The 283,089-nt window shown below is 38.1% G+C and overlaps 6 protein-coding genes across 9 annotated transcripts; 3 read left to right on the top strand and 3 right to left on the bottom strand.

Moving 5' to 3' along the window:
• Positions 1-2,103: 2,103 nt before the first annotated feature.
• Positions 2,104-7,636, bottom strand: RpS6 (ribosomal protein S6). The gene is made up of 5 exons (XM_089252896.1): positions 7,498-7,636; positions 6,667-6,798; positions 5,513-5,723; positions 3,722-3,871; positions 2,104-2,474 (listed from the first exon to the last, which is right to left on the bottom strand). Exons 1-5 carry the CDS (start codon positions 7,501-7,503, stop codon positions 2,218-2,220), a joined length of 756 nt encoding a protein of 251 aa, XP_089109022.1. The 5' UTR covers positions 7,504-7,636; the 3' UTR covers positions 2,104-2,217.
• Positions 7,637-7,813: 177 nt separating this feature from the next.
• On the top strand, positions 7,814-15,946 carry RpL24-like (ribosomal protein L24-like). The gene is made up of 5 exons (XM_089252897.1): positions 7,814-7,989; positions 9,895-10,081; positions 10,256-10,319; positions 14,264-14,346; positions 15,802-15,946. The coding sequence occupies exons 1-5, from the start codon at positions 7,909-7,911 to the stop codon at positions 15,891-15,893; spliced, it is 507 nt and encodes a 168-aa protein (XP_089109023.1). The 5' UTR covers positions 7,814-7,908; the 3' UTR covers positions 15,894-15,946.
• Positions 15,947-20,911: 4,965 nt separating this feature from the next.
• On the top strand, positions 20,912-88,838 carry LOC149067075 (cytosolic carboxypeptidase 1-like). Of its 2 annotated transcripts, XM_089252894.1 has the most exons (25): positions 20,934-21,009; positions 31,280-31,490; positions 39,784-39,920; positions 41,105-41,172; positions 41,950-42,019; positions 42,201-42,347; positions 42,580-42,711; positions 44,434-44,565; positions 44,846-45,007; positions 45,189-45,416; positions 48,768-48,850; positions 49,437-49,547; positions 50,683-51,245; positions 51,396-51,530; positions 54,740-54,818; positions 56,024-56,180; positions 56,396-56,628; positions 58,738-58,864; positions 67,335-67,406; positions 67,620-67,728; positions 70,321-70,450; positions 70,988-71,104; positions 71,690-71,866; positions 86,733-86,875; positions 88,419-88,838. In XM_089252894.1, exons 2-25 carry the CDS (start codon positions 31,477-31,479, stop codon positions 88,516-88,518), a joined length of 3,426 nt encoding a protein of 1,141 aa, XP_089109020.1. In that variant the 5' UTR covers positions 20,934-21,009; positions 31,280-31,476; the 3' UTR covers positions 88,519-88,838. The 2 variants fall into 2 exon arrangements, with proteins under 2 accessions (XP_089109021.1, XP_089109020.1); XM_089252895.1 differs by lacking the exon at positions 39,784-39,920 and having other exon boundaries at positions 20,912-21,009.
• A 4,214-nt stretch (positions 88,839-93,052) lies between these two features.
• LOC149067074 (uncharacterized) lies at positions 93,053-102,495 on the bottom strand. Its single transcript, XM_089252790.1, has 6 exons — positions 102,366-102,495; positions 100,119-100,171; positions 99,427-99,611; positions 98,908-99,078; positions 98,598-98,719; positions 93,053-96,782 (listed from the first exon to the last, which is right to left on the bottom strand). Exons 1-6 carry the CDS (start codon positions 102,441-102,443, stop codon positions 95,874-95,876), a joined length of 1,518 nt encoding a protein of 505 aa, XP_089108916.1. The 5' UTR covers positions 102,444-102,495; the 3' UTR covers positions 93,053-95,873.
• A 195-nt stretch (positions 102,496-102,690) lies between these two features.
• RpS15 (ribosomal protein S15) lies at positions 102,691-109,930 on the top strand. Its single transcript, XM_089252922.1, has 4 exons — positions 102,691-102,772; positions 106,866-106,960; positions 108,827-109,061; positions 109,782-109,930. The coding sequence occupies exons 1-4, from the start codon at positions 102,761-102,763 to the stop codon at positions 109,893-109,895; spliced, it is 456 nt and encodes a 151-aa protein (XP_089109048.1). The 5' UTR covers positions 102,691-102,760; the 3' UTR covers positions 109,896-109,930.
• A 14,469-nt stretch (positions 109,931-124,399) lies between these two features.
• LOC149067072 (band 4.1-like protein 4) lies at positions 124,400-275,857 on the bottom strand. 3 transcript variants are annotated; one of them, XM_089252912.1, is made up of 28 exons: positions 275,380-275,845; positions 180,308-180,412; positions 178,245-178,287; positions 170,852-170,930; positions 166,197-166,294; positions 160,229-160,349; positions 158,507-158,594; positions 152,803-152,891; positions 152,647-152,710; positions 147,282-147,373; positions 147,060-147,131; positions 145,408-145,532; positions 143,508-143,601; positions 143,308-143,394; positions 142,688-142,822; positions 142,428-142,529; positions 142,081-142,149; positions 140,684-140,767; positions 140,517-140,561; positions 137,494-137,559; positions 135,173-135,238; positions 134,986-135,054; positions 134,735-134,815; positions 134,016-134,210; positions 132,827-132,923; positions 132,148-132,281; positions 128,350-128,443; positions 124,400-126,898 (listed from the first exon to the last, which is right to left on the bottom strand). In XM_089252912.1, the coding sequence occupies exons 1-28, from the start codon at positions 275,461-275,463 to the stop codon at positions 126,863-126,865; spliced, it is 2,514 nt and encodes an 837-aa protein (XP_089109038.1). In that variant the 5' UTR covers positions 275,464-275,845; the 3' UTR covers positions 124,400-126,862. The 3 variants fall into 3 exon arrangements, with proteins under 3 accessions (XP_089109038.1, XP_089109035.1, XP_089109037.1); XM_089252909.1 differs by having other exon boundaries at positions 126,687-126,915; positions 275,380-275,857; XM_089252911.1 differs by having other exon boundaries at positions 126,687-126,915; positions 143,508-143,598; positions 275,380-275,594.
• Positions 275,858-283,089: the final 7,232 nt, after the last annotated feature.

The raw sequence follows: 283,089 nt of genomic DNA, 5'->3' as shown, positions 1-283,089 counted from the left end.
ACTGTGGCATTCGAACCCACAGGTCTTTGGTGGTCATAGTAACGGACTCTGGTTACAAAGTGGCCATAGTAACGGACTCTGGTTACAAAGTGGCCATGTCTAAATACTAATTATTGCTGCCATCTATCCAGAAATATAGTAGTCCTATCACGAGATGAGATTTGGCTACGGCACGTCAAACGATTTTTTTTTATCCTAGAAGGACATACCAATCATGAAAGCTCAGTCACTGATGAACTTTTCTCGATGTGCAATCATTTTACCCAAAATTGAATAAAATCATCTGACATGACGCAGCGAAAATTCATCTCGTGGTCGGCGGACTATACAAGAACCTCATTTAGGGCCGTAGTGTGCTTTCTCTGGGTCTCTTGAAAGGGTTGTAAAACAAATTTAAACTTTGTTGGGGGGGGTCCTATTCGGCTCGGGGCCCACAGTGCCTCAGTTGCCCAAGCCTAGTTATGGCACCGATTCCATCAATGAATAACAAATGGGAAAAATTAAGACCTATGCTGCTGTCATTTAGAAAACAAACTAGTACAATTTCCAAAACAATAGGTGGCAGCAAATTCATATGATGGGTAATTTTTTACTGCTGGTCAACTGTCCCGATTTTTATACATAAATGATCACGGCGGCCTATTTGTTGAATTTGCAGCCAGAATTTGGTGGAATATTTCTGATGCAGGCTACCATAGATGTGAAGTACGAAAGCCTGGATAACCAAGCAGAGATCGAGATTTAGTTCAGAGAGAGAATTCACATTTCTCTGGGAAATCGAACCACCAATCTGTCCGGACGAATGTTCTAACCATTGAACTACGGAGGACAGACATTTTCTTTCGTTAGAGCATATGTTAGAACAGTGAGATTTTGGTAGATTGATTCCTCGCAGAGGAATGTGAATTTTTTCCCTGAACTATATACATCTCTGCTTGGTTATCCAGGCTTTTGTACTTTATATGAACAGCGGAGCGTGACATCGCTTCTCTCTATACCTTATATATCACAAACTTTATCAATGGTTGTCCACATAACCGACAAGTACAAAAAATAAAAATAAACCTATGTAAATGAAGCAGGGCAAGACCTACCGTAGTATCTTGTGACATTCACCAATATAATTTCATACTATAGGGCAGTGGTTGTCAACCGGTGCTCCGCAGCCACTCGAGAATAAAATCAATAAATTTTATAAACCCAAAAAAGGCCAAAATTGTACTGCCATATAAATAATATACTAAACAGGGCTCCGCGAGTCAGAAAAGGTTGAAAACCGCTGCTGTGAGAGGGGGGGGGGGCCGCATTTAAATATTACGCCATCAACCACCCCTTTTTGAAGATATGAAATAGTCCAAGCTGCTGACAGGGAGGGGGGTTACAAATGGCTGAAAATCTGCTTACGTAATACTTGAATGGTCCCATATGTAAAAAATATTTTCCTGAAAGGGTTTGCTGTGCTATCTCCAGTTCTAAAGTAGATATTAGATGAGAGTATCTTGTTTAAATATTGGAGGGCAGCAGTTCTACAGTAGGTTTCATAAGAACTGTTTGGCCACGTGTGCCTAGTGGTCAATCTGCCGATAAATGAAGGGGGACCTGGTTCCCCCCCCCTCCCGAAATGTGAGAAAATGACCGGAAAAAGATGGCCAAATCCATTGTCCTGTCACTTTGGCCCCCCCCCCCGAACGAAATTTCTGACTACGCCCCTGCTGACACTGGTTAATCAGCGGTTGAAATCCAAACATCCTTATACCTACGTTGAGCAAAATTTTCAAAGCCTTAAAAACCCAATCTGCATTTTTTAAAAATGGCCTTCAGTTGCCAACTATATTACAACTGCAGATAGTGCCACTCTTGTTTGATTGATAGATAAGCTTTAGAGAGCCCTCCAACATTTTGTGCTGAATATGAAAGATCAAAACCTTTATCATTAGTTTAAGTGTACAGGACAGAGGGGACAAAAATCTTGGCGGGATAAAACATTTTAACTCCATTTGATTGGTGTGTTCAGAAAATCTTATTAATGGATATAAAAATTTGAGATCCTCACATAGCCTATACTGATAGTCAATCTACACATTACAACTGCATAGTTAATTCGCAAGTTTATTTGGGTTTGAGGGAAAATATACTTGGGGTCCAAACTGAGAAAAACACAGAAATAAACTTTTTTTTCAAATGTTTTTTATTTCAACTTTCAAAAGTTCATCAGAGCTACTTGCTAACGCTTGTTTTACCAGGCCCAGAAGAAGATTCCCTAAGAGAAGCTGATCTACGTCTCCTGACTTCCTCTGCTCTTTTTTCTTTAGCTTCTTTGTTCCTCTGAGCCAAGAGTCTGGCGTATTCTGCAGCTTCGTCCTTGCGTTTCTGGGCCCTCTTGCGTTTAAGAGCCAACCTATGACGCTTGCGTTGTAGCATGATTGGAGTTACAAGGCGCTGGATCTTGGGAGCTTTAGTCTTCGGTTTTTTGCCTAAAATGAAGCCAAAACAAGACTAATTTAATAAGGAAAAGACCCAAAAATAATTTACATCTTAAACACACAAGAACTCTAGCAACCCCCCAAAACAAGTTTTTCATTGTTCTGCAATGAGCGTTCGATTGACCAGAAATGTTCTGCGGTAAAAATACTGATAATAGTGAGTTTTCTTTTTCTTCCAGATTGTTCTGCGACATACGTCATAGATTTTGCCATATTCTACTTTGGGGACCTTTGCTGCCAACTTTAGAAAATAAGCATTTGCGAGATATTCCAGGCGTCTCAAATTCAGTACACATATACAAGGGATTTTTAAAAAAATAGTTTTTGTCTCAATGAAAGTAAAATTATAGGATTTTTCCCCTTTGCAGAAACGTGACATCATGCAAGCCAACAATTCTCGTCAACTTACAGGTTGAATTACTTATTACTCTCAAATCTTAAAATCAAAAAAATGGCTGGTTGGAGAATTTTGCCCCCCCCCCCGAATTTTTTTCACTGATTTGATAAACCAGCGACAATTAACATTATAATCGCGACATCATTATGGGCACAAAAAACCAGATTGAATTCTTTACGAATAATTCCCCCTGAAAGTATAAATTTCTTACAATCACGACAGAAATTCGTGAAATGTAAGAATTTTTCAGGAAGCAGAGAAGAGTAGAAATTTTGGTGACTATGCAGCCATGCTATAGACAATATAGAAAGCCAGCCATCCCTCATATACTTGGATAACTATAACAATCACAAAATATGATCATTGATAGGGATTAAAATCTGGTCATTAAATACGAAAATCATCCTTAAAAATGATTAAAAAATAATAAAATGCACAGCATTTCCAGAAATAATTCAAGTTGATTGATCCCTCATATACTTGGATAACTTTTGTGAACAACAATCATTGGTTCATTGAATCAAATATAATCATAAGGATCTTGAAGGACCTTACAAATCCATTTCGCAAACTTAAATGATTTACGAATATTACAACTTCTAACATACACAACTCATAAAATAAAGCTGTTCATCTATTGGATACTTTCTTTTCACATAATGGCCTTGATAAATTTCTGTTCCAATAATTAATATGAACAAGTTAATTTCTCCTTTCTTGCCTAGGCCGCAATGAAAAGGAAGTATCTTCTATAATGTTGATGGAAAATAAAAATCACTCAGCAATGTAATAAAGACGAAACCCCCCCCCCAAAAAAAAAACTGAATAAAACACGCCATACCTTCTTTCGCCGGGAGTGGCCTCCTAACGACATACTGTCGCACATCATCCTCTTTGCTCAAGTTGAAGAGTTTACGGATCTTACTTGCTCTCTTAGGACCGAGACGTCGAGGGATGGTAGTGTCAGTTAATCCGGGAATCTCTTGCTCGCCTAAAAAAAAAAGAAAAAAAAAGTTACAACATATTGCTCACAAGAAAATAATTTCAGTCATCACACATTCATCCCCATCACAACAAAAAACCTAGGAAATACTCATTTGTTACAAGGGCTTGACAAAGGGGAAAAGATTCAAATAGGGTCACTAGACATTTGCCCTTTTGTCCTCCCATTCACGTTTTTGTGATTTTTTTTTTTGTTTCATGCTGAAACATATCTCTTCATTGACCTGAATGTTTGAATGTGTTTTTTAAACATGTCTATGCACTTCGTCCACTCGCTGTGACAGTTCCAGAATACAAGAACCCAAATTGCCTCCCAGCAGGAAAGATGTTATTCTGCTCTGTTTGCCATTCTAACCATGGCCCAGCTTCCTCCATGATAATATGAAAAAGACAGACTAAAAAACAGCTGTAGAAGATGAAAAACCGCAACATCCACTTCAAAAATGTCATTGTTTGCTCACCAATATCTAAAGCTGGGATTACACTTTAAGAGTTTGCTAAAAGATCAAATAAAACTTGGAACCCAAATAAAACTTGGTCAAGGCTAACCTAATTCACAATGTCTCAGAACGTATCTCATCTCCATACCAAGAGTCAGACAGGGATAACGAAAGCATCATTGACAAAAACACTATTGTTCAGATAAAAATGGAAGTGTTATATATGGTGCAACAAGAGACTTTTGATTTCAATCAAATACCCTTTAAAATTTTGTTCCATGTCTCAGAAGTTTGCTGTCTCCATAAACATGTCAGACAGGGATAACAAAGCATCATCGACAGTATAGCAGGGTTGGACAAATCAGGGGAAAAAATCCAGGTGACAGAACAATGTTTTTTCGGTACTAAAAATTTTAACCAGAAGAACAAGGATAAAAATAATGCTTCTTTTTCTTAGGCCGGTATTACACTGTAAAAGTTCGATAAAAGTCTTTTTATGCTATAAATTCTAAACATCTTGTGCCGCTCTCAACCTGCAATTCAGTAACCGTGAAAAGAAAATTCTTCAGTCACCATGGTGACCCAGCCCCAGTTTAAAATCACAATTGAAGCATTCGGCTGTGTAACATGCCACAGCAACTACATCTGTTGGTTTGTGCAGGAACTGACTCAAGGAACGCACAATGGAAGCTATATGGAATATTAACTAGTAAAAAGGTTTGGCAAAAATGCTACATAGATGTTATTTAGCCAAACTCTTCAATTTTTGTTCCCCCATGACCAAAAATAAGGTCATTGACATTTTAGTCATGAAAAACTATGTAACACTGATAAAAAAGTTTGAATGATCTCTCATATACTTGGATAACTTATTTATAACAATCACAGACTCATCAAATAAGATATAATCATAGGGATCTTTTTTAAAAACAGAGATGAGCAATCACATTTAATCCAAGATGAACTCAGGATGACAACACAACAAATAGCATAATGCAATTCAATCGTCAATTTCTTTTCACTTGAATTGTCACATGACCAGAGCTATGACTTAACTCTAGTGATAAATAAAATTTTCAGAGATGAAAAAACAAAAGAATGATCAATAATATCACCACTAACAGAAAAATTAAAATATGAAAAGTATCACAGATTTTACTACACTAAGTTTTGAGTATGTGCACATTTACCTTTCTTGATAATCATCAAGCAGATGACACTCAAATTTGAATCTACGATACAGCCACGAACAGATTTACGCTTCCTCTCACCAGTACGTCTGGGTCTGTAGCAAGAATGGCCCTTCGACAACAAAAGTCGCACACGACCTGATGTCAAAACTCCCTGCTTCATTGGGAAACCTTGCTTGTCATTACCGCCAGTTATCCGCACAACATACCCCTAGAGAAATGACCATTTGAAATCAACCAATATTGAAATGAACTGCAGAGAAGTGACACAAATACTATAAAGAAAAAAGCACACAAGTAATAAAACTGTACACCAATGAACAAAACACAATAGACTAAAAAATACCAAGGTGAAATGTTCGGTGATTAAAAAATTGTGTTTTTACAGAAGAACTATTATTATAATCCCTTTTCCACTCTGATTTTTTTCTAGCGTGTTGGTGCTTTTCTTCCTGGTTGACCACTTTTTTCAGTCACTATCATCATTTCATTGGGCTTCTGGAGTTGCTATATTCCCCTCTTTTACTGTTGGTTACCATCTGAAGGTGATGTCACCCACTAGTAGTCACTGGCTGTACAGACCGTCGCATTTGTCAACATCGAGTCGATTAACACTTTAGTGCCAGTGTTCTTTGTAGGCCACCTTGATTTGACTGCTGCATGTGTAGCAATTGTTTGGCATGAAAAAAAAAGTTGGTACGTTGATGATCACATTCATGGAAAACTAAAGAATTTATTGTCACCAGACACAAATTGGTGCTATTTTATAGGGCTCCTGGTGGAATGATAGGAACAACCTATAACATTTGTAAATATGCCACAGAGGATGCTGTTGGCAATACATCAATGCCATGGCACAAAGTTAAATTACTTTATATATGTTAATTCCTCTATATAAGGAAGGTACTCCAAATATAAAAGAATTAACCAAATTCACTATAATACATGGTACTCATCCATTATATAATACCACTTCCGTTTTTTTATCTGTGAATTTTTTATAACTCTCATTCAGCGCGAGTTCTTAAGTGTAGCGTCCATAATTTGCCTTCGTTTCAAACCAGGTGTGCGGAAAGAAACAAGTAAATTGCATGATTATAAAAGAAAAGTACCTAACACATCAATGTGCTTTAATGAAACATAATTTTTCATACCTTCCACTCGTCTCCCAATCCTTCAGCCTCAACCTCATGCCCCATACGTTTCTCATAGAAGATACGAATTTTCCGCTCATCATCAATTTCAATGAGTTTTTGACAACCCGTAGCAGGATACGATATATTCAACTGCAATACGTAATAAACAAATTAAAATTTGGATGCATATTTATAATCAGTTTATACACAGTGAATTCAAAGACAATGCACACAAAAACAATCAGCAAATTAAAATTCATCAAAGACAGTCCCAACGGGGAAAAGTAAGTATTTAATAATCATAAATGAAATAACACATACATTACGAAATTAACAGCTCAAATAGCGCTTATACTCAAATTCAAGTATAAACTATCAGTTCACATGTAAAAACACGCATCAAAAATTGTTACATAGGGCCCGATTTTTACATGGGCGAGCGAGGCCCCAAAATTCACACATATATTAACTCACTAAACTATAACTCCATGTCAAGTGCCTCACAATTCCAGATTAAGTCAGAGGGACCTTAACGTGTTGAAACTTTGCCCCGAGACCGCAAAATTCACATGGATATTCCAGCTGCATAAATACACATAACTTACACAATTAAATTTCTAACTTTTCCTAATCAAAATTTAAATACAATTTGGTTTAACAATAAAAGCTTTATAAATGTAATAGTAGTACACACACTAATAGTTGAAGATAGAGGTGCTCCCCATCCACATAATCCAAATCAATCATCAATAGTTAGAGTAATCTAATTGATTTATTCGTACTATCTTCACAACTGACTATTAGATAATACTTATAACTACTTATTTTTTGAATATAACGAAATATTACCTTCATTTTTCACTTATATTCAGAATTTTACCGACTATCAACACAGGTGGAAAAGGGACATTCATCAGCACTCCATTGCAATAACGTTTGGGAAAGTTTTATCTCATTTTGCTTCTTCGGCGTTGGCAATTCCGGAAGTATGGAAAAAAAAATATTTTTCAAGTTTTAAACTATTGAAACTTAATGTTTAAAATAATGAAAAATATTTTTTAAATTATTAAGCACATTTATGGATATGAAAGTATGTAAAATAAAACTTCTAAAAATTGAATTTCTAAATTTTTCGAAATCGATATTCATAAATTTTATATCGAAATCGGCCATGCTAACCCAAACTCACGTTGCATTGTAAACTGGTTTCAATTTGAGTTTTCAAATTTTTAAGCAGTTGCTGAAAATTTAACTGCTGATATGAGAGTCGAAAATTGTTATTTCTGCTCTTCTCCATTATACCCAGGCCACGGAATACAGTTTGTGAGAAACGACTGCAAGGTAAATAAGTTTTGCTTCCATCACTTTGGACAACCATGTGCTTTTAATGTTTTGAGTGTTATATTTGAGAGCATTAACATTTAGTGTTTGCACCCCATTTACCTTTGAGATGATTGTTTTCTTTGCCCCCCCCCCCACTTCTTGAGCTTCCTCTTATCTTAAGAACAACACTTAAATAATGGTAATAACAATGTTTTGAATATGTAATGTATATGGACTGGAGGTCCTTGGGTTCGGATCTTTCGTGGGCAACTATTTTTCCAAGAGTCACTTCCTAAAACATTTACTGTTAAAAGTAATGATTTCTCCTTAACTAAAAAAACACTGATAGTCTCCAACAGAGGGAGCCCTTTGCTGGGCTGTCTTAACATCAAAGGTACCCTGCCTATTAAAATATACTCCCGAAACCATGGTACCAGATCTAAGTATCATATCATGATGATCCCCATGCATTCAAAGTGCCTGGGTGGGCTCATTTTTCTTACCCGTCATTGCCAAATTAAGTGGCCTAGGTTTTGGCCTATGTTTCTCCTAATAACTTTTTTTCCATACTAATTTGTGCCAATCAACAGCAAGTGGGCAGAATTGACTATTTTTGACATTTTGATGAGGGTTGGCACACCAAGTGGTCCCCAAAGCAGAATATGCCGAAATGTGTGGCGTACGTTGCAGAACAACCAGTGCTGTTGCAGAACAATCTGGAAGAATTTTAAGAAAAGTGTAGAAAAACGCTATTCTGTATATTCAAATTTTTACCGCAGAACATTTTCAGTCAGCTGAGGGCTCGTTGCAGAACATTGCAAAACATTCTGCTTTGGGGCAAGTGGTGTATTTACGGGGGGGGGGGGCATAGCATACCAAACCAAACTAAACCAGAATGGCAAGTTCAAGGAATGAGTGGGCAAGCGAATTAGAATAAAAAATAGGGGGGCAAAATTTTTGTAGCACCCTCAATGAATTTGCCTCTGCCTAATCAGCAAGGGACCCAGGCCCGTTAGTAGCCAAGCCAACCTAGAGCACATACAAATAATCAAAACAGTGCAAGTATGTGAGTGAACAAATTAATGTGCAAGCAATTGAAGGACTTAGTGACTTTAGGGACACGTATACTTGCAGGAGTAGGGGGAAGGGTGTGGCTAAGCAGATTATATCACAGAGTGGCAAATTCGAGAAAAGAGGAGTCAAGAAAATGAGACTAGAATGGTAAAAGGGGTAAAATTCGTGTAGCCCTTAAGTGGCAAAACCATAACAAAGTGCTGGTTGTGTCAAATCAGAGTTGAGAAGGGAAAAAATCTTTGTCGAGACCAAAAAAGAATGTGGGCAGGAGGCATCGAAATTTTTTGTTTGCTGCACCTGGCAGTTTTATTGAAGCGCGGGTCTGCGAAATCCCAGATGCCATGAATGGTAGCACTAGAATTAGAATTGCCACCCAAAATTTTCTGCATGCGATTGCATGAAAAGATTGAACATGCAAGCTTGTCAAGCTCTATTTGTGTGGACACCTTTAGACAGTTAAGATTTACTTCATGGATTCACACACACACACACAGTTGGACTGGCTAAGTTAACTACTCATTGCTCCAACCTAGCTTTTGGCCTTAAGTAAACACCCGCATGAAAACACTGTCACTGATGAGTAATTTTTGATTCTAAAATAATAGAATCAAAAATTTTTGCCCTAGGTGACATATGGGGCAGCCAAGTCTCATCTTGCGATTGGATAACTATACCTTGGATAATACAGACCTTATTGGATTTTGTGAACAAAGATGTAGATAATGAGATTTGTGCATTTGCACAAAATGTTTTGAATCGTTAAAGAGAATAAAAAAGAATCAAAGAGTACAATATGAAATAACATTGAAGTATTGTTTTTGTATTTATTATGCCGTTCTATCGTTTCAGATATTCAAGTTCTGCAGGTCTAGATGTAGGAAGTTGTTCAACCGAAAGCGTAATCCGCGCAAAGCCAGATGGACTAAAGCCTTCCGTAAAGCCGCCGGGAAAGAACTCACGATTGATCCTTCTTTTGAGTTTGAGAAACGGAGGAATGTTCCGGTTAAATACAATCGGGAAGTTTGGCAAAAGACCAGTATGTGTTTATTTTATTTTTTTGGTTTCTTTTATTTTGGATTTTATCATTTCAATCAAAATGTTTTCACGATGCTAAAGTAGATTCTATAACTTCGGGAACGTTTTACGCGATAGTGATTTTTACATTTAAATCCATGAGAGAAATTTACATGCTGGTTTTTTTCTTTTTCAGTCAAAGCCATGAAGAGAGTTACAGAAATAAAACAGAGGAGAGAGGCGCAGTTTATATTTCAAAGGTGAAATTCTAATGGTCTTCCAATGGCATTTAACAGCAAATTTTAACAAAGTTTTGCTTCCAAAACAAAAATAGTTATTTCTTGTGTAACTTGGTATGCTGAACAGCTGCAGCGATGGTTGAGTGGCCATGGTGATGGACTCGCATTGAGATTTCGAAATTAACTGCTGCCATAGCGATGTTTGGCTGAAGTTGGTTTTCTGCGATTTTCAACTTCGAGGCATGAATGCAAGCTGATCTCCTGTTAAAAAGTCTCGCCACAGAGAGCAATGAGCTTACAACAATACAATTATTTAATCGTTATACTTCACTCATAGTTTAAAAAAATTGGTGACAGATGGCAGAACAAGAATTACACAGAAACACTTCACGTTTGGTTCACAGCACATACATGTACAGCTTCCAGCATGACCCAGGTCGTCTTTGACCTATATGCTAAAATCTCTTCATTGAGACAGCAGTGGGATGATCTAGTGCCCATGATCTAGTTACAGACCTGCCAACTCTCCCGATTTAGGCGGGAGACTCCGGATTTTTCATCCTTCCTCCCGCTCTCCGGATTTGTTAAAATTTCTCCGGATTTTGGCAGAAAATTAGATTTCACGTTGTCGTGGCGTCAATAATTACCGTCGTCGTTGGGGAAAACAGCCGTAGTCATTTTCATCGACCAGCCATTAAAAAAAGTCTTTGTGACCACATTTAAGCAACTGGCAAAGATGCGACTTCGTTTTCATAGCCTTTATCTGCAATCATTTATCAGGGGCATGACCTTCGTTGCCGAAATTCCTGTATAATCGTTATTGTATTCCATTAACAACTGTGTTGTAAACACGTTTTTTCGTCCGCAGTTTTGTAATTTGAATTTTTTAAATCGTTTCTTCCGATTAAACATCTTCAGAAAGAAAATATAAAACTTTAAGCTATATACAGCTAAATATAAAGCTTTTAAGAATTCATATACCCAAGATTATCAATCACTGATAGCATCCACGAAAGGAAACACATACTTTATTAACAGTATGTAGATGTGATTTCTCTGTTCTGCATGGAAAGACTAGCATAGAATTATATTCTTCTCAGGGACAATGCAGAACGTGCCTTGGGGGGGGGGAAGAATGTAACTTTTTCTTAATTTATTATAAAAAAAATTTTTTTCGAAAAAAAACTTCATGAATTTTCTTTGATCGAGTCTATGAGTGTCTGGGGGGGGGGGGGGTACCCCCCTCGTGATAATCTCTGGATTTCAAAAGTTGGCACGTCTGTAGTTAGGACAAGGAGGTATGCTGAACACTAATTTTAAAAACACTGACCTTAAAAAAACTGGTTTGACTGGTTTTCTCTGAAATCGCATATTTAATATGCATATACACACATAATACATATAATGCACATGTACATACAAGGGCGTACCCAGGATATGAACTAGGGGGGGGCAACTCACTCGTACTAAATTGATACGTCTATGCTGTGTGTCAATTACTACACTTTAATGTCTTTTTTAGCTGCCCCTCGCTAGGTACGTCCATGTGTACATTTTACCTCCAGTAAAAACAAAGTGTAACATGTTCAAGATATGTTACATTTTTATTTTCTTTGAGTGTACATCATGCCTTGCAAATCCCAGGTGCCCTGTTGCCATGACAACTAAAAAGATCTGGATTGGCCCCTAAAATTTTCCATGTGGGATTATTAAAGTCTTAGAACAACACTAGATTTTTGTCAGCTGGTGTCTACGTTTTTAGAATTTTATTTGTCAAGCCTTGGTACTCATGTTATGATCATTGGTCAGTAAGCTGTTGAAACATCTCGGACTGGTAGCGAGAAATGAGTCTTTCAATTCATTATCACTAGAGCCCAGATTATGAGTTAAAAATATGCAAATATGTATTTAAAAAATATGCATTTAAAGACCCAAAATATACACCAAAAAATCCTGAAAGGGTAAAAAATTACAAAATGTGTATAGAAAAATGAGAAAATATGAATTTAAAAAAATCGCCATGAAAAAAAACATTTATTTTAAAATAATTATTTTGTATTAGTGCATATTCATTTACAAAAAAATATTCCCACATGTGTATGTGTTGCTGTCAAAGTCCAAAATCGGCCAGTTTGCAGTTGACCCAGCCAATGTCTGAATTTTGAGCTTTCACCAGCCCCTATATATATATATGGGGAGATTATAAAAAAACTATCCCGACATATGGGCCCCTAACTATCACACCATTCACAGAAACTGAATGAAATTTTGGCATAAGGTATTTTGATGTATGCGCTCAAGAATGATATGGAAAACAACAGTGTCACTCTAACAGTTACGGTTACAGTGAGAAAATTTCGAAAATATCAAATGCCAACACCAAGTTTTTTGTATTGGAATGTTATCTCCATACTGAAAAACACTAAATAGTGTTGGAATGGCACCTGTAGCACGAAAATCCCTGGAGCTAGGCAAGGAAAAAGTAAAAAGGACTTAGCAGTGCACCAGAGCATTAATGTTCGTTTCATTCGTCACACCATTTCTTCGGCTGAGATCCCAGCCTGATTAGTCCCCCACAAGGTCATGTGGAAAATTGGTGAAACGCAATAAAATGCTTTATTTTATGCTGCTTCTCTGTCCTTATTGGTTGTCCTCACTTTTAGCCTATCTACCGCCAGTGATTTTCATGCTACAGTTGCCGTTCGAATGCTATTTAGGGTTTTTCACAATGAAGATCACATTCCAATACTTGGTGTTGCCATTTGATATTTTCGGAATTTTCTCACTGTAACCGTAACTGTTAGAGTGACACTGTTGTTTTCCATATCATTCTTGAGCGCATACATCAAAATACCTTATGTCAAAATTTCATTCAGTTTCTGTGAATAGTATGATAGTTAGGTACCTATATGTCAGGATAGTTTTTTTATAATCACCCTGTATATATATATCTCAATCCTTACTATATACATCCCTATTGATCCCTATGATTTGGGGTCATCACGTTGCCATATTTTTTGTGATATATAGTTAGCTATGGCAACCCTAATGATCAAAGGAATCAGAAAATGAGTATCTTAGGGACAGATATATAGGGTCTGGCCAAAGCCAGAAATTTGGACATTTGCTATGTCAACTGGTCAATTTTGGGCTTTGGCCGAATATTTGTGCCCTTTTTTAATTTCTAGTTTGTTGTAGCTGCTCAGTAACGAAACATCAGTAAGAAAAGAATTTCGACCCTATTTCTAAAGAAATTGAACACTTTTGACATATCTCTAGAAATAGCCTTACAATAAAGTGGTTGATATTTGGAAAATACAGTATTACTAACATTTCTATTAATTCACTAAATCCCACTTGTGGAAGACAAACCAATGTCATGGAAATATTATTAACGATATTTATTTGAAAAATTATATTAAAAAAAAACTGATTTAAGTTAATCCGGGAGACCTCGCTGCAGGAGATTTTTGTGTTCACGGTGTGGAATATTTCATTTCTCAATGAAAAATAGTCTGCTTTTCTGCTCTTGTCTTCATAATAATCAGTGCACTTTAAGTGATAGTAAGGATCAGTTTGTTGCATACTACTAACGAGTGAAAGCTTTTCTCCACGTACAAGTTCTCACGCGCTAGCAAATCTAGTGAATTCTCCTGGGTTAAATAAACCTTTAAAATATGCACTTATTCTAAAAATTCTTTGATTTTATTCATTTATATGCATTCATATTAAAAAAAGCATATGCATATAATCCAGGCTCTAATTATTGCCATTCGCATGCCTCCTGATTATGCCAACTACTAGGAGGAACATTTAAAAGAAAATGAATTCATACAGGCAGTGTCTGTATGAATTATTTATAATTAGAGAAACTATTTCCATTGACAGTGGCTTTGAAATCCTTGTTAATTACTTACCGAGATTTGTTTGGTATGTCATGTACTTATTTAAATTATGAATTGCAGGCTCAGGAAGGGCAAAATCTTGGCTAAGGAGAGGGATCTCAAGGAAGTCCAAAACGACATGTATCTCCTCAAGTCACCTGCAGGTAAGTGTTGTGTATTCCATCTAATTTTGAGTGAATCATTAAAACTATTTTTTGGCATAATCACCTGATAATTTTTAGATGAAAAATATGTGAATGCTGAGAAAACGGCTTGTATCGTCCCCTCCAGGGTTTTCCTTGACTTTTTATCGATTTTAGCAGTTTGGCTAATCAGATGGAAAAAATTGTAGCCAAATTGACGTGCCATAAAATATGAATTCCAAAACAACTGTGTCAAATGGAAAATTTTTGCCATCAAGAGACCGAATGGATATTTGTGATTTAGTGAATTTCATCTTTTTCTTTATTCGCCAAATGTTTTGTCATGATTTGGTACAATGGTGATCGTCAGTGCAAATCCTGGTCCCCTCATGTAATCTCAAAAATCCATAGTTTCCCCTTTTATTTGTATTGCATGTTTTCTTCAGTGCGAAATATATCACAGGATAAACTAGATTTTTCAAGTCTGGGAATTGGCACCTATGATTGCTTATTCAGTGTTTTTGAATTGGTTTTTTTTTTTTGTCTTTTTTGGGGGAGCTGCAGACAAATTTTGTTAACACAATGGAGCCGTGGGTGACAAAAGTTCGAGAACTGCTGCCTTAAAGCATTTAAAAGTTTAATACTGTTGGCTGCAAATGTTTATTTCCCCATCTCTTTCAATCAACTTTGTTGTGCCACATGTATGAGGCTATGGGTGTACTGAAACTTGTTGCAACAGTTGTTTCACAGCACGATTAGTACAGCGAGTTCTGTATATATCGATGTTATGTTCATGTCCCGATGCACTTTTTTGTAGTGTTAATGTTTCATTTATAATAATACTTCCGGTTCATTGAACATCGTTGTATAGATATTTAACTATATTTGCAATGAGGTTTTTGTCTAATTTAGTGTTTCTCAGACTTATGCCACCTGTGGCTCCCCTGCGTGAGCCGTTGTGTATGCGTGAATCCCCAGAATAGTCTAGAAAAGAACAACTTCAAAACACTATAAAGCACACTTCAATATAGATAACTCACAGCGGCGGCCACAGAAACTGAGACACACATTTTGAAAAGCACTAGTCTAGTACATTCTATTTTTGATAATTCATTCTATTGCATTTCTTTCTAACATTACTTTCAAAAAAAAAAAAACCCCTCATTTGGTCTGCTTTAAAAGAATTTCCCTGTGATGGTTTTCAGTCGAACCCTGATAAAGCATGCCGTAATTTTGCTTAGCACCAGAAATTTTCAGTGAACAAATCTTCCATGTGTAATGAAAACATGGGCTCAATGGTAATTTTGGTGTAATGATAAACTCGTTATAGCACCATAATTCTGTAAAATAAATGGGGGCATTACATTGGGTTTTGACTGTACCTTTTATTGTTGGCAAAATCTTTTGTTGGTCTAGAGATCTGATTATAATTGTGACGTGTAGGATTTACTCATTTCTTGTTTTAATTTCTTCTAGCTGGGTTATCGAAACTCAAGACAGCTGTTGTCGAAGTTACACATGAAAGTGAATCAGAGAAAGAGGAAGAAAAAGCCATGGAAGAAAATTGATTTGTGTGAGGTCCTCCGGCTTGTAATTATTGAATATAGTTGTTTCTCTTTTACACCTGGCGAATGTTTTATTTATTTCTGTTTTTTTAAAGCAGCAAGTATATTTGTTGTACTGTTCAGACAATTAATTCAGAAATGATTTTGTTTCAGGAGATATCTTTCTATTCATATTTCATGTTGATCACAATCATTTAAATTGACAACATGACATTCAATCTAGCTGGACTTGAAACATAACACGATGGTCGATTTTCTGAACTGATGATTGAGTCATCTTATTTTCAGTAGAGGATCGATGGGGATGGGTACACTAATTTTTTAAACATGAGTCTGGTTTTTTTCTGACTTGCTATGAAAAGCCAAACTTAAGTCGCGTTTACATAATTTAAGTGATTTAGTGGTTAACTGAGTTTTTAATCATCAAGTATTTTAGAATCTATGTCTACGTAAAGTTCTGTTTGAGTTGGTAAGTGATTGAGTGATTAACCACTTCACATACACATGATAGCCAGAACTTTGCCACTGGACTTATACCGTTGCCAAGATCTCTTCCAGCCCAGCTTCGTGGCAGAGTCTCTTCACATACACAAGATTTTGGCAAGTAATTTGCATCATCTCTATTTCACAGTTGGCAATAAATCTAGTAACCTCTTCCTAACCAAACGTTAGAAAAAGGAAGGAGAAAGAAAAAATATAAAAAGTAAGGTAGATAATATCACGTTTTTTTAGTCTTTTCATCCTCACCTTACATGTTCCCTTTTCTTTCCCCTCTTACTAGTATATAGTAGAAAGATACATCATATGTGGGTAAAAAAAATCACCATAAGGGGTATAGGAAAAAATGAGGGGTTATTTATATAATAAAGCTTTACAAGGAAAGAAAACACAAAGAATTTGTTTGAATTTATTCCACTGGCTTTTGGATGCAATATGTCTGTGATCATAAATACATTAAGTAGATTAGGGTCCAGTCTATTTTGTTGATTAAGTAGGCACTATGTGCATGGGGTGCACCAGTGGGTCTGGTCTTGTAATGTCCAATGATTATTCACTACTTGATTAAAGTTGGGACCACTGTTTGCCAATAACCATCTAGATGCGTGATTCAGGTATCAAAATTCAATTTTACTTTTCTGAATTTGGTTGAGGAGTGGAAATACTACTTTAAATTTTAAGTATTTTTTTTAATAGAGCTATTACTTACTCATTGAAAAAGATACCCCCTTAAATTTTTGGAGAGGAGTGAAATTACTCTTCAAAACAATAGTTTCAGATAACACTGATACAATCGTCCTTCTGTATTCACAGTGGTGACAGTGAATACGGAAAATCTGAAGATATTCTAAAACTTAAAAAAAAATATTGTTCTTTAGGCACCTCATTTTTACAGTATCTGCTTTGTGGGGGAGTAGCAGTGAGGGGGGGGGGGTTAGTGATTCTAGGTGGTGCTTTCTGGAAAGAACAACATAATGTCTGTTAGCCGTTTCTTCTAAATTCTGGTTAATTTGTTGGAGTATAGTGAGGCTTCCGTTACAAGTTTTTCTACGTGTGAAAAATGTTTCACAGAAATGAAAACAATCGATTGTTAATTCAAACTTATGAAGCTTTTGCTATGTTGCTCATAATGAACTTAATTGTCTTATAATTTTCAGGATTTTCAGATTAAATAATGATGGTTATAATGTGCAAATTATGCAATACATGACTTGAATTTTTTTTATTGCACTCACAGAAGAACCGTTCTCTCTGCATGAGTGACATGTGGATCCAGGGCTATACACAGTAGCAGGTGTAACTACAGCTATGGCTAATCAAATTTTAAGTTTATTTCTTTTTATATACAGTATTTAACTAGACTCATTGATGCCATAGTAACAAGAAACTGCGGCAATATAGCTAACCTTTGTCTGTATTTAAAATTTTAATTGCAAATCCTTCACTTTTAGACACATTTAAAGTTTAAACATAATTTTTGTATAAATATTTTCAGAAGCACCAAGTAAAAACTTAGAGGAATTTAATTGTTTATTTGACGAGGAGAACTTGTACTTTGTTCTAATACAAGAATTATTACCTCAACAGTGTTTTTTTTTAAAAAAAACGGAAAGAGACAGTGAATATGAAATTTGCCAATACTTACTTGAAATTTAGTTACTTATTAAATCACTTAACTTTCTCTCATATTAACCAGTCAACTGTCCAATTAATTTCTCCGAGCGTTACCCGCAGTGCCCACTTTTTTTTGAAGATGCGCGTACTTTTTCCCCTTTTTTTCCTTTTCTTGGAAGTTTGAAATATCAAAATATTTTTTTTATAGCTCGAATGTGTCGAGACATAATATGACACCCCAAAAGTGGGGAGGGGCAGTCATAATGTCCTGTGACTAAAAGAAATGCTGTTGATGGATTCATGTGGAACCACAGGAGTTAAACCTTTGCTAAAAGATATATGAGTAATAAAAAAGATGCATCTACGCAAGGGAGTTGGAAATTGAAACAAAAACTATGGGGATGCAGCTTTGCAAAGCATAACAAAGATAATAGTAATAATAATCTCAGACCTTGAAATATAATTGTCAACTCCATCTAGTGATGAGATAGTAAAGTAGAAGGATGGCAGTACATGCATGACAAATTACTTCGTCATATCTGAAAAAGACTGAAAAGTCTGTGTCTGCAAATGCCGTCGTAGGCGACACCATTACGTATATCAGCGACAGCAAATGCCGTCTTAACCACTTGACTGGTGAAAAAGACCAAAAAAAGTCTGCGCGTCGGCAAATGCCGTTGTAGGCACCAACATTACGCATGGCAGCGACGGCAAACGCTGTCGTAACCACTTGACTGGTTAATGGGCATTTATTTGAAAATCATCTATTTTCTGGGCATGATCAAAAAGTAAAAAAAAAACATTTAAAATTTTTTTTTCTGATGAGTTTGAGTGATGCATTATTTTGGTAAAAAAAGTTGTAATTATAGTGTAGGTCAGATTTTGTAAATAAAAAGGGGCAAGAATAAAGGGCAATATACACTTAAAAGTTATGCTTAAAATCATCTGCCATCAAGAATTCACTTTTTTCCTCTATTATATTTTGTCATTCGGATTGTCGTCGATTGAGATGGGCCATAAATAACTTGCAGAATATTTTTCTAGTGTGTTCGATGGCTGCGATAAAATCATATTTGTTTTTACATTGTGCACAGCAGTATTTCTTAACTTACAGTCTGCGGGTCAGTGATGATAGGATGGGTGGTCCAAATCTAATTCTAACTACAATTGAAATTTATTCAATTGTACTCAAGTAATGTAAATGAAATTTACATAGATTTTCAAATTGAAGAATACTGGCCCACATACCCTGTGGTTCGTAGAACTATTTCAAAAAGTTTAGGTGGTTCTTGGGTTAGAAACACTACTCTACAGGATTAAGTTCATGGCTTCTTGCTGGCCACCCTAAGAGTTTCACAGAATTAGCTTCACAAGCTAAGACTGAAAGAAATATGAAAGTACAATAATATATATTGTCCTGTCGAAATGGACACTTTCCAGAAATTTGGATCGATTGGAGCTCCATGGAGAGCAAGCAAGATTCGCAAGCATACGTTAAGATGGGCTTGTAAGTCTGGGGGTGGGGGGCATGAGGATAATTCATATATACACAATAATATGCCTAGGATTGGCTCCAGTTTTGATGCTGGGGAGGGGCCCACTGTATCTCTGCAAGTTCAACTCGAGCGAAGAGGGTGATGTGCATCATTATGTTGTTAGGAGATTTCTCTCCTAGCAAAAGAAGTTAAGACATTTGCTAGCAGATTTTATCACTGACACAAAGAAAAAAAGGATTAGTTTTTATCAACTTGATGAAAGATACTTCCCTTTTGTAACTGCCAAGGAGGAATTAACTTGTTTAGCAAATTTCTGCCCCAATTAATGCACAAAGCAGCTGTGAAAAAGTATTCGATAGGTTAAAATTGGTTTAATCTTTGAAGGAGTTTGATGTTAAGGCTATTATTCGTTAATTATTCAGGTTTATGTGAGGTCTTTCGAGAAGATCCCTATGATTATATTTAATTTGATGAGCCAATGATTGTTTTTAGCCGGGTATTCCTAGGAATAGGTTCTTTGCTTCGCTTGAACCGAATTAGACCATATTGCGCCTCGCTAGGAAAACACAAACGTGTAGCGTGATTATGTAACTCGTATCTGTCGGCGCGAAATAGTCTAATTCGGTTCACGCTGCTCAACAAACATATTCCTAGGAAAACCCGGCTTAAACGCATTGTCTCCGTATTTGTTGACGTTGAAATTGGGACGGCTTTGACCAATAGCAGTAAAATTAGCCTATAGTGCTGTCATCTCTGATTCTAAAATGGTAATAATTTATACAAAAATTGCCACGTTTTTAAGACAAATAAATTCAATTGGTCGAATGGTCGACGCGTTTCGAAGGCAAAGGCGAACTCTTCGGACGACCAGACGTAAACATCACTCTTCCACGACTCATTCGTGTGAATTCTGACCACGAAGTCCTGATGACGGCTCTCCATTGAAGAGCCGAAACGCGTCGACCATTCGACCAATTGAATTTATTTGTCTTAAAAACGTGGCAATTTTTATATAAATTAGAACCAGGCAAAGTTTCTCATTTTTTGTGATAAAATGGTAATAGTTTTTCGTTATTGAAGTTCCAAAATTTCTGGACAGATGGCCACAGAAGCAACTGCCAGGATTTTAAATTCCATTTGTACTGTCTTGGCCATATTTTCCTAGAAATCGGTGATTTGGTAAAGAAACACGGAAACTGCTGTCACCAAAAAAGGATGTCAATGGTGAAAAAAACCGTCATCATTATAGAAATCTCTAAAAAGAACTGCCAAATGACGGAAAGTAAAGTGCTGACGGTGATTCATTCGAAAAAAAGTGACCACTGATGGTAAGGGCAGGACGTATGGTCAAATTAATACGTTCAGATTCAGTGAAGCCCGAGAATAATCTAGTCATACCGTAGGAATGAACGGGGGACGGGGAAAAGTAAGGGGGGCGTGATTTGTTTTTATTGACTATTTTTTGATCCTCCGGATGCTTAGCTTTCAAGAGAGACGTTCAACCTTTTAAGGCATGTATCAAATTTATTTAGCTCTTTTAAGATAATTGTAATGATTAATGAATGCAAGTGTCAATAATTTATTAATTGCGATTAACTTAATAAAAATCGAAGATATTTAAGAATCGGAATTTCATTGGGATTCCTAAACAAAAACTTCTATTTTTAGTTGGAAATTTATATGCCTTTTCATAAACGCGTGGGACGTATCTTCAGTGGTGAGCGTGAAAAAAAAAAGTCTAACTCTGAATTATTGATGTGGTAATGAGTTTTATTTTCATTAAAATCATCTCATGAAAATTATATTCCATGTTCACCTTCTATTCTTTACTCGGTTAAAGAAGAATGTAATTTTTTTTTTCAATATTCAAAAGAATTTGAGGGCAAGCTCTATACAGTGATAAAACGCATTTGAAGAACCTTTTCTTGGCATAGGCAAGGGTGGCTTCAGAGCTATGTGGGTCCCTATGGATGGGTGAGGGTGTGCAATAGTCAGAGGCTGAGTTTTATTTTTGCTGACTGTAGGCGAAACAAATTTTGCCACTCTTTTCCCATTCTATTCTGATCTTGACCCCACTCGTTCTTCAAATTCTTTGTTGTCAGTTATAACTCACTTTGCTCCCTCCTCATCAATGTGTCTTTTTTCGTATGTCACTCCTTTGGTCAGTCGCATGTTTCCGCTATATCTAAGTCACTATTTTTGTCTTTCGCTTGCAAAGTTGCTGTTTTTGTCACTTCCCTAATTACATGCTCTCTGGGTTACTCTTTTGGTCTCCCACTGATCTGGTTCCGTGCTCTTTAGGTCACTTTTGTACTTGCACATGATCTCACTCCCTCCAGGGAGGCCCGTCTCAAGAGTGTCATTGGCCTCCCGGGCCAAGGGATTTTTCATCGGCACTACCTGGCAAATTCACTTGTTTACCTGAAAATTTCAACCTGATATACTTTTTGTGAGGCTTCCTATGAGTCCATGCGTTAAGATGGCTCTGTCTCTAGGTCATTCTTTTGGTCGCACGCTTAACTAGTCCCTTGCCATCTAGGTCACTCATATGTTTGTACACTCTGAAGGCCACTCTTGAATGGTCACTGACCTAGTCCCCTCACTCTATAGATCACCTGCTCTACATGTTAGATACCCGGTTCATCTTTATCAGAAAACTTTCCTGACACAGGGGTGCAACAGAAAATAGAAACATGACTGCAGAAAGAAATTTCTATTGCAGGGGGTCCCACACATCGAGGGGTTAGCGCACCAACCTCTGAAGTATAAAAAAACAAGCTTTCCATCTGGAATCAGCAATAAATTATAGGTCCCGGTCTAAGTAGCCCTCGTGTGCAGAAAATGACAGTGGTATGACAAAAATGATCAAACCTGCTGTACATCATTCTTTTGGTTCACACACTTGCGCGCTCATTATGTCAGTCTTTTTTTGACTCACTGACTAAGTCCCTCAATTTCTTGGCAAGAGACAGATAAAAATCCTTCTCTACTATAATTTTCTTATCCGAGGATGATCGCACTCTCCTCAGATAAGTTGCCATCTGGTGGTAGTGTCAGCAATTGTGAGCTTTGGCCTGAGTTAGGTCCGACCGTCCATGTAGGGCTCCATTCAGTGCACACGAGCTCTAAGGAAAGATTGAGAGATTCTTTGCCTTTGTAGTTTAGGGCGCTCACCCAGAAAGTGAAAGGACGTGGGTTTGATTCCCCACAAGGGCAGTTGAATTTTATTTCTAAATATATCTTTGCATCAGCCAGCTGTTAAATACCTTCTTATAATTTCCTTGATTGCTGATTCTTAAGATTTTCACCCTGGGTCACAGCCGCTTAGCCCCCCTTTCCCATTAACCGTCCTCTTCATGTCATTCACATGTTTCCACACTATCCATAGGCCACCATTTTTGTCTTGTAAAAACCCATTATTTTTTTTTTAGCTTATTCAATCATTTCTCGCTCAAAAGTTTCAGATATCACCTGCGCTTCACTTTCATAGTTCAGAAGTAGAGTTTTCAGGCTCCAAAAAGTGGAAAATTACCCTACACCCCAAGGTATGAGGAAGTATTTTTGAACAACAAAATGACCAGAAAGAAGGAAAAAGTTAAACAAAGAATTGTAATATAGGTTGTGAAAGTTATCAACTGGTCAAACCAAGGAAAATTTTGAAAAGTTAGTTGCGATAGGACAATGCGAATCATAGTGGACTTAGGTGGGATTTAGCTATCTTGTATAGGGTTGAAGAGGTTTCATTGAATTTAGCATTATGCCAACCATGGGAAATAATAAATGTCAAATTATCAAGGTTCTACTGTATTAAGCATAATCGCCGACCATTTTGGTAAGTTTGAATTTCTTTAAATTTATCACTTTCACGGGCAATTAAGCATAATACCCAAGTCTGGTAAATCATACAAAATTCATCACATTTGCTAGTTATTATAACTAATCACCTTTTAATATGATAAATCAATTCCATAGCGATAAGATTTCTTATAGTGATCTCACTCTTATGCGTCGGTGCAAGGGAACAGGGAAAAAGGACGCATAATGAATAGCATTATTATGCTACATTTCTGACCGGGTGTGGAGAAAGTCATCTCATAACTGAAATAAACATATGAGTGAAAGGGTGTACAAGTGAGAAATCACTATTTAGATGGACCTACACTTGCGAGACAGAGTCAGAACTAGATATAATATGAACTCTGATTTAAAAAATTTTTGCGAACATACCTGAAATAACTCGTATTTGACAAATTCTGAAATCGTATCCCCGATATAATTTAATGAATTTTTACCAGTTTTTGTGCGTAATACAATCAGACCCGATATAAGAAACTACCATTTAACGAATTTACGGTTGCACCCTGATATAATGAACTCTAATTTAACAAATTTCGATATAGTACCCCGCTATTTAATATTTTATTTAGCATTTATCAAATCCACCAATGACGTTTGGGTATTATGTATAATCATTAGTAAATTATACATAAGTAATTTTTTTATATTTTTTTTAGTATTTTAATTTCATTAGTAATTTTTTTCCGGGGTGGCAGGGTAAACCAGACAAATATAGTCTATGATCTTTACCGAATAGGTAAAGGATGTGGAAGTTTCGGCTTTGAGAATACTTTCTTCAGCGATTCAGTAGAACAACTGTGAGGGAGCAAAAGAAATGTGATGAAAGAACTTGTGCAGTACTCGCTATAAAGAAATAACAGATCCGCAATAATACACAGACTAAGGAATTGATCGGATGATCTGGTATTTCAAGTTCTGCATAAGACAGTGAAACCTCGATATACATAACGATACCGAACCAAGAAAAAATATCTTTGTAGAGGAATTATCTTTAAATCGACAGCCAAAGTTTTTAACTTTTAACAAAGTTGGCAACTTTTCTAAATTTGTGTCTTCGGTATCACCAAAAAAATGATATTTGGGTGATTAGGTAATGCCCAACACCGATATTACTAGACGTCCTCGGAAGAACTGACATGAGTTATAAAAAATATACTGAAAGATAATTCCGAGCGAAAAATAATAAAAGTTGTAGCGATTTCAAAATCCTCCTAAAAAATATTGTTATAGAGGGATTTATGTAAAAGATATTGTTGTATGGAGAGAAGTTTAACATTACCTGCTGTTCCAAACAATATTTGAAAAAATACCGTTGTAGAGGAATTTATCGTTATATCGAGTATCGTTGTAGCGAGGTTTCACTGTATATGTACCTGTTCTGTGGGCATTGTAAGTAAATAGAGCATAAGAATTTTTTGTGACATTGGAAACTGTTATTTTTGCACGGCACCCTCCTCCCCATGAAATGTGCTTTTCCTGTCATACAATCTCTATTCGGTGGTCACCTCCGCAGACGGCCACTTTGCTGAACGCCGTGTGGCCGTCTTAGAAGAGTTTCTCTATATTTCGCATCCAAATTACTTATTTTTCACAAAATTAATGACCCCCCCCCCCCAAAACGGGACCCTATAAAAAAATTGTCTGGACAGACCCCTGATGTTATTCCACAAAAATCAGCGATTGGGTCGGATCAGGGATTCTTAATCTTTTTTAGCCGTGACTCAGGTTCGCGATCCATGAGCTTTTTTTTAATTAGTGACAATACTTGCATTTATAACAAAACTAAGTGGATTTGAACGACCCATCTCGCAAGCCCCTCCGACTTAAGTTTGGGTCGCAACCCATAGGTCGAGAACCCCGGCCTTGGTGTTGTGCAACATCACTCAAACTGTTTCAAACAACCGCCAGCAACATGCGAGAATACTGCTCAGAAACATTGTTCACAGTCTGGCTTTAGAATTAATATTTGTCTCGGGGACCACGTGTCTGAGAAAGCTGGTCTGTTAACGCGTTGAGCGTTGAACCGGGGGGGGGGGCGAATTCACCCTTTAACTGTTCTGCCTACATTACACGGGGGGGGGGGCAGTGCCGTCGTAACACATAGACCACCCGGGCCTCAAGAGAAGAGGGGCCTCACAAAAATGAGATCCGGTTGAATTTTTCTAGAATTTACCAGGTAGAGCCTCAGAAAAACCACATAACCCGGGGCCCACGATGCTCTTAAGACGGTCCTGCACGTGGGTGCTAAAATGCGTGCCTGCGTCGGCTGACAAAGTACAGTCGAATCCCGTTATAACGAACTCCAAGAGATCGGAGAAATCACTTCGTTATAACGAAATTTCGTTATAAAGAAATTCCATGTTTTGCATTGTTCCTATGTAAACTTATCTGGGAGGATTGGAAAAGTGTTCGTTAAAACGCGAATTTTCGCTATATCGGTATTCGTTAAAACGGGATTCAACTGTGAGGATTCGGCCTTGTCTGGGACAGGTTTCCAATGGTTTACCCCGTACGGAACCCTTGGTGGTTACGATATCAATCCACAGAACCACCGCACAAACATGAATATCTATACAATGCATACAATGCTGATATTTTTATTGTCATATTGTCGTATTCATGTTGCTCACCAAATAAGGTGCTAAGCGAGATTGCACGGGTGGTCCCTAATTGTATATATTCCCCCACACAATACTTCTATTTTGTATATTTTCATTAAATCCACCGGAGCGAGTGAACTGAACCCAATAAAACTGATGCTGGCTTCTATATAGTCCGCAAGTTATCAAACCCATCTGCTCACCAATACCATAAGGTGTTAAGCGAGATGACTCGCTCCGATGGATATGTATATATATATATATATTTTTATTTAACAATAAGATTCCCATTTGCTCTTGTGTATCCCATTGTATCCTGTGTGTATAGTATGGCAAGTGTAAGATAACGGATGAGATGGCAATGGGGGGGGGGGGGGCCCCAATTGCTTTTAAAACATACCTCCATCCTAATATTTGTGTGTACATTCATCTTAACTAAACCCCGAAACTTCTCCAACTCCTAATCCCATCTCGTCTGCAATCACCACAAAATTTGTTAATCGCGACAGTACGTCCGGGGAAAATGACATAAAATAAAGTGTTCCATACTCTGCCACGAAGCTGGGCTGGATGAGATCTCGGCAACGGGATAAGTCCAGTGGCGAAGTTCTGGCGTTCATTCATTCATGATATTTTTACTGCTCGTCCTAAGAAAAATTCTACAATTCTGCTACTACGAAATCCCAGTTGAAAAATCTCAATTGATTCGTTGTAGTTTGAAAAAGTTCTCTAACCTCTTTTGCGGTATTGTTTCGATTCGTATAACCTCATCCTTTTTTCAGAAGATATTCATCAGCTGGAAGGATGTGTAATTTGTTTTCATGCATCGAGCTGGGATTAGCTGTAACTTGCACACGGCAATTTCGTTGGGTCATTGCTTTCCTCGAAGTTGGATAACATGCCGGTGTTGTGATATTTCATGGGCAGTGACCGTAGTTACTGCGTACTACTGCTGCTGGTCCCGACTCCACCCTCGCGTTATTACGTTTTAAAACTGATGAGTAATTTTCTCACTCGCACTGCTCTTCTAGCGATTAAATTCGGGACGTCGATATGGCCTTTGTCCAAGAATGGGTGGGGGGGGGGTGAACAAACACGAACTGTGCCCCCCCCCCCACGTTTTCGTTTAGAGAGCGTGTGCTAGATTAACCTTGGGAAATGGATTGGATTTCTCGTAGACAGTTTTGTATCATTCGGGAATTGCCTGCTTGTCTCATTTGGCTTCGAGCCACGCCATTCGTTTCCCGCGTTCTCATCCCCTCTTTGAAAAAATACCGCACTCCATCAACTTCTCTGATCCACGAGCTCAGTCAATCCCGGACAAACTTGCGAACAGGCATCTTAACGGGCAATCTAAAGGGTTGATCAATGCCAGATGAGAGAGAGACAAGTGTGGGATTTTCCCTCACCCGTCTCATTAATTTTCCGAATGACAAGACGTGCGTATGATGTAAATGGAGTTATTAGCATTGAATTTTTTTCACAAGTTTTCGACGCCCATTCCTAATGCACTATTTTATTGAGCATAATTGAAATGACAGCTGCAAGCTTGGGGGCTGAACTTAAATAGGTGCGAAGTCTGCTGCCCTTCCGGGCCGTAAAACGCAATCAAAATGCATGTATGACTATGATTTTGACTAAAACTATGCATAACGAACTGTAGCTTGAAAACGGCAAAAACTAGGGGACTACAATGGTGTTCTGGTACTCCAAGCTTTAGACAAGTGAGAATTTGCATTCTTTCTTTGCCCACTCCCGAAAAATTACTGGAGGGGGGCACTAAAATGCACACTTGCCCATTGTGATGGTCTTATTTCCGGTATTACAGCCCTGTCTGTTCTGCCAAGTTTTTCAACATCTTCGCTGTCAAGGCACGGCTCAGAGAAGGACAGCGTGAGGTGTCTCGTGAATTTTTATTATCCAAAAATTTTAAGAATTTATGAGTGAACTAAAGCCTACCTTCTCCGAAGCCGTCCTTATTAGAATCGGATTCGGAATTTCAAAATTAGGGGAAGAGACAGGGTTGTTTGGTTTAAACCACGTGGTTTTTTTAAAAAAATCATTTTTTTCCTTGAAAAATATCATATTGGTTCATTATTAGCCAAAATGTTTCATTTTTACCACATTTTATATCCTTGGGATACATTCTGATGATATATCTTTAAATGACATAAGATTTTATAAGTCGTTTTTTTCAAAGTCTCATAAAAGTGGCCAGAATATATATATATTTTTTTCATATGAAGTATCTTAGTTATTTAAAGTTATACATAAAAGCCAAAATTTCTCATTCTTACAACATTTTCTAACCTTTGGCTACATTCTGATGCTCTATCTTTAGCAAATTCATGAATAAGGGTTGCATCACACATCTAAATGTAATGGTGTATTATCTCACAGGGTTTTTTTTCCCTTCACAAAGAAGCAGCTACAGTAGTGACACCATCATGCTAGGGGCAGGTGGTCCTATAATCCAATAAAGACCAGGGGGTGAACTATCTCTGTGGTCCTGAATGGTAAGGGATTCGGATACGCAAAAAGCATTATGTCATTTTGAAGGGGTTTTTAGTGACTTTTATTATGCAGTGGAAGGGGTTAAAATAAACAAAGTAAATCAACGTAAAACGTAGCTTAATTCTTACAAAAATAGTTTCAACTTATTTCATTGATAAATTGATAAAACTCATGTCAAAGTAAATTCTATGCTCAGATGGCAAAATGTTGTGTGTGTGTCACTTTTCCTAAAAAATTAAGTTGCTCACATTCAGGAGTCTCGTTTTTTAAAATTTAGTAAAGTGGCAAAATTTAATCTTTCTCTTTTAGTTTATTAGGTAACAACGGCAGCAAATTGTAATAAGTCAAAAAGCCACAGTATCGCATGTTGGCGAAATATTATTTATGAATTCTCCATCGTGAAATTTTAAAAAGTGAGACATAAAATTTGCCATCAGAGCACAGAATTATTAATAATTTTATTACGGAGAGAATTATAATTACTTTTTAACTAGGCCTGTTAGCCGCGAGCCGTATAATCGAGAGTCTATTGTATATGTGTTATATGAATGTAAGAGACGCGTTGGGTAGAACTCCTTAATACATATGAAGGCGTCTTAGCGTTGGGTGTTCCGTTGATATTTATCGAAAGCAAGGGAGACAAAAATGGGCGCCTAAATTCTACGTCAAACAACAAACTTCGCGTTGAAAGATAATGTCATCACACTACTGTATAGGAAACTTTCCTGAAATGTCCTTTAAAGAAGTTGTTTGATATGCGAAAAGAAAGTTGAACACGGAGAATTCTGCGCAAAGATGACGCGTGTAGGCGGCGATGATTCAATTTTCGTGAAGGAAAGTACTTTCGAATCTTTCCGAAAAGATCAGCAAATTGAATAACCCCGGGAGCACTTCGTTTACGCACCAATTTCGTTGAAAAAAAAATATTTCGAAACTGTTTTTAATGGTGTTATTCCCCCCCCCCCCAGAATTCTGTAATACGGGGGAGAGAGCATTCGGATGAAATCTTGTTAACGTGGAAAGTGACGTGCTACAACTTTTTTGAGAACTTTGTTTGGATATAAGGAGAGGAATAGCAAGTGCTCCATTTCTCAGTTTTGCTACACGCTTCCTCGAGAAAAGGTTGTTAAAGCAGTCGGGTTTGTATGCGATGCCTCCCTTGAAAATGCTGCGTAATGAAATTTAATGATGGCGATGTCATAATCGAACCTAACGATAATTTTGTATTGGACAAAGGCTAATTCAATGCATAAGCGTAAAGTTATAAGAAATATTTAAGGGGTTGGAAGAGAGGCATGGGTCCAATAATGGAAATCGAATGGGTTGTTCGATTAAGGAGTCGCGTTCAAGATCTTAGAGCAGTTTCCCAACCTTTTTGTTCCATCACCCCGACGCAAACTAATCCATAGAATCATCCTCTCCTCCGTAGCTTCCATCGCCCCCCCCCCGTTAGGAAATACTGCATTAGAGTAAGGGTGATCAACTTTTAGGAGAGTATAGGCAACACCAGCTAGAGCAGATGGTATGGGCCATTTCATTGGTTTGTGAAAATGTGTCACGCACTTAAGCGATCTGTAAATGTGCCGCTTTTCACTTAAGTGCTATGGAACTGTGCCGCTGTAACTTAAGCAGCCCGTGGTTCTTGCAGTTCTACTTCACTTAAGTTACAGCACTTAAGCAGTCCGGGGGTGCAGTTCCAAATCACTTAAGTGAGAAGCGGCACATTTACAGATCACTTTAGTGACATGTAGCGTATTAAAAGATCATTTGGATGATCCCACGGTACAGTTCCATAGCACTTAAGCAGCCCGTGGTGCAGTTCTACTTCACTTACGTGCTATGGAACTGTGCCGTGGAATCATCCAAATGATCTGTTAATACATTACGGGTCACTAAAGTGATCTGGAAATGTGCCCCAGGTCTCTCAAATGACGTGAAATTGCACTGCGGGTTACTTAAGTGAGTTGTAAATGTTTTATGGACTGCTTAAATGGCACGTCTTTCAATTTGTAGAATCGATCGTATCTCAGGTTCTAATTGACGTACACTCAAAATTTTGGTGGGTGTCAAAACATTCAGGAAAATATGCTTTATTGAAAAAAAAAGTTTTTCGATGTTTCAACAGACCTGTGCTCCCTTAAGCGATTTGTAAATGCGCCGCTTAGTTAATTTTAACAAAATTATATTTGTTGAAACGAAAATCAACACTATACATCCTTCCCAAATGTATATGCCTGATACTTCCGTATTCGATAACTTTAAACTGGGTTAACTTTAAAAGTCGTTGGCCTAAACACATCAGATTTGATTCCCCCATCTAAGTGTGTAACAAACTGAACTGCATCGCCAAGATCCATTTGATGAATTGACTGGTTGCCAGTTTTCAGTTTTTTTTCTTTGTGTTTCTTTTATTGTTACTACTAACGTCTTGAAAAAAAAAGTAGTGGGGGGGCCTTTTTTTATACCTCCTCTTAGGTGGTGAGGCAGGTCTACAACAGCGAATTGTTGTCATTAAAATGATTATATGTACCCGTAGTGTAAGAAAAAATCCTGAAGGGTCCTTGAAAAAGAGATATATCTATCAACCACCCCCAACAACTGCTTCTAAATATATCAATATGCTCTTGAAATTTAGTGATGGTATCTTCTCAAAGAGTCGGCAACAGCTTCTCTTCTCTGGTGGAGCAATAGCTTTAAACACCTGCCATAGTGTGCGAGTTTTAGTGCGTATTTTTTTTTTTCCTGTGCTGGTGCCCCCACTTTTCTTTTTGCTTTTAAAAGTGGATAACTTTTCTTATTCTTATTTAAGGTGGCTACATTCCCTCTGAAGATTTTCCAAGAATCAGGAGGTGGAAGAGAAGTAAGCGTTCTTCCCACCTGCAAAGACGTGGATGTGAAGCTGAACGCGGGCGAATCGCCTGTGATGACTGCGGAACAAGAGGTCCCTGGGAGGAATCTTCGCCGAGCAAGAGCATCTTGCGTTCGTCAAACCAAGACAGTGCCAGCATGGACTCCAACAAGTGAGGATGTCTACATTTATAATTTATTGATAATTTTCCTTCCTATCCTCCTCCTCTTCAACTCATTTGTGCCGTATCCAATCTATTGTTTTGAAGCTTTTTTTCCCCCTTGCTTGCGAGATTCCTTTGCACGTGTCCCTTAACTCCTAATCTAATTGCTGATTTATCATCGTCTTGGAAATACAATTTTTCCTGTGCGTGAGAGGAGGTCGTCGCTTCGAAATGCCTTCTCTCGAATTTTGTTTTTCCTCATACACAGGGCCTTGTTCATGGATTTTGTGGCTATCGTATAGTCCACACGGAATGCAGGGCCGTCTAAAGAGCATCATGTGTTCCCGGACCAAGTGATTTTTTTGAGGCCCTACCTCTAGAAAATTTTCGAAATTTTTTTAGCTCTTATTTCTGTGAGGGCCCCTCTTCTCTTGAGGTTCCCGGGCCCATGCGTTAAGACGGAACTACATAGCTGGCATACCTTTCTTGAGTCTGGGCGTCGATCCCCCCCGCCGGGCATGGACGGAGATGCGGGGGGGGGGCGTGACTGCCCTCCCAGCGTCAAAGGTGAAGTTGATTGATCTAATGTAAATATGCATATATGAATTGACATCATCATCATCATCCCCCCCCCAGAAATAATGACCGTGCCCCCCCCCCCCAGACGTCCAAGTCTATCGCCGCCTATGCCACCATTATGCGATGTGATATTTTGTGAGCTCTCTTAGCTGGAGTGTACCTGCCTGTACCAATTTAAAATATTTATTCTAGCAAATGATTGTGCGCAATCTCTATTATCTCGTTGTCATGAGCCCACCATCATACAGTCGAGGTCTTGGGCCATACACCCATGGTGTGCTCATGCGTAAAGATGGCCCTGTCTTGAGTCCTTGTCATCAGCTGGTATATTATGCTTTTGTCAAAAAGACGTGAGAGAAATTTTTGCATCACGTGTCTATAAATTGATGAAAGCTTAACCCGTGGCCTGAGCGGTTGAAGTCAAGACAGAATGCGTAATCATTGTTATTTAATCCCATTTAACGGTACCTTTGTGGTCTGGTATATTGCCAGTACATTGCCGTTGCAACCATCGTCACACATTTTTTTCGTTAAAATTAAAAAAAATATATATTATTTTATTTCTAAGAACATTAAAAAAAAAACTGTTCAAGTTCGGACCTGCTCATGCATTATGAACAAGGCTTTTATAACTGCGCGGCTTAGGTCCCTATTTTCGGGTAGAACTCTTTGAAATACCTACATAGGCCGATAATGTATAGTAGGGGTCTTATTTATGGGAGCTCTATTTTTGGGCCATACCCTGATGCTGGTGTTATTACCCACTGGTATGCCCATGCGTTAAGACAGCCTTGTCTTGAGTCTTTGGCATCAGCCAGGATCATGCTATATAGAGTATGCCCATTACTCTTCTGGGCTGCAACAGTCTGCATTTTAGTCACAGGTGCGGGAATCTAAGGACTGAAGCTGCTTGAGCCCCTCCCACAAATAAATTTTATGAGGGCGCTGAATCCCCCCAGTAATTAATGAATATAACTTACCACCATCTCCCTCCTGCATAAGGGCTTGAGTCCCGTATATCGGGACAACTGACAACTTTCAATCGCTTCAATGTTTTCTCCATTTCGGAGTCTCTGATTTTACTGCTGTGCTTTTCCTAATGTAGAATCAGTAATCTAAGGAGGTCTGGCTTAGAGGCCCCCTTCCCTCCTTTAATTTAGTGCTGATGTGGTGGGTTGGTAAGATACGGAGTTAGATATGGGAAGAGTTCAGGGTACATGAGTTCAAACCCTTCCACCTCCAGAAAATTGCACTTTTTATAGTTTGAAGAACTGGTGGCAGATGGCAGCACTACACATAACAAGCATTACACAGAAACACAAAAAACTTCGTCAGGTTTCACTACACGTACACGCACATTCCCGCATGTACCGATTCGTTGGGGGTTCCGCGGGGGGGGGGGGGGAAGCAGTAGTAGGTAGGGCCTCCAAAAAATGGCTCGGGGATCCATGATGTTCTTAAGTCAGCCACCTCGTTGGGCAATTTGCCTGTTGTGGCGTTGTATTTGTATTAATTCAAAGTCGGATCTAAGGCCGCTCACATGGTGTGGCGACCAAGAGGTACGGCAGGGTACAATAAAGACTAGCGACGAAAAAAATTGTATTATTTTGTTCTACACCGCACATACTCGAGAAGCGAGGAGGGAGAGAAAAAGAGGCCACTCAACAAGGGGCGCAATTTTAACAAACCGTTTTTTTTTTTCATCTCGATCTGCTGATTTTCGCTATCTGCTGATTGGTCCGTTTCTCCCCTTTTTTTTCTCTTCCCCTCTTCTGCGCAGGAATCGATCATCATCATCATCACACCCTTACATTTCAGAACCCCTCAGGTGATATTTTCTCTATCCCCTCTTCCTTTGCTATGTGTTGACATCTCTTCCATGCATTTTTTTCTTCCCAGTCGCAATTCTTGTATCCCGTACCTCTTCGCTCCATTATAAGCGCAGCCTAAGGCAATTCTGGAAATCATGTTAACATTTTGTCCCATTTTTGTTGATCAAATTCTTGTGTCCAGAAAGAACGAGAGCTCCCCCCCCCCCCCCCCCACCTACTTTGACGTCTTTTGTGCTATCTCCGTTTATTTAGCGTGCGCAATATCTAGAGAAAGAACACCTTTGTAAGGCAAAAGTACCTAGATTATCACTGATCAAAAATGAGAGCTACGGACTCCCTTTACAGAATGATACTCGTATTTTGTACGGAATACACTCTCTTTTGAGAACATCGGCAGGACAAAAAAAAAAAAACATGTGAAAAAGGTAATCCGAATTTTGATGAATAAGCTTGATATTAATTCTTGGGCAAAGTTGATCAACTCTTCTATAATAAGCTGGATATTTGGGAATATTTTTTTTTTTGAGTTGATGATTTCATGACTATCTTTCTGTTCCCAGAATGTAAACATCAGAGGAAAATCACTGTTTTTTATTGACGTCTGCTGTCTTCGAAAATACACTATGTATTTTAGCGGCTTGAATGAGCTGTTCTCTACACACTAACTCTCTCTTATACAGTTTGTATCTTTGGGTAATGACAACGGGATCGTTTAGCAGCTCCAAAGCCATTTCTCAGCCATTTCAGTCACCCCAAGATTCCTTTTGTTTGTATTTACCCTTTTTTTTTCTTTTTTGCTTCGGCTGGCTTAGAAATTGCGTTTTTATTTCTTGGCCTTGAGGAATAATTTTGCCGTCAGATCGTTTGTTTCTATGTTGCAAGTCCATTCAATCCTGTGGAGGATCTAGCCCGTTTTTACTTCCCACACTTTTTTGCAGAATGGGCAAATTTCCAAGTCTTTTTCTATTTTTTTTTTGTTATTGTTAGATGCCATTGTGTACTTCCCTTGTGTGATGGAATCGCCTTGCGCGTGTATGGTGTAGGAAAGGATTTATTTCACGTGGGGACTTGTGGGGGGGGGGGGGGTCGTTGTTCCCTTCAACTTAAGACGTAAGAATACACATTATGTACGGGGGTTAACGAACCTCTTTTTTTTCCCCCTCACACGATGTTCTGGAGGGGAAAACAAAACAAAAGCTATCGATTTTTCTTTTATGTTGGAAGATACAGTATCATCTATTGGAGAAGTTTCGTGTTTGTGTACGAAGTAACGTGTACGTGCTCCTGTGAGAAGGTCGGAGGGAAGAACGATTCCTTGTTTACCATTCGCATATTCGGATCGGAAGTCACGGAAATATATAAGGACGTTGACTGCGACGAGCTTTGATTTGGATTGGGAAAGAATAACTTTTTTTATATAGATTGAATTTTTTCTTCCCCCTTTTAATGAAGACATCGAATATACAGTCATAATAAAGGACAGTTGGGTCGCGGCTAAAAGGCATTTTGCTCTCTGTTATACGCAGGTGTGGATTCGTGGGGAAGAGATCATTCCTCCCAAGAGCCGAATAATACGGAGAAAATTTTTCTCGAATGATACGGCACGATCCAATTAGCCAACGCAGTTAGTCGCTCCACCGTTGTGGTGGTCGAGTAGTCATCAGATGACTACTCGCATCGCGAGGTCCCGGGTTCGAGTCCCACCGTCGCCACAGTGGGGGTCAGCTGAAGTTGGTTTTCTGTGGTTCCCAACTTCAAGGCGTGCATGCCAGCCGATCTTCCCTTTAAAAAGTCTCGCCACAGAGAGCAACAGACCTACAAACGGTACAGATGTAATTCAATCATAACATCACTCACTTCAGTTCTGAAATATAGATGGCGGCACAGAAAAACACAATACTACATACGCACTAAGTCTTAGGTACACACACAGTTACACTTCCAGCACAACTCATTAGGTAGTAAATCGCGCATAGATGGCGATAGATCTGAGTTGTGCACGGTTTGAAAGAAAGAAAGTCACTCTTATACACTGAAGAGCCAAAAAAACTGGTACATCTGCCTATTATCGTGTAGGGCCCCCGCGAGCCCGCAGAAGTGCCGCAACACGACGTGGCATGGACTTGACTAATGTCTGAAGTAGTGCTGGAGGTAATTGACACCATGAATCCTGCAGGGCTGTCCATAAATCCGTAGGAGTAAGAGGGGGTGGAGATCTCTTCTGAACAGCACGTTGCAAGGCATCCCAGATATGTTCATGTCACCTTGTACAATGGTACCTGTCAGAGTCTTATCTAGACGTATCAGGGGTCCCATATCACGCCAACTGCACGCACCCCATACCATCACAGAGCCTCCACCAGCTTGAACAGTCCCCTGTTGACATGTAGGGTCCATGGATTCATGAGGTTGTCTCCATACCCGTACACGTCCATCAGCTCGAAGCAATTGGAACCGAGACTCGTCAGACCAGGCAACGTGTTTCCAGTCCTCAACAGTCCAATGTCGGTGTTGTCGGGCCCAGGCGAGGCGTAAAGCTTTGTGTCGTGCAGTCATCAAGGGTACACGAGTGGGCCTTCGACTCCGAAAGCCCATATCGATGATGTTTCGTTGAATGGTTCGCACGCTGACACTTGTTGATGGCCCAGCATTGAAATCTGCAGCAATTTGCGGAAGGGTTGCACGTCTGTCACGGTTAATGATTCTCGTCAGTCGTCGTTGGTCCCGTTCTTGCATGATCTTTTTCCGGCCGCAGCGATGTCGTAGATTTAATTTTTTACCGGATTCCCGATATTCACGGTACACTCGTGAAATGGTCGTACGTGAAAATCCAAATTTCATCGCTACCTCGGAGATGCTATGCCCCATCTCTCGTGCGCCGACTATAACACCACGTTCAAACTCACTTAAATCTCGATAACCTGCCATTGTAGCAGCAGTAACCGATCTAACAAATATGCCAGACACTTGTTGTGTTATATAGGCGTTGCCGACCGCAGCGCCGTACTCTGATTGGTTCCATATCTGTTTATTTGCATATGCATGCCTGTACCAGTTTTTTTGGCTCTTCAGTTTATATATATATCATCCCATCCTTTGTCTGCAGAAGCAATAAGGGCATTTGCCATGGCCCCATAATTTGAACAACACTGTTCATATTGAGCAGCCCCTTTTATTTCATGTCAAAGTTGGTCCCTGTAAGTGGACGAGATAGGAGAGGGTAAGATAAATCTCTTCCAAAGAAATTCAGGATAACTAATCTTCAGAAAAAGCATTTTGAATTGAAAAGCAATGGCTAAAACACTGAAGTATAAAGACTTAAATGGAGCCAATAATAATTTTGAGTCGTTGGGGGGGGGGGAATTTATGCTTTTGTATAATTTTACATAAATCTAACAAAATTTAGCTCACACAAATTAATTCACTATTTATTTTGTCACTCACCTTGCTCACACCTCAGTTAATATAAATACATGGTGCATAGATAACAGGGCACATAACATTTTACTGGTGAACTGTTGATCCTACAGGCATACTTCCAATTAGGAAAAGGTACCCAAATAACTTGCAGTACTCAGATATGTGATTCATGTTGCAAGGGGTTATATAATTATTAAAATAAAAAACTAACTTTTTATACCATCCCCATGTGCCCAAAAACCCAATTAGAAAGTTGTGCTGAAATTCCACGTTTGTAAGTGAATTCCACGTTTGTAATATTCATTGAATTTGAATACTGGGGAAAGTTGGAAAAAAACCCCATAAAATGTCAGTAAATTGATTGATAGTTGATTGTGAAGATCAGTCATTTCAATTACCTCCACAGCTTTAATATTCATTTAAGATTTTTGAATGGGTAGAGCATTTGTATAATCGTGAAGAAGCTATGAGCATCAGAGTTCCCACAGCACTACTCAGGCTTGCTTATGCAGGGGTTCTTAATCTTTTGTGTTCTACAGACGCCTTGTGTCTATAACATCCACTGACCATCTACATAGGCCGAGATAGGCTTGAAAGGCTAGGGTTGGGGAACAGTGATGATGGGAAGTCATATCTGTATGCTGGAGGTAAAGGGCACTATGTCCATTTTCATCAATATCAGTATAATGCTATTTTTTTTGCAGTATTGGGGCCGTTCAAGTATTACGTAAGCAAATTTTTAGCCATTTTTGACCCCCCCCCCTCTTGTCAGCAAAATTCCGTCATCAACTCTGCCCCTCTGAATCCAACTCATATTTTCATAAAGGGTGGTTGATGACGTAAGCATTATCCAAATCCCCCCTCCCTCCTTGTCATCAAAAGTCAACAAATCGAAAACCCTTTCACCCTCCCCATCGATGATGACGTAATACTTGAACGGCCCCACTTCTACTTCTCTACATATAGTTATAGGGCACTATTCTATTGCAGTAAATTACAGAGATATTTACTTTGTAAAACAAGCAAGCTCCATAGAAACCATACTAAAAAAATCTTTAAGCAGCTCTCCTGTAAAATTCCCCTTTTGTTACATGGTGCCCTTTACCTCCAGCATGAAGAATAAAGAGATGTATATACATTAAATCAGTCAGCTCTGCCATTGATGCTGGGATGAGGGGTGCAATCCAAGCTCATGAACCCCCCTCCCCAAAATGAAATCTCTCCACTGCTTTAATATGACCAGCCCTGAGGGTGTAACATTTCATCTACACTGAGTTCTTGGCCTGCAGCAAAAAGAATGAATACACTATATTTTTTCCTCAAAATTGCAAACTTTTGAACTGAAGATTTTTAGATAGAAATATGGACTTGTTTTGCAATTTTCGTTATTGCCACAAATTTAAACTTCGTCCGAGATGCACTTGCCTATATAGTTGATGCGGCTTACGTGTCTGATATTTATGAAAATTCATCATCCTTCCATGTAAAATGTTTCCCATGAAATTCAAAGTTCAATCAAAAATCTGTAAATACTGGTCCAAACATACCATTAGAAGTGTATCAGACCTATGGGTGCTTGTCTTGAGCTTGATGTAGGAGATTTTGAGTTCTGAATCATTTCTGGAGGCTGCTCAAGTGCATGATATGGATGGATGCTTGCAACCCCAGCACGGGCGGAGATACGGGGGGGGGCGTGACTGCCCCCCTAGCATCAAAGGTGGAGTCGACTGATCTGATGTATAAATGTATATATGAAGTGATATCATAATCATCGTGCCCCCCCCCCAAAGACTTCCAAGTCTATCTCCGCCTATGCCTCCTGGTCTAATGCCACTGCTTGCAATTAAGACCAGTTCATAAGGCGTTAAAAATTTCTACCTCACCTTTAACTAAAGACTAAAAAAAGAGCTTAAGGACTGGATTCTCAAAAAAATATAGTAAGATATTAAAACTATGCTCTGGGAGGAGTGTACTCTGTTTTCACTTTTCAGTCCTAACAGGATGATATGGAAAGGAAATATTGTGCTCATTAAAAAGCAGATTTGTGTTTGTTTATTTGCTAGATCTTCAAGGTACCAGGCATATAACAATAATCAAGATAACTAACTAACAATATTACATTTGATGGGGAATTGCATTAAATTTGATTCAACTCAATCTGACCTCTATTTCTTGTTTCATTTTTTCACACGGTTTTGTTTTTTCCTCCAGATATATTTTCCATTAAATCAATAAGCATGTGTAGCTTCAATATGTTCAATTTAGATAAACAACTTTGTTATTATTTTTATTTAAATGCATGTTATTTTATGCATCATGAATGTTGCATGTCACACATGTGTTTTTATCTTTTTATTAACCTTAGACCTACTACTATATAACAAATTCTCTCAGTGTTTTTATTCAATCATACCATTTGTGTATATTACTAACCAGTAAAATGTTCTAACCAATACTGCTTGTGCATGCAGCGTATCAGATGAGTCCATCACTTCTCTTAACGAAAACATTGAGCATCTTCAGAAATTAGTGAAACTTAGAGCAGGTTCTAACCCAAATGCATATGCTACAGCTATGAGGTTATTGCATCAGCAGCTCAGCACTCAAGGTAAGATTAACATATTTCCATACAATATGTGTGTGTGTGTGTGATACCGTGAAAGGATGGAGAGCTTTTTTTCAAATTAAGCTTTTTGGCCATCGCTATATTTTACGCTTGTTGTTTAAAAAATTTAAAACAAATTGCATTGAAAGCTGTTGATGTATCTATATTTAAATACTATCAAGAAAAAATTTCAATTTCTTAATCAAACAAAAAGAGAAATACTGAGGGGATTTTGAACGGATCTTAACAAACTTGTTGATAAGGAACTTTTCTTAATGATGGAATTTTTACAGGAGCCCTCACATTTTTGTTACTTTGAAAATTATTTCTCTAACAAATTTTTATATGCAATAATTTTTTTAGTGGATTGAAGCGACTTCATTATATGTATAGTGGACTGTTGTTGTTTTAAGAGTTCTTAATACAAAATAGGTAGAAAAAGGATTGTTGATGCTTGAAGGTATTGTTTTTTTTTTGTAATCAAATTCACTCATTCCATTATCTAATTTTTTTCAAAGAAACAAAGATTCAAGTTTTGTTGACCTTTTTTAAGCATCTAAACTGCACATTAGAGAAATCCATTGACAAAAATAAGTCAATGGGTCCTATTCAAGATGAGAAAACTGAATGAATGAACGCCAGAACTTTGCCCCCAGACTAATCCCATTGTCAAGATCTGATTTCTTTCAGCCAAGGTTTGTGGTCAGAAATGAGAGACTGTGGACAAAGAAACTGAATTTTTCCTTTGAGACATCTAGAGCAGATATATTTTCTTGAATAGCTCCAATGTTTGTTTATTGATAAACGAATCAATCCACTGAAAACGTGAAAATAAAACTGATGACTCTGTGTGATATAAGCATAGCTTATTCTGGATAATTACTATAGACAAAAATCGTTAAAAACTGGGAATTTCCAAAAACAAAAGTATTTTTGAGAGACCTGCAGAATTTTTCTTCTTTAAAACAGGGAATAATATTCTGACTCAAAGCAAAACACAAACAAAAATTTCACTTTATCTTCACCTCTTTTTAGTAGAATTAATTTATTTATTCTTATTAGCTCAGAGTGATTACTCTTCACTGTTATTCTCTGTAACTAGCTTTGAGCTAAACAAATGAAACTACTAACATGAATTTTTCTCCTCTGCTTTCACTTCTGAATCACTAATTTCATTCTTTCTTTAGAAAAAGCAATGAAGCACTTTCTGGCAGCATCAGTTGGCGGCATACCTTTGCTATTAACCATATTGGAGGTGAATAATAGTTCAACTGCTTCTATGATTTACAATGTGCTTCTACTGTAAAATATGCTCATCCTTAGGTAATGATTATGGCTGTAAAATTTTTCTGTTGGATGAAAATAGTTGAAGATAAGATTGAATGACCTTTAGATGATCTTAGTGTTTTCTTCAAATTTTGTTCGCAGCCAGAATGAAAATATTGGAAGGTGGTAGAAAGAAACTTCTGAAGGAGAACTTTTGTGTAGAGCATTGTAAAAATAATAATGATAGCAATTCATAAATTTAAGTTCAAATCCCTGCTGGTTTGAAAAAAATTGCTGGTTTCTTTGCACTGTGAAATAGCTCTGGGAGGATATTTTTGTTTCTATTCTTCTTGGAAAAATAGAATAAAATTTATAGATATTTGTTATGTACTTAATTTTGTTGGGAGCCTGATTTTTTAGCAGCTCTAAAATACCCTTGGGAAAAAGTAGGGAAATATTGAAGCGACCCTGAATTCTTGTAGCAGCAATACATCAGGTGTGACAATGATTTTGATAGGGTATTAACAGCGATAGAGTCGAATAATTCATACCAAATGATTTCTCACCATAAAATTTAATTCCACATCAAAGATTATTTTATTTTTGAATTGAATGATTAACTCAAACAAATTACAGGAATACAAACTTTGAATGGAAAAACTTCAACTGATAGTGTTAGATAATTAAATGCATCATATTCATCATTCTATGAATCCATGAATATTGAAACACATTTTCATCTGCACTCATTTAAATTTTGTTTTAGCACACTCAAGATCAGCATGTGAAGCAGTTGGTAGTGATGATTATGAAAGAGATGCTGAGACGCAAATCAGGTAAACCCTTCAATAATGTTATCATGCCAATTATCAGCATATTTATTGGAGTGGCATTATAGTGTCAGATAAGCCAAATTTATTGCTGTAATTTCTGGCAAATAAGCCACTGGGATGTAAGCTATGAATCACACATAGAAAATTTCAAGTTTTAATTAAGTAATTATAATTTTTTTTTCAGCGAGGGCTGACAGAGCTCAAACTCTTGCCAACTGTGGCGCCGTGAATCCCTTGCTGAAACTGGTTGTTAAAAGCCACCAGCCTTTCAATTTCACCGATGAATTCCTCTCATGCTTATACTCAGTAGCAGCAAAAATAGGAAAAAGAGGTTATTTGAAAGTTCAATTATTTTTTTTAATTAAAAAATAATATATTTCTTTAAAGTTCTGATGAGAGGTGATATTCTCTAATGTCCAATATTATCTTGCTAACTTTATTAAATGTTTTTTCTTAGTATATATACTGTATATATATGGTTTTAAATGCATGTTATGAAATCTTATAATTAGTAACTATCTCAAATGTACTTTTTTTTAATTAGGTCTTTTAATTTTTTGTAGATAAGAAGTTCGCCATGAAAGCTAGACTTCTTGGTGTGCTGCCTGTGATCATAGCTCATATTAGATATTACACCCTTCGCCCAAAAGTTTTGAATTCAGTCCTCATGCTTTTGAAAAGAGTTCTTATAAGTTGTATGTGTTTTTTTCTTCATTTCCTCTTTTCAGTTATGTTCTGTTTAAGTTGAAGCTCATATATTTGTTATGTATGCATGAAATCGTGACAGAAAAAAATTCCTCAAATGATTTCTTTTATATGAATGAATGGGGATTTTTATTTAGGAAATGTGCGTACTTTCAACACACATAGTAAAAGTCTGTTAAAATGAGAGCTCTCAATCAAAGTAAAAGATACTATTATATTGTGGACTTCTCGTTATAAGGGAATTTCTGTTTTATCTGTATTGTAATCGTCTTTTGGATCCTTTTTTCTAATATTAGCAAATGAACAGGACTTCGGTCATAAAATTGAGTTTTAGTTTCATAGCAGTAGATTCTCTAAGGTGGTGGTTCTCAACTGGTGCTCCATGCACATTCCCCAGAGACTCCGTGGCCACTCAAGAAACATAAAAATAACAGTGAATTTAAAAAAAAAAAATTATAAATATTTTTAAACAAAAATAAATCAGTAACTTTGATGAATAAATAAAAAATATCCGTACGGGGCTCCGCCATAGAAATTATAGACCAGAAAGGGCTCTGTGAGTCAAGAAAACTTGAAACCCACTGCTCTAAGATGTCTTTGCATAGAATTTGGTATTTTCAAAGCACTTTAGCGGATGGATTGAATAATTACAATTTTGAATTATTGTATAGTTTCTCACTTCCACGGCTGTATGTGAACTCATTAAAATTTTTTGGCTAATTGTAAAGTTTTTAGCATGATTTATTCAGGGACTTTGAACAGCAAATAAAAAAATTGCAGCCAAATAAGCCCTGGTGATGACACTGTCATAGTCACTGGGCAAGATGAAAGTCAAATAAAATCGTCACATATACACACGTGTATATTATGGAAGGAAGCCTAAGAATATAAAGGGGAGGGATGTGAACTTTTACTTCTAATAAAGGACGGACACATTCTTTGTTAGAAGCATCTCAGGGCAATGCTTACAACAGGGCTTGACATGCCCAGCGCTTGTAAAAATTCTTACTGAGCATGTAGTTTCTTCAACTACATGTCTGACACAGGCACATAAAAAAACACAAAAAATTAAAATACTTATCCTAGTCTCTTTATACACTGATCTTAGATTTTTTTCAGTTCGTGGCCACATTAATTTTTATAAAAATCAGGATCGATAGTTAAAAAATGAATAAATTTGACCCTAAATCTAAAAACAATTTCTGAGACAGTAAAACAAATAAGATTCGGAAACTCTCTGCTGGTTTTCATCACATCAATACTTGCAGAAGTGATGAAGCTGATTCAGATGATTTTATAATAATAATTTTGTGTGGTCATTATGATTTTTTTTTATGAACATTGTGCGAATAACTATCATATGAAGCTATTTCGTACACTTTTTTAAAAAATGAGAAATGATTTCACAGTGAAATACCTAGGTAAATCTGGTAACATTTAGGAGTAAGTTTTGGACATGTAAAATAATAATTTGTGCATATAATATTTAAAGTCACATGTCTGACTGGGTGTTAAAATGCTTCATATTTTTTCAGCTCGCTATAACAGAATATTTTTTGCTTCTTTAATTTTAGCTCTTACACAATCACTGGTTATAAAGAGATTCTGATCATAATCCATACTTATATATACATCTTATTGTATAGCATTGTTTTTTTATATGACTTTTTAAAAAAATATATATATTTATTCATTTCTGTTTTTATTTATAGCTGTAAATGCTACTCAGTTGAGTAAAGCTGATTTGGTTCCATACTTGCTGACATTTCTTGACACACCGAGAAGAAAGATGACTTTGTCTGTCATGTATTCACTTGAAGCGATTTCATTAGCTACAAGATCCAGTAAGAATATTTTTAGAAGTTGACCAATCGTATAAAAAAATCAATGAAGCGTCAAATTATCATATTTGTGTGAAACTATATAAGCATCCTATATATAACTATATATGTATCCCTTTTTTTTGTGCAATCAGTGAAATACTTAGAAATGGTGACATAGATGCAACCTGTTTTTCAGATGCAATAGAAAAAATAAAGCTTATAATTCACTGACAAATACAATGATTTATTCTTTGTTATTGTATAAATATAAAATATACTATATTTTCCTTTTTCCTTCTAGGATATGCTGCTAGACAGTTTGTACAGAAAGAAGTGACAGAGCATCTATTGCAAGTTTTGTTTAATGTTAATCATTCACCTGGTACCAGTAGAATCAGGACTAGCCGAATGATTCGTGCATTTAATGCTGTTCTGCACACACTTCTCCATATGACTCAGATCAGTAAGTTTATTTCCAATGAATATGGCTTTTACTTTCAGTTTTTGATTTGGTTTCATGTATGTTTTTTGGTCAATGCTCAGTCTCAACTCTTTGCAAAGTAGCTTGTGTCTGCAGTTTAGGCAACATGTTTGAGAAATGTTTTCATTTTATTTTAAAAATCTGTTTTATTTTACCTTTGCAGAATCTGGTCGGGAAGCATTGAATGCAGCGGGAGCAGTGACTGTTCTTTTAAATTGGTGTCGGAGTATCGTGTTGATTCCTGGAAATCATTGGGATCGTATGGTTATGAAAGCAAGCACAATTGTACAGAGATGTCTACCACCCAGGCCCCTGCCTGTTTCTAGATTCAATGGTTTGGCCGTTTTCAATCTCCCTGATCAGAAATTTGATGATCACTTCGAGTATGCAGGTATTTTTTTTAAATTTTACTTGTGACTTCAAAATTTCTGTAAATTGATTCATGTTCATAAAAAAATTATTTTTACCATTAATTAAATTTCAACTATTCATTTGATTTTTAAAGTAGAGTCATCATATTACCATTGATTAAAGAAAGAATTAAAGGTCTGACATACCTTTTTTTAGTTGATTAAAATAGAAACATGCTTATTTAAATATAGATATATCCTAGAACCTCTCCTGACCTGTCTTACTGGGACTGAAGGTCAACCAGCTTAGAGAAAAAATCCAATGGAATGAGAGGAGGTTAAAACCGATTCACAAAATTAATTTGTATTGCACACTGAAACTGTTAGGTATTTCATAGAGAAATATTGCTTTGTGCCAATAATATTTTAAAGATTGGGCTGATGAATTGCAATAAAAAATTAGGTGATTAAATTTTATACATGGAATAGGGAGTTGCATGCAACAAATTTCTGTACACCCACAATGTAGTAAAATATTTAATGAAACCCACTCATGCTATCAAGTTAAAAACAGAATTTTTTTTAGGTTGATTTATAAAGTAGCCAGGTTAACTAAATTGGTATTGGCTGAGAGAGGTTGCACTGTAGTTGTTTGTAGAAAAATAGACTGGGGATGCGCTGAATTGTAATGGGAATTACAATGATTTCATATACATGCAGTAGACACAGCTATTGGAATCACAGATATTGCTATCATTTTTGCCAAGTAGAAAACAGACCAATATTATACCATAGGAAAAATTCTGTTTATATTTATCAGGACTTTGATTCATATCATCAATTTCTTTTTTGTCTATTTTGAAGCTGCCAGGCAGAATGAGACCTATTTTTTCCCCTATATAAGTTATTATTATCAAGACTGTAGGAGCTCGGAATGTCCTTCCTTGTTTACTAATATTTCCGCACTTAATGTAACTGGGCCATGGTAGTCGCTGTGATCCATGTATGTGTGGAGCTGCTTTTACTCTCAAGGACCTAAGGAACGTACCATACATTAAGAAAATAATGCATGTTTCAGGTTCTATTCTAACTCCTCACAGTGGCTAAATAATAATGTATAAAAAAAACAGGATTTTTTTTAGCTTAAAGGAAAAATACCTTGTTTTAGAACAGTGGGAAAAGGAAATAGTTATTTTCCGGATATTATTCTGAGGTGAACTCTGAAAGTAAAGCCATCACGTCTCCGCCGAGACTCGACCCCAGGCCCTCTTGTATACCGGGCAAGCATGCTACCATGTACACGACTGGAGACATGACAATGCCTTCCTTATTTCATGCCCTGTGGCGCGAGGCACTGAGAAAAAAAGTCACCTATCTCACTCTAAACCGTCCCACCCAAGGGCCATTTCCTGAAGCTAAGAGAGGCTACTAATGCCTCTACTTCAGTGCCTCACGTCGCAGGGCGTGAAATAAGGAAGGCAGGGTCATGTCTCCAGTGGTGTAGATGGTAGCATGCTTGCGCGGTATGCAAGAGGGCCAGTATGGGTTCGAGTCCCAGCGGAGACATGATGGCTTTTCTTTCCGAGTTCACCTCAGCATAATATTCGGAAAATAACTGTTTCCTTGATATCTCTGGCTGAGAAAAAAAGTCACTTATCTCACAATGGGAAAAACCCATCGAAAAATTTTCAACTAGTTATGTGGGAAAGAAAAATGAAGTGATACTATTTTCATGCATCCTATTTGTTTGAATGGGATGTATGGTCATTACATTTGCTTCTGGGTTTCTTTCAGACATAATTATTTACTGTTATCAGAGAGCCCAAGCCTCGTTGTGATCACATTAAGCAGCATACACTGTAATTTGATTTTCTTGTTAAGATCTTCCAATAAATAACAAGGGAAGAAAGCCAAACTCACCAAACCAAATGTAGTGTCATTATAGCAATAATTCATGTGCTTTTAACTAGATAAAATGCAGCTTTTTATTTATTTATTTTTGCTTTTCGATGAATTTATAAATTTTTAGTATACTATCCATTTATCTTTTATTATAAAATTTTCTGGTGAAGTGACTAGAATTTATTAGGCTTCTTTAACCCATTCACATCGTGTGATGAGCTGTATTTGCATCAGGCAACTGAGATGCAATTTAAATACAGTAGACTCTCACTAATCTGGCACATATCAGACCAGGCGGAGCCAGATCACTGAAATTGCCAGATTACTGAAAGTTGGTTGAAAAGCCCATGCAAATACAGCAGACGTTGGTTATTAGAATCACTGGGAATCTTGTCATTCGGGTATTGTTATCAGTTTTGCTAAATGGAAAAAAATTATTTGGACTTTTGTTTATTTAATCTTTTTTTTTTTTCTTTGAAAGTTTTTTCTTTTATGTATTTTGTAGCTGAAGTTGAATCAAACTCATTTTTCCGCCTATAAGTTATCATTATCAATCTGCGAGACTATGTTGGAGGTCAGAAGACTCCCTTATTGATAAAAAAATTTGAATAAATAATAAATTAAATTTATGTATTCGGGTTCACAATTTCCTAATCAGGCTGATCACTATAATCCATGTAGTACGTGTAGTGTTTCTTTTGCAATAACTTTCCAATAATGAAGGCATGTTTAAGGTAAGAGAAAAGTTTCCTTTCTCCAGTTCTTGGTCAATTTCTTTCAACTGTTGATTCACAGTTCCTCAGCTGGAAGACATTAAACAAGAGGTGTATTATCTTTCCTCGCACTGTGTATTATAAAAAGTATCATCATTCGCAGCACACATTACACAGTTCCCTTTTGACTCCTCACAATTTCTGAGTAAAGAAATATTATTTTAAAGCTCGTGTGCGTGCGTGTGTGTGTGTGTGTGGGTGAAAAAATCCTTTTTCAGAACAATTGAAAAAAATCTCAATTTAAAATTCTGAAACCTGATATGTTGGAAAGAAAAATGGTCTTGTCCAGTTTCCATAAATCCTGTTTGGCAGAATGGGACATATGGTAATTGTACTTACACAACCAGGACTTATTCACATATTTATAAATTGGTTATTTTAATCAGAAATCTTGCTTCTCAATGTGATAAAAAGGCTCGCACTGTGATATAAACGTCTGCATTCAACAGACATGCACAGCAGCGTGTTTTCCTCTTCTATACTCAAAGAAAACCAGCATAAAATTGCTGGATTACTGGATGGGCTGGACTAGCTCACAGCTGGATTATCGAGTGTCTACTGTACAATGTGAATGCGTTGATGAATCTTGGAGCTGTATAAATTTGAAAAATTTTGCTTCCATGCATTTATATTTAGTACTTGTCAAATTTCCAGTTTGTTACTCAAGACCTTTTCCTTTAATGTGAAAAAAAATCACTTGTGTTTTTTTTTTTTCAGAAACAAAAAACATAATATCAGATAGTGACAGCCAGATATCTTCAAACTCCTCATCCTTTGAATCTGAGGGCTATTCAGACCAGGTTTGTTTCAAGAAATATCCATTTCATGTGCACTTTTCTACAAATGACTTGCTACTTAAATTCATAGCACACTCGACGCTCGTTCTTACAAACTTGTACAGACAAAAATCGGTTTTTCAATGGGAATGACATTCAAATGAATGGCATATTGTTTGGGATCACAAGACTTTTAGATTATAAAACCTGTTAATTTTCTTAAATTAGAGGCTTGTCAAATCGAGCATCGATTGTATCAAGAAAATGTCATGAAAAAAAATGTGAACGTCATATTTTTAGATTAAAAAAAATCAATTAGGAAAGTTAAATTTCCTAAGTAGCAAATTTCATAATGAGTCTTACTGTGTGGAAATTTTTTCTAGAGTAAGTCAATATTTATATAGGGTGATTCAAAACTCATTGTACAAACTTTTAGGGGAGGTAGAAAACACACACACACACAAAACAAAAAAAAAAACAGAATCACATAGGCTGAGTTTTGAATCAACCTATATTCTATGTGTGTAATATTTTATTTTTATAAGAATTTTGTACCAAGACTTTTCTGTCCAGTTTATTTTGTAAATTTTTTTTATATTTTTACCTGAAGGATTCCGACCCTTACTCTGATCAAGCAGGATTCAGCTCAGGAGATTGTGCTAGACAGTTTCGATCTTTCTTTGATGAACTTAAAGAAGACAAAGAAGGGAAAATAATCCAGGTATTCAGGTTGTTTTATTAAATGAATCATTTGGCAATTTTAATTAATCACCCAGCTGAGATTTAATTGTTAAATTCAGGAGTTAAAATGTGTCTGCTATACATTTTTTTTCTCATGTTTCTGAATAAAAAAACTTCCAATTTTATGGACCTTACTTCCTGAAAAAAGTTCTGTTCTTGCCAAAAATTTTGTTATACCCAATATTCATAAATACAAAAATTTGTTAGAAGCAATATTTTAAATTTTATTTCGGTATTGCAGGTTCACTGGGACAAAAAAAAGTTTTATAACCAGCACTTTGTAATATTTGATTTCATTATAAGCTGGCTCGACTATATCTAATATAACTTGAATTAATTCAAATTTTATTTTACTGTTCATCTGTTGATTGTCACAAAGACTAATTTCTGATCTGATTGCTGTAACTTTTAGTGACATGAACCAGAGAGAGGGTTGGACAATCCTCCAAAAATGTACATGCTGGGCATGTAATTTGAAATAATACATGCCAAAATCAGTAATTTATATGCCAGTGTTGGGCATGTGATTGAAAAAATTCATACCTGGTCCAAATTTTTTGGGTACCCCAAACATGTTGGGCAGTAGATTTATCGATTCCTGACATAAACAGGGTGCCATTTCTCTCTGATTTAAATATTCCATTGACATGTTTATATGTCATTTTGTGTTTTTGTATTATGGTTTGAAATATTATCAGCCTACCTTTCTTTTTCTTCATAATGATGGGATTCAAAAATATGTTTCATGAGCACCATATACGGGATGCCTTATAAATAGTTTGAATATTCATAAATATTAGAGGAATTGAAATATTTCGATTTGGTTTGCAAAAAATTGTTCTTCAGAAGGGGAAATTTTTTTCGTGATACAAGAAAAAAATTATTTCAAATTTTTGGGGATAGAGGGCTCTGTGTGAGCTGTTAGTCTGCATCCTCTATCAACAAAAATTTTAAATAGTTTTTCCTACACCAAAAAAAGAAATCTTCCTTCGTGAGAGTAACTTTTTTTGCAAAACGGATTCAAATATAAAAATTCCTTCAACTTTCATTAATTTCAAACTGTTTTTAAATTTATGAGATACCCTGTATATATTCCTAAATTTATTTTTAATTAGGAAAGCATCAAGCTTCAAGAGCCACTAGTGTTCCTGAGTTACGAGCCATCAGCACCTTATGAGATAGCACCTTCCTTAGTGGCAAATGATGGAAAAGCTAGTTCAACTTTAAATTGGACCAATGGTAGCGATAGCTCCCCGAACCAGCAGTCTATGCAAAACAGAACTACTTTAAGGGACCAACCTGCTGCATACGACTGTTCTATAACCAAAGAACAAGCATCAGTGTCACCGCCTCCGCCACCCGTGAGTTGTGGCACCTGTAATAACTTAGTGAACTCCCCTTCGAAGATGCTATCGCAGGTTAGCATATCCAAGAAAGTAGAAAAGAAGAGTATTTTCACCTCAAGTGAAGTCCGTTGTTTGGTTGACAGTGCTAAGGAAGAAAAGCGGTCCAAAGAGTTTCTGGACAGCGTGGACAGCACTGCCTGCTACCAATCTTTTGCCTCAAGGACTGTCTCTGTGTTGCCTTTTGTGAAGACTGCTTATCCAGATTCGAAGTGTTTAGTATCATGTGAAGAATCACTCGTGAAATTTTACTCTGCACCAGCTGGCTTGGTCAGGTACTTTATGGTTTTTTTTTTATATTGTTGTGTGATGAAGCTGAAATAGAAAAATTATTCTCTGTATTTTTTCATTTCTGTAATATGTCTGTATTTATGATATCTAAAAAAATGGTGATGGTATTTCAAATTATCATTTTACTTTCCCAGAAAACATGCTGTGAAGCATATAGAAGATATGGTGAACAGGGATTCGTCTGTTTTCAAAGAAATATATAGTTTGGACAGCTTGTTGAGTGAAAGTGCCTATCATAATACAAGCCTTGTAAACTGTGATGAAGAAAGGTACGAAATAATTTATTACGGAAGTTTTTAAGTGCTAAAACAACACATGAAACCCTAATGATTCATAACTCTGATATTAACACTTTAGGGCCACACATTCATACAGCATGTACCAATTTGTTAGAAATTTCCCGATGAATGTTTACGAGGTGTATGTATGGTTTAATGGTAGTGATAAAACAAATAAAATTAATATGGTGCATATTATTTTTCGTATAAGAATTTTCTCTCTATTATGTGCTGTTATACACTATCCATTTCCTGAACTGTTGGTTTTAGAGACAACTTCCAATTATAAAAAATGTTTCAAATGATGTTTCCATTCTCTTAAATGCATAATTTAACTTCTCTCCTGAGGTCAACAAAATGTTTCTCCCATGTTTTCAAGTGCAATATTCGCTGAGATATTTGAATTCCAAAATCAGAGGAAAAGGGAGTAAGAACAGTATAAATGAGGGAAAAGAGTTTATACTGTTCTTTCCTACTTTTCTCTGATTTTTTAACTCGGATATCTCAGCAAATATTGCGCATAGGAACATGGAAAAAAAATTCTGTTTGCCTCAGGAGCGACAGGACAACAGAACTTTGTAATTGGAAGTTAGAGGGACTGTAAATTTTTAAACTTTTTTATTAATTTTTTTTATGTGAACAGTATTTAAGATGATGGGGGACATCATTTAAAACATTTTTTCTAATTGGAAGTTGCCTCAGAAACCAACGGTTTGGGAAATGCCCATCGCACAATGATAAGACTCTGTATATATTTCTTTTTCAAATACTTGCTTCATGGAACTTTATTGTTTCGAATTTGTTATGGATCATTAACCCAAGTTCAGTTTATTTTATTTTTGTCATTATAGGCCTTAAGTATATTATAAACTCAAAACACATAGCTCTATTCATCGAACTATAGATGCTATTGAACTCAGCACCTTCCATCATATTCATTAAAAGTGCCACTGAGGAATTCTCTCAAGGATGAAGTGTGCAGTTATAGTAGTAGATGCGTTAGTAAAATTTATATAAGGGTCATTGTCACAAAATTGGGAAAAAATGAACAAAAAGTTATCAAAAATGAATGTTGACCAAAAAATCCAAAAAAATTCTTGGCACACTTCTTCGCCTACCGATAAAGTAAAGTATAGTCAGCAATGAAGTTTGTTCAAAATTAAAAAAATTAATTCAAGTTTAACTTAACTTGACATTCACAGCATATTCCATCTATTTTTGGTAGCTCATTTTCAACTTGGACAAGCTGATACCCTGAAAAAAAAATTTCAACTGCATTTTTATTTCTTTTTTATTTGTGTTTCTCATTCCTTTTGTCAATTTTATGGGGACAACAGATTTACAATTTGTTTTTGTTTTGCCACTGCACAGAGAGACTTTTAAAGCAAAGTCTTTAGATGCAACATCCAGCTGCAGAAATGTTTAAACCAAGAAATCTAAATTTTTTTTATTTTTTACTCCCCCTTCCCCAAGCATATAATCAAACCTTCTATATGGTTACCTAATACCAAGAGAAAGACATTTTCATGTTTTGCGACACTGATAAAAAACTAAACATGTTGAAAATGTGTTTTTTCTGAAATAATAGAAGTCTCTCTGAATTGAAACATATGGTGACGTGAAAATATTTTCAATCATATATTTCTCACATGCTAAATCCAATATTTTTATAGGTCTCATTGAGATAGAGTGGCAAATATTGAGCAGGCTGATGAACCGGATACAAGTTCAAGCCTATGATAATTTGGCGTTATATAGTTGGCTAACAGTTTATTAAACATTATATAGTTATCCAAGGATGATGTCACTAATCTTTCTTTGGCGCTCATGTGCACTGAATGTGACCATACATAGATGGTTGGACACAATTCCAACTGTCAGCTTTGGCCTGAATTGTGTCCGACTGTACATGTATGGTCCCATTCAGTGCACACAAGCTCCAAGGAAAGATTGAGATATTCGTTACTTCTGTAGTCTAGTGGTCTAGGGCTAGGAAAGTGAAAGGACGTGGGTTCGATTTCCTGCAGGGGCAGTTGAATTTTCTGTTTCCAAATATATCTTCACATTAGTCAGCTATTAAAAACCTTTGTATTATATAATTATCTGTCTATTATACTGTTCCCAATAGTTCTTTTTCGACAAGAAGATGTTACACTTGAGGATCAATTTCTCATTTTGTATTCTTTATTTGAAAAATATTTCATTCTACATCGTTGATTTGGTGCTAGAATATAAATACTCAATTTAAGTGGAGGGGATTAAATTCAGGGGCATCGGAAGTGCTTGAAACCCGTGGTGCTCGGCTTGAGGTTCATGTAAAAATTCTGATTTTTGAATAAATTCTGGTGTGCTCGGACACATGCCAAAAAATACTGGGACGCTCGAGCACCCTTGGCTCTGACACAACAGTCTTACCTACAAAATTATATATATACAGTCCCTTATGTAGGAAGTTTTAAAATCTGTCATTCAAAAAAATTTGGCTTGTTTTGAAACGAGTAACAAACAAGGTATCAAATGCTTGTTCCTCTTGGAAAAATGGCTACCTACTGTAATGACTAATATTCAATAATAGACTCCCACAATTTCCATATACCACATAGTCTTTGTTATTGAATAGCTAAAACCTGTTTTTGCAAGTAATCCCTTGTATTTGAAACAAAAAATTAATCTGACTAGAATAATCTTTTTCCTGCTTTCATAAAATCCCCTGGTTTTCACTTTCGGTGGATTCTTGCATTAGGGAGGAAAAAATACATTTCATTGAAAGAAGCAGCAAGAAGAAAAAGATTAAAGAGGTTAAGATAGAAAGTTATCATTGTAAAACTTGAAAAATGGGCTATGGATAGCCAAGAGAAGGACATTTTCTTAAGATATTAAAATATGTTCAAGTTAATTTAAAAAATCTATTGATGAAAAATTATAAATAGAGTTGCAACATGTCAGAAATAGGAATATAACTAGAAAGTGACAGAAAAAGAAGTTTTTTACCGAATATATTTATTGTAAACTGCTGGGGACATAATTTAGGCAAATTTCACAAGAACGATTTATATTCTTAGAATGTAGATTTATTATTATGATTATATTTATAATTGAATAGTTGAATAACAATTTCTTGAAGATAATTTATGAATATTATAGATTTGCAAGGAAGTTTGATAATTGAATACCTTCAACTGAATATTTTCCTGTTTTAGGATTAAATCTGATGTTATTCCAGAGCACCTGACATTTGAATCCAGGTTCGAAAGTGGAAATCTAAGAAAAGCATTCTGGGTATGACTTTTTAAAAAGATTGTTTTCCCTTGGTTTATATCACAAAATACTTGAACAATTCTGACAGTTTTTGAGTCAAAAATATTTTTGTCATCCATGTTGATTTATTTTTCAACTATGAAGGTACTAAATTAGGTGAATGGCATTGGTAAGCAACTTCCAATGTAATTTTAATCCTCAAAACTTTTGGTTCATTTTTGAATATCAATGTTTTATATTTCTGTACATTGAAGGTAAAAGGCACCATGCCACACAAAAGGGGAATTTTAAAGGAGAGTCATTTGAAGATTTTTTTAGTATGTCTTGCTGTGGAGCTAGCTTGTTAAAATTAATATATGTTATTCACTGAAATAGGACTTAGTGCCCTATCTCATGTGTACTGAAATGAAAGCACAGAAAATTGTAATAACATTATCCAATATTGATGACATAGTGCTATTTACCTTTGACATACAGGTTTATAAAACTAGTATTTTTTAATGAGGGGTTAACTTCAATTCTCACGTTGGAAATTCCTCGCCTACTACTCGCTAAAAAAGAATTCCTTTCAATAGATGAAATTCTTATGTATACATCATATATATATGGACATCAAATGATTTGGCCCATGACAATGCATTGAAAATTCTTGGTTACTCAATATCATGCCAGTATCACAAGAGGATTGAATCAAATAGGAATCGATTATGCATAAATCAAAGAAATACTCAAGATCAGTATTTCTAAAACTTAAATTTGCTACATTCTGGACTCAAGTCCGCTCTTTAGCAAGTGGTCTGTGCTATAACAGACCATTTACTTAGACCTTTAATTTTTTTCCACAGCAGAAAGGGAAGCTATAATAACCTCAAAACAGCTATATGATGTTCTTATGATCATTGGATACTACTACTTCCATCTGCTCATAAAGGTATTTTCATTCATAAAAGCGCAACACAATGTCTTTGGCTTCTTTGTGTTCATGGTGATATATTGTTCATTTCTGGATAGTTTTATTCAATACTTTGGCTATGTGAATTCTCCCATAATTCCTTGTGTAATCATAGCTAGCAAACTTCATCTTCACTAGACAGAAGAATCTATTTTTCACTGTACTTAAATAACAATTTAGTATGTATAAATGGCTTTTTCTCAGTATATATACATGATGTAAATAAATGTGTGATTTGATATTTTTCTTCAATGTAATGAATGTGTCTTTGCAGAGAGGTGGAAGAGAATATGATTTAATATTGAATCCAGATGTCAACTCCAAAAGTCATCATCAGTGGTTTTACTTCGAAGTTTTTGGAATGGAAGCTGGTTTTCCATATGTCTTCAATGTGATAAATATGGAGAAATCAACTAGTCTTTTTAATGATGGTAATTAATTTAAATGAGACCATCAATAATTGTTACCTGGCAACGATTTTAAAAAGTTTTTAAATTTCATATTGAGAAGTACTAAAATTTTACCAATTAATCAAAAAATGCATCAAAAACTTTTTCATTATGCTGTGTTGAAAAAATTATGATATTGCCAACCTTTGTTCATTTTAAATAATATTTTACTCCATTATATTTCTTTCACCGTTTAGGCATGTATCCTGTCATGTTTTCTGTAAAAAGTTTTAAACAGGGCAAGAACGGTTGGACAAGGACTGGTTCCGATATTTGCTATTTTAGAAACCACTATATTCTTGGGGCATCTACTATGTCCTCACTTCGTGATAAACCATATTTTACACTGACTTTCACTGTAAACTTCCCACATGACAACGATGTCTGTTATCTTGCTTATCATTATCCCTATACATATTCAGCATTGCAGGTAACTTTTATGATTCTGTCGCTAATTTTCATTTCTATTTCGCATGAAATTCTTATACATTTATCAGAACTTAGTTTTGATTGAGTTTGCTTCAAACAAAAGAAAATATGCAATTATAATTTCTGTGTATGAAGTGACATTTTTGCGGTTAATTCTCTATAAGCGTGGTCAGTGTGTGGTGACTTTTTTCATGACAATATTAGCATTCCTGACAGCAAAATTGGTATTTGCTAGTTTTGGCAACCCTTTATCAACTGCATTAATTAGCCATATTTTTCGTTAATTCAATTTTTTTGGATAGAAATTATTCATAGTTTTCTGCATTTCCCACATATTTTGATTGATTTTTCCACATATTGGATTTATGTGTTCTTTGTCGGCTGTCTTATTGGTTATGGTTAATGCTTGGTGCTAAAAAAAGGTAGCCATGTTGGCGCTGATCACACTTATGGAAAATTAACCATTTTTGCTGCTGCTTGTAAAGATCAGTTTATGTAAATGTAATCTGTCAGTTCTTTTCATTTATTGACTAAATAAGACTTCAGGACACACAGTAGAACACTGATTATCTGAGCTAATGTTGACTGGACCTACCCCCAATACCCCCCCCCCCCCCCAGAGAGTGATATCGCCTTTTTAAGAAATGCTGGTCTAAGCCAAAAGCTTTCCAACCTGTATAGTGCTCGTTACATGTTACAGTATTTTGTGAACCAAGTTCGTCACTACGCAAGACACATTATTTTACTGCCCCTAATTTTTAGAATAAATTTATGAAAAGTATATTGGATAACCTGAAATTTGGTTAATCAAGACTCAGATAATCAGAATCCTACGGTATCAGAAATATTAATTTAATAAGAATAATATAAATATCAGAAATTGTATTACGTTGACAAAATACTCGTTGAAAAATGCACGATGAACCCATAAATCTACGCAAGAAATAGTGTTGTACATTTGACTTGTATACACATCATCATTTGGAGGCAAAATTGGTCAAATTAATACATTATTTTTGAAAACCCATCTGGTTTTACATTATAGTGTATTGAAAATTTTGATTTGAGTTTTGCGAAAACAGGCTTTTGTTCTGCATGCATTCACTGCATTGAAAAACTGTATTGTTTTCAAAAAACACCTAGAGAAAATTTTTTGGCCTACTTTATGAGTGACACTCAGCCTGAGATTGGCCAATTCGCGACGGGGCCGGCCACTTCGTGATTAGGCCAATTTCATTAAAACTTCAGACATTGGCTGGCCCGTTTGTGAAGTGGCTGGTGGTTAAAGTCTGATAACAAAAGACATGATTAAGATCATCATCAAGTTAGCATATATTTTCTTGATGATTATGTCCTCGTTAGTTATCGCAACCCATCAAACCACAGTCACAATATGGTAATAATTTTATTTCTCCAGAATTTGGCAGAAAATAATATATGTTTATACAATTTTTTTTTCTAATCACGTGGAGCTAATCCAATACATATAGACACATTACACATAGACATATTATGCTTTATATAGACATATTACACGTTGGTTATTAAAAAAATGGATTTGGCTCCTACCGAGCTGTCTTACATCAGTACATCGAGCTTTGGCCAATTTGCAAAGTGGCAGGCCCTATTGTAAACCAGACGCACTTCTGGCTTTGGCAGTAACATATACATCCATAGTTCTCAAACTTTCCACGTCTGCTGCTTCCTTGTCCTAGTCAATATTCATCTTGAGTGACGAGAGGGGGGTGCTTTCTGGTGGTTCACCGGCGGGCGCTCCGGCCTGGCACCCCCACTCTCCCCCAGCACGATGCAACCCACACGGGTAAAGGCCTTACATTCCAGAAGGGACAGAGCCCGGGTTGTGTCTGGTCTGACAGTCAACATTCATCCATGGCTCGCCAAAATAATCTAACAAAGAACCATTTCAAAGCAACAAACAGGCACGTTTGAATATCGCCAACTCACTGTGACACCCCAACAAAGGTTGGTGACACCTCTCGAAGCCATTACACACACTTTGAGAACTACTGATCTAATGTTTTTTTTTTTATGTGCCATGCTTTTGAAAAATTATGTACAGAAGATATATGAGAATGTCTTTCTTATTCAGACTCAAATTGATTGCTGGCTGAGCAGTTACGATACAACATCAATTTATTGCAAGCGAGATGAGCTCTGCAAAACATTAGCTGGAAATCCAGTTCCACTTCTCACTATCACAGCAAAGCCTATGGACAGTGAGTGATTTGTTTCTATTCCTTGCTATTCAAAAATTGTCACGTTGATGGCTTTGCAATAAATTTTTTTTTGAAATTGTGGGATGCATTGAATCACCTTTTGTATGATTTTATGGAAGTAGAGGAGCATTATAACAAGAAAATTTGGAAAATATCCACATTAGTTATGACACACACTAAAATAATGCATTATACAGTGCCTGCTTATGATGGGGGAATTTTTTCCCAGCAAAAATGCTTGTTAAATGTGATGGTTACTTTCTAAATCTATATTCAAAGGAGCGAAAAACAATGAAATTTCAGAAATTCAATATTTATAGCAAGTATGCATATACAGTCCGTCTTACAAATTTTAGATAGTATACACTTTTCTTAAAATAAAAAAATAAAAAATAATAATTATTTATATATATACAGGGTGATTATAAAAAACTATCCCGACATATGGGCCCCTAACTATCATACCATTCACAGAAACTGAATGAAATTTTGGCATAAGGTATTTTGATGTATGCGCTCAAGAATGATATGGAAAACAACAGTGTCACTCTAACAGTTACAGTGAGAAAATTTCGAAAATATCAAATGGCAACACCAAGTATTGGAATGTGATCTCCATTGTGAAAAACCCTAAATAGCATTCGAACGGCAACTGTAGCATGAAAATCACCGGCGGTAGATAGGTTAAAAGTGAGGACAACCAATAAGGACAGAGAAGCAGCATAAAATAAAGCATTTTATTGTGTTTCACAAATTTTCCACATGACCTTGTGGGGGACTAATCAGGCTGGGATCTCAGCCGAAGAAACGGTGTGACGAATGAAACGAACATTAATGCTCTGGTGCACGACAAAAGCTCCGGGGATTTTCGTGCTACAGGTGCCATTTTAACACTATTTAGTGTTTTTCAGTATGGAGATCGCATTCCAATACAAAAAACTTGGTGTTGCCATTTGATATTTTCGAAATTTTCTCACTGTAACCGTAACTGTTAGTGACACTGTTGTTTTCCATATCATTCTTGAGCGCATACCTCAAAATACCTTATGCCAAAATTTCATTCAGTTTCTGTGAATGGTATGATAGTTAGGGGCCCATATGTCGGGATAGTTTTTTTATAATCACTCCGTATATATATATAAAACGTATTTATGCTTTATTTATTTATTTAAACGAACCAATTACAAGATACAAATATATAATATAATATATACAAACATAAGTTACACAAAGACATATATTACATGCACATGCACTGTGTGGTCCATCCAGCAGGCCTATGTGATTTTTGTTATATGATTTCTCTCTTCAGCAACATATATATATGGTGTAAAATTAGCACCTTTTTAATGGATAATATCTGAAGCATTTATGCATTTAAAGCATAGTCTCCCAAACGTTTTGTTCCATCGCCCCCTTCATCAAAAAATTTTTTCCTCTCATCGCCCCCCAACTCAAGTAAACCCATAGGAACCAATGTTAAATCAGTAGGTTCTATCGCCCCCTTGGACCATACAATCGCCCACCAGGGGGCGATATTGCCCACTTTGGGAAACACTGATTTAAAGGAACAAAAATTCCATGAAAGAACATTTAGAATATTTATAGCATGGAAAATATAAAAACTACAGACTTTTAATTGCTAATAGACATAATTTTTAACAACACACCATCCTCCATGGACCTAATTAAATTCTGTAGGGTTTCAACGTCAAAATTATACCATGCTTCTTCAATAGAGCTATTCAAGTCATCAACAGTCAAATACTTATTTAATTTGCAAACACATTTATCATAAGTATGCCCATACATTCCTGATAGGATTCAAGTCAGGACTCATCGCTAGCTAGTCTAAAACTGATACATTTTCGCATTAAAGAACTTCTTTGTGGTAGCAGATCTTTGAATAGACGCTATAATATTGAAATGCCAAATTTGGTCCTCCCAAATCTTCTTCTGGAGGATCTCCTTTAAGCATCAGAGTGTTTACGACCAGTTTCAAAAGTTAGGAAGCCTGACCATTAGAAGCAAATGCTGCCCATACCATTTCTGAAGCTCCATCTCTGAAAACATTGTCTAGAACATGTGAGTTCCATCATTTTTTTTGCACTACTAAATATGATGCCAAGCTATTCATCTCCATAAAAAATATGATTTTGTGCCCATTCCAGTCTCCTCTCATCCTCTCTGGCGCTTCCTTGTGACAGGCAATTTCCTAACCACTCTTTTATGAATCAAGTACAAGCTCCTCTGATTTGTCTATGAACTGTATCTGTTGAAATCTTCACTCCAGGATCTTTCATAATTTCATGCAAGCTAATTCTTTTTGCATTGAAGCCAATCTTCTAACGGTTTGTTTTTAAAACTTGTACTCACCTACCACAACCAGGTTTTGGCTTTTGAGACAAACGTTGAATCACTACATGTCAGACACTTCATTTCGACCGGCTCAATGTAATAGCAATGCCTTTTATAAGCCTTTCTTTTTACTTTCAAATGAAGCACTTGAAGGATTTCATCATACAAAATATGTGGCAATTTCAGCAGTTTTTTTTAAAAATAAAAACCAATCTCCAATACCTCCCCGCTTTTATACTATCACATCCCTGATATGCCATGTAGAAATGACGTATTAGCAAAATCTTCAAAATTTGCATATAACTGGAAGTTTGTTTTCTAAAATTTTGAGACAGCTATTTTTCGAAATTTTGAGTTTAAAAAATCCAAAATTTTCTTTGACAATGACTGAAGTTTGAAGTAGGTTTTTGCATTCTGATCACAAGTAGAAAAAAAATGAAATCAAAATTTGAAGCGGTATCCATGGCGCAGTTAAAAATCTGTAGTGTCTAAACTTTTGAAATGGGCTGTATAAGATGATATTTGATCTTTTTTTTTTTCACCTTTTCTGATGATTTTTATTCAACACTGACAGTTAAAAATTTGCTTTTGGACATTCTCTTCCCCCTTACAAAAAAAAAAAGAACATAACACATGAGAAATAAAAAATTCTGCCAATGATCCTCAAACACATGAAGTCTGTATTGAAAGTTGAGGAAGGGCTAAATTGGCATTTTTTTAAATTCTGATTGGTCAGAATTGGTCTTCATTTTCCATGCTCATTCCTCCTTTTTAGACAGTGTTGCTGTTTCTGCACTCTGAAACACAACAAACTTAAAGTGTGTGATAAATCTTTTGTCAAACCCCTTGATTGACAGTCATCCCTCATTAAGAGCCTTAATCCTCGTCGAAGTGCTTTATCCTCCTATATTATGGTGAAAGATACTCAAACCGTTTTGTTGTTCTCCCGAGATTAGATTTTAATTTTTACTCATTTTTGTATTAATTTTTTCAAGGTTTTCCTAAAAAATCCCTCATCGAATTCAAGCTAGCATAAAAGCTACATGCTAAAAGCAAGATTGGCTATTCAACATTGCATCAAACAAAATGCATTAATTTGCTCATTAAATCTACTCTTGCTAAAAGTGGGCTTGACTGTATTTGTGAAATATGCAGGATAAAAATGTGTCAATTTTAAACCTATCCATTATATTTTTTTAACCCTTAATATAATTAATGATGTACTTTATGCAGGGTTCGGCATGGGTCACTTTTTTCCCTAAAAGTCACTTTTTTAGAAACTGGTCACTTTTATTACGTATTTTCAGGCCCAGGTCCCTTTTTCTACTTTTTTAGCAAAAAAACCTCGGTCTCGCGCGCTTTTCTATTGTCAGCGTTTTTCTTTTCTTCAAGGAGGAACACTTTACCGGTTCAATATCGCTAATTTTCTCCCTCCCTTCATTGAACTACGATCAAAGGCGTCTTATCTTCCCGGGAGCATACCGTGTGACGTCAGCATAACTTGATTTCAAGGCGCTTGGAAAGATAGTTCCTTGGTTAAAGAATCGTCATTTTATGGAAAAGCCGGTCGGAAAAAAAACTAGCATAAAAGGCGTATAGTTACAACAAAGAATTTTCCCCCCTACTACCATTCATTCTTATTTCCCCCACGTGCTCACTCGTTCTTTCATTTTCATCTTATTTTAAAATTGATCCTTTATTTTATTTGTTTTAAAAAGTTTGTCCTAAGGGCCGAATTCCTTTCTTGGAGCATCGAGCAAGTTACATTTGTTGTTTGTTCTATCGTTACTTTTTTCTAATGTTATTTGAAATGACGATTTAAGAGAGCCCGTGCAGAAGCTAACTTACGCGCAGCGGGAGAATGCCCAAGTGCGTATTAAAGACGCGTATTATTAATACGTATTAATACGCTTTGGAGAATACTCTTGTAGCTGGCCAAGGTTAAAGAAGTTCGCAGGTATTTTGAATTTACTTACAATAAAAAAAAATTACCGATTGAAAATCGCGATCTCTATTTACAAATAAAATTCGTACTATTTTTCTAACTGGATTTAAATCTCAGCAAGAAACCGCTGCCCCAAATTTGATCGAGAGGAGAACTATTTATGAAAAGATCACAGAATCCAGCAATTCAACATTTAGTTTAACACAAGGGTTTCCAAATCAGATGAAAATTGGTCATCAAGCTGATAAAAACTCACTCAGTTAATGCATTCGAGCCGTAAATAGAGGCGGATTTAACGGTGGGCACACCGAGCGCGCCTTTGGCCCCTACTTTACACTTTTTTCCTAATTTAAAGGGCCTAATATTAATTTTTTTTTTATGCCCGGGCCGTCAACTGACCTTTATCCGCTTCTGGAAGAAAGGTGCCGAGTTTACTCTTTTTCTGTTAAAAAGAGTGGATACCGGCCCCGGGCGATAGTAAATTTTCGTTCGTACTTGCGACCCGGGTTGCTACATACCGTGATCAGATCTAAAACTGGGAGCGGGGGGCAATGCCTCGGACGGCGTTTTTGATGGAATGGTATATTTAAGAAAAGACAATAAAAATTCCTTTGCAAAATTATCGAATTTCACAGTCAAGGGGCAGTAAAATTACGTTTCCCCTTCAGAAAAACCAATTGTATTACGGCCATGGTAAATCGGGTGCCCCGGGTGGGGGCGAATTCTTTGTTTTTGTTCGTTGAAAATTACGGGAGGTGTCAGCGCTAACGTGGCGACTTTTTTTCGCGCTAAAATAGGTAACCCTGACAGCACAGCATCCATAAACTCTATCAACCGCATTTATAAACCCCGTATGTCGTTGATTCGATTTTTGTGTTCATTTTATCCTAATTTTCCGTGTTTCCCGATATATTTCTATCGATTTTCGCATATTGCCGCCGGTTGATTCATATAAATTACATATTTTTGTAATTTTTTATGTGCCCTTTGTGGGTGTGACGGACTCTCATCGCGAGGATCCGGGTTCGAACCCCACCGGTGCCACAGTGGTGGTCGGCTGAAGTTGGTTTTCTGTGGTTCCCAATTTCAAGGCTTCTGGCCTGAAATTGGGAACCGATGCGGGCCGATCTCCCCGTTAAAAAGTCTCGCCACAGAGAGCAGCAGGCCTACAATATTACAAATATTCAATCATTACACTCCCAATTTGAAGTATAGATGACAGCACTGAAATATCAGACACAACACTAGCTACACACTCAAACTGTTAGGTGCACTCACTTTGTTCCAGACTCTGCCACGAAAGCTGGGCTGGAAGAGATCTCAGCAACGGGATAAGTCCAGTGGCGAAGCCTCTGGCGTTTATTCATTGTGCCCTTTGCCAGCCATCTTGAATTGACTACTGCAAAACGGCGATTCCTTGGCGCGAAAAAAAGTCACCACATTGGTGTTTACAAGGTTCATGGGAAATTTACGGGGAAGGCCGCGGAGAGTAGCTTTTTCTGTTAAAAATTACGGGGGGGGGGGGCAGGGGCCAAAATTATACTGTTTTCAGGGGTGGGAACACAGCGCCAAAATTAACATCTTGCGCCATCCTGCTCCAATAGTGTATTTTCGTATTTTTCTGCGCCAAATAGCTAATTTTGCTTCCGTATGCCTGGAATTTCGGAAAGGACGCCAAAAAATTTTTGTACCTGCTGACCGGGAAACGATTCTTTCTAAGAGCGTGTTTTATTAAACTGTACGCCTTATTTAAACTATCGGCCTTTCCATCGCGATAATATCCGTGATCGTGCAACTGAAGATGGTTTGCAATGGTATTTCAGCTTTAAAGCGCAAATGCGAGTCAGTTGCCGTTTAAAAAAAAGTCTCCTCTGGAAACAGCAGAAATTACTGTAGTCGATCGTCACTGCGTCAAATCCCGATGTTTCGTGAAAAAAATTTTCATTCCGGGAGTAAAAAGTGCGTTTCCGCCGAAATACGAATGCTAATTTAGAAACTTTGCCGAATAACGAGTGTCAGATCACCAACATCGCCAAATAACGAGTGTCAGATCGCCAATCTCGCCAAATAATAAGTACTTAATCGCCAAACGTCGTGTTGATTCTTCCGAAATTCTCTCCCATTTGCAACAATTTCTTTCCAAGTATGAAAAAATTGAAAACTTATAGAAAATTTTAAGCCCATTTGAAGTACTGCGGTTCCAGACAGACAATAGTGCCCTCAGTAAGCAAAAATCATCTTAAATAGACTGGTGTGAAAAATTTTATGACAGCGTCTCTTTCAAACAAGCTGTCAAAAGCCTGAAATACCGAAAACAAAAAACAAGCTGATGAAAAGATGTTTGATAGCAAAAGACAGTGCAGTTGTTTTATTTTGAAAAAGGGTGAGGGTAACAAAAATATTCTTGTTAATTTTCCCTGCTCCAATTTATAAATATCTGCTCCGGATCCTGAATTTCCTGCTCCAAAACTGCTCAGAATCCTGAATTTCCTGCTCCAAAACTGCTCAGAATCCTGAATTTTGCTGCTTCAAAGCTGCTCCGAAATGGACTTTGTCACTTCCCAACCCCTGTGTTTCTGGGTAAAGGAGTAAATGTGTGTTTTTTTGCAGGGGTGTATGTTGTGTGTAAAAAAAAGAAAAAAAATATATTTTTAAAAAATTTTCTCTCAAAGACCAAACAATTTCAAAACTGGTTTATTTTTCCCCCCTCACCCAAGGGCAGTATTATTTTGGTACCCCCCCCCCCCCTGTAAAATAGTAGACTCACCCACTTTTCCCAGTCCAGCCATAGGTGGAGATAGACTTGAAGGCCTTAGTGGTGTGGCACGATGACAATTAATATACATCATATATATGTATACATCAGTAGACCATTGACGCTGGGGGGAGGGTGGATTGCCCCTCCGTCAACGTATAATAATTAAAAAAATTTAGTTAATTTAATAATTTGAATACTTTATTCAATTTAATAATTTGAATACTTTATTCAATTTAATAATTTGAATACTTTATTCAATTTAATAATTTGAATACTTTATTCAATTTAATAATTTGAATACTTTATTCAATTTAATAATTTGAATACTTTATTCAATTTAATAATTTGAATACTTTATTCAATTTAATAATTTGAATACTTTATTCAATTTAATAATTTGAATACTTTATTCAATTTAATAATTTGAATACTTTATTCAATTTAATAATTTGAATACTTTATTCAATTTAATAATTTGAATACTTTATTCAATTTAATAATTTGAATACTTTATTCGATTTAATAATTTGAATACTTTATTCGATTTAATAATTTGAATAATTAAAATATTGTTAAAAATTTAATTTTATAGTTTTTAATCATTATAGTAAATTTCTTAAAATTTGTTGGAACGTATTATACAAACCTAGGTATGTAAATCAAATTTGTACTAGTTAAAAAAGTTTGAGTACATTTTGTATACTGTCATTCATGGCATAACATGAATGAAAAATCCACTGAAATGTAGATGAGACAAATTCTCTCATCAAATTTTGTGTTATTTCATTTTTTCCCCTTCTTTGAATGTGAAAACTTTTTCCCGTTTTGAAGTTTTTCCTGCTTAAATTAATTTTAAGATGGGTTGTGGAAAGCAATATGGGGGAAGGCATTGCTACTGTTACTCAGAAAGGATATAATGTAGTTATTCTCTCACACATAGTTGTTGATAAATTTGATAAGTTATTCAAAACTTTTCTGGTTAGCAGAATGCGTTTGAGTTTGATTTAATTATTTCACACTATTATGTAAAAAAAAAAAAAGCAATTTCAATGAGTTCTATTGAAATGCAAAGTTAAAACTAAATTCAATTTCAATTCATTCAATTTGGTAATAATCAAAATTGATTGTCCATTTGGTCTCTTTTTAAAAATATTTTGGTCACTATTTGCTCACTTTTTTAAACATTTTGGTCACTATTTGCTCACTTTTTTAAACATTTTGGTCACTATTTTCACTAGTTTTGAGGCCATGATCCGTGCTGACACCTGCTTTATGTCATATTACTGTCTTATTTCAAATGATTTCACATTGTCGTTCATATACAATTTGTAAATTTTAGTACTGAGTTTGACTGTTTACTTTGCTGCCTTCATACATTTGCAAATTTCTTTTATATCTTGTGGATTCAGGTTGCCGGCAGTATATATTCCTCACTGCTAGGGTTCATCCTGGAGAAAGTAATTCATCATGGGCCATGAAAGGTTTGTTTATTCTTACTTTTCATTTGGTGCATCTTTTAATACTAACTAAAACTTTTAATTAATCTTTTAAAGTTGAAAAATTTAAATTGCTAGATTTCAGTTTTATATGTCAGTGATTGAATTTAATACCTTATCATGTATCTTGTAATTAATTACCATTATGAAACAATACAGTTTTCAAGCAAATACATTTAGAATGAATTTTTCTCCTAGGTACACTTGACTTCCTTTTCAGCAATAAACCATCAGCTCACCGTTTAAGGGAGTCCTTCATTTTTAAGATTGTGCCGATGTTGAACCCTGATGGAGTTATTAATGGATGGTAATGCCATAATTTAAAGAAAGTCATTACTATATTCGTTGTAGTCTTTTATGGTCAGAATTTGATAGCTAAAGGTGAAGTTTTCCAGGTAGTTTGGCTATGGTCTTCTTGCATTTTCCCCAAAGGTTTCTCCCACAGTTATGGTGGTGACATCACTTCATTGTTGACTTGGAGAGCATAGACGATAGACTGCCTGAGTCAACTAGATAATCTATTTACAAAATTCCTCTTTTCCACTCGCTGTGATTGGTTGGATCCTGAGAAACTAGTTTGTAAGATTAGAATACCCACTTGTTCTCAATCAGTCAAAAATCGGTTTTCAGAATTTAACTAATCACAGCAGGCTACACAGCAAATGGAAACAAGAAAATTTATAAAGCGAGCACCTCATCTACTAAGGTAGTCCGAGTTCTATATTCCTGATGTCACTTTTGTAGACTTGTCCTCGATAGCACTTAAATTACTGAACTCCACCAAGACTGATTGTAACAAGTACAATTTACATTTCTGTGTAAGACATGGATTGACTGCCGTTCATAGCATTGGGGGAAAAGTAAGATGACTAGCTAAAACAGCTGAGAAAGTTTTATTCATTCTTCCGTTTACGGATGAAAAACTTCCAGAATATATTTATTATACAGTGGAACTTGGTTAATTCAAACTGTTAGAAGGTTCTTTTGAGTTTTCTATCTAATTTGATATTAAAATTTTTTGTTTTATTAGAATTTTTTTTAATGTTAGGGAAAATTCAAAGTTACAGGGTGAGTTTGGTTCTCATACAGAACCATTGTAGTTTTTGTATGAGCAAGTTTAGTTTGGAAAAATTCTATAAGCAGTCAGACTTTGTTTCTCTCGACCAAGTTGTTATACAGCAAATGTTTAAATGCCAAAAATACCCAATTTGAAAATTCTGATGTAATGTCAGAACACCACTGATGCCATTTTCTCTATCTTGACTTCTGGTCAAACTGCCATGCATAACATTCTGCCTGCTGAGCAACATGAAAAGAAATGTGGAGCCAGTCCTGAAGATATATCCAGTGCTGTCGTAATGCATGGGCCCACCCAGGAACGATCGGGGGGGGGGGGGAACTGACAATATTAAGATCTGTTTACAATTTTCTAGGTTAAGCATACCGTGAATCGCTCAAGCTCTATTGACAATTGTCAATTTTAGCCATTGCCCCGGATGAGAGGCTGGGTGTGTCAGGTGGTTTATTATGCATATATAATGTATTACATGATGCATGACAATAAAACACATAAAAAAAAATAGTTGTAAATTTAAAAAGTTACAAATGGAAAGAATTCACAATATTCAAAATTTATGTCTATGGTTTTTTAGCTCTAGTGAACCTTTTGTTGTTTACCATGGCCAGGCTGGGTCCTAGACCACATCTACTCTTCTCCGCTTGGTGGCTCTAGTGAGCCCAGACTAGGTCCTGGTTACTTCTACTCTTCTTCCCAAATTAAGCATGTAAATTTGTAAACAGGCATTTCTGGACAGGTAGGGAAAGGGGCCTCTGAAAAATCTCTTCAGGTCCCACGATGCACATATGATCCTGGATATACCCAGATTTTATGATAGACTTTTGTTAAAAAATGAATGATGCTTTTTCTTTGAAAACAGCACCCATTTTATGATGAAACGTGTATCTGAATTTAATTTCTAGTTCAACACAAAAAGAAATTGCTAGTGTTTTGAAACTAGTTAGTGATCTAATTTCATAAAAAGCCTATCCATGCTGAACAAATCCAACAAAAATGCTTTAATGACGAGTGAGCTATTTCAATTAATTGAAACGCCAGCGTAGGAAAATACCAAAATGCTAATTTGTAAGCGTTTTTTCTTTGATAATAATTTAATGCCCATTTTAACATTGTTCAGGTGCAGTGCATTGAGAATGTTTACCACTTGATACATATTATGCTATTCATTCAACCTATAGATCAAGGTGTACCATTCAAAATGAAACTTTTTATCATCATTTCTAGAGTGAGGATAGTATCAGAAAGTACAAACAAAAATTAATTATAAATTACTAAAATTCTGGAAACAGTTGGATTAAATTTTAATAATTCATAATTATTATCATATGTGAAATACTCAAGTTTAATTTAGTCATTTTACAGATCCAGAATAGATTGATTAGATAATTCAAACTTGTGTGACTTTTGACTTCGAATTAACCAAGTTCGACTAGTTTCTGCTGATTGTTAGAATTGTTTTTATATATATATATATATATATATTTATTTATTTATATTTCTTAGTTTTATTTTAGTACTCTAAAAAAATTTCCTTTATTTTAAAATTCAAAAAATTAGTTTGGATTGAAAACAATTTTTTTATTCTACACTAAATTTTAATACTGGCAAATTTATAGTGTTTTTGTAGCAGAAATGTATTGAGGGAGAGAGAGACATTTTAAAAATTTCTATGAATTATTTAATCCCATCTGATTTTGGAAAAAAAAATAGTATTTTTTCTTCTTAAATGCATGTTAAAGCTTTCCTGTTGTGTTTAAGTCTAATTAAGTCTAATTTCTCAGTTCTGAAAGCTAATATGTAATTTTTGTTTTTCGTTTCCAGTCATCGTTGTTCTCTTAGCGGACAAGACTTGAATCGGCAGTGGGTGACACCAAATGTGAAACTCCATCCAACTATCTACTATACCAAGACATTATTTTATTACCTAAACTCTTTGGGCAGGAAACCATTAGTAAGAAATTTATCTAATATATGAATAATCGAAAACTACATGTATACAAAGACAGTTTTTCGGGTTTTTTTGCCGGGACCTAAACTAGATTTAAACATCATTAAAATTTATTGCCAAAAACCAAAAAAGGATCACTAAATAATTACTGTTTATTATTTTACCATTCATTATATTTTCTGTGATAATCATTTCTGTCTTAATTTCTCACCAAAAAGGTGGAAGTTTTTGTGTTTATTTCAGTGTTAGATTGTATTTCCTCTATTGTACATTCCCTGATGGGGCTACAATGGGGGGAGGGCGACAAAATGTGTGCTTGCCCCGGCTGGTCAAGCATCTAGCTGTGGCCCTGTTCACACATGATGCCAGAGGCTATGATCATGACTTTTGTGTTTATTTTAGATTAACACAAAACAATACATTCATTGTTCGATCTAAAATCTCATGTGAAAAATTTAATGCCTGGTTTTTGTGTAAGTACACTTGTAAATTGTGTGTTTTGGTAATTAATTTTTCAACATGATATTTGATTTATATTAGGTATATTGTGATTATCATGGACATTCCAGACGCCACAATGTGTTCTTGTATGGATGTGACCCAGAGCAGTCTTGGTGGTCAAGTGACCAAACTAAAATGGATTGTGAAAGTTTCAAGGTGAGAATATTTTGTTAATGAGTTTCCGGATAATCTGAGGCACCGAAAATTTTTTAATTTCCTTTTTGAAAGAGACCCTTCTCTCTTTTTTTATTTCCTCCAAGAACCCAACTTTTTTATATTTTCAGTTTGAAAGGGACTAAACAGCCCCCAGCCTTATATTGGGTAACTGGTGTAGTGAAATATTAGGCTCCCTTCAATGGACATAGACCATTTTAATTTTCTTGGGGGTGCTGAGAAATAGGGGGCAAGTTTGATTGTTTTCTTTATAATGGGAGACAATGGTATTGTCTTCTAATTGCTTATATAAAATCATTGGAAAGGCAGTTGAAAGCTATCAGTGTCTCGGCATCATTCACCACCAACCCCATCCCTCTCTCACTTCTGCGCCCTTTTCACATTTTCTATTTTTCAAAATCAATCGTATCACATCTATATCTTATTCAAGAATTAAAATAGAGTATGCTAGTACTGCTTTTGCTTTTCTTTTTCTTTTAAAGTAAAACCAACATTTAAAGCATTTTTATTGTTCTTTGAATAATTCGAGTTTTTGGAAGGCTCTACTGTATATTGTTTCTCTTGCAGGTCATACCACTTCTCATGCACCACATGGTTCCAACATTTGCCCTTGATTACTGTTGCTTCAACATAGAGAGGAGCAGGGAATCGACTGCTCGAGTGACTATCTGGCGACAGTTTGATGTTCCACTAAGCTACACCATGGAGTGTACTTATGGTGGATGTGATCAAGGCTTATATGCTGTGAGTATGGGGAGGGTGTCTGGTGAATATTCTTGTGAAATTTTTATTTAGCCAACTTTGTTCTGAACAATAGATTCAGAGTTGTAATAAGATTATTAATAAATTGGAAGGCTCAGAAGCCAGTCAGTATAAATCAATTTTCTGAAAATAATTTTAGTATTGCAACGACCTCTTCATTGTTAAAATTTTCAGTTGCCAAAGCATTCAAGTCACAATCTTTATATTGCAACAGCAGATGGGATCTGGAAATTTTGCCTTCCCTGACTGAGTGACCAAGTAATTGGGTGAATGACTGTATGTGTGAGCAATTAGCTGTATGAGTGACCAAGTGAATGACCATATGAGTGAGTAATTGTGAGTGACTATGAGTAAATGACCGTATGAGTGAGTAATTGTGAGTGACTATGAGTAAATGACCGTATGAGTGAGTAATTGTGAGTGACTATGAGTAAATGACCGTATGAGTGAGTAATTTTGAGTGACTATGAGTAAATGACCATATGAATGATTAAGTGAGCAACCCTTTGAGTGACTGTCACTCACTTATTTCTGGGGTTGGTCATGCACAGGGTCACTCATATGGTCAAAACAGGTGAAGCACTGGAATGTATTCCCATTCCTAGATACGAAAGATGTAAATGCCCCTAAGCCTGAAACATCTATAATTTTTTTATAGTATCAGAAATATCCGTGAAATTGTACTAATTAGGAAACGGATGTGGATCCAAGGCAATATTTCAGGACAGGCAATTTCTTGTGTAGGTTCCATGGATTTTCTCATATTTTATATATACAGGATGAATCTCACTAGAAACAAACTTTTCTCATACTATTTGGCTCTTGAAAGTGATGATCGCACAATTCCGTGGATCTGGAGAGTGAAATACTCAGAAAAAATTGGGTGCATTCAGAAATTGGTTTGCACTGTGATTAAAATGCTGTTGTTCTTCATTTGGGATATATAATTCAGAGAGCTTGATACATATACTCTTGTTAATTGGGCACATATCATACCAGGGTATGGTGTATTATCCATAGGCGTAAACTTCTATAGGGCCCATGGGCCCGAGCCCCCCCAACATTTTTGAAGACGCGGCTCAGCCCCCCCAAAAATTCGTATGAATATGGCTTATTCATTTTGCAATGATGAAAAATTTTTTTTAAACCAAAAGTTGTCCTAATTATGAATTAGTTAATGGAAACAATCTGCTCAAAATTTTAGTTCTTTTAAAAAATCTGGATGGTCTTTGGCTTTCTTGTTCCATGACAATACGTTTATCTCATTTCTTCCCTGCCGTTCAATCCCCAATTGCACCCTCCATCGGTTCCAATCCTTACTGCCAGAAGGCACAGCTGATAGGAAGATTCTTTGAGGTGTTGAGGGGGCTCTTTCTTCTTTGCCTGTGGCAAAAACTGAGTGTCTCTTCTTTTGTTCACTGCGACCGGAGGACGGCCATGGCGCCGACATGAAAATAAGCCCAAAGATGCATGGTGGGGGGGAGGGGGAGGTTGAAAATTGGGAAGCAATGATATTGAAACCGAAATAAATTACACTCTATAAAGAATAGGTGCCAGAACCTAGAGGCTGAGGCCATTTGAGCCCCCCCCCCTCCCCACAATAAATTTTGTAAGGGGACTGAGCCTCCCAGTAATTACTGAAAAAAACCATTGTGCAATGCATTCTCCCTCTCCTTCGTACACGCATGAGTCCCGTATATGCGGGAGGACCAATAACTTTTAGGCCCCCCCCCCCAATGTTTTTTGAAAAATATTGGGGAAAAAAGCACATTCTAAATGGCCATTCATAACAGATCTTGAGGATCGATGCCGAAACATTTTTCGAGCCCCTTTACAACAAAATTTGACTGGGGGTGGGGGTAGAACATAGGCGTAAACTTGTATCCGGCCCGTGGGCCCGAGCCCCCCAACATTTTAGAAGAGCCGGCTCGGCCCCCCCCAAAAATTCGAGTGGATATGTTTCTCACACTTGGCTCAGAAAAAACTTTTTGACAAAAAATTTCTTTAAATAGTAGAAATCCATCTGCTCGAAATTTTATTTTTTTACTTTTCTTCAGAATCTCAACGCACTTGTTCTGTGACAATAGTAGTCTTATCTCCGAATCAATCCAGCATCCATTCATCCTAAATTGCGTCCCCCCAGAGTGGTGCCTGAAGGCACCAGTGTAGATAACTTGGGGGGGGGGATCCTTTCTCTTGCTTGCACTGTCGGTAAACTCAAGAGCATCTCTTCCTTCTTTTGTTGAGTGTGACCCTTGGGGATGGGGACATGATACAACACAAAAAAAGAAAAAAAGTGGGAGGAGGTAAAGTGAACAATGATTAAGCTTATTAACAAGTTCTTCACAACAGAGGCGCTGACATGAAGAAATTAACATTGGGTGGGGAGAGAGCGCTGAAAGTTGCTGGCCGTCCCCTATATACGGGGATGAAATGAAGCACATACGCAGGAAACAGAGGACGCACTGCATTGTTCTTCTGAAAACTATTGGGGGGGGGGGGGCTCAACCACCTTACAAAATTTTTTGCTCTCAAATATCCTCCACTCCTAGGTTCCGGTGCCTTTGAGGGGAATCAAATAAATAATAGTAAAATAAAATTAACACACAAAAAAAAAAAAGAAAATAAGAAATGAATGGAAAATTTCAAAGCCCCCTGAGCCGGGTACCATTGCATTCTAATACTAGGAATATGAAATTTCCTCCTTATAAATCAGGGATTCTCAAACTATCTACGTTAGCAGCACTCTTATATAGAAATTTTAAATACGGTATTTCAATAAATGTTGAAGAGAGGTTAAAAGGTGAAATTTGCGTCCCCCCCCCCCTCCGGTCCGGCACCCTAGACATTTGACCCCTCCCCCCAGCCCTGTTTCCAGTACTCCAACACTTAGGTAGCCAGGGCCGGAACTAGGGAAGAAGGCAGTTTTCACAGGCGGAATTCTTGTGGGGGCTGCTAATTCTGGGGGGGGGGGGGGTGGAAGAACGAAAAATATCGTTTCGATCGTTTTTTTTAGTGGGGAGAGGGTGAAAAAATTACATACTCTTCCCTCCCTCCACGACTAAAATGATCCTGTCTCCGTTGGACCGGGCTTTTGGACAGATCTTTCGCGAGGACCCCGATTTTTCACAGGGAAGTGCTTGGACCTGTCGTAAGCGTAACTTGTATTAAGTCGTATGTTAAGTGCATTAAGTCGTATGTTAAGTGCATTAAGTCGTAACTTGTATTACCTGTCGTAACTTGTTTTAAGCCAATGGGATCGAGACTCCCCCCCCCCCTCTTATTAATTTCGGAGAGCTGGCTCAATCTTCCCCTCTTCCCCAAAAAAAATCGCATGGATTTTTCCACACCTAGACTCGGAATAATCACGTCACGTCAGTACAGTGAGTTTCGGCCTTACACGAAGCTGTGACGTGTAAAAAAAAAGTGGCGATTTTTCCACAAACACTTTTTTCCGGTCATTTTACAGGATGCGACCTCTATTTATCGGAAAATACTGCAATTTTTTCTATGTTCCATTGCAAATTAAATTGGGGAATTTTTCTAAAAAGGATGTAGTATTTCTTACTTATGTTATTCAAAAAATTGTGTTTATTTCAAAATGAAGAATTATTCTCAAGGTTTTAATAGGGTTCCTCCTTTCCCGATCAATTCTTTTTTACGGACGAATTTCTATTTGTCCAGCCGGTGACCGCAAAGAGGGGGGTTTTACATACCCTGTTTACGTTCGCAGCACTGTAAGAAATTTTAAATATCTTGCGGCATTACAGTCGATCTCAAGGAGGCATTTCGATGCTTTCCCCCCCCCTTTCCCGACAATAAAATGATCTTCACTCCTAGTTACAGCCCGTCCGTGGCATCTAGTGGCGTGTTTCCCGGGGGGGGGGGGGCACTCAGCGAGCTATAAGCACGGCAATGGACTCCCACATACTGGAGAAGGGCTTCTAGCCTGGGATCTTTGGCAGGCTTTTTATTCCATGTATTTTTTTTTTTTTTCATGATCAAGGGGCCGCACCTTCTGCAGCTGACAAAGAGCATTTCAATAGGGTTCAGTTTCGGCTGCTTCAATGCAGGTTTACTGAATACAATCACCATTTCCTAATTAGAAGGACAGGGAGTGTATAGCGTGTCGCTTATGTGGGGAATATGCCACTTGGAGGCATCCGTCCATATGGGGGGGACCCCCCCCTTCTGATCCTGAAAACTACATTCTTCTTGACGCCGCCGGTCAAGGCTTTTGTGCTTAATGGATGGCCATCCGTGAAACAGGGACGCCGACATAGATGATCCTAATTGGAATATAAAGAAATTACGGTGGTGAAGAAAAATCTAGACGAGGTTTGTGATTCTGCAAAATAAGAATAGCTGTGTTTGGAGCCACTTGAAGTAAACTCCTTGTTTTTCCACTGAACCCCCCCCCCCCCCCCACAAATGTTGAGATGGACAGTTCCACAGTATTTTATGGTTTGTGTGGACCACATTCGGTTGTGCACGTACAGTATAACCTTCTGTTAGTAAAACATGTTGTATTACAAGAAAACGGAAAAGTTCCTCGTGATTCCGCACAGTTTCCTGACAGAAAAAGTAAGCAATATTAAATATAGCTACACATTTTTGATAAATTCATGCATTTTAAACATTTTCTTTAATGATAATTTATTCAGAATCTTCAAAAACAATCTAGATTTTGCAGCCCTCTAATACTTATAATCAATAAAGCGTAGTATTAAAAAAAATTTTCTGTTAGACATATCAATAAATTAATAAAACTTACCATGTTTTATTTTTTTCAATCATATTTAAAATTTATTTAAGAACAATTTAAACTCCATTTGGCTTGCGTACTTGTAAAAGTGACAATATTTGAATCGAGTTTTTAATAAGAAATTTATGCAACTAAAAAAATTATTATTTTTCTAATTTAAAACCTGATATATGACTCAATATATGAGAGTAAAATAAATCTTAAATAAGTGACATGTAATTTGATTTTGGGGGAAATATACACTGTATCATAAAATATAAATAAATACAGGGCTCGACAAAAATCATTAAAAAATTTAGGCACCAGCCAAATTTTGTAAGAGCCAAGCATGGTTTTTTCACGAGAAAAGTATCTTAAATAATCTTTTTTCAACCTTTCTGGGAATTGATGACCCCCTTCCCAGGGCCGCAACTAGATACTTTGTCATCTGGGGCAATTCGGAATTTTGGCGCCCCTTGCATGTAGAAGAAGCAGTTAAAGGGTGAATTCGACTCACATTCTGGTCCAGCGTCCGGAGCACCAGACCTACCTGCTTTCTCTAGTTGTGGCTCTGCTCCTTTCTATGTTGGAAGACAATTATGAAATCGGGAAATTTTGAGCCATCACTAGATTCTGGTTTAGCAATCACATATACAAAATTTTAGGCGCGAATACAGATTTTCCAGTCACCATGGTGACCTGGCACTTGGGGTTTGTCCAACCCTGGAATAAATAAAGATGCATATACTGTTCTGAATATATTTTTTGTATATAGTCATTTTCATGACCCCGCCCAGCGGATTTCGGGATTCGTGAGATCTGGGGGATCCTGGGAGGATATACTCAGATTTACGGCATGACTAGATCTGAATAAATTGCCTATGGCGATAGACCGGAGTTGTGCTCGTTTCAATGAGAGAGAGAGAAAATGAAAGTATATTTTTACTTGGACCGTGATCAAACTAGAATGGGGCTCAAGGGCAAAGGCTACGCCCCCAACAATCAAATAAATTTTTGTTAATTAAATGCTTTTGGAAAATTGGCACCAACTCAAAATGTCCCCCCCCCCCAATAGATTGGTTTTCTTAGGTACGCTCATGCTCAGGGGTAGTCCCATTCCAAGGGCGTAGCGAAGAGGAAGACTTGGGGGTCTGGTCCCCTCGTCCGAAATGTGAGAAAATGACCGAAGAAAGGGAAAAAGATGACCAAATCTATTGTTCTATCACTTTGGTCCCCCCTGCCGAACGAAATTTCTGGCTACGCCCTTGTCCCATTCACTTTGATAACAATACATTAAATGATTGTTATACAGTCGAATATCCTGTTATAACGAAGTCCAAGAAACCGGAGAAAACACTTCGTTATAAAGAAATTTCAGATTGTTTGCATTGTTCCTATGTATACTTATTAGAGGGATTAGAAAACCATTCGTTAAAACGATATTTTCGCTGTAACGGTATTCGTTAAAACGGGATTCGCCTGTAATTAGAGCCCGAATTTTCCACTTAAAAAAATGGCTAAATATGAACTAAAACTGAGAAAATATGTGCTAAAGAACAAATAACCAAGCAAAAAACGCAAATGCGTTTTTAAATGCATCTTTTCTATTTATCTCGGTGCATATTCATTTGCAAAAACATTCTCATGCAAATGATTTCTACATGTATTTTATTTAGGAATTTCTAGTTATTAGTACCGTAGCTGCTCACTAATAGAAAGAAAAAGTTGCTCGAAAAAGAAGCAAACTACACGTGCACACAAGTAACAAAACATGAATAATGTCAAAAATAGGCGGATTTTTCTCCTGAGATTTTACTTCTTTTTACTTGAAAAAAAAGGAATGACAAGCAAATAAAGCACCCGGGCTTCGGGTATGGTCCATTGTAGCTAGAAGGTCCTTGGAGTTGAGCAACCAAACTATTTGAAAATGTCGAATTTCCGATTCGATAGACGATTTTCCTGATCCATAAATCCATGGAAGTGAGCATGAATGTAATAAGTTCAGACTTTTAATTGCTCAGTTGGTCATCTAAACCCCTTTGATGATACGAAATTCTATGGAAAACGTCTTATACTCTTAGAGAATCAACTGATTTGAGATCAAAAATCAATTTCACATGACTAGAGTTCCGTTCAATCGTTAATATTAGAACGAAATGATCTCAAAGACGTCCCAATGCAGATAAAGCAGCAATTTTCAATAATTTTATGTTCTTACAGACCACAACGTGAAAATTCGTTTATAATGAGAACTACGTTACAGCGAAAACTTTTCTTGTGGTTGTGAGCTGTTGTTATAGCGAACTTTTATTGTATTTATGAGCAATATTAATTTGAAAAATTACAAAAATTTAATTAATCTTCCGCACAACTTGAAAATTTGCACTTATTCTGAAAATTCTTCAATTACATACATTTATACACACATTAATGCTAAAAAGAGGTTAATTTATATAAATGCAACAAACAGAACTAATCATAACAAATTTATAAATAGTGCAAAAAAAAGAAAAAAAAAAGAATAAATCAAAAATAAAAAGGTCAATTTCCCGTGACCTTCAATTAAATTAAGTTGTATAATAACCAAGAATGGCCACTGAAGCTGTGCTTTCCAAAGTGTGAAATATCGACCCCTGGGGGAAGGGGTCGATGCAATTGTCCAAAGGGTCGATAGAAGCTATGGGTTTAGTATAGGATCCTATGGGTGGGCTTGAGTTGGGAGAAATGAGAAAGAAATTTTTTTTAAAGAAGAGCTATGGAACACAAAAAGTTTGGGAAACTTTTCACTGAAGCAGCGGTTCTCAACCGGTGCTCCGTGTACACTTCCCGGGGGCTCCGCACCCACTCGAAGAAAATAAATCAGTAAATTCGATAAATGAATATAAGAGAAGAGCGTACGGGGCTCCACCATAGAAATTTTACGTCGAATAGAGGCGGCCACTGATGCATATTTGTGTTTGAGTACAGGTGATCATTTGTGGAGATTTTACTGTATTTAGGAAAATGTAATGGAACCCTTTGTATATATCTCCCTATTACGTTTCTGACCTTACTTATTTGTACGAGGTTTTGCTTCAGTTGCTATACATTATCCCTGTATACAGGGCCTAATTTCTTCATGGGCAAATGAAGCCTTTATAACTTTGAGCCCCCGAAATTCAATCAACATACATTCACTGACCAATTAACATCTTTGACTCTTGTCGCAAGAGCCTCCTAATTCCTGCTTTACCCAGGGCCCTGCCTGTATACACTTCAATTAATCGACGTTTTCACTTCGATTCGAACTCCCAAGTCTTTGGAAAACACCTTTTCTATCTATCGAATCACATAATTTTTCAATTGGTGAAAACGTGTCACTGAAATACAGTGTTTTACGGTTTTCAAAAACCCATCATGAAGAAACGTTGTAAGCGGAAAAACTAAGCGGGATCGACTGTAGTTTCTCATGCATATTTTTTACTGAAAAAGTAATAAAATTTAAGATGATTGACTGGTTCAATCAGGGCTGCAACTAGATGCTTGGTTACCCGGGGCAAGCGCACATTTTGACGCCCCCCTTGTAATGTTGAAGGAGAGGTTTTAGAATGGAATTTGCACCACATCCGGTCTAGCGCCCGGGGCACGAGACCCGCCTGCTCCTCCCTAGTTGTGGCCCTGTGTTCAATGGCTTTTGACAGGTACTGAAATAATTATTGAACGGGCTACGGTATGCTGATAGCCAGGGCTGTAACTGGGATTTTTGTCGCCCCCACATTCGATAATTTTGTAACGGTGTTCTCTGCCAAGTAAAGGACGTTTTACATAACGTTTAAATAGCACTTTTTTTTCGGTTAAATCTTGGAATGATAGGTGGCAACATGGCGGCTAACGATGAAGACGCCAGTTTTCATGCCTCTTGTAAACAGTTGTTTCAGACGATTGAAAACGCATTGTTATCGAAGTGTAATATGAATAATCAAACAAGGGAAGATGGAAGGAATGCTTTAAGTGAGTTGAAAAGCTTGATTACCATTAATTTTGAGCGATTAAAGTCTGCTAATTTTCGCAAGGCTTGTGAAGAGTCCCTTCTCAAGGCCGTTGAGAGTCGTACCTACGCTCAGGTGTGCACTGTGCCGCCATCTATCGCGCCTTTAGAAAAACAAGACCAACGATCGTCACAAACATGCGATTTATTTGTCAGTTCAATTGAGGGCCAGAAATGCTCTTCGGACGAGGTCAAAAAACTTATCAAAGACCAAATAAATCCGAGAGAGATGGGGATTGGAATCCAAGGACTGAGAAAAATTCAAAATGATAAAGTTGTGATTAAATGTGTTTCCGAAAATGACAGAAATAAGCTCCGCGAGGCCTTGACGAAAAGATGTTCCAACTTGGTCTCAGAAATACCGAGGGGCAGACAACCATCGATCTTGGTCAAGTATGTACCGAATTCTGTCAGTGATGAAGAGCTAGTCCAAGTAATGTTTGACCAAAATCCGGAAATATGTTCCTCTGACAGTGACAGCAAAGAATCGAGGTTCAGATTTGTGTTGGGGAAAAAGTTCAATGACTCGAGACATGTTGTTGTCAATGTTCCTGCGGCAGTCCGAAAGCGATGCATACTACAAAAATGTCTTAGATTTGATTGGTCGATGTGCACTGTTGAGGACTTTGTTGTGATGAATAGATGCTTCAAGTGTTTGGGTTACAATCATAAATCTAGTGAATGTAGAGGTGTTCTTACATGTTTTAGCTGTGCTGGTCAACACAAAAGTGTTGATTGTGATAAGAAAAATAAAAATGTTTGTGCCAACTGCATTCGTTTTAACGCAAAAACCAAAAATCCATCCAAGTGTGTGGATGTAAATCATAAACCATATGACAGCTGCTGTCCGACTGACAATTTTATGAGAAATCTTACCCTTTCTCGAATCCATTATGAATAATAATTTGAATTCAGGATCTTGTCTGCGAGTTGTACAAATTAATTTGCATAAATGTAAGAGAGCTACGCAGCAACTTATTTTAAACATGGAATCTGATGACATTGATATAGCTCTTATTCAAGAGCCGCATTTTTTCGCAGGCAGTCTTCCGGGGTTTCTTCCCTCTTACACAGTTCATTTTCATCGGTCAGCGGATGTGGTGAAGGCAGCCATCGTCATCCGATCTAAGAAAATATTTTCTTTTCTGGATGTTCGTAACACTGACTTCAACATGGTTACTGTACATATTTCAGTTGAAGGCATAGATTTCTCTCTTCTTTCTTATTATTTTGAACCAGCTAAAAACATTGATTCGGATCTCGGTAAACTCTCTTCAACTCTCTCGAACATAAATGTTTCTCGACTTATTTGGGGGATGGATGCCAACAGTAAATCAGATCTGTGGCATAGCTCTAATACTGATTCTCGAGGACTCAAACTCACAAACTTCTTTTGCACATGGCATCTTGTTGTTGTAAATGAGGACTTTGGCCCAACTTTTGTTGGTAATCAAGGAAGCAGTTACATCGATGTCACTGTTGTCGGTCAAGAAATTCTTAGACAAATCATAAATTGGAACATTCCAGATATTGATTCAATGTCTGATCACAGAATGATTGCTTTTAAAATACTTCTCTCAAATAGAAGAAATCCGCTACCTCCTTTGATGACGAAACTCTTTGACACCAGGAGAGCAAAGTGGAGCCGTTTCAAAACCTTTTGTTCACATTTTGAAAAGGATTTCGTTCGAAGTCTACAAGAATGTTCTGATCCTGAACTGTTGGAGGTTCTAGTCGAGAGACTACAAGACTTAATCATCAGTGCAGCAAATGATTCTATCCCGTTTAAGAGAATAAGAGAACACATTGTTCCTTGGTGGACAGCTGAAATTTCTTGCCTGAGAAAGCAGCTTAATGCCATTAGACGAAGATTCCAAAGAGAGAAATCTCTGCTTATTAAAGATATCTACAAGAGAAAATACCTTGAAACCAGATATATTTATAACCTCAAATTAAAGGAAGCAAAACTAACCTCCTGGAAGAGATTTCTTTCTGATATTGACACTCATAATGTTTGGAGTAAAATTTACAAATCAGTCAAAAACAACTTTTCGAGGACCGTTGAAATATCTGGTATTGAAATTTCTCCGGGAGTCTTCACGGCAACGTATGGACAGTCCATCAGCGCAATCATTGATAAGTCTTTTCCTCCAGACGAGAGAAATGACGATGATGATACTCACAGAGCCATCCGGTCCGATGCTGCACTTCCATTCGAAACAGCTGATGATGTGCCTTTTACGCTTGATGAGGTGAACGGTGTTGTTAAAAAACTGAAACTGGGGAAGTCTCCGGGTCCTGATGGAATTGACAATGACATTATTAAGCATTTCCACCAATCTTTCCCGACGCTATTGCATCTCTTATTCAACAAATGCTTACAACTCGGCGTATTTCCTCTGTCGTGGAAAAGAGCAAGGGTAGTACCTATACCGAAAAACAGAACATCTAAAACTGAAATCAATAATATCAGATGCATCAGTCTTTTGTCTTGCCTGGGCAAATGCCTGGAGAAATTATTCACTGTGCGTCTGAGATGGCATTTCTCGAAGACGGGTCAACTGAGTGATGACCAGTTTGGATTCACTCCTCAGCGCTCAACGGAGGACGCCGCTGCGCGTTTGTGTGATGTCGTAAAGAAGGGAAAGATGAAAAAGATGTATACAATTTTATGTTTCTTAGACTTCAAGGGAGCTTTTGATAACGCTTGGTGGCCTGGGATCTTGCACCTGCTTAGGAAAGGTGGAACTCCAAAGAACATTTACTTGCTGGTCAAAAGTTTCTTGAAAAATCGTTCAGCAGAAATTTCTCTAGGCAATGCTTCTCGAGTCTTTTACCCGGAAAAAGGATGTCCGCAGGGATCGGTATCTGGACCCCTTCTGTGGAACCTAATAATAAATGACCTCCTGCGTGTTCTTTCAAGTCACGAATACTGCTCAAAGATTGCTTTTGCTGATGATCTGCTTTTGATTGTTCAACGGAAGAAGTTTACTGATGCTTGCGGAACGTCTCAGGTAATTCTCGATCTGGTTACTTCTTGGGCCAAATCTTACAAGATGGAATTCAATCCTGAAAAAAGTAAAGTTATGATGGTGCATAAAAAATGTCCGGATGGAGGTGGAGTCAATGTAACTCTGGATGGCGTGGCAGTTGAAGAAGTTGAAGAAATGAAATATCTAGGAATCATTGTCGACAAAAAATTCCAGTGGAAAAAACACATCACATACCTCTCTAGGAAATGTGAAAGTGTTTTGAATGGCCTTTTGAGAGTATCTCAGAATACATTTGGATTGAAATCTGATGTCTTGTGTTTAATATACAATCAGGCCATCGTTCCTATTTTTACATATGCTTCCAGAGTTTGGGGTGATTCCCTGAAAAAGAAAATAAATCGTAAGAATATTCTGAAAGTTCAGCGGAGATTTCTTTTGAGAATTGTTAGAGGATATCGTTCAGTTAGCTACGAGGCACTATTTGCTATTTCTGGGCAAACACCTATTGACATCCTTATCCTCTACAATAACGAGGCCAAGAACATATTTTCAAGAAATTGTGATGACAATTCCCTTTCGGGTATAGTACCTTTTTCATCTCTTCCGCACCCAGCGACACGAGCTGCTATCGCACTTGTAAATTACAATGAAGAGTCTTTTCCTAAGTACGATCTCATCTGTTACACTGATGGCAGTAAAATTGATGGCAAAGTGGGTCTCGCTTACGTTGCTTATAAGCAAGAGAATGAGCTCCTGTTTCGCCAATTCAGATTAGAAAATAACTGTTCTGTTTTTCAAGCCGAGCTCCTCTGCTTGAATCTTGCCACCAAGTGGATTTCATTTTGTGTTGGAAACGATAATAATAGCGCGCTGATATGTTCAGATTCTCTCTCTTCTTTGCAAAGTCTACAAGATATAAATTCTACAGAAAAACTTGTGGTGGAGACACAATGTCTTATAAATGATCTTAAAAAGAAAAAATATATAATCGATTTCACACATGTTCGAAGTCACTGTGGCATCACTGGGAATGAGAGGGCAGATGATCTCGCACGGTCTGCTACACTTCTTAATGTCATAGAAAATGTGAAAGTCCCAAAATCTCACTATAAATATGTGTATCGACACAAATCAATCCATCAGTGGAACACAGAGTATGTCAGTTCCAAAAATGCCAGGCCGGTAAAGAAATTCTTCCCTTCGATTCCGGCGAGAAGGAAGTGTTACCATTTCTCCACAAATTTCCATCTGACCCAATTTATTACTGGGCATGGGAATTTTCAAAGTTATCTCGCGAGAATGAAACTTGCCAGTAGTTCGCTGTGTATATGTGGAACCAATGAAGAAGATCCTATGCATCTTCTTCTGTCGTGCAAAAATCTAACGAAGGAGAGGGTTCATTTCAGAAAAGAACTTAAGAAACTGTCTATTTCTTGGCCGCCTGCATTGTCCGATTTGGTCAAATCAAAGGAAGTCCTTCGCATTCTAAAAATATATGTACAAAATATCTTTGCGAAAAAATAATTGGTTTCTATTTTATTTTTTGTATATACAATGTGTACATTCTCATTTTCCTTGCAAGTGCTGTTTTCGATTCTTGAATAATTAATCAAAATTTCCATTTAAGTACTAATTATTATTATTATTATTGTTATTATTATTATTATTTATTTTTTTTTTTCTCACTATCTTTGTATGTATGTATTGGTGTGTGTATATATATGTGTATGTGTGGATATATATATATACTTATGTGTGGTCGTATATTTTTCTATTCATGTGTGTGTATTGAATTTTTTTTTTTTTTTTTTTTTTTTTTTTTTCATTGATACCATATGGCATTCACTGGTGCAATATTGCGCTTTGAAGTGCATTCGTATATTGTTATTGTACATACTGATCTGATTTTTCCTTTCTTTTGTATTACGCTGTATTGCAAATTTTGAGTTTCTTGAACCGTATATGTTTGTTGTTGTTACTTACGTTTGTAAGCCTCGTGGTATACTCTGTGGAACACGGGGAGTTGTTTCTGAAGGACCCAAATAAAAAAAAAAAAAAAAAAAAAAATCTTGGAATGAATACCGTAAAATTGCTTGAGACTTATTGAATTGAAGAATTGCTTGAGCAACAGTAATGTTATGATAGTATTATAAGTATATTTCTTCTCAAGCATAAGATTTTGAATCAAAACGACAGATTTTCACAAATTTTTTTTTCGGAAACGTCTGTAAAAAAAAGGGGGGGGGTAATTTTCGGAAAAAGTTCGTTTTGCAGTACTGCTTTCGCATTTATACGACGCGTCGTATAAACGAGGTTCCATTAGAGCCTGAGCCCCCCCAACATTTTCAATAAGTTTACGCCTATGGTATTATCGAATTCACCAGATTACTGAAAGTCAATTGAAAAAGCCCATTTAAATAATGCAAACTTCTGCGCAAAGACATGCAGTGACACATTTGTACATTTGTTCATATTATATTCTCTACTAGAAGAAAACCCTCCTATTCTATACTAGAAAAAAAAAATTCTGGATTACTGGACGGGCCAGATTATAGTCTTATTGCAATTAGCTCTTAATGCTCAGATACGAGAGCTGGGAGGTTTGTGAAATTCCTCTGATTTTTCCTCTGAAAGTGAATTCATCAAAGTTTTGTCTACTTTCTTTCTCTTCATTATCCTGTGGGACTTTGACCTGTCTTTCTGGTTCCCATTTTTGACAAGAGCTTTCATCTTCTTCCCAGCCATTCACAAAAGCCTCCAAAATGTACCCGTCTTTAGCTGTTCACCTATCTAGCCTTCATGGGCATTAAAAAGTTGATAATGCAAACTTAAATCAGGCAATTGTAATTTATCCCCATCTTGCTAGAGAAAGAATTGCTAGAGAGAACTCTTACTAAGTGATGATAGTTCCTTAGCTGATCTTACACTAATTTATTGTTAATGCCTGAAACAGCATTATCAACTGTGGTTGACCATTTAACATGCATTATGAATGGCCTGATTAACAGCAGCATTGTTATAAAATGGTATCTATTGAGTGAGATTTTTTTTTCTTCAAATTTTACTTTTATATTCTGTACACAGGGTTATCATATAGGCATATCTCAACTAGAGGAGACCGGGACGAAACTCTGTCAATGTTTTGGGAAAATAACTCCAGGGTTGGACAAGAACAGTGTCATTGCTTGCACAATGCCCATCGATACCTCTATGTTATCTAAGTCAAGGTAATATATTCTTTGATTATATAGTCAGCATTTGTTATAACAACCCCTATTGTTCTGCCAAAAATGGAAGTTATGTCAAGTGGTCATGATAATTAATTGTAAATGATTTGAAACTTTTGCAAAATATTGCACTAACTTTGTCCAATACTTTTATGCATTTTCATGAGAATAGCATATATACTCACAAAAATATAAATGGTTTTGATAAAAATTCTAATTTTCATTGCATGTTTTTTTCATATATAATGTTGAGTTTTAGACAAAATTCACAGAAAACCTGACGCTCTATACATGGGACATACTGTGTAGAAATTTAAAATGTGACAACTTATTATTCACACTGAGATATGAGTATTTTTAGTAAATTATTATTAATTGTGCATACTCAAGAAATACAAATTTTATTTTCTATAACTTGATTTTCAGGTATATAATGCACCTCATATGAAAATTCCAGCTGAATTTCACAAAAATTCAGGAAGATATGCACGATATTGTGAGCTGTAATTTCAAAACTTGCTAAAAGTAACTGAATAATAAGGCATTTTCCACGAATTTGTATATATGATTACTTCCTGTTATTTCATTTTTGACTTCAGTTTGTTTATTTTGACATCATACATGTTATGCTAAAACACTTCTCTTACATAGCATCAGACAATCATCTCTCATTTGCATAATGCCGTGGGCTTATTCTCGAAATAATCAAACACCAAAAAATAATCATACACCAATGTGTGGAAAATCCTTTATCATTCGGTTACTTTCAGCAAGTTTTGAAATTACTGCTCACAATATCGTGCATATCTTTCTGAATTTTCATGGCATTCAGCTAAAATTTTCATATAAGTTGTGCTATATATCTATCTGGCAATCAAATTATGGGAAATAAAATTTATATTTCTTGTGCAATTATTAGTAGTTTACTAAAATCTCCCATATCTCATTGAATAAGGACGTGTTGCATTTTAATTTCCTATACAGTATGTCTCATGCATAGCATCATGTTTCCTAAAAATTTATTTAAAACTTGACATGTTATAAGCAAAAATCATGCAATGGAAATTGGAATTTTTATAGAAAACATTTATATTTACATGAATATATGTGTTATTCTCACGAAAATGCACAGAAGTATTGCACAAAGTTAATATAATATTTTTTAAAGTTGCGAGTCATTCGCAGCTTTTTCTGATACAGAGCTGATTAAAAATATTTTTTTCTTTAGTTTTTTGTCAGTCCCGTAAATGAACTTGTGACTAAATTTTCACCAGAAATGATGAGTACCAGTATAAAGTATATATGACCAAAATTTCAGAACAATTCGTCTAGTATTTTTATAGACATTCGAGAAAATATCAACTCTAAACAGGACATCAGCTTTTGGCAATATAGTGTTTGTACAATATTGTAATCAGAGACTTTTGAAACATGGAAATTCTCAGCTTCAAAATCAAATAACTGGATTTATTACTACACATGAAAGCAGAATAAAATAAACTATTGCATGAATTATTAAAACACTGTATTTTGTTTTTCCTAGACCTGGCAAAGCGCACGATACTGAGCATGCAGATTCGTTTAGCTCGAGTCTTTCTGAGGATGATCCTGCTGAATACGAGGATGGCGATCAACCAAAGTGATTGTATCTTACGTACGTTGCATAACGCTTTTGTGCATACGCATCTTATCATCCATGTTTATATTTTATCGTATCGAGTGCAATCATTATTTTACCCCCCTCTTCCTAGCTCGCCTAGTGTTTTTAATCTTTTCCCAGTGATCTCTATATACAAAGTACACGCAATGCATTTCTCGTACGAAAAAAAAAAGAAAGAGCAAGAGCACTTGCAGCAATGTGCCATGCATATAATGTGATATTTGTTTATAAAGCAAATTTTTTTGCATGTTCCGTAGTTGTGTCCAGAAAGTCTTAATAAATGTACAGATGGCAATGTATGAATCTTGCATTTGCTTTTTTTTTTCTCGAACAGAAAAAGTATACAGTGAAACCTCAATATAGCAATACTCTGCAGACTAAGAAAAAAATGTTGTAGAGGGGTTATGGATATATCGAGAGAGGCAGCAGTTTAACATTTGTGTATAGACCTTTCCAAAGAAGACTTAGAAAAAATATAGTTGTAGAAGGATTTATCTTTATATAGAGTATTGTTGTAAGTTTCGCTGTACTTTAATTCAATTTGAATTCTCTTCATTCAATTTGAATTTCAGATATACTGAAGTTACATGAAGATGTGTATGTTTGTGATTTCACTCTGTTATTCATACAAAAGTTTAGACAACTGACTGATGCAAAGATCAATGATCAGGAAAGAAAACTGTCTCAGCAGTCGCTCACAATTTAGGCAAATGCGCTAGATTAATGATTCTCAACCTTTTATGGCCCCAATATGGTCCTGGGATAATCTAAGGAGGCTACAGGTGAAAATTTGATGAAAGGGGAGCCACAACAAGCAGTGAAGGGACCACAGAGACCTATGAAGAGATAAAGCTTTCCACTTGAAATATGGCATGAAGAAATATGTGACTGCTTTCAGGATCCAGCAGAGCTGTCCATATAACCAGGGCCGTCTGAATCCATAGGCCCATTCAGGCAGGGTCTGGTGCCTCATGTCTATGGGGGTGGGGGGTCTATATAAGGAGATATGGTATTATGATTTCTCGAATGTAAACATTTAAGCATGTTAGCTGCTTTTCCAGCTAGGAAGGACAATAACATTACTTTGCTCAAGGACCGTGATGTTGAGACAGGCATCCATAGAACCCTTACAATAGAATCTCAGAGCTGTAGCCCAGGCATTGACTTAGACTGACGTGTTAGAAAAGGCCATGTATTGTCCCTCCTAAGGTTTATTGGATTGTCCGTATTTCATATAGACCAGTATATAAATAATTTTGGTGCCTTACTACCACAACTAAACCACACATGCAGCTTGTCTGTATTCTCCCTGTGGAACATCTAACGAAATGGTACATGTTGAAATGTTCATGTTGTGAACCTAACATTAAGTTTTTGTTTCCGCGTAATGCTTGCTATGGTGCTGCCACCCATTTTTCAAAATATGAGTGAAATGTAATGATTGAATAATTGTATTGTTGTAGGCCTGTTGATCTCTGTGGAAAGACTTTTTAATGGGAAAGAATCGACTTGCAGCCTTCTTACCATTAAGTAGGCAAGTAATATGATTTCCATAGCACGTGCCTGGGAGCCATGCATATTTCGTATGTTACAGAACTTGTCTGATAGCCTCATACGAATATGTACCATAATACTGGGCTACCCCAAAGCAGAATGTGCCAAAATGTGCGACTTACGTCGCAGAACAATCTGGAAGAATTTTAAGAATAGTGTAGAAAAAAAACTATTATGTACATGCGAATTTTTACCGCAGAACATTTTCAGTCTGAGGGCTCGTTGCAGAACATTGCAAAACACTCTGCTTTGAAGATGGGCTATATATTTTTCATGCTCCTGGAAAAAGGATTCAATGTTATAAAGTGAATCTAGTGGCTATTCTAATGAATATTTCCAAACAGTTTTGATTCTGCCCGATGAGACTCTCTATTGGTCAATTTATGTTGATGCATTCGCCATTTTGCGACTGGAAATACCAGACAGATTACCACAATAATTAATATTCCTTGCCGAACGTCTAATGTAAAGGGCATCTGCTGGAAAAGTAGCATCACCACCATTTTGTGACTAAATTTTTCTCTTGACAAAAGTTCCAGCTTTACTCGAGAAGCACAAATATAGTTTAGCAAACAATATCCAAAATGGTGGATGCATCAGTATCTTAAACACCTGAGTTGGCCGATAGCATGTCCTGTTGGGCAGAAGCAAAACTGTATGAAAATATATATTTTCTGGATATTATGTCGAGATGAACGTAGCAAAGAAAGTCATCTGATCTCCGCCATGACTCAAACCCAGGCCTTATTGTAAACTGGGCAAGCATGCTACCATCTACACTACTGGAGACACGATTCTGCCTTCCATATTTCACACACTGAGCTAGAGGCATTAATAGCATCTCTTAACTTTGGAAAATGGCAGTCTATTTTTCCCTACCATCCCACCTGGAGGCCATTTATTGAAGTTAAGAGAGGCAACTAAGTGCCTCTACTTGAGCGCCTCACACCACAGTTTGTGAAATAAGGAAGGCAGGATCATGTCTCCAGTGGTGTAGATGGTAACATGCACTTGCCTGATTTGCAAAAAGGACTAGGTTCGAGTCCCGGTCCCCCTTTTCTTTCCTAATTCATTTCGGCATAATATTCAGAAAATGTTTTTTTGATCTTGGGCTGAGAAAAACAGCATTTATCTTTGTTCAGAAATATTCATTAGAATAACAGCAGGTAGAAGTAATGTTGAATCTTTCGGGTGTATTGCAAAGCAATACCATCTTAATACATGGTCTCACCCTGCACAGAAAAAGAGAAGGGCCCTCAAGAGTAGAGGGGGTGTAACAAAAAATGCAAATGTGAAGTATAAATAAGAACAGTGTAGAAAGTTTGCAAACAATAATACTTTTATTAAAACACATGAAATGCTACAAAATGCAAGGATAAAAATGCCTCGTCTATACATCATTGAGTTTCATCATCCAGAAATAACGCACACACAAAAAAATTCTCCGGGAACATTATCACAGCATTAATGGGATGCTTTCATGGGGAGGGGAGAAAAAAAGGAAGATTGTGTACACACAGCGCATCAAATTCTATAGAAATGTGACTAGACAGTTATTTCAGTGAGATCGTAATCCAGATCATTCGTTCCTGAATACATTTTTGATAATTTCACAGAGATTTCCGAATAATACTAATGATACAGCAGTACCTTGACTAACTGGTGGAGAAAATGTGCCAGTTTGTAAATGGATGTCCAACTAATGAGCATGAAATATACAAGAAAGTGCTCATTCGACACAGGGAAGCTTAGAACAAGTCGAAACCTACACATACTAGTCACAGAAATTGTCACAAGTGTTGTCCTGTGGTTGAAAAGAGAATATTAAACACAAATCGCGTATTGTTTCCAATATGAATGATAGACATGAAGCATCATCATTCAGAACCCCAATTAAAACAAAAGTGATTTCCCAACATTTTTTGATAACCATTATGATGACCTTAACATAGAACAATCGGCCTTCATAAAACAATCCGATGGGTTATTTAACAATATCTAATCAAAAACACATTTCTTTGCTGTGTTAGTTTCAGAATTGATGAAAAATTTCAGAATAAATGAAATACAGTGAAGCCTGCATGAAACGGAACACCAAGAGACTGAAATAATATTCAGTTTTAGACAGATTTCTGTTTTATAAAGGTTGGAAATCAAATCACTAATCACACATTGAACAGACTATATTTTGATTCCGTTTCAAACAGGTTTCCCTCTTGTACAGTGTCCGTCTTACACAGGTTTCACTGTAGTTTCAGAATTGATAAAAATTCACAGAATTCCAAAAATGATGAAAGTTCAGTTTCATTACAGAATTGGTGAAATTCGGAATTTATGAGAGAAATAATTCAAGAGCCATTTCTCTTTCACAAAAACAATCGGCCTTCATAAAAATGATCCGATGAGTAACAACATCCAATCAAACACATTTCTTCTAATAAAGTGAGTGTTCATTACAACAATGCTCATCCCGTAGAAGCTTTAGAGCAGCGTTTCTCAATCACAGAAACCCAGTTGTTTTACAGTTGCAGTGCTATTATTGGGAGGGGGCCTTCTGATAATGTTTGTTGCAACAAGTCTTTACTCATTATTCATATACAGTTGAATCTCGTTTTAACGAACACTTTTCTAATCCCCAGATAAGCTAACCTAGGAACAATACATAAAGTTGGAATTCCTTTACAATGAAATTTTGTTATAGTGAAGTGATTTCTCCGGTCTCTTGGAGTTCATTATAACAGGATTCGACTGTATAGCAGGTTATTCTCAGAAGAGTGGTGCTTACATATTAAATACGGTGGGAACAACCAATGAAGACGTTCAATCAAAGAATGAATACAAAATTGGGCACAAGTACTCTTTGGCGCTATGATGAACACAGCTGTGATTGTGAACAATAGGTGCCTGTTACATTGAGTGACACTGGTTTAGTACGCTGCTTTGTGATTGGATTTTTAAAAAAAAAAAAATTTACACATTAAAATTCAACAATTTACATTTTCAAATGGGCTAGATAATGCCCTTAAACGATATACATGCCAAAAAATTATTGCTCTCAAAAAAAAAAAAAAAAAATGTTTTTCTCTCCGAGTTCAGTTATTTAGATTTTTCTTACACAAAGAGAAATGTACAGGCTTGTAATTGCAGTATCATTAGTTCTCTTGAATTGTAGAACAGTCAGAAAATAATTTTTAAGAATATATCGTACAGTTTGTTTTTTCTCTGGTACAGCGGTATAAAAAAATTGATGCGACACTAAAAATGGTGGAAGAGCAAATCAGTTTACGCACCATAAGTAGGCACTGCTATTTCTATAAGGATGGATTCAGATGCAAACTGAACAGTTATTGTATAATATGGTTTATTTTTGTATGAGTGTGTAGAGGTAAAGCGGGGGTAAGGAAGGCAACCCCCTATTGCGAAATTGATTTGCCCTAGGTAATCATGCAGTGTCCAACAGGCAATTGATTGTTTTTTTATACCTGTGTCTGCGGGATGTTTGTGAGCAAAGAAGAGAAATTCGATATTTGTTTTTTGGTGCCGGAAAGAGCTGGAGTTTGCAATATGCATTGGTGTATGGTGAACATGCACTGTCACTGCAGGACTGGTACAAGCGTTTCCATTGTGCACTCAATTTGCTGCAGTGAAGTTTCTTTGTAACGATGGCACGAATAGAATTGATACATACTCCCATCTTCTTGCTGATGTCCCGTATTGTGCATTGTCTGTTTGGGTTGATTTTCTGGTCAACTTCTTCCACCAAAGCATCCGTGATGGCGAGGTGACTTTGACCACAAGTCGCATATCATTCACAGATTTTCGTGTCTTGTGGCAGACGTGCACACGAGGCGATGCATATTACACTGCCTTCGTTTGCTGATGTACTTGGCGACCTCCAATTCCTTTGGCCACTAAAAAAAGAATAACACCACATTGACATTGCTCTTCTTTACTCACAAACATTCTGCAGACACAGATGAAAAAATAACAGATTGTCTGTTGGATGATACTGTTGGCTGACTGCCAGCACATATTCGATGTGATTCTGCATGACTAGGGCAAGTCCATTCCAGAGTAAGGGTTGCCTTCCTTACCTGTAAACAAAGAAATGCCACACTTATATAAAAAATAAATCAAAGTATAACAACTGTTCAGTATCACACATTTGATCCATCCTTATACTTAAAAATTAACAACACTGCGTCCAATTTAAAGTAGAAAGCCATACACAATGACCACGACTGTCATTTCAACTTTTTCCGGGGGGTCAAAGAACATGTACTCTATATATATATTCCATTTTTATCGTACTTTCAAAAGCCGGGGGACGGGCGTTGCCCCTGAAAATGAATAACGTATTGTTTAATATATGAAGGACGATTATCTCATAAAGGCAGCTACATATGTAACGGCAAGTTAGACAAGCATGCTTGAGCGACTGTTGGAAGCATTTCGATTGTATAAGCAGCTTAAAAACAGATCAAATTTTGATTATGCATGTTTCTGCAAGCTGCACTTGCGTAGGTGAAATTGAAGGCGTGCACCATGCAGGTAGCTTGTACCAGTCTTCACTCTTCAGTGAGCTCTGCTCTGTGTTGGTTTCCTTCTATGCACATGCAAGGACATCATCGGACGAGCTTGACGTATTCCAAGTAAAAATTGGTTTTTGTGCAAGATGCTTGTAACCTTGTAGTGGCGAAAGAGAAATTGTGCTTGCTTGTACAAAAAGGCAGCACACATGACTGATAAGAATGCAGTTGCATGTGTAGCCACTTTGAAGACCCGTTTACATGTGCAAATATTGCGGTAGCATTAGGAGTTCTAGCACCCGCTTGATGAGTTTTTCCTTCGTAAGGAAAAAAATGGAGAGTAGTCATTGGGGAAAATTCTTGAAACAGGGTTTAAACCCGCTTTTTCTATTTACCATGTGAACGGGGCATGAGAGGCTTATAAAAGTTAAAGGTCGGGATGGTGGCTTGTAAATTCCCATACACCTACATTCAATCACACAAAACAGAACCATCAATAGCCTTCCACAAAACCAAGCACACTTGAATATTCTTCTCGAAATATCAGTATTACTGGCATGAATTACTTAGCCACCAAAGGCCAGTTAAAGTGCAGGGTGGCACAGGTAATAATGGCTTTTATATGTAAATTAGATTAGGCGAAAAGTGAACACGCCATATTAAGGTGTATGGTAATTTTTCTCTCAGAGTACCTCAGTATTACAATCAATTACATAAGTTTTTGGCTCACTGATTAGGTGAATGAAGGGCATTATGGAATATCTCTTTATTATTAAATGAGATCGGATCTGAAAAGACTGCAAAAATACAGTTGACACTTCTCATGACGACCCAGCGTTGTTTTTAGTGATCATTCCATCAACACGCTTTTGATATAACAGCTGTCCTATAAATTTTGCTTTCAATATAACATCCATTTTTGACAGCACCATGGAGAGGTCGTTATAATGAGCATCAACTGTAAAACAATCGATAGATTATCTTCTGAGAATAGGCTGATACACAAATAATATCAGGAGAGGCTACCAAAGCTGTGAATAAGAAGTCCACACGCTAATACAGCTCCATTAATAACAATCAAAACAAACAGTAAATGCAGTCTTGATTATATAAAGCAAAAACAAACATGGGAATAAATCTATCTCACAAAAGCTATCGCCTCAATCTTTCATAGATATACTACTTGGTGTACCGTTGATACAGGAAATACAAGGTGGGACCAGGAAAGATATATATGATCAAGACAAAACCGTAATTAGTCAGCTCGATTACGGAAATACAATTTCCTATTCTTGTGGTCTGTGCCATGATCTGCATTGTTGCTGCGCTGTTTCTGGTATTTTTGTTCATATTTAGCGTGATAGAAATCAGATTTTTTCGAATGCTCTCCCTCGTACCAAAATCCTAGCTTCTCATCTTTCTCTAGATTTTTCTGCAATTTCTTTATGACTTCGAAGAAGAGACCCTGGATCTTACGAAGCCTTGTCTCGACGGCTTCTCTTCTGGCCAACGCTTCCTTGAACACGCCTTTCATCAATTTATCGACAGATTTTATAATTCCTGATGTGATCTTGAAAAAATACTTGTTGTTAGCAGATTTTTTCTTGAAATCTGTTGACTGGACAGATTTTGATAAGTTGTTGAGGGATCTCTTCACGAGTCCAATGAACTTGTGAATTACATTCCTGGTCCGTTCGATATTGACGAAATCTTCTCTGGAACGGACATTCTCAGTTGGCAGACTGAGTGACAGCTGGATGGCTCTATGCATCACCTCGTCAATGGTATCATGCAAATACTGTATCACAGTCAACGGTTCGAGGTTGTGTAGGTCTAGAGATGACTGCATGCTTGACATTTCTTCTGAATGTACAGGAGGATTGGGAATATCAGTACCATCATGTACAGTTTCATTACAGCTTGCATCTGTGACAGAATTTAGAGCCCATTTTTGATTGAAAATGGAGGGAAAATGAGATTTTGGGATTTTTGCATCATCTTTTATGGTTATTTCTTCGCCTTTGGATACACCTTCAGTGATAAGTAGATGGTTGCGAAACTGACCTTCCATAGCAAGAGCCAAAAGTGCAAACTGACTTGGAACATTAGAGTTGAAACTCTTCTCTATCAGCTTTCTGGGAGTTGATTCTGGTTTGTCCGAAATCTGAAAGAAAAAAAGGAAGTTAATCACAAACTTGAAAAACCTACATTTATTTAAGAGACAACTTACAGTTCATGGTCGATTCTAAACTTTTATAAAATGTCTTTCAATGAGAACGAGGCAGTTTTGGCAAGATTCCGACAAGGACTGAATGGGTAATTGAACTCATGACATCTGAGTAAGCATCCTTCAGTACAAAAGACATAATTAAATTGAAGTTAATTTACCAATTAAATTCCACAGAAAGGAAGTTGTACAAGGTGCATGTATGGTCAAGTGATAGTTCAAAAGACAAGCGTCTTATTGACCTGGGCTATGTGCTGTTTGTCAGATCTCTCCAGATACAGTGAAACCTCGATACAGCGGTATTCTGCCAACCAAGAACAAATATCATTGTAGACGGATTATCATTATGTTTAGAGGCAGCATGTTTTATCATCAGGTGCCATTAAATTAATGCTGCCATTGGCATCTTTTCTAAATCTGTGTTGTTAGTACCACCAAAAAGTGTGCTTTTGAGTATATATTCACCACCAAAATCTTTAGTTCATTAGTGATAAATAAAATTTAGTTTGATGTAATGGAATTACCTTTTTTAGCAAATGTAGAACACAAAACATCAATTGATGTTCATTAAAAATATACAGAAAAGAATGCCACACAGCTGTTTCGAGACTGCTATAGCTCCTTTGCCCAGAAACACAGCTGTCTGGCATTCTTTTCCGTATATTTTTAGTGAACATCAAATTTTTGCGTTACAGTATGATGTATTGCCCCTGTAAAGAGGTTTATCGCAACACACTTGTAGTGGTTTCAAAATTACTCAAAAAATATCATTATAGAGAGAGTTTATCATAGTAAAAGATATCGAGGAGTATAACAGACTTTTGGCAATTTGAAAAAAAATCGCTGTAGAGGGATTTATCTTTATATTAAGTATCGTTGAAATGAAGTTTCACTGCATAGAAGCATATCAAATATGGTACATAATTATAATTCGTTTTGGCCTTGCTTAATCAGGTAGCGGATAAATGGATATCCCGCTGAAATGGATAAAATCCTCCGGCACCAAAAGTTTTCTCACACAGACAATGTTAAAGTTTCTAGCTTAATATGATAATTTCAACAACTTTTCCCTGAATAATTGAATATTATACTTCACACATCCACCATTATACACATGTTTTTATTGAATGAAAGATTTGGCATTAATGGAAAATACAATAAAACATGACTTTTAAAGCCAAATATTAATTTCACTTTGTATAATAAAGGTGTGCATTTTAAACCATTGATTAACTATAATGGTCACCCCACCCTCTTTCATGGACAAATTTTTTTGTTCTGTCGGGGATAGCAAAAAAGAGGTTTTACTATTGTATATCACTAGGTAAAATAGATACATTTGAGAGTATTCTATTGAGAGTATTCATTTAATTATTCTATTTTTGTTCTCTGTTGATCCAATAGAGGGTGCTAATGAAAAGTTAAAATCTTGGGTATTGTGATCATTACAATATTTAGAAACAATTTTCATTAAATTTTTTATGTCTGATCTATTAGGGAAACTCTATTAACATTGATCCTTCACCAGTTTTCAATATACAAACTACACTAACTTTGTAAAATGGCAATTCAATTGTTCCCTGTTTAATCGGATACCCAGCTTTATGAGATATTTTATGCTGGAATCATTGATATCTGATTAAGTTGGACCGACTGTATTTGATTTTAGCAATGATATTGTGAAGTGTTGATTGCAAATATTAAAAATTAAGTCGGGGGGATTTTATGATTGTAGGACTTGTGCACGATTACCTTTTCTTGCATAAAGTAAGCGACAGTAGTTGTATCAGGTACATCATGGGACAAGATGCTGCTATTCAGAACACATTTGGCAGTTAATCGGTGCTTCTCATATTCGCAATTTTTAGTGAGGCCTATGAACAATTAACAAAAATTAAAATAAATCACTGCAATGGCAAAGCAGTATGATCATGTTAAATTATCAGAAGCAAATGCAACGGATTGGATATCGGTGTATATAAATCATGAATTGATATTATTTATCATAGATAATGGCTTGTAAAATATAAAAAGAATGAGAAAAAAAAACCAAAAAACTTGCCAATGAAGTTGCCTATTGCCAAACCAGCTACCAGTGTAAAAGCTACCATAAGAATGAAATTTAAAGACCTATTCAGCTTCTGGTTCCTAAAATGAGCATAACATCGCTTCCCAGATTCGATGATGATATCTTCCATGACGTTGTCATACCAACTCAAATAGGAAAAATTGTCTGCATGAAAGATCAAATAGAAAAAGAAAAATATTCAATACATAAATCATACTCCGCATGCACAATAATGAAAAATACAAAATAAAAAACAACAAAAAAAAGAGAACATGAACGACAAAACATTGATTTCTGAAAGTCCTAAGGCACTGATTTTCGTTGATCACATTTGTGCGCCTCAAAGTATAAAAACCGCAGAAAACCAACTCCAGCCAACCATCACTGTGCCGTCAGCAGGGTTTGAACCTGAATCCTCAGGATGAGAGAGCAGCATGATGATCACACAACTGACTGCACAGCTGCAATTGGGTAAACTACAAGATCTATGAAAATCGAGATGTAATAAATCACCTGATAAGGATGATATCACTGAGAAAGAATCGGTTTCAGTGTTCAGTGATTCCGGAGAGCTATTGTGAGTTTCCCTTTCCATTAATTTGAGCGATTCTTCAGATTTTTCATTTTCTATTGGTTCGGAAGAGTCCTCGCAAATTTCTTCTGCATCCAAAGTTTCTTCATCTTCACCATCTGCAATTCTAAAACATGAAAAATACTGTAAAAATCTCAAAATAAAATTAAAAAAACCAGCATATTGCATCCAGAATGATTAGACACCTGGAACTGAATTGCCACAATATTCATAACAAGAAGGATGGTGCAAATGGTTGAACGTCAAAGTAAATATATTGTCTATGCACCGTCACAAATGCCCCAAAGCCTGAGAACTTATGATCTATTACCTCTACCTGGCAAACAGACCAGTCAAGTGCTCAACAACTAAGAGCTAATCAGACAATTGACAATTTTCTTTCTTTTTTCTTTTACAAATCTTCGTAATAGCAAATTAATGATTTAATCTGGTGAAATATAGAAATTACTCAGATTTAAGGAAGGTGTGGGGGGGGGGGGGAGGCTCTCTCCAGAAAAGTAACAAAAAAAAAAAACTTTCAAAAACTTGAATTAATTATATTTTAAGACTGTTCTTCCATTTATTTTTTACCTTTTGTTGCCACTAATAGTGATGCAAGTTACCATATACTCACAGGTCTTCTTGTCTTTCATCACAGATCAAACTCTCCGTTGCTAGATTGCATTCCTGTTTAAAAAAAATGAAATTAATAGAAAATTTAATGAAACTTTTACAAAAAACATTTTTATTATCTGAAGGAATGAAAAAAAAATTTTTTTGAAATATTTATCACATGAAGTAATCAATCATTAAATTTGCATGAAAAAGAGTGATCTCATTAGACGCTCCATCCAGATATCACACAGATGCTCATTCAGATTAATGGCAAAATAGATGGATGTGATGAATTTTTGACCAGGACCTCCTTAATATTCAGATCATCTGAAGATGGCCCCTAAACGGGCATAAGTATATGTTTAGAGGTTCTCGGGAGAGGTGGGAACAAAAGAGAGACATTTACACATTCTGATGTTGCCACCAAAGCAGAATGTTTTACACTGTTTTGTAATGCGCCACCATCTGACCAAAATGTTCAGTTTTGAAAATTTCCATAATAGTAAAGAAAAAGTGGAGTTGGTTTTTCTTTTATAAAATTTTTTCCAGAAATTGTTCTGCGATGTACGCCATAGTTTTATATTCTGCTTTGGAAGAAGTAGTCAATATTTGGACAATTCCACCTTCCACCGATAAATTTAAAAGAAGTAATCCTTTGCATATAAGCTCTGGCTTTACATACCATACGGAACAATGTATCATTGAATTTATTTTAACAATCAATTTTCACAGGTAGGGATAGAACAGACACAGTATACTTGTAGCGATAAAACTTGTCCTTATTTTCATGTCACTCAGCTTTCCGTCTAGAGCCCCTTATAGACATGTTTGCATCAAAAACTTTGTATTTTATACTACTCCCGTACATGATTTACATTGCAAAGTTGTGAAAGTACAGTAAAACTCTATTATAGCAGAACTTCACTATAAGCAAATTTTAAATTTTTTCGCTCCAATCAGGTTATAAAATTGTAGAAAATTGCTGCTTCGTCTGCTTTAAAGCAACTTTTAAATAATTTTGTTTTATTACTAATGAATGAACTAAGAAGGGAATAACAATTACAATTTAACTATTATACGACTGCTCACACTTTCATGGCTGTATAGACTTGTTAAAATTTTTCCGCTTATCAGAAAGTCTTTTACCATGATTTAATCAGTCCTTCAGAAATTACTTCAAACAGAAAGTTCTTGCCCCATGGTCACTGAGACAAAAGTCGAATAGAAACACGATATATTCAATGTGTATAGTCGATAAGATTAAAAAACACAGGGAGTTAAAACATTTGACTTTCTTACATCCATCCTTTGTTAAAAGTACATATGAGTACATTTTTACAAGGGGCATGTGCCATTTTGCAGCATCATGTTTAATCCTCTAAGAAGGAAAACCTAGCGTTTTTGAGGATTTTTTTTAGGTTAAAGGGAATGTGTTTTATGATTTTCAACTCATTATAACATTTTTACGATATCTTTGATATCAGCTATATGACAATCACAGCTCTGCCTCTTTTGAGGTAACAGAAGTAAGGTGCTTTGCATCAGTCTGGGGTTGTGAGCAGTTCTATCTATCTATATGACAATTAATTGAGAATCACTCGTTACAGTGATTCTCATTATTAGCCATATAAAAGTTTTATTATATCCAACTTTTATTGTACATTTTGGAAAACTTTAAATGCCTCGAAAACAGTAACATATTTACTTGGACAATGGATAAACATTTCAATTGAACGGAAGCCTTATTCTTATCATTAATCTATATAAATACTTTTTCCCATGTTGACAGCACTGACTAAATTCATGAGAATATTTTACAAAAAGTAGGTTGTAAACAACCTTTTATTTTGTGGATTTTTCTAACTTCACATCTATGAATTCGTCTTAGTAATTTCGCACCAAAACTAGCCTACCTTTAGTATTAGCTTACCACCACTACTACATTGGATACTAAAAGGGCATAGGTCAACATTGTTGAAAAACTTTTATCATGTTGCAGTTATATGTTGAATAGTTATAGAAGCGCTCATCACTAGAATCTATTAAATTCATGCTTTTACTTAAAACTAGATTAATTCCAGAGTTTGATAATGGTTGATCAACACGAATATAAGAATTTCAAGTATTAACATATAGATGAATAATAAACTATTTATAAATGTGTGCGTCATATAATAGGTATGGATTTAATACTCTACAAATACACGCGGTGCTCCAACTTATATAATTCAAAACTGATAATAAAAAATATGTAGAGATAACTAACCGGTGAAGGTGCGATCACCTCTTCATCTCCATTAACTAAAACCCAGTCATCCGCTGGAGGCTCTTGTTCGGTCGCCATTTACGTCGATCGTATGTAAACAAAAATAAGAACCGCTGAGGCTTTGTACAAGCTTTTTACCAAACGGGTGATAATAATAGAAAATATTTTTTTTCGCCCAAACGTTACAATTAATTCAGAAAGTATTGAATGAATTTCAGCTGATATTCATTGTTAATTGAAAATTATTTATATTTTTTTAATTCAATAGTTCATTTTTGCGCTTTCATAAAAAAAAAATAAAAAATTATTATTTCCGTCCGTCAGGTGAAAAGACCACGTTCCCTGTTCTGCCTTGTATATATCATTCAGTTTCCCGTTCGTGTTGTTTATTCATCATGGAGGTAGAGGTATGTTGTCATTTCAATCTAACTTCATCCATTTTACTGTACATAGAAATGTTATTAGTTTTTCAACATATTATTTTGAATATCATTTACAATCTGTTAACAAAGCTATATTTCATATTTGTGTTCATGGTTATTGCTCTTCATATCCTTGAGCGGGGGCTCCTTTGGGCAGTGCCTTTAGTAGTAGTGGGGCCTCTATATTGATTTTTTGAATTTAATTTTTAGTTAAAGAAAATAAATTATATGATGTCGATCCTTGGATTAGTACCCTGTTGGGTGTATTCTGTGGAGGGTATGTTTAGTTGCGTTATGGAGGCTCAGCTGTATAAGTGAAGGGGGGGGGGGAGATAAGATTATGTAAAAATATGATCTTACTGAAAGGAATATTAGACAAAGCAGTTTCCCAAAGTGGGCGATTTCGGTCCCCTGGGGGCGATAAAAGCTATGAGTATGACACGGATGACCTATTTCTTACGATCCAAGCATGGCATTTTGCTCAAGAAAAACTGTCCCAAATGTTTTGCCAGAAATTTACTCCAATTTAGTGACCACATTCAGAAAATTTTATGAGCCAATACTGGTTTGCGACTTGACCATGCCTGGTGTAACAAGATCTTATGGGGCAGGGCCACAACTGGGGATGGGAACATGTGTGTCTGGTTTCGAGTGCTGGACCAGACTGGGCATAAATTTTGTTCTTTAACCCCTCCTTCACTATAAGAAGGCTTCGAAATGTGTTTGCTTTCTTATTTCTGGCTCATCAAGAAACTAGTTGCGGCCCCGTTCCTATGGGTTTGCTTGACTTTAGTGATGAGGGGGAAAAAACATTCTGAAAATGAGGACGATGGAATGAAAAGTTTTGGTAACTAAGCATAAAGCTAGGGTTCACTCAAGTCTCGTGTCCAGTCTAGGCCAACAGTCGTTCTCAAATATTTGATTCCAATACTTGCCTTGTCCCGGATCAGACAAATTGTAGGCGATTAGAACATTGGTATTGGCACCTCTAAAACTTTTATAAATAACAGGTGCAGTATAATCCTGATGCCAAGGTGCTATAAGTCGCCAATGCCAGCGTGATGGTGGGTTACAGTTTCTTCTCTCACTTTCTAGAAGCTTCCATTACTCATCCATTATAGATGGCGCTTAAAGCGCAGGTGATTCAAACAGATAATGTCATTTTTCCCTTTGTTCAGTAGTGGATTGTCCGGGTTTTAATTTTTTATACATACAATATACTTATTTATATAATATGCAGGACCATCGTTTTATTTAAAAGAGTCGATACCTTATGTTTTTATGTTTAGTCTTAGATAGTGATATTTTTATTATAATTATGCTTGTTGGTTTTAGCATTGTTTGCTTGGGCGTCAAGTCCTACAGCCTCGTATCATATTAACCGAAATCATATTTATAATCTATATCGTAGAATATCGTATATCGAATATCTATATAGAAAGATCGTAGAATCTATACTATTATATTTCTCTTATGTTTCATATTTTTCATTATTTGAATGGATTATTATTTTCTATGCTGGCGATTTTTCTTTGGTGCTCGCAGCGTCTAATGGCCTTGGCGACTTTTGGTCAGGTCATTGCACATGTTTGGCTCCAAAAAAATCTCGAATCTCTGGATTATACAGCACCTGTTCCGTTATCCCTATCTGACTTTTAGTATGGAGATGACGGAACAGCTGTCGTATGGTCCGCCACTTGGCGATTATTTAGCTCCACACATGTCTGATGGCCCGACAAAGAGTCGCCAAAGCCGCCAGACACTACGGACGCCGAAAAAAAACATCGTGCAAAACACAATAGAAACCACCAAGCATAAAAATCGAAAAAAATATCAGTTAAAAAAAATTACACCTGGCCTATATTTTTAATAATAAAAAGATTGGGGCATAAGGAATTCCGGGTATAAATATTCTATGTATTAATACTAAAACCCGGACCCTTTTTTTTAAATAAACGGATCCGGGCATGTTGAATAAATAAATATTCTATGCACTAAAACCAAAACCCGGACCCTTTTTTAATAAACGGATCCGATCACTAAAAAATTCTGTAGGTTCATTTTAAATAATAAACCGATAAAACGAAAGGCATGGCAATGGATGAATAACTAATAAATACAACAAAATAATAAAACGGTATGGTACAACCTGAGCAGTAGATAATAATCCGTAATGACGTAAGCTACAGAAGGGAGGAATAATAATCATAGAGACACTCTGGAAATGGAACAACGGCTGCTTAGAATTTTTGAAAAAATGCGGTGAACAAAAGAAAAAAAAAGTCCTGCTTGGTGAAGCTAGCGCCATCTAGTATCACCCAACGAAACCGGAAAAGTGTTCAAAAATATGGCTACTTAGAGAAGCATTATGACGATCTTGGCGACTTATCGCGAGAAAAAAAGTCGCCAAACTCGTGGCGGACCATACTGTATCTGTTCCGAGATGACGATTATTCTGAGATAGGCCTGTTTGAGAACATTAATATTCAAAACATTTTGCATAGCTGCTAATCTCCCGGATTTTGGAAAAGTTTTTGTCCCCCGAATTTTGCTTGTGATTGTAAAAAAACTCCTACATTTAGGGAAAAAATGATTCTCCAAGAATTTACCTGAAAAAAATCCAACAAACTGCTGCTTCATAAGCATTGTGTAAATTGTAAATTTTTTTTTTTTTTTTGGCGAATTTTGTTTCCTCAAAAACAATCTGGCCTTTCGAAATCCAAAATTAGCACAATCACACGTATCTGTCTTATCCATGTCCTGTTTCGGGTCCAACAGATTTTTTGGTTTGGCCATAATTAGCGATGGTTTGCAATGGGAAAATAAAAAATTTCCCTTTTACTAATAAAAATCTCTCAAATGTTTTAAAAGATCTTTTTATATTTTTTTTGTAACAAACGTGGATTCGCTCGCAAACCTTTCAAATTCTTATTTTCCAGATTTGGCAGTTACGATTTTGAAACGGCTGTTAACATTAGTTAAAAATTGTGGGTAGTTTTTTATTATTATTTTATAGATATAGCCTTCCAAAATGGTATTCACAAAAATTGATTTAGGTCAATATACGTATACTGTCGATGATGCTTTGTTATCCCTGTCTGACATGTTTATGGAGACAGCAAACTTCTGAGACATTGAACAAAATTTTAAAAAGCATTTGATTGAAATCAAAACATTGCAGCTGCAATTAACATGTATAATACTTCCGTTTTATCTGAACAATTGTGTTTTTTGTCAATGATGCTTTGTTATCCCTGTCTGACTCTGTTATGGAGATGACATACGTTCTGAGACATTGAATCGGGTTAACCATGACGGTGTATAGGTTATCTTAAATGCACTGGGTGTTGAAGTGTGCGGATCCATCCTCAGATATATTTATATTGCACTTGTACGAATTATAATGTTGAGAGGAATCAGAATTTAGAAATGACCTAGTTTTGGTTTAAAAAAGGTGTGTACCGGAGAGTTTTTGTATGGATGGGTTTCCAACTCAGTGGCCCTCTATGGCAGGTTCTGCTGTAATTAGAATGTAAGGAATAATTTCTTCCTTTGTAATATTGAGTTTGTGGGTGGGATGCAGTTGAGACACAGTTTAGATGCCTTCGGAAAGTTGTCAACTTTAGGTATACCTCGGAACGTTTGTTTATTTTCGCTGTGCTTGCCTGCCTTGTCGAACTACATGTCATTTCACTTCCATTGTGCGTTGTTACAAGATATTCTGCTTAAAGACGTATTTCAGCACCGATTTTTTAAAAATTCTTGACTGTGTTAAATATTAGCTTCTGTTGGGCCGAGGCTTTCAATAACTTCGGAATTTATTTTTAGTGTGATTTTAATTTTTTATTGTTGTGATTCTTTTTAAAATTTGGTAGTATGAGTTTACCGTCCATTCATGGATTATTTCACGCATATGTCCTTAAGGGTTATTTCTATGGGATTGCTGTGTGGTGGAGGATGGAAAAAAAGGTGGGGTGTGGAAAAAAAACTTTATTTCCCGGGGTTACGTTAGACTCAGCACTTTGCGCCAAGAAGGGTGTTTATACTGCTTTTTCACCGACTGTTTATTTCTATGTAGGAACAGCAGCAGCAAGAGGCTCTGAAGAAGAAGAGGACTTTCAGGAAATACACCTATCGAGGTGTGGACCTGGATCAGCTTCTTGACATGTCTTAGTAAGTTTTGGTGAAAGTATTTTGTATAGTTTTGAATTTTGAAGATTTGTGTATAGTGCCTAATTTTTTTCTTTCTTTCGGGGTATTCCCATAGATATTGCATAAGGTGCTACCGATTTACCCCAGAAGTCTTCTAAATTTTGTCTTTTTGGGATCTACTTGTTGGAAAATAAATTCAAATTTCCATATCTTTGTAGAAAAGTCTGAAAATCCCCAAATTGTTTGCTTTGCAAAAATTAAAAATCCCTAAAGAGAATCCTCTGGCCCTAGCAATATTAGGCAGACCATGTTTCCTCTATGAATACAAGAAATTTGGGTTTTAAAAAATTGGGTATTGTTGATTGTTGTCAAGTTAAAATTGTCAAAAAAAATTGTCAAGTTAATTTTTATTAAAATCGACAGCGGCAATAAATAAAGCAATACTGTAAATTAGAGTTTAAAATGAATCCTTCATTTTTAAAGAACCTCTTGCATTACAAATATGTGTGATATTCATATTTAGTCATAATTTTCGTCATATAATTTGTTCTTAAATTTTGATCCCTGATTTCAGTGAAGAATAAAAGACTTCTTGAAAAAGAAAAAATATTGGGGGGGGGGGCTTAGTTGAAAATACGGTATGTGCCCCTGGGAAGAAGAGTCGTACTGTCACTATGTTAGAACTTGGTGAAAAAAATATTGGCTCAAGGAAAGGCTCTAAAACATTTTTTTTTTTTTACTACTTCGTGGCATTATGGCCCACTTTCGTGTTGGCAGATATGTTGCTATGAATTCCAAACTTGGCCTGCAATTTAGTTACTGTGCAAACAAAATTTTAGTTGCCAATACCAATTTTTTTTTTTTTTAGTTGCCATGGCGACCTGGTGTCTGGAATGTGTTTAGCCCTGCTTTATGCAATCCCAAAAATTCAGTTTTCCCCTTTTATTTGTATGAAATTTGATGCGTATGACAGGCTGTAGATTTTTCAGGTCTAGGTAGGGTGACCATACATCCCATATTTCCTGGGACAGTCCCAACTTTTTTTCAAAAATATCCTGGTTTTTCAAGAATTTTCAACGATGTTACTTAGGCTTTTTATTATTTTATTCTTCAAATCAACGATTAAAATTATCTTCCCAACTAAGAAATTACATTACGATAATAACGACTATAAATATAAATATCCGTCCTGTATATTTATCATGTTTTTTTTAATTCGCTGCAATTTGCAGTAGCGCTTCCTTTCCTACGATTGACGTCTTTTCTGTGATTTTAACATGAGTTGGCAACTGCTTGCATTTGGCAATTATTGGCCCATATTTTCCAGTATTTCGAAGCCAAAGTTTGTGTTTTTCTTGAGCAAATATGATCAGTCTAGGTATTTGCGCCTATGTATTGAGCATATCGAGACTGTATATGTTTCAGTCCAATTGATTTTGAACACACTGTAACATGGGGCTGGATTAAAAAAAAACTGTCATAAATTTTTAGGGATTCCCCTCCCCAAGAAAGTAAAAAATCGTAGGTGCGTCAATGTCAGTTTTTTTAAGTTGCGCTGGCAACATAGTGTCAGAGATTTGTTGAGTCCTGTTGTAACATACATATATCTCGCATTTGCATGTTAATCAAGCGTCATGAATCAGACATTTCATACTCTGATTTATGTTTAGCTATTTCCGAGTGCATTTGTTCTCATAAATCTTACCTTAAACACATGGCCTCGAGTATTCTGACAATCAAAGTTACCACTGCCAATTGTTATTGCATCAATTGAAGTTAACTGCAAAATTTTAAACTTATTATTAGTCTCTTGGTGTTTATGTTAATATAGCTCGGCATCGAATTTTTTCATTAATGTTTTTGTTAACATTTTATTTTTTCTTCCAGCAATCAATTGATGGAGCTTTTCCATTGTAGAGCAAGGAGACGTTTCAACAGGGGCCTGAAACGCAAGCCTATGGCGCTGATCAAGAAGCTCAGGAAAGCCAAGAAAGAAGCCGGACCCCTGGAGAAGCCGGAGGTTGTCAAGACTCATCTGAGGGATATGATCGTTCTTCCTGAGATGGTTGGATCCATCGTCGGTGTGTACAATGGCAAGACATACAACCAGGTTGAAATCAAGGTAGGGAATTGATTTTTTTTTTCTTTTCTCCCCAGCATTTTGGGTTGATTTTGTGTATATTTTTAACATCTTGTAATCAATATCTCACACTGCAGTTCTAAATATTTCTGCAGGGAAGATCCCTTCGGACTCTCAAAAACATTTTCTTTCCCGAATTTTGACCATAATTCAAAAAAATCCTTACTTTTTTTGTGGAACCAAAATTAATCCTGAAGAATTGATCTGTAAAAATTGTTTTAGATCCCATGTTTCTACCCTTCCTCAAATTGACATCACATGCAGGAAGTAAATTGTCGCAATTGTGTTAAATCGTAAGGAAATGCTTTGTTTTTGCCGAGCAAATGACAAGTTGCCAAACAGGCGGGATCAGTTTTGTCTCTAGATAGTTGCATCAGCAAGATGAGTGGTATATCGGGTAGCCATACATTCAGGGCTGCAACTAGGCTGGGGAAACTGAGGCACTGCCCCTCAGCCCTCACTAAAGTTTACATTTGTTTTGCTTAAGTCTTTCAGGAAGAACCCTAAGGAAAAGTAAGCTCTGCATACATTATATATATGTGTGGCTATTATCTTGTGATTTAAATGTATCTTGGGATTGTCGCTTTGAGGGTTAATAATCTCTTACAAAATACTCTTTTAAAGAATATTTGATTTTCACTTTTTATGAATGACCTTATCACATTTGGAAGTTTTTTATACTGATTTTTCTTGTTTTTACAGCCCGAAATGATCGGCCATTATTTGGGAGAGTTCAGTATAACGTACAAGCCTGTGAAACACGGAAGGCCTGGCATCGGTGCAACGCATTCATCTAGGTTTATTCCATTGAAATGAAGTGAGAGTTTATGTAATAAAAACTGTTCAAAAGATGGCGTGTCTTTGGTTTTCTTTTGTTATGACATTGATTACACATCTTAATTTTCTTATTCAAGGCTGATCTGATAAATGATGCGCATGATATTATGAATTATTGAAGAATTAAAGGGTGAAGTCCCTCTATTTTGACTTTGCCTGGATAGCTTACCTGGTAGAAAGTATCTCGAGGGGTGTCTAAATTAAATTCTTGCACTGTGCGTCTAATGAAATGATACAGCAGTGACGTGGACACGATTAATTTGAAACATTAAAACAAGTATTTTAGATTTTTAACCATCTGTCAATTTTGTTGACATATTGCTTCAGTGTGCACTGTCTCGCACATGCTTTCTCAAAATTTCAAGAACCTGATACATTATGACGTGTGAGTTGACATGTAAAAAAATTATCAATTTTTGGAAATGTAACTTGCTATAGCTTCCGTGTTACCTGTTGCATATAATGTGCTTCAGTGTGTCAAAAGAAGCTTAAAATAAATCTTGAAACATTCTTGCTCGATGTTTTGTAACATCCGGCCATCTTTTGTTTCGAGCACATTTAGAATATCATTGATACATTCCATATATACAGATAATGCTAATTATAGCTATTAGGTCATGGTGTGCAACTTTTGTTTTTTAGCCTTTTGCTTGATTGATCTTATCCTGTGAAATTATATGGCAGTTTCTCAAAGTGTGCATTGCAACTCCTAGAGGCATCGCCAAACTTTTCAGGGTATGTCGCAAAGAACTGGGAATATCAATGTGCCTATTTATGCTTCGGGTGATCCTAAGTGAAAATATCTACTAAACTATTCTTGTTAGCCACAGATGAACTGTTAATAGCGCAAGGTAACCGTGAGTGACAAAACTTGAAAACCATTCATATACAAAATATTGCATGGAATGGACAAAATATTTTTATCAAAATAGCTTCTGTGTTACCTGTTGCATTTTTTTTTTTGTATGCTTCAGTGTGTCAAAAGAAGCTTAAAACAAATTTTGAAACTCCAAAAAGCTAATGGTTTTATAACATTCAGCGATATTTGTTTCAAGCACATTTTTAAAGCATTGCAATGTCTATTTTGTGACATTTAAGACTTCAGTCAGACTGTGTGTGTGTATATATACACTCTCTTTTGAGGTAGAGTGCTGTGCTTATGCCTGAGTATACTGGTGTGCATGAGCAACGTGCCCATAGCTTTTGTGTTACACCTTTGCATCTTTTCATGTGTTTTGGTGTGTCAAAAGAAGCTGATAGTAATTCAGGCAATGCATGAGGTCTTCGTTTTTATATCGTTTGACTATCTTGCGTTTCCAGTACATAGTTCAAGAATTTTTCTCGATTGGATATTATTCTTAAGGATTGGAGACAGTTCATTGTAAATGAATTTTTCTTTTGTGGCAGTGCTGTTGGCTAGAGTGCGTAGGTGTTGGCATTCCAATATAATAAATCTGCCAACACATCGTTTTCTTGAGCGCACCTTTTTCTTTACCTCTTTTTCGCTGTTTTGAAAGAGGCGGCTTTCGTTTCTTGCAGAGTTAAGATGTCATTTTTGTGTCTCCTTGTATTGTTTCATATATATGTGTGTTACCGTACTGTGTTTTTCTTCAAATTTAATAAACTTTATATTTTTTAGCCCTTCTAAGGAATTTAAATATATTTTACGAGTCAGATTTACACTATCTATGGTCAAATCACTATTTGAATAACTTTAAAGATGTGATTTGAAATTTTAGTTGTGTGATGTATTTATCTACCTTTCCCTCTTTTGGCCTCGTTTTTTTCAGCTCTGGTCTAATTTTTCTACCTCTGCATGTGGCACTGGTTCTGCTCAGAGACTCACGTTCCCCTTTCTAATTCGTTGCTCTTGGCCGTTGTTACTTATATTTTCTGGCCCTGTGAACTTGCTGCCTTGTATTATAGTCTGCTCAGTTTCCCCTTGAAAATACACATCTGGCAGTGCTTTTATTCATGGCTTTGTTCCAGGGTTCGTACAGTCCTTGAAAGTGCTTGAAAAAAAAAAGTTAATTTTCAAGTCTTTAAAAGTGCTTGAAAAATCGTAGCAGTCCTGGAAAAAATAAAAGCATTTTGAAGTGCTTGAAAAGATTTTTCTGCCTTAAATTTTTTTTTTCCGCTTCACCGTTCCTCTCAAACGTTTAAAACATTGCTGAGATTTTCAAAAAAATGTTTCCAGATAGCCAGTGTGCATCAATATTTACATGTGGGGGGGAGGGGCCCAAACAGCATATTACACTGCATTTGGTCTTGCACCATATTTTAAGGATGTTATTCGAAGAGCTTGTTAAAAAGACTTACGTAGTATTGTTTGACGAAGCATTGAACCAAATGGTTATGAAAAAGCAACTCGATTTGCATGTTCGGTTTTGGACTGAAAATACAGTAGAAACCATGTTTTTGACGTCAGTTTTTTTGGAACGTTCAACATCAAACGACTTGCTGGAAGCATTCAAGAATGCCATTTCCCCATTGAGGTTGTCAAAGGTGATAAAGTATCTATGGATGGACCAAACGTCAATTTGAAGTTCTTTAGAACACTTCAAGATGAAGTATCCAAGGAATTTCAAAAACAAATCTTAGATATAGGAACGTGCAGCTTGTGCAACGTCCCTTATGGGAGTTGCTTGCCCGGTTCGAAATATCCAGCAATAAAGTGGCAAACGACAAGTGGAAAATAATTAGAAACAAACTTTCGCATGAAATATTATTTATTCAATTAATTATATGGGTTAGTTAATTTTAACAATGGATTAGTATATCTTGGAGCCCTCTATTGGACGTTAGCAGTAAAGATACTGGCTCACCAATTGATGATCAACAACAGTCAACCTGTGCAGCGATCGGACATCCGATGTTGTTAGTTTTTCCGTAAATACCACAGGAGTTTTCTCAGTTGAGAACCGGAACACCTTGATCAGTTCCTGGGGACCTCTCGGTTGAGGGCCGGACCACCTTGATCAGCTCCAGGGGGCCTCTCGGTTGAGGGCCGGACCACCTTGACCAGCTCCAGGGGGCCTCTCGGTTGAGGGCCGGACCACCTCGATCAGCAATGAAGAACTTTGACTGTGAAGATTGTTTTATATTTTGATTCCGGACCTGCCGGAAAACGGATTCAAATAATGTAGATTATTGCATTTTAACAATTCAGCCTAAGGCCAATAGATACGGTAGTAAGACGGTGAACCAAAGCCGCTTGAAAGGTAAGCGTATTCACTCAATGATAAAGAATGGCAGCGGAATTGATAGCAGCGCCATCTGAGAAGCGGAAGGAAAAACTTTCAGATTGATGGGCGTGGCTCCCCCTTCCTCTACTGCTGATTACGTCACTTTTCCACGGATTTTCGCTGCTAAATCAGCCGTCAATGATGTGAGAATTAACTCATCACCAAAGAAAGCTTTTCAAGCGGCGTTACTATCGAATTACAAAGGAAACCGATTCATCATTCAAGCATCGTGATTTAAAAATTAGTCATTTAATATAGCTGAATTGCATTTCATGACCTCTATCTTGGATTACAAATGGTGAAAAAAAAATCAAAAAACTCAGATATACTATTTATACCTCAACTTTCCGTCCATAACCTTAGAATTATATATCTAGTTTTTTGTGAAAATAATATAAAATATAGGAAAATAAGGGCAATTTTCGACATACCTGTTAACTTTCGGAAAACTAAGCATATGGATTCCCGTGTTAATTTCCCATGGACTTTCGTGCTTTGACGACAAAATTTTACATATATACCACTAGGTTATTTTTACTTAAAGTATTCAACTAAATTCCGTTGTTCAAATCACCGAAATTTTACGTCATAATTTTCGCAATTAAAATTCGCCAAAAAAATAAAGAGCAATAGCTAACTAAGCGTCTTCACGTGAGTAAAGTAAACAAAATGGCGTGGAGGGGAAAAAAGACGATTCCTTCCCGACGCAAGCAGCCAATCACAGGCCAGCAGTAGGAGTTTGTCCTTCCTCAACAGAGAGGGCGCTGATGTCATGTGTGGATTCCGGTTTTCCCATAGGACTGTTCACGCTTACTCTTAATGCAGCTTTGCGGTGAACCGTCCTACTAGAGGGCTTCAGTTGAACAGAACAAGATTAGACGAACGCGGAATCAGACCTGTTACAACGTACGGCCGGTATTTAAAGGAAGAACATCCGACCGCACGTGTCTGATCAAGCCAATCGGCTTCAAGGTCACCTCATCTGCATGCGATCGCAGGCGAACATCACGATCGGCCTTGATCGTCGCCATACGATCACAGCTGCAGACTAGTAACATTTATGACAAAGATAACGTGACGGTGACTACGGACTTTTACGCCGGGGGATCATCGGCACGTTACATTCCCCCTGCCACCAGAAAGAAAAATTCTTAAGAATTTTTCTAAGGCCCAGTTTTCCTAACAATCCATATCCCGAGGAAAAAGAAACCTATCGAAAACATGAAATGCAATATAATAAACAATCCCGCATTAAATACACATTATCAATACACTAAAAATATCAAAAATCCCGCATGAAATACACTAACTATAATTATACACTCAAAAACTTCAAATCCCGCATGAAATCGCAACACCAAAATACAATATATAGATATAGGGCCCTGCCCTATCAACCTTCCGAAAACTTCACAATTTCCTCACCACTACCTCAAAATATCACACCAAATGTCACATCAATTATCTCATTTATCTAAAAACCGCAAAATACACATAAAACACACTATCCCCTCCAAAACACATGAAATAACATTTCCCTCCAAAATACACGAAATAACATTTCCCTCCAAAATACACATTATACACTAATTTCGACAGGCACTCCCCCCCCTCTCCTACAGGATCATGCAACCGGAGAAAAAGTCCTTAGTCTCAACATTTAAATATTGAAAATGACTAGAATGTAAAATCACAAAACGACTAGAACATAAAATCACATTTTCGCAAATTTTAGATTTGACCTTGATCAGATGATCGCCCGAATTTTACGGCGTACTATGATTATTAGAATTCATCTCTAAAATCAATGTTAAATATCAAAAAAAAAAAAAAAAAATTTTTTTAGCGAAAGTACTTTCCACCCGCGGTTTGCCACACTTACTGAGAACCGGTCGAGCTCCCAAAATTGCAACGTCCCTTATGGGAGTTGCTTGCCCGGTTCGAAATATCCAGCAATAAAGTGGCAAACGACAAGTGGAAAATAATTAGAAACAAACTTTCGCATGAAATATTATTTATTCAATTAATTATATGGGTTAGTTAATTTTAACAATGGATTAGTATATCTTGGAGCCCTCTATTGGACGTTAGCAGTAAAGATACTGGCTCACCAATTGATGATCAACAACAGTCAACCTGTGCAGCGATCGGACATCCGATGTTGTTAGTTTTTCCGTAAATACCACAGGAGTTTTCTCAGTTGAGAACCGGAACACCTTGATCAGTTCCTGGGGACCTCTCGGTTGAGGGCCGGACCACCTTGATCAGCTCCAGGGGGCCTCTCGGTTGAGGGCCGAACCACCTTGATCAGCTCCAGGGGGCCTCTCGGTTGAGGGCCGGACCACCTTGATCAGCTCCAGGGGGCCTCTCGGTTGAGGGCCGAACCACCTTGACCAGCTCCAGGGGGCCTCTCGGTTGAGGGCCGGACCACCTCGATCAGCAATGAAGAACTTTGACTGTGAAGATTGTTTTATATTTTGATTCCGGACCTGCCGGAAAACGGATTCAAATAATGTAGATTATTGCATTTTAACAATTCAGCCTAAGGCCAATAGATACGGTAGTAAGACGGTGAACCGTCCTACTAGAGGGCTTCAGTTGAACAGAACAAGATTAGACGAACGCGGAATCAGACCTGTTACAACGTACGGCCGGTATTTAAAGGAAGAACATCCGACCGCACGTGTCTGATCAAGCCAATCGGCTTCAAGGTCACCTCATCTGCATGCGATCGCAGGCGAACATCACGATCGGCCTTGATCGTCGCCATACGATCACAGCTGCAGACTAGTAACATTTATGACAAAGATAACGTGACGGTGACTACGGACTTTTACGCCGGGGGATCATCGGCACGTTACACTTGCATAGTGTGCACAATGCATTCAAAAGGGGGTGTTCGGCAAGTGGATGGGAAATTGATTTCCTGTTCAGTATTTACAACCTGTTTAAAGATTCCCCTGCAGGGCGTGAGAATTTCAGCAAAATAGTTGAAGCTACTACTTTCCCGAAGAAATTTGTGCGTCACCGCTGGTTAGAGAATGTGCCTGCTGCTGAGTGTGCTCTGCAATCGCTTCCATGTTCGGAAGTGTATGCTTCTGCCGTAGAGAAAAAGGAAACCAGGCCACAGTGCAAGTCTTATGATCTTTTAGGAGGCATATTAAAGACAAATTGTTGCCTGCGAAACTGCAAGCTTTTTTATCTGTTGCAAAAGCTCTTCAATCTTTTAACTGCATATCAGACTGATCAGCCAATGATTTTTTTTCTGGTTGAAGATTACAGAAGGGTTTTGTCTTCATTGTTGCAGCGATTTGTAAAAACATATTTTGTCATCTGTGAACACCATGCTTAAACTTTTGGAAGTAGATGTCTCTGATTCAGAAAATCATTCTAATTGTAAGGTTCAGGAGAAAAGAGGTTGGAAAAAGGCAGAGGAGAAACAGGAGTCGCGAGAGAGAGAAACGAGAACGAGTTGAGACATTCGAAAAAGAGGGGAGTGTAAAGGTTTGGACCGAAGAGACAGGACGGTTTCGTGGAGGTGTTGGATAATAAATTAAATAAAGTGTTGTTTTCTTCCTTTTGGGAGTCTAGAATCCAGTTATTTCGCCCTGGAATCGTAGTGGAGGTACAGCCGAGGACCTACGACCAATAAGAAGAAGAGGGGAACTTTACTGGCGCAGTCGAAAGGATGAGGTCGTAGCTTCAACGACTCAAGATTGCGAGCTGAATTCGAAGAAGAGTGTCCTAGCGACGGTGGAACCACCCGGTTCGTATAGAAGGATAGTAGCAGCGTCGAGCACCCACGCTGTTTTTTTTTTTTTCGTGAAGTCAACCCGACAACCGGTGCTGAGAGGGGCAATCCTGCCCAGGCAAAAAGGAGCAAGTGTTGTACGGCGGTATCGAGACGATAAATAAAGATGGCGTATTTGGCAAAGGGGAACAAGGAGGATCTGGAGACCATGGCCGCCAACTTGGGGGTAGAAGTCCGATTGGAGTTCAACTTAATGCAACTAGTGAGTACCATACAGGAAAGTGAACTGTACAACGAAGCGACATGCAGAGAGATGCTGAAAACGATCATAGGCAATAGGAAAGAAAGAGAAGAGATGGAGGAGAGGCGTAGAGAGAAAGAGATGGAGATGGAGGAGCGGCGTAGAGAAAAGGAGATGGAACATGAACTCGAAAGACTGAGGATCGAGACAGGAGTCAGAAGAGAGGAGAATAATCAAGCTGGGCGCGGCAGAACCCCCAGCCGGGATTTCCAGAACATGATGCAAAAGTTCAGAATGGAAGAAGACATAAGTCTGTACCTGGTGCTGTTCGAGCGGCAAGCTCGTCGCGCGGCCTTGGCACGGGAAGAATGGTTAGCTGAGCTCTTGGGACTTCTTCCCTACGAGATGAACCAGTTAATTGCCCGCGAGCCGGAAGAGCAAGTACAGGACTATAATCAAGTTAAGGAATTGTTATTGCGGAGATTCAAACTCACCCCAGAGAAGTTCCGACAGATGTTTTCTTCGCGCCACAAGAATCAAGAGGACACCTGGAGAGATTTCTACCACGAACTGTGTACCTATTTTGATGGATGGACGGAGGCTTTAGGGGTCACGACGTTTGAGCAACTAAGAGATTTAATCATCAGCGATCAAATGAAAAAACGCGTTCCAGCAGATTTTAAGGAACACTATCTGGACGAATGGAGTGATATGGTGTCACCAAGTAAGCTATCGGAGAAACTAGATAGATTCGATGATGTGAAGAGGACTCTGAAGACACCCTTTCCTAGTGACAGGACGAGAACCCCAAGACCGGTTCATCAAAATCCGAGATGGAAAGCCAACGGAAACCAGAGGCTTCAGGGTGAGTCCTGCCCACCTAAGGCGACGATGGGTTCGAATTCCAGAGAGAGAGCTGCAGTCACTTGTTACGCGTGTGGAGCAGAAGGCCATATAGCAAGGTTTTGTCCTGCAAGAGGCCAGCAGGAGCCATTGAGTCGGGCCCAGGTGAACTCTGTCCAGACAGAAGAGGGGGACACGATTGAAGAAACCACAGTTCTAACAGCACATATCACGGTGCCGGCAGCTGGTGTTGGTGCGGACATTGACACACCGCAGACCGTGAGTTTGAAATGTGGTCAGAAGACAATAAGAGGCGTAGTTGATTCTGGGACCCAGATCTCAGTCGTTAGATCTGATTTGGTTGAGATCGACGACAGTGAAGGCGAGGGGAGAATAAGGATCAAGTCCGCATTTGGCGAAAGTGAGATAGCCCCTCTCAAAATATGTATGATGAAGATCAGCGACGGCAAACACGGATACGTGCCAATTACTTGCGCAGTGTCGAGTCGCTTGATAAATGAAATGCTAATATGTCCGACGGCATACGACGCACTCTTGGAAAATGTACCAGTTCCAAGTCCGATCAATGAGCCGAGCCGTAGGGACGGTGTGTGTACTTCATCTGCCGATGGCAAACAGAAGGCCAACAACGGCAATAACAACGATTTTTGCATACCTAACGAAGAACTTGAAGAGAGGATCATATCCCAAGTCGAGAGCTACTTCACCAACTTTAACATCATGAAGAACAACTTTCTGCTGAAACAAATCCAGAGAAACAAGGAGGGCTACATCAGCCTGAGGTTGGTCTCATCTTTCAGGAAGGTCAAGACCCTGACCAAGGACTGGAGGGTCGTCCGGTACTGTCTCAGGAACTCGAACAAATTCCAAGTCAACGGAGGAGGCACTAAAGTGCGCTGTATTGTGCCCGTACCGGCTTGCGAGACCAGATGCGCTAAAATGACCCCGGTCTGCAACATGCCGTCCGAGGGAATGACACCCGAGTGAGTGTCGCAGTTTATATCAGAACACGGAGAAGTCGTCGACGTGGCAGTCGTCAATCGAGGATCCAAGATACCATATGTCTGTACGAGGCGCTGTCCCTACGTCAACGGGAACATGGTGAAGAAGACGCTTGCCCTCGTCAAGTGCAAGACCAATCGGGACGCGTCCGCATCCGAGGGCAAGGCCTCGCAGCTCAAGGAGATGAACAACCGTTATTTGCCATTCAAGGGTGGTATGGCCGCCGCCAAAGTAGCTGCTACTGCACGGTACAACACTCGCCTACCAGATAGCGTCATGCGTTGGCCTGAGGGACCCGAAAGGGTGATACGCAAGATAATGCCGACGCTCTGTCACAGTAGCAGTGAGAAACCGAGTTACGCTCTTGAAGCATCATCATCATTTAAAAATGATGGATGTGCTTTTCGATGATGGGACGTGTAAGGTTCAGGAGAAAAGAGGTTGGAAAAAGGCCGAGGAGAAACAGGAGTCGCGAGAGAGAGAAACGAGAACGAGTTGAGACATTCGAAAAAGAGGGGAGTGTAAAGGTTTGGACCGAAGAGACAGGACGGTTTCGTGGAGGTGTTGGATAATAAATTAAATAAAGTGTTGTTTTCTTCCTTTTGGGAGTCTAGAATCCAGTTATTTCGCCCTGGAATCGTAGTGGAGGTACAGCCGAGGACCTACGACCAATAAGAAGAAGAGGGGAACTTTACTCTAATATAGAACTCATTGATGCTGGCTTTGCAGCCAATAACACAATGAAAAAACTACTTGGCTCCAAATCAGTAAGTGACTTACAAATATTTGCTTTACGTAAAGATTTCAATGATTCATATGGTGCAGAAATTCATTGAGCGTTCACCAGCTCAATTTTCTATTGTGAGGAATCTCTTGTTTTGACCCTCATAAAATGTTTGACAAAAACTTTTGCATCCCACGATTCAAACATGTTCTGAACTCGTTGAAAAGGGTCAAGTTTTAGAAAATGATTGCGATACAATCATGGAAGAATACAATGTTTACTTGGAAGAAGTAGTCTTAGGAAATTACTCGCGGTATAAGGAATTTGATATAAGAAATGCTTGAGTTGATGAACTGTTCTTCGAAACGAACAAAGCAAAGTATCAAAATATATGGGGAATCGTGAAACGTTTGACATTGTTGAGCCATGGCCAGGCTACTGTTGAAAGGGGCTTCAGCATCAATAATAAGATAGAGGTTGAGAATCTTGGTGGAAACTCGTACATTCCGCAGAGGCTTATTTGTGATCATGTACATGCAGGTGGAAAAGCTGTGAATGTAAATATTACAGAAAGCATGAGAGCATATGTTTCAAATGCTCGAAAAAGATATACAGAATATCTTGAAAACCAAAAATTGAGCATTGCAGAAAAAAGAAAGGCAGATTGTCAACACTCTGATTTAATGGAACTGAAAAAAAAAAACTCACCTGGAAAACGACATACAAGCTTTGCTAAAATCTGCTGATAGTTTTGTTGAAAAGGCAGAGGAATTGGGTGACATGACATTTTTAGCAAAGTCAAATAGTTTGCGTAGAAGTGCGAAAGAGAAACAAAAGTCATTAGTGAAAATTATAGACAATGAAAAATTGAATTTGTTTTATTGTAGCCTTACTTTAATGCAGGGGTCTGCTGTGCAAGTTGCTGATAAGTTAATATGTAATAAAATATGTGGTATATATATATATATATCCCTCTGGCTCTTTTCTTGTGTTATCTATAACACTGATTTATATGAAACACATGAACCCAGGTGTCTTGATTAATTGTCAATAATTTGTGATGTTTTCTAGTAAATAGATGGCACAGTTCATATTTTAATTATTTAGGAATTAATATTTAAACAAGTGTGATGAAAGTATTTGTTGCTTGGGTGAAGATTCAGGATGGTAGAATTCAGTTTCTCCAGAATATTAGGAGATTGTAGAAAGGTCTAAGAACATTCTTTTCCGGAAAATTAGAAAAAAATATATGCCCATTTTTTTTTTTATTAAGCTGTTACATAGTTTTTCATAGCTTGAAGTGTGAATAATAATGCTTTTTATTCAAGGTTTTCCTTTTTGGTGGGAAAAGTTTAATATCGCTGCAATATTTTTTTTCAGATAGTCAAATCCTGTTTTAACGAAATTTCATAATAAAGTTATTTCTTCGGTCTCTTGCAGTTTGTTATAACGGAATTCAACTGTATATGTCGGAATATTAAATTAATGCATCTGAGCACACTTAGCTAAGTCTTTAATTTAGATTTAGAATATATTTTACTTTTTTGAAAATTTTTTTTATCGAGTGTGATATAAACGTCCTTGAATTTTAGAATTTTGCCTGGAAAAGTCCTTGAATTTTTTTAACTTGAAAGAGTATGAACCATGTGTTCAGTGGTGTTGCAGTTGTGAATATTTGTTACCGCTAAAGCCGTAATGTGCACATTACCTAGCTAATCTGTAGAATAACCGATTTCTGCACTTTAGCTGTAACATATCGAGAGAAAATGAAAATTTTTTTTCCCCGGTTGACAAGTTCAGAGGGATGATAAAGGCAGTGTTGTCTTAAGGCATGGGCCTCACAAAAATGAGATCTGGTTGAAATTTTTGAGAATTTGGTAGGGTTTCAGAAAAATCAATTGCCTGGGGGGGAGGGGGGCATGATACTCTTAAGACGACCCTGGATAAAGGCATCAAGAGGAACAAAATTGCAGTAGAATATGGTATTGCAAATCTACAAACTTTCTTAAAGGGTGGGACAAGAAAGCTAATAATAAGTACAAAACAATTAACTTTGACAACATGATTACAATACAACCTGTGCAGCACAGTTTAATGTCAGAGAGCTGTCAAGTTATATTTTCTTTTGTATTTGCCTCAGTCAACGCAACACCCTTCATAAGTAATTTTTGCAATATTGACCGACCAAATGCGTTTGTGATACCATGTTCTATGGCAATTCTTATCTTGATTTCTAATATCGTCGAAAAATAAATGTTCTTTCACTCAGCGGCTGCAAACAAGAATTTTTTTTATAAATTCGCTGCGATTTGAAGCGGAGTTTCACTTCTCGAAAATTTGCTTTTTGCAATTTCAGCATAAAGCAACGTCCCGTATTTTTTTCTCCATAAAGATGGTTATGAGGCAACATCCATATTACGATAGCCTAGGCCGTCCGTATTTATATTGATGACGAAGTTTGTGGTTTCTCTTTAGGAAAAAGTTATGAATTGATTTCTTAGTGATCGACTGCCCATGAGAAAAGGTTGCCATGCAGGTAATAATCCCGCAATCTTACACGAGCCGATTTACATCGTGGCGATCTGTACATATTCGACTGTTTTCAAATTATTTTGGGAGATTCACCATGAATTGGGCAAGAGAGCTACTCTGGTGTAAACAAAGAGACAGATGGTCGTCATACTTGGTTAATATAACCCTGGATTCAAGAGCGTAGGGTTACTAGATCTTTCCAGAATTAATTTTTTGTTGTTGGACTTTGGCCACGGATTACCGGCCACTTTGTAAATTGGCCAGTCCAATACATTAGATCAGTCAGCTCTGCCGTTGACGCTGAGGGAGAGCAATGCCTCCACCCATGTAGGGGTGTCACTTGATGCAAGTGGTCAAGAAAATTAATGAGAGAACAGCGATGAAATAAGTTTGCCTCTGCCCAGAGCACAAAGACCTATATCAGCTAGTGTGACCGAGTTTCTTGCTCAGTAGGTCACTCTTTTGTTTGCAAACACTCTTAAGTTGCTAAGTGACCTGGAGCATGTTCCTTCATGTCAATGACCGAAAGAGTGACCTAGAGAGCAAGGGTCAGTGAGCAACTAAAACAGTGAAGAAATTGTGCGATCGTCTGTCACCAAAAGATTGACTTAGAAAAAGACTCTTTTTTTAAAGGGGCGCTAGATATTTTCATACCCCCCCCCCCCGAACTTTCTTTGAGGGACATGCAAATCGTGTCTAAGTTAACCAATATGGCGACTTCAGAAATAACCAAATCCAGATTTAAAGAAACGTAGAAATGAATTTCCCGCCCCCCCTTTTTTTTTTAAGGGGCACACAGTATTTCGATCCTCCCACTTGAACTTAAGTATTTTTGGGAGCTGAAACAGACAGATGCATAATTAAAGCTGTGCAATTTCTTTGATATACTTGATGGGCCCATAATTAATTTGAAAACATCCTAAACTATATGAATTTATGCAGTTGAATATTAAAAGATATTACGAAGACAATTTTCATGCATGACAGGATATAAAAAGTTGAAATCAATGTATGTTCAATCAATACAGTTGATATTCAACTCAAACGTAAGTCCGGCTAATTACTTCATATTCAATTTTTTGGGCTTTACATATCTCTATTTCAAAAATGAAGAATTTTATAAATTATTGATGTGGTGGAAAACTAAATTTCTGTATTTCTACAGTAAAATTTTAACATTGATTTCTATGGGGATCCTTTGCCTGACCCTCAAAGTGATGCTGCTGATGATGATGTCTATTAAAAAAGCTCTCATTGCTGGGAATGGAGAAAGTGATAAAGGCATATAAACTATTATACATATACTGACAGGATTAAAGAAGTGGCAAACCACATTGTAAAGGCATATACACGTCTGAAACTCACTGATAGGGAACCACGGTAACCAAAGTAAACAATCTGAAAGTGATTGTTAGGACCCAAAAACCATTGTTGCCCAACAGTTTTTTGAACATTTATGGAGTTTGCCCTGGTCTGACAAAATTTTAAAGTAGCCTATCGTTCAAGTCGGGTCCCATTTGATCATTAAATGCGGAAGTTTTTCCTCAAAGATATATTTAAGGGACCGTGTGTGATTGGTTAGTTATATTACTTATGATTAGTGCAGTTGTGTGGCCAGACTCTCATCACCAGGTATGAACCCCCCACAGACGGCACAGTGGTGATCAGCTTCCTGAGGTTCTCAACTTCGAGTTGTGAATTGATCTCCCCACATTAAAAGGTTTCACCACAGAGAGCAACAGGTCTAAAACAGTGCAATTATTTAAGCCCTACACTTCATAATTTGAAAAATTAATGGCAGCACTATAACAAGCATTACACAGAAACAAACTTCAAGTTAGGTTCACAACACATTTTCCAGGGTTTTTTTCAACTACCCGTTTATTGAGACCTAGGGGTGGGCTTTGATTTGGGAAAGGAGGTATACGAATGGCTCGTGAAGGCCAACACACACTACTCTGACCTACTATGACCTTGAAAGCGTGGCCTCACATCTCGTTAGAGATGTTTTGAATTCATGGAAATTCTGTATCGTCAGAGTAATGTGTAGCAAACTTGAGTTTTAAAAATACACAAATGCCTATAAACAATAAATACCCCCCAGTGAATGAGAATTACAACAAATTCAAGGGGTTAAGACTTGTAACCGACTGCATATTCGATCCTTTATTATCATAATAAATGCACCATCAGTGATAACAAGATAATTAAAAACACATAAAATTTTTTTTTTTAAATTCTGGCTCTTATATACATTAAAAAAACGTTTTACAATGAAAATGACCGTAAAAATGTTTTTCTCTTGCTGTACAAAAGTTGATATAAAAATTCTTTACCAAACACCTAAAATATATATAATTAAAAGGATACAAATGTTGTACTTTTCATGTATTTAAATAATATATAAAACATTTTAGATTAAAAAAATGATTTGGGTCGATTCCCAATACACTGTTTGTTTTTGTTGCCTAGTTTTAGATTACGCCAAAACAGCGATATGTTGCCAACATCTTCCACGGCAGGTTTTTGAAATGTTATTGGGTGTTCCTATTGTCTTGCTTTTAACCCTCCCAAAAGATCGAATCGAGCCTGGTGATGAAAAATAGTTGCCAAGCATCGATCTACAGTATATTGGGAATTTGCCACCATTTGAATGGAATTTACAGAAGAGCTTTTTCGCCAAAAAAAAAGTACACCATCTACCAATTATTGTCTGAAGAGTGGAAAGGTTTGGTCTAGAATCTTTTCTTTATCATCAATCACTTCTGCGATGCTGTTTGGCTTATCTGTCTTAGAGCATTGGTGGTTATTCTTGCTATTTATGAACGGAAATAAATGTATTGACATTCTACATAAGGGGTACACAACCAGGCCACCAATGGGTTCCATGCGGCCCTTGAAAGGTATTTCCAACAAATGTATCAATACACACATAGCCAGATGAGTCATTGGTTTCTTCCCAGCATGGGTTAGCCAAAGACTGAAATGGCTGTGTGCACCTGTTAGAGCAGTTGTGTCGTTCCCGCACTGCACCAGTACTACAGAGCTGAAAAATTGTCTCGGCCAGGATTATGATGTACCATGCCGGAGAGATAGCCATTGTTCAAAGGGTGTGCATCCAGAATGCAAGAAAAATACATCAGTAGAGAACATGTCCCAGACTAAACCACTGTCGATATATATAAGGCCAAATTATCAGTAGGAAATGTACGTAAAAACTTCAACTCGCCCAGAAAATACTATTCTGTAACTCAAGACATATCAATTACACTGCTGAACACCGATTTCGTTCTCAAAATATATTTCAGGGTATATTGAGGCTGCTGATTCCGAATCTGGCATTGGTTTTGTCAGATTGGCTCTAGTTTTTTAGAAAACATTGAAATAAAATTTCAGTGGTAATACCTTAAGCAGCATAAAAATCACATTGAAACTATGCGTTACAAATAAATGCAGTAAATCATTGCCAAAGATATTTCTGATTTTAGGATTATTTTGGGGATGCAGATTCCGAATCTGGCATTGGTTTTGTCAGACTGGCTCTAGTTTTTCAGATAAAGAGGAAATTAAATTTCCATAGTAATACCATACCATAAGCAGCATGCGTATCACGTTGAGTGCTCTAAACAAATACAGTAAATCATTGCCGAAGATAATTCAGTGATTTCAGGGCGATATTGGAAGAGCCAATTCTGGAATCTTAGCATTGGTTTTGCTGAATTGACTCTAGTTTTTGGGATAATGCATACTCTCAACAATGTGATTTGTATGCTGTGCATGTATTACCATTGGAATTTAATTTTCACTTTATCTCAAAAACTAGAGCCAATTTGACAAAACCGATGTCAGATTCAGAATCAAGCCCCTATACACCCTAAAACCATTAAAATTTCCTTGAGAACATGAATTATTTTTCTGTTGAGCAATATAACAGAATATTACATAAATATTTTAACATGCAATTTTCTATAAATTTCCTGTTCATCATAATACTCAAATTATATAATTTTGAATGTTTTTGAAAGACTCACTCTATCAAGAGAAGTTTGAGGTTCGAATTAGTGAAGATAAAAAAGATTTCCTATCTAAGACTACTATAAAATGGTTACTGAACACTCGGCTATACAAACGAAATGTCATACTATATATACACACGTCAAAGCTTTGTCAAATTATACAAAATTATCACAGGACCACAAAAAAGCTATATCTCAAAAATGATTTTTTTCCGAACCTTCTCAAATAAGCTGCTCTGCAGTTAATTAATACAGATGCATAATCCATACGCTACATTTGTATATATAAATGCAAATATGTTGATATTTAAAAACATCGATAAAAACATGTATTTATAATAATCTACTTTTGATAAGAGACTTTTACTATAATACTCTAATCGTCTATTGCACAGCAAAACCACATACACACACATATAAGCCTATGTATTTATGTCTAAGATTGGCACACACACACTGACAAGTGTGGGTCGATTATCTTTTTTTTTTTTTGTCCAGTGGTAACCGTCAAAGCTCCGTGCTCATCTCATGGCTTTGATTGGAACAGTTGATGTTGTCACTTTTTGGCTCTTCACTCCTTTGCTTTGGCTGAGGTTCGCCCCAAGATCTGGAAGAGCTAAAAGTCTGAAAAAATAGCAATAACTTTCTAAACTCTAATTGAACTTAATGAGTGTTTTATGGTGTTAGTTCTGGTTTTGATCGCTTTGTTTTGAATTATGAATGCCTTTCCATAGTTTTCAGAACAGAGCATTATATTTTGAGAGAATTATTCATGTGGGGGTGTTTACACTCAAGTGCCAGAAAAACTGGTACACCTACTTAATACAATGTAGCCACTGCCCCCCCGCCCCCATCAAGCATTCAGAGCTTCTGCAATATGACGTGGCATGGAATCCACTAATGAGTGAAATTATCCTGGAGGCAATTCTCACCATGATTCTTATAGGGCAGCCAGCAATTCAATTATGGTGCGAGATGATGTACAACATGTTGCAAGGTACCCCATTTATGCTCAATAATGTTAGTGCCTGGGGATTTAGGCGAGGGCCAAACGGAGGATGCTGACATAATAAGAGTGTTCCTGGAGCCACTCTGTAAAAACTCCAGATGCGTGTGGTGTCGCATTGTCCTGTTGGAACTGTCCCGAACCCGCTGCAATGCACAAACATAAATGAGTGCAAGTGTAAGGATGTTTAGGTACCAGCCACCTTTCAGAGTCGTCTGTAGCCTTATCAGGGCTCTCATATTATGCCAACTACGCATGCCCTACAACTGAAAATATAACTCGTCAGACCAGGTAACGTGCTTACAGTCATCAGCAGTTCAATGGCAGTGCTGGCGAGCCCAAGCCTTGCAGTCATCAAAAGGTACCTGAATGGGTCTTTAGTTCTAAAAGTTCATATCAAGGAGTGACCGTTGTATAGTTCATACACTTGTTAACATACATTAAAATCTTTAGCAATTTCAGGCAGTGCTATATGTGTATTTCGTGAAACAATTTTTATTGGCCATTGATGGGTCTCTTCCTTCAGTCTTTTCCCGCCTATGTACATCGGTGATTTTATGTTGTTCTGGATTCCATTCATACCATAGACAACAGTGGAATCTTGCAGTGGTGGTGCATGAAAATACAAATTTCATCTCTACCTTGGAAATGCTGCGACCCATCTCATGAGCGTAGACTATGAGAGAAGCCATGTTCAAAGTCACTTAAATCGTGATAATCTGCTATTGTAGCAGCAGAAACTGGTCTAACAGCTCATCTAGTTACCTTTTGTCTTATATAGGCGATGCAGACCACATGAAGTTACACTGATTGGTTATATGCACTCATGTAACATCTCACTGTACCAGTTTTTTTAGCCTCTCTGTGTATATTTACCTGGTTGATAATCATTTTTTTTAACATTAATATTCAATATATTCTTGTCACAACTTAAAATAATTCATAAAATAAATATCTATTAATTCATTCTTTCGTTAATAGACTTGTTAAATGCTACAACTTTGGAGTACCACTCTAATAAAAATTTAATCTGTTTATGTTACAACACTCACCTTTGGATATTGCTGATAAGAAACTTCATTTAGAAAAGTTACTCTTGGTGGTGGAGGTGGCTTTGGGGCAGGATAATAATGGCCATTCATAATCCTATGTTGAAAAGGAAAGAAAAATTTGATATTAATTCATTATTGTAAAATTTCTAGTCACATAATACATCTAAAATATTTATCTTTAAAATCAGATTGACCTTTACAATAAATTCATACTGGAGATAACTTTGAAATAGGGGGCATTCAGAAAGGAGCATGGGTGGAGATACGAGTACGTTGCCCCCAACATCAAGAATTTCTTCAGGTGACCTAATATATCCCATCGTTGCCACAGTGGTGGTAATTTCAATATATTAATAGATATAGTAATAAATATTCAATCATTACACTTCACATCTGAAATATAGATGGAACAGCACTGAAAAATTATACACAACACTATGTACACACTCTCACACTTCCAGCACAATTCACTCGGTAGTAAATTGCCCATGGCGATAGGCAAGAACTGTGCTTGGTTTGAAAGAAAGGAAAGATCTAATATACTGGGTGGATAGCCAACTCTTGCACTGCATATTACTGGCGAACCACTGATCCTAGGGGCATACTTCCAGTTAGAGAAAGTATCCTTGCAATATGAATGATGTATCTGAGGTCAACACATTATTTTGGTACTTTTCTAATTGAAAGTATGCCTCTAGGATCAATGGTTCGCCAGTAATATGTGGTGCGAGAAGAGTTAGCTATGCAGTCTGTATATGTATATAACACCATTGTACTCCACAGACTTTCAAGTCTATCTCAACTCATGAAAAGGAGCTGAATTTGAAAGGCAGATATTCCAGAACTTTTACATTCAGAGTACCCTTGGGAATTTTTGAATATCTAGGGGCACCCCTGCCCGACCCCAAGAGACTTAGGTGGCATCCTGGAGTGCAGTGACATAGTTTTCAGAAATCACAACCTTACTGCTACTTTGAATAGAATTTTACTCCCAAGATATATTACAGCACCTTGGGATGCCATGGGCATCCTTCAATCTTTAAGTATGTCCAACTTTCGGGAATGCTCCAATGTCTACGTTTGATTGAGAGCAGGGTGGGTCTGGTAGTAAAGTAATCCTTCAAGAATCATGAGCAGAGGATATTATGTCCATTTCTAGTCTCAACCTTCATGCACCTTCATAACATCATTTAAGATTCATGGCTCTAGGGGGGTAGGAATTTTTATTTAGCACTTATTCAAGAAGAATTATCTTGGTCATGTGCCAAAGGAACCAAGGACCCACTGTGCTATGTCATAGAGCTTTGCAATAGGCATATATTTCATTCTAATTATGAAGATTCTATTCTTTATTATGAAAAACATCTTTCATAGCCCTTTCTGAACCTCTTGCAGTGGTCTGTGAACCATCTTTGGAACCACATTTTAATGATTGTAGACTGTTCTCAGGTTGAGAGCCCCTGTTTGTCTCAGTGATTCGAGATGCTAATGAAGCGATTCCAAAAATTTGTAGTGTTACAGATGTTGTTAAGATTACTCCCACCAATGACCATTTTTGCTCTTTATTAGAGAAAAAGCCAAACAAAGTCTGTTGGGCTTTTTGGTCCCCTAGTTAGAATGTTGAAAAAAAAACTTGCTGACAGGGTTGGTAAAAAAACCGGGTTTTTGGTTTAAACCAGGGTTTTTTGGTTTAAACCGGTTTTTTTGTTTTAAATAGTATTAACATTAAAAACAATGAAATTTCTGAAAAATAATTCAAACTTCTAATAATTAACTAAAATAAAATGGTTATTAATGTAATTAACACTATTCCCATACTAATTAATCAATAAATATTTCTTAAATTTTAACAAAAACCAACTTTTGCAATTTAATTATTTTTGCTTAACTCAATGGATTACTGTGTGTTTGAAAATTCTTTCAATGTTATTATTAATCACATAGTATATAAAGGTTTTTCTCTAGTTACTTTCAGTATGCTTAATTAGGAAGCTATTTTGCAAAAACTAATAAAAATTAGGTGAATATAATGTATTTAATGAAGCATAAATAATGCAGATTAATTAGCAATGATTTACGATATACAGGGTGATTATAACTAAGGTTCTGATTTCAAAACACTGTAAAAAAGAACGATTGTCAAAATGACTTGAAAATTGACATGAATATTCCTGAAAAAATTCAATTTTATTTGGTAAAGGGGAAAAAATACTTAAAAATTAATGACATCATCCAACAAGTGGGAAATTTGCTCACAGAATGGAAATGATAGCCAGTCATGGCAAAATGATACCTTAATTATAGCATTGCATGATTTCATAATTCATGGAAACATCACAAAAAACGAAGTAATCAAACAAATAACTACAACTTACTTAAGAAATGTTAATTATGTTATCCAACCTGAGGTTGAAAGCACAAAAATTGTTGTTCAACAACAGAATCGGAGTATGCCATGGTCATGATGTGGATGTGCATGCAATTCAGCTTTATTAAACCAAACGCCCTCCCCGGTTCATATTCCTGAGGAACTTCTAACATATAGGGAATGTGCTGGAGATTGCAATACACCAAAGTTTGCAATCTGACCACTGTTTATAACATTTTGAGCTACACCCACAGCCAGAAGTTGCAAGGGTTAAGGTGCATCCTGTCAAAATGGATTTTCAGCAGCTGCTTTGCTGGTATTGCAATGTGCATCTTGATAGAAGTTCTATCCACACACTGATGCTGTGGAAGTGCTGAAATGATGTGGTTGTACAAAATAGATTATACTGCTGGCCAAGTACAGCATCATCTACTTGCACATTTTGCACTACTTGCACTTTTTTCCTTTTGCAAAAGAAACTTCCATTGCTTCAGGAGTATCCATGCAAATTTTCAAGTCATTCTGACCAGTACTTATTGTATAGTTTTGAATCAAAACTTAAATTATAATCACCCTGTGTATAGCTGATTATTTTTCATAAATCTGTTACTACTATACAGCAGAACCTTGATTAACTGGGCTTAAGTGTGAAAGTATAAAAAAAACAACTATTGAATATTAAGACTGGGAGATATACAGTAGGAGATGGGCTACTTCTTATGGGAAAGAAAATGAAAATGTATGTGAGGTAATGTAACTGCTAGTACACTGGTCTTTGTCCTTTAAGGATAGCTGGTGTCTTTATTGGATTATAGGACCACCTGCCCCTAGCATGATGGTGTCACTACTGTTGCTGCTTCTTTGTGAAGGGAAAAAGAAACCCTGTGAGATAATACACCATTACATTTAGATGTGTGAGATGCAATCCTTATTCATTAATTTGCTAGAGATAGAGCATCAGAATGTAGCCAAAGGTTAGAAAATGTTGTAAGAATGAGAAATTTTGGCTTCTGTATATAACTTTAAATAACTAAGATACTTCATATGAAAAAAATATATATTCTGGCCACTTATGAGACTTTTTGAAAAAAACCACTTATAAAATCTTATGTCATTTAAAGATATACCATCAGAATGTACCCCAAGGATATAAAATGTGGTAAAAATGAAGCATTTTGGCTAATAATGAACCAATATGATATTTTTCAAGGAAAAAAATTATATTTAGGCAACTTTTATTTGATTTTTTGAAAAAAACCAAACTGGTTTTTTTAAAAAAACCACTTGGTTTAAACCAAACAACCCTGCTTGCTGACCTAGCTTTTGCAAGCAATTTACTTTTAAAGCTACACATGCCTACAGCTTAAGCTTTATTACTGTAATTGAAAATGTCAGCATAGTTAAAATTTCCAAAAAATTTGTAAACTTACCTGACATTTCCAGAGATTTTTTCCTTAAGAACGTCATCCACTGGAACTCTGTCGTTTCGTGCATTGGTGTGGTTGATATCATGATTAGGACGACATAAGTTCCCGTTAATCACATGTTTCTCTCCACCATTTGTCTGAAAAAGAAATTTAATAAATAAAATGAATAAAGTTTCGAAAACATGTTAATTTATTTCACAAAAAAAAACATTTTTAATCATAAAAGTCATAGTTTCATAGTATTTTGCTGAATGATCGTAAAAAGACCATATTAGACCAAGGTTCCTAGAACAGAAGCATTACAACATTATCAAAAACAGCTAATTTTAGAATTACTTTTGAAGAGATGTGATGTCCAGAAAAAAAATGAGGCTTTTAATATTTCAGGATTTGCTAACATCCCTATAACAGCTCTAGAAAATTGAAAAAGAAAAAATTCTTAAATCAGACATTGAGTGTGGATGACTCTTAAATTCGGGACAAGCGACTTTCTTTGTAAAAAAATACAAAAAGGTTTCAGAAATTCAATGTTTTCATAAAAATAGGCAAGAGACAGACAGAAATTTTTGCCAAAGAGAAAAGTATCTACAAAAATTACAAGGTTAAAAAAAATTAAAATGCCGCTATAATCAGAATATTTCCTATTTAATACTCACTAATAAATCACTATATAAATACTCACTGGCATTTTTTTATCGAATGTTGTCATACTTCTATTCGTTTGTGCCCAGTCCGTTATATATGCTGCATTAGAGTTGACTGGTGCATCATTAACAAAACTATAAAAACAATTATACAAGTTATTAGCTCCTAAAATAATAGAAAAAAAAAACAACAGTAAAATTCACACATTACTGGCATGAAGTTTATTTCTGTAATGCTTGTTGTGTAAAGTGCTTCCATCTACCACCAATTTTTCTAACTATGAATGAAGTGTAATGATTGAATAATTGTATCGTTGTAGGTCTGTTGCTCTGTGGTGTGACCTTTTAATGAGCAGATCGGCTCACATTCGTGTCTCAAAGTTGGGAACCACAGAAAACCAACTTCAGCTGATCACCACTATGGCGACCATGCCATTTTTACTGCAGATGCCCTAGCAGTCATGGCCATATTTGAATGCATAAAAATTAACAAATACATCTTTGGAACTGGTCCCCTGGGCTGTTCTGGCCAACAATACTCCTGTGTTCTGGAAGAATGGCAGTGCGTGAATTTCAGTAGCTGTGAGCGAGGTTATTCTGAAACCATCTTACACCCTCAGGGGCAAGAGAGTCGGCCATCTTTAGACAGCCTCTCAGAATGACCACCAGTCATTGCTCTACTCTATAGGATGATGCGTTACAGTTGAAAAACAGTTTAGATTTCTGCCAACCAAATATACTTAATATCAGGGATAGACAAATCGGGGGGGGGGGGGGGGGAAGAAATTAGGCTCAATTAAATTTCTTGGGAGCAAAACATTTTTGTTGAAAGAGATAGAAACGGCTCAAAATATTTTTTTCTGAGACTTAAAACCTATTTCCATCTATCAGGAATAGTCTGAATTTTTTTTTTAGTAAATATTTATAAGACATTCTGGGGGAGGGGGTGGCAATACTAATTTTTTTAGTTGACAGCGACCTGCACATGGTATTTGTCAATCCCTACTTGACACACACATTAGTTTTTATTTTAAATACAGTGAAACCTGTCTTAAATGGAATAAAAATACATTCTGTTCAATGATTAGTGCTTTGATTTGCACCTTTATAAACCGGAAATCTATCCAAAACGGAATATTATTTGAGTCTCTGGACATTCCGTTTCGTAAAAAGTTTCACTGTACCAATTTCTTGCAGTAATATGTAGATATTTCCACGAGTACTTGCCTCACATTGTTGGAACTCCTGCTGATGCTATGAGCGAAACCATTCAATGCTGGCTTTGGTATCAATTGACCAGATCTTTTGTTGTTTTTCTCTTCATTCGAATAATGTTCAGTTTGCGCATGGCCATTTCTTGTAAACTGGGTGTATACAGCATTCTCGTGACACTGGGAGTCTTTTGATCTTTGGCGAGTTCCGCTGCAAAAAAATCATAACGTTAGTCAACATCAATTGCTGGCATCAAATGTATGAAAGAAGGGAGTGGTGTCTTACACAATGGCAAACATGCTAATTACAAAAGTTATTGTATAATATCAAAATCAAATAAATACTAATTAAACTAATGATTTGGTTAACTGTTCTAGAAAACATCATAGCTAAACTTAAACTTTTATTGTACTCTGACCTATGTCAGCCAGCACCTACATTGTCTTGTCTCAATTTTTTTTCAATTAGACACACACACTTTGAGCAAATCTTGATGACTTCTGATGTTGTATTTGTAGAATGTAAATGTTTATTCACAAGAGCGGAATCAATAAGAAATGATAAAAAAAAAGAATTGCACATTCACTCCCTACAATACAATTTCAATTCATTTCGTTTTCCTTCTAAGGAGAGGGGGAGGGGGGACATTGCCAACGGAAATATTGCCTAATTAACAACTTACATTGTTAGTCTTAGGACAAATTATTAATGCAAGTCAAGTAGAGGTATCTCACCTGTTGTTGTTTTCCTGATCAACAGCATCTGTCCTTCCGGAAGGAGGCGAATATCTTATTTTGAAAAACCTGCTGTCAGTCCTGATATAAGGAATAAAAAAGATTATATCTAAAAGCAAAAACAATGTTACCAGTCACAAAATTAACCAGGTTATTCAAGCCATAGGCAGATATAAACTTTTCGAAAAGGGGCTTGTGTGATTTCGTACACAGTAGAAAAAAATATATTTTTTGAAGAAATAGGCACTTACTGAACTTTGGTGTATTTGATGTCTTTCTTTTCCTCCTCAGTCAGCAAACTAGCATCAATCAAATTGTAGCTGCAAAATTAAAGGTACATTAGGCCTACTTATTGCTATAATGTTAAAAAGGTATTTTGTATTTTTTTACACCAATATATTTATGAATTGCGCCTATACGTTATTGAACGTAACTCACTCTATGTATCTTTTGACTTCCGTGGATAAAGGACCTTTACCATCTGGAGATCTTGATCGGGAACGCCTTCAATTAATTGTAATAAAACCAAAGCATATAATGATGAATGTAATGCGAAAACAAATAAATAGAATAGGTTAGATACATTTGTATGAAATGCTTTCATAAAGGCGAAATTAAAAAGTAAAATAAATTTATTTACAACTTTGCTTCCTAAAAATGAAGTTTTGTTCAATGGTACAGAAATTTGATGAGCAAAACGTTCAAATCAATAAAAGACTTTTGATCAAAAAAATTAAAGATTGAAGCATATACCCCCCCCCCCCCATATCAATCAGGAGTGCACAACCTCCAGTCTGTGGGCTAAATGTGACTCGCTAAGGGGCTCCATCCATCCAGCCAGCGAGAGGTGCTCCGGTAGAAAAGTATCAGTAGTGAAAGGCTGACCATATTTTGTTCATAAAAATATCTTCAATCAGGTCCCATACAGGTCATTGCCCATTATCATAAAAATATTGTCAAGAAAAGACAAGTTATCAAATTATAGCCGAAAAAAAACGAGATAAGTAAAGTTGATATTACTACAATTGCTGGAAAATTGTCAATTGTGGGAAATAGGGAGCTACTGCAACTCATAATCGATTGAAATGTAATTAATGTAAATGTAAAAAAAATCTCAATATTTGATTTCATTAAAAAAAAAATATATATATTAAAGTAAGATTTGTTGAAAGTTAGGATTTTCCTGTAAAAGAAAAGTTGGAACTACCAAAATTACGGGAATTTCCTGTAAAATACAGGTCATATGCTACTTTATATATTCCGATTTCTCGCCTGCGAGCCGCAGAAATACACATATCTGGCTCAAAGACTGAAAAATTTATGCACTCCTCATATAGTACATGAAGCATTGATCTGAGCTTCTTGTGTTAAAAAATTTGTCACGGGAGTTTTTCCTCAACATTCCCCCATCATAGTTAAAATCATCGGAAGATGTTTCAGACCTATAAATAGGCTATCTTCTGATAAAGACAAACTAATGTTCAGAAAATATTGGGGATAAACTCAAACCAACCAACATGAATATGGCTCTTCAGAACAAACTTTCAATCAAGCCATAATTAGGTATGTTTAAAAGATGCATATGTCACTGCCAAAGCCTGAAGTATGGAGAATTCATGATGGGGCTTGGCCACTTCGCAAATTGGCCTGGAGTTTTGGCCGAAGTTTGAATTGCAGAAATGATTCAGACTTTGGCTGGCCATTTTGCGAAGTGGTTGGAGATCCCTGGCAAAATCTCAATATGCAGATGCAAGACAGCCGGAGGAGCCAAATATTTTTTTTTAATTGCCAATGTGTGATACATTGTCTGCATAAAGTAACTGTATTGGATTAGCTCCATGTGACGGGAGAAAAACAAAAAAAATAATTACGTAAACATTTTTTTTTTGCCAAATTTTAGAGAAATAAAATGACCGCATCGTGACTGTGGTTTGATGGGTCAGTATTAAACAAAATTGGTCAATTTCTGGCTTTGGCAGTAACACATATACAAGACTTTTTGGATTACGATATCCCCCCCAAAAAAGGTTTGGAGGACATGGTAAACAATATGGCGACTTGTAAGCTCATATGGAGGAGAGAAAAAAAAAAAAAAAAATCAAAATTAGAGAAATGTACAAATCCATTTTACTTTTATGATGGGTGCTAGATATTTAGGACTTTTTCCCACGAAGTTGAAGGCATTTAATTATGAGTACCGATTCAGTCAAAAAATTCAATTAAATCTGCAAAAAAATTTTCAATGTAATCTGTGCCCCCTCAAATTTTAAAAATTTGAATATTAAAAAACATGATAGAGATATACTAAGAAAATGAATTTTCTGGATGTTATTTACATGCAGAAAATTCAATTTTTCAGTATATTTTGGGTCAAAGAAATACCATCTCTTTATACATGATGGAGATGTAAGTTTTCATTTTCATACTTGATAAAATATTAATAGAAATTTGAAATCAATGATACATTATGTATATCTTAAAAGTTACTGCTTATTATTTGTATATCAGATTTCATTGGCTTTTTGTATCTCTAAATAAAGTCAAGGTTCCAAAAGTTAAGAATTCAATTTAATTTTTGAAATTATCAGCGTGGCAGAAAACCCTGTTAAATTTCTGTATTTCCACAGTGAAATATACACTTTTTTCATCATAACAATGATTTCTATAGGGATCATTTTCGCGCTTGCCCCATCTATGTAAAAAGACTCGGTTAAGTAAAATTAGTCAAGCCATAATATTGTATTTTAATTCAAAATTACCTTCTGTGCCTTCTACGATGACTATAGTTTGCTTCTGACTCAGTTTCCAAACCAGAGTTCATATACCTACATGAAAAAATTGATTTTTTTTTTTCAATAATGCAACAAAACCAAACCATTCAAAATGTAATATGCAGCAATAATCTTGACTTATGATGCTAACATTTAGCTGGAGGTATGTCTAAGGAATATCATGTCTAAAAAGAATATCCAAACATACAGAATGGTTATATTATGTAGCACCCATTTTGACAGAAGTATTTTGATAAAAATTGGTGTACAGGTATAGGATATATTGACCATGGGGGTAAAGATTCAATTAAAAAATATTTTTATTTTTGACAACCAGGTGAGGAAGTCAAACTTTCTTTTTAATCACAATTTAATATTTTTTCTCGTTGTCCAAGTAATGTATATACCAAGTTTCAATGGAATTCGTCCACCACATTACATAGGCCACATCATTAGTATCAGTATAATTCAACCGACACTCTACTCAGCTTAATTATACTGACACTACTCTAACCTATGCATCGATCGTTGTGGTGGACGTATTTCATTGAAACTTGGTATATCCAGGGAGTCCATAATTAAAAGATCATACTTAAAAGTTAAACTACAGGAGAAACCAGCCATCAGACAATTCTGAAATTTTGTGGGGGACTTCATGAAGTGATGGGAATTTGTTTCAGGGGGGAAAAAATTAGTTGCACATTTTAGGGCGTTTTATTCAGAAATGACACATTTAGGGGCAAACGTTTACAATTTTAACAATTGTTACTGCAACAAAACGTGTTCCACATGATGGCCATCATTTTCAAATACCATGTGAAATCACAAGATGGCATGTTTCACAACTGACAGAAGTGTGTGCGGGGAAATTTCACCCCACGTGCTGAAAAGTGTTCAGCACGTGGCGTGAAATGCTGCCTTTGAGGTTAGGTAAAGTTCTTGGATCACCACGACTTACCAGATGTTTCAAATGCCCCAAAAGCCGAAAATCGCATGGATTAAGGTCCGGGGAGGCCATAGATTAGAGAAGTGCCGACTGATGACACGTTCTTCTGTAAAATGTATTTTAAGAACATTCTTAACACGCACTGCAATGTGTGGAGGAGCTTCATCTTGCGTAAAGATTGTGTCTGCAGGGCAGTGACGTGATTGCAGAGCCGGAACAATTTTGTTCTGTCACAGCAATGCATATCACTTCCCGGTGATTGAACAGGTCACTGGACCTGTAGAACGCAACTCCTCATAGAAGTATGAACCGAGAATAAATGATGCAGTAAATCCACATCATACCGTCACTTGGCGAATACAACAGAACCTCTAAGATAGCATGCAGATTTTCTGGTTCCCAAATTCGGCAGTTGTGAGTACTGACTGTACCATCCAAGTGAAAAATGTGCTTCATCTGTCCAAAGGAATATTCCAAGACCATTCTGAATCAACCTCAAAGTGAGCCAGAAATTGCAGTGAGAACCGGAGTCGGGCGTCATAATCATGTGGAAGTTTTTACGGATAATATCTGAGGATATTTTTTCCACATGATCTTATGGACAGTTGAACATGGTCTATCCAACGCTTGTGCTACACGCCTGACACTAGTGCAACCACAAGAATTTGCTCTGTCCTCTTCCACCTGAAGGGAAACCTCCTGTACTGCATCTATAAAAACAGGGTTTCTTCCTCTTCCAAGACAAACAGCCAACGATCCTGTGGTTTCAAATTTCGTTATCATATTCTAAAGGTTTTTAACATTCATTAAACCTTTTCGAATCCTCTTCCAAGTCCGATATTTCTGTAGAGCAATTACTGCGGAATTGGTGTTTTGGTAAAAAGATTTGACCAAGAAAGAATGATCTTGTAAACTTATTGTCATTGTGAGCAGCAAATGCATTGAGAAACAAGATCTCTGCAAATGTTTCTAGGTTTTATAACTGCTGCTGCGTGACATCACAAATTTACATGTTTACTACAGGTATTCAAAGTGAAACGCCCTCTGGTGGCAACTAATCCCCCCCCCCCTCCCGAAACAAATAGCATCACTTCATGACAAAATTTCATACTTTTGTGATGACTGGTTTTGCCCGTAGGCTACTTTAAAATATGGTTTTTTAATTATGGATGCCTTGTACATTATTTGGACTACGAGAACTACTAACTGCAATAAAAAGCGCCACTTTTTCACCTGCTGGTCAAAAACTGATCTATTTTTTTTGGTCAGAATGGATGCTACATACGTCCGAGTAGTGTCAATTTATTTATAACCATCTTGTATAATGAACAGAAGAAACCAATGAGAATGACAAAGGAAAAACCATGAAATTTCTAATGCATCTCGGCACATGATGGGTGCAGTCTTCAGAAGATACATACGGCCTCCCCACATTTTAGAGTAGGGCCTCTACGCTGGGATCTTTTGCAGGGCCCCCACCAGTCAAGACTTTTTGTGGACCCTTCTAAAATTAATTTGTAGCATGAAAAAGCCAAAAAAAAAGATAATTGTCCCAGGCCATGCTGTTGGGGGGGGGGGGGGGAGAGGAGGGACATGGCCTCTATCATGCTGATCGGAGATCCTACATGAATTGTTTATGAAATCTTCACTCCCGGTTCTTCAGCCAAGAAAATATCAACCACCAGGAGTGAAGATTTGGTAACAGACCCATGTGGGGTCCCTGATCAGCATGATATAGTGGCTATATTTATTTTTTGAAGATGGCACCCATTGCTCGTGTCGAAACTTATTGGGGTTTTCTTGGTTGTTCCTTTGCAATTTTTGTTGGTCTCCTCCTGTGATTATATCAGGCAAAGGAAAATTTATTCTACTAAAATATAGACTTGTGGCCCCAAAAAAAGCTATTAAATCAGACATTTTTTTCAGGCTGATGTGCATCGCATATGCCATAAAAAGGTACCTCTTATAATTCATAACAACCGACTTTGAAAGACAAAAATGGAATTATTCAATAGGTGAAAAAAGCAAATTTCAGGTATGAGAAGATTGATAAAATCTAACTTACCCACTTCTGCGCTTTGATAAATCCTTGACTACAGCACTTTGCATCCTTCAGAAACAAAAATAAATATCAATGTTTCCATAGAAGTTCATGTATGAAAATATTGTGAAAAAAGATGAAAATCAGATACAGAAGACTATTTGAAGATTAAAAAAAATATCTGAACTTACTTCACATGTGATTGTTCTTCGCTCTGTTTTTGAACTTCTCTCCACTGATTCTCTGAATTAACAAGTTCGTAAGAACTACCATGCCTGAAAAGGAACGGGGGAAAAATGTTCATAAAAAAAACTCTCAGTAAGAAATATATGTGTAATTGGTTTTTATAGATCACGACTCATACTTAAATAAAGAAAGAGAATATGGGGCTGGGGGGAAGATTGATAATTACAATTTCCAGATACTGTGGCAATGGTCGGATTCAACCCAGAATCCGTCACTATGACCATTCGAGCATCACAGCGGCGACTAACTGAAAATGCTGGAGAACTGTTATGGATTCCATTTTGATCAATTCAAGAATGCAAAACATCTTCCACATTGCAGAGAGTTATTTGATCGATTGGTCATGTGACACACTTGTGTCATCGCTTACGTAAATTTCCTCAGTAGTGGGACACTAACTTATATACATCTAACTCATGGATCACAGTGTTGCAGTCTCCACGCCTTTAATTACTACTTACGGGAAACAATATGCAGTAAAACCTTGATAAGTCGTCACTCACCTCATAGAAAAATTATGATGGCTTAAGCAGAGCGATGACTTGAGCAAAGTGCCATCAGTTTTGATGTGCAATATTTTTTTTGAAAATCGTATAAATTCAAAGTATAATAAAATTTATTAAAATGTGAATTAAAATCACAGTATTAACAACATTTATAGATTACAAAAGGAGAAAAAAATTGTTTTAACTTCGAATTTTTTGTATTTAACTTGATAAGGTAAAGTATTATTGGTACACTTAATGACTAATACTAGTTATTTTTAATTTGGAGTAATCAGAGCAACTGTTAGAATAATTAGCCTTTCTCTACAGCAGAACTACATGTACTGCTCATTAATTTTACATGGCCAAGGGCGTAGCGAGGTGGGGGGGACTTGGGGGTCTGGTCCCCCCCAAATGTGTTCTATCACTTTGGTTCCTCCACCCCGAATGAAATTTCTGGCTATGCCCCTGTCCATGGCCACAACTAGATGCTTGTTTTTAGTTGGCAAATTGACTTCCTCCACATAATTTTCGTTACTTGAGCTGTTCTAATCTGGTGCATAAGGCTGTTATGGTCACTTTTGAACATATAACAATGCTGTTATAAAACTCTTATTTTTAAGGGAGCCATAGGAATAATATATTCTTTCAACTATTTACGAGTTAACTGAAATAAGCTATGAATAAACAAGATTTTATGAACATTATCTATGAAAGCTGAACAGGGCCAAAGAAAAGCGACTACTTAACTGGAGTGATGACTTATTAAGGAGATGATTTAACAAGGTTTTACTGTATATACTTCATTATAAATCACTTTGTATATTAGAAAGAATTCCATTTGGAGGGGAACATACTTTTTCCTTCTACAATGCCTTCTGTGCCTATGTTGAGTGTCTGAATCACTTCCATCGCCACTTTGAGATCTGCAAAATAGTTATACAAAAAAAAAATTGAAAACCAAATTCATAATAATCTCGTAAAATTTATGAAAAATTTTTGAAAACCATGAAGCATTTTCACAAACAAACATTTTGCACGAAATTATGTTAATTTTGGCATATGTTTGAAATTTATAAGTTTAGTCCCTCCCTCTCGAAAAGAAATCTGCCTTGTACATAAACTTATTTATTGTAAGTTTTTATACTGGTTAAATAATAACACCTAAAAAGGGTAGTGTTTCAAGCTATATCACAGCACTTACCCATGGCGCCTATGACGTGATGATCGAGAAGATTTTGAGCATCTAGAAGACTTAGAGACTTCACTTTCATTATCAGACTGCCTACTATGATGATGGTGATGCCTATCAAGAAACACACACATTAGAGAAATGAACTTTTTGATAAGCAATCAGAAGACACACAGAACACATTTATTAAGGAATTATCTGAAATATTCCCAATTAATCAGAAAAATATCACAAACTTGAATATTTAATTAAAAAACTTTATGTATCCATACTTTCTCTTCCTATAATCATAACTAGCAGCACTATCAATGGACCCAGCCCGCTGATGCCTCCAAGAAGGTGCTGCGCCAGCACTCCTGACACTACGAGGTGATGGATTGGTCCCACTAGAGTATAAACCCCTCGAGCTGAAAAAATAAAACAGAAATATTGTTCGATACTCAATGTAACAGTGTAAAGAATAAGGCATTGAACAAAAACAGTCAAAGCCAGAGTTTCAAGAGGATGCAAAATTGCTGGGACCTAGCATCAAAAACATGGGCTGATTTTTTAATAGTGGCAACAGTGCCATAGCAACACCATGAAACAGCGCCAGGCCATATTGTTTATACCACAAATAAGTTTTATAGTTTAAACACATAATAGATTGTCCGCCCACACAATAGATTGCTCTCTTTGCACCATCCAAAGATTAGGTAGTTCCAACAGAATCCAAAGGCTTCCACATCACTGGGAACATGTTGTACGCAACACTGGTGGTTACATGGAAGGCCTGTAAAACTTGTATGTATACTATATATCTAGAAAATAGTTGCCAATACTAAAAAAAAATCAACCTATGTAGAATCTCAACGCTTTCAACTGGTTAAGATTCAAGCTTCATGAAACATACCTCCTGGCAGGATCTTCCCAAGGAGCAGCTTTAAATGGTTCACCAGGAACAACAGTCGGAACTGATGTGGAACGATGAAGAGCTGGCCTGTTAGAAACACACAATTTTCAAATATTTATACCAGACTGTCACATTAAATGACAATGTGACTTATCAATAGTCACATATTCAACATTGATGGAGAAATAATTGTCACTTACGCCACAGCTGAAGTGTTTGTAGGAGACAGGGATGAGATCCTCGAATCTCCATCGCACACATTTCCGTTCTCTTCTTTGGGTTGTGTTCCAGCTGCTAAAGAGTAAAAAAAATTAGTCTTCATAGTAACACATTAATCATAAAAGATTTGTTATTATCATAAATACAATTAGCGTATATGAGTATAAAATATAAATAGCAGGTGTCCAAACATCCAGGATTGTCTCGTCAGAGAAATGCCCCAGTATCATTAAAAACTTTCTCAAAACGCTTGTCTGCTCCATATTTAATGGCAAATTTTCACATAACTTTCAGAGAAAGAATAAATTTTGAATTGTTGACAAAAGCTTGGAGTTTAAACCTTTGACTAATGCACAGGATTATGCATGTTAGTTGGTGCATCCATTTACACCTGAAGTCATATGTGCTTAATCTATGACCGACAGGCTTAATGTGACCCTTAGAGTGATATGGTCTGATATGCAAAGGTGGCATTGATGGTTTTGTTGTGAGTGGGACTAAGCAGTTCTACTTTTTTCCCCATTCAAGTCTGATTTTCTTGACTACTCATTCTTGAAATTTGCCATCATCTATAGCCTACTTCAGTTCCCTCTCAATATGCCTTTGTCTTCAAGTCACTCTTTTGGCTGCTCACATGTGTGCTTTCACACCCTCTAGGTCACTCTTTTGGTTGCTCACTGACCTGTATATGGTATCCGTACTTTCTATCTCACTCTCATGCTTGCACACTGTTTTGATCCCTCATATGCTTGTACACTGTTTTGATCCCTCATATGCTTGTACACTGTTTTGATCCCTCATAGGCTTGTACACTGTTTTGATCCCTCATAGGCTTGTACACTCTCTGGGTCACACTGTTTTGGTTGCTCACATGCTTGCACACTCTCTATGCAGTGTCGTCTTGATGCATAAGCCTCTCTGGTACGATCTAGGCACCTCAAGAGAAGGGGGGGGGGGCGCCACAAAAATCAGATCTTGTTGAAATTCTAATTTACTGGGTTGGACCTCAAAAAATCACTTGCCCAGGGACCATGATGTTCATAAGAATACTCTGTCTCTATGTCACTCTTTTGGTTGCTCACTGACCTAGTTTCTTGATTTCTAGGCAGAAGCAGATTTATGGTTTTCTACTTCAATTTTCTTGACCAATCTTTACCGAAATTGACCCCTGGGCTAAAGCCTGCTTAGCAACCCTCCATAAATATGCCTCTGAGAATGTTGTCTGCAAATCTATGAAAATCAGATTTGGTTATTAATATATCAATGTGACTTAAGAATGACTTGCATTCAACTTGAAAGACTTTTGAAAAGTTAATGAAGCAGGGGTTGTCGAGAGTGTCAAGACTTACTACTATTTGACCAAACATGCATCTCGTACACATTCCTCTACAGAATTTAGTGTTGAAACCTAGAGCATCCACATCGATCCACAGTCTGGCCACTGTAACAAGATATTTATTATTATTACATTTGAAGTGTAGATATACCAAATAGAAAGGAGGGTCTCCTAAAATCCCTAGATTTGGGCCTGCTATAGAACTGGAGGCCCTGGTTTGTTTATCAATCTTCCTTCACTTTTACTCAAGAACTTTTGTTTCAAGCATTTTGATAAGTTTTATATCAATGGTAATCATGATGCATAATTCACATGGAAATTCTTACACAGAAATAAGAGAAAACTGAAGGCAGAAACAAACTACACTGATGTGACACAATTTTACGTCATGTCAGACAATTCTGGTAGTATGTGGGAATTTCCATCACACAATTTCCATGAATCAGAATTCACAACTTCCATGATGTGATGTGATAATTATGTCAAGTCAGCGTAGTGTGTTTCGGCCTTTAGATTTCAATATACAATCGACCATAGTAACTTACCATCAGCACCATCTGGTTGACCAAGTCTTTTCTGATACCTACGACTTGGTACTCTGACGAAAGTTGGTGGTGTCCTCAATCTAGCCTGCATTCCAGATATCTGGATGTTTTTCTGTGGACGTCCGCTATCATGAAAAAAAAAAGAAATTTAAGAACAAAATTAAAGTATAGAAGAATGCTATTTTTTTTTAACTATGGACATTGAGAAAAAAGTCTTTTCATTGCAACCATCTATTTTCATTTTGATGTTTTATGTAGATTTTCTGAGAGAATATAAAGATAGAGGTATGACAGGTCTAAAAAGACATGCCTGCACCTCCATAGTTGCGGCCATGATTTTAACCCACTAACACTCACACCTTGACAAGCTTTGAATTCCATCGATATTTTATTGTAATCACATCAATTAAGAATATTCCAAGAAATTTTTTGAATACATCAATAGGAAGTATGACACTGGATGATGAGTGTCCTCAATTGAGAACAGCAAAATATGGCAAAATGTTTAAAAAAAAGTTGAAGTGAAATAGAATTTAATGTTTTCACATATTAAAAATTTTTTTACATATTAAACTGTAATCTAAATAATCAATTGCAAAAGAATCACTTGCATGAAAATGACAATATAATGTCTATAATATGAGGTGGAAAACGAAAAATAAATAAAATTCAAGAGTTATTATATTAGTTACCTAAATTCAAGAATTATTTTTGTTTGATGCCAATTTTTAAAGTAGGGGTGTCATCTATGAGATATGGAAATTTTGCCTGCCTTGCCCGTGTGAGAAAGGCCACAACTAGGGGGAAGCAGGAGGGTCTTGTGCCCCGGGTGCTGAACCAGAAGGGGAGCCGAGTTCACCCTTTTTACTGTTTCCTCTATATCCAAGGGGTGCCAAAATTCCGGCTTGCCCAGGGTGACAAAGTATCTAGTTGCAGCACTGTGTGTGAGTGACCAATTAAGTGATTCGGTGAGTGACTGTATGAGTGATAACATAAGTGAGAGAGTGACCTTATGAAGAACCAAGTAAGTGATCGTGCAAGTGGCCGCATAAGTGAGTATGAGTGAATGTATATTTGAGTGAATGACCATATGAATAATCGAGTGAGTGCAAGTGACCATATTAGTGGCAAAGTGAGTGAGTGAATGACAAGTCAAGTGAATGGCTGCATGAGTGACCACACTCATCTGGTCACTAACTTGATCCCTAATATGGTCGCTCACTTGATAACTCATGATAAAAAATTGATAACTCACTTGATAAAACATGGAGGGGGCGAAATTTTCGTAAACCGTCATCTACATGTGTTAAAATATACAACATCTAGCTGCACGAGTATATTATATAAAGTTAAACCTCACTGTTCTCAAATGAGGATGCTGGGCAGCATGCCCCCAAGGGTGGGGCTGACAGGGCCCCCAGCCCTGGGGCAAATACTATTGTTTTTTGATTTTTCATGCTAAAATTCACTACAGAAGAGCCTGTGAAAAGTCTGGATTGGGAGGCTTGCCAAAGATCCCAACCTAGGGGCTCTATCCCAAGATGTGGGGAAGCCATGCTGGGCAGAAACAGATTAAAGTAATCGAAGCATTCAATTCAATCATCATTTTCATCCCATCTACCCAAAGAATAAATGAAAGCGAAACTATGTACCTGTAAACAAGTTTGTTCTCTAATCCGAGAACTTTACTGGATTGGCCTGGAACTTCCCGGACCTGTGTCAACCTGTAAGTGTTACAACAAATCTCTATGTATAGTTCTCTGATCAAATTTAAATATTAAAAACTCCTGCATTAGTTATTGCAGCTAAAAATAAGAGCTCTTTTATGCAATTTTTTCTTTCGATATATCATGTAACAATCAATATTTTGCTACCTGAAAAACTGACGATGGTCTGTGCAGCATTTCCACAAGTGTTTACAGGCTTGCTTATTTGACAGCTCGAACCCGTATGTGTTCTCGTCACTCTGATCAAAGATATAAATAAAGATCTATTTATTGATGCAGCAAATCATGCAAAAAATAAATGTATGGTCAATTTAGAATCAGTTTCTAGATATGAATCATTGTATATTGTATTGTATAGAAGAGACAAAATATAAATTTTAACCTTCAGCGCACTCCAATCATCCAGGGAAGATGAGAGTAGCAGCATGCTCCATCATCCTGAGATGATCTGGATTTTTTTCAAAGAAATTTTTCAACACAAAGTTCTTCAAAAGACGTACAGATGGCGTACACACATATATTCTAGGTTTTTTTTTAATTATTTCTTTAATTTCTAACAGATTTGCTTGTACTATGTGGGATGATTGTACATTGTTTTGCTGGTGATTGTGGGTTCATATCTAGATTCTCTGTGTATCACCCCTTTTTTTTTATTGTGTTATATAATGAAACCTGTACGAAACACAACGTGAAAAGACTGAAATATTCCATTTCACAGGTTTCAATTTTATAAAGGTGCACACACACACACACACATAAAAGCATCAATCAATGAAGGGAAAACTTTTTGATCTCCCTGGTATACAGCTTTCCGTCTCATACTGTCCATCTTAGATAGGTTTAGTTGCACAGCAATACCTTGGCTAACAAAGATTTTAGATAATGAACATGATTCTGGAACGAATTAGCTTTGTCAGCCAAGATATCCTTGTGTTTGTAGCATGAGTTTGAGTGCCATCTGTCTTTCACAAAAGAAAACTGAATTTTTTTTAAGCAGCCATTGTGAGATCAATCTTTCAAATTTCCTTTATTTAAGACTTTTAAACACAGTTACAAAACATTTAGGGGCTAAGCAAGCTTGTAAGCCCACAAAAAAATATCCGATACATATCTGTTGGCATAAATAATAACGAAAGAAAAAAACACATATATAACACCAAGAAATAAGTGGCAACAGGAATGGAATTGATAAACAAAAACATTTGGCATTTAGCAGCGTATGCAAGATAAAAGATTACATTACAATATCAAACAGATAATTTAAATCTTCTTGAGTTAACAACCAAGATTTTAAATTGATAAAAAAAGATGTACATGAAGATTGTTCTTTTATTAACCGAGGAAGTAAATTAAATATTTTGGGAGCAAAATAAAGGAAAAATTTTTGGAAACTAGTTTTATTTGGCCTTGGTACCTGTATAGTATGATGTCTAAATTGCATTCCAGACTTATGCAATTTCAGATTACATTCTCTTTCTTTGAGTATTCCTGCAGCCTAGGGATTAATCTTGGGTTGGGTGAATTATAATTCCCATTCAATATAAATTCATGTTAGCATTAATTTAATTTTCAAATTGAAAACACACTGAGAACACCTGTCCACGAACCAAAAAAGAGGTTGACCAACTCTTATCGAATTTAACATAGTATTCATTGTTTCCCAGATACTGTTCATTAATGCAATTATGCTAATGAATAAGAATATCCAACATGAAGAGCCTCCTGTTTGACTCAGGAAAACGGGGATGGGACTTCCACCTCATTATCACCCCACTGATGTAAATGCCCATGATGTTGGGACAGTTTCAAAAAAAAAACCTCATTTCTTATTGTTTATTCTCAGAAGAAAACTTTTTTTTCCGTGGCCCCGACATTCTAGAGCAGGTTTAATAGGATGAAATCTTTGGCGGGTATCCAAACCAGACTCTCCATAGGCCCTTCTATAGTGAATTTATAGCATGAAAAAAAATGACGGTAATTGTCCCAGGGCCCACAGGGCTGGGGGGGGGGGGAATCTAAGATTTTTCATCACCACTGAGATCTACAGATTCACCCCAGAGAGGATCGAGGGAAAACATGATGTTGGACCCTTCCACTGTAAATTTCATTGTCTGAAATTTACCATCCCCGTAATTTTTCTGTGCTGTTCGATTTCACCCTTTGCTTCCCCCCAAGAACCAGGCATTACACAAAAAATGGGTCTACCATAAAATACCAGCGACAAGGTTAGATTTATACACAAACAAGTAGGGCATTTGCTCAGGGCCCCATAATCCTAGGGGAAGGGGGGCACGAAATTTAAAAAATACATATCGTCACTGACTAACCAAAGATCTTCAGCCAAAGTCACAGTAGTCAGAACATATTGTACACGGAGCATCGGTTGAGAACTGCTAACTTAACGTGTACACTTTCCAAGGGCTCCGCAGCCGTTTGAAGAAAATAAATGGTAATATTAATATGATATGAAAAAAAGAGGCTTATGGGCTCCCCGCAATAGAAATAATGTACTAAAAAAAGCCTAAGCGACTTTGAAATGATTGAGAACATCTGCATTAAGTCATCGTTCCTCGACACATCCCTGGGGGGGGGGGGAAATCACCCAGGACAGCAACTAGAAATGCAAATTTACTCTCGCTCGGGGCCGGTATCCATTTTCTGGGAGCTCCCCACTCCGTAGTTTTTAACGGAAAAGGTAAACTCGGCGCCATATTCCCTTGCTTTCCCATAGTTGCGAGACTGCGATCGCTCCTCCCACAGTGCCGTCTTAACACATGGGCTCGCCTGGATGCGGCCCGAGTACAGAATTTTTACCAAATCTAATTATGAGGTCCCTACCTCATAATTAGATCTGGTAAAAATTTGCGAAATTAGACCTGTCTGTCCAGGTAAGGGCCTTTGCCCGGGAGCTTAGGTTGCTCCTGCCCTCTCAAGGGCCCAATGATATGGGAAAAATTGCATTCGGTTTTATGTGGGCCGATCCAACGAACATACACAATAAGTCACCCCTCCCACCACAAGGTTTTAGATACGCACCTGCGCCTATTTCCCCCAAGAAGTGATATCGCCGACTGAAAAACATGAAGAGCCTCATGAAGTGGTACAGAGCAGGGCCGGTGCTGCGGGGGGAAGGGGGGCAACTGCCCCGGGCGGCAATTTAAAGTGAGAACAAAGAACAACGTTATAAAATTATCGAATTTTAAAGTTGTGGAGGCGGCTAGTCCCGTAGCTAGCAATGCCGTTCGGGGGAACCAAAGTGATAGAATAATAGATTTGGCCATCTTTTCCTTTTTCCGGTCATTTTTCAAACATTTTGGGGGGGGGGGGGACCCAGACCCCAAGTCTTTCCCCTCGCTATGGCTTTAGAGGCGGAAAAAATCCAGTTACGGCCTTGGTCCAGAGACACATTTGGAAATTCGTATCTTGTACGTCGCACAACTTGTTACGTCGTATCAAAGTTACGTCGGGCTATCATGGGCTCATCAAGCGAATGCGTTCCCAGACCAAAAACCTTAGCTCGAGTGATGGAAGAATTGCTATAAGAGGCGATGGCGGTGCTCCTCGGCAAGTGCCACGGTAATGAGAGAATCCATCAAAAACAATGGTTGTTTCAGGAACTACCAAGAGAATCGTTATATGCGAGCGCATGTAGGGAGTCAAGCCCATTTCCGCAGGCAAATGATCCGCATAGAAACAAGGGTCGAAATCAAAGTGCGTGGGGGAGAAAATCCCCTAGATTAAGGCTCGACAAACCAAGGCGATATCTTCAAGTAGGGCTTACGAAGGAATTTATATAGCCTCGATCCATACCTTTCTATTTCTTTTATTGTTACATCACCTAAGAATGCACAAATGATCATGGATAATGGGAAAGGTTTTCATTCGTGAGCTAAAAATTCGTGAAAAAATTTCATTCCTGAGATAATAAATTCGATTTTCCAGCCACTGGATAATGTTACACGGGATCGAATTATAATCTTTATATATACTACTAAAAACTGCGCATGCGCAGTTAGAGTCATTTATTCGCCAAGGCACACAACACCAGCTATATTAGACTACAGAATAGTTTCTACTATAGGCTAAGACGCCTTCATATACTATGTGATTAAGGTGTGTATTAAGGAGTTCTACTATAGGCTGGTGTTGGACAACGGCGGCTAGAGAAAAAAAAAAAATCTATACTTGTGCGGGACCTATTTTTCGTGCTTCCTGACCACGTTTTATTAATCAACAAAGCTCCCCCTCTTCCATATCGGATTTGACGCCCCTCATAGAACGGCTCCCAATGCGACCGCACGAGTTACACGAATCAAGAGTCGCCCCTGCTTGTAGCAGTCGGTGACGAATTTATCACGCAAAACTCACATCCCAGTGGTTCTCGAACCTTTTTAGATCTGAGGGTCTTATGTGAATCGCTAGCGATTATTTACCGAAGACTCCTTCGACACAGTGATAATTTTTTTCCGGGGCTCTCGAACCCTAGTAGCATTTAACGAAAATCTCGTCCCCTTAAATTCCTCATATTTTTGCATCGACAAGCTCAGTCTCAGACATTTTGTAAAGTGGATATACAGTCGAATTCCGTTTTACTTTTAACGAATACCGATATAGCGAAAATCTCGTTTTAACGAACACGTTTCTAATCCTCTAAGTTTACATAGGAACAATGTAAAAAAATCTGGAATTCCTTTATAACGAAATTTCGTAATAACGAAGTGATTTCTCCGGTCTCTTGGAGTTCGTTATAACGGGATTTGACTAGTAAAAAGACATTTTTCCCAATACCTCTTATACTTTGCCATTACTGCCCGTATTTAACGGAACATATCTCCATCTGGATCATCCGCGCTTGCACATGCCAACGATGCTTGTGTGGTTATTACCAGATGTGCAAATAGTCGGGTAATATCGATTCATACTATTTACTTATGCACACCTCAAAACAGGCGCGGATCCAGAGATGGGCGATCGCCCCTTTCAAGAGCCGAATAATATGGGTGAAACAATTGATGTCTCTCGTAAAATACGGGACGATTAAACAAACCTACACAATAAATCGTTCCTCCCAACATATTTTCCTGGATCCGCACCTGTCACAAGGGGCTCGATGATTGCCATTTTGTTCACACTTTAAAAAAGAAAAAAAATTATTTTTTTGGCCCTAAATTCGTTCGTTATGGCCCCTACCGGACTTGAAAAAAGTCTGGCTAGGGGCCCTGCTGCAGGATGTGAGGGCCATGCCCACGTAGAAATCAATATTCTAGATGCTCCCCCTACGCAGAGCTGAAACTATGGGGGAGGAGCAGGCGGGTCTGGTGCCACGGGCAGAGTGGCCAAATTTCAACCTCTCCAATATCACGATGGGTTGCCAGAATGTGTGCTTGACCTAGCTAACCAAACATCTAGTTGCCGCCCTTTGCCCATGGGAGCCACGCCATATACTTCCGAGTGCGGCTTTACCGATTCGTCACATTGTAATCAAATGAATAAAGGGAGACATGGTACTTACATTTTTATCACGCACCCGGACCATGAAATATTTCCTCTTGTAATAAACTTTGGTGATGCGGGGCCTGAAACATCCGAAAAACAAAAAGGTAATTTATTATCACATTAGTAATGGGAAGTTCATAAATGAAATCGGAATATCAGTCACTTGGCTTACCAGAAATAATTTCCGACGCGCGTCTTGTTTCTTAAGACAAGGATTCCGCTAGGAGTCAGGCCCAAGAAATATTCAACGCTATCTTCACCCTAATGGAGGAAAATACAGCGAATGATACAGAGAGAGAAAAAAAACGTAATATCGAATACATACAAGACCTCGACTAGAATTTGACTTCAGTTATTATCAGATCGCATGGGCACCCCCCACCCGCCTTGTTCAGCGACCCCATTGTGCTTTTTTGGGAATCTCTAACATGTTTATATTTTCAGTGTAAAAATCGGAAGAAAAAAAACAAAGTCCAGTCATTCCGGGATGACTGGACTTTACACGGGACTCAAGCTCATACGCAGGAAGACGGTTGCGTTGCATTGTTATTGAATATAAATACCCCCCCCCCCCACCCACACACACACACACACACACACAAAATTCTTTTTGAGGAAGGCAGGTTCCAGCGCCAACGGTCAACCAATTCATTAGAAGTTCCGCAAAGGAATATGAACGAAGTGCATATGTGGTTTAGTAGTGCCTACGATCAGGAAAGCTACAAACATTACGAACGCGTATGAAAACACTACTACTACAGCGCAGAAGCGTTATAGAATTTTTTAAAACTACAGTTGACATTCGATTATACGAACCTCCAATTTAATAATACCACTCCTATATATAAACGTCTTCTGCATTTACGAACTTTCGATTGTACGCGAATTAGTTTTCACGTCCGTAAGTGTTCGCAAGAACGAGCGTCGACTGAGAACAGTCTGAGTTAATACGACAGACATGAGATGTAAGGCAAGGGAAAGCATGTGAAGGTTGAAGATGAGCGAAGTCCCAAGCGTATTTTGAAAATTTGAAGCTCAAGGTCGAGATCAAACTATAAAAGTTTGATAAAAGATCTTTTACTAAACTTGAAAAAACCCAATACGCGTATCTAAAAGGTATTTTATCAAACTTTTATAGTGTAATCCCGGCCCAAGAAAAGCATCGTGTAGAGACTAAAATGTTTTCTTTTGCAAAAGTTAAAGCTCATTGGAGCTTCTTGCAGACTACAGCAGGTTTGCAGATTTCTTGCTTAGGGAAGACTTACAGACTAGGGCATCTCGGGAGGGGGGGGGGGACTTTACGGATTGAGGAAGTTCACTGGGGCCTTTTAGAGATCGAGAAAGCTCAGGGGAAGTCTTTTGCAGATTTAAGAAGCTCACGGAAACGCCGTACCGATTCAAGGAAGTCGAGTAAGCCCTTTACAGATTGAGAAAGCTAAAAGAAAGCCTTTTGCAGATCGAAGAAGCCAGGAAGCCTTTTTCAGATTTGAGGGAAGCTAGGGAGCTTTTTGGAGATTGAAGAAGCTCAGAAAGAGCCTTTGAAGAGAAGCACGGAGTGTGCGAAGGAAGCTAAGAGTAAGTACGAAAGCCTGGATAACCAAGCGGAGATCGAGATGTAGTTCGGAAAGAAAATTCACATTCCTCTGTGGGGAATCGAACCACCAATTACTGTCCGGGCGAGTGTTCTAACCATTGAACTGCAGAGGACAGATATTTTCCTTCCTTAGTGCATATGTATGGATGCTGAACGGGACTGCACATGGATAGCCTCCTAGCTCAGCTAATAGCTCTTACGACGTTAGCCCCCAGATGGCGACATATAAAGAGAAACGATGTCGTAAGAGCCATTAGCTGAGCTAGGAGGCTGTCCATGCGCAGTCCCGTTCAGCATTCATACATATGCTCTAAGGAATGAAAATGTCTGTCCTCTGTAGTTCAATGATTAGGACACTCACCCGGACAGTGAGAGATTGGTGGTGCGATTCCCCACAGAGGAATGTGAATTGTCTTTCCGAACTACATCTCGATCTCCGCTTGGTTATCCAGGCTTTCGTACTTCATATGAACAGTGGAGAGTGACATCGTTTCTCTCTATAAAGGCCCGTTTACACGCAGAAAATTATTAAGTTGGTAACTAAATTTTAAGTTACCGATTGTTCAGAAAAGTGTCCACACGATAAGTGGTTTAGTAGATGCTCATTGGATAACTTTTACGCAAGCGAGTGCAGTTGGCGCATGAGCACTACAGTCTACTCAAATCTCCGACGGAGGACGAGAGACGCAACGCGCGGAAGAATAATACTGTAGTAATAATGTTTTATAAATCTGGCAATCAGAGAGGTGTTTTTTTTAAAAGCTCATAGCTTCCGCAAGAATGGATGAAGATGATCCGGTAGAACTTACGAATAGTGTGATCAGAGACACATTATGTGTGTTTTTTAAAAATAACAATAAATTTATTCTCTTTCACTTATACAAGAGGGGAAAAAAGAATACACAACATATATTATAGAATGACGTAAATATCGATTATATGATATTTTAATCGAAGTTATAGGCGATAAATTATGAATCATGCAACCCGAAAAGATTATGGGAGAAGATTCTTGGCATTTGAAAATTAAATAATAAAAATTCATTAAACAATTATTTGAAATTTTATTATTTTTTAAAATTTAATGCAGATGCTATATTTATGTTAAGCATTTGATTATGTATTTTTACAATAGATGGCAGCAAATTCGTTCTGGATGACAGAAATATTCCAACCCCCATCCAGTTTTCAAATAAATTTATAATAAATACTCCACACCAGCACTCGATGTATATTTTTTTTGATTCTTCATTTTTTTTTCCAACTCCTAGCAGCACATCGACTGAATATTCCATAGCTTCCACTATTTCTAACATCGAATAATTTTTAGCTTGTTTGTTAAAGTAATTTTCATTTCTATAGTTTAACAAACATTAATGGCGAAGATTTTTTCTCAACAAACTTGAAGGTTGTGTCCTCTGGCCATTTCACCATAGCATATTTCCGCGGAATTTTAGCGAAACGGTAGGAGATGACGGAGCATCGACAGGTTCACACGCTTGAGATCAAAATAAACCCCTCGAAGACAAGCAGGCTCCGCCCACTGGCGCATGCGCATAGGTCTACTTAACGGGAAAAAAATTGAATCGTTCTTAAGTTCACTAAATAACTAAATCACTTACCAACTAAACTCGTGTAAACGGTCCTTATCGTCTGAATACATTGTAACGTACTTGGCAACTTAAAATTTAGTTACCAACTTAACCACTTACCGCGTGTAAACGAGCCTTAAGAGTATTTTACAGATTGAGAAAGCTCAAGGAAGTTTCGCGTAGATTTCGGAAGATCGGGAAAGTCACCACACTTACAATTTATATACTTATTTCAAGATTTTTTATGTTTTGCATTCAATTCACCAGTTTCTTCGCCCATACTAACACTAATAACTGCAAATTCACAAAAAGATCAAATTGGGATCGTCTTCATGCGATGAAACGTGAATCGCAATCTCATCGCGGTGATTACGAGAATATCTACTCGGAAAATGTAACGTGGTTTATGGTGGGTATAAAACATTCTTCCTCCAGACAACAATTTCCTTCGAGAAATTTCCACGCGAGCAGCAATTACGGGCACATAAAATGAGTGGATAAACTAATTCGGCAGAATCAAAACGAAAACTAAAGTCGAAATTAGAACAGCTTCCCCCCCGCCTCCCGTTAATACGAACACTGTAAATTCGATTTGCGCAACACCCTATTCCCTCATCATCTGAGACCACGAAAACACTTCCAGATTCTAGACTTGATGGATGGAGCAATTACGAATAATCCAGAAACAAAATGGCGGAACAAATATTTAAAATGGTCCTACGTTAATTAATCATTGCCTATGAGTAAGTTAATCGAGCTCGGATATCCAATAATTCGATCGGTTGAGCCCTTACGCTATCGACAGGTTCCGATGACCTTAATTGATAGATGGCGGTATACGAAAATGTTCATAAAGGTAGGGCCCCGGTCGCAGAACTTTTAATGAGGCCAGAACATTTTTTATTGGATTATTATTACTATACTGCCGATACCGTGAATGGGTTTAAATGGCGCACGTCCTTGAATTAAGCTCGCAATAACTAAATAATGAGATCCATATCTCTGTCAACTCGAGGATTTCTCTACATCGCAACTTTATAATCCGGGTTCCGCCTACTCCGAGGTAATGTTCTCCTTGCCATTTTCTTTTATATGTAAATTCAGGAAAGGGGAGCGCACGCAGATTTTTGAAACTTAGCTGGTGCTTCGCGCGGATTTAGAAATTTTTATAGCTCAGGAGTAGTCTCGTGTGCAACTTGGAAAGTTTTTTTTTTTGCGTAAAGTTCATTGGAGCCTCTCACAAATTATGGAAGCAGACTTCTTGTTCAGAGATTGAGGAAACTCAAGGGCAGCCTTTTTTAACAGATTGACGAAGCTCGAGGGAAGCCTTTTCACAGATTGAGAAAAGCTCAGAGCCTTTTAGTGGACTGAGTGAGCTCAGAGAGCCTTTCGTTGATTGAGGAAGCTCAGAGAGCCTTTCGTTGATTGAGGAAGCTCAGAGAGCCTTTCGTTGATTGAGGAAGCTCAGAGAGCCTTTCGTTGATTGAGGAAGCTCAGAGAGCCTTTCGTTGATTGAGGAAGCTCAGAGAGCCTTTCGTTGATTGAGGAAGCTCGGGGAATTCAATGCGGTCCTTATCATCATATTATTTGACTCTAGAATGCATACAGATGTAATTTATTATCCTCAATGTTACGTTTTCTCCTATGTTAATGTTTATCCTAAAATGAGCTTTCTAAATTATCCTCTATATTATGTTTTTCCTTAAGAAATTTCAAAAAATACTCCAAGGACCAAAGGGAAGTTTTTAATGGCTTCCCGGGACGTGTTCAAACACGTCAGAAATTAACCCTTTGAGACCCTGGTGCGACAAATGTGTGTTGCTTTTTCTCACTGAAGAATTTTTTCTTTTAGATGACATCCACTAGAAAGTGCCTGCGGGAAAAGCGAGATTTTACATAAAATTTAGCAATAAAATTCTGAAAAAAAGCATGTGAAGATAAATATACCATCATGCATCATCTTGGCTGAAAAAAATTTAAACTAAATGAATTATTTTTTAATTTTAAAAAATTGAAAAAAAAAATTTCGCTGACAATGTATTTTTAATGAATTTTTTGAGTATCAAAAATGCAAAAAAAAAAAAAAACATTTTGAAAATTCCAAAAAATGAATGCTCGTGTCTGAAAGGGTTATTATATAAAAAAAATCTATAGGCCATCTAAACACCTGTGTTCTAGGTGACCATGGCAAATATGGCTTAGGTGATCATTAGTACCCTTTGTAGCAGACGCAAGGAAAGGTCCTCGAGGAAACACTGCTCTATATCAGTGGTCCTCAAACTTTGACAACACTGCGCGCCTTCGTTAAAATAATCACGGCTTCCACATGGACATGGGGTTGACAAGGGTCCTTATCCCAGGACGAAACTCATTTTTTATTCTTTTACACAACAAATTTGCAATAACTAGTGAAAAATACTGGCCTCGGGAGCAGTAAATATATCAGCTAATCGGCCAAGTTCCGGAATTTGGAGGAGGGGGCATAGAAATAATAGTCAATAAAAATCAGAGTCTAATTCCAAAATAGAACCCATGCCCTGGGCCTAATGCAACGCTCTTGGAAGGAGCGACGTCAACTTTGGGAGCGTACTACAGAGTAGTGGTTCTCAAATTGTGCGCCTTCGTTTCCTGCAGAGGGAGGTGGGGGAGGGGCGCACAAGCAGGAGGAGAAAAAACAAAACAAAACTCACTAGAACAGGATGAAGATCGACGCCATACATGTCCAGCCATTTCACTCGATCCAGGAAATTGAGTTCCGCAACGGCTGGAACACGCCCACTGGAACGACAACAAATTATTGCGGTAATTGGCTAGGAATTCATTGAAACAAAAATTTCTGAAAGCATATATGTGTCAGAGAAAAATATCTAAATCATAATAACTTAAGTATTCGTACTAGAAATACATTCTCCGCATGAAATTGATCTCTTTGGAACAATGTTAAATCCCTTTAAAAACGGCGGTGCATTTTGGCACGGTCTCAGGAGAATATCGCCCCATTCTTTCTTTCTACTTGAGGGGGATATTTTTAAATATCCGTTATTTTCCTGCTGCATATTTGAAAATGGTTTCAGTTCAGAACTTTTGGGCCAAAAGACTGAATATAGAGAGATTTGCCTAATTCGCTTATTTCCCCATTACACATTTTCTAATTTTCGTCGACGAATCCCCCCCCAAAAGGTCATTTTCAGAGCATTTCTCAACAATTTCACTGCCCACGCGATACTCGCACATATTTTTGATGCATCGATGTCATTTTACACACATTGTCCCATAAATTCGCAAATAGTTTAAAAATATATAAAAATTGAAGGAATCAGTATATTTTTGAATGCGGTTTGCGGAAAAGTTTTTTTTTTTTGAAACAGAAAAAAGTTAAAATTTTTGTCGATAGAGCGCGAAATCACTGCAAATATGCAAATCAGAGTCATATTAAATGCTGATTGTACGATTAACAGCTCATTTCCGAATTTTCCAGTACCTGGAGCTTACATAAGGTTTTGTTTGATTGTGATGTTGAAGTTTTTACCTCAGCCACGAATCACCGGCCGAAGCTTTACGAATAGATTGAAGCCTAATAACTTCAAGCTCACTTTCCTACAGCGCCATCCGTGGACCAGAATTGGAACAATTTTTTTTTTCAGTACCAAAAAATATCTTCGTGAGAACAAGTTTTTTGCAAACCGAATTCTAATATACCAATTCCTTCAATTTTTTACTAATATTTAAACTGTTTACAAATTTATGGGCCACCCTGTATATATACGCGAGGGCATTTCACTTTGGGACCTACGTGAGTCCTCAATCTGTTGCTCGCGAGCACCGTGATGCCCACAGAGGAGTGTTTGACGTACATATATACAGGGTTTCGTACTTTTCTATTTTCCCAATTCGGCATACCATTCGAATTGCATTCAAATTACGCTGATTTGAGTTTGAATATACGTCAGCGATATGGGTGCTCTTCTGATGATGATGATGGGTGGTGCGGACGGTGTTCGAGAATTTGAAAAAGATTGAAGAGACCCCTGGTTTTTGAATCGAAGTCGATAGGACTTCTTATATCCAAGATTTGAACGAGTTTTATAGATCTTGAAATGTACTAACATTCAATTGCTGGGCGTTTGTTTAAACCAATGGTTCTCAACCTTTCATGCTTCAAGGTGTAGGAAGCTTGCTTGTGTGCTCCTAATAGAATGGTTCCTAGAAATGCATGCGAGACGTGCGTGCTCCTTTGCATATGCCATGACAAATGGTTTGCATTTTATTACTTAACACGATTTTTCTCACCATCGCGTACTCCTGAGTGAAAATTACCCGGCTTCCTACCTGGAGTATGCGCACTACAGGTTGGACACCACTGGTCTGTACCACTTATTTGTTTATTAGATGACTGATACAATTATACACACCTTAAAGTCTTATGCATCTCTGCAGCTTTGGTTTCGAGGTCGGATGTCTGGATCGCGGTGAAACGAAACTCAGCAGGGTAACCGGGCTGATGCCGCCTCGGATCGTAATCCCCGAGTTCAGCTGCAAAACATAAATAAAATGAAAATACATTATTAGAGAGAAGACCGTACCAGAAAAAGAAAGAGACCCCGAGAGGTTCTAACGTTTTTATGTATCCAGAGGTGTCTTTGAACCACCCTTGCAAGTTTTTTCAGAGCCGTCCATGGGTGGGGGTGCGGCCACAAAGGGCCATGCGCTCAAGTCAGAACCACCCCTAATATAATTCGTACGCTAGAGTGAAAATTGGCATTAAAGAAAATTCAGAACCCACGGAAATCAAAATTCAATGAAAGAAATAATTCGAGAATTAAGAAAAACGTCAGAAATAAAATATATAATTTCTGAATTTTTCTCAGTTCTGAAATTATTTTCTTTATTATTTCTCATTTTTCTTTAGTTCTGGAATTATTTCTTTCATTATTCTTGACTTTTCTTCAGTTCTAGAATGATTTCTTCCGTTCTAGAATGATTTCTTCCGTTCTAGAATGATTTCTTTCGTTATTTCTGAATTCCCTTAGTTACGGGATTATTTCCAAATTCTCTTAGTACTGGAATTATTTCCCAATTCTCATAGTACTGGAATTATTTCCAAATTCTCTTAGTACTGGAATTATTTCCAAATTCTCTTAGTACTGGAATTATTTCTGAATTTTCTTAGTTCTTAAATTAGGAAAGAAACTACTTTTGTGAAATTTTTTAATCCTGAAATTATGGAAGAAATAATCCCAGCACTAAAAAATTTAGAAATAATTCCAGAATTGAGAAAATTTTGAAATAATTCCAAAACGAAAAATTCAGAAATAATGAAAGAACTAATTAAAATTCAGAAATAATGAAAGAACTAATTAAAACTCAGAATTAATGAAAACTAGACATTAAGGAAAAAAATTGTAATTTGATAGATATACTATAATTTGAGAAAGAAATTTCAGAATTCTGAAATTTCTGCCCGGGGAATGGCACCGCGTCTGGTAAGGGCGACCTTGGTTTCATTAACTGTAAATAAGGGTCCAAAAAACATTTAAAAGTAATCAACGAACATATAAGGGATAATTAGCGATTTCTGAAAACTCTTACCATCCGGGACATATAGGCCCATTTATGTAGTAAAAGTGGGGGGGGGGGGGGAATGATTTCATCTTAAGGCAAACACCCACTAATAACGTGCTCCTTTAAAAAAAACATTAAGAAGCATATGCTCTCAAATTGAGGGAGGATGCGTCCTCTTAAGAGTTTTTATGTTGACAGGAGTTAAAATAGACATTGTTTATGGGGCTCCCTTCAACAGAGAGTAAACAGAACAGCGTGGGCTGCACGTGGCTTATTTATGGTATTAAAAAGAAGAAAAAAAAAGATGGCGATCTCTCTTCCATTATTGTTGTTATTATTCACCCAAAAGAGTAGAAAAATTCAAGAAATATAAGCATCGTGTGAGAGCTCTTCAGTGATCTTTAGCTGTTTCGATTCTTTGACTCTAATGGAAAGTGCGTACCGCTAAAATTTCTCATGATGGGGGGGGGGGGGGCCTTCAGGCTGTAGAGGGTAATAATTAATTTTTGTTTTCATAATTCGAAAGTTAAAATCCTCTCAAGGCTTTTTTTTTTAATCATTTACAGAGAATTATTACTTTTATTTTCAAATTATTTAAAAATTTCAACGGCCCTCTACAGAGTCCTGTAAGTGCTAATGCGACCTTTATCTCCTCAACCATCCGTTATAGAGGTATGATTCCAATTTAAAAAATGCTCAAAAGACGTTCAAAAATCACTCTGGCCAGTTCTGAGAGTGAAAATACAGTTTATAACAAAATAAAATAAAAAAAAATTTTATACGGTCTCCTTGTTATGTAACTTCCAGTTAGAAAGTCGTTGCCCTGTCTCTCAGGAGGCCAACAAAAGCAATTACATGTTTCTAAGTGTAATATTCGCTGACATATTCAAAAATTCGAGAAAGGAGTGCTGTCCGTTATTTTTTGCTGTTCTTTCATAACTTTTCTCCGTTTTTGATTTAAAATATCTCGGCGAATATTGCACTTAGAAACATGGAATTTATTCCGTTAGCCTCAGGAGATATAGGGCAACAACTTTCTAACTGGAAGTTAAAAGACTGGAGGACCGTGGAAAAATTTAGATTTATTTTATGACACACTGTATTTTCACTCTCAAAACTGGTACAGAGTAATTTTTGAACGCCTTTTGAGCATTTTTTAAATTGAAATCAAACCTCTTCGACGGACTGTCGATGAGATAAAGGGCGCAATTAGCACTTACAGGACACCCTGTATAAAATGGGCTGGACAAAACTCGGGCACCAAGTCACCAAAGGGGGAATAAAAAATTGGAGTTTTTTTTTGCATGAAAATAAAAATTCATTGAATTAGTCTCATAACAACATAAAAAACTCTAACATTTATATCAGCGTCATGCCTATTAATACGCAAAACATACGTGCTCATATGTCCCCGCGGGCCGAATGTGGCTCGCTACCTCAAACCTAATTTTATAAAAATGAACTAACGATGCATGTAGAGAAACGCGCGTGCTCGAAGTCACTCTCCGCTGTTCATACGAAGTACGAAAGTACCAAGAGATGAAGTTAATAGAGAAAAATCACATTCCTGCGTGGGGGGGGGGGGGGGGGTCGAACCACCAATCTCTCGCTTTCGAGGCCAGTGCTCTACCATTGAGCTACTGAGGATAGATATTTCCTTCCTTACAGCACATGTATGAACGCTGAACAGGATTGCGGTGACAGTGAGAGGTTCGACTACCCGCATCATCTTCGTCTCCGTTTGGTTATCAAGGCTTCCGTACTTCGTAACAATGCATAACCTACGGTGAAAGTGATATTTTTTTTTCATATTTGTTAAATTCACCAATTATACTAGGGAATATAATGCATAATCGACAGTAAAAGTGATAAATTTAGCGAAATTTACCAAACTCGCCAAAATGGCCGGCGATTATGCATAATAACCGGATTTATGATATATCGATAAGCACGTCCCAAAAGTAAGTCCGTAATAAAATACATCTAATCATACTCTTATATTATCTTCTCCCACCCGCCCGCGCTTTTCATGCATTCCACAGTGATTGTAAAGATTATAATCATACTCATATATACATTCGAGGCTGCGTCATCATGTACACAGGGAACAGTTTTATTATTTTCTTCGCAAGCAAAGGGGGAAAAACACGGTCGTAAATTTCTTCGGAAACGTGAAAGTCGCTTAACGTACTCGTATACATTCGCGAATTCAATAAATTTCGTCGAGCAGCAAGAAAGTTTAAGGGTTGATTCAACCCACTCAACACCTTGAATAACTTTCGCGGATAATTCATGTAACCAGTCTAGCCCTTTCCCGACATTGTGTTCTTTCTCCAAGAGGAAAGAGGTTATCAAATAAGAAAAAGAACATCTCGTTATAACCCTCTCCATCTTAAAAAAAAAATAATAGAGAGAGAGAAACCCATAAAAAATATTCATTTTCTTTTTGAAACATAACGGCTATAAAAAATTAAATGTTTTTTTTTCCTGCCGTAAGAGTGAGGGCAAAATAAATTTCCTCTTCCGAATAAATGATCGGAGGACTTTCCGACATCAAAAACTCAGCGCGTACATTCATTTCTTTTCAACAGGGTTGAGTAACCAGAGTTTGTGGTGTGTTGTTATCCAATCTCCCTTAAATGCTTTATGAAGAATTGCAGATGACGACTCCGCCGTCGCCCGTGTTGGTTTGAGGAAATTTCTCCTCCGACATGTCCCCTGTACATTTCTGACAGGCCATTTCGCCTGCCTTAACCGTATGGGTGACCATATAAATGGGCGACTGACCGTATGAGTGACTAATTGAAAGTTGAGTGACCGTATGATCGGACAAGTGAGTGGATGAGTGACCATATGAGACCGAGTGAGTGTGGTCACTCATACGGTTACTAACTTGATCACGCATATGGTCACCAAATTGATCACGCATATGGTCACCAAATTGATCACGCATATGGTCACCAAATTGATCACGCATATGGTCACCAAATTGATCACGCATATGGTCACCAAATTGATCACTAATACGGTCACTCGATTAAAATAAATTTCCTCTGCCGAATAAATGATCGGAGGACCTTCAACATAAAAAACTGTTGGCGTACATTTATTTCTTCTAAATGAGGTCACTCATTGAAAATAATTGGTCACTCTAACAGTGAAATTTCCGGGGGCGAAATGTACCGAGGCGAAATTTTCTGGATCCCGACCGTATTAAGCCACTCGTAGTGCTTTTGGTACCCAATGCTCAACCCATAGCCCGCGAGCCACGAATTCATTTGATGTGTGGCAGGCGACATCAAACCTAATTTCGTAAAAATAAAAAAACTTAGCACACATTTCCAGATCACTTCAGTGACGCGCGACATATTTATAGACCATTTGAGGGACTGCGACACAGTTCCAGATCACTCAAACGATTTAAGAGTTCTATCCGGCCCGTGAAAAGTGTTCCGGCGGAAAAGTACCGCGATACACACAAAATAAATACCTAGGCTGACCATATTTCCTTAATTAATATAAGGGATATATCACCAATATAGCCAAAAATTTCCAAATGCAAGTAAAATTGCCAATTATGGCCAAAAAAAAGTGCAAACGGGAAGTTGAGGATTATAGTCAGAAAAGTTGTTAAAGGCAAGAAGATTAGCCAAGTATCACTAAAATCTGGGGGTTCTCAAACGTTTTGCACCAGCGGCGAACAATTCCCAAAACAACGCTTATCCTCGGTGCCCCAGCGCAGTTTAACAAAGAACCTCTTCGAAAAGCCTGTGGGTGAAAAACGTTGGTTGCACCGCAGTGCACAGTTTGAGAACATCTGGTTAAAATTGTTGAAAAATCGCCAAAATGGCGAGAAACAAAAGGTCACACACAAGGGATAATAAGTCATGAAAATTGGCACATTACCATGGCACAGTTCTAGTTCATTCAAGCGGCCCACCGCATATTTCCAAATGATTGACTTAAGTGGCTTATAACACATTCCCAAATCACTTAAGTGGCTTATAACACATTCCCAAATCACTTAAGTGGCATATTTACAGATCACTTGAGGGATCCACGGCACAGTTCCAGAGAGCTTATGCCACGTACGCGTGTGGTGCAGTTCCAGATCACTTAAGCCGCTCAAGTGCGAACAACGTCACGGGTCACTTAAGCGCTTTTGAACTGTGACTGCCGCATGTCACTCAAGTGATCTGTAAATATGGCACGACTCCCTTAAGTGATCTTTAAATCGACACAGTTTCAGATCACTTAAGTGGCCCGCGGCACGTTTTCAAACTGATAAATTGGCCCGCAATCTCCCAAAGCCTTGACGTATATGCTGATGTGACAAATATGAATATAAAATACATATAATATACAGTAAAACCTATTTTACGGACACTAACGGGACAAAAAAAAAATCGTCTATAAAAGGTGGGTGTCCGTTGATTACAGATTTGAAATGTATCGCAGGAAAATTTTTTTTTTTGGTCGTAAATGAGAGTTGACCGCATCTGAGGGGCGACCGCAAAAAGAGGTTCTACTGTATTTATATAAATACAATTATGATATACTTTATAAGTCATGAAAATAATCTTAATTTCAAAAATTCAAGTTAGCCTCGTTAAAAATAGGGGAGGGGGGACATTTAGACGGAAGAAATTACGGGAATGTCCCGTAAAATACAGGTCATATCATCATCCCTGCCCCTATAAGTTTCTGGCCCGTGAGCGACAGAAATTCTGCATATCTGGCCCGAGGACTGAAAAGATTGCGTATCCCCCTTCCCGACTAACTAATCATTTAGTATCACGAAGGTGAAAATGTACTCACACTGAATGGCGTAAGCAAAGAGCTCTGCAGCCAGATCGAACGTCAAGGGGAGTCTTCCTTGGTAAATATCTTGCTTGATTTGCAGAAAGAATTGGTACCTTGTTTTACAAAAAAACAAAAAAAAAAAACAATAATGATCATGCTATAAAATGTGTAACATGAATAACTACTTCATATAAATACATATCACTACTACACATGCACCTCGTCCACATTCCTCTTTCTCCGAATTTCTACCGAATTGGTACATGTTGGAATGTGCGTGTACGTGTTATGAACCCAAAGTGTAGTTACTGTGTAATGCTTTTTATGTAGTGCTGCTGCCATAATTTTTTCTAACTATGAGTAAAGTGCAATGATTGGATAATTGTACCGTTGTAGGTAAGCACCTCCTAGAGATAGAAGGCCTCCGCACGCTCTTGTGACGTCAGTAAGTAGCCATTTTCCCTCAGAATATTCAGGGAAAAAAATTCCCTGCTCGTACTAGTATCATTGTTGTCAGCACGATCCAACCCACACGGGTAAAAGGCTTACATCCCCGGGAGAGAGACAGAAAGGGAACTAGGCTTACTATTTCACCGTTCGAAATTACGTTGAGGGAAGGGTACCGAAATTTTTACTGGTCTCGGTTGACAGATAAATTCTCGTTTCCAGTTGCGGCTCGGAGCCAAGCTAGTAATACCGAACTTGGCTTACAACGCACGTCAAAACATAACGAAATTTTCGTACAAAACCTTGTTTCTGGTCCTATCCCGCGTTTTTTCAACGATAGGTCAACTTGGAGCGGCATAACCAGTTTTTTTTTATTCAAAGATGGAGGACGACGATGAGTCCACCCTCTTTTCTAGGCGCCTTGGAGTCCTCCTCAGGTACGCTCCCCAATACGTCAAATCTTGACATTATCCTTTTTCAGAATGCTCTGAATACGGCTACTTTAACTATGATCACCCTGTATGTTGAGAAATTCCTCTCACGATAACCTAACACGGCCATCAGTAAAAGGCATAAAAACTATAATACCAAAACGAAAAACTAATGCGGGTAATCGTATTCCTTAGAACTTTGTGATAACAAAATAATTATGAGAACTCATTATTTCCCTCCCCTTAAGCGATACATAGACAGTGTCCTTAAAAGTTATGGGTCGATGTTCTCGTTACAGTAGGCTGTAGAACAGGGGGCTTCTAAGATGGGTTGTACAAATCCATTTACCATTCAGTTAGGTATGCATCTGTTACTACCAAAGCCCCCGAAATCAGGCCGATCCAGTTGAACCGGCTGATTTCGGGCTTTCGCTGGGCTTTGGCAGTCCCCTATGAATCGATCCTTATGATTAGGGGCCATTGCCACGTTGGCGTATTTTTTTTTTTTTTTTGTGATAATCTTGGCCATTTATAATTATGGTAAGCTAAGGTAACCCTAACGATCAAAGGAATCGGAATATATACATCGATCCTAAAGATATCGAGAGATCGGCGGAGAAAGCCCGAAACTCGGACATTGGCCGGGTGAACTGACCGATTTCGGGCTTTAGTAGTAACATATCTATTTGTTGTACCACTGTTTTAGGGCCATTGTAACGATTTTGGTGGCCTGGACTGGGACAAAGACCCTTTTTCGGACTCCCCCCTGGAGTCATAATATATTTTTGTGTGTGTGTGGAAGGGGGGGGGGGGCTAGTTGGTATTGCAAAACGCATAACACTATTACAGAATGCTGAAAAGTATACAAAAATATGGCAACTAAAAAAAATGAATGGATTGAAAAGAAAAGAAATTGTAAAATTGAAAGAAAAAAACATTTCCATAATTGATACATAACTGAACATATTAATTAAAGAAATAACTGATAATTAATGATAAAGAAAGAATTTAAAATAATAAAGATGATTAAAAACAAAAGAAATAACTGAAAATTAAAGAGAAAGAAAAATAATTATAAACAGTGAAAGGAATAACTGAAAATTAATGAAAGGAATAACTGAAAATTAATGAAACAATAAAACTTGCAGTAATTAATGAAACAATAAAACTTGCAGTAATTAATACCCGTTTCATTCAGTACATGAAGACAGACCCCCCCATTAAGACACTACTGAATGGCTTTACTGATTTTAGAAACCGAAAATTTTGTTAATGAGGAACATTGAATAATCATTTTTAAATGAGAAACGGGCCCCGTGGGTCGCGAAGTTGATAGTTTTTGTTGACTTTTTGGGTCGCGGCTACGAAAGGTTAAGAAACCCTGGCTTTTTTTAGAACGATCTCCAAAAAACACGGAGGTTTTTTTTATACGCAACATAAAATACCAACGATACACTTTGCGAAAAGAACGATGGGATTCACTATCCGATCCTAGAAATAACCATTAAGTCCTTTTTACGGTTTCCAGGTATGAAGCTAAGTAAAAACCCTTTTCCGTCCGTAAAAGAATAAACATACATAATTTTTTTTTCTTATGGAAATGTGAATTAGAAAATAATTGCAAATTATACGTTACATAGGCAAGAAAACAGAAAAAACCTTCAGTAAAAGAAACAAAGTTATTCTGCGAGACATGAAAGTGAAATTAATATCTCTTCTTTCTTTTTCCCCTTTAAGGTGCCGAAACGTTGAAAGGCTTTCATGCCTGAACTCGAGTCACGAACAACTACTTCCCAAATGAGGATAGATTGTGTTCTCTGTAAATTAGAGACGGACATGACTCGAAGATGCTATAACGCCGCAACACACCATCCTTTGCCCCATTCATTCTACACCACTTTTTTTTCCTCCGCTTTTCGGAGAATTTTTTGCATGTGAACCCACTGATTTTATATATAAGGTCTTTCCTCAAAACTTTCATAATTTCCCATTTTTCTAATTACTGTATGAGAATAGTGATCGTACGTCCCGTATTGTATTATCACTTTAAAGCTGTCCCGCCGTATTTTTAACGAAGCTGACTTAACCCTTTAAGCCAGGGGGTGCTTGCCCGTCAAAGTTGTTCCGGTAAAAAAAAAAGCATCGAAACACACATAACGATAAATAATTCGCCTGACCATATTTCTTTCATAAAAATGCGGGATATCTCCTAAAAAAACTTATCAAAGCAAGTAAAGTTGCTGGAGAAATAGTCAAAGAGGAAAGTGAATTTGGCAATTACAACTGAAAAAATTGCCAGACACGTGAAGTTGTCAGTTACGGAAATTTCTTTTTCTCGTGTAAGTATAATTGCAGCCGAAATGCCATTTTCAGGTAAAAAAAACTGTCAAGGGACAAAATAATTATGACTATCATGATTAATTATAGTAAAATTCACATATTAGTCAAATACCTTCGTTTTTTTGGTGAATGACATTTTGAGTTGCAATACCCATCATTTTCCGCGATTGCGATTTTTCCAGCAATTTCAGCGATAGTGGCAACACGTTGCCTTCTATCTCTAAAATAATCCTCATAATTATCGTACAATGTAATTTTTTAGTCATGAAAATAATCTTAATTCTTGATTTCAATAATTCAACAGACCCTAGTTGAAAATATAAAAAACGGAACAATTCGTAAAAAAATTGGGACGGCCAAAATTACAGGAATACAGTATCCCGTAAAATACGGGTCATCCATTTCTGGATTGCGAGCGGCAGAAATGCCACATCTGGCCCGCGGACTAAGAAGGTTATGCATCCCTTCTTTAAGTGGTTTTTAGAATTTCACCAATCGTTGGGGAAGATAATATTAATAGTTGATTTGAAGAAGAAAAGTTGGCTTCGTTGAAAATAAGTGAAAAACAGGGACATTTTTGCAAAAAAGTCGGGACAGCCAGAAAAACTGTCCCCGTATTTGCCGGGACAGTACCGGCGGATACGGGACGTATAGTGACCCTAGTGAAAGTGCTTCTTCCCACCGCCGAGGACAAAAACAACGGAGGAAGAAAAATACTTTCGCTCCCTCTTTCTCTCTTTTCAATTGTATTTATACTCACTGCCACATGTAGGCTACCACCATGAAGCGAATACTACTACCCTGAAGGGAAGTCAAAAAACACCCTTTCTACTTCTGTTATCAAATTTTGAACAAAAAGCTGACTTCGCTTACTGGCAGTTGATCTGATAAGTTATGGTGGGGGGGGGGGGGAGGAGAAGAATGGAAAACATGTTTTTAGGAGACGAAAACTTACAACGTACCTGTGATCGTAATAAGAGGGTTACAAAGAGCCAAGATATCTCGCGATTGCCGAAATAAAGGCATCAAGTTAGGCGAGATATCTCGTCATTGCCAGGGTTAAATTACTTATCTTAAAATTTAAATCATGAATACTGAGATTATTGCCACACACACTTAAATCCGCATTGTGCGTAAAAAAATCACATGTGAAAGAAATGAAATAATATCCCCGTCCCACCCGGAAAATCCTACTTGCATCATTGGTCTACATTTTCTTTTTTGTGATGTGTAGTGACTGAATATTTGTACCGTTTGTAGGCCTGTTGCTCTCTGTGGCGAGACTTTTTAACGGGGAGATCGGCTCGCATTTGCGCCTCGAAGTTGGGAACCACAGAAAACCAAAGCAACAAATTGCATTCGTCATTCGCATACGAGGTCGGATATCTGCATTTTTTCTTACAAGCAATAAATAGATCGATAATTCGCCTGATCTCGGTGGCGTGAACTTACCTCGTGATTTCTTCCAAGAGTTTACACGGATCAGCGGCGTAAAACTTGACACCGAAGTAGAACGTAAACGTTTCGAGACCTTAATAGAAAAAAAAAAGAATATTAAGCAGTAGAATCTTATAGAATAAATTAAGCTCCATTTATACGGGAAATGGGAAAAGCGGGTTTGAAACCCACTTTAAGAATTTTCACCAATGACTGCTCATCATTTCTTTTCTTACGAAGGGAAAAAGTCGTCAAGCGGGTGCTAGAACTTCCAATGCTACAGCAATGTTGCACATGTAAACGGGGCTTTAGAAGACACATTTTAAAAACTAATAGCAAAATCAACCAATGACAAAAAAAAGCGTGGTTTGCACTAAAATACCTATCATGGCCTAGAGTTTTTTTTAATATAAATTAAAATAAAAGGTCCGAGTTCCATTCACAGGTGGCGCAGTAAAACAAAAAAAACTAGGCAAAACACTCAAAATGCAACACAAGCAGTGTATAATTACTGCTTATGACTATTTGCGTTACATAAAATTATCACATTTCAATATCAGCACCCCACTTTAGCTCGGGCTAAATCAAAATGGGTGAGATGGTGCTTATGTTGAAGAATGGAAGTAACGCAAACTGTCATAAAAATTAATTACGCACTGTTTGTGAAGAATTTTATGTGTTAAGTCGAAGAGTTTTTCGTTTGAAAGCGCCACCTACAAGATTTTTTTTTTAAATTTAAAAAAGTTCAAACTCTAGGCCTGATAAATAAACTAGTTCAAACCGCACCTTATTTTTATATATAAAAAAAAACTGGTTGATTTTTTTATTAATTTTTAAAATATGTACAGGACTTCTCTCTCTCTCTCTCTCGTCCATCCAGTGTTATAGTTAAACTCGGTTGTAACGACAGCTGCGTTATAACGTCCATACTGTGCGACCTCGGATGATTTCTTATGAAGATATTAATGGACCTTCCTTGTAATGCCGATGAAAATGCAACGACCTCGGATATAACGACACATTTTTTGTCAATTTTTTTGTTTCCGTTTCGCAAAGAAATTAATAGAAGAATGTCCCGTTATTTTTAACAAAGCTTGCTTAAACTAAAGCACTAAAAATAGGAATGGAGATAATTTGATTAATTTATAAACTATATGCTAAAAACTATATGTAAGAATCCCCCCCCCCCATAAAATATTTAACTTCGTACATTCTTGCAGGTTTGCTGTAGCAGTTTATTTCCAGTCAAGGGTTATTTATAGCCAATAACTGGCAATTTTGCTGACAATTAGCAACATTTTTGGTAAGAAAAGGGAATGCCCCGTGTTTATGACTCCAATTTCTCATATTTTTCAAGACAAAATATGGTCACACTAATCGTAGTGAAATAATCTAATTTTTTTGTTTTCATTGATTGGCATTTGAGTATTTTCACATTTTTATAGAAATGTCATTGAAAACGTTTACCAAGGTTGTAACGACAAAATTTCAGAGAATCTTCGATATCGTTATAACCGAGTTTGACTGCATGTAGATGCTTTCCTAGCAATAAAATCAAAAAACAAAGCAAAATCGTAACAAAAAAATATTCACTATTATATAGTCGAATCTTGTTATAGCGCCAACCCTGTTAAGCGCCAGAAATTTTCAGTGATGTAATTTTCAAGTACACGGATTACACGGGTGCAACCGTGGTTCAATATAACGCCAAACTCGTTAAACAATTCTGCGAAATAAAGGGTGGCGTTAAATCGGGCTAAGACTGAATGTGTGCTGCATCTTGAAATGTATCAAATGCCAAATTTTTACTGCCATCCAAGAACTTTATGCCAGTTATAATGCTGGACGCATCGAAGCAGTTTTTTTCTCAACTTTTTTCTCCCATCTTATAAAAATATTTTCTTCACAAGGTTCCACTCTCATTCAGGGCTCCTATACTATCATTCAGAACTGAGAACCCTTTTCAACTTATTGAATTTATTTTTTGATTATATAATTTATATTCAACAAAATTTATGAATGGTCGATTTCCGAACCCCTGTGCTAGAATTCAGTGAACTTATCTGTTGGAGGTAGTAGGCAGCGCTATCTCAATATCATGGGGCCCAAGTACAAATGGGTTTACGGAAAATTCACAGAAAGGAAAATTCATTGTTTGTCGGTGAATTTTCCGGACACGGTATAAATGATATTCTGGGCCCGATACTTAGCTGGAAATAAAACTTATTCTTGGAAATCATAGTACCAAATTTCATCATTTAGGCCTCCTGTGTGCAAACAAGCCACACCGTCCCTTTCCTGGCCAAGTTGGGATGGACCCACGTAATAACATGGCCCTAGTTCCATGAAAAAAATTTAGCTGTATTATGAAAATTGTCACATTTTCCTTTAAGCTTTATTTTTCCCACATCCGCAATTTTTTTTCACAGCTCTCTTTGTCCCACTTATCACGGCTCCTCCTTTCAATAGAAATTCATCCACGGCGCGCCTTGTGATATCGCAGGACCGTAATAGGAAGGGGGGGGGGGATATAGTCCCAGGCTGAGAACCACTGCATTGAAGAACGTATTTGTTTGTGGTGGCTTCTTCGAACACCTACAGTGACTCCAAAATCCATGGACGCCTTCTCATTATACTTTTGGTTTTTTTTTCCCGCCTTACAAACACAGTAATTACGGTTTCGGAATAATATTTCCTTTGAAACACTGCATATATTTCTTTCAGCCATCACGTACGATTTTCCACTCTAAGAAATGAATTCGAAATTCTTTTGAATGTGTTGGTGGGAATTCCATTGGGATTAATATTGTATGTTCGAAGAAATCGGCTAAGACAAATGAGCCTTAGATGCAAATACCGATACCTCTTTCCGGAATGATAAACACACACACACATCAATAATGCTAATACAAAGTTCATCATGAAGGCCAACGAATAAAGATAGATACTGCGCATGCGCCCTTCCCAGATTTGACAGCTCATTGAAAAATGGTGAATAATACCGCAAAGATTTGCAGCGATTTGAAACATTATAATTTTTGTTGTCGACCCAAAGACACCTCTGATCGTAACGAACCGTATAAACGCCCTTGACCAAAATGATAAACTCTGTTCCCGAGACTCTCTCCCCTCCCCATTTTTTTTCTTAAAACTGAAATGATATATATTTGCTATAGTATAGTTATTAAAATGGTGCTGGAACCAGTTTTTCCATGTCTGGTTATGATAAGTTTTTCAGTACGAGAGATAAACAGAGATAAGAAATAAAAGAACAGGAATAAAATATTCCTGTAGGTGGACATTCTAATTTAATGGGTGTCACCGTTTCTTTTTTTGCGGTCTGTCGCAACCCACCTTATACTTATCAATGAAGATCAAGAAAAAAGGCGATTGACTTGCCAATGATATCAGCAATGAGAAGTAAAAAAAAAAGTTTTTCCTTTTATTAGACGTCTCTCACGATGACTGACAGGCCGTGGTTCGACGTCATACTGGCTGAGCCAAATTCAAGGCCGGAGAATCTCGAGTGAGTTTTACTTCGATCTGATCTTCTCGATCACTTCTTCGAGAAAGTGTTCGGTCATTTGAGAGGCCGAGCAAAATTTGCCGAGAAATTGTTAATTAATGAGAATGTTTCGAAAAGAGATTGATGAGGATAATCTATACGAAGGCTTTCAACAGCTGGCTGATGCGAAGATGAATGGGGAGGAAGGATAATCGAGCTGCTAAAAAACAATGACAGAACTAGACGCACCGGAGCAAAAACAGATCTAGCTACACCAAAATACAAATTGTACATAGCGAATATTAATTTTTATGCATCGAGGTTCTAGATATGAGTGCTGCTTTACCTGGTTGGTCTGTTACCAAGTATTATGCATTAATGAACTCTGGACGGATCGTACGATCTCTTGGGTTAGTATTGGAATGTAATATGTGTTTGTGTATGTGTTCTGTATTTGCCTTTGTGTTGATTAAATTTCAACAACAATAACAAAACAAAACTGCGCCATAACAAAAACAAAACTAGCTGCTTTTGAACTAGAGTTCAGAGAGGTTAAGAAACGCTGCAATAACACGCACTTTTTCATTTCTCATATCCTTCGGGTGGGCATCAGGCGATCACAGAAGTTATCAAGCGTCCCCGAAAGTGGGCAATGGAATGGTTCGGGGGGCAATAAAAGCTACGGGTACAACATAGGATCCTATGAGTTCGCTACAATTGGGGGGGGGGGGATGAGAGAAAAACATTTTTTTCTCAAGTGGGGGGGGGGGAGAACACAAAAAAAAGTTTGGGAAATTATGGTGCAGTCAGATATCTTGCCCTGGCCATTGAGAACGATGGCCCACCCGACGATTATTGTGTAGTTCCCTACCCAGTCTTGGACATCGAGGAAATGGTATGGGATCTGGAAATGAATGGCTTACATGTAATCACTGGATTGAAAGCGAAAAATTTTGCAGAAATGAAAACAGCTTATACGCAAAAAGGGGGAATGAAACCGATTCCAATTTCAAAGTGAATGCTCTTAAAAAAAGTGAAAGGGAACCAGGTTATCAAGTTCAACAAAACACGGTAATAATTGTTAAAAGAAGAAGAAAAATACAACATGCTATCTACCACGGAAATAATTATTCATAATTCGAACAAAAAAAAAACAACAACAATGTGGAAGGGGAAATTAGAATGACAGATGCCAATTACTTTCATATTCTATGTGTGTGTGAAATTGTAAAAGATGAATGGGGGGGGGGGGGCACACATTCAATTCAATGCAATGCGTCTTTTGCGTAAGACCCATCTTTTTTTTTTCTCTTCCTCCTCTGATCTGAGTACAGTGAGAATGAAAAGTGATTGATTATTATTTCATCCATCACACTCTGGGTGGCGTGAAATCACTGGCTGTAATTGAATATCATGAATTACGTACGTACTTACTTGGGAACCTTTTTCATTCGAAGCAACGAATTAAAATTATGATTTACTCATTGGCTAATTTCAAGAGGGGATGTTTTTAGAATTCAGAATGTTGGAAGATTTCGTACAAATTCTCAAATACACTAACTATTTTACATAGGGGTTCCGTGACAGACCGTATTACTCGTTTTTCCGAGACGTCCCGTATATTTCGCTGTCCGATATTTTTTTTTTATAAAAATGCCCCGTTTTTTCCCGTATTTTAAACGAAGTCTACTTGAACGTTCTATCCACTACCTAACCAACTATCCACTAAATTGAATGATTAAAATTTATTTTCTCAACATATAAAGAACATTACGACTGTATAGTTAAATATGAATATTGCATCTCACATATTTGACATAATTAACGTTTTTCGTAGAGTTGATTTTAATCATTTGATCATTTTTGTCGCACCACGATCATTTTCTCATACGAAGGCTAATTAGACCAGAAAAAGGTCGATTCTGGTTTTTTTTATTTTTGATTGAATTTACAAAAAGCCAAGGTGGGCTACATTTTGCTTTACTAATGTTATTTTACAAGACACAACAACTGTTAAAATTTCGATGCAAACTTGGTAACTAAACTAATATATATTATTGCTTATAAAATATCTATTATCATACCATATTTATTTTGTGCGGTACATCAAACAAAAATCAGTCACCAATTTTAATCGAAGAATTATAACAGTTGTATTTTTTTTATATGATATGTGGCAGCAGGAATTCCAGCTCAATGGTGTTTCTTACATGTTATACAATACTCTACTGCAGTGTTATCCGACAAAATAATTTTGAAAAGTAATTTCACTCTTAAAATTTCGACTGGTAGTTTTACAAAAAGAGAATTTTTCATTCAATCTTAAAGAAAAACAGAAATATAACTCTATTGAAAGAAAAACCTAAAATTTGAAGGAGTATTTTCACTTTTCAAATGAAATTTAGCGGAGTGAAATCGAATTTTGATGCGAGAATCACGCATGTAGATGGGGCATTGGCGAATACTGCTGTACTGTGTAGTTAATTTCAACATTTTCTAGACGGCATATTCTTGCCGATAAAATTTTATTTTTACTCGTTTATTGGTTATGGAAAAAACTAAGAAAGGTACCATTAATTCATAGAGAATTAGTTTATAAAATATGGACGTTTCAGAGTCGTAGAATGACTGAGCATGCTTCCGTGTACAAAGATTTTGCTGCGCAAGAAAACATTGCATTTATTAAGTGAGGTAGCATGTTATTTGTCGCAGAGAGCCACAGGCCTACGACGGTATACCATTCAATCATTACACTTCATACATAGTTAGAAAAAAATTGATGGCAGCACTATACAACAAACATTACACAGAAACAAATTTCACGGAAGGTTCACTACACTCAGGCACACACACCAACACGTACCAATTCGTTAGAAGTTCAGCAGAGGAATATGAACGAGGTGCAGGTCTATGTTATTTGTCATTTCACACAGATATCGAAATTCTGTGCACGGAGAAACAATAAGTCTGTGCAGGAGAAATAAGAACTTGCTCTATCTGGCGGGGAAAAAAAGGGATACTGGTACAAGTGTTCGCCAATACGTGCATCACCATCAAACGCATGAAAATTCAGTTTTACTACTCCAAATTTTGTTGAGGAGTGGAAATACTTCTTCGAATTTCCGGTAATTTTTTTTGTAGTAGTTCCACTGATAAAAAAAAATTTCCCCCTCATTTTACAAAAATACAGATTAAAATTTTAGACAGGAGTGAAATTACCCTTCAATATTATATCTTTGGATAACACTGATTGGCACCTATGAATACGGCTATATACGGCTCTATTGAAGCTGAAAATATCGGAAAAATTCACAGATTATCAATCAGTATGCGAGAGAATAGGATTAAAGTTAATAGGCAAACACAATGTACTCGGTCATTTCCTCATGGAATAACATGGCCTTTTTTGACACTTAAACACAATTAAAAACAATAATCGAGAATGGAGATGAGAGAAGAAAATCAAAAACCTGTTTCGGCGAGAAATTTCTATACGACTGTCAAACAATTATGTGAAATAATTATCCAGCACATGACCTTATCAGGAAATTAAATCCGAAAATGACACTTTCAGGTGTTTATTTATTTTTTTCAATTTAGTTTCGTCACGTTATCGCAAATGTGAATACAATAAACAACGAAGAAAAATCCAATTTCACACACAAGTCGGACAAAATTTTCTCAGAGGGTATAATGTAAATGTAATAGAGTGAATTATTTTTCTCTCATTTCACCATTATTGTTTTCAATTCTCTCCTAATAACAAGAGTGTGGCAACTTTCACATTTCGCCCGGAAGAGGTCACGTATGTCTTCGATTTTCTCACTGATACCAATAAACAAAAACCTTGAATATTTATTTGTAAAAAAAAATACTTTCTATATTGTGCAAAACTCCGCTTACCTTTCATTTGCTTCACTATCTTTTTGTTCGGATCTAGCCAGTGCTAAAAAAAAATAAAAAGGTAATCAGTTAAAAATTTTTTTTGGATATTGAAGTAACCAACCATACCCTCCCCCTCTTAATGATTCACTTGAGTAAGCAAGTGAGCATAGAAGTAGTGAATTAGGGAGCAAGTGAGCATAGGAAGGAGTGAATGAGCAAATTGGTGAGGAAGTGAGCACAAAATAGAGTGAATGCGCAAATCAGTTAACAAATTAGTACTGACTTGCTTATGATCCCATTCACTAGTTATAGTCGTTGAGCTGCTTGTGAAGCGAGTTCTTGTGAAGTTTTGAAGTGAGCACAGGAATAAGTGAATGATCAAGAACGTGAGCATAGGAATAAGTGAATGATCAAGAACGTGAGCATAGGAATAAGTGAATGATTAAGCAAGTGAGCATAGGAATAAGTGAATGAACAAATCAGTGAGCAAGTGAGCACAGAAGTAATGAATGAGCGAGCGAGCTAAAAATAGGAGTGGGGGGGGGACATTTTATTTAAAATTTAGAAAAAATTGACTAATGCGGCCCTCAGGGGTCGTCCGATTTGTCAAAAATTTTCTTCCAAAGAAACCAAAGGGAGTGAGACTGATGGGTCGGATTCTGCACTGCGCCTGATGAATGAGAATGAAAAGGCTAGCAGAGGCAACAAGGATATTTTTAACTGAGACGAAGCGGGATTCTCGCGGCTGCGACGAGCCGTGACCTGCCGTGTGTGAATAGACCTTTATGGGGAGGGGGCACTTAAAGTGGCGTATTTACTGGGGGCTTAGCGAGCTATAGCAAAGGGCGGCAAGTTAGGAGGAGCGACAAATTTTAGGAATGAGTGGTTAAGAAAATTTGTGCATAATGGGATAAAGGACTGAACATTTTTCATAACCACGAATCCGCCTCTGCCCAGAGGGCAAGAGACCAAGTCAGTGAGTGACCTAAAGAGTTTGTAAGCATGTGAATAAACAAAAGAGTTTGTAAGCATGTGAGTAAACAAAAGAGTGTGTGCAAGCACGTGACTGAGCAAAAGAGTGACTTAAAGCGTGCGCAAGCATGTGAATGGCAAAATGAGTGAAATAACCTAGAGCTTCTGCGAGCATGTGAATGACCAAAAGAGTGACGTAAAGCGTGTACAAACGTAAGAATGACCAAAACAGTGACGCAAAGCGTGTACAAACATATGAATGGCTGAAAGATTGACCTAGAGCGTGTGCAAGAATATCGATCACCGAAAGACACGGAAAGCGTGTGAATGGCCGGAAGAATGGCGCAAAACGTGTGCAAGCATGTGAATGGCTGAAAGATTGACTTGGAGAATGTGTGCGCATGAGAGTGACTTGGAGAGTACGCAAGCATGTAAGCAGGGCCGGAACTACAGGAGGTGGGGGCTATCTGCATTCGAGTGACTAAATGAATACGCAATCATGTGAGTGACCTAAATAGTATACAATCGTGTAAGTGACCGAAACAGTATGCAAGCACGTGAGTGACCGAAACAGTATGCAAGCACGTGAGTTACCAAAAGAAGGGCTTAGAAACACGGGAATATTTACAAGTGGGAGCTAAGCGGCTTATATACAGTGCGGTTAGTTCGGGGAATGAGTGATCAAGAAAATTAAATTAGAATATGAGAAGTGCGGCAAAATAATTCGGATAGCCCACAGGCGGCAAAACCGTAAATACGCCTCTGGGCACTTTTAGTGTTCAATCTTTTTTCATAGCTATGGACCGATGGGGGCAGTTTACAATTACATGAATACGCGAAAATAAGAGAAATGATTTGCGGACCGGAAGAAATGAATAAATAAATACAAGAAATAATTGGCAGACCTGCTGAAGGCTAAGACAGAAATAAAAACCAATACATGGACCCGGTTTTATTAATTACAAAATAATGAAGCGGCTATATGAATTGGTAGAAATGTTTCGAGGACCGGCAGCGGACTGCTACTAATTACTATTACAATGCCCAAAATGAGACAGACAGACAAGACCGCTGACCGCCCATAGAGCCCAAAATGACAATACACTTACCCTCTGGCCAATGGAATCCAGGTAACGAAGACCAAAATAAGCAGTTTCCATGAGATTGAGATGCTTGAAGACAACTTCCAACAACTGCTGGCCATCGGAGGTGTCCTACAACAGAGTAAAATAAACATCTAATTCATCTATAGACACGAGAACTACAATATATAGGACTTACATATATGAATAATTCTCCTCTTTATATTTACCGTCTACGGCACACAAGATCAAACCATTTTCCACGGGCCAAATGTGACTCTCGGAGTAATCTTGACGTGGCCCTCGACCACAATTTCCATTAAATCACACAAGTGATCCTCGCTGCAATTCCACATCACTTCAGTGGTCCGCGGCACATTCCCAGATCATTTGAAGGACCGTTGGCACATTTACAGATCATTATGCAACAGTTCCAGAACACTACAGTGACCCGGGGAATATTTACAAATCATCGCGTAACAGGTCCAGATCACTTTAGTGACCCACGCTACATTTACAGATCACTTAAATAAAATGCGGTGCAATTCCAGATCGCTTAATTAAGTGGCCAGCGACACGTTTTAAAATCAGTAAAGTGGCCTGCACTCTTTAAGAGGTTGAGTACCCTTGGTCTTGGGCTTCGGATGAGGGCCTCTTTCTTGTGGAGGACATTCATGTAGACACTGTAAAGGGCCGCAAAAGGCGGAAGCCTAGTCCTGCACGAAGTGCTGTTAGCAGCCTCACATGGAGGGTACCAATAGACCAACCCCCCCCCCCCCAACAATAATGGAATTTTTAGGACGCCAAAACGTGAAATTGAGTTGATAATGCGTTGATGAATGATGTTATGTCAGGTTCCCTATCTCAGCGTTTGTTAGCCTATGGTCCGCAGGCAGACTTGATAAAATTATTCACCCGTTGTAATTGATGTTAGTAATATATCCATATGGGTTCAAATAAAATTATACCTTCATATTTGCAAACATGTGAGAGCCTAAAAGAGGTGACTCGGAGGCGTATTTACTGGGGCGGGGCTGAGCGGACTATGCGAGGGTTTAACGAGCTTTGCCCAGGGCAGAAAATCAGAAGAATTGCGTAGCCCACAGGCGGCAAAATCACAAATCCGCTTCAGCGTCAAGCCCGGCAACAACCGGAGCACAACTTCGTCAATATAGCATTTTTTTTTTGTGTGTGTTCTACACAAATTCTAAATAATAAATGAATGTATGAATCACTGGATGATGAAAACTCCGTTTGAAAGTCAATTCGTGCCATTGTATAATGCTTATTAGAGAAGGTGGATCAGCAACCGAGATACCAACGCAATAAAAGCCGTGACCCCCATAGGCAAGGCACGATTTCGGACTCAAGAGTCCCCCCCTCCCCTTTCTATCTTCCCATGCCGATTGGAGGCATTTGCAATAATTCGTTCTTTATCCTCTCTTGAAACCTTGTTCCGCATCACAAACACGGGTATATATTGTTAATGTCCCAAAACACATGCTCTCATATAATCTGGCTGTACCTCTCTCTCTTACGCAAACCGAGTGCGAACACAGCACTCGAACCATGAATGCGGCATTCGAAACGTGTGAGAATATGCTAATAAGGATTGCTCCCGCCGCCCGAATTCATAAGAAAGCAAAACCTCATCACCTCGAATGTCATTGACATGCCAACGAGAGACCCCGAACAGATATAAAAGTCGAGGTTTCTCACCCCTTTACCTACAGAAGAAAAAGATTACGAATCTGCACGACTTTCGTAAGCAGAAGAAAAAAAAAGATTAGCAATATTTCGGTCACGTAGGCAGGGCGCCCTGTTCAAAAAAACAAAAAAAAAGGTCCAGACACACACCACACATATAGGGCCTTTTTTTCACAAACGTTTCTCTCGTTAAGAAACGAATGAATGGGTGGAGGGAAATTGATCAACGAGAAAATAAAAGCTGTGCAATTTGCATTATTTTTTCGCTTAATGGCAGACGAAGAGGAGGAGGGTGGGGGGGGGAGAGGAAATTCACGTTAATTGGAACACCCACACAATTTTAAATTCAATGGCCTCGCGAACGTTTGGTGCTTTGCTTATCTTATCAAGATGGTATCATCGGCCATCGAATAATTAAAAAATTTCGGGCGTTTTCATTGGCTTATCGAAATTCGGAACGAAGCTGATGCACAAGGCGATCCTGAACGCATGAGAAAAAATTTAAAGGATTTGTGATAAAGTAAGCTAGAACTTTTATTTATTTTTGTCAGAGAATTTGTAAAATAGGCGCGTTCAGGCTCTATCCCAATGATTCTCAAAGTGGGGGGTCATCCCCAAAGTTTTCCAGGGGTGTCGCACACAGCGATGAGGTATCGTAGGTCAACACACAATTGGACAAATAATCATTTGCTCATCCGTCATGAATATATAACCGTTAGGCCGGTCGCTCACTGGAAGCAAGTACGAGCGAAAACAATTCGCATAACAAGTCGAGTGTATGCGCAAGGCTACTGTAGAGGTCTTGCGCATACATGAGACTTATTCTGCGACTTGTTTTCGCTCCTAGTAGACGACCGGCATTAAGGGGGGATGGGAGCCATCGGTGAAGGATCACTAGAGCCATTCAGCTGCAGGTAAATTTTGACTAAATGGGAGCCAGTGGCACATCATGGCAATCATCATTAAAATGATGGGCAAGTAAGGCTGCTGGGAAGGGATGACCCGAGTAATACACCTTGTTAGCTTAAGACAGTTGGTAAACGATTTCCAGCTAAAGTTATCGACGACTAAGTAAGGCAGCTTGTAAACGATTTGTGGCTAAAAACTAAGTAAGTTTTTAACTAAAAACTAAATGACTAAGTAAGGCCAATAGACAAACGATGGCTGAGTAGAGCGGCTTGTAAACATGAAACAGTTTTTGAATGAGACTTCAGGTTGGAGGCATTGGTAAAATGATGGCCAACTAAATAAGGCAGCTGGCAACTAAGGCCACTGGCAAACGATGGCTAGGGATGTGAGAAAAAGGGCGGCATGCAAAAAACATTTTCTAGTATATGCACAGACACTCACCTCAGCAGAGCAATGAGCAAGGCTGACTACGTATATTTTCTGCTTCCAATCAGCGGGAGAAGAAGACACTAGGGCTCAAGCAAGACCTACCTCTGAAAACACATGGTAAATATTCGAGGGAAATCTTAAGTTACTAGCTTCCAAAAAAAATTTTAAATTTACAGAAATTAATTAACAGCACATAAGGGTTGTTTCCCCCCTTTGTGCCGTGTGAACTAAAATGTTCCCGACGTTTTAGTTTTTTACAAAAATATTTTTGATTTACGTATTTTAATGTGTATAAGGAACCACCTTTATGGCAAAAATTGGGTTCCAAAATACGTCTTATACAAAGCTAGTACCACAGATCATCTTCTTCCACATTCCCCCCCAAATTTTTAGTCCAAAAAATCAGAGCGTTTCTTAAACAAGTTGAAATACGGTAATTAAATTTTATCTTTTGGGGCACAGGACCAATGAGTAATCCTCAGCTTACTTCTCTCGGGGGCAGCAGAAGCCTTCTTGGTGGTTGAGACCAATATCAGTCTGGGAGACGAAAATATGGTTCAAAAAGCCGCCCCCCCCCTCACCCTCCATGAGAGAAAAAAGGTTACGAAACAATGTGCTAGATCAGAGTTTTTTCTCGTGGCCCCCCTGTCCTACCCAGAGCCCCCTCTCCCCTCATCAAAGATTGAGATACTTTATTTTTTTTATTATGAATGAAATTTTAATAAATCACATCAATCTCTGGAATCCTGGCTAGGCACGGACTCAAATGGCGGATTATCATCTCTCCCAGGAGTCAAATTATATGTTAAAAAACAGTCTGTGTAAAATACGGTACGATCCAACGAACATGCACGATAAATCGACCCTCCCAACACATCAACCGTTGCTCTGGCGGCCCTCCATGCTTAGCTGGAAGTAACAGATGAAAATCATAGTACCAGATTCCCATATAGTAAAGTCCCCCTCCCTCCATTATAGACATGAAGACCCGGGTCATGCCCACATAGACCCAAGGGTTAAAATGACCCTGGTTCTTTGAACGGATCTGATGAATTCTGAAAGTAGTAATATTTTTTTCAACCATGTTTCACTTTTAAAGCTTTTTTCTCTTCACAGCTCTCTATGACTCCCTTCACCCCCTGTCGTGGATCACCTTTCTTCTGATTTTCTCCCATGGCCCCCCTAGAACATCCCAGGACCGCAAGGGGGCCATATGGCCCCAGGCTGAGAACCACTGTGCTAGATCATAGTCTCCCAAACTTTTTGTTCCATCTCGCCCCCTTCATCAGAAATTTTTTCCTCTCATCGCCCCCCAACTCACGTAAACCCATAGGATCTTATGTCAAATCAGTAGGTTATCGCCCCCTTGGACCATTCCATCGCCCACCAGGGGGCGATATTGTCCACTTTGGGAAACACTGTGCTAGATCATATTTAAGAGGTCGTGCACCAGCCGGAAGGAAAGAATAGCAAGTATCTTTTGTCAAGATATCGCAGAAAAACAAAAGGACATTGCCACGAAGAGAAGAAGTCAATATCATGAGAGAATAAAAACACTAACCAAACACACTCATAAATATAATAGAAATTAAAACAAAAAATATGTAATACCCACTTTTGATTAGGCCCGTCCCGCCCCTTTCACTTAATACACAGGGAGGAATATGTCTCGAGGGCATCACGTCCCAACTCAGTCTATCTACCTACTTTAAAAGTGTAGTTTCAGTGACACCATCTCCTCGCGAATTTTTTTCCCCGATACCCTTTACTCTATCTGCCTCAACAAACAAGACAACCGAGGAATTTTTCCCACGGAAGGGGGAATGTGGAATTTTTCCACAGAACTCGCATCCATAGGTGTGGTGGGCCCTTTAAGAGGAATCGGTCGCACGTGAGCCCACAAGGTCGGTCAATATCTTTACATACAAGCAGAGCCTCCGGTTGGATGTTCCCTGATAAAAATCGCGACAAATCGCTGGGTCCCTTGATTTAATAACCAGTGCAGAGCTCTCCCTCTGATTAAAAAAAGAAAAAAAAAACGGTTTATGAGTTGAATTACAATTACCTATTTCTTTCTTTTACAAGAGTAGTCCTTAATTTACTTGAGCAGCAGCAATGCCACCCTGTGCGCAGGGTCAAGATAAGACTACAAAATGGTTCTTCTATTTCTTTGATGGAAAAGGAATAGAGATATTGTTATTTCAGTTTGAAAAGACAATCAGATAACTTCTCTTTCTGAAATCGTGGCATTTAGAAAGATGGTTTTCTGGAAATTCCCATTTTAAAGGGGAGTGGGAGGGGGGAAATGGTGCTTCAGTGAAATGCAAAAATACAAATGTCCCATGAATTCTTAAATAGTTTAAAAATTAAAAATTTCATGTCATGAACGTTACGCTCTTCAGTGGAAACTTGGTGATAACGATCCGCATTGAATCTTCGATGTCGCTGTAACAGAGTTTGACTGTATTCGGAATTTCTGCCTGCATTTTCGATATCCATGCCGAACTTATTTGAATTCTTTCCGGCATAAAATAAGTGTTCCTTTAATTCCGAACGAGAGTGTGTTTTCCTTAGAATTTCCACGAGCTAATTTGGCTTGAATGAATGCATCGTTCGATTAAGCCTCGACACACACAGCTAAAAATTTATGCGATGATCGTAAATACCAGATGCAATGAAAACTTCCTGATCATATACGAAATGGACTCTGAATAATTTAGATGGAGATCTGTGTTACAATTGCGGTCGTAAGGAAAATGATAGGGCTGATACACACTCAATTTCAGCCGCGTGTAAACCAGTCAACATAAAAATTTTCCCCTTGATGACTCCCGGGGAATGGTTTCCGATATTTTATGGCCGAACATCGGGCGCGGAGAAATCATCATTGTTTCAACAGCTCGAATGACGCTATCAACTGCCAAAGTTTCTATAGAAATATGCTTTCTGAATGAGACTTCTAGACAAAAGTTGAAAGGGGAAGTTAAAGCTTCCCGAATCAATGACCATTTCAACCACAAAGCATGTAGTTGACGTGAATATTACCCGATAGGGCATCACATAAAATTATCCGGTATTTTTGGAATATTCCTAGGACGATTCATATCGCACATGAAACACATTGATCAATTTTTTTTTGAACATTTTAAGTAATTCAAATATTTATGACAGACCTGTTCAGGGGTGGGAAGTGACACAGTCCCTTTTGGAGCAGCTTTGGAACAGCAAAATATAGGATTCGGAGCAGATATTTATAAATTGGAGCAGCGAAATTAACAAGAATATTTTCGTTAGCCTCCACACATTTTCAAACTAAAACAACTGCACTGTCTTTTGTTATCAAACAACTTTTCATCAGCTTGTTTTTGGTGTTTCAGGCTTTTGACATCATGTTTGAAAGAGCGGCTGTCATAAAATTCTTCGCACCGGTCTATTTAAGATGATTTTTGCTTACTGAGGGCACTATTTGCTGCGTTGAACAGCAGCACTTCAAATGGGCTAAAATTTTCTATAAGTTTTCAATTTTTTATACTTTGTTGTAAAATGGGAGAGAATTTCGGAAGAATCAACACGATGTTTGGCGATTAAGCACTCATTTGACGAGCTTGGCGATCCGACACTCGTTATTTGGCGATTTATGGAGCAGGATGGCGCAAGATGTTAATTTTAGCGCAGTGCGGCGCAATTGGCGAAGAATTCCCACCCCTGCCTGTTGGCATAGACCTGAGCTAGGACCACATTCATGTCCGGCCTGGCCCAATAGTCATTCGCAAATATTTGCTTCTAATGTTTGCCTCCCACTGTTGCAGTGAAGCAACAGCAGCATAGGCTGGCTACACACTGGGCCGGGTTGGCCCAATGTTCCTTAGCAATTATTTGCTTCCAGAACATTCTCGATGTCATAAATAGTAAACTCAGGGCCCACTGGCCAAATGTGACCCTCGGAGTCATCTGATGTGGCCCGCGATAAGTGACCAAACCATTTAAAGTGGTCCACAAAAGACTATCAAGCCTCACAAGTGGCACGTGGGTGGTACATTTACAGATATTTCATTTAAGCTGCCAACGGCGCATATTCAGATCACTTAAGTGACCCCAAGCAAATTTCCAAAGCACCTAAGTGTCACAGGTCGCAAGTTGCTCGTAGTGCACTTGCAGATTACTCAAGTGTCTGACGGCACATTTCCAGATCATTCAAATCACTTGCGACACATTTCCAGATGACTCAAGTGTCTCGGTGCACATTTTCAGATCACCTGAGTGGCCCGAGGTACATTTACAGATAACCCAAATGGCCCACGACACGTTTTTAAACCAATGAAATGGCCCGCACTCTTCAAAAGGTTGAGCACCTTTGCTCTATTTGTGACTTGTTGGCGTTCTCCGACCAATGTGTAGCCAGGCGGATTGGAATTTCGGGAAGGAATGTGGCTCCTTTGATTTGGGGTGGGGAACTGGAATGTCCCAGTCGTTCTCTTCGACCAGCCTTCCAATATGTACCTTCCAGCCTCTAACATTTTACGATCATTGCCAATGGTGGAGCCGGCCACTTTACTCGCCAACCCTTAGGACGTATTTGGCTAGGTTGGACATGAGTGGGGCCGTAGTTTTGGAGAATGTTCTAGATACAAACATTCGCCAAGGAACATTGGGCCAGCCTATGCCACTGGTGCTTTATCCCAGCAGGGAGATACAACCACTGGAAGCAAATATTTGCGAATGACTATTGGGCCATGGCCATAGCTTTAGTAGAGTAAAGGGTCCGTGGAACACAAAAGATTAAGAAACCCCTTCGCGCCTTCACGCTAGAGAGAGACTCGACGGTCGAAATTCCATATAAAAATATTCCGCGAAGTTTACGACACGAAGTAAACAAACGCGAAGAGAGAGAATCGTTTCTTGACAGGAAAATGGAAGAAAACATTCGGTTCAAATGTCAAAAAAGATGTTTGAAAAACCTAGTAAATAAATAACCGGGTGACTTTTTTTTACCCTGAAAGAGGAGAGTCCGAGCACGAAAACGTGCCATATTTCACCGGATTATTGGACTTTCAGCTAAAGAAGAAGAAAAAAAAGACGCACGCGCCATTGTTTCCACCATTCTGTCTATTTTTTTTTTCTTCCAAAGAAACAGGAAATTCTAACATTAATTTCATTTTCTGTGTGTCTCGAAGCGATTTCTCATAGCCTTTTTATATATTTTCTATTCTAAAACAAAAGGTGATTTCGATGTTTGTTGTTTCTGGTGAACATGAAGACATGGGAGTTGCCCGGCTGTTCCGTGGGGAAAAAAAGGGTCAGTGACTCTCCCTATATATATTAACACACACATAATGTATTTCAATTCCGGGCGTATGTCATGTCACTATGTTGGAGGACATGCCTCTCTCGAAGCTTTTGTTCCATGTCTTCAAACGAGTCTAGACACAGAACTTGACATTTTTGTTCATGTTTAAAAAATAAAATAAAAATGTGGGAAGTACTTGAGTCACAAGTGACGTTACTGCAATGTGTCATTTATTTTACATGCACGGAGTGTCCCAAAAAGACTGGACGGTGGCGTTGCACATGATGTACTGTACAGAATCGCGAGAATTGTTTCTGGTTTTTATAGATAGGGTGACATGCGAAGATTCCCTAACCCGACATGTACTGTTGATTTTTTCTATGTACCGGGTGTTTCAGAAATGCATTCAAAAACCTCTAGGATAGCGAGGGGTTTTTAACCAGGGGTCCTTGAACAGGTTTCAGGGGTTTGTGAGCTTGAAGGAGAAAACAACTCATTGTTTTCACATAATTATGTGCTAATATTATTCTGTAAAGGTCGCCGTGGCAATTCACCTAGTTATTTTTCGTAATTATATAGTTATAACTGATTGCTATAAAAGTAATTTTTATTTATTTCATACACCTGTTCGTTATACGTAAACAAACATAGGGATAGATTAAGAAATTAAGTGCAGATATTACTTGTTGGGAGAGGAGCTGATGCTGCCCAAATATAAATACACACAACAGACAAACTGCCTAACGAAATGGCTGAAATTTAAAAAAAAAAATATGGATGTCAAACAAGAATTTATACGGAATAAGCGAAAACTGTTTTCATGGTGGAGACAATAAGTTTTGGTCTTGTCTCCTGAAACTCCCAACAAACTCAATTTGGAACTGAAATTTCTGTATCACCAATTCCTATTAAAAATCGGCATGTATTCTCCAATACCGAAAAATTTGATTAACACATTGATTCAAATAATTTTAAATATGGTCATTCATCTAAAATGTTATGTCTGACTGACTGAAATGGGACTTTGTAGGAGGTAACTGGCGTCATATAAATGCGTCCTTGTTCGTTCCGTAAAGGGTACGGCTCCGTACAAGCAGGGAACCTTCAATTGGAAATTTTTCTAAGGGAAATTTGAGTTTGATGGGAGGTGGAAAGTGTATGGATGTAAATGTGTGTGTGTGGGAAAAATGTGTTGTGTATTTTCTTCGCTCTAGAGGTACACACGTGTACTTTCATTTTTAACGGTTTTAACGATTCTAAATCATTTTAATGATTTTTTTTTCAAGTTAAGACTTGAGGTATGCGTAAGGAATCTAAATTAAATGATCCTAGCAAAGATATCGACCCAAATAAATTAATTCTTTTTTTTTTATAAAGAACATTTTGACATACCATAAACATAAATAAATCGAAAGAAAAAAAATTTTTAATGGTTAGTTTTGGCTCAGGTTTGAAGAGGATACAGGAACTAATAATTTAAGGACATCAAAAATCGATTGCGTCAAATAAATCAAGCTAAATTACAAACTTTTTCTGCAAACTTCAATCGAATTTTAATCTGATGGATCGAGTCGATTAACTCAACTAAAATTTTCAACTGTGATTAACAATTGATCGATTAATTGGACCAGCTATAGAAAATATACAACTTTTCCCTCTCTAAAATGCGCTGATTTTTAGAGGGGTTGGCTTATGCACGGGTTTTCGATTTATTGTGGTTACACGAGTATATACGGTATGTCGGGAGACCGTCAAGACCGCATTCTATAAAATTGCGTTTCTCAAACACGGTTCTCTGAGACATTTCTAAATGTTCAGTGACAAATAATGATTGCGTTTTAAAAAAAATAATAAATACAAGAAACTTTTTGCTCAGACGTATCATATCTATAAAATGTACATTATTGTTTAAAAATACGTATGTCTACATTCAATAACCCATGAAAATCGTAAACAGAACTTATGAACCGAAAGAAAGTCAAGAATCATAAAAAAACAAACAAAATCGATTCCGGAAGAAGTCACGTAAAATAAACACAAAGAAGCGCCATTTGCCGAGATATAATATATATTTCATTTGATAGAAAACGCGGAGGAAATTTCACATTTTCTTGTAACATCAATAGCTTTCTTTGATCCAACTCGCTATGTACGACCGCAGTGGATTAGATAGATACCATTAGTCCGATTCCAAAGAACGAAAACCACGTCCCTTTCGTGGAATCAATCATTCACGAAACGAAATTATACGCCATCTCCAGCCGTAAATTTATGGTCGTTTCCGTTACGTTTATTTCATTTATCCCTCCCCTCATTTTAATGCTTCAATAAATACAATATCTAAAATTTTATATATCGTATTTCTACCGAATTCAGCATTGTATCCCAAAGTGTGCGGCACGGCCGGCACGACGTGACGTGATATTCGTCGGGGATGTCGTGAGCTGTTTCAAGGGACAAGAAAATTATACAGTCAATTCTAGTTTTACCGAATACCATTTTTTATAACGAAAATTTTTGTTATACTCCCTCAAATAAGTTTACGTAAGAACACTGTAAAAATCTTGAATTCCTTTATAACGAAGTGATTTCTCAGGTCTCTTGGAGTCCATAATAACGGGATTCGACTGTATTGACTTTAATATGGGGGGGGGGGGGGTACAGCCTTTACCGTAAAGGTGAAAATCAACGGTCGCCAGACATTTCAGAGTGGAGACAGATTTTTTTTCTCTAGTCTACAACAGTTTTCTTTCTTCATTTGTAGCAATTGTTGTTTCTTTAACCCCTTCACGCACAGGCCATTGGCAACAAATTTGGATGATCTGTTTTTGAAGTACCAGCGATAAATCTGAAAAAAAGGTTTCCTTGTTCGCATGCGTTGGAAGTCGAAGGGGAGAAAAAGATCAGTGCAGCAGATTTCTCTTCCGCTCTTACCCACTATGTATTCTGTTTCTAAAATATATAGTGGAGAGATACTCATAATTATGAGTAAGGAAAAAAAACACTAAAGCGGAACAACAAATCGTTAAAAAGGAAGATAAACAAAACTTCCGTTAATAGGGTTTGTCCAAGTTTCGCGATGATCAGGAAAAAGTGAAAGGAGAGCTGGAATGAATTTCTTCCATTTGCATTGGAACGAGATATCTCGTCCCACACCGTTAAAGGGTTTTGAAATGAGTTCCTACAATACAGTGTATATATATATTTTTTTTTTTGAGGGGGAAAAAGAAATTGTTCCTGAGAATAATGGGTGAATGTAGATTCCTCAGATACCCCACCTTATAAAGCTACCACCATTACCCAAAATGAAAGGATCTGATCTCCTTCTCAAGGAAGCTGCGAGCGGGGAAAAAAATGCGTTCATACGGATTTTGCGCTCAAGTGTACTGTATTAGAACCTTTCGATAACAGGCACGTGCGAAACCACAGATTTTGTTCGTTAATTGATAGTAAAATTAGTTGGGACCCGGTGATGCAATTTCGGGAAGTAATTAACAGGGAGTGCCAGTTATGGGAGGTCCCACTATATTTTGGAACCTTGGGAAGGCTCGGAGAAGATGTCGGAAATGTTGGAAGCCTTAGGGGGAGGGGGCGGAGTGTGCAATGTCGGGAGATCACGCGACGGTCTTCGGAGACCCGAAAGTACCAGAAGGCGGTGAGAACTTCTTGGACGACCGTCGAGAACTCGACGCAGATCTTGAAAGACCGGTGACAATGTGACGCAAATCTTGGAATACAGACGAGAAACCGACGCAGATCTTGTAAGATATAGGAAGATGAGTGTATGTTTTAAATGCTTGGGAGAGTCACCGCAACAGAAAATTTGGAACCCCATAGTCATGAAATCACATTAATCACTGCTGCTTGAATATCGACATCCGGAACGATTGGTTTCCTAGAGGTAATAAAAACCGTAAAATTTATAGGAACTTGCCGGAGAGAGAAAGATTACACAGATTAATAGCGAATGCTTTTATGTTTATGTAGATTTCTTTTTCTCCCTCCATCGGATTATTCACAATTTTCACTCGACAGCACGCATATACGGCGATATAAATCCAATAGCGCGCCATTAAGCACACCCAATAAATGTAAAAAAAAAAAACAAAAACCAAGTGTCTTGAGAGGACACGCGATTTTCCTCAAGGAATTTCTGTCCCGAGGAGAGTTCTCTCGTGTGTTGTCGCCGATTTATCACTTGTGCTTTTCAGCGACACAAAAACAAAAATTGATCGTAAGTTCGGAAGGGGGGAAAAACACTTTCTGGAAGTGCTTTCAGACATCCATCAAAATGAGAGCAAATAAAAAAATATATATACGTTCAAAGTTGGACATTGCTCAAATTGGTTTAAACTTTGACGTCTGAGGATGATGCCAGATTCCCTCGATACTCCCTGGAAAAAAGAAAGTAGGAATCTCCAAACAGATAAGGACAAGCTTGTGCTTTATCAACATTTCTGTATACTCGTCAGGTATAGTAAGGTTTTTAAATTCATAAAGCCGTATAAAAAAAAAAATTTCCTGGGCTTTATTTAGCTTGAAAGAAATCATTGGAAATATCACACAACTATTCGTCATATTTATCTTTTTCTTTCAGAATAAAGAAGAAAATGAGCCACACAGCATTTCAATATGCTTAGTTTGATATTTCTCAAGTCTTGTCTTCAATCTGTTTTCGAGCCACAAGATCCGACCACACCCATCACTATCAGAACAGCAATGGTGACTCTGGTACAGACACATGCACAAATCAGCATAATTCCAGTCTTTGATTGAGAATTACGCACAGCATTTACTTTAATTTTCCATCAATATCTCCCTAATACACAAATCAGGGGGGTTCAATATAAATGACCTTTTATTGTCAATTTGAAGTCGGGCAGACATCTCCTACGTATAATTTCGATAACTATAAATTGATTGCCGTAACTTTCTAGAATAAAGCCACAGCTGATACAGGGTGATTCAGAATTCAAGGGCCAAACTTAAAGGGGTGATAGAACACACCTAAACGAGCATTTTCCTTCATGGAATGTGAGGTCGAATATGAAAAGTTAATGTGCAAACTCTGTTATAAACACGTTATTGATAAAAGTGTGTGTGTGTGTGTGTTGTTAACACATTTTTTCCAACGGACTAACTGCGATAATTAGCTATTGGTGAAGGGCTATTAGGCACTCTCTAAAACAGAGGTACTCAACTTTTGGAAACCAACGGCTCGGTCGATTCCCTTTTTGTGAATAGAAGGCCCGGTCATAAGCACGACTAATAAGAAAGAAATGAGGGAAAATGAAACAGTGAATCACTCACGGTCCGGTACGACCAATGTCAGGGCCCAGTACAGGGCCGCGGCACGGCGGTTGAGAAACACAGCTCTAAAAGCACCTCTTACGACTTTGGTATTGCGATTCGACCACACATTCTATGACTGAAAATGCTTGTTTAGATGTCTTAAATCACCTCTTAAAGTTTGTCCCATGAATTCGGAATCGCTCTGTACAGCTTGAACTTCGACAGCTGACTCCTGTGCAGATGTCTCTCCGAGACCGTCCATCCCTTTTGGAAAGAGCATAAACCATCTCAAGATGGTCTCGCTGGGCGGTCAGTGGTCATGGATGTCTGTCAGTATAGCTGGAAAATTAATTTTTTTTTGCTCTTGCGGCTGATTCAACGCCACGGGCTATCCAAATCACCCCTGGCATTGACTTCAAAGGGGTTCTTATCAGTTATAATTTTTTTTAAAATGCAATTAAAAAATTATTTGCCGAAGAATAGTGACTTCCGCAATTAATATGGAAAGTCTTTCTAAGAAAACTCGAAAACAGTGAATCAAACCACATTTAATTTTATTTCGATTCATTTAATTTTTTTTGTTTTTCAGTCTAGAACAGTATTTAACTTTTTTTTTTAATAGATGCGGACCAAGGAAAGTAGATGAACAATTTCACAGACCTGTGGAAATGGGAGAAATAATGCATCGACAAAAATGGAGAAATTACAAACCCCGACAAAAAATAAATAGAAGAAAAATTTGAGGACCCGCAGAAAAAGTAAAATAAAAAATAAATGGGAGAAATAATTTGAGAACCGACAAAAGTGTAGGGGAAAATAATATGTGCAGGGCTAGCAGAATATGAATAAGGTGAATAACGTTGAATAAGTTGGCATAATTTACGTACTGGCAAAAAATAAACAGGCGAAATAATTTGCGGATCGGCAAAGAATAAATAAATGGGAAGAATGATTTGAAAACAGGCAAAAACTGAATAAACGAGAGAAATAATTTGTGGACCAGCAAAAGTAGGACAAATAATTTGCCGACTGGCAGATATAAATAGATGGAAGAAAAAAATGAATGAATAGTAGAATAATTAGCGGACCGGCAAAAAATAAATAAGCAGCAGAAATAATTTTAAAGACTAGCAAAAAATTAAAGGACGTAAATAGGAGAAATGATTTGCTGGCAGGCAAAAAATGAATGGAATTAATAATTCTCAGACCTGCTGCCGGCTAAGACAGAAATAAAAACCAATATAGAGACGGTAACGAAGCTAAAATTATGGTAGTGGCTGTATGAATTGGTCGAAATGGTTCGTGGCCAGGCACCGGTCCGCGGACCAGCGGTTGAAGAACATTGTTCTGGGATGAAAATTATGGAGCTGCATCGCTTGAAAAGCCATGGCGTTTCTAGGAAACCCCTACGGTTATGGCTTGTAATTCCGGTAGATACCGAAGGTACACACCACACTTTTTATTTCTAAATTCATCAATACAATTAAAAAATTTTTTTATATCATTATTAAATATCAAAAGTATTCAGACAATCATAAGATATTTGGAATACTCAAAAGCGTCTCAAAACTGTCTCACGTAGCTACCGATCTTTACCAGTCACGCATTTAGACGCATCTAAACGATCAGGAAACGGATAAATACGCCCAGAGAAAATTTTTGCATTCCATAACGCTCATTGAACGCCCTCTGATGGATATTCGAAGCAGGGGGGGGGGGAAGAAAGAAAAAAAAAGTTAATTAAAGGGTTGTCAAGGAGAGAAATATGTATAGCCAGAGAAGAGCATTCCTCCCAGATATATTTGTCGTAAATCCCTATACAATATGCGGTCGTAAAAAGCATTCAGCGTCACTTCGAAGATTCCACGCAAACCCCGTGGACGACTTGATCCTTGATTCCCACACTGCTCATATCAGCAAAACGAAAAGATTACGTGCACTGACTGCATCACCACCCAAAAATACAAAAGCTTGATACCAATCAAATTCCAAAAGCCAAAAAAATAAATAAATAAAATAGAAACTACGCCACTGGATCCTTTCTTCTTTCTTCCACGTATAAAAGACGATATAAACAAAATGCTGAACATGATCGATACATGGCTCTCACATACGAATATAAAATTTTTCTTTTCCTTTCAGATTTTCTATTTTACATGCTCCATTTAAATCGCGAACACTTTCGCTTTAATGGTTGAAAGATGAAATGGGGCTTGGCGGAAAAACTTCAAGGGCGATTGCATCCTGCAGTGGTGGCTTCTTTCCTCGGGGAAGTGGGGTGGGGGAACGTATATGCAAAATGGGATACGCGGTAAGCGTTGCGAACAATGTTTTTTTTTTCCCATCTAACCATCACTACTATACTACAAGACGCGAACTATTCACAATTCACCAGCGGCAACAACATCGTTAGTTATCATGTAATAATAAATATAAGAAAAAAAAAAACCAGAATGTTTAACCGGGTCAGAGATACGTATACAAGGTACATGAGAAAAAACCAAATATTTTATCAATGAAAGCTTAAAAAAAAAAATACTGGTTATCTTATCTGTGACAGGGATCTGATGAATATTCTAATAAGGTGCCACGGTGGCTTACTAGCACGCTTCTTCGAGAGGAAAAATTCAAAAAAAAAACCCCCAAAAAACACGAATTCTCTTCGGAAACGTTTGTGTGGGGGGGGGGGGGGGAGAGTGGGGAAGTTACTTAAAAAGTTTGAAAGGATAATGAAGTCGAACTCGGTTATAACGACATCGAAGATTCCGCGAAATTTCGTCGTTACAACCGAGTTAGTTGTCGATTCGACCGATCCAGGTGGTTTTAACTAACCCAAGAAAGATTACGCGTACAGATTACCCTTAGCGCCCTCTCGTCATTGACAAGAAACACGATAATTCTACAGCGGAACCTCGCATAACGGACACTCCCGTCAGCGGGCACCTACACTGACGGACACAATGTCCAATTACATCGACAGGACTCAATGGATAATAATGGATCATCAGCGAACACTCCCCGTTGGCGGCATGGGCTGAGATACGGGGGGGGGGGGGAACGCGTGGGAGACATTGCCCCTCAGCGTCAAAGGTAGAGTCGACTGATATAATGTATGTATGAATTGACATCATCGTGCCCCCTCCCCTCAGACTTCCAAGTCCAATTCCGCCTATGATTGGCGGACAAAATTTTCGGTCCCATGGTGTCCGTTAGGGCCCGTTCAAGTATTACGTAAGCGAATTTTTAGCCCTTTTTGACCCCCTCATCCCCTTGTCAGCAAAAGTCAGCAAAACGCTGACCCCCCCCCCCTCCTTGTCAGCAAAATTTCATCCTCAGCTCTGCCCCTCTGAATCCTAACTCATATTTTCATAAAGGGTGGTTGATGACGTACGCATTATCCAAACCCCCCTCGTCATCAAAAGTCAGAAAATCGGAAACCCCCTCTCCCCATCGATGATGACATAATACTTGAACGGCCCCTTATAAAGAAATGGAGAAATTCTGAAGTGTATAAAAAGGTCATCCACTATAATACTATCACACACACACACACACACTCAGGCATTCATCCAATTACTCACTCTCTCAGTCATTCATATGGTCACTAATCCACTCACTCTGACTCAATTAGGGTTTCTTGTGGTTAAACAACAAAAACAGTCAGATTTTTATCGATAGAGGACACTGCACAAGAGCAAAAAAATAATGCATGGCGTACGATTGATTAACAGTTTATTTATTTTACCTGGTCCTGACGCTTAATACATAAGGTTTCCATTGTAATGTTGACATTGGTGGATAAAGCAGTGTTGAAGTTGTTTTACCTCAGCCACAAATCACCGGCTGAAACTTTAACGAACGTTTGTGATACAGAGGAGATTGAAGAAAAGGTTCAGGTCTGATCACTCCTGTCGGACTTTCATGCATCGCCCTCTATCGACAAGTATTTTAACTACATTTTTTTTCTGCACCAAAAAGATCTCTATTCGTGAGAACAACTTCACAAACCACATAAAAATGAACCGATTCTTTCAGTTTTTTTACGAATTTTCAAACAAGTTACGAATTTATGGGGCACCCCCGAGTATAAAAATGCCCATGATGGATTTGATTTTAAATGACTCTAGAAATGAAACAAATGCCACATTATAGTAATGTATGACGAATTCGAGAGCCCGTATCCCATCATTCTCAGAGAATCATATCCTTTCGAAAAAATATAGACTAAGAACCATCACTGCGATCTCTCTCTCTCGAGCACTTCCAGCATCATATATAGCCCTCGTTATTTTTTATCGGTGCCTTTATCGATAACATCAACAGCCGCGCAACATCCAGACCTTTCTCTCGGTGTGAGAAGTGTACTTAGGGGAACCCATATGGACCGTGATCCCGCATTTTCTATGATAAGGTCATCAAAAAAGAGAGTTCTTTTCCCTATATATCCCTCCCCATCAGAGAGTGAAGGGAACTGAGCACTAGTGACACGTGATCCTCCTTCAGGTGCTCTATATAAGACTTTGAAGTCCATTTGTGCTTTCATATTTCACATTGTATTGACCACTTTTCTTCTTCACCCGAAATGGACTAGTATTTATTTTACGTATTTCATGCCCTGCGAAAGTTTGTTTAGATTCAAAATATTTTTAGAAAATTAAAAATCGAAATATGTTTGATTGGTTGGATTGTTAGAGGCTTTTCTTTCTTTTTATTTTCGAAACGAAATCAGTTTTTGTTTTTAGGCACACGAGTGGGAATTTTTTCTTATGTAGTTTTATGTTAGGCGATGGAAATAATGACGATGCGCCAAAATTTCATTCTCATTAATGCTGATGTTTTCTTTAACAGTGATATTTTCTAGTACTCTTTCTCTACATTATTTTCAAAAATTTTCATTGATGGAATTTTTAGTAATATTTGTCATAATGATTGTTTTGTTAACGGTTCTAAAGAAAAAAAAGGGACAACATTTTTTTTTATAACAATGGACAATAAAAAATTTATTTTTAACAGTTACTATATACAATATAAGACAGCATCAATATTACTACACTATTTTACTCAATACTGGCTTCAATAACGATTTCTCCTCAAATTAAATGACCTTCAGCGATGCTTTTTATAAAAAAAAACTTTAACCAAATTTTTTTTTGTTAAATCATCAATAATGAAACGTAGAAAAATTAATTAAATCAACAGTCATCATATCCGATCGAATTATATAAAAAAAAAAAATCAATGCTCCACGATAACAATTAACTTTATCTCAACGATGTTTACCTGAACAATAACTTAATCAACAGTTCTTCATTAATAGAGACGATTTCATGCATAATGTTCCTCTCTAGCAATAACATCAATGTTTCTTTCTAATAACAATGTGTTTCTGCACAATATCTTTTAGCAAAGAGGACTTGGTGAAGCACTCTCTTCAACATGGTTAAATCAACAATTCTACGGTCAACAATGGCACTGCATACACAATGTTTTCCTGTGCAATAACTCCAAAAATGTTCCTCTAACATTTAATTTCATCAGCAATGTTCCTCTCCAATATTTCCGTGAACAATAACTCCATTAACAATGTTTACCTCAACAACAGCTTCATCACACACAACAACATTCCTTTCCAACAATAACATCATCAACAATGTTTCTCTCCAACAATAACCTCATCGACAATGTCCTTCTCCAACAATAACCTCATCGACAATGTCGGTAAAGTTATTGTTGGAGAAGGACAATGTCCTTCTCGAATACCTTCATCGACATTTCTCTCAAACAATAACTGCATCAAAAATGTTCTCCGACTATAACAGCATCAACAGTGTTTCTTGCTAATAACAACGTATTTTCTACACAATGCCTTTCAACAACGAGGACTTATTGAAGAATTAATGCTTGCCAACATGGCTTCATCAACAATTCTACCGTCAATAATTGTCTTCATCACCAAGGTCTCTCTTCTTTACCAATCACGAAAAGCAATCACAGCATTCCTTTTCTCTTTTTTTTGAATTGATGTTCATTCCCATGTTGAATCTTCTGTTTAATGCGACCCTAAACTGATAACGGTAAATATACTTCCGCAGGTGTTAAATACCTAACAAGATTTACGATTTGTTTTCATGAGGATCAAGATTTTTTTTTTCCCTTCCACCACAGTATATAGTGGAAGAAAAAGATCGCGTGGTGTTAATCGGTTTTCGATTTCACTAATGGTGACCCGTTCGTTATCTCGAATGTTTTCGTTTTCCCTTTTCATGGAGTACAAAATAATATTGGTGAGTATCATACTTGTATATCTACTGATGCATCACGAAGTAGTGAAAGCAAAAATGATCGATCAGATGAGCCGAAAATTCTTCAGGTGGTCGATCCCACTGTTCGTTTTCCCATTGCGTGACTGAATACCTTGATGAACTTGGCCAATAGTTACGCGTTGGTATTTTTCCATAACTAATAGTATTAACGGAAACTGCTTGAAACAAAAAGTATAAAGTACTGTTTTAGCCCTACGAGGTTAATTTTGTTTCTTGATATCACCGAGAGAGAAACCGATTAAGTTGTTCAAGAACTTTTAACTGCTGCCATCATTTTCATATGATTGATTTCGCATAAATTTTCAAATCTATCAATTAACCTCGATTTTCAATCCGAAAAAAAACAGTGCTTTTCAATGACTTAACCAGACACCTTTGTGAAGTATCGAGGGAACCAAGAGATACCGTGACCGTATGCTATATTACGGCGTTTCTGAACCCCAGGACCACTTGTATCCCGTGTTACGGGACATTCCTGTAATTTTGGTTCCGATTTTTTTATACATTAAATATTGAATTTGTAATATGTACTGATGTCATGAATACATAGCGTTTTCATAATATATAAATTATATTACGATAATTATGACAATAATTATTCAAATCAAATTTATACATTTTCACACATACATAAAGATTTAAAATTAATTTTTGTAAAACATATTTACCATATGTTCATCTCGCATATTTTTAAGGTTCAACGTTTTTTTTCGCAATTTTAATAACAACTGTGCCTACTTCTGACATTTTTAACGATAATTGGCAATTTCCCGTATTTTAACTTATTTAAGATCCGTTTAACGTATTTTTCTCAGTGAAATATGATCATCTGAACCTCCCCCCCCACCGTGAAATACATTCTTGTTTATTGCGATTTGTGTAGCAATCCTTCATTTCCCCCACTCTGCAGAGATTAGAAAATTGCATTTGAAGCAATAAATTGCGTTTTTGACTAAATTTTGAGATATACCCCGCATTTATCGCATTTTGTAGGATCGCAATCCCCGACATTTTCGACGATGACGTATGTTGAACTCGAGTGTGAAGGTATAATTTTTATTTGAACTCATATGGGGGAAAAAAACACTAACATCAATTACAAGCGCAATAATTTTTCATTCAGTTAGAAAAATTAATTCTAAGTATGCTTGCGGACCACCTATACCATCGTCACGGATGGTCCGCGGACCATAGGTTGAGAAACACTGCGTCATATTTTGACCGCAATTCGAGCATCGATCTGAAACCCATCCCACGGACTCCAGGTGACCACCTTTTGATGACCAATGGTCTCGTGCAGCGTTTCTCAACATTTCTGGGCTCAAGGACCCGTAAAATGCCTGAAACAATCCGACGGACCACTCGTATCCTGCATTACGGGACACTCCCTTATTTTTAGTTATTCCGAAATTTTTTTTATACATCTATCCCGTTTTTTCAATGATGCCATTTGAATTTGTAATGTTTACTAAAATCGCAAATAAACAGCGTTTTCATAATATTATAATGATTACCACAAATACAATATTCATCTCGCATACTTGTCAGGTTCAACGTTTTTTCCTCAATTTTTCAGCGATTTTAACTAGTTGATGACAATTGGTAAGGCCCCGTATTTTATCGTATTTAAGAGAGATCCCAGTACCCCTTATTTTTCTCAATGAAGTATGGTAATCCTGTTATTTTAATGGGTTTTTTTTCGTCGAATACATTTTTCTTTACTGCGATTTGCATCAGACCAGCCCCCCAACCATTTTAACAGTAATCATCGAATTTGTCGTAAATGAACTTTTTTGGCAACAATTAGCGATATATTTATATTATAATTCCCATATTTAGGACCGCAATTTCCTGCATTTTCCTTCATAAGGTATGATGAATTTCTATTTAAACCAATGTAGATATTACTAATATCACAATTACAACAGTTGCTAATTCAATTCAAACTGAATGGAAAATTATTCAAGTCTGCCTGCGGATCACCTATGCCATCGTCGCGGACTACCTTTTGTCCGCGGACCATAGGTTGAGATACGCTGGTCTAATGCAGTGTTTCTTTAGTGGATCCTAGGGGCGTCATCATACCCGGTCTAGATATTATCATGATAATATATAACTATTATTTCATGTTTAAAAAAATTAATTATAAAATAGTTCATAATTTCACTTATAATGGTTTTGTTTGTTATTTGGTCGATACTACTACTACTCCACGTTTCTATTTTCTTTCAAACTGAGCACAACTCCGGGCTATCACCATGGGCAATTTACTACCGACTGAGTTGTGCCATAAGTGTGAGTATTTTTTTTTTTTTTTCAAACCGAGCACAACTCAGGTCTATTGCCATAGGCAATTTACTACCTAGTGAGTTGTGCCGGAAGTGTAAGTGCGTGTACCTAACAGTCTGAGTGCGTATCTAGTGTTGTGTATAGTGTGAGTATGTATGCTAGTATTGTGTGCGAATTTCTAGAGTTCCGCCATCTACATCACAAATTCTGAGTAAAGTGTGACGTTTGAATACTTGTAGCGTTGTAGGCCTGCTCTCTGTGGCGAGACTTTTTAACGGGGAGATCAGCTCGCATTCTCACCTCCAAGTTGGGAACTAGGAGAAAACCAACTTCAACCGACCACCTGTGGCGACGGTGGGGTTTGAACCCGGGTCCTCTTGATGAAGAGTCCGCTACTCTGACCACTCGACCACCACAGCGGCCTACTACTCAACCGTACATACACCTTGTAAACAGTTCTCTGAGGAATTTCTAACGAATTGGTACATACAGAAACTTTTTGCGTGCATGTATATGCGTGACCCCAATGATTTTGCCTTGACAGAGAGCTTTGTTTCATGTTATACAGGTGCTGACATCGTCCATATTTTGGAGTGGAAATGGCAAGTGACTGAATTTTCACCTAAGTATCGTGTTGAAGGTCTAACTGTTCTCTGCAGAGCGAGGCTTTTTCAAAAGTGGCTTGAGCAACATAGGGTGTATACATTTGCAGTAAATCCCGCTTATAACGTTTTTCGAAAAACTCATGAAAAACGTTGCAAGTGGAGAAATCTTAACGAGTATTAGTAAGAGTTGGGTAGTACGAAAATAACTCGTACTAAGCGGGAAAACGTTCTGAATGGGAACGTTATACGCGGGAACCACTGTAAATGTGCAAATGGAGGAGGGGAAAATTTTTTTGAAATATACGTAGTGTATAATTATTGTAATCAAATTTTTGTTGGTCTTCGAGTTTGGTGGCGCAGCACCATCTGCGAGTGAAGTTTTGAACTGTTTAATTACTATATAAATTGAAGGAAAAACAAATCTCACCCACGACTAGCATTTACTACAGGCCGCACTCCCAAATACTTCTGTATATAGTCCTCCTACCACGAGATGAGATTTGGCTATGTCACGTCAAACGATTCTATTTTATCCTAGAAGGACATGCCAATCGTGAAAGCTGTCACTGATGAACTTTTCTCGATGTGCAATCGTTTCACCAAAAAAAATTGAATAAAATCATCCGACGTGACATGACGCAGCGAAAATTCATTTCGTGGTCGGAGGACTATATTTTATAATAACTTATTTAAATTTGTCATGGGGACCCCGTCTTCCAGGAACGTCCTCCAAAATCGGCCGGGACAGCGGGACGTCTGATCATCCAGCTCATAAAGCAGTCTCTCTCACAATTAAGGGGAAAAAAACATTCAAGAGAAAGATAATTCAAAACACAAGGCGATTTATTGCCACCAATTAGATTGCGAGACCATTTTCAACTAGACAAACAGCCAAAATATGCAGAAACTTCGAAAAAAAAAAAAGAGATAGCGGAATTTACAGCCGAATCGAATCGCGTCAGGGACATCAGAGCAATTAGTATGTTAATTCAGTCAATATCGAGAAATATATATATATTTGTGTTTGCCTCTCTTTCTTCCAACCATATCGAGGAACAAAATATTGTCCATCGTAAACCGTCCATCAACGAATAGGGGCCGGCCGTGGGCGTCCGTATTCTATCGCTCCAGGTGGTAATCACGAGTCTTTGATTAATTGAGCTATCGGTTGTTCCGACAGCGACATTATATACGAGAAGAGAAAGAAAAAAAAACCATTTAAAATCTGATAACAAATTTCTTTTCTTTTTAATCCCAATGTGGTTTTAACATGGCTTCCGTACGAAGAAGCTCTTTGGAAGACATCGCGTAGGAAGACACTGCAAACAGATTTCTGGGCGTGTGGACAAAACAAAGAAACCGAACCCTATTAATTTTTTCCACACTTCTCTCATTGACCATGGACACTGTAAAAAAGTAAACATGTGGCCATGTGTGTGCTCAACTTCCTGTTGACAGATGATACTTACACTATATTATCCTCCATTTCACCAGGGCGAAGACAGTTTCTGAGGCGATGATTCTTCTCATGGACCCACCGAGATAATTATTTAAACAAGCCCTTGCTTACCTCCATTTTTTTTGAAGACTTTTTAATCGTTCAAGGACTTGACATGAATTTCATCCCAAGCGATTTTTTCCTCCCTTCCCCCCCCTCATCCTCCATTTCGTGAGTCTAGAGACTAGATCTTCGGATCTGATAAGAATTTACAAAGATGGAAATTAAGGTTGGCGATTTGGCCAAGAGAGAGATTTCTCAAGATATTTTTCTTCCCCTCCTTTTCTTTTAGGAATTGATTGTCTGGAAATATCTGTCTCTTGGAAGGGCATCGTTTTCTGTTTTGTTTCGCGCGGATGACCTTTTACCTCTTGGAAAATCAATGATTTGACATAATTTGATCAAAAATAATAGGATTTAAGTACATAGCTTTTCACTACAACGAGGTCGGGAATTGGAATACGGGTATGAAAATGAATGGACGATCTGAACGAAAAGGTTTTCCGTGGTCTTTATTCTCGATCTGCTATCACATTTTGTTATCAATCGTTTGTTTGGAAAAAAAAAGACAATCAAATTATGTACAAAGGTATGCTTGGTGGTGTCTAATAACGGCCTTGTTCACAACTCAAGGGAATTATTATGAATTTCTGAAAGTACACGGAAATTGAATACACGTGTAATTATGGTTGTTACTAATTTACATCAGGGAATTTTAATGTTTTCGCATTCTTGGCACCCTTGGGAACGAGGTTAGAATTTTAAGACATCACGGCACCCGGGAGGAAAGTTCCCTCTACACCGTTTCGTGGGGGAGGGGGGGGGGTTCACATCTGTAGCCACTAGCCGTGTCGTCTCACACCCGGAAAACATTCTTCAACATAAAAATGTCTGTCTGTGCAGCCATGATACGATAGAATAGGAATATGTTCATTGGTTTTATGCAAAACAATGTTTGCCGTGTTTGACACGACACGTTGGGTGTCTGTAGATGTGAATCGACCCTCAGTTAGAGGTTTACACGAATGCATTAAAACAATCTCATAAACGATAGAAGATTCGGATAATTTTTTTGAGTCGAGTTCACTTTGGAGAAAATGTTGTACCTGAGCATGAAGACATGGTATTTTGATGTCTCAATGAATAAGCAGAATCAGGGTCGTGCCTAGAAAAACAAAATTTACTCTATCACCCGGGCCAAATATCAAAACATTTTGCGCCCCTCCCTCTTAGTTTTGAACGATGGATTTCTGCGGTTTTCCAAGTTTTCTAGCTTCGAAGAGCCAACGCGAGCAGATCTCCCAGTTAAAAAGTCCCACCCCCCGAAAGCCAAAAGCCACCCTACAACGGCACAAATACTCAATCATCACACTTCATTCATAATTTTAAATATAGATGGCAGCACTAACCTCAAGGATTTTTCTCGGGGGGGGGGATTCGAAATTTTTTTATTCTCATGGGGGGGAGTATATTTTTTCCTGCAAAATAACACTATAATCTCGGCTAGAAACCCCCCCCCTCCCCCCTTGCGTACGCCAATGTTCACACATATTATAAACGTACACAAACAGTTAGGCACATATACTTTGGGCACAACTCACTTATGCCGAAAAAAAGAATAAAACGCTTTTAAACTGCCCATTATGGCGACATATCGGAGAACTGTTCGGTTTAGAAGACGGAATCTGCAGAAATCTGAGGGTGCGTACTCATTTATGTATGACAGTGAAACTTCTCTATAACGATACTCGATGTAACGATAAATCCCTATACAGAGATATTTTTTCTAATTTTGTTTGGAAATCCCTTTTGTATAATGTCGAAATGCTGCCTCTCGATATAACGATAATCCATCCCTCTATAACGATATTTTCTCCTGGTCCACAGAGTATCGTTATATTGAAGTTTCATTATACATGGGTCTGTGTTATACTTACCTACTGTATATCAAAGATAGAAAAAACTAAACAAGCAACTGAAAGTACAGTATCAAAAGATGAAATAATTATGCGTATAGGAATGTGGAATCTATTGTCTACCGCGAAAATAACTAATTTCTCTTGTTTTAAGGCATTGGTTTCTTTGAAGCAGTTCCCAAAGTGGGCAACATCGCCCCGAGGGGAGGGGAAGAGATGGAATAATCGGGCCGGGGAGAGGGTACGTAGAAGCTACGGGCTTAACATAAGATCCTAAGGTTTGGTTTAGTTGCAGGGCGACGAGGGGAAAAAATCTGAAAAAGGTGGCCACGGAATAAAAAGTTAAACTCTACTTCACAGCTATGACAGACTGTTCTCCCCCCCCCCCCCAGGGCAGTCTTAAGAGCATCATTGGTCCCCGGGTGAAGTGATTTTTCTAAGGCTGTGTACCAATTTAGATGCTTACTTTCAAAATTTTTAATCAGACCTCCTTTTCATGCCCGCCCCCCCCCGCACTCGAAATATGCCCGGATGGACCCATGAGTTAAGACGGCGCTGCGGACACCACTGAAAAGTAGACACGAGAAAATTCCTGAACACACACAGTATAAAAAATGACGAAAGCATTACCAAAAATGTGAGTAGTCTCCAAGTAAATCTCTGCAAATGATTCGGCAGAATACTGAATACAACCAAAGCCTCCGAGATACATACTAGAGCAGCGGTTCTTCACCTTTTGAATCCCGCGGCCCGGTCGATTTCTTTTTTTCTTTTTGTAAGTGGAAGGCCCGGTCATACACACGACTAATGGAAAATAAATGTGGAAAAATGAAACCGTAAAAATCACCCACTCCCCGGTTTGACTGATGTCGGAGGTCCAGTACGGGCCGCGGCCTCGCGGTTGCGAAACACTGTACTAGCGAGTATTCAGGAGCCTTTGAGATATATTATATATATATATCTTAGGAACTGTCAAACATCCCCTCACAAAAATAAAAAGTAACCGGTTCCAGAAGCCAGCCATGGATACAATAAAAATAAATGAATATATTTTCTCAACTCTTACAGAGCGTTATCGACAAGGCAAATCAAGCTTCAGCTTTGATGTCACAGGAACCTGTACAAGTTATACATCAGACTAACACAAAAAAATATCAAGGGTGGAGACCTATCTATCAATTTTTGACAACGAAAAAAAAAAAATCAAAATGAAATGAGTGGACAGAAGCCAGGGCAAAACCAAGCCTATCGTATACATACGTGCCAGAGAAAGAAATACAGGTTCTGTCAGTGTTTGACACCTACAAGTGAAACCGAATTCGAACCTAAAAATCACCTCGGGCGACGAATACATCTTTCAGCTTCTGGAACTTGGTATCGAATTACGCATAACCTGTGGATGAAGGATCACCCTGTTCAGTATCTTAAAACAAATGACCTCCGCACGGTTTTTTTTTTTTGCACAGAATCGCAAAGTTAATGACAAGATGGAGGAATGGTGTGCGCTTAATAATATCAGAGAGAAGCCTTTAACCCTTTGAGGAGCGCTTTTTATTTTCTACAGCAGCGTTTCTCAACCTTTCTGAACCCGAGGGCCAGGAAAATGCCTGAAACAATTCGACGGACTATTTTTGTCCCGCATTACGGGACATACCTGCATGTTCAGTTGTTCTGAATTGTATTATACATTTGTCTCGTTTTTTTAACGATGTTTATTTGAATTCGCAATGTTTACTAAAATCGTGAACAAACGGCGTTTTAATGACTTATGAAAGCTGTAAATATGAATACTGTATTTGTATTTACAGCTTCATCTCATATATTTGTCAGGTTCAACGTTTTTTTCTCAATTTTTCATCGATTTTAACTACAATAGGGGATTTTGTTGACGAATGGCAACGTTTCTGATAGTAATTGAAGTAGTCGTCCCGTATTTTACTGTATTTAAGAGCCCAGTGTCCCCTTATTTTTCTCAATGCAATATGCTCATTTAGACATTTGAATATTTAGGTTTTCTGCAATTTGCAGCTGCCACTTATCTCTCCCACCCTTCATAAATTTTTGCAGAAATCAGCCAAATTGTCGTATATAAATCACACCTTTTGACTGCAATTAGTGATACTCCAAATTTCGGATTGCAATTTGCCGTATTTTCCTTGATGATTTATAGAGATATGATGGTATAATTTTTATCTGAATCCAATATGGATATTATTAAATCGAATTATCAAGTCTGCCTGGGGACCACCTATGCCACTATCGCGGACCAGAGGTTGAGAAACGCCGTTCTACAGCATTCAATGAAATTACATGATTAATCTATGTCCGGGGCTTTATGGATGTGAAATACGGCGAGCAATTTATTTTTGCATCATGCGGAAAGGAGGTGGGTGATGGTTTAGAGGCGTAAACACTGCCTTTCTATAACATGATATTGATGAGTTCCCAAGATGTTAGTTTCACATCAAAAGGATGTAGTGGTAATTATTCATTATTTCATAGGACGTGATAAAAAAAAAATGAAAACTTCAAAATTTTTGAACATGGTTTCGCAGCAAAACCACCACCAGCACCATTCAAAAAGGTTTAACGATGACAAATAGGGTTTTTTTCTCAGTTTCTTTTGCTCAAATCACTTCGAATCACAACTAAACTATCAATACAAAACTGAAATTAATTCGCTTACAAGAGATTGGTAACAAATTTTGATTATCTCTATTAGATGAATAATCTGGTAACCTCGTTCTACCATCTAACCACACGTTGGAAAAAAGGAAGGGGGAAAGGGGAGAAAATATACAGTCAATTCACGATTAGTGGAACTCCGATTACTCGCATGTTTTTCTGTTTAAGTCGAAGTTTTCACTCGGCCCCAGGACTTTTTCGTATATTTTGGTGTTAAAAATTTTCCTCAACTCGAAGTTTTCGGGAATGAGAGAAATTTTAAAATTGCATTTAGCAACAGTAGTTAGTAATTGAATTGAATTTAAAAAAAAGAATATTATTGTCGCGTCGCTGGGTCTCGTCGAACCTCTGTCACCAGATTGGTCCCGTCGCGCGGATCTCTCCTGGGGTTATTCGCCGAGGACTTGAAGATAAAACTCACAGGAACGAGGATCCGAGAACAAGGTCTTTATTTACAAAAATTAGAATTCCTGCTAAACTAGAGCAGCCTTCAAACGTACGCCTTCTCTCTTCGAATTCTCCTGTCTGAGTCCCTAGAATCTCATTCTTCTCTTCTAAACGATCGCATGCCACGCGTACCTTGCATGCGTTCACAGCCTCTTCAAGCTCTACCGTTCGTAACATTATTATTGTTTAGCAATAGAATGTTTTTAGCGTCTAGCAATAGAATGTTTTTAGCGTCTAGCAATAGACTATTATTAAGCTTTTAACAACAGAATTTAGCAGATTCATTTGCCTGCCTGCAAAGAATAAATGACGCTCTCTCGCTGCGTTTTTTGGAAAAATAATCTTGTATACTCTTTATTTATATGAGTATTATGAATGCGTCCGTTTCCATAATATACACTATGTACGTCTAGTAAATATTCTCATTCGATAGTTAAATCTGATTAAATTAGAAAATAACTTATCTTTTCGAATTTATTCATCTTCAGTAGTTTGACATGTTTTACATTAATGTGATATTCGCATAGCTGTAAATAGCTCCGTAGCAAAGCTACATTTATAGCTGTTTATTTTAATAAATCTTATTTCCTCTCTGAAATCGGAATTTTCGATGATAAGTCAAACTAATGATAACTCGAAGTTTTTTCTGCCGCTACTCATTCGACTCATTGAGATAGATATGTATGTGAAAAAATATAATAGATAAGGTAGATAAAAGAGTTTATTTTTACAGTCTATTTTCACACTCGTCCTACGCGTTTCTCTTCCGTTCTTACATGCATTTAGTGCATTATGTGTGAAAAATACATTATATGTGTGAAAAAAAAAAGCGTTAACAGAAGTCAATGCCGTAACTAGGATTTTTGTCACCCCCACAACTTTAAAATTCGATAATTTTATAACACACACGGTGTTCTTTGTTCCCACCTAAAATTGCCGCCCGGAGCAGTTGCCCTCCGCTCCCCCCCCCCAAGTTTCGGCCCTGACAGGGTTAGAGAAAGGAGGGGGGGGGGAAAGCAACTTGAGTTGATAAGGTTACTATAAAGCTTCGCGATGGTGAAAAGAGAGGAAGCAAAACACAGAGAACTGGATTGAATTTATTCCACTGTCGTTTGGACGCAATATTACGTCCGTAATCGTAAAAGGGTTAATACAAGACAATGAATATATGACCATAGGCATGTATTTGCTCTAGAGAGTAGAAGTGTAGAGAGCTAAGCGGACTATGACCCTTTCCGGCAAATTTGGGGAACGAGTGGTCAAGAAAATTAGCAAACGATTGATCTAGGGAGTTTGCTAACTAGTGATTGACCACGAAAAGTATGCAAACACACGAGTGACCAAAGTAGTAACCAAGAGAAGAAGGAACCAGGTCCTGAGTGACCAAAATAGTGACCTAGAGAATGTGTGAGCATGGGAGTGGCCATAAGAACGACCAAGAAAGGGTGCAAGCATATGAGTGATCACTGATACGCTCAATTTTCTTGACGACTCGTTCCTCAAGTCTGCCGCCATAGGATACTGTATGTTTAGCCCCCCACACGTTCTCTCATGCTTGCATACGCTCTCAGTCCGCTCTTGCCGTTCAATTCGTTCACTGACCTGGACCCTCGCTCACTAGGTCACTACACAATTTTGGTCACACACACGTTTGTAAACTCTAGGTCACTCACATGTTTGTACACTTTAGGTCACTCACTGACCAGTCCCTCGCTCTCTAGGCAGCGGCGGGTTTATGGTTTTACCGCCTCGTCCCATTGATTTTCTTAACCACCCGTTCCTTGAATTTGCCCTCCCCGCGAATGAATGAATGAATGAATATCCCCCGTAAATATCCGTGCGCTCGCAGTCACCTGTGGTGGACTTTAATTCAAACGTAGACCTGATGAACTAGAAGAGGTCAGTGCGTTGGAATTGCGTTCTGGGAATGGAAGTCCCCCATCAAGAGTGTGTCGAAATTCCCCAGATGAGAGATCCATGAACGGGGAAAATGTCTGGCCAATGATGACATCACAATTGATTTCGCAGTACGATTTTACAGAACATCCAAGATAAAATCGTACAATACCACAAAAAAAAAAAAAAAAAAAGACACCAAATACAATGTCGCATTAAAAAGAAACGACAAAGCCTTTCTAACTGCAGAAAAGAAAATGGCAACTACAGCTCGTTATCAAACACGACAGAGACACACACACAAAGAAATGAGTACTTGTCTCACAAAATGCCCGAGACTCGGACACCAGAGCTTCCAGTGGATAAAAGAAGCGCACGTTAATCCTTTTCGTATTACAAATAGCGTGTGGTTTTACTTGGCCTGTTTATTTATGTCTTTGGCGGGTTTTCTTCTCCAAAAACTCATCAATCTCGACAGGTTTCCCACGGTCATAGCGGTACTTAACCCGACATTAACCAACCTTCCCGCGTACGTACAACGTGTGTATTTCGAAATACAGTACGTAATATGAAAAGGTGGTAAAAAAAAAAAGCCTTCCTCCTTCCTTTCTCAGAGCCAAGGCCCTCACCGAAGCGTATCCAAAGAAAAGCAATAAACACACAAAAGGTTTCTCTTTTTGACAACGGCCATGTTTTCTTGTTTTTCTTTGATAAAGTGATAACTGGTAAGAAAAGATAATTAGAATTATAAAAGGAGCGAGTGGTGTTTTTTTTAATACAGGGAATGTGGAGTTCAATAGAATCGGGGAAGGGGGTGGGGGTCGATCCCATAATGATACGCCAATGAGAGGGGAAATGGCGGCAGGTTATGGTGTCAGTGATCTTTTTTTTTTCTTTCTGTTATGCTTCGGGTGTGGAAATTCATTCCGTGCAAAATGGCAATTCTTTGTTTGTAATAATAATGTCTTTTCGTGGTTCCCCTCAGAAATGCTCACGCACATGATTACATTAAAGTAAGTCGGGATGATTGGGCACATCCGTCGCCTCCGGGCAGAATATGTTAATAATTCATACAGAATGGAGAAGGCGAAGAGTTCGTTATTGTTGGTGCATCCTCACCTATGAACATCAGTATGGCTGGGTGGACAATTGGATAACCCATGAAATTCCGTTCACGGGGATGAAGCGAGTGTGGTACAGAGTTCACGAAACGAGAGTAATGATCCACGAGACCTTGGGTTTGACCTATCCCTGAAGGGATAATGAGAATGCCATTGTTGAAAGCCACGCCTTCGTCATGTCGCCATTGATGTAATACTGTTTCATTCGATTTTAAAGGGTTGGAGGTGGGGGGGGGGGGTGGAGTCCTTAAGAGACAACAGTTCAAAGTCAATCGCATACATTAACCATGAACTTAACGTTTATTAAATCAACTCTAAGATTGAAAAATATCTGATTTCAGCATGAAAAAAATTGGGGCATTTACCTAGGGCCCCCTAAAAATTTAGACACATATTCGCTGACTGATAACCCTCCGATGCTGGTCAACATGGGTCGCAACTAGAAAATATAGTATGTCGCCCGAAGCAAGCATCTACGTAAGCGGCCCCCCTTCGCCGTAATTTTGTGAATTATGCGTCTCTTGTTACGACGCTGCGCTCAGAGACTCACCCATTCTCTCTCTGTTTCAGCTGGGATACGCTGAAACTGAGTTTGAGATTACAACACAATCACTAACAGTAATTAAAATTGCGGGAAAAAAACGTTGAAGCGAACAAATATGCGAGATAAATATAATTTTTGCTAGTTATAATTAATATTACGAAAACGCTGTCTGTGTACTACGCACGAATTCAAATAAGTACCATTGAAAAAAAACCGGGACAAATGTATAAAAAAACAAATCAAAACGACGGATATTACAGGTATGTCCCGTAATACGGGACACAAGTGGTCCATTGAATAGTTTGACATTTCACTAGTAGTTGTTTTCAGAAAGATTGAGGAAACACTGCTCTCAAGTATATTTTCAGCAACATCTCGTGGTGACCGGCCACATGCAGAGACCACTTAACGACAGCAATTAATAAATCAATACGTGAAAGGGGGTGGTCCACGAAACATTAAGAACGGACCATCAACTAATCAATTATGAAGACTGTAAAAGCAATATAAATATAAAAAAAAGGGGCGAATTTCACATTTTTCAAACAAAATGTAGGATATAGATAACACGCTGTTATTGGACTCGTTATTAAACCGACGTTTTCATTTACGAAGACTACGCTCTCTCTCTCCTGCAAATCGAAATAGCGACTTTACGGATAAAAGCGCCCGGTAATGAAATTACTGCGAGAGAGAGAGAGAAAGAGAGGATGTACTTTAGTACGGCTGTTCAACTAATGGAAACGTATATGCATGCAGACGCATAATAAAACACATACTTTCTTGTTGGGTTTTCGTTCACTAATGGCATCGGCCTCGCGGGAGGGTTCCTTCGCCAGAATGTAATTGGAAAATAAAAATGCAAATTCCAATATTCTTTCTCTCCCCCTCCCCCTTCCTTCCTTCCTTCCATCTTCGGTTAATTAATTTCCTGTGCATTTCAACCTTAAACCGCGTCTCTCTGCAAATTGCACGTCTGCCTGGGCCGGACGCGTGTCTTATCTGAAATTACGAAATGGTTCGATCTCACTTTTTGTCATTTCCAAAACGCCATTCACAATAGGGTGTTTTTTTCTCTCGCCCGGAGCGAAATCCCGCGGGAAATTCAAATTTTATTTTAATCAAGTAGAAATTTTTAAGCTCTTCTCTTTGCATGATAAGGAGAAGCTATTCCGAGTGTTTCATGAAAGCCTGTCCTCACCGAGACCTTCACTCATTACACGAGGATCGTTTTAAATGCAATGCACAACATGGCACCACTACCGAAGGGATGTTGCGATCTAAATCATACATGCGCAACCCGTGGCCACTCGGGCCAAACGTTGCCCTTGGAGTCATCTGATGTGGCCCGAGACCCCGAACCCAATTTTGTAGAAATTAATTAAGCGGATCAGTCCCAGATCACTCAAGCGGCCAGCGGTACATTTCCAAATTACTGAAGTGGCTCGCGGCGCATTACTACATCGTTTTAGTGGCCCTAGCACATTACTACATCACTTGAGTTGCCCGCGGCACATTACACAGATCACTCAAGTGACTTGCGGCAGATTTAAAGCAGTGCAGTTCTATATTACTTTGTGACGCGCGACGCATTCTCAGATCACTTCAGTGACGAGCGGCATGCTTACAGATCGCCGGAGTAAGAGCATCATGGGGGATGGGGGGGGGGTCATAAGAAGTTCCTTTACAGACTAGAAGTACCTGCCTACAAATTTCACGTGCTTAATCTCAAAAATTTTAACCAGATCTCATTATCATGGAGCCCCGCTACATTTGAGGCGTTCGGGGAAAACGATGCGTTGCGACGGCACTGACATGGCACAGATTTTTAGAGCACTTAAGCGACCAGTGTCATACTTACAGATCATTCAAGTGACCCGAGTCATATTTACAGATCACTTGAGTGACCCCTGCAGCACATAAGTGATCTGTAGTCCACGACACATTTACTGATCACTTAGGTAATTGATGTGGAACAGCGCTGCTGGTTAAGTGACTAGCGACACATTTTCGGAATAGCTCGCACTCTCCTAAAGGTTGAACAAGTGTTGGAAATATTATCCACAGGCACCCGAGACCTTCAACCCTGCCTAAGGTAATTGGAGGGTTAAAATCCGCTTGACTGAATGAAAAAGTTGACGTTAAATGTCAATGATTCGTGACCTTAAATTGATTGAATCTTCGCATGGAAGCTGCGTATGACAAATTAAATTACAGTCAAATGAGTGAAAAACTCCATTCTACTAAGAAATTTAAAGGAGTGCAGCCAAAGGTAATGTTCAGATGTTTGGCATTTTTACTTAAAAATATGGAAGACAGATGGGGTGACAGAAAACATGCATAACTGACAATATAAATACGTTAGGGTCATATTAGCCCCTTCGCTTTACAAGCAATTGGCAACAAATTCGGATGATCTTTATTTGGCGAATCGGTGATATAAATATGGTAACCTCATCTCTCTCTCTCCTACCCCTTACGTTAGAATAAGGTGAAGAAGAAAAAAAAGTAGACGAGGAAAGAAAAAAAAAAGAAAAGATGAAACGGTACAATAGAAAAGAGTAAGTATCTCTTTTCACCCTCACTTAACCTGTTCTATTTTACTCATATATATATAGTCATAGGCGTACGCAGAATTTTCTCAGGGGGGGTTTGTTTTCTCCTGCAAAATACCACTATAATCTCGGTTTGCCTCCCCCCCCCCCCATGTACGCCAATGTATATAATAGTAGACAGATACATGATATGTGGAAAAAAATCACTGCCAGGATATAAAGGGCAAAAAAAATTATAGGGTTATAATAAAGCTTCGCGATGAGGAGAGAGGAAAGAAAACATCACTTGTTTGAATAAATTCACTGGCGTATTACGATGCAATACGACATCCTTGATCATAAAAGTGGGTATAGTTCATTACAGTTGATCATTTTTGTCGCACCACGGCCATTTTCTGCACACTAGGGCTAATTAAACCGGGACCTACAATTTATTGCCGATTCACGAACGGCAGGCTTGCTTTTTTATACTCATCCAGAGGTTGGTGCGCTAACCCCTCGATGGAGGACTCCCTGCGGTAGCAATCTTTTTGTGGTCCATTACAGGACATGACAAATCCCAGGAGCCAGTTCGCGATGGCGACTATAAATGGTATTGGCGTCTAAAATTTTGTTTGTGATTGCTAAATTGGGATCTATAAACAACATAAAATTTTCTGATTTCATAACATACAGTGAGCTTTTTTTAAAAACATAAGAAAAAGATACAAAAGTCCCGGAAAAATCAAAAAAAAAAAATTATTTAGGACTGCTTTTTTTCTTGAGATTAAAATCATTCTTGGGGTTTCTAAGAAATTCGGCTGGCACCTAATTTAAATTTTTTAAGCCCTGATGTCTATTACATGGGCCGCAACTGGGCGGCACTGGACTATGGAGGGGCGCCAGAATAACCCTTCAACTACTCTTTTTACATTACATGAGGGCGCCAAAATACGTTCTTGCCCCGTTTGACAAAGTATCTGGTTGCGGTCCCGATTACATACACTCAGAACGCGCGTTCCAGCTAGTACCAATTCGTTAAAAATTACCCAGGGGGAATGTTTGCTATTTGCATGAGAGTTTAGTAGTAATAGTCATTCTGCAACAGTGATCTCTCGCTTATGCGTCGGTGCGAGGGAACAATGAAAAATAACTCATCACAGTGAGAGAAGCATATAAGTTAATAGCATATCTAACAGTCTATATATTGTTTATAATTTTTGTTAGCATTTTTAATTGGGTTTTTTTTTTTTTTTTTTTCAAACCGAGCACAACTCAGGTCTATTGCCATAGGCAATTTACTACCTAGTGAGTTGTGCCGGAAGTGTAAGTGCGTGTACCTAACAGTCTGAGAGCGTATCTAGTGTTGTGTATGATTTTTCACTGCTGCCATCTATATCTCAGAAGTGAAGTGAGTGATGTGTAGTGACTGAATATTTGTACTGTTTGTAGGACTGGGGAGATCGGCTCGCATTTGCAACTCGAAGTTGGGAGCCACAGAAAACCAACTTCAGCCGACCACTTTTAATTGGGTTGCTGTATTTTTGAAATATATGACATTTTTATGTGCATCTTTTTTTTTTAGCCACCTCGTTGGGCATTTTGCCTGTTGTGGCGTTGTATTTGTATCTGTGACAGGATGTGCAGAAAATAGTTTTATAATTGAGAAAAAGTCAAAGATCAACTGTATTTACAGTTGAAAAAAAAAAGTCGGAACAAGGGACTGTTCAATTTCAGCGTTTAAATTTTATAATTTTTTACATTAATTACACACAATTCACAAGCCATTTGATGAACCATAGTGTATTAATCGAAAAATGACTACGCATTCCCTCTTTTTCGAACAAAAAAAAAAAGAACAAAACAGACGTTCGGCAATACAAAAGCACGAACGAAGTGCGTCTCACCACGAAAATGTCACGTCAATTTTTTTTATCATATTTGCGTCTGACATCTGGACGGTGTTGCATTCAGATGTGGGTGGATGTACACGCGTGTAAATATATTCCTAGAAAAACGGAATAATATATACGCAACTGAAAAAAAAAGGCCATTGTATTCATCCATCTGTCACGGAATTCATAAAATGTTTTTCTTTATCGAGGAAAGTGCAGCTGTTTCGAGAGATGGAAATAATAAAACTCAGTATTTAACGTTATATCCACTCAAAATGTGCTCGAGGAAAAAATATGAGGGGGGGGGGGGAGAGAAAAAAAATTACTATATCTACTACTAAACCGTAGAAGCACCTCGTACACGTTTTGCTACGGAATTTCCAACGAATTGGTGCATGTCTGAAAGGAGTGTGTCTGTGCGCTCCAATGACCCTCTCTCCCCACCAAGAGTCCGTTGAGTCTTGGTTGGGATCCACTGTCCTAGAAGGAGAAAGTGGGAAGCGATTACACTCATATGCAAAGAAGTCTTCTTTTAATGGTCTCTATTTTCTGAATACAGAAATCAAAGGCTTTGTTTAGAGATAGAAAATGTTTACACAGTGAATTTGGCCAAGGTCTTGAAGCGATATCGCGACATCTGATGATGGCACCTGATGCTAGAGCTGCATGAAATACCACGATGAGCCATCCGACATCTTCAAGTCTAAGTGCGACGTCAGTATTATCGATACAGCCAATATTGCTGTGCTTCATCCTGTTTTTTTTCCAACGATTTTCGAGACATTACTTGGAGCGGCCAATCTATTCGATGGACGAAAGGTCCTGATGATAATCTTATCAAGACATTATGGTGTGCCAAACGGAAGCCAACAGCTATCGACAGCGATTACGGAAGCCATGATCGCCTTTCAATCTGCCTTTCAATGCAGATTTTATCGATTCTCACTATACACAGCACTATAATTACTTAAGTCCATTGGCCCGAAATTACTGGCGAACCGTTGATCCTAGTGGCATACTTCCAATTAGAAAAAGTATCCGAATAGCGTGCAGACTTCAGATACGTCATTCCTATTGCATTGTATAGTGATTAAAATAAGCAGTTACCCTTATTTTACGGCCGAATAATAATTTCCACTTGTATAATATAGAAGTATACATTTCATTTTTATGGTTAATCCATTTTACGCATTTTTTTTTCACTACGGAAATGCTTAAGGGTAAAAACCTCGCAGACTGAAACAAAAATTTTAAAAACACTAAAATACAGAAAAACCCACTCTTAACGGACAGCCCTCAGACGCGGTCACAGCTCTTACGGCCAAATAATATTTCCCCCTTATATAATAAGAGTATGCATTTCAAACCCTTGGTTAACTATCACCCCACTTTTACGAACGAATTCTTTTGTCCCACCGGTGACAGCGTATAAGAGGTTTTTCACTGTATTCTCACAAATTCAAGCATTTCATGAACTGGGCTTTCAAGCTTCTAGGATGTGTGTGTGTTATATGCTGTATATATATTATAATTTCATTATATATTATATATATATTATATATTTCATTTCTTTACTTTAAGAGACCTATCAATGAAATGTTGAAATTTATCTCGCGGACACCCTGCACCGATTATAAATTAAATAGCATTACTCTTCCCTTCTCCCCCCCCCCTCCATCAGCACGCACAACTTGACGTCTATTTAAGGGGAAAATATAGGAAAAATTCGTGTGTAAGCTTACGAATTCCCATAGGGACGTGCGTCCGCTACCGCGACCGAAAGTGATGATGAACAAGGCAGAGTCATATTTTATTGGCCCCACTCGTCACGAATATGTGTAATTCCCCCGAGAGGAAAACGGCCGAGTGCCCGCGTTGGTGGATATTTCCCCCTACCTTTATACGAGATGGATGCAAAGAGCTCTCCAAGGAGAAATATATCCTCGATAGATACGTATACAAGCGCCAAGGTAGCTTTCTATCCCCCTGTTGTACGCTGGAGCCTAATATCCTTCGTGCTTGCCTTAGCAAATATTTGTTTTTCTACTCGGAAAAGCATGTGAACAAATTCTGGTTCTTTTATTGGGTCATATATATCCGATGTATCGTTACTTATGTAGATACGTCGTCAAGAATTGTGATCAAGAGTGTGCGACCATTTCTGTGTGTGTTGTACCCACCTCATCATCATTTAAATGCACGTGAGAAATGAATTCCATACTTTACACAAGTTGAAATTTCTGGAATCGGAAAAATATGGACCATATACTACTTCTCTGCAGCTTTCGAAATCCAAAGTACTGTTGAGAGGTGGCCAGAAGTGGATTTGGAGTTTTGCTGCCTGTGGCTGTACGAATTTTGCCCCGCTCTACTCTCATTCTAGTCTAATTTTTTAAACCAATTATCCTCAAATTTGCCGCCCTGGGCAAAGCTCATTAAGCTTTCGCAGAGCTTTATCCGCTTCCCAGTAAATCCATCTATTTCTAAGTCACTCATATGCTTTTTATTTTACTTTCTTAGCATGCTCACAAACTCTCTAGGTCACTCCCATGCTTGCATACTTATGTGGTTACTCACATGCTTGCAAACACTCTTAGTCACTCTTTTGTAGAGGTCGGTCACTCACCAACTTGGTCTTTTGCTCCTCAAGGCACTCTTTTGGTCCCTCATTATTTATAATGAAATTTTATAATTCAGAAGTAACTAATCTAAGGCAGAATTATGTGATTTGAATATTTTTAAACACGAGCATTGAAAGTCGCCCCTCCCTCCTTTTTTCCCAACTTGCAAATGATTGATAATATCTCTTGGATCATGTTTTTTATTTTTGAGACATCTTTGCAAGTTTTTGGAATTTTTCTTTCGCATTTCCTAAAAAGACGGACCTTAGATTTTTAGACTTTTTTTTTCCAAAATATTTAAAAGATATTTTCTCCCATCTGCTTCCCGACTGCCTGTTAGAATTTCACAAAGTGACTTCAAACGCAACTACTGAATATTGGCATGGGTGGTCATTCAAGCTGACGGGGGGGGGGGGGGGTTTGAAGGTTGCTTACGTCATCAACCACCCCTTTTTGAAGATATGGAAATATTCTAAGCTGCTGACGGGGGGGGGGGGTCAAAAATGGCTGAAAATCTGCTTACGTAATACTTGAATAGCCCCATGGCCAATATTACACTAGTTTTGGTGAACCCCCCCCCCCCCCCTAATCATTGGGTACCTGTTCTTTCAGATGCATTTTTGAGTTGCAATCTGTTAACATTTCTGTTACTTCTACGGTGGATCGAACTAAAGCGTCTTCATACCTATATTCTAGGAGTTCTAGATCCAACCACAAAACGGTGGCTCTAGGCTGTGTAACCTATGCAGACGCAAAGAAAAAAAAAAAAAATTAATGTTTTTATGCAAAATTTCAAACTGAGCGTTATGGAGCAGAGAATCCGTGATTTTTTTTTTTTAACGTGATCCTCATGCCCTCTCATCCTCTCATGACATCTGCAAGACCTGTCCAGGCAATTTGTTAGTGTTAGTTAGGAATAATAATTTGCTTTATTAATACGTGGGTCTCACCCTGACACAACCCGAGGACCTCGTGAAAGATAGATCTGTTTACAATTTGCGAGAGAAGTTAGTATTCAAATTTGTAGGCAGGCATTTTTAGCTGGTAGAGAGGATCCCTCAGAAAATTCAGTTGTCAAAGGGCCCCATGATAATGTTGAAATAGCTCAAGCTAACTTTATAGAAATTGCACGAAATCTCACTCCATTAACGTGATCTCTAGTTTGCAATATTATCAGTTTTTCTGCATTTGTGCAATGGGGGGGGGGGGGTTTAGATGAAGATCTTCAACTTCACAATCAAACGAAAATTTTAAGATTTTCTGCCGGATGCTTGATACTGGAAAAAAAAATGCACATAAAAAAACCACCATTTTGGCAACTTTTTGTGGTGCCCCTTTTCTCCTGATGCCTTAAGCACGTGCTTATTTTGCTTAGGGCCGTATTCACCGAAATGGTTTAAACCTGTGTTGATCTCTTATCCAAAAATTGCAACTATAGATCGGTTAAAACCCTGAATTTAACCAATCCGTGTCGATCTCTTATCAAAAAATTGTTACTATAGCTTAAACCATGTCGGTGAATACGGCCCTTAATGGTTAACCCGGCGATGCACACACACACTTACAAGAGATTCCTAGGGGCTCCGAAGCACGCGTTTCTTAATAAAGCACGAATTGAAATACAATATATTAAGTTGGGGGGTTACTAATATACTAAATCATACCTTGTCCACATTCCTCTGCGGAACTTCTAACGAATTGGTATATGCTAGAATGTGCTTGAATGTGTTGTGAACCTATGTGAAGTTTATTTCTGTGTAAAGCTTATTATTTGTAGTGCTGCCATCTGCCACCAATTTTTCCAAGTATGAGTGAAGTGTAATGATTGAATAATTGTATCGTTGAAGGCCTGTTGCACTCTGTGGAGAGAACAAGTTTGGGGGGGGGGATATGGTATAGGAGGGAGAGGTTTCTTGGTTCCTTCCGTATCAGAAGAAGGGGTTCTCGAACGAATGCTTAATGAAAAATACTACCCCTAGAACAGTGAATCCCAAATGGTGTATGGTGCTCGAGAGTGCCATGAGACTGGTTGTTTCGTGAGCAGAAGTGCTATGAGGTATGTAAAATTTGTAATCTCATTTCCAAGGGTGCCGAGCATAGACGGATACGGAAAAGAGAAAGGGGGAGCGTAAGCTTGACCATCCTTACGCCAACTCCCTCTAAAAAATAGCATTGTCCTACGCGGAGGGTGAAAGAGGTCGCTCTTTTACCCTCCGCTATACTCACTATACACATCCGATGTGGTGGTCGAGTGGTCGCAGTGACGGACTCGCATCGTGAGACGCCACAGTGGTGGCTCGGCTGAAGTTGGTTTTCTGTGGTTCTCACCACTGAGGCGCGAATTCGAGCCGATCTCCTCGTTACAAAGTCTTACTACAGAGAGCAACAGGCCTACTCCCCCCCCCCCCCCAACCAATAAGATCCAATACTAAACCCAAAGCTTCTATCACCCCCCTGGACCTTTCTATCGCCCCCAGGGGTCAATATGGACCTCTTTGGGAAACACTGCACTAATGTAAAGAGTTACTCTATTTACTGGTATAATCTTATTGGTATTATACTATTTTACTGGTATTTCTCAAAAAGCTTTGAATAGCTTTCACATCCACAGTAGGATTTGCGTGTACATTAAAGAATTCACAAGAATTGTTTTTTTTTCCTCTTCAAAATGGTATGCCGCAAAGCCTCGGCCCCCCCCCCCCCCAAGAGCTTAGCGATAAGTATAGAATCGTTTTTTTTTTTATCAATCGAACCAACACGATGCCCAAGCCAGCATGAAATTTCAATACTGCTGCACAATCGGAAGCAGAACTTCAATAATCCTTGGAATCGTTACAAGGGATTTCGGGGGCGGCAAAAACGCGTAATTGGCACCCGATGAGTGAAGAATATGGACTTGAAGAGTAAGCACATCCTGCAGGAGAGAGCTTGATTTCTCCCATTCTTTTTTCCCTCCCAACTCCCTTCGAACACTTCTTCTTGCCGGTAACCATTACCAAAAACACCCTCTTCAATCTTTGTTTCTATCATTAGACACCACCACAATCCCGTACACATAAAGACTATTAGATAAGTCTTTTTCCTCGTTCTCCACCCCCACACACAGACGAAAAAAAAAACGCCGCTTTGCGGAGGATATACCTGTAATGTCCATGTTTACAGGCTTTGCTTCCAGTAAATTAGATGAAGCGGTTCGTGTAAAAGGACGCAACAACAACGGGGGGATATGATGGAAGCCTACAGAAAAAAAAAAAAAAATGGTTAATGAGATTTAAATTGCGCTCAGGGTAACCCCACGGCGAGGATTATAAGGAAAAGGCCGAGGACTCTTGTGTGTACCGAACTCACTCCCACGCTGACGTAAGGAAATTAACAGCAATTTTCACTCTCTCCTCGAGGACGTTCTCCTTACTTTTCTTATTTCCAACTTTATCTCATGCGTAAATACCAGAGTCGAAGTTGTTTTCTGTACTTAACGTCACATGGAATGGCAAGAAATCGCTAAATACAATACGGGAGTGGCTCCTAGAAACGGAAAAAAAAAATCCCACTTGAGAGACTGGGAACGTTCTGTTATTGAATTTAGACAGACTCGGCACGCTGTTTTAGCTCAACATGCAATCTCTAGGCAAATCTGTATCTAGTCATCAGCGAATATAGTGATATCTTCGCATATCACTAAATCACGAATCAGTTGTGTGTTATACGTGATAACCGTTCGATTCGGAACATGTTCTAGTTAATATGATCCCAATACCAGTTGTGGCTTCTGATTGTTATTTGTAATATTAATACGCCGAAATCCACTCTCAGATCCAATCATATTATTGAAACATAGGATCGTCATTCAAATCAAATTTTATGTGGTAGCGATAGTTAGTTACCGTTAGAAGACGCTGTGCGATCGTGTGGGTATCGCGTTGGATTCTCATCGTGAGGATCCAGATTCGAACCTCGTTGACGGCACAGTGTTGGTCGGCTGAAGCTGGCTCTTTGCGGTTTCCCAACTTTCAGGAGCGAATGCAAGCCGATCTCCCATTTGAAAAAACCTCTCCGCAGAGAGCAGGCAGATCTGCAGCACGATTCTTGGGTATCATGGAAATTCAAACGTAAAAATACTTGCATGAAAAGAAATAGGAAAAATCTAAGCTTTTATCATTTTTACTTCAAAATATGGAAGACAGGTGGCAGCACCAGCAATAACACGGAACAAGCGCTATTCTGAAAAAATACATACGTTAGGTCTCCACACCTATGCTCAGAATACACATTTCAGCATGTACCGATTCGTTAGAAATTCTGCAGAAATGTGTGTGTACGAGGTGCATGTGCGAACAACTAGTAGTAATAAAAAAAACGAACACTATTTCCCACCCGAGGAAATCCTGCTTACGCTACTGGTGGCCAAGATCGCAACGAGATGCTCGCAATAGGGTAAGCTTAAACAAGGTGGAGAGTCACCGATACCGAGCATTGTTGGGAAACCATTTCCGTGTTGGACAGCACCAAGAAGCAAGCCATTTTTACATGAAGCGAGCGCTGTTACGATTAAACAGCTACAAAAACTTAAGCAATAAGACCTTCAAAAATTGAAGTTAACGAATAAGGATTCGACCCAAGTAAAAATTTAATGTGGACATCAACCTGGAGAGTCCATTTTATAGAAAACGACCTTTTTCTAGGTCGAGATGTGTTCCTGGTCCAAAACTCATGTTTCAACCTCGTGTACATAATTTGAATCCCCATTTGAAATAACTTCTAACCAACGACTCCGTTAATTTGGGCCGCAGAATAAACAGCCGTAAGACCAAAAAAAGGGGAGCATTACTGTATAAACTCAACATTTTTATTAATTAAAATTAAGTATCAAGGGACGTTTTTTCTTTCCACAGAAACATCAAAAACAAAACGGTGGTGGGAAAAAAAAGCAACGCTCCTTTTTTTTATCTGGTGATTTATGGACGGCATTAGCATCGCGAGGCAATCCGCTCCGATCCTTAATTACATAGTAAATGATTCTCGTGATAAAATATTTTTCATTATAACACGTCTTGACCTCCTATTCGACCTCCTCTCTCATTTTTAAAGAGGAGAAACAAATGACGGACCAGGTAATGAAACAAAACTGTATATATAACCGCGGAAGATGGAGCCAATTGGAATGACCTTAACTTTCTATCTCCTAACATGGCTAGGATTTATTTATTTTTTTCCTGTTCAAAATGGTTCTTTCAACCTCTGGTTATGATACGCAGTACAGTAGTAAAGCAAGATCATAATTGAAAAAAAGAAAATAACAATTAGACGTCTATCTTAATGAACAATGATCTGCGGAGGTTGGAACTGAAAATATTTAGTGAAAGGACGTTCACCTAATCGGTTATTAGACAGACACTGCGCCGTGGTTCCCCAACCTTTCATGCTTTTAGTACACTTCGAAATGCGTACGAGGCTTGATTGCCTTAGAAAGTGCGTAGGATGCCAGTTTATTTTTTATAACAAACGTACGAGACTTGAGTATCCCAGAAATGCGTAAGAGCCCTCCTGAAATGAGTGGAATGTTTCGGCAGCCCTTTTTATATTGAAATAAAGCAAAACTTGCTTCAACTGTTGACCATTTAAGTGGCATTGACGAGATATCTCGTCTTCTTAAAAGGTCTCTTATTTGCAGCATTGACAAGACCAGATACATTGTCAAGTTGATTTTTCTCCATGGAACACTTTTCCCCTTACTTTTCATCAGCTGAAAATTGGAAGACAGACTACTTCATTTAAAAAAAAGCACGGCATTTTGAAGGGGATGATTTCCGATGTGCCGCTTGAAGGGCTAAAAAGGCTATAGAAATCGAAAAAAAAAAATTTCGGTTGTAAGGAAGGCTATCAGAATCGAGCGAACAATAATTTCAGCAGTCATGAAGATTGTCAAAATCGAGTAAAAAATATTTTGAGACGTCAAGAGAAGGCAATTGAAATAAAGCATCGTTTTTTTTCAACGAAGATACTGAAATCGAACATTTTTCATTTTTCAAGAATGACATTGAAACCGAGCAAAATAATACGACTACTAAAAAACTATTGAAATCGAGCAACATTTTTAAACTAAGGTGGTCATTGAAACAAAGCAAAAACATTTTTCGGCTGTTAAGGAGGCAACGGAAATCTAGAAATGCATTTCGGAAACCACTATGAAGGTTAATTGAAATCGAGCAGCAACATTTTTCTGCTTTCAAGAAGGAAATTAAAATCGGGTAAAATAATTTTAAGTTGAAGAAAAGTTATAGAAATCGATCAAGAGTAATTTGTAAAAAAATGATTATTAATATTGTTAGTTATAATTAGTATCCTATCTACAGAAATGTTTCAGTAATGAAATTCCACACACTTTTTTCCCAGGACGATTCCCATTTCCCTATTTTTTCAGGTCAAGGAAAATGTTCGCGAACCATCCCGAATCATGTAACGTTCATGTTTCACTGCAAGTTCTTTCCACTTTTCTTGCTTGGATACTATTGAATTGTCTTCGATGGTACAGATAACTTTTTGCACGGAAAAAGAGAGGGAAAAAAATCGTGCAGTAATTAAAAAAAACCCAGGGCATGGCATCTATTATTCATGTATCAACATGTTATCTTTTCATCCTTCTCGGGTTCTTTCATCAGAGAAGAATTATTTCTTTCTTGTTGTGATGACGACGGGATATCAGAGAAGAATGAATTAACACCAGTTATTTTATTATTTTTCTTTTTTTTTTAATGGTGTTTGATGGATCACACGCCCTGCGGTTTTCTGGCACAGGTGTAAGCTAGTCCAACCTTCTCAACTCGCGACTCCTACCGGCGCGATCATGATGAATCGAATTATTCGGATCGACTGAAATTAACGAGAGAGATCACGCGGAGTTACTTTTTGTTCCTTTTTAATTCCTCATTAAGATAGTACTGAAGAATCGTACAGAATAACATCGTTAAAAGAATCGGCCAGTAATCAATTGTACAGAGAGGCGTATTTCCTGGGGGGGGGGGGGTGATAAGCGGGCTATATCCCAGGGCGGCAAGTTTAGAGAAGTGAGATGGCTAATTTAAGGAATGAGTGTCAAGAAAATTAGAGTTGAATGGGAGACAGGCATAAAAATCATAAATTGCCTCTGTCTAGAGAGTGCAGGACCAAAAGGCAGGCCCGTCTTTAGGTTAACGAACTGAACCCCCCCCCCCGGCGGGGGGGGGGTATGGTATATATACACACACATAGAAATATACGTATATACATACATTCGGTACATGTTCTTTTGCCACCGCCGCCCCCCCCCCCCCCTCGGAAAAGTTGAAATTACAACCCTGCCAAAAGGGTCAGCTAGAGATTGAGGCATTAGATCAGAGAACGGCCAACAAAAGAGTCCCCTACAGACTGTGCAAGCATACAGTAAAAATACAGTGATACATAAACAATACAGTAAAACCCTCTTTTGGTGGGACAAAAAAATCCGTCCGTAAAAGAGGGGGGTGATCGTTTATCAGGGGTACGAAATGCATACTTTTATCATACAAGGGGAAATTATTATTTGGCCGTAAAAGAGGGGGTGACCGCATCTGAGAGATGTCTGTTAAGAGGGGTTTACTTTTCACATTCAGTAAAACTATGTACGACCGAAAGAGTGTGCAAGTATGTGAAACCAGGGCCGCAACTAGATACTTTTCCAGCGGGGGCAAGGTGTTTTTGCACCCCGTGTAATGTGGAAGCAGTTGGAGGGTGAATTCGGCGGGGCCCCCCCCCCCCCGGTCTAGCGCACGGGCACCAGACCCGCCTACTCTCCCAGTTGTGAATGAGTATAAAGAGTGTAGCCATGGGAGTGACCAAAAGTGTCACCACAGAGTAACCAGAGAAACTTAGAGAGCAAATGATTAGGTTAGAGCGCGATGAAAAACCATCTAGAGGTCATCTGTGAGTGACAGAAAAGTGACCGAGAAAGTGTTTAACCATGGGAGTGACACATGTTCAACATTATTTATCTTGAATACATTTTAATTCACTGAAGGCTTACTATGGCACTTCATTTACCGCCGAGGGCTGTTAATACAGTAAGCGATAGTTGAAAATTTCACTGACATAGCCAAAATTTCATCTTTGAAAAAATTTTTTTTTGGCTAGAATTGGCGATGTCTTCTCTTTTGATCTCATTTTTATCGTTAAAATATGGTCACATTAATCATAACGAAATTTCAACTTCATGTACAGTATTTGAGCTAATCTGATTGTATTTTTGAATGCGAAAAAAGGTCCTTGAAAATGTCAATCTAGGTTTTAACATTTTGGTTATAACGAATAAGTTTCACTGAATTTCCAATGCCGTTGTAACCGAATTCCACGGTATATATGTATTTAGACCAGGGTTGGGGTTTTGGACGTCCGAAACTGGTTTTGGACAGGACACGTGGGATAAACTGTCCAAAATTGTCTAAAACTGTCCAAAAGTGTCTGAAACTGTCCAAAAGTGTCTGAAACTGTCCAAAAGTGTCCAGAACCTCCCAAGTTTCAAAATGTTATGTGGAAACCTTTTGGATTTTTTTTCTTTTCATGATACTCACATATTAAAAAAAGTACTAGCAGAAAATAAAACTAAATCAAAAATATTTCAAAAAGGTGTCATTTGTTTTTTTTCCCCCTAAGTAAATTGTATCACCAAATTTATGGTTTTAGGCTGGAAATCTGATAGTAAATTAATATCACTCATATAACTGTTTAAATAAACACTGTTTTCAATTTTTTAGTTTGTTATAAATGTTATTTCTACTTCACATCTTATTTTTCATGTATGATTATGAAGCAGGTAAGCCTACTGTATTTAGGACAGTGATTGTCCAAAACCCTGCCAAATGGAGATGATCTCTCCAAACACTTTTCTTTAAAAAATATATTATATTGAAGGTACCAAATAGGCATAGTCACAGTTATAATCGTTGCATTATTGTGAAACTCAACATAAATATTATTTTTTATTAGATTGCAATATAATGATGTGAATAAATATCAATGGTGTAGTGTTTAGTATAATGCAAATTTTTCTATTTTGACTTTTAAAACTTTTTCTTCAAATTTTAAATATTGATCTTTCTTTTTTAAATTCTCAATTTTTAAAAACTAATAAATAAAGGAAAATATCTGGGGAAAATGAGGCCACTATGTAGCACCTACTCATTACTAACATTACACAATTTCACAAACACTGATTACGCCTATATGATGATAAAAGACTTCAAGACCCAAAGATTTTGTTAAATTTAAATCGCTGCTCTTCTTATGAGGCTAGGAGCTAATATTTCACCGAATAAATTCAAGCTATATTTACAATTCTATCATATGGGGGACAGCAATATGAAAAACACTGGAAGAAGGCTTATCAAAAGACTGTCTTTAACACATTGTTTTTTATTTTCATGTCCCCCAAGTTATGCATCAATTGAAAGAATATTTTCAAATTTGGTTACCTTCGAAATCATCTTGGCACAGACAGGGCAACTAAATTAATTATGTGTTATCGAATGTTAAAAGGCACAGCTGCGCTTGATTATTAGTGCTCGATTATTACGAAAGTTTAATTTCATTCTGTAGTCATATCTATTGCTTTTTTCTAATTTTCATGCGACAAATTTTTATTCCATTCTTGTATCTTTCATGTTTTCATAAATCTAATATCTAACCTCAAGACAGTTCAGTTTCAATTGTTTGATAACCTGATATCAATCATGCAACCCTTTACATATACTGTTTTGACTTTCAAAATGTTATTATATTTAATGTAATTAATAATATATAATTTATATAATATAAAGTTTATTATTTGATTATAGAAGTTGACTCTTCATCAAATTGCAAAGTTTTTCACTTATAGTTATAAATAGGAGGTTTTGGACAGTTTTGGACAGGAGGGTTTTGGACAGTACAATAAAAACCACGGTATTTACCGTGGTAAAGCAAAGATGGGAAAAACAATATTAATTCCATGTAAAGAAAACTCACTAAGTTTCCTGAAATTTATCTGCAAACCACTACTTACATTAATGGTGCATATTTTTGAAACAAGTCGAATCAGGTTGCTTACCTGAAAAGAAACATTAAAAAACATACATTAATTGATTCATCGAAGATCGATATAATTTTAATTAAAAGAAATACGAATTTAATATACCAAAGCACATAAATATATTCAAACATGTGTACTAAGTAAAATAGTTCAACTTTTTTAAAATGCTTGTTCGAAGGATTTACGTATTCGGTTCGACCTGCCAATCACAACGAAACGATACACTTCACTTAGGAGCCGTATTCACCGACATGGTTTAAACTGTAGTCACAATTATTGGATAAGAGATCAATATAGATTGGTTAAAACCTGAATTTAAAAAGATCAGTGTCGATCTCTTATCAAAAAAATGTGACTATAGTTTAAATTATGTTGGTGAATACCGCCCTTAGAGCAGCGTTTCTCAACCTTTCTGAATGCAAGAACCATAACTTATAGCGTGAGTAATGTCCCGTATTTTATGAAACAGCTGGAACTGCCCCAAAGTTCTGGTTGTTCCGACTATTTTATACAGCTGTCCCATTTTTTTCAACGAGCTTGTTTGAATTTGTAGTGTTTACTATTAAAATCATGAATAAAGATAATTTTCATAACTTGTAAATTATATTGTGATAATATGGCTATAAGTGTTTATCTGGCATATATATATTTGCCAGGTTCAGCATATTATTTTTCCTAGCACTGCACTTCATTTACTGCAATTAACCTTTATTTTCCTATCAGTTGGTAATTTTTCGCCATTTTTAGCAACATTTGATTTTGCCGACTTATGACAGAGTTTTTGTTTATAATTGACGATGTATAATTGCGAATTTTGCGATGTTTAATGATCACCTAGTTATGATTGTTTTTTTTCCTCTCCGTTAAATACATCGTTGATCACCGGGATTTGCAACAGCATTCTCTTCCATTTCCTCATTCATCAGAAATTTTAGAGATAAGAAATTTGTAGTAAATTGATTTTTTTTTTATACAATTAGCGGTGTCGCAATCTCCAGCAGTGAAGCCAAGCATAAAAGTCTAACTTTTATTATTATGAATCGACATCATCTTGTCCCCCCCCCAGACTTCCAAGTCTATATCCGCCTATGGAAATCACCCATCATAGCGAAATTTCGAAACCGTGCTCACGTCGACCTTCTCTCTAAATAAACATTCTCATCAGTCAAACGGTTAAACGCACCCAAATCATCACGGTTTATTATCCAAAAAAAGGAAACAACAAACATGACGCATACTTCTGGAATTGTAAAAATACGCAATTGAAGCTAAGAACAATCAAGAGGATCTGGAGAAAATCACTAGCTTATCATTCGGTATCTCAAGGCTCTTGTCTGTAGATAATAAAGATACCCTTTCTTTGAAACGGCTCGTAAAATTAAAGAAATTACCTCTATAAAACGTTGATGTTTTTCGTGTGCTAAATCGATCGAAATGAATCGAGTTCAGTGTGGAACACTTCAGTACTTCCCCTTCGTGAATTTGAACATTTTTTTTTGTTGCAAAGAATCATCAGCAATTGCGTGTGCGCTACTGATATCCAGCTTCTCAACAAATTATCTGGTGGTTTGTGCTCGAGATTTTGTCGAATTAATGCGCATTTGTTCAACACTTCCCTTCGTGTGTGACATTTTACATTTCATTTCCGGTCTGCTTCTGGTGACAGATGCCAATCTTTGAAGTGCCGATAAAAGTGGAAAAACCGCTGCATGACAGATGTGTATAGTCACCTCCATACGCTCTGTATCACTTAAAGTGAGTGCTCCCATCATTTCTGGACGATGGTCTTGGTGGCATTGATGACACACACACATTCGTGCCTTGAAGCTGGAAAACCGCAGAAAAGGCATTCAGATGCAAAAATAAGCTACATAGAACAACAATTTCCAATCCTGCATAGAGGGCTTGCTCACCCCTGAAAATGCGCAAGAGGCTTACTTGCAGACATGCATACCAGACACGAATACCACGCTTAAAATGCGTCAGAGACTTGCGTAGCATTGAAAATATATAGGAAGCTTGCGTATGTAAGCCGCCTCCTCACCCTCCTGTATAAGGCACCTTTGTTCACAAAACTCAGTCGAGTTAAGTGTCCCCATCCATTTGTGATTCGGTCATCTCATTTCTGTGTCTGATACATGCTGATGGAAAAAATAAGCTGCTAGAATGTCCAAACTTTTTAGTTTGATGCTATAGCGAACTAACTAATCGTGTTGCAGTATAGCAATTGAAAAAAGGCGCCTTGAAACACCGGGATGACTTGAAATCCGTCGTCTCTGAGCAAAGTGCGATTATTAGCATTATATTTTTGAACGGTGTTTCAAGGCGCCCAAATTGAACGGGTTTGATGTTGATATATATGATGTACTATTTTCTTTTGTGTATTTTGCGTTAGTTGAATCTTAAGCGAAGTAAACGACAATATCTCACCACCGAATTATAAAAAAATGTAAAATATTGAGAGAATTTAAACGCCACTTCATAGTATTTAGTTCCATCTATACTCTCACACACAGCACTACAAACACGTCCACGAAAAATAATGCAGGAAGGGAAATTTTTGTTCAAACAGTGTTTAATTTGTATCTTTATTGTTAAGCGCACAGATAACACAGCCGAGGACGATTTTTTTCCATTAATTAAAAAAGTGTTTTTAACATACATACATGCTCAATAGATCCTTTTCACGTATTGGACCTCCTTAACTGTAGCGGACGATATTATAACTTCCGGTTTTTCTGCTGAACAATGCACAAGACAGAAAGCTACAAGCCGTTCGAGCGAAGAAGTACCATGCTCCGAAGGATACGAAAATGATTTTTTGTTCTTTTGTTACATACACACACAAAGCATAACCCATCAAAATGAGTCCTATAATCCACATAATACTAACCACACGAGCACTATTATAAACCATACTGGTGAGAGAATGTGCTGTCCACACGTTCCCGCTTATTTCGTCTTAAACTGCTCATTGATCCATTTCTCTCCTCGCTTCATTAAAAATGGTTTATTACAGTTCAAGAAAGAAGATAGAGAAACAGAACTACCTTCCAAATGGTAGCAGATTGGTAACATATCAACTGGAATGACGGCGATTTGTTTTTGTTTTCTTCTGTGGTTGAGCGGACATTTTTCCACACGGTCGAGTTCACCTCCTTTCTTTTCTTTAGGAAGATACCTAACATTTATCATTGGATGATACGAGTTGACGAGGTAATTGTTTTGTTTCCTCGTTATTGTATGTATTTTATGGCATTCATAAGCACGGTGAGAAAAAAAAAGCATCTCAATGCATATTTAAAGCATTGAGAGACGCCACCTTTCGTATAATTACTGTTGATCTTGGGTGAATCATATCCTACAGTTTTTATCAATGGAAAATCTTTTAAGCGTGTAGAAAGTAACGTTTTAGTGAGAGATTTGCGAGTGATTTTTGGAAGATGAGAACTTTCAAGGTGTCGGGAAGTTTTTTTTTAAACGCATGCATTGGACCGAAGACAACGCGTTACGGTTCTTCCATCCAAGCATGATGGTTTTACGGTTGTTATAATTTTCTTTAAATAAACTGATATTAAACCAATTAGTTAGAATTCAATTACCGATAAATCTGACTATGATCGCTGCGTAAATTACTCGAACGTCACAGCGTTCAATTAATGTGATTCAAGTTCTTTTTTCATTTAAGGATCGAATACGGTAATTTCCCACGACAGTTTACACGTCATTACGTTCAGTTGGAAATCAGTTGATTGAATTCCAAACTCTAAAACGTAACGGAGAAGAGAGGGTGAATTTCACAGTGCGATGTTGTCAACTCTGCGCTGTCGTGTGGGCATCGTGACAGATTCTCGTCATGAGGATCCGGGTTCGAAGCCCGTTGAACGGCAAAGTGAAAATCGGCTAAAGTTGGTTTTCCAACTTCGAGTAGCGAATACTTGAAAAAAATCTTTCGCGAGAGTAGGCCTTCAACACGATATGTACTTACAAACCATGAAATTCATTCATGCATGCGTTATTTTCACTTCATAATATGAAAAACAGACAGAAGCACCAGTATAACAAAAAAAAGCATACTTCTGACAATACGGATGTTATGTTAGGGCCACACACCCAAGAACAACACGTTCAGACAAAAATTCGTTAGAAATTCCCCAAAGGAATGTTCACAAGGTGCATGTTATGGTTAAGTATATAGTGTTAAGTTGTCGCAGAATTTCTCAGAATAAAAACAGCGGGAAATGAATACAGTTATTTCCTGTGAATGAACACCTCCTACCTCTCCCCCCTCACGCGATTCTAATCTTCTAAACTAAGCCCAACTCGATCGATCGCGACCGAGGGCTATTTACTACCATTTTTACTCTCTTGCGTAGGTGAGTAAGTTATGAAGGAAGTGCTGTATTTGGCGCTGTGTATGAAGTTTGTTAATTCGGTGTACAAACCGTACTTAGGAGTCTCGGTACAATTTCTTCCCCTCCAATTCTTCCACAAGGAAGTGAGGGTGTAGAAGTGTTATCCAAAAATATAATTTTGAAGAGTAATTTCACTCCTCTCTATAATCTTAAGGGATACTTTTGAAAAAAAAGGGTATTTTTTTTTATTTTATCAGTGAGAAATAACTATTAAAAAAGATACTTTAAATTTTTAAAGGAGGATTTTCACTCCTCAACGAAATTTGAAGGAGTAAAATTGAGTTTCGATGCGTGAATCAAGCATCTAGACGTGTATTGGCGAATACTGGAGGGTAGATAGATGATAACATAATGAGAAAACGATAAGACGTATACGATTTCTTCCAAACATGAGAGGTAAGGTAGCAAAAGATTAAAAATTATGAGCATTTTCAAACTGAAATTATTCGTCCTTTTCCGTAAAAAAAAAAACAGTATTGCCGTCAGAGCATAAAAAAGCCCGCCGTTACACACACACACGAAATTACGTTACGCGACAACTAATAGACGAATTCGTGCTCACCGACGGTTCCATAGAGGATAGTTAAAAACATCAGCGTGTTTAAAATGTTCGAAGCGTGTGAATGACAAATTTTGTGGAAATTCTACGTTCATCGTAAATAAAGTAATAAATCAGAAGTCGGAAAAGAAAAAAAAAAGCATCACATTGCGTATCACGTTTATATACCACCAAAAAGAGTAAGAAGAACATGCCCAAGGCGATCGAGGAAACAAGATAAAAGGACAAAATATATATATGAAGCATTTTTCTTTTCATCTGTAACCAATTTTACAGTAGCTTCTAAAAAGAAAGAAAGAAGAATGTATTGTATTTATATACTTTTTACCGATATTTTCAAGAAAAGAAATGCTAGGGGGAAGACAAAAAAGCTAAATGCGAATAAAGAAGAAATCTAACGTCGGAACTTGTTTAAAGAGAACTTTATTTTGAAAGTTTCAAGATTTCTATCGAAGCAGCGTTTGAGAAAAGTATTCACGCACGAATACCATAAAATAAGTCCTATGAATATTTTTTTTATTGTCCTATGGGTTGTTTCATTTTATTTCTTAAAGCCTTGGCCATCACCGTAAGAGTTATACCGTGAGGCTCTGAAGCAGTTGCTGGGGCATTTTAAGAGTGCTACAGCACTATAGATCTCGGGCCGTCTTAACGCATGGGCCAACTGGGCAACTCATGAACTTATCTGGTCATAATTTTCGAGAGTAAGCAGTAAATTGGTAGGCAAAAATTAAAACAAAGACAGGGCCTCAGAAAAACAATTTTCACGGGGGCCTTATGATGCTCTTAAGACAGCCCTGCCCAGAACTATGCTATTTCTAACTGATTAAGTCTCGCACATTGTATAAATTCAATTATGATAAATTGATTCGAGCCGTCTTCTTAAATTTGAAATATATTTTATCATCGATATAACCTAAGTGATTTAGTGGTTGGAACTAATCAATAACCAAAAACACGTGGTTTCCTCGCTGGATCGGCAATAACTACGCACGTGAATTCCTTGTTCGAATTCGACAAACACGCGGATTGTTAGTAGTATGATCTAGTATGAGATCCAGACCAGCGTTTCTAAACTTTTTAAACACAAGGACCAGTAAAATTTCTGAAATAATTTGACTGACAGCTAACTAATACGGGTCGAAATCTTCAATATGTATATATGTATCTACAAATTTGTAATGATCAGTAATTAGTTTATTCAATTATAATCATATTTGTAAGTGTGTCCCAGGACCACCTGTCTCCACTTTACGAACTAGAAGTCAAGAAACACGGATCTAGACAGGACCTATCGACGCTGGTTGGGATTCAGAAGTAGGTCGGATTTTGGCAACAGCTACATGCGTGGAAGAACTCGGCAGTGGGTAGACTGGAACTTACAGTTAGCCGCGTGGATTCCTGCATAGATCTCGACAGTAGCTACACACTTTGACTGTAATAGGTAGAACTCAGCAATAGGTAGGTTGGAACTCGGCAATAGCAACAAGCGTGGATTGCTAGATAGAACTCAGCAATAGGTCGGTTTGAACTTGAAATCAGCTCAAACACGTGAATTCCTGGACAAAACTCGGCGAGAGCTGCAAGCGTACTCTTTGTTAAGCTTATAACTCGACAGCAATCACACGTAGGATCCAGGATAAATAGCAACCACTACATGCGATGAGACAGTGAATCATTGAGAAACACTGGTCTACAGTACGTATAAAGACTTAAAGGCCAGTCGCGATCCAGGCTCTGTCCCTGATGGGATGTAAGCCATTTACCCAGAAGGGTTGGACCACGCTGGAGGCCGTATAAAGACTGGGTTCCCAACTTCGAGGCGCAAATGCGAGCCGATCTCCCCATTAAAAAGTCTCGCCACAGAGAGCAACAGGAATACAACGATCAATTATTCAAGGATGACGTCACTCTCCGCTACCATACGAAGGTTTTAACAACTGGCTGTTGCGAAGATATTTTGGAAAGAGAAAATTCAATTGCCCCTGCGGGGAATCGAGCCCATGTCCTTTCACTTTCCGGGTGAACGCCCTAGACCAGGAAAGTGACGTCATCTTGTATAAGTCGCCATCTGGTGGCAGCGTCAGCAGTTGTGAGCTTGGCCTGAGTCTGGTCCGGCCGTCCATGTACGGTCCCTTTCAGTGTACACGAACTCCAAGGAAAGATTGAGAGATTCGTTGTCTCTGTAGTCTAGTGGTCTAGGGCGTTCACCCGGAAAGTGAAAGGACGTGGGTTCCCCGCAGGGGCAGTTGAATTTTATCTTTCCAAAATATATCTTCGCAACAGCCAGTTGTTAAAACCTTCGAACGATCAATTATTCAATCATTACAATTCACTCACAGTTAGAAAAACTGGTGGCAGATGGCAGCACTACACATAAGAATTACACTGAAACAAACTTCACGTCAGGTTTCACTACACGAACACGCACATTCCCGCATGTACCAATTCGTTATAGGTTCCGCAGAGGAATATGGAAATATGGACGAGGTGCATGTGTGGTTTAGTAGCAGTAGGTATAAAGACGGGAAAACTGTGCATGGAAAATGAAGTGAATGAAAATATATTTTTGTTTTGGTAGTCCCCATGTTTATTTTCCGTAGCGACATTAAAGCATAGCGATTCCAGTAATGATAAAGCGAAGAAGCTCGTATCTCCACTACCACCTAGTCATTTCCTATCTATTAGCATCTGCTTTCAGCTCCACACACAGCTTACCAATTCGGACAACGTGTTTTTTTTTTGTAACGCATGTATATAGAAAGAGATGGTCATCAAGAAGAAAGTTCCCGAAAGCACGAAATGCTACTTCTTCGCTCATCATCACGTAATGCAAGTGCCTTCCTCCCGCTAATGGTGGTAGTGTGTATGTGTGAGGGTGAGCGAGCGTTAAGTCCAAGTAAAACTCTTCTCGCACGGAAGCTGCCGCTGACAAAAGATGGTGAATGATTGCGCCTTTCCAAGGCGTAGTGAAAAAGATGGAGGGTGCATGAGAAACACGCACAATGGAATCTTAATGTTATCCATAAGAACCAAACTCTTTGGATATCATTTTCTTCAAGATACACCGGAGATTAACCGGCAGAGTTATAAAGATACATATTCCATAGTGCGATTTCAACTACCATCAAGCCCTCTATTATTATTCTGAGTACGTATATTACAGTAGAACCTGGTAAATCGACTACCTGTAGCTGGATCTACAATCGGACCATTTGGTTTGAGTGTCCCTCACAAGCAGCCTACAGTAAAACCTCCCTTTTGGGGTCACCGATGGGACAAAAACATTTGTCCGTAAAAGACGGGTGACCGTTAATCAGGAGTTTGAAAAGAATACTTTTATTATACATGGAGGAAATTATTATTTGGCCGTGATAGAGGGTTGACTGCATCTGAGGGTTGTCCGTTAAGAGGGGGTTTTTACTGTATTTACAAATTTATTCCTATATTTTTAAGATATTTAGACCTCGAGAATGGTCAAACACATAGATTCCTGGTTGGAACTTGGCATCAGTTTCACGAGCGAAATCATTGTTTAAAAACATGGCTGCAGCTACATAGGCTGTTGCTCTCTGTGGCGAAACTTTTTAAAGGGGAGATCGGCTCGCATTCGCTCCTTGAAGTTGGGTACCACAAAAAACCAACTTCAGCCGACCACCACTGTAGCGACAGTGGGGTTCGAACCCGGGACCTCGCGAGTCTGTCACTATGACGACTCCACCACCACAGCGGCAGAAAGGGCAACTGCCCCGGGTGACAGTTTTAAGAGGGAACAAATAATACCGTTATAAAATTACTGAATGTGGGTGGGGGGGGGGTGTGTGTGACAAATTCACGTTTGCCCCGTGCGCAAAAATCCTAGTTACGGCCCTAGTCGGGGCTGAACTCCTTGACGTTAAGAAAAAGAAGCTATAACGAGAAAAAGCAACCCCCCCTCCCCCACGCATTTGTATGTGCCGGGTCTGAAAGGGTTATTGCGTCACTGATATCACTAATTTTACAAACCAAACAAATGCATGGATCCAGAAGTTTAACGCGATTTTTACTTCAGGCAGCAGCCAAAAAGAAAGAGGGGCTAAGAGCTTGCCCCACCCCGAGCTCTATGGTATGCGGTTATCGGGTGGCAATGTTTCAAAATTAATGAGTGGAGTGCCATAATACTCACGAAACTCACGAGAGCACTTAGCTTCGAAAAGTCCCGCACCAGCCCAGTGGTTCCCAACCGGGGATGCGGGAGAGCATTTTTGGGGGGTGCGAGATGAAAAAAAATTACATGTTGACTGATTATTCAGGAAAATTAAAATGATAAAAATCCAATTTTCCAATTCTTGAAAAAAATATGAATCGTGCCAATATTTTGACGCCCCATCTTCTGACTTCTGCTGGCAGAAATGTGTCGTACCAATTTTGTATGGTAAAAGTTTTTTTTTTGGATTAGCGATCGTACTTGTTTTCTATTTCGGTTGAGGAAAAATACAATTATTTACTTAGGCCGGTATTACACAACAAAAGTTTGATAAAAATTCTTTTATAAAACTTGAAAATCTAACCAATAAGCACACGTTATATTTGAGCGAACTTAACTGATCCGCCTATTGGTTGTATTTTTCAAGTTTTATAAACGAACTTGTATCAAACTAATGCCGGCCTTAGGCAGGGATTACACTATAAAAGTTTGATAAAAGTATTTTTTATAAAAGTTGAAAAATGCAACCAATAAGAGCATTGGTAACAATTCTAGCAAATGCAATCGATCACCTTATTGGTTGTATTTTTCGAGTTTTATGAAACTTTTATAGTGTAATCCCAGCCTTTAACTATTTCACTGTTTACATTGGTGCCTCATGTTACATTATTATTGGGTGCGGGAAGGAGAAAAGGTTGGGAACCATTGCACTAGACAATACATAAAAACTAGAAACATCACAGAACGTGACACGTCACGCAGTTTCAAATATATTACATGCCATAATTGAAAGAAAAACATAGGAACACGCGTGCCACTGGATGCTATAAATGCCTAAAACATCGGCCCTGAGCATTGAAAAACTACCAAAATTTCTTCACTTACACATGTACATCCCCTTGAAACACTCACGAGTTTCGGCACGAAATATTAGATCAACGGATACCTAATTACTCGTCGGTCGTAGTAATTCGTGACTCCTCGAGGAGTTCTAACGAAAGAAGAAACCATTTATATCTTGCAGTGAAATAATTTACACCTGTTGCCTTGAAGGATATGTATCATGTGTACTCAAATTAATTGTGCGTCACGCTCACCGTTGAAAATGGGTTCTTCGTTTTCCCCAACATTTCGGAACTGCCTCAGGGAACACGTGGTATTACATTCATAAACACAGTTTGGTTTCCAACCCCCCTCCCCCTTCCAAACTAGAAGTACTTACAAGGGATTATTGAGATCTTCAAGTTGGTGATCATTATATATGATGATTAAAACATATCCAATTCTGCTATCCGAGAGTTCTGCCTCTTTCCCCCCCCCCCCCGGCCAAGATAGAAGTACCTAAATATGTCGTAAATGATTTGGAGAGCTTCATTTCTCCGACATCAAGAATCCCTTTATGCCTTCCCATTTGACAGAATAATCGAAATTAGATGACAATGTTGCGAGCACACAGGCGTAATAAATTGTACCCTGAGGGGAAACACTTTACCCCCCTGACGCTAATTCCAAGTAACCGAGCACTTTTCGGAACGAGGCTCTAGAGGACGACTATAAGTGCTACTTCGAATTTTCTTTCGGCCCCCCCCCCCTCCTCCAGAGGTGGTACTCAACTTCATCATGGATGAGCAATATCACTTCTGACGGAAAGTTAAAATTTAAAAAAAGTGAATTGGAGAAATACACATATCACATCTACTCCAACTAAGAAGGGGAAAAACAAGTTCCGGAACAAGGACATTAGCTCTCAACCATAATTGGCTCGGAAATTCAATCCTAAAAATACAAGCATCGAATATATTATTCACGATAGTTCAAATTAGCTCAATCATAAGCTCAGAATTCATGTTTGCAGCTGTTGTCAAGTTCCAATCAAGAATTCAGATAAATTTTTAATTTATCTGATATTTTCTATCCAATGGTGTTGCTGATTGATTTCGTGAGCACACAAAATAATGGAACTTTACGGAAAGTGTGACAAATCCTGTTATTATTCATAATAGCCAAGCATTTTGGTAAGTTTGATAAATTTCCCTAAAAAAATTGATCACTTTTACCAGCGGTTATGCAGCATACCCCAGGGTTGCGTCGTCGGTAAACATGATAAATCGTACTATATGATATACAACACATAATTCATACATGTATTGTATCATTATATCGGGATACGATCTTAAAATTTGTGATCATTATATTGGGGTCCGACTATATTTATCGCACATACTAGACTCATTTGGAATTTTCTTCATTTATTAAATTCACCAATTACACTGGGTATTATGCATAACCACAGATAAACGCGATAAATTTTTCAAGTATTTATCAAATTTATCAATGACACTTGGTTACTATGCATAATCGCCGGTAAAAGTGATAAATGTATCAAACTTACCAAGATGATTGTTAAGTATTCCTGATAACCAATTTATCACTTTATCACATTTACCGTCACAGAACGATGCATAAGTACACACTCCTGGTAAACCGAGCCCAATCTTCCAAAATATATCGCCATTTATTAGTTTTATTTCCTCTTTAAGGAGTGAGTTGTGCCGGAAGAGTGGTGAAAACCTTACATATTCCGCGTGCGTATCTAGTGTGTATATGTGGGTGGGGAGGGGGGGAGAGATCAAGTTAGTACTGACAATCTACATTTAAAATTGTGAATGAAGCTTGTAGTGATCGAATATTTGTACCGTTTTGTAGGTTCTGCCACCATCTATGACGAGACTTCAATTCGCCTTCATATACTGAAATAACGGAATGTGTCTGCAACCCATTCGCCAAGTTCTGCCCAGAAATGTAGATATCGTTGAGTTTCAATTAGAAATCCACGTTTAGAGTCATTGGCAATCCACCGAGGGATCCACATGTATTAACTGTTAACGATCCATCGACAAATTCACGTGTTAGTGGTTGACGACATATTGAATAATGCACGTTTACTAGTGGTCGACAACCCATCAAGAAATACATTTGTAAATGGGGAAGGTGGGGGGGGGGGGATGAGCACAAGGAATTTTTCCAGAGAATTTTCAGTAACTAACAATCAGAAAGCCTTTTAAATTAATAGGAGTTGACTAAGATAGCATATAAAGTTATTTTCTTTCGGCATTTCGCTTATTTTATAAAGGTATTTAAAATATTTATACATACGGTATTACACTTACTACTGGGGGAAATTCAAACCCCAATCTCACCTTGCGTACGCACAATGACCCAGTCAATTCGTATTATATAGACGAAATATTTCAAAAAGGCAACTAAAAAATTATATTTTTGAGATATGCACGATATACGATACTAGAACAGTGAAAAATGCGTCTACGTATTGCAAAAATAGCAACAACTCCCAGCCCTGCTCACACGCTTTCCTGCTGCAATTCGATCCGAGTCGACTTCCATTCTGTTAGTTCTATACAAAGTAAATCTTTAAAATGCCGATATTTAAAACTAGGGAATTTTGAGTTGCCATTTTGAACTGGGCCGTCGATTTGGCCGCCATTGAAACAAGTTACTGCAAGTGAGGAGCCTATTTTCAAAAGGGAACATTTCCAATTTTTTTCCGAAATGCAGTTTTTTGACGGTGTATGAATCTTTGGGATAAACTTTGTCAGATTATGCAAACGGGGATATTTTTGACAGAATTACAATGTAAAGTTAGCCGTTTCTATCGAAAGGGAACCTTGGTCTCTTAATAATAGACCTCTGGATAGCGGACAACAATGATACCGAAAACTTTGTCCGCTAATCTATATTAAGACACACTGAGCCCCGTCGATGTAATTCAAAATTGCGTTCGTCAGTGGGAGTGCCCGTTATGGGAGGTTCCGCTGTAGCACGATCGTGTTTCTCATGCTATTGACGAGAGGGCAGCCAGGGCACCTTCCTGGGCTAGTTAAAACCTTCTGAAATGAACATTCGACGTAGAAATTTTCAGACTCGACCAGGTCTAATTTTAATCAAAAGGTAACATATTTCCAAATTTAAATGTGAATAACTCTCTTGAATGTTCAAGAGAAACCTGGTATTCAAAAAATACCCTTCTACCATTTCCTGCATGCTACCTGTTGGACTATTTTCTACTTTTTTAAAGCAAATGTATTCCGGAAGAATAAGTTTTTTACTTCTATTGTAAATTCAAAAAAAATGTGGAAACATCCCCTTTTGAAAATAAGCTCCTCAAGTAGTATATGGTAGAAAAATCAAAGCAAAAGAATTTTTTCTACGTGAAGCAACCACGAAAAAACGAGCAATTATAAAATATTGAGACTATTTTAATACAACCACTATACGCATAGTTCTGCTTTCCAAAAAAAGAACAATTGTCGAAAATACCGTTTTCTGAAATGCCTACAAAATCCAGAAAGAGGATTGGTATACCCATTCGTAGAATATAAATGGTTTTTTTTTTTTCGCTTAAAACAAACGTCTTAGACTAAGAAAATTCTAGAACATCATAAATTATCTTCATCTTCTCTTGCACTAGAACAAGAAAAAAAAATAGCGTACTGTATATAATTTTTAAAAATTACAGAACCGTGTACCACTCACTGTAAATTGATAAATAGCCTTTTTTCTTTTTCCTTTCTAAGAGCAGTTTCAGGTCCAAAAGTATGTTTTTCTCTTAGAAACAAGGAAATAGTAATTTTCTACATTTCTACTGAAACATGAGAAACAAGGGGAGGAAGGAGAAAAAAAAATGATGCAGAGAAAGAGCAAGTGTCTGTCAAAGAAAAAACTTCACAATAAATTTCCCCCCCCCCCCGTTTTTTTTTAATAAATAAAATGAAGCCGGACGCTTGTCATTTTTAACTGTAAAGAAAAAGAACGGGGGCTTCAAAACTGAAGTGAAAAATTCGAAGAGGGAAAGCTCATTGTGAAGCTACAAGGGGTACGTACAAAACAAAACCAGAAATATGATTCTTTGAAGTCACGAAACCAAGTTATTGCCTGAAATAGAAACAAAAACGTATTCTTTTTTTATAGACGAATTCTTACTGGCAAAAGTTTCACTTCTTCCATAAACAAGTATTTTTTAAGGAATGTATTCACGGTGGGATAGATTTCTTTTTTTTCTCTTTTTGAAAAGGGGTCTCATTGATATGTTGACTTTCAAAAAAAGCTCAATTTTTGCAACGACAAGTTCCACACTAGATTCATTGGCGTGGAAATGTTTCACACAGCTTTATATTATCCTTTCAAATTGGAGAGCCAATCGGAACGGAATGGAGTTCTTGAATGAAAGAATGTTCGGGAATTTGATTTACACAGTGTCTGAACACTGGCGTGGTGAACATACAAACTCGATTATAACGATATCGAAAATTCCGCGAATTTCTATCGTTACAACCGAAGATGACGTTTACAAGACCTTTTTGGATTAAAAATGAAATCCGATGCAATCACATACTGTGCACAAGTTATTTTGAGTAAGGTAACCATATTTGATCCATAAAAATAAGAGACATCGATTCTCGCCAAAAACTATGCCGATGGGTCAGCAAAATTGTTAACTATCGCCAGGGCCGTCTTAAGAGTATCATGGGCCCCCGGACCAAGTGGTTTTTCGGAGGCCCTACCTGGTAAATCCCAGAAAATTTCAACTGGATTTCAATTTTGTGAGGTGCCCGGGTGGGCCCATGCGTTAAAACGGCACTGACTATCGCCCATACCAGCCTTGGCGAGAAATATTGTGCTACAGCAAGTGTGCAGTGATTTGAAACCTACTTCACGGAGGAAAAATAAAATTACCATGCGAGATGAGCATTTAGTTATAATACAATTTATTAATACAAAACACAAATTACCTTCATTTCAGATTCTAGTAGAGATTATGAACTGAGTAAGCTTAGTTGAAAAAATCGGGACATTTTTATGTATAAAAAAAAAGCAGAAGGTCGAAATCATGAGAAAACATGGGAATGCCCCGCATACGGACCATGCTAACGAGAAGCAAGTCGGAGTGTCGAACATGTAATGAATCTGATCTTTCAACACCAGGGATCAACTGAACAATAGACGAACATCCATTTAATGTGATGAGGTTCTGGGAATTTCTTGGGAAAATGCCGTAAACACGGAAGCAAAAGCGTCGAAAAGAGCCGTTATATCTGAGGTCGTTGCAATTTCATACACGTTAAAAGTAAAAGTTCCTTAACATTACTCTGTGTGAATCAGTCCGGATTGCCAATCATTGACGTTATAGCCGAGGTGTCGTTACAATCGAGGTCGTTATAACTGAGTTCGACTGCAGTTTTTAACTTTCTCTCTCTCAGAACACAAGTCTTCTTGGTGGGTCCATACTTAAAGAAACATTTTATGACCATCCGATAATGTCTTCTTTCTCGGAAGACTATTCTTCGAGAAGGTACGGCGCCTGCATGGCAATAGCCTATAGGAAATTACGTAACTCAACTCAATCGTGCTTTCACCTATCACCCCACTATAGATTACGGAACTATAATAAAAGGAAAAAACGACGTTTAGCCAGTCTCGATCTCAGGAAATACCACAAATGCCACTTTCACATTTGTCTTACTTGGAGCAGAGGACAAGTGACGCTGAAAGATACTGGCGTCTTTGGTTCTTGGGACTCATGGCCTGCAGCCCATTTACAGATCACTTGAGTGGTCCGTGGCACATTTGCAGATCACTTAAGTAGCTCTCGACATATTCGGGAGCTTTTCCAGATCACTTAAGTGGCCCGTGGTATATTCTGACTTCACTTTAGTAGCACATTTACACATCACTTATATGGCCCGAGGACGTTTTTTCAAATCAATGAAGTGGCCGCACTCTCCACAAGGTTGAGCACCCTTGGTATAATAGCTTATATGAAATCGAAAGCGCTGCCTTTTTATGCGTGTTTCAAAAGTTATCCCCGATTTAAAGTGTTTTGTAAACATAACTGAACGTTCTACTCCGTAAAGGGTGCTTAACCTTTTGGAGAGTGCGGTCCACTTCATTGATTTCAAAACATGTCATATATCTGTAAATGCGACACTTGAGTGAAGAGAAAGAGTACCAAAGGCCACTTAAGTGATCTGTAAATGTGATGCGGCTGACTTAGGTGACATTCAAATGTGCCGCTGATCCCTTAAGTGATTCGGGAACGTACTGCGGGTCAGTCAACTGTTTTGGTTATGTATTGATTAGTTCATATCTGCAAAATTAGGTTTGAGCTCGCGGGACCCATTAGATGACTGAGGGCCACATTTAGCCCGCGGGCCATGGGTTGAGCATGTATGCTATACATGGTAGTCCTATGGAGCCGTATCTGAATATATATTTCCTCTCTATTGTCTTCTTCACACTCATTAAAACTATATCCCCCACTAAGGTCAAATTTTCATGAAATAGAAAAGTTAAAAAGAAAAAAACCACGAAAAGCTTCCAAAAAAAATAAAATCAGCGATGTAATAAATGCATAATAAGGCATGGTGCGGTCATAAAACATGGGTGCGTCCGACATCTCCCGTACACGAACCGGTCAAAGGTCACGGAACACTTGAATGTTTTACTCGCACGGCAGGAGGCAGTTAACCACTCGTGTACGTAAAAATATACGTACTACTATATATAGGAGTGTTATTAACCAAGGCTAGAAGAAAAAAAAGAATTATAATAAGGCGTGGCTGAATTTCCTGTCGGAATTCTTTTTTTTTTCTTCCTTCCAGAAAAAAAAGAAAAACGTTCGCATATGCACACTCCATTAAAAGATGCGGAAGAGCAAATCTGGTGAATGGGCCACTTCCTGTAAACCAATGCTGTGCTGCCCCATTCATCTACTACACACAGAGGCGAGAAACACGCATATTTCAACTTTATTGAACCCAGTGTATTCGACGTTCGGATATTGGAGCCTCCCCCCCACCTTAAAAGATTCATCATACCCAGGGAATAAAATTTGGCGATTTTTCTCCATTAATGTATGCACGGACACGATCCCAGTTATTATCATACTCAAACACAAAAGAAAATAGTTGAGAACGTGTGAAACCATCATGTGGTATATGATCATTTTTTTCCTGCTCCGGATTGAATACGAGATGTACTTGTACCATAGCTCTTCAAGGGGGCCGGCCTTTGACAGGGCTCTGGCCCGAAACACCGGGCAAATTGTGTTTAATTTTTTTTTTTTACATTTTAAATTGGCTGGAAAATCATTTTAACGGTTTATCCCTTTCGTCCTCCGTAAAGCCCTGGGCTCAATGGCTTCGCCGAAGGATTTGGTGGGCCATAATATTCATTTGAAAATAATACACTGTATAGTAACTAATTGACATGATTTTCAAGTAAATTTTGTATTAGTAACTGAACTTGAATTTCCGTTAGCAACTGAATCTACTCTGATTTAATCAGTAGGTTCTACTCGAACGCAGGAGCTAGTGCAAAACTTTGTGAGAATCACGTGTAAACAATGGTAAGCGGATCACAAAGCCAAAACATAGGAAAGTTTGTCGTTTTGCCATGAGATAAACAAAAAAAAATTCGATTGTCGCAGTAAATTTATCGGTTAACTAACGTTGTATTGTCTATGGCTAAGGTTTTTAAAAGCTTGTTCGTGGACCCTATGGTCTGCAAGAGGTTTCTCTCAAGCAAAGCTGCATTAAACTTTCAAGCGACTTTACTCCTAAGGGATCTGCAAGATCTGTTTCAGAAAATATTTCAGTTCCGGAGATGCTGGGTCCCCCAGGAGGCCGAAGTGCCTACGTTGCTTCTAGCGATAGAGCCTGGGCATCTCGCGGTTTCTCATGTCCTGTTTCCAGAACATAATCATGATAAGGAAATCCTTGACATCCAAGGAAGAGATGCTTCTCTCGGAAAAAAAATGCTCAGAGAAAATGCCAAATTCCAACGAAATATACCTTTACACTTAGAACGACTAGAACAGTCATTTTGACTGTTTTTGATTTTGAAAATGCTATAATCTCCATATAGTAGGTAACGTACACACTCAACTTTTGGTGACTTTTCATTGTTTCTGTAAAATCATGGATTTTCTACTACACCCACGCAAAAGAGAAATTTGTGATTCCGAAGTGACTGGTCTGAATCAAATAACACTGATGAAAAAAAAGAAGACAAAGATATATATATTTTTTAAATCGAGTAGTATTCTTTATAAAGAATTTTAATTTGTGGAATGAAATTTTTTAGTAGTGAGCTAGTTTTTCCCTCAATCTGAAAATTAATGGTAACAATATATGTTATCCACAGCGTGCGTGAACAACTAAATAGTCTGAATAGAAAAGACCGTGATACACACATAAAAAAGGTACTCATAATCAAAATAGAGAAATTCACGTTGCGATGTGTTTATCATTTTTTTTCCATGGCAAATCTTGTCTCAACAACTGTCCTGTATATTTTAATATTTAAAGTTCATGGAGTCATTTTATGGACACCCTGTATACTTAAGGAAAGGCAAATTTCTTCCAAATTAACAAATTTACCATGAGACAATGCTTGTTACTTTCATTGTAAAAATTTAGTGTGATTAAGTATATTCACAGCAAATTCAGTGTGATAAGTAGTCTCAGCCACCTCGCTGGATATTTTGCCTGTTGTGGCCTTGTATTTGTATTGTACTAAAAAGGAGCAGACAAAATGATTGCCGTTGACCCTTATAGGCATAACGTTTAGTCCGGCCCTTCTAGTGTTAAATATCCATTATAACCCAAATCTCACTGAATATCCGGACGTGTATCAAGTTGACCCGCTAATTATACGCACAAGCTTAGGTAATGATCATTCAGACCACCCAGTCGTGCTTTACAAGCTGACCATCTTCGCGATGACTACCCAAGTTGAAAAGCAAGAACCAGCCATACACAAATCCGAAATGACAACTCTTTCCCCCCCCCCAATGTTTTCTCACCAACTCTTTCACATTTCTCCCCATAATTTGAAGATCGTGCGAGATTTCGCCCATTTAGAGAGCCACGATGGCGTCTTACTTGAATTAACCTTTTATTGTCCAATAGTTCTTTTCCTTTTTTGTTACAAAAATTAGCTGTAATTCTGTGGTAATATTGACACAATGCCTGTTTAACATCGGCTCTACCCCACTGCTTCAGCATATCGTTAAGTGCCGTAGACCACTCCTAAATCCGGTTTGTTGACTCTACGTTAGACGAATTATACACTTTTCTATAATTTTTTTCCCTTTAATACTAGTGCTATTTTCATTCACACCAGCCTTTTTCTTCTACGTTTTTCCATGTGATATACGTCCAGAAACAGGTCATCACGGCACGCACCTGTGAAGGAACCTTGAAATTTTGCCTGTGTGTGTATTGTGGTGAAAATGTGCGAGTTAACGGAACTATTGTGTGTATGCGCCTCAAGAACTCTTTTCATGGTGATGATTTCTCGTTTCATGTCCAAATCTCTTTTTTCGCGTTGTACGTTTAAGCATGCTGCGGCCCACTCAGGTCAAAAGATCCACATCATTGTAATAATAGGGCAATTTGACAAAATCTTTTCAAGAACTTCCAAGTATAAGTTTGGCGTAAACTCCGGAAGAAGAGCGTCCATATACCGCCATAATTTCTTTGGAACGAACGAAAATCATGCGAGCTCTGGTCTTTCTCAAAGTTTATGACACCAAGCTTCCGTACCACCCCCTCCCTTACGGGGCCAGTGGAACTGACCAGGGGTGACGGTAGAATCTGCGATAAAGCGACACAACACTGATCAATACTTTTTTATTATCACTTCTTTTTTATCGCTGTTCACCAAACTAAACCACTGCCGCTGTGGTGGTCGAGTGGTCATAGTGACGGACTCGCATCGCGAGGATCCGGGATCGAGCCCCAAAGTCGCCACAGTGGTGGTCGGCTGAAGTTGGTTTTCTGTGGTTCCCAACTCCGAGGCGCAAATGCGAGCCGATCTCCCCATTAAAAAGTCTCGCCACAGAGAGCAACAGTCCTACAAACAGTACAAATATTCAGTCACTACACATCACTCACTTCACTTCTGAGATATAGATGGAAGCACTGAAAAATCATACACAACACTAGATACGCACTCAGACTGTTAGGTACACCTACACTTCCGGCACAACTCACTAGGTAGTATATATAGCTATATCTATCGCCATAGGTACCTATAGACCTGATAGACCTGAGTTGTGCTCGGTATGAAAAAAAAAAACTAAACCACTCGATCACTTTGGATCACGTTCGACCAATAATGATCTTGACTCATCAAGTTCGATCTCATGGGCACTGCTGAATACTATCGACTAATTTGGTCTCTACTGATTTTTTTTCCGACCAAGTAACGACCAATTACACTCGCTTATCGACCATTAATATTGTATTGATCACTTCCGATCATTCAATATACTAGATCCTTATCGATCAATTTATCTGTATTCATCATTAATACTGATTGTGCTAGCTCGACGAATTGATCCTTATCGACCATTAATATTGATCACTCTCGACCAGTTTTTCTGTATTGATACTTATCGACCAATTCATCTGTATTGTGATCCACTGATATTGATCATTATATAAAATTGCCATTAATATTGATCACGCCGGCTCAGCCAATGGATATACTTAATGACCATTGATATTGATTGATCACTTTCAACCAATTCATGTCTACTGATTTTTGTCGACCATTGATATTGTTCATGCTCACTTGATCAATGGATATTTATCGGCCATCAATATTGATCACTCATGATCCCCGCGTATATATATTTCCCCTTTATAGTGGGTTGCGTGTTTTGTCTTCATTTTGATCAACGGGATCAAGGGTAATCAGAAGCGATCGAATTAATGATAATAATAGATAATTGGTCGAACGAAAGTGATCAATATTGATTGAGGGTGATCGGAAATGATTAATATTAATGGTCAATAAAGACGAATAATTGATCGAGGGTGATCAAAAGTTATCAATATCAGTGGCTGCAGGGCCCCCAATATTTTGCGGCTGCACCTTTCGCGCTCCACACAAGTCCGGCTTAATATCCCAGAACAATTAACCATTCATTTCCACACTGTTACAACAGGGAATTGCATGTACGTTATTTCGGAGTAAAAGCATTCCTCATTTTAAGCAATTAATTGGTTCCGCAAAATCATCACCTAAGACGAAATCGCGTAAAGCGAGTTGAATTTAATACGAGCAAGATTGTGAAGAAACCCCCCCCCCCCCCCCAATTCTCTAAGACAATCCCAACTTCCAGCAACAAAATAATTTTCTTTGAATGAGAGAATTTAATTCAAAATTTAAATAAATCTCGTAAATTTAAGCTATACCAGTGAATTTAATTAATACTTTTTACTTCGGTCTTTTCAGTATATAGGTACTTCTGATTAATTTAGTTAGTGTGGATGTATTCTTTCCTGAAGAGCGCCTGGTGTGATAGATTCAGGTGACAAGCTGCATTCTTTTTCGTCTCTATGGAAAACGTAGCAAGAGAATTACCAGAGAATTCTGAATATCCCTTTGCAAATACCACACGACTCTAGTTTCACATTACAATCTTTTACTTTGATTAAAATTCTGATAGCATTGTCAGTGTTATGTTGATTAGTGGGATCTGGTGAATTGTATTTGAGCGTTGGTCTCGCATGTCTCATCTAAATCATGAAATCCAACGAATTTCGTCATTTTAACCAACTACGCCATATCTCAAATTTGCAAGCCCATTTTCAGGATCAGGCCAAATTTTACAGGGTGATTTCTAAAACCAAATTTTCAAATATCGCGTTATAACGAAATAGCGTAAAGTGAAACCGTGTAAGGCGAAGCATACCTGTACCGGCCCTTAGATGCCGGGGATAACTGCCCCAGGGTGACAAAATTTAGGTGATGACAATGTTAGGTGGGAACAAAAAAACAAATATTAATTAGAAAATTATCGAATTTTAAAGTTATGTGAGCGGCAAAATAATGTTTGCCCAGGGCAGCTGAATCATTCACGACCCTGCCTGTACTTACAAAATAACCATATGTACTAAAAACGGTCTGCACTGGATGGCAGTTTCTGTATCAATAACGGTCAGTTTCTCTTTAGAAAAAAAATTGTAAACACGCTTTCAAAAAAAAAAAAAAAAAGGTATCAGCGGTATATTAGCTCTAGCGAAAATGCGAAGAAAAAAAAACAAAAACTAAGGCAATTAACCTTGGCTTCCAACGATGGCCCGATGCGTACCCGCCTCCAACGTCGGCGATAGCCATCAGAGAGAGGGGGTTACAAAAGGTTACGGACTTTCGTTCGGAAATTAGTAACTATTTTGTCAGAAAAAAAAAAATCGAGGTGTGGCCCGTTATATTGCCGAATATCTCGGACTGACGGAGAAAAGAATTCCGTGCATTTCCGACCTTTGTTGTACGAAAGTATGTACCAGGGTATATCCGCTACAACGGCCTCCATCTCACAAGCACCAGATGATCCATCTTTCACAGGGAGGAGAGGAGAGAAGTAAGACCAGATATGGATATGCATTTCTCTCTTCTCGTATACATAGATCATTGGACACGTGAACCTTTATATGTATTATTACCCTGTAACAATTTCCTTGCGGTCATCCTCAATAGCGATTGCATGGATATCGAATTATATATTGCGGTAGACGCCCGTCGCTATTCCGCTTTGAAAAAAAAAAACTAATTGTAATAGATCGCGTTACGGTGAAAATTTCGCTCCGGTCTTGATTATTTCAATCTATCATTATTTGGGATATTTTCTCGAGAATAAGACGCCGTCACACGTGGTGATGGATTATAAGCAGATAGTGTTGGGGGGGGGGGGGTACGCGATCTACAATCGGTTATGCGTAGTGTGTGTTTTCAATTACGGAATGAGTTGGTATTGCAGTATTTTTTCTTCTCCCTCAAAACCGCCATACAATAACATCATAAGGTATTTACGAAGAATTGCCGTGTAAACTGGTATAAAGGGTTATAAAACTGTTCCGCGGAACCCAAAGAAATTTTGTGTATTTCTCTACAGACAACAGGGTGTCCCTTAGCACTCTACGGTCCGGTGTATATTTGAATATACATGGAGGGTCGTCTTAAGAGCATCGTGGACCCCCGGGCCAAGTGATTTTTCTGGGGGGTCCTACCAGGTGAATTCTCGAAAATTTGAACCGGTTCTCATTTTTTGTGAAGCTCCTCTTCTCTTGAGGGCCCCCGAGCCGTGCCCGGGTGGGCTCATGCGTTAAGACGGCACTGTATACATGGCAAATACGTAGTCAAAAGACAAGTTATACCAATTTTTTTTCTTTTCCGGTGGTTTAGAAAGTACATCTTATAGTGTCATTTCAGTCCCGCTGTGTGGGCATCGAGCTGGACTCTCACCTTGTGGATCTAGGTTCGAATCTCAAGCACGCGCGCGCGCGCGAGCCGGTCTCCCATTTGAAAAAGTCTCTTCGCAGAGACCAGGCAGACCTTCAACACGATGCTTCATACATAACATGAAAATTTGAGCGTTTACTATTCTCACTTCAAAATATGGAAGACTGATGGCAGCACAGAAAAAGCATAATACCGAAAACGTAAATCCGTATTTTGAGAGGCCACGCATACACACACAACACGTTACTAGATGTACAAATTTGTTAGAAATTCCGCAGAGGAATGTGTACGAGGTGCATGAACGATTAAGTAGAAGCCGTAGTGGTGTTATTTCAGTAAAAAAAAAGCCATATGAGTACAATAATTTTTTCAAAATCTAAGAAAGAGTTGAATCCTTGTCGGTGTGAATTTTTTAGAGATACTGAAATTTTACGTGTTCAAAGATTTATAAAATTACACCAAATTGAGGAGATCGGAAATAAAATTCAAGGTAAAAACTATTCGGCTTTGCTGAGCTAGATTTTATCTGTTTATATGTAGATAACGCTAAAATGAAGCCAGACTCTATACTTCATCCTTAATTGACCATTTTAGCTTCCACGAAGCGCAGGTAGGCATCCTTCATCTGCGAAGGAAGCCAAGGCCAGTGCGGATTCAGGGCAGGGTTGGTAAAATCCAGGCGCGCGAACACCATGGCGACTAAAAAATTAGTATAGGTGCCTAAAATTTTCTTTGTGTAGTTACTAATTTGCAGACTGAGAGCAGCGCAAAATGTTTGGAATTTATAGCAGCATATCTGCCAACATGAAAGAGGGTCACTATGCCCTGAAAGAGTCAAAAGAAGAGCAAAAGAAAGTATCTTGCACAAAAGAAGCATTATTTTGCACCTTTTTCTTCCGATAATTTTTTTGATTTAGGGTGGTGTGTTGCGAGTGGGTAACTCATTGTGTAGGTTTGTTGGATCATATCGTATTTTAACGGGACAGACAAATTTTCCGTATTTGGAGGGGGGGGGCGATCGTTTCCATCGTCTCCCTCTAGATCTGCGCCTGTACCCATAAGGAAATCATGCCTCGTTGATAAGTGCTGTCAGCTCGTTTTAGCGAACGAAAATTTCTTTTCAAAATATTACGGGCCTTGCAACAAAATTATTACAAACCGTTTCTCTACACAATGAATCGTTAATTTCCATAAATAGATACCCAGCACCATAAAAACCACACAACTAGAAGTTCAGTTTAAGATACTGCACTAACAACCCGTCTCTTATAGAAAGTGTCGATGCTCCGACTCCTCTATCCAGAATAACCATAAAACCTACAATAGGCTTTCACATTGGCGAGCTGCTCTCTTCCAAAAAGATAATAAAAACAATAACGTGCATAGAAGCCATTTCTCCTTAAAGCCTTTTTCCCCTTCCTCGTCGTATATCAAAAGCATGTCAAATGAACAAATTCAGCCAATAGCAGGAGGATGAACCACACAAACCATTCCACCTCAATCAATATTTATTACGGGCAGTAAAAACAAAGCACGATAAATCCACAAGAATGTCTTTGCGGGGTGGTCCCCACAGAATCTTCTTATACTGGAGAAAAGAAAAAAAGAAGCCTGTTCATGTCTTCCTCGAAGACAAACAAAATATTTCTAAAAAGACACGTAAGATATTCTCTCGATCATTATAATGGTGCGGTAGAATATATATATGACGGGTTTTCCACCACAGACACATTTCACGCACTGCCATCTAGCTCCAAATCACCCGTGAAAAATCGAAAACAATGGCGGATTAACAATAAAGACAAATCGATCCCATCCCGCACCATGAATAATCGCCGTGCTGTAGGATTCTGACACGGACTCTTATACCGACCATGAAGCACCCATTTCTAGATGAATTATCCGTGGAAAAATTCCATCATCCATCACATCTAGCAAGATGTCTACATCAGATTTCTTAGCCAGGGTTCCCAGACACATCGTAAGGGGTTTCCCAAGAGAAATAATAAGTTGCTCAGGGCGTTCGCAGGTGGTACTTCATAACACCGAAGAAATTGAAAGTAAATTTTATAGATAATCTAGACCAGTGGTTCCAAAAGTGGGCAACGTTATCCCTCTGGGGACGATGGAATGACCCAGTAGGACGGTAGTAGCTTTGGTAATACTAGGTATAGGTTCATGTGGGTTGGCTTGAGTTGGGGGAGGGATAAGAATAGAAAAAAATTTGGGGGTGATGGAGCAAAAAGTTTGAAAACTAAGTATTTTCTGGATGAATTATCCCTGGAAAAATTTATCTAGCTAAATATATATCTACATTCAACCGGGGTTTCCAGAGACTCCGTAAGAGGGGTTCTGAGAGAAATACTTACACCTCCATCCGTCGACAATCGGTTGCTCGGGGCCACATACCGGGAATTAGGGGCGAGGCTATTTGAGAGCCCCCAAATAAATTGTACGAGGTGGCTGACCCCCCCACCCAAAAAAATGGATATATGTAGTGCAAAGCACCATTCCTCTCGTGCGTACGGGTCGAATGGCAATCGGCAGTAAACAATGACAGTCCCCTCCCAATGTTTTCTTTATGTCGGTACCTCTGCTCAGTGCGAGGTATTTCACAAGCGCAGAAATTGATAGTAAAGAAAAAAAAATTTCATATTTAATGAGCTAATATAGCTAAACTTCAATATAAAACGTTCTCCTGAATAGCAATAGAATGAACACTTACTTTTCTCAAAAATGAAACATTTTTTAATACAGTGAATTCTCGATACAACGATATTCTGCGGACCAAGAAAAATATCGTTGTAGAGGGATTTTCGTTATATCCGGAGGTAAAATATCCTTGCGTGTGATCAAATTTATAACGTTTGTTGTCATCTTTTCTACATCGATATCGCTAATACCATCAGAAAATGTGCTTTTATGTATTTATTCGTCTATAATTTGGAATTGATTAATTTTTAAACAAAAATTTCACTTCGATGAAGCAGTTCAACACTCGTTGGTTTATAGAAGTTAGGGTGACGTTCTGAAAACTTAAGTTTCGTAAACGATATTAAATCACTGCATATATTTCCAAGTGCACCTCTATGAAACGGAAACCTGCCCGGAACGGAAAATAATTTCAATCTCTTGATCTTCCGTTTCATACAGGTTTCACTGTACAAGCATTTGGGATAGCTCAAGGTGGGGCGATAACAAAAGTTCTCTTCCGAGTGGGGTCCGACGAACAAAAAACATCTGAGAAACTACGCTCTCGCGTCTATCACTCGAAACTGTTCCATCTCCCACTTCGGGAAACACAGCCCTAGAACATGAATACTCTACATATCAGGGTTTCTCAAACTTCTGTCACTAGCGGCTCCCTTACCCAGGGCCGTCTTAAGAGCATCAAAGGCCCCCGGGCCAAGTGGTTTTTCTGAGTCCCTACCTGGTGAATTCTAGAAAATTTCAACCGGATCTCATTTTTGCGAGGCCCCTTTTCTCTTGATGTGCCCGGGTGGGCCCATGCGTTAAGACTGCACTGCCCTCACCAATTCATGATTCATCTGCGGCTCCCCAGAATAGTTTGGTAGATATTTTCTCCACATAAAAGAATCGGCTCAAAGCGTAAATATGCTCACGAACCAATATCTCCATCTCGCCGCGACGCATTAGAGGAAACACTGGTGTGTGTGTGTGTGTGTATATATATATATATATTATGTGTTACAGTAAATGGGATAAATTCGGTTATTACGCATAATCACCGAGCATATTTTGATAAGTTCCATAAATTTCTCTGAATTAATCACTTTTACCGGCGATTACGCAAAGTACCCCAACGTCGCGTCAAGTGTAAACATGATATACAGTGGAATCTCCCTTACCGGACACTCCACGATAGCGGACACCTCCCGTTAACGGACATTTTTCTGATCCCCAGTCCCGTGGAATAAGACTTTAATGTATTTCACTTCTCGATGGCGGGCAGTAAAAAAAAAAATTAGACGAGAATTCTCACTTTTTTTTTTTCAAAACTGAACTTTCGTTTATGTATCGAAAATTTATCATATTCAACGGTGATTATGTATAATCCCAAGTTCGTATTGGTAGATATGATAATCCATCAATTAATTACTTGGTTTAACTGAACATAATTATGGTCCAGGATGCCGATTCCAAATTATAATGTCAGTTTTGTTTGCACATGTTGATACGTGTGAACAAAGCCAACATTACTGATAATGTTGTTATGAACGTTTATTTCTCTTCTTCACTTATTTTAATTCAATTTAATTTTTGTTGCAAAATATGTGTAGTGCACGTATCATGTACTGGTGAAATAATCACTTGGTTTTTACTGAAGACAAGAAAGGTTATATATTTTTCTATATTTATCGGACTTTTCAGCTTTAGTTGGGAATCGTGCATAATAACCGGTAAAAGTGATAAATAAATTGAAATTTAATCAAACTTTCTTTATCGAGACGATTGATGGTTATCTATAGCCACCGGTGTATCACTTTCACACACACAGCAGCATAAAGGAACCAATTGCGACCGAAGGCAAACGTCGTATAAAGAGGTTCTACTGTATATTTTACTTCCCAATAGCGAACAAACGTTTTGGTCCCATAGGTGTCCGTTATCGAGAGGTTCTATATGTCAGGGTACGACCGCAAAATTTATCATTATATCGGAGAGTCCGACTATATTCATCACACATACTAGACTCAATTGGATTTTTTCTTCAGATTTATCAAATTCACCAATTACGCCAAGGTATTACGCACAATCACAGATATATAAAGGCAATGAATTTCAAGTATTTATCAAATTTACCAACGACACTTGATTATTTACATAATCACCGGTAAAAGTAATAAATTCATCAAACTTACCAAGACTACGCATAATAACCGATTATTATGTATGTAAATAACAGATTTATCACATTTACATTAATTTATACTGTACATATTTCATTTCCGATACATTTCTTAAAAGAAGAGTCCCCTAAATATGTACGCACATTATCTCCAGGGTTTCAAAAGCCAACAAAAAGGTTGAAAAAACGCCGGCTTAAACAACTTGCAAGAAACATTTCTTGAACTCATCCACTAATGGCGATAATTAAAGGCTACTAAACGACTCCTTGTGGGAATCGACGATTAATTTCAAAACATTCTTCCCTCGCCGAGGCACAGGCAAACTCTCTCTTTCTCTCTCCTTGAAGGAGGAGATTGGACAACAATACATCCAAGTCACACACAAAGAAAAAAAAGTGAACCCTCATAAATAGGGACTCCACAAGAAAACGAGTGCCAAGGGAATAGATCACCCAATTATAATAAAGGAGAAAAGCGTACCTACGAAGAGGGGGAAACCTGTAATTTCAAGTCCTCGAGCTCCCCTTGTGCAAGTGCTTCAATTTTGGGAGGGGCTCAATCAAAAGAGAGGAATTTTCAGGCACATTGGGGGTAATATACCCTTGAGATGTTGTGCAGCCATCTCTTTTTTTTTCAATCCAATTTCGTTTTAACCAGTATGGTAGATCTCTGTTTACCACACACGTGCGTAATAAACGGGGTTGAAAACATGGTGGGTTTTTTCTTTGTACGGTATAGACAATTTACAGTCAATAGACTGTAAAAGTCTATACAGTCAAAGTAGAGTGTACAGTCAATAGACTCATCAAAAAGAGGAGGCTTTTCTTGAATGAGTTTCGCCAACAAAAAGCGAATCACTTTAGTAAAATAGATAAGATAGCTTTCCCCCCCCCCCCCCACTTATTCACAGAAAAATACTGTACAATGATAACACCAGCTTATAGTAGGTCTACTATAGCTGGTGTGGCTCACCCCCATCTCTTCATAGTAAATACCGTACAGAACAGCAATATTTCTTCTATTTATCAAGACCTGACACACAACGATAATTATAACAGGCTATTTAGATATAATGGCCAGAAAATATAATGCTCTCTCTGTACACAGCTCCCAGAGGCGTATTTACAGGGGTGGGAAGGGGGGGGGGGGTTTAATGGCCCAGGGCAGCGAATTCGAGGTATGAGGGATCAAGTAAAACAAAACAGAATGTGAGAAGGAAATCAAGAATCCGCCTCTGGAGAGAGGAAAAGAAAGCAAGTGACCAGTTCAATGAGCAAAGCTGCATAAGAATGACCCAGACCTAGAGAGTGCAAGCATTAGAGCAACCAAACAAGGACTAGCTCAGTGAGCAACCGCAAAAGTGACATTAAGAGCGTGCAAACATGTGAGTGATCAAACGAGTGACCAAGAAAGCGAGGGACTGGGCATTACCTCTTAGTATTTATAGCAGGCGTTGGACTAGGCCACACCGGATGAGTCACCTAGCCGCAAGCATAGGAGTGACCTAGGAGAAAGGAACCACGTCTATGGGCGACCAAAAGAAAGAGCAAGAAACCACGTCAGTGAACGACCAAAGGAACGGTATCTAGAGAGAGTAAGCATATTAGCGACCAAAAGTCTGACTCAAAGACAGAGGCATACGGTTATATACGGGGGTAGAAAACGCTGTGAACTATATCCCAGGACGGAAAATATTGGGAACGAGTAGTCAAGGAAATTAGACTAGAATGGGTAAAGGGCGGCAAAATTTGTGTAGCCCACAGGCAGAAAAAACCGTAAATCCACCTCAGCTGGATTTTCTGTCAGATCAAGGCTGTCGGGACTCTAGCAATTGGAGGGTCAGTATTTTTTGTTCAACGGATCCCCTCCCCTGTACCAATAAATTTGGTGCACTATCATTTTCGAGAGTACATATGAATATTGATATGCAGGTATTTCTATCTGGGCGAAACATTTTATCCGGGAGCCCCCATGGTGTGTTAGAACGGGCTATTGGCGTCTGCACACTGCTGGAGAACCGTTTCGTTGTGTTTCAAATGTAAAATCATCCACAAAATACCTCGTTCCCCCCTTTCATCCCTGGGACTTTTCCGGCGGGAATCACCGTTTTAGTGTTGAACTCTATCAAAGATGACAAATCAGCATTTCCACATCTGTGAGCACCATTCCAAAATGCCCAAAAGAGATATGCCACCACCAACCCTCCCCCCCTTGGTAGGAAGACTATGACATGACTGTAGCCCAAGGCTGCTCAACCTTTTGGGGGACTGCGGGCAACTTCATCGAATTTAAAAACGGGTCGCGGGCCACTTGAGTGATCTGGAAAACGTGCCGCAGATCACTTAAGCGTTGGGAAACTGCGCCGTGGGTCACCTAATTGATCAGTAAATCTGTTGCTTACGTCATTTTTACAAAATTAGGTTTCAGGTCACGGGCCACATCCAACGACTCTGAAGGTGATATTTAGCTCGCGGGCCACGGGTTCAGCATGTGCCAAGCCTGAGGGCCCCAAGCTGGAGCTACTTCTTTATTTTCAATGTTTCCCCACTTTCAAACAAGAGAATCAGTGTACGAGGTCCACTTCAAGTCTAAAAAAATCCTGGTAAGGTGCAGGTTGCAACTAAATATTCGTCCACCCCCCCCCCCCACCCGTCAGATGGATGCTTCATACCACACATTCCTTTTAGAATCCGTTGCACTGAGGTAATGACAAAGTGCCTAGAATTCGCGACTAAAACAAGGGCATTCATCATAAAACTTCCACTCGAAAATAAGTATGCCCTCAGTATTCAGGGGCGGAGGGGAAATCCCCTAGAAAGGTACATTAACCAGAGCAGAGGGCTCGATGTCCAGCTACGAGTTCTCCTACAAAACAGAGGCTTTCGCATAAAAAAAAGAACAGGGCGTGTCCACGAGGCTGGTAATTTGAAAAAGAGTGAGAAAGCCTGTTGTTTCTTCGAGCCTACAGTATGTATATTTGGGGGCCCCACCTGAGCACGTGTATACACACGTATATATATTGTTCACCCTCCGGCTCCACACCGAGGCCCTTCCCCCTCCTCTCAGAACATCTCTTATATCATGGGAGGTCATAGCATCACAAGAGTGAACGGTTCATAGTAACTCGAAACCCCTCCCTCCCCCCCTCACTGGAAGGTGTGTGTGTGGGGTTTTTTTTTTCTTTTAAACTTCCTCGGGGCAATACCGGGTCTCTTGTACCTTGAAACCTTGCCTTGCAATATCATCAATGGCGGTGGTGCCTATCACACGGCTATAATGGCAGGTCCTCAGGGAGTGGTAAATAGGCGGGCGAAGTCAAATAGCCAGAAACACTTATGGGAAGGAGGTGGGACGGAACCACATAACACTATTTCACAACCCCCACTCCGCGATTTCAAAAAACTTTTACGATTTTCAATAAACAGTAATGTATTGTACATAGATGTGCTGTTTATTGATTGGTACAATCCAAAAGAAAGGCCCGGAGATCAAATCGATTTTCTGTAAAAAATATTACATAAATTGACTAGAAAAATCAACTCAGGTTGCCCGTTACAAGAACCAGCATAATAGCAGTCTACCGAAAATACTGGTTTCGAAACCAACTCATGCACGACATATACCCGGCTTTCAAACCACATTTCTTTGTTGAGCTCGCAAATAGAATTTTTTCACGGGCCTCTCCTGCAGTAAATTTATAGTGCAAATTAAGCAAATTATTGGTGCAAAGACAGATGGCAGCACAAGCAATAGAAAGGAGCAACCCAACCATAACTCAAACATGAATACATTACGGCCACGCACACAGAATTTTGATCATTTACACGTTCACACATGCTTTTGGTCAATCACATAGTTGCTCATGCTCTGAGTCACTCTTTTGCTCACTCACGTGCTTGCTAACTCTCTAGGTAACTTTTTCGGTGATTGTCACTCACTGACCTGGTCCCTTGCTGTCTGGGCAGTGGCGGATTTATTGAGGGTTATACTATAATTTTGCTGCTATTCTCCCATTCTACTAATTAACTTGGGCCACTCACTCTTCAAATTTACTGCCCCTCTGAGCTTGACGCCTTGCCCCCCCCCCCATGTAAATACGCCACTGGTCTTCTGTCACGCTCTGATCCGTTTCAGCCACATATTTCATGTTACTCTAGGGACCGACATCTCTTACTTAGGGAAACACTGGCATAAATAGACAAATAGTTATGAAAAAACCATATTTTATAAAAGATCTTTTACAAAAGTTATATATTGTAATCTCGGTCCCACTCTGAAATCTGAATTTTCTATAAGTCGAACTAACAAAAATACGAAGTGTTTTGTCGGTCACTGTACATTCGACTTATCGAAATGCGATTGTATTCAAAATTACAAGACAGAGCTGTACATAGAATTTTCGTCAGAAGGAAGCAAAATTACCCCTCCCCTCACACCAGTGTGTATAATTCACATCCCCTTCCACCAGTTCTGTAATAAAAGTTTTTAGTATTATATTTTTCACTTCGGTTTAACCCGAAATTTTCCCGCCGGGAAGGGGGGGGGGGCAGCAGCCGTATCTAATGCACGAAATTTAGAAATCTCTAAACATTAGGATCTGCGCGTGCCTTATCGGCGGTACAAACCGGCGTATCGGCAGCAACAAAACAGTAATTTGCTATAAACAAAATTATGAGATTAGACATTTTTCTAGGAAAATAAAACGTGCGCTCATCGAACCTCATCTTTTCGTAGATCAGACGAATATATTCCATATAAAATGTGTTTTATGTGCCCGACTAAATTGCTTCAATATTTTTTGCGGCTTATTGCACGGGAAAGGGGGGGGGGAACAAAATGGTCTCTAATTCCAGGTAGGGATTTTACAATCAACATGGAGTTAATACGACCGTTTCGGACAATGATAACAGAATTCAAGCGCAAAATAACTATTGTCTTTGCGGAAAAGTTTTCGAGAATAAAGTCCGTGGCCTCCTGTACGACGACGAAATAGCATCTTCTTTTGGAATACGGACAAGTTTAAGGTATAAATGCTTTATTTTTTTTTCTTTTTCAACCAGGTATTGCCGGAAGCCATTGGGAGAGAGACTCTTGTTTCTGGTAGAGAAGTTATTCAATGTACCACCACACCCTCTTCCACCATCGTCAACAACTACGAAGAAATGCATTGTTCGACGAATCATTCCGATGTCCGCTCGACACGCAACGTTGACTTTCTTCGCAAACATTAAGGGGGGAAAATGCTATGGCCTTTAAATTGATCCCTGGGACCAGAAGAAAAAGAAAAGAAAAAAGACAGCACTGATGGCTTTTGTTTTTGTATTGGATACCAGAGGCATATTTACAGCTGGCCTTAGCGGGATATAGCCCAGGGCGGCAAGAAGGTGCGCCACATTTGAGGAATGAGCGGTCAAACAAAATTAGATAAGGGCGGATAAGGATAAGGGCGGCAAAATTTGTATTGCACACAGGCGGTAAAACATAAATCAGTCCCTGCCTAGAGAACGAGGGACTAGGTCAACGAATGACCAAAAAGAGTGAAAGTTTGTGACCAAACGAGTAACAGAGCGGGTTGAGCATGCGAATGACAAAAATAGTGTCTCCAAGCATGGAGTGACCACGAGAGCAAGGCACCAGATCAGTGAACGACAAAAAGAGTGAACGAGACTAGGCCATCGAGCTACTAAGAGTGACTTAAAGAGCAAGGAACCAAGTTATTGAGCTATCAAGAGTGACCTAGAGCATTTGAAAACATGCTAATAACCAAAAGTGACCTATAGAGGGGACCAGGTCAGCCAGCAACCAAAGGAATGACCTCCTAGAGCATTTGAAAGCATGTTAATGACCAAAAGAGTGATCTAGAGAGCAGAGAGAGATTAGTGAGACACTTCCTACAGAGCGAGGTGAGCGAACCAAACGAGTGACCAAGAAACTGTGCAAGCATGTGAGTGACAAAAAAGTGTGACCTAGAGACAAATGGGTAATTACAGGGACGGAGACTAAGCGGGTTATAGCACAAAGTGGCAAATTTGAGGAAAGGGGGCCCAAGCAAATTAGACTAGAATGGAAGAAGAGCGGCAAAACCATAAATAGGTAGATAGGAGTATTTATTTGGAATGATCCGACTGCCACAATACTTTTTTCTGAAGAATAATTCGAATCAAATAATGGATGGATACTATGCAGAGATCGATCTTGAACGTTTTCGGGTATAGTAATCAATATCAATTCAGATCAGGAATGGATCTGCGTGAGAGTATCGTCGAAGATTCGGGAACTAGTCAAGATCAACCGGAAAGATTAAGCGTCTGGCTCAGTGAAAGCGGACAAGTCGGAACTCGATAGTGTCAATCATTCTCATTCGTGGCGATTATTCTGAGTGTTGTCACTCAACTAAAGCGTGCATATGTATACTCGGGGGGGGGGGGGGGTAGTGTACATATACAGTCAACGCTGCTTAATGTGATCACATCGGGACTCGGGGTTTCTGATAGCAATAACCGAACGGTAATTATATCCGAAAAAGCCCCGTTTGATCAAACGGGACGTATGGTGAACAGGTGTTGGTAAAACTGGACAACGCTCGATTTCTATCTTCCCCACATAAATTGGTTGCAAAGTGTTCGCACAAAAAAAAATTCCTTTTTTTTATAATATTCTATTTCTAAAACAAGATTTTTTTTTCCCCTCCCCCACTTTGAGCTAAAATTCTGCGTTTTTGCTATTCAGCCATTGTGGGGGCGTTAGAATAGAACTGTCTAACGAACATCGCAAATTATGATGTTTTTAATATACATTTTTAAATACGTTTCATAGGCCCCCCTGAGAAAGTCTCGGGAAAAAAATTTGCATATGGAAAACTTAAACCTTAGCTTCAGAATGTGCAAAAAAAAACATATGAAGTCCCGATAGCAAAAAAACGAGTTTTCCCTCCATGTTATGATATCGGTATGTTCCTTGTGATAACAATACCCAAATGATAACATTATCCACGATACTAATAAGCGGCGTCTAATGTACATTATTTTAAAATCAACTGACTCGGCTAGAATTGACGAAAAATGTCACAATCTGATGAAAAAGCGCATATAGTAGAGATCAGCATCAGACATATCCGAACCAGGTCGCAGAGATTCCATTCATCGCTGTTCACTATCCAATTAGAAGCAATCTCCACTTCCCAACCGATCGATCTTCTCGATCCAAGATCAGCAGTTTAATCACATCAAGAATGTGTTTTTATCTATCCAAAAGCAACCTATTTTAAAAAATCAAATGCAACAACAACAAAAAACCATTCTTTTTGAATAAAAAGCGTTCCGGTATAAGAAAATGATTAAACGGTTCAACTATGTACAACATTCCTGTTGACAGTTGTTTATTGCATCCACGGTCATTATTAATGAGCTCTATTAACTTTTTTATTGAGAGAGGAAGGGCGGCCATCAGAGATATAATGTATGAGAGGGAAAATGTCGACCATTTTCCTCTCGGGTGGAGTATAAAAGAGTGTATAGAAATCCCATTATTTTATAAATACATGGTTTCTTTTCTGTAATCTCAAACAAGTACTATGATGATTACACTGTATGGCAAATGTCTCGTAGATCTGAGAGAGAGAGAGATTGAGATTATTGGGGAAAATCCGGAACAGCAGCACAAATTTCGAAACATCGAAAAAATTCAAAGAGAATCAATATTGATTATAAAAATTGGACGAAAGGCACGAAAATAATTTCAAGAATCGGATCAATTTCTATTCAATAAAACAGTAGAGCCCCGCTTCGATTGTTAACTTTTCCCCTTAGTTATAATTTAATGCATCCAAAAGGCCGGGATTACGCTATAAAACTTTAATAAAAGAACGTTTACAAAACTTTTATAATGAAATTTCGGCTTAAAAGCGAAATCGCCCCCCAGCGAAAAGAATACAAATACAAGGCCACAGTAGGCAAAATGCCCAACGAGGTGGCTGAGAAAAAAAGATGCCCTATAACAAATATGGATGTCATATTTCTAAAATACAGCAACCCAATTAAAAATTTAATTATAAAAACTATATATACATGATAAAATATTATACAATGCCCATAAAGAATACTTACGGTTTGTCTTATTCTAAGTATGGATAGCTTCTTGATTTACCTCAACATGTTATTTTTAAACGTGTCAATTGTGTTAGAATTTACTACCTCCGGGGGTAAACTATTCCATTTATTAATAACCCTTTTTTTAATAGTATAATGCTGGCCTTATACTGTATTGTTGGTATAAGAGTACGCGATCAATAACTTTTGGGTCAATTTTCTCAGCATTTCGTCGTCTATAAACTGTAGGTCGTCTCTAATGTACCGAGCGAAGCGAACGTATAGGCATATAGAAAAATGTACGCCCGGACAAAGATTTTACATGCCCGGGCATATCATTAAACAGATTTGTATATCCTATTTTAATTGCTCAGGCTCATGAAAGCAGAAGAAACATCGTATGTAACCGATTTTTCATTGTATCTGATTTCTTTACAAGTGGCTGCGACTAATTATCAATATAATCAAGTACTCTGTAAATTTTTGGGAAAGTGATTTTTTGGATAAAGGAAATGATAGAAAGTAAAAAAATATAAAACTTGCCGCATAAATTTTGTTAAAAAGAGATAAACATATTGCCAAAATTATACATTGATTCAGAAATTAGTGTTTTAAGTCACACAAGCAGAGAACGCCAATAACATATATAGTTAAAATATCAGTTTTGTTTTATATGAAAACAGGAAACATAAATTATGTGAACTGAGAAGCAAAAAAATATGAACAATGAGAATTTCAAAAAGAAATACATCGAAGAATTCAAAAATGAAAAAGTTATAGCCGATGTCTAGGGCTCTCATCAGCGGGGAACACCCTGACATTGGCTTAACACAGAACGTTTCTGTGAGAGCATATCCTGGCATTCATAGCCTAAATAGATGCTTTTGTTATGTACTTGCACCTTCTGCATCTATTTTATATATTTTTATATTGACTGCTTCTTTCCTACTTGACAAAAAACATTTGTTTTTGCTTCTATTTTGATTTTTGAATTCAATTGTATTTCAGCAGAACGTCGGGGGAATCGAGCATCTATTTAGGCCATGAATGCCAGGATATGCTCTCAGAAACGTTCTGTGTTAAGCCAATGTCAGGGTGTTCCCCCCCGATGAGAGCCCTAGACATTGGCTATGATTTTTTTCATTTTTGAATTCTTCGATGTATTTCTTTTTGAAATCTTCATTGTTCATATTATTTTTGCTTTCCAGTTCACATAATTTTTGTTTTCATGCAAAAAAATTGATATTTTAACAATGTTTTTTCACTACACTGCATACCTATTACAGCTGCCTATGGCGCCGGTATTGGTGAGTTGCGACAAATATTAAATTTTCATAATGTTCATTTTTCTATACATATATATATATTTAAATCACGCACGTCAACGCATCTTTTTTTCTTCCGATTGGAAATTCAAACCCTTCCACTTTGAGGGCAATCGACCGAGCCCCGCACAACTCCCTCGAAAAACAACCAATTTTTCAACAATCTTCCAAATGAAGAGAGAGAGAGAGAGATAGATATATACAGTACATTGGAAAATGTCAATTTTTCCTCAATTTCGATTCTCATCGCCTCCGAAAATTCCATCAAACAAACTCACCAAAACAAATATTTTCCACTTCCAAATGGAGTCCAATTACCCGAAAAAGAGGGTCGACGACTGACCAACAATCTTAAAAATGTCCGTCCACTGAACAGCGACAAATATCAATAAGTAGGGAAAAACAAAAACCGAATTCCATCATTAACCGATGACCGACTAACTAGTGGCACGTGCGATTACCTAGTCCCACTGATACATAAGCAAACACAAGAGCAACAAGCAAGATGCCAAGAGCACACAAAACAACAACTTCCTAATAATAACGACATTGGCCAAGAGCCAGATTAATAATCCACCATCGGGGGAGGGGGGAAAGAGATGATCACATACTGAATACACATTAACGCTGCCAACGACCGACTACCTTCCTTCCGCTCTTCTTTATTATTATTACGATACTTTACAGCCTCAGGTGGCAATTGGTAGTTAGTGGCAACTTGTCTATCCCGCAAGGACATTGACTTTCTCCTTTTTTCCACTATCACTATCAGTCGGTTGTTCTCCCTTCGCAGAGTTTGTGCGTCTTTGGAAGGAAGAAAAAAAAAGAAAATATTCGATAGAAATAGTGAATTCGACAGGTACATAATAACAGGTCTCTGGATGATATTTAGTCTACAACCCAAACGATCAAGAAACCTATAGTAAGGGGAGGGGGGTGAGAAGGTAGCCAAGTGAGGTGTCTATAGATCCATCCGAAGAAGAGAAGCCTCGGAGCAAGGAAATGCCGATTAAGACTGGACTGGACTTTGTGGAGGTTGATAGCCCTTTCTTCATTCTTTTTGTTGTTACTGCACACGTGAGGAGCGAGAAGATGAAAGATCCTCGATGAAAATGCAATCTGAATCTCTGATCACAAAAAAGGCGTAGGTCTGGGGAGCACGTGAGAATAAACATGGGCTCTTACATTCGATTTCGCACAATTCGACAACGATATTCCCTGATCACGACAAGACGTCTGGCAGCCTGCCCTCGAGAGATTACTCTTTGCGATTTCTTTATGATTAGAGAGGTTGAGCATCGGTGAGCTTAACAAGCTCTACCTTTCAACCCTCCAGACCAACCATGGCCCCCGCTCTCAACTGGGGGTTCTCGTGGGCTCCCCAGGGGCTCCGCGGAAAATAAAATAAAAACCAGTAATTTGAAAAAAATAATTATAATTACTTTAGAATAATAAAAATAAATCAGTAATTTTGTTGAATAAGTAAAAAATAGGGCTGCGAAGCTCCGCCATAGAAGTTATAAGCCAAAAAGGGCTCCGTGAGTCAAAAAAGGTTGAGAACCGCTGCCCTAGGGGATATAAGCTACCTTTCAACCCGTAACACTATTGTCGATCGATGGCTCCCACGTTTTCTAACAATTATTTTCCACCGGCTACTTTGCCTGATTTAGCAACCATTTAACCCCCCTTCTTAATTTTCCAATATGGAAGACGGTACTTCTCGAGCCGTATTGAACTGTCCGAACGCAATGGGGTGCTCTACCCTTCTGTCATACAATCCTTGATCAATCAAACTCCTGATTGCGCCTTCTGCGATACGATTTTATAGAACTTTTTATGATTGTTTATTATCGGTGACTTTAACTTGATTGATTTTATTTTCTCCGATTTATATAATTTTTAATCACCTTGCACTATATGCGATCTTTGACGTATCAATAAATTTTGGTTTTGCCGGAGCTGCCCTGGTACCCCCAGTTTCAAAAACAAAACAGAAACCAACAAAAATCATAAACCTCCGAAGAGACAATGTCATAATTCCAACGGAAATCGTTACGGGAGGGAGAAGGGCCCGCCGTCGTCGTCGCTGAACACATAGGCCTACGTGTACAAACGAACACCCGGTGTTTCCGGTGCTTGATTCCTTTTCTATATCTTTTTTTTTATAAGCCTAGGCCCCACCGAGCAGAACCAACAGAACTGAGCTTGCAAAACAGGTGGCGGTAGAGGTGCTGCAGCATGGGGGCAGGTGCTGGAGGAAAGCTGGTTGCTTACAAAAAAAAAAACTACAATATGGATCACTTAGGCTTTTGATAGTGATCCGTATCGCAATTTTTTTTTAAGAGAAAGATATGAATGAAACGGCCTCTAGTGGAGGCGACAGTAGTATAGACCAATTTTTTACTACACATGACCCGCGAATGGAAAAGATTTTTCGTACTTTGTAATGGCGGCGTTATACCTGTATTTTGATCTAATTCAAATTTATTGAAAAATTCAAAATCTATTTATACGCGCGTACTATGGGGGCGCACTCTCTTACTCCCCCACCCACATGTATTATACCACGAAAATGTTTTGCAATTTTTTTTTCAACTTCACACTTTCTCCCCCCCCCCCCCCCTTCCCGCTGCTGATTACACTGGTGTACAAGATTTACTTACATGGAAAAATTTAGCCGTTCTTAATAAGATTGGGTGCCGATTCCAGATCGGACCTTAAAAAATGTCTCTAACGTCTGGTTTTCTTGTTTTATATGGTATTTAATTTGGAACACCTTTCAAAATTTATATATTTTAGGCTCTAAAAGGTGTAAAATGATACTAGAAATCATCATGGGCGCAATACGGGGGGGAGGCGCGCCAATGCTCCCCCAACGTCAAAGGAAAAGCCGACTGATCTAATGTATTTGCGTATGCAGTCGAATCCCGTTTTAACGAATACTTGTTATAGCGAAATTCCCGTTTTAACGAACACTTTTCTAATCCTTCAGATAAGTTTACATAAGAACAATGCAAAAAAACCACGTAGTTCCTTTATAACGAAATTTCATTTTAACGAAGTGATTTCGGTGATTGGTCTCTTGAAGTTCGCTATAATGGGATTTGACTGTATATAAATTGACATCATCATCTAGTCAAATTTTTCTTGACTTATTCTTAAAATTTTCCGCCCTAAGCTATACAGCCAGCTTAGCCCTCACCCAGTGCCGTCTAAACGCATTGTTTGTGACACCGTGCCCGGGTGGTGGGCATCAAGGAAAAAGAGGCCGCAAAAAAAAAGAAAAGTAGTTGAACTTTTCGAGACTTTACCAGGTAAGGCAGTAGAAAAATCACTTGGCCCGTAGGCGCTTGATGCGCATAAGACGGTTCTGCCCTTACCCCTGTAAAGAGGTGGATTTTTATGGTTTCACCACCTGTGGGCTATAAAATTATGCCTACTAATTTTCCTGACCCACGTATCCTCAAATTTACCGCCTCTCTGAAATTTCCGCCCTGGGCTATAACTCTCCTGATCGGGATACGTGTCGATTTCGTTGTCTTGATTGACGCCATTTCTTTCTCTCTCTGCGCCTCAATGAAAACGAATGAGGCGCATCGAGGCGCTTCTCTTTCTCTCTCTCTCTCGCAACATCGATTCTTTGTCACAACCTGAAAAGTATACTCAACGAAAAGAAAAAAATGCCCCCCATTGCACCGAAAACAATGACCACAAACACAAACAGTTCATCGTTTCTTGACGAGTTTTAACACACTGTGTGTGGTTGGGAAGAAAAAAAAAAAAAAGAGACCATCAAAGGTCATTTCCACTTGAGTGACCGGAATTCTGTGGCGGCCGCTATTATGACATAAGAAACACTGCGAATTCGTCGCACAGTCGCCATTGTCCCACCAGAGACAATAGAGATGGGCGGACAACAACGTTTCTCAACACGGCAGTTAACCACAATAAAACACAGTGAGCGCCAGGACCGGAAAAATGGGATTTCCACATCTCTATATTCCACACAATTCAAGCCTTGTTAAGTGTCCATAAATATCATGGTCTTTGCTGTGAAAAATTGTGACACTGGCCATGGAACAGACACCTGGAATTTGAGAAAATTCGCAAGCAAGTCACTACTTTCGTGGTTGGGGGAACACGTACATACTGTCGTTTCTGTATGAAACGGCGCATTTATAACCACATAAATAAACTGACATCTATAACAGACGCATGCAGCACCCATTCCGATGGATGTATTTTGATGGAAAGATTCAATAAAAAATAGTTCAATGTTTGACCACCAGGTGTAATTTGAATACGTCGAGGCACGCTAACTTCTGGGCTAAACCCTGATGTGTCCCCACCCTAATCCGGTACAGTCAGTCAGTGACTAATTGAGTAGACACGAGCAACAGGCTGAAGATGGCTAACATGGGTACCGGAACCTTGGGGTTGAGGCTATTTGAGAGCCCCCACCCCTCAATAAATTTCGTGAGGACTCAGCACCTCCCCCTAACAATTAATGAATGTGAAATGCAAACAATCCCCCCCCCGCTATAAAAGCTTGCGTCCCGTATATACGGGACGATTATCAACTTTCAGCCCCCCCCCCATAATTTTTTTATTTATGTCAGCGGCTCTGCGTGCTATAGGATCCGACCGTGACCACCACCACAAACCAGAACAGGACTCCCACTCTGTCCCCAAAGGGCAAAAATTCGAATATATCAATACATATACCTATATGCGAATACCATGTTCAGATACAACTCGACATAATCATGAGGGCCCCCCCCCCCTTACAACTCGACATAATCATGAGGACCCCCCCCCCCCCCACAACAAGCGCGACACATTTGAGTTTGATTGCTTTCGACAGGGGCGTAGCGAGGGGGGGACTTGGGGGGGGGGGGTATGATCCCCCCCGAAATGTGAGAAAACGACCGGAAAAAGATGGCAAAATCTATTGTTCTATCACTTTGGTTCTCCCCCCCCCCCCGAAATGAAAGTGGTCCTCCTGAACGAAATTTCTGGCTACGCCCCTGCTTTGCGAGGTCATCAGATATGCTATATAGCCTCATAGGCCTAGGGAGCGTCGGATGTGTTTCAGATCCGTCTTGAACTTCGCGGGGGTGGGGGGGGGGATTTTGATTTTAGAATAAATTCTGGTGAGAGCATCAAACCTGGGCCTCAGGTTGCAGCCATAGAGTAGTAATAATACATACATATATATCTTTAGTCTATAGCTACACCTACAATGCCTATTCAAGCTAACTTGAGGGCCAAGGGCAAAGCACTACATCACGGGTACAGATACGGTGAGACGCACACTTTGGGAAACACTACAACTAAACCGAACATGAACCTCGGGCCTCATTCCTCTGCGGAATTTCTAACGAATCGGTACATGTCGCCACGTGTAGTGTGAGTATACATGTATGCATAGCCCTAACATATTATGGGGGGGGGGGGTACGGGCAAGAGCTTACCTAGGATCTGAACTAGCGGGAGGCAACTCACCGATACTAAATTGATACGTGGTTTAATTTCTCTTCTATGGCAAAGCTGCCCCCCTCCCTCTGCGTACGCCGATGGGGAGGGGGTGTAAGAGTCATAAGTAAGAGTGTCATGACTTGCATGAGTCATATAAAAACAAACACGCACCCGCAGAGAAGACCATAGACAACTAAAAACTATTTAGCTCATGGGTGCTCAGTCTTTTTGAGAGTGCGGGCCACTTGAGTTATCTGGAAATGTAACTCACGCCGTCTACTTCAGTAACCTGCAAATGTAGCAAAGCCACTTGAGTGAACTATAGGTGGTGCTTGGGGTGGCTCGAGTGATCTGGATATGTGCCGTTGGCAGCTTGAAATGTACCATTTCGTGGGCTTTTTGAGTGGTTTGGTTATCTGTCACGGGCCACCTCAGACACAGGTGCCATAACCTAAGGGCTGAGGACATTTGACCCCCCTCCCAATAATTTCTTCAAAAAAAGAGCATCATGGGCCCCCGGGCAAAGTGGTTTTTTTGAGGCCCTACCACATAAATTCTAGAAAATTTCAACCGCTTCTCATTTTTGTGAGGCCCCTCTGTATACGGGACGACCAGCAACTTTCAGCCCTTCCAACGTTTTCTTCATGTGGACGCCTCTGATGTCAGATGATGTTGAAGGCTACATTTGGCCAGCGAGCGATGGGTCGAGCATGTATGATTGAGCATAGAGCTCATATACATGTTCAACCCGTGACCTTAGGAGTCATCTGAAGTGGCCGGCGACGTCAAATCTAATTTTGTAAAAATGAAGTAAGCGGCGGAATTCCAGATCACGTGTATTGCGCCATATAGAGTTACGCCAAACAGTTCCATAACATTTAAGCAACCCGTAATCATGGGCGGAGATACGGGTGGATATTGCTTCCCCCCCACCCCCCTCAGCGTCAAAGTGAAGTCGACTGATCTAATGTATATACGAATTGACATCATCATGACTTGACACCCCCCCCCCCCCCGACTTCTAAGTCTATCTCTGGCTATGCCCGGACACGGATCGAGGGGTGGGGGGGGGAGTGACCGAAGCTGCCTCTGGCCGGTGTTTAGGCTTACCACGCGGTAAGGGAGCTTGAAAATTCCTTTAGAGACGGGGGCGGATAGGGTGCCCCAGTCGTAAAGATCATGGACTGGAGCGGGCACTTAGTTCTCTTCAGCGTGGCCTAACCCCTCGGTGGTAATGCGCTTATATCCCCCATGGGGCAGAGCCTGGGCCATGTCTGGCACTACAGTTCCACCAGGTAGCCCGCGGCACATTTACCATTCACTTCAGTGACGTGTGGCATAGTTCTAGAGCCCTTAAGCGGCCCGCGGTGCGGTTCCACATCGCTCAAGTTACCCGGAGCCAATTCCAGTTCACTCAAGCGGTTCACGACACATGACTAGAGTGGCCCCCCCGCGGCATATTTACAACAACAAACCGATCATGACTACCACTTAGTTCCCACAAGCGAGATACGGTATCTAAGCTGGTCATTCAAAATAATGCGGGTTATGGTGGGAAAACAGCATATTTACAAATCACTTAAGTCACGCTTGGAACGGTTCCAGAGCACTTAAGTGATCTGCGGCACATTTACAGAACACTTAAGTGGCCCGCCACAAGTTTTCCAACCAATTGAGCATCAGTCAAACCAGTCCCGCACACTGCTAAAGGTTGAGCACCCTTGATATTTAGCTTATTTAAAATCTACGAGAAATTATTTTTTAAACATACCTGGAATTCCTGGATGAATTCGGTCTCGTCCAGAAGCACGATCTTGCAGTGGTGGATGCTGGGCTTTTTACCGAAACACCACATTCTGGGGCAGTAATAGTAATAAAAACGAACGTGTAATAAGATATTGCGCTGGAAGTTCAACAAGAAACACTATTTTGTGTTATCACATCTTCATTATTGCTTTGAGCTCGAGTCAGTCCAGTTTACGGAGAAAGTTTGTCTGTCGTCGAATGTTTACGGAATCGTCTGGAGCAAAACACAGCAACCAATGCATAAACGCCGGCCTTTCACAAGAGGAAACCAAACTAATCCAAGTCAGCAAACAACACCACGTGCGGACGTCGAACAAACACAACAAACGCAGACGATATGCCGACGAACTACAGAAGAGCGAGTTCACCTGCAGCGAGCGAGAGAGAGTGAGCGATACTGGAACTCGTTTCAAAGAAGACCGCCGAATAAATAACGAAAGTGGAACCCGCTGCGGTGAATGTGTGTACCTGCTCTTCTTCTTCAGTTCTCGTCTGCTACGACCGCGAGAGACACGCCACCTCGTGGTGACGACTGGAAACAGAGTTATCGAATTTTTTTTCTATATTCTTTAAAACTGAAGGGTGCTCAACTTTCAGGAGAGTGCGGGGCCACTTCACTTGTTCGGAAAGGTGTCGTGGGCCCACTTAATTAAGTGATCACTGGAACAGTGTCGCATGTCACTTAAATGATTTGTAAAGTGCCATGGTTCGTATAATTGATCCGCAAATGGGCCGCGGGACACTTAAATGCATGGTTGGAGATACGGGGGAGGAGGGGGGGGGGCATAAAGAGGGTATTGCTCTTTCCCCCCCCCCCCCCCAGCATCAAAGGTGGAGTCGACTGATCTAGTGTATATATAGGCGTACGCAGAATTTTCTCGAGGTTTTTTTTCCTTCTGAAGGGGGGTTTACGTTTTTTCCTGTAAAATAACTATAATCTTGGCTCAAGGGGATGGGGGGTTCGAACTCCAAAACCCCCCTTGCGTACGCCAATGTGAGTATATATGAATTGACATCATCATCATCATGCTTCCCTAACCAATAATGACCGTGCCTCCCCCGACCCTCTATTTCCGACTATGGTTAAATGATTTGGAAATGTGCAGCAGGTCACTTGAATAATCTTGATGTGGGTCACTTAAGTGAACCGGAAATGTGCCGCGTGTTACTTGATCACTTAAGTGATCTGTAAGTGTGGCTTGTATGTATGTTTTTTTTCAGGTGACAGAAGAGCTGAAGCGAGTGATTGGCAGTCGAGATGCCACGAGTCCATCTACAGATGGATTGATTGGTGGGGACAGGGTGCAAATGATGATATGGACAGACGAGCTGCTGCAGGGTTTCGAACGTTTGGTTCCATTCTGTTGCTCCTTTGGGCGATGAGTGGCGGAAATATGCGGCGGTTCACATAAGTGTTCTGGAAATGTGTCATGGGCTACTTGAAAAGTCTGTAAATGTGCTGCTCGATACTTATCTGGAAATGTGTCATGGTGCCGTGGGTTACTTGAATGATCTGGAAATGTGCAGCAGGTCACTTGAGTGATCTGGTGTCGTGGGTCACTGAAGTGATCTGGGAATGTGCCGTGGTTCACTTAAATAATCTGGAAATGTTCAGCGGGTCACTTGAACGATCTGCAAATATGTGTCGTGGGTCACTTAAATGAACTGGATATGTGCAACGGTTCACTTAAGTGTTCTGTAAATGTGCCGCGCGACACTTACGTCATCTGGAAATGTGTCGTGGGTAACTCAAATGATCTGGAATCAAGGTCATCCCCATGATAAATGATTGACGATCAACGCCAAGTAAACAAATCAGTGAAGCCACCCCCCCTTGCCAGTTGCTCAAATGCGATAACCAATACCTTTTTTTTTATGGCTGCTTGACGGAAATGACCATGGTTGCCCTCCGTGGATGTTTTCCCTAACGATGACGGTAGTCATTGACGCCACGACAGCGTGAAATCTCGCGGCAAATATAATTTTCTGCCAAAATCCGGAGAGCAGGGGAGGAAGGGTTAAAAATTTGGAGTCTCCCGCCTAAATCCAGAGAGTTGGCAGGTCTGTTCAAGGTTTTTCATAGTTTGGTAGCTTAAATGCTCAGTACTTCGAATCTGCTTTTCAAAAAAAAAATTTTTTGTATTACTTTAGGTCAATAAAACACAAAATATAAGCATAAATGGGTTAATTAATAATAATTCCCAAAGCAGAACACATTCAGTGCTACCGCAGAACAATTTCAGGAATAATTTAATTTTTTTTTTTTAAATAACGTATCATCACGTATTCCCATGAGATCCGTACGATCTGACTGACGAGATGTGATTTCACGTCAACAATATGAAGAATTGGTGGATTCAGTGGATTATTCTTTGCAGAATATGGTACAGTCAGGGAGGGAGGGAGGAGGGCAATTTAATGAGGACATTCAACTAATTCCCTGATTTAATGAATTTTTTCTGAATTTCTGGTGAAAATAGAGGTCAAAACCATATTTAACAAATAAAATTCTCAATATAACGAGTACTTTTTTAACTATCCAATTTTTTTTTCTCGTATTTCTTGTCACCCAAAACACCCAATCCGAAGATTTGACTTTCCAGGAATTGATCTTCAGCCCTTCTTAAGAGACAAACAAAAAAAAGGGCAGCGGGAAAGAGTAAAAGATATAATAAAGCCATTCTCAAAATGCGCATGGGAAGGTTCCAGCAATCGGCGTAACACTAATGCTTTAAAACACTGTGCTGTCTGCATGTTTAGATTTCAGTACAAAAAATGAAAGGTTCTTGAAGTTTGGGTTCTGACTTGATAAGTAAAAATAGCAGTTGTTATCTGAAGAGGAAAGCGTTTTTTCATTAGCGACAAAATGACGATTTAGACAGAATTTAATAAAGATGTTACACACATCAAACAATTTATTTACACTAGGTTATTAAAATGTAAAACAATAATTTTGATGAAAGGAATGTTAAGCTCTTGATATTAATGTTACATACCATTACGATTACCGATTACATATTAATTTATAAATGATATACATCCTGTAAAGCCCAAGCTACAAACGTTATAGATAGCAAAATACCCTGGTTTGTCTAAACCAGAACATTAAGTGAAACTTACATAGTATCGAATCCAGCCGATTTTTTTCTGTATCACTCGCAGTTTTACGCTTCATTTCTGCTATATATCTAGCCTTAGAGGCTCTCTCAGTTACATGTTCGACATACTCCTCCTTAAACCTAGCAACACGTTCTGCATTAGAAGCTAATTTCTTCATACTATTTAAAGAATCTGCCAACATTTTTTGATAAGTGGTATCAGTTTCTACTATATATCCTGTCTACCTTTTTCTGCATCATCTGCAGTTTTACGCAACCTCTCTGCTGTATATCTAGCAAGGGAAGCAGACTCAATTGCATGTTCAACGTCATTCTTCGTTTCCCTTGCAATATATTCTGCAATAGAAACTGTTCTCTCCATGTCACTTGAAGAACCTGCCAGCATCTTTTGATAGTATATCTTCTTATTTGTACAAGGCCACCTCTTTTTGTTGTTGCTATAATATGAAAATTAAAATATAAAGTGAAACACTATTTAAAATGAAAGCACAAAAATATGCTAGGTCATAAAACATGAAAAAATCAGCAGGCAAATGATTAATACAAAAATATCCATTAAACAAGGTCTGAATGTTTGGAAACAGCTATGAAATGACTCGAACGACAGGAGAACGCTGATCCTATTCAACTGCCATATTTAAGAGGAATTCGTGATATAGCTACATTGAAAAGAATGTCTTCTTTGTAGGGTGACCATACGTCCCGTATTTCCCGGGACAGTCCCGGTTTTTTTCCTTTTTCTGGCCGTCCCGACTTTTTTGCAAAAGTGTCCCGGTTTTTTACATGACGCCTACTTGGATTTTTATTCTTCATTGAAGTCAACGATTGAAATTATTTTTCATCTCATAAATTATATTATGATAATTACAACTATAAATAAGAACATTAATCTTCCGCATTTGTCTTATTGAACGTTTTATTTCGTGGAATTCATTTTAATACACTGCAATTCGCAGTAACACTTCGTTTCCCGCCATTTCGATTTTTCTGTAATTTCAGCTATAGTTGGCAACTTTGTGCACTTTTGGCGTCATTCTTGGCGATAATTAGCGATGTCCCGTATTTTCCCGTATTTGGAATTCCAATTTCCCGTATTTCTCTGCAGGAAATATGGTCAGCCTACTTCTTTCGAACTTTTTGCTGAAATTTTAAAAAAGATTCATAAAAAAAAACTTATCCAAAAAAACAGATTAAGACCTAAAATATCCGTGATCTTTGCCCAAATTTTATGACTCCCTGCAGTTTGGAAAAAAAATTAAAATCCGCTTTTTAAAGCCGGGTTTTCCTAAGAATAGGTTTTTTTGCGCAGCGTGAACCGAATTGGACCATTTCGTACCCGCAGAAACGTGCTACATAATCACGCTACGCGTTTGTGTTTTCCTAGCGTGGCGTATCAGATCATTGAGGCTATGTTATAGTATATGGCCTTGGCATCAGCTACTCTGTCGTCTGCATGGTCCGGTTTTAAGGGAAGGGAGAGAAAACACACAAGAGAGTGAAGAGAACATCTGCAAAACGCGCGGCGCACGACGCATTTCACTCCTCCAGTAGCAGTCCGCCAATCACGCCCGACGTAAAGCGCTGTCGTGCGGCGCATTACGCTCTGTAGGAAAACAGTCATCCTGCTTTTCTTATTGGTGAGTGGACGGCGTGTCGCGCTGGGCGATTCACGTTGCGCGCGGCACAGGAAACCTGTTCCTATAGGAAAACCCGGCTTGAAAAAGGGGACAGCTGACAATGACCAAAAAATTTCAGTGCTGCTATCTAGTGATTGACAACAGTTGTTCACATCTTTAAAAACAGATGGCGGCACAAACTCATACCAGTGGGGGTGGGTAAAAAAAAATAGAAAACATCCACGATGCGCATTTTCAGAGCCAATGTGAGGCTCGGCCAGTGATGGTAACTCGTGGGAAATTTCCCATATTCGTGGGAAAAATTGGCCAAAATTGGTTCATATGGGAAATTTCTTGGCGTTGGTGGGAAATTTTGAGTTCGTCAAACAAAAGAATTTTTGTGGAAAAAAGTGTATAAATGCAAAACACAATGCTTTTCTAATGTAAAATACTTGATTACATATTTCCACCGATAGATGGCAGCACAATTTTCAGAATGCGAGGGAAAAATTTTGTCAAAAGGGAAATTTTCAAGGGAAAGTTTGCTTGACGGGGCTACCATCACTGGGCTCGGCCGTGTGTGAAACAGGGCCAAATAGGGGTCTACCTCGTTCCTTCCTGAAATCTTAACGAGACCTCCTTATCACGAGAACCAACTTCCGCTTCCCGGGTAGGCCCATGCGTTAAGACGGCACTGATCATACGTCCCGTTTTCACGGGACGCAATCATTTCTTCACCGTCCCCACCCATTACCGTTTCAACGCATGATGGGCTCGAGCGACGTGTGGGAATGATGGGGCGCCTCATGACAATGAGATCTATTTTTAATTTTCGAGAGTGATCATGTGAATGTTGACATTTCCATTTTAGCCATTCAGGAAGGGGGGGGGGCTGCCGTAAGAAAAAAGTCACTTTGTTCGAGGGCCTAGAAAGCTTCTTCCCCCACTCCAGAAAAAAGTTGCGGTATGCTGTGTTCGTAATTTTCCCGATAAGCACTGTTGTGTGTATCTATACATTACTTGTTATTCCCATCGAGTACAGATGGCAGCACGAAGTGAACTGATCATATTTCCCCCTTTTTCCCCAAGAAGGAAAATCTTAAATTTCACTGCTATTATATACCTAGCCTGGCCATATTTCCTGGAGATAAATACTGAACGTCACCGGAAAAATAAATGCTAAAATTTGCTAATTATTACTGAAATAACAAAAAGAAAAACCGAGGAGTAAATTACCAATTAAAATATATGGGAATAAATGGGACGTTTCCATTTAAAAATTGTCTGGATGGATCTAAGATCGAAGGGGGGGGGGGGGAACAAAAAACACTCAGTCATATCAATGAAGAGATTTATTTTAATTTGTCTAGAGATTTATGTTTAAAAAGGAAAATTATTCCAGAAACCTGAAAAGGAGGACGAAAGGCAGAATGTTTTCCGAAACGTAGGAGGACGTGGGAAAAAGGAGGACTAGGTAACCCTAGATGTGTCTGTTTTTGTGGGTTTTTTCCTCTCTATTGACCAATAGTCGTCGGAACTCCCAGAATTTTTTCTGTTTTCTATTTTTGTGGTTCTGTTTTAGACGGCCGCAACTAGATGCTTGGTCATCCGGGGCAAGCGCCCATTTTGTTCCCCTTGTAATGTTGAAGGAAAGGTTTCAGAATGAATTTTGCACCCCCTCAGGTCTAGCGCCCGGGGCACGAGATCTGCCTGTTTCCCCCCCCCCCCCCAATTGCGGCCCTGGTTTCAGAGTTGGGAAAATTATTGTTGAGGCCGGTCTTTTAGTCTTTTATTGGTCAGGATAGTGGCGCCAACTGTTGTGAAAATTTGGAAAGGTGACGTCACCGAAGTTGCGAAAGCAGGCGTTCTGCTTTTCAAATTTTTGAATCTCGTAACCCAACACTACTCACAAGCAGAGAGAGAGGGAGAGAAATATTATACCGTTTTATGCTGCCATCTATTGTCGACGTGAGAAAATGAGCGATAGATACAGTAAAAGGTGAGGCACCTGGGCAAGGTTACGAACCGCACTCTTTTTTTGATGTCATTTCAAGCGTCCTCCTACGTTTCGGAATATTCGCCCTTTTGTCCTCCTTTTCAGGTTTCCGGAATTATTTTTTTTCTCGAAATTTCCCCTCCCCGCCACTTTTTGAAACACGTATTTCTTCACTGGTATCAGTGTTTTTTCCCACGCGTATTTATATACAAATACAAATACAACACCACAACAGGCAAAATGCCCAACGAGGAGGCTGAGAAAAAGATGCCCATAACAAATATGGATGTCATATGTTTCAAAAATAAGAGCGATATACAAGTACCTCTATTTTTTGAGGAGGATTTTATCCATTTGGGGGGGGGGGGTATCCGTTTATTCCTTATCAGATTAAGCGGGGCCGACTATTTTTTCCCCCGCATAAACGGTGTAATGCATTCTGAGAAGACTAAAACGCACCAGTGTAGACAGCTGTATATGAGAGAGAGGTGCGAGACCACACGCACTCGCCCTGTGCTCGCGTCACTTACCTTATTTGCATATCCTTGTGACTAGGCATCGTATTCGAAAGCTTCTCGAATAATTCGACGTATTTTGATGTCCGTAAAACCCTGTTCGTGAAGACGGGATGGGGCAAAATGCTAATCTCGGACAGGATAAGGTAAGATTATCGCTTAAGAAACGTTTAGATTATTTTCTAGTGCAATTAAAGAGAATGTTGATAGGTCTAAGATACTGTTCAACAAGGGTTCTTAACCAGGTGTCCACAGGTCCCTTTGGGGGTCCTAGGAGAGATTTTTTAAGGGGGATGGGTCCATGAGCTTGTATGAGAATAAATTAACTTCTGTAAAATGGTCTGAGAAGTTCATTTTATTGGCACACGGTGTCCGTTGCTCCAATTTTATTTGCACGAGGGGGAAGGAAGGATATTCACGACTTTCATC

Source organism: Pholcus phalangioides, unplaced genomic scaffold (assembly GCF_987345545.1).
Source record: "Pholcus phalangioides strain wild (caught in Gottingen) unplaced genomic scaffold, Ppha-v1.0 ptg000031l_1, whole genome shotgun sequence".
NCBI lineage: Eukaryota > Metazoa > Arthropoda > Arachnida > Araneae > Pholcidae > Pholcus > Pholcus phalangioides.
Note: the sequence above shows the minus strand (reverse complement) of the source record. Positions and strands in the feature narration are given on the sequence as shown.

Excerpts from the sequence above, each read along its gene's own strand:
- RpS6 (XM_089252896.1), bottom strand. Across the intron at positions 5,724-6,666 it reads GATTGGGAGACGAGTGGAAG|GGGTATGTTGTGCGGATAAC; the intron begins GTATGAAAAATT and ends TCATTTCTCTAG. Across the intron at positions 3,872-5,512 it reads CTTGATGATTATCAAGAAAG|GCGAGCAAGAGATTCCCGGA; the intron begins GTAAATGTGCAC and ends TTTTTTTTTTAG.
- LOC149067074 (XM_089252790.1), bottom strand. The coding sequence starts at position 102,443 with ATGGCGACCGAACAAGAGCCTCCAGCGGATGACTGGGTTTTAGTTAAT. Across the intron at positions 98,720-98,907 it reads GGCAATAGGCAACTTCATTG|GCCTCACTAAAAATTGCGAA; the intron begins GCAAGTTTTTTG and ends AATTGTTCATAG. Across the intron at positions 96,783-98,597 it reads CTTACTTTATGCAAGAAAAG|ATTTCGGACAAACCAGAATC; the intron begins GTAATCGTGCAC and ends TTTTTCTTTCAG.
- RpS15 (XM_089252922.1), top strand. Across the intron at positions 106,961-108,826 it reads CAGCTTCTTGACATGTCTTA|CAATCAATTGATGGAGCTTT; the intron begins GTAAGTTTTGGT and ends TTTTTCTTCCAG. Across the intron at positions 109,062-109,781 it reads ACAACCAGGTTGAAATCAAG|CCCGAAATGATCGGCCATTA; the intron begins GTAGGGAATTGA and ends TTGTTTTTACAG.
- LOC149067072 (XM_089252909.1), bottom strand. The coding sequence starts at position 275,463 with ATGTGGTGTTTCGGTAAAAAGCCCAGCATCCACCACTGCAAGATCGTG. Across the intron at positions 152,892-158,506 it reads TCGATCTTCATCCTGTTCTA|GGTGAAGATAGCGTTGAATA; the intron begins GTGAGTTTTGTT and ends TTCCTCCATTAG. Across the intron at positions 143,395-143,507 it reads ACAAACACTTCAGCTGTGGC|GCCAGCTCTTCATCGTTCCA; the intron begins GTAAGTGACAAT and ends TGTTTCTAACAG.
- LOC149067075 (XM_089252894.1), top strand. Across the intron at positions 56,629-58,737 it reads ATACATATTCAGCATTGCAG|ACTCAAATTGATTGCTGGCT; the intron begins GTAACTTTTATG and ends TTTCTTATTCAG. Across the intron at positions 67,729-70,320 it reads GATGGAGTTATTAATGGATG|TCATCGTTGTTCTCTTAGCG; the intron begins GTAATGCCATAA and ends TTTCGTTTCCAG.
- RpL24-like (XM_089252897.1), top strand. The coding sequence starts at position 7,909 with ATGAGAGTCGAAAATTGTTATTTCTGCTCTTCTCCATTATACCCAGGC. Across the intron at positions 7,990-9,894 it reads TTGTGAGAAACGACTGCAAG|ATATTCAAGTTCTGCAGGTC; the intron begins GTAAATAAGTTT and ends CTATCGTTTCAG. Across the intron at positions 14,347-15,801 it reads TCTCCTCAAGTCACCTGCAG|CTGGGTTATCGAAACTCAAG; the intron begins GTAAGTGTTGTG and ends AATTTCTTCTAG.